This window comes from Anarhichas minor, unplaced genomic scaffold, assembly GCF_050575085.1.
Source record: "Anarhichas minor isolate MPS153535 unplaced genomic scaffold, ASM5057508v1 ptg000033l, whole genome shotgun sequence".
Taxonomy (NCBI): Eukaryota; Metazoa; Chordata; class Actinopteri; order Perciformes; family Anarhichadidae; genus Anarhichas; species Anarhichas minor.
The window spans coordinates 12455001-12681794 of NW_027466479.1; the positions used below are offsets into that span (position 1 = coordinate 12455001).

General features: G+C 43.4%; 8 protein-coding genes across 12 annotated transcripts in view; 3 read left to right on the forward strand and 5 right to left on the reverse strand.

Moving 5' to 3' along the window:
* The window catches only part of atxn1a (ataxin 1a), a 78274-nt gene extending 38170 nt beyond the window's left edge, over positions 1-40104 (reverse strand). For both annotated transcript variants that reach the window (XR_012957611.1, XM_076105511.1), the window contains exons 1-2: positions 39974-40104; positions 19814-20001 (exon numbers count right to left, since the gene is read on the reverse strand). The gene's annotated coding sequence lies outside the window, so the exon portion shown is untranslated. The remainder of the gene's footprint in view (positions 1-19813; positions 20002-39973) is intronic.
* A 15155-nt stretch (positions 40105-55259) lies between these two features.
* Positions 55260-60786, reverse strand: fam8a1a (family with sequence similarity 8 member A1a). Its single transcript, XM_076106071.1, has 5 exons — positions 60095-60786; positions 59673-59793; positions 59344-59467; positions 58423-58562; positions 55260-58305 (listed from the first exon to the last, which is right to left on the reverse strand). Exons 1-5 carry the CDS (start codon positions 60498-60500, stop codon positions 58161-58163), a joined length of 936 nt encoding a protein of 311 aa, XP_075962186.1. The 5' UTR covers positions 60501-60786; the 3' UTR covers positions 55260-58160.
* A 15825-nt stretch (positions 60787-76611) lies between these two features.
* fabp4a (fatty acid binding protein 4a) lies at positions 76612-79473 on the reverse strand. Its single transcript, XM_076106283.1, has 4 exons — positions 78070-79473; positions 77698-77873; positions 77490-77591; positions 76612-76866 (listed from the first exon to the last, which is right to left on the reverse strand). The coding sequence occupies exons 1-4, from the start codon at positions 78140-78142 to the stop codon at positions 76816-76818; spliced, it is 402 nt and encodes a 133-aa protein (XP_075962398.1). The 5' UTR covers positions 78143-79473; the 3' UTR covers positions 76612-76815.
* A 115-nt stretch (positions 79474-79588) lies between these two features.
* mrpl53 (mitochondrial ribosomal protein L53) lies at positions 79589-81512 on the reverse strand. Its single transcript, XM_076106284.1, has 3 exons — positions 81395-81512; positions 80672-80784; positions 79589-79787 (listed from the first exon to the last, which is right to left on the reverse strand). The coding sequence occupies exons 1-3, from the start codon at positions 81487-81489 to the stop codon at positions 79669-79671; spliced, it is 327 nt and encodes a 108-aa protein (XP_075962399.1). The 5' UTR covers positions 81490-81512; the 3' UTR covers positions 79589-79668.
* A 2920-nt stretch (positions 81513-84432) lies between these two features.
* pag1 (phosphoprotein membrane anchor with glycosphingolipid microdomains 1) lies at positions 84433-125822 on the forward strand. The gene is made up of 10 exons (XM_076105472.1): positions 84433-84702; positions 99158-99217; positions 110985-111020; positions 112453-112687; positions 113239-113296; positions 116491-116587; positions 117020-117189; positions 117428-117859; positions 122476-122535; positions 122811-125822. Exons 4-10 carry the CDS (start codon positions 112497-112499, stop codon positions 123171-123173), a joined length of 1371 nt encoding a protein of 456 aa, XP_075961587.1. The 5' UTR covers positions 84433-84702; positions 99158-99217; positions 110985-111020; positions 112453-112496; the 3' UTR covers positions 123174-125822.
* A 995-nt stretch (positions 125823-126817) lies between these two features.
* On the forward strand, positions 126818-178141 carry znf704 (zinc finger protein 704). 2 transcript variants are annotated; one of them, XM_076105470.1, is made up of 10 exons: positions 126818-127390; positions 127569-127834; positions 133010-133197; positions 160455-160558; positions 161903-162180; positions 165247-165347; positions 165617-165905; positions 166600-166734; positions 166842-166933; positions 167542-178141. In XM_076105470.1, the coding sequence occupies exons 2-10, from the start codon at positions 127571-127573 to the stop codon at positions 167654-167656; spliced, it is 1566 nt and encodes a 521-aa protein (XP_075961585.1). In that variant the 5' UTR covers positions 126818-127390; positions 127569-127570; the 3' UTR covers positions 167657-178141. The 2 variants fall into 2 exon arrangements, with proteins under 2 accessions (XP_075961585.1, XP_075961586.1); XM_076105471.1 differs by having other exon boundaries at positions 126820-127834; positions 167545-178141.
* A 2542-nt stretch (positions 178142-180683) lies between these two features.
* tpd52 (tumor protein D52) lies at positions 180684-196122 on the reverse strand. Of its 2 annotated transcripts, XM_076105654.1 has the most exons (7): positions 189484-189622; positions 186893-187020; positions 186202-186350; positions 185676-185777; positions 184009-184050; positions 182790-182838; positions 180684-182618 (listed from the first exon to the last, which is right to left on the reverse strand). In XM_076105654.1, the coding sequence occupies exons 1-7, from the start codon at positions 189605-189607 to the stop codon at positions 182496-182498; spliced, it is 717 nt and encodes a 238-aa protein (XP_075961769.1). In that variant the 5' UTR covers positions 189608-189622; the 3' UTR covers positions 180684-182495. The 2 variants fall into 2 exon arrangements, with proteins under 2 accessions (XP_075961769.1, XP_075961768.1); XM_076105653.1 differs by lacking the exons at positions 184009-184050; positions 189484-189622 and adding an exon at positions 195974-196122.
* Positions 196123-198044: 1922 nt separating this feature from the next.
* Positions 198045-216167, forward strand: zbtb10 (zinc finger and BTB domain containing 10). Of its 2 annotated transcripts, XM_076105719.1 has the most exons (5): positions 198046-198975; positions 204989-206027; positions 210214-210270; positions 212191-212366; positions 213043-216167. In XM_076105719.1, the coding sequence occupies exons 1-5, from the start codon at positions 198301-198303 to the stop codon at positions 213322-213324; spliced, it is 2229 nt and encodes a 742-aa protein (XP_075961834.1). In that variant the 5' UTR covers positions 198046-198300; the 3' UTR covers positions 213325-216167. The 2 variants fall into 2 exon arrangements, with proteins under 2 accessions (XP_075961835.1, XP_075961834.1); XM_076105720.1 differs by lacking the exon at positions 210214-210270 and having other exon boundaries at positions 198045-198975.
* The last annotated feature ends 10627 nt before the right edge of the window (positions 216168-226794 follow it).

Consider the following 226794-nt stretch of genomic DNA (forward strand, 5'->3'; position numbering starts at 1 on the left):
GGAAAACAGTATGCAAATAAAAGTAAAACCAACAGTGGAAAGAGAAACCTGTCTTAAGAAAGAAAGGTGGTAAAGAAAGGTGGTAAAGATGTGAGAACAAGCCAGCACACACTAATAGACTGTTTGTTTTTAAAGGGACTGTGTGTAACGTTTAGGTGTGTGTGGGGGGGGTTATTGGCAGATATTGAATATAATATTCAGAACTATGTTTTAATTAGTGTATAATCACCCAAAACTGAGAATCGTTATGTTACACACACACACACACACACACACACACACACACACACACACACACACACACACACACACACACACACACACACACACACACACACACACACACACACACACACACACACACACACACACACACACACACACACACACACACACACACACACACACACGATTTTGTTTAGTAAACTTCTCTGCCCGCTGAGACAAAGCAGCCAGGAGGACAGAGATGCCACTAAAATGTACACACTGTCCCTTTAATAACGCAACTGAAACTCCACTTGAAATCTACCACACAGAGGCACTTTAATGGGCGTCATATTCCTCTAAGAGTGTGGGTTCTTTTCAGCAGTCGCACGCTGAGCCGCGTCTATTTATAGCCTCTCTGTTTTTGTGAGCTCTGCTACATTTACATGGGAACTGTTGTTACACACAAACACACCCGCGTAGGGTACATTGATGTCCACAAGTATGCATAGTCACACACACACACACATGCGTTTGCGTACGCCCACTGGTTGATAGTGAGCATGCTTTTCCTGCTGTAAGTGGTTTGACATCATTACTGAGAGTAAATGCTTGGTGCTGCCCGACATTACAGAGCAGTTCAGTCACATTGTTCAACGGTGTGTGGACACAAATTACAGCGAAACTTTTTGACGTCTTCTCAAAACGAACAGGAACATAACGACGTATTATACCTGGCTGAAACCATATGCTGCGTTCCATTTGAACTGGGAAGTTTTAATTTACACGTTTTCAAGTCCGAAAGTGGAACCCCACCAACATCGACCTCAAAATCAAAGATGGCTGCTCATCAACAGTATAAAAGCTGTAGTAATATGCTGTTTAATAGCACTTCTATCATATTTATATCTCATTAAATCAGTCATACATACATTACCGTACAAAATATCAGCGTACTGTGTTGTTATCAACTGGTATTGCTAACATTGGCTTACCATCCAGGAGCAAACCCCATTAAGTTTTCCAATTTGTTGTATTGGATCGAGAGCAACTCGGGTGTGATTTCATTCCCAGCTCTGACTTTCCAATCTCCGAGTTAAATTGAATGCAGCATTTAGGCCAAAATGTTCCAAGTAACTTTCATCAACTAAAAACCCACTGTGTGAAGGGGTTAAAGTTATGAGACGAAAACATGTTCAACTCCCAGACTGGACCATCATTTACTGCATGAACATCATCACCCCTCCATACAGATTTACTACCACAACTGATGCTAGCGTATGTATGTTCTTCGTCATTATAGTACCAAAGCTTGATACGTTATCTTAATGGTACCTTCCACACAGACGTGCACAGAACCGTCAACCCGCATCTCTTGAATCTGTATGCGAGCATGTGGAGCCACCAAAAAGGATCTTTTGACATGTCACAGTGGGGAAAAGCAGGTGTAGATCATAAAATCAATGTTGGCTCAGTTCAATTTAGCCGCTTCGAATTGAGGGTCCTGGTTTTGTGATTGTTGGCTCACTCTCACACACTGTGACATTACTAATGTTGTTTCCAAAGACATGTGCTTTTTCTTACTGTGACAAACTGCTGTGAAATGAACATAATTAGGTGTGTGTACATGTACACACACCACAACAATATGAAGCCACATTCACTGTGTGGGACTGATTTTTGGTGAAGATACTCTCACGATGTTAATGCCTTTCGATCTGCACGGTTGTGTTGAAGGTCTGATGAGTGCTGTGAAGGAATGGATATTGGTTTCTGAATGTGTTAGTGTTGGTTTGTGTGTTTGAGAGAAAGAGAGAGAGAGAGGGGATGACATCATTACTATGACTGGGCGTTGGCTGATGGAACGTCGTTATGGCAGCGAGCCAGTCATAGCTCTTAGTTTGTGTGTGTGTGTGTGTGTGTGTGTGTGTGTGTGTGTGTGTGTGTGCGCGCAGTCTGTCCTCTTCATCGGGATACTGGTGATATTTTATTGAGATCATAAACATAATGCACACCCACACAGTCCATCTCGTTCTCTGCATGAAAGTCAACATGACATTAAGGCCCTGTAAAATGATGTCTTTTTATAACCCCCTTTCATTTCCTTTCTGTCATTCTCTTCCTCCAGCCGTCCCCGTTTACTTCCATCCTCTTTCACTTGCAACCTACGTAATTTTATCCCTTCGTCAATTTGTCCTCTTTTGCTCCATCTACTCTACTTTCATACTGCATACTGAAATATAAATCAAAGATGAAATTAACTGCTTTAATCATCACAGGCAGGATTAGTAAATGCCATAATTGATGACTTTTACCAATAATAAAACCTAATTTACCGCCAGAGAACATAACGTCTATTTAACCCCCCCCCCCCCCAATGTGAGGTCTAGTCTCCCCTCTCCTTGCTTCTCTCCCATCACTCTCTTTCCATGCTGTGCTCGTCCTTCTTCCCACTTTCTTTCCTCCTCCCTTCCTCCGTCTGTCTCTCCGCACTCTCACTGTCCTTCACCTCCCTGTATCTGCACAGCACACCTTCCACAACCCCCCAACTTCTTTCCCTGTCTCTTGTTCGGTAGGAAGGTGGGTGAGGTAATCCCGGTATAAAGTCTCCCCACACACACATCGACGCACCCATCAGTGTGATCATAAAGCTGACACTGCTGTCATTCAGACTTAAAGTGCTGGGGAGAAACGCAGCCAGAGATAAAGTTAAGGGTCAATGTGAGAACTACCAATCAGTGTGTCAGTGTGTGTGTGTGTGTGGGGGGGGGGGCTGAAAGCTAGAGCACAGTAGGGAGCCACTACAACAATTTATTGCAGTAAAAGCAATGAAGAGAAAACTTTCCTATATGCTCCAGTCACTCTTAGTGCAACAACCTCAGCATGAGTGTGTTTGACTGTATGTGTGTGTGTGTGTGTGTGTGTGTGCGTGCATGCGTGTGTTTAGGGGATTCCGTACTCACTGTCTCATTACATCATGGTCCTCTGGGCTCACTCACACACAAAGATACACACACTGTATACCCACAAGCTGGACACACGCACATGCACACACAGATACACACACAGATAAGATGTGTTAAGATTGGCTGCGTGTGTTTGTTTCAGTGTGGACAGTCATATGATCGCATATGATGGCATAGTGGATGACTCTCAAAGAGCTTTTATAATATCTTTTCAATATGACTCCGTTTAGCTCATAAAGAGAGAGAAGCCCGAAGGGTGAGAGAGAACACGGGAGGAGAAAGACAGGGAGAAGGTGAAGGGGAAGAGAAAGATAAAAAGTAAGCTTGAGAAAGAGAGGGGGACAGAGAGAGAGACAATGAGATAAAGAGGGGATGAAGGTGGCATAGTTCCTATACATTCATTGTACTCCATCGTAAACAAACTAAAACCCACACCCACCCCCACACACACCCCACACACGCACACGCACACACACACGCACACACACACGCACACACGCACGCACACACACCAGATCAATGTCCACTTGAGGAAGTTGTCTGGAAAGGTTACATTCTTCAGCACCGACTACTGAATAAATACAGACAGTAGAACTCTAAGTTAAGCCAAACAGTGACCAAACATGTAGTGGCAAAGAATGGAGTTATATCAACCGGAGGTGAGGATGGCTAAGGAAAGAAAAAAAGAAAAAAATGCATAGAGACTCAAAGACACAGGAGACGCAGACAGACAGACAGGAAGTAAACAAAGTGAAGCTGAGATAAAACAGGGAAGCAGGTGTTCAAAGTTGAGTCAAAGGCAGACAGAAAAACAGACAAAAGTAACAGCATGCGGGTACCTGGAAACTCCGCTCATCTTCCAGATTTTTGTGCGCGGCTACCAGATGAACTGACCAAAACCAAACACTTATTAATACTGAACGCCTGCTACACTGTAGCTGTGCTTTCATGACTGTGCTCTGACCTGGCGAGTTACTAGTCAAAGGTTTCTCTTTTGCAAGACAGGCAGAATGCTTGCTAATAAAAGGTCAGCAAGTGGTAAACTATGTTTGTGATAATAAACTACTAAACATAAAAAAAGGCATTTAACTGTAACTGCAAACTAGTGTTACACTTAAAGCTTACTTAGTGATTGAATATGTGTCTGGATGACTGCAGCTGTTTGAATGGCTGACGGCCTGGTTAACTGAACAGCTGTCTAACTCACTGCACAGCTGTATGGCAAACAGACAAATTGATTATCCATCTCACTGGCTGGCTGGTTACTGAACAGCTGTCTCGCTGACTGATCAAGCTGTTTGACCGGCCGACTGGAAGTTTGCCGACTGAATACGTGAATGTCGTAACATCGGAGGGGACTACCCGAGCTCCTGGTGACTAACAGGCTGCTTGTCTAATCTAGTGGAATACCGTAAAAAAAAAAAGTCCCTAATACGCAACATTATGTTTCTTCTTCGTGTGTGTACGTGTTAACTGCCTGAATGACTGAATGAGCTTGTGGTGTGTTGCTTCTCCGTACACAGGGAGGGGGCCTGTTGCTCTCTGCTGTTATACAATACATATTGTATAACAACGGGCAGTGTGTGGGCGGCTCCCGCCATCTGGAGAGATGCAACCCCTGCCGCGCCTGGAACTACACACGGCATGTGTGTGTGTGTGTGTGTCTGTGCATGCACTTTTGTGTGTGTGTATGCGTGTGTGTGTGTGTGTGTCTACCCTGCAGCTACAAATAGATACAGCGTCATCTACAGTAGTTAGGTTCCTAGGTTCATGTACATGACGAGTTAAAGGAAGGTAATTGTGTGCAATCCTATTCTGTGCAGACACTGCATGTTTTGTTGTGCGTATTAAGACCGATACTATTGATAAATGCCACAAATGCATTATTGCAAAAATGCATTGCATCTATATTAATGCATACGCATGCAGGGATTCTCAATCATACCTATGTGGCAAGGTCCTCTGGGGGTTTGACAGCTGACAACAAGCTTAGCAGGAGCCAAAATGTCCCTCCTAGAGATGGATTCAACCACACAAGACACTGAGAGAAGGACATACAGTGCTCACACGCTCACACACACACACACACACACACACACACACATATATATATATACTAACACACAGACAGAGTGAATAAGGTGCTGAGAGAATCCACTTTATCAACTCTAAGTCGGTGCTCAACAGCGAACTGTTGCTATGGAGAGGAGAAGCATGGCTTTCCAGTCTATTCTAAGGTAACCAGTGTCACTTATTATTTTCACTGCATATATCAGATTCAAACAAACTGTTACAGCAAACACTGCCATGACACTGTATGTCAACCGCGAAAGCATTTTAATTAACAGACTTCATTATTCGCCGTCCCTGCAGCTACTGATCTGTAACTAATCAGTCTACCAAAAATGATTGAAGACATCTCACTGCAAAATGTCCAAATCAGACCAAATGATGTACGAAATTAGCATCACAATAAGGCGACAATCATCCTATATATACAATTTTCAATAATAACGTATTCAGCACTGTAACACCTTCTCTATTTTAATGCAGGTGAGGGATCACTGTGTCCCATCTGTTCCCGACTCCTTTTAAATATCAGACACACTCCGTTAATTGGACATATCTGTTGTGCACTCTGCCATATTCCCTGTGTATATTATGTTGCCTTGTTTAAAATTCAGTCAAAACATTCTTGAAAAAAGGAAATATCAAAGCTTTTCGTGATAAGTAATAAAACTGTATGCCCGGTATTTCACAGAGAATACAGAGTTCCACTCAGAGCATGACTCCACAGTGTACTATTGGTTTACTTTGTGTTCACTTTCATTCCACACAGGTGGGCAGCTTTGAATGCGTACGTACACACGTGTGTGTGTGCGCATGTTCCTGCAGTTTCATGTTTCAAGGTGAACCGTGAAAGAGCCACGCAGTCGGCGAGGTGCTACATTGCCTCCGTTCTTTGCAGAGGACTTCACACCTCAAGAGGAAGTCACTACAGACACATCTGTAGTTGTGAATCCCAGCTTTTCTATTGCCACCATCAGCTAACTCATTGCTGATAATCATATTCCTGAATGTAATACTGTATTTGACACTCTTAAGGCTGGAGTGTTCCTGTGATTTACATGAATATATGGTTGATATATTTTTGTTCTATGCGGAGTTAACACTGAGATAATGACATTCGTTGTATCTTATCGTTCTGTTTCAAAACATGTTGTGCACGGGTAACAAACAAACTGAAAACAGTACAAGTAGAAATAATTAGAATAGTTTTTCTGCTGTATCAAAAGCCATAACAAAGATCAAAACGCATATGTTGATATATTTTCAAATCCTCGGTTCAAATGTTAGAGATGCTAATTTCGTTCCTCCTGCTTGTCAAGTAAGAACCACCCATGGTGTTGAAAAGCGTGAAATATGTGGACTTAAATAATGAATGAAAATACCTGCATTTCAGTGTGAAGTTTTGTGAATTTAAAAAGGGGAAATGGAACACCTCACTGGCTCTTAATGCCCTCACGTGCACGCACGCGCACACGCACGCATGCGCACACGCACACGCACACGCACACGCACACGCACACACTTTATCCATTTGTACTACAATTGAGGGTCCACATCTGTCTGCTGTGCCACACTTGTGCATTTCCCGATCCGCACTCCGTTGAAGTTGGTAGCAGTAATGCACCATCTAATTGTTTGCCAGGAATTCAATGCGCTTTGGCTGTCTGTAATCCTTCAAAGACTAATAATTTAAATGAAATATCCTATCAAAAATAAAGAAACAAGACGAAGCATCTGATCAGGCACTTTTTCTGTAAACTGTTAATAATTGACCATGGTCACATTTCAATTGGTGCTCGATACTCACTGCATATATCAGTATATTAGATAAATGACTAAGTGCATTACTAGGCCCCTTCATAACAGCCAGGCTAAACTCATAATTTGCAAGTGACTCTATTTGCAAAAGTTGTGTTTGTGTGTTTTTTTCGCAGAGCTAATGGCAGCCGTACACCCGGTCAGTTAATGACCATGGAAAACTAAACTTTGGGTAACACCCAGGCCCTAGCAGAGCACACAGGAAGACCACCACTGTTGTCACGTCATAGTTCATCCTCACTACTTCCCCTTTCTCCCTAGCCCCAAATAGTAAATAGTTCCTACACTGGGTCCCTGGGGCCTGTGCAATGAGGCCTGTACTGTACATGTGTATAAGTGTGTGTTGGTGCGCAGTCAAGTGTGTGTGTGTGTGTGTGTGTGTGTGTGTGTGTGTGTGTGTGTGTATACAAGGCTTGCATGCCTTTTGATCTGTCTGTTATTTAAGACTTCTGTGCAGAAACACACCAACATACACACACGGGTCTGAAGAGGTTATGGGAAAGAGTTTTTTGGCTGCAATTCTAGGAGGGAGGGAGGGAGGGAAAGAGTGAGAGAGGAAAACAAGAGAAAGCAAGACACAGAAAGCAAACGTGCTCTAAAACATCTATGCGTGTACATAGGCGGAAAACGTACCATTCGTTTTATATTTTATATTTGTTCAAAGGAGGAGATATGGAGGAAGGGAGATGGAGTGGTATAAGAGAAACCAGCAATCCAAAGACACACTCCAGAATCCTGTTCATGGTCTTGATGTTGGTGTCTGGATGATTTAATCAGTCCTGACATGTCCTCAAAGGGGGATTTCTAGTGTTCTGACTGCAACTAACGATTATTTCCATTATCAATTAAACTGCTGATTAATCTTTAGATGACTTATTTCATCGTTTGGTCAATTAAGTTTTAGAAATGTAAAAAAATGGCCATCAAAACTTTCACAAAGCGAAGATGATGTTTCCAAATCACTTATTTTGTGCTAAACAGTCAAAGATGGAGAGTTTCCTATCGTACAGGATAAAGAAAAGAAAAGCAGCAGATCTTCAAGTTCATGAAGCTGAAACTAGTGATTTTTGTTTTACGTCTTCTGAGTGCAAACCTTCATTTGTACGGCTGTCGTCTCTGCCTTTTTCTTTAAAGATAAATCAGCAGAAAGACACAGCTGCTCATATATTTGACATGCTCAACATACCACAAATTCCCCCTGCGGTTATTAATGCACCATTCATCAACTCCCGTCACTAAAACAGGATAGAGACCTGTCTTGCTACCAACTGAGCCACAACGTACATCTACCTCACTCCGATATTAGTTTGAAATGACACTACATCCTCCTCTATCTGGGACGTTTATCCGGAGGTGACGTGCGACAGGCAGGGAGAGACAGTACAGGACAGAGCCGCTGTCAGCGATAAGTCCTGGGTGATCAACCACAGGTGAGAGGGGAGAATGTGTGTAAAAGTATTTTCCCCACTGGTTCCTACACGTCTGTGCCTGCTGATCAGCCATTACCAGTTGGTGGTAAATTGTTGAGTCTGTTTAATAATGGGATGGCAGACTGCATGTGTAGTATGTGTGTTTCACCGTCATCATTTAATCATTACCGCATTCCCTCAGTCTTAAGAAGGACCGCCTCGCTCTGTCTCGCTCTCTCTATACTTAGATTCAAGATGAAAAACTTTATTACCATTCACCAGTGTGCACATGACGGAGCAACAAACAGTCAAGACAAATAATTTGAAATCAAACAAGTAATACATAACCTTCTCCCCATGGACAGACTGACATGTAGAACAACACCATGTCACCATAGCACGGCGCCAGTGTGTGTGTGTGTGTGTGTGTGTGTGTGCCAAACAAACATTAGTTGTTAAATCAACACCTTAGTGAGGACATTTAATGGTTTGAACAGAAGTTAAACCTGCTTGGACTAAAACACAGTTATCCAAAAAAGTGTGGGAATCATACTGACATATAGTGAAGTCCTTCTACATCAATATTAAACCCAGAAATTGTCTGTTCTGTGTACAAAGTATAATCTTTTTTTTTCTTCCTTATTTACACTGATTGAGGAAAGCGCCATCATATCTGTGAATTATGAAATGATCTGTTCAACCACTGTTTACAAGGTCTGGAATGAAATTTCACTCTAAACTTTTAAGCCAATGCTGCAAAAAATTTAATTTTCAATTCCAATACCAGTAATTCCATTAAGAATAGGCAACTAAATCTGCTGAAAAGATCATGTTTTCATGTGATTTTAATTTGTGTTTATTCTGATGGAAAAACAAAACAGAAGGATCCTTTTTCGACTGGCAAAGCATGCAATTCATCTTAGTGGGAAACAGAAAACAGAAAGTAAAATAAAGGTTACCAATACCTTTCATAAGATGTGGTATATTGAAGCTGCTATTTTCTCTTTAAATGACAGTATAAACTGCTTTGCATTGGCCAATTTGCCACTAAACTGTATCTAAATATAAAAGTACTTTTTTTTTTACATCTCTGCATTTTGTCTTTGCTCATGGAGAGCAGGGTGAACCCTCGTAAAAAACGCTACTGAGGGAGTTGGGACGACGCGATAGTAAATAATAACTGTCTCAATGCACAGGAGATTTTAGACAGTAATAGCAGGCTGTAATAAGGGCCAAATCGTTCCCCAAGGACAACACTGGATTAACCAACATCACCCAAATCACACAAACGCACACACACACACACACAGTCACTGAACTACTGGTTCACAAATCAATCTGACCGCTTATCTAATAAAAGAGAAAGAAGTCGGAAGGAAGGGGAAGATAAGAGTCTGTGAGAAAGAGAAAAATTAGATCTAAGGAGGGAGAGAAGTGAGAGAGAGAGAGAGAGAGAGAGAGAGAGAGAGAGAGAGAGAGAGCAGAGAAAGAGGACAGGCGTTTCAATAATTCACAGACTTCATTTAGAATAGAATCAGTGCCCTAACTGGACCCGTGTGTCCTCCACACATGGCACGTCATCCTCCCTCGTGAACTCTACTTTCTGTGTGTGTGTGTGTGTGTGTGTGTGTGTGTGTGTGTGTGTGTGTGTGTGTGTGTGTGTGTGTGTGTGTGTGTGTGTGTGCCAGAGCCAGCAGACATGGATGTATATTAAAGGAGTAATGTAGATTCATTAGTACGGCTGGAGCAGTGGGAGGAGAGGGGGGGGAAAGGGCTGAGACACAGACGCCATCACATCTTTATATATAATTGGTCGTCATACAAGTTTACAAGGTCCAGTATGTTCAGCTGAGTCTGAGTGGGACTAACAAAAAAACTGAGGCAGCCACAAACTTACTACAAATAGCTTAAAATACTTGCCTCCACAGAGCTGGCAACTCCATGGCTGCTGCTCTAGTAGGGGTGCTGTGTGTGTGTGTGTGTGTGTGTGTGTGTGTGTGTGACAACAGAAATCAATAGTCCTAAACATAGAAACAGACCGATGGATCCCAGTGTGTGGAGTGCGTATGTCCCTTTATGTATGTGTTATGTCTGCAGGTTTGTTCAAGCATTCTCATGTGATGGGATGAGTTGCATGCACTGCCCCATGCTTAACTCTTTCCTACATATACTATGTATATACTGTATATATAAAATATTTAGCTCATCAGGCTGCAGGTCAAACAGACCAGATGCAAAGACGAGAGAGCGAGGACACAGGAGGCATGCAGGAGGAGGAGTGTGTGAGTGCGTACGTGCAGCTACGGCACGTTTGTGTTTGTAATGATTTACATGTGTCTCCTGTCATTCACGGTGACCCGCAGCAGCAGGCGCCTCTGTTATGTAATCCTTGCTGTCAAACATATTCACACGCACACACCTCTGCACACATACTGTGCATACACACACACACACACACACACGCCCCTACTACAGCCTTCACAGCTCAGAGGTTATTCTCGGGTCGTGGTGAGAAAACCCTGCGTGGTATATCTCTGCACAATCAAGACAGGGGTGGTCCTCCCTCCCAAAGCATGTAAATCCCTAAAATCAATGATTCAAGTCTGAGGTCTGTTATGCTCTCATCATCATCATTACATTCATGGCGGTCTCATTTAAACATCCTTTGGAATCACTGTTCTTTTAATGCTCACAGACTCTTCTTTAACACCCATTAATGAATGTGACATTATAGCAGATCTATCCTCCCTCGCCGTGTATGTTTATGTGACCTCTCACGTTTTCCTATCGGAGGCTATCACGATACAGTATGAAGTCCCACCAGAGTGTAGCACCACAGCACTGAACTATTACTGAGAGGAGCTGTGTTGTACAAATGCATTTATGAAAATGTCTGGGGATTTCAGTCTAACAAAGACATTGTATTTAAAGGAGAGATGATGAAAATATGTGAAGGAGATCTATTTTCTTGAGTGTGATTAGGCTACTGATGCTATGTGCAGAGTGTTTTCTTGGTTAAAGTTAAAGTTACACACTGTGCACTTTTGTTTGGGCAGATAGATAAGCGGTCTGGTTAGAGCTAAAACAATTAGTCTACTAATCGATTAGTTGATCGTCACAAAAAATCATTTGTTTTTGGTAACTGAAGACATATTGTGAGTCACTTTTTCAGAAAAAACACATTTGTTGTTGGGAGTTTTTTCAACAATATCTTTGGCTTTTGGACTGTTTAGTCAGACGAAACAAGCACTGTGAAGATCTCACTTTGACTTCTAGGAATCTGTGATCAGCGTTTGAACTATTTTCTGATATTTTATTTTTTTAAAGAATAATTGATCATATGAAAAAAATTATCTGTAAATTAAACAATAATGAAATTATACTTCGAGAAATCTTCGAGAAAGCAAAGGAGCATAAGCACCAGAATAAAAACAGATTTCTTATGGAGAGAAGCACTTCTACTGAAGGCTATCACCATACTGCAGAGTGGTAGTGGTTGATTTGTACAACAAATACTGTACATTTGATAATCTCTCAGCTGGCTATATCACCCTGGATGATTCCATTGAAATCCTTCAACTGAAGCCCATCTGCTATTGTTACACCATTCAGGAAGCCACGGGGCGATGCATTAGCCCCGAGTTCTATCCGTTGCCCCAAAGTGAAGAAGAACTAGCTTGGCTCAGTGGGCTATTAGCCCAAACCTCTCCACACATAAAAGGACTGAGAACAGGAGCATCAGTGGAGAGTATATAGTGATACTCGTAAGTGGCCATCCATCAGCACTGCCGTACAGAATGCGCCGACAATTTTGTGATGGAGGAAGGCTTGGTATGTACAAGAATAATGGTGGTATATTTTTAGACATCCTACCAGAATCCCACAATATATTTTGGGATTTATTTGTAGTACTTTACAGATAAGGGATAATTCAGCTCCAGACGAATCCTGCTGCTACTGTAGACTGAAATATAGTGTTAAGATTGATATATAGTGTTCAAATTACTTGTAAAAAAATACATTTCTGAGTACCACAGGCACACTACAGATTTCTGATATGCATTACACTGTCAGATATGCTATCTACATCCTCACTACCAGCACTAATGCAGTCCTAATGGTAAGTTTATTTGTCTCTTTGTCTCCTGTCAAGCTAACTTGAACTGGTTTTGTCGAGGTTATTATCACAGAGGGTGGGAGCTAACTGCGAGGGTTTTATATCACCCAATTACAAACACCACTAAGAGTCTGCTCAGCCATGCCAACCACCTAAGAAAAGGAAATTGACATAAACAACAATAATAAGCAGTAGCTGCTAACTATTAAAAGAGAGAGGAGGAGAGGATATTTAAGGGAGGCGAGTGGAGAGTGGGGCAAAGTCAACAAGAAGGAGTTAGAAAGAGCCATGCGGAGAGAAGCAGAAATGAGGACAGGATGAAAGGGTAAAAAAAAAGAAAAGAAGGGAAAGTTGACAAAGAGGTCGAAAAGAGAAGAAGATTAGGAAGGCAACAAGGCACGGAGCCGGAGTAACACACAGAGCGATGTGAAGAGCAGAGAGAGTGGGTGGTCAGAAAGATGGTGCTTTATCATGCCGCCTAGTTGTAAAAGCAATAAGCTATCTATAGGTCTCCGCATAAGGACTTCCCAGGCCCCACAAAGGCCATCCCCATTCACCTCACTAAACGCTGAAGTTGCTGATCTGAGCTCAACTGCTCCTGGAGGAACATGGTTTGTCATCATGAACTCCTGGCTATTTCAGAACATCCAGGCACACGACCCATTCAAATACTAGTGTACTTACCACTTTTATATGTCGCTGTTTTCATTTCATCATTCACAATGAATCTGTAGTTTTACTTTTACTTTTTAAAGTCAAAAGTCAAACAATTCTCCGGGGGATTGCCTTTAACCCTTTCAGCTAATAGTTAAGGTGTGTCATGATGGCTGGTATTCACAGACGTCCCGTGCTTACCAGCCTTGAAAAATAAATCAAACTGCTCGTTAAAACGGAGACAGGAAATAAGTAGTTCAATGGTCGTACGGATGACATTTGTGCCAAGAAACTACACAGGAAGCTCGACTGAGGAGAGAAACCTGTAAATTATACCATCTGCATGACTTCTGGGTGCTGTCTGCGGGTAATTATCATCCTCTGATGCGATCACTTCTGCCAGTCGCCACCCGTCCCGTCCCCTTCAGATCTCCCCTACTTCCCCTACTACCTCTTCCCCGTTTCTCCGTCTCTCTTTGAGCACTTACACCGGAGAGGTGTGATTGCATTAAGCGGCAGAGAGCGAGGGCATCCACCAGTGCCACGTTAATGTACAGAACAGAATGTACAGAGTAGTGACTGTGAAGGAGAGCAAGAGAAGGGTTGGAGTGAGGGGGGGGGCATCCATTACTATAATCATTTTGCCTCAGTTGGAAAGGTGGCTCTTAGAGCGGCTGCTGTGAAAGGAAGAAGACCGAGAGGACAGCGAGAGAGATGAGCGGAGGAAAAAAAGCCTCTCAAGGCTCTTAGTAAATCTAAAGCGCAACTTCATTTTTCAGCCTTTATTGTTTTCTCACACGAGCACCCAGAGCATCCACACAATAACCAAAGACATTTCAGTGGCGTATTAGTGTCCTCGTAGCGCGTTTGTAATATCCTTGAGGTTTCCTGAGACGTGCATTGTAGATAATGGCAATTAACAAGAGAGGCTCGAAGAGCAATCAGAGCTTGTACCATTAGTCGCTTTTCAAGTTAAAAAGCACAAACCATCGATCAAAAGTGCAAATTTCTCCACCTGCTTACAACCAACCGGTGAATTCCTACCGTGAATATAATATAACCAAAACCTAATGCCACACAAAAGCAATAAGTTGCTCCGTGAAAACAATGAGGGATATCTTTTCAAAGCGGGGGCAGAGGACAGGGAATACCCTGAAGGAATAACAGCTAATGCAATAAGATCGCTCCGGCCAATTAGTCGGCGCTAGGCTAGCCAGAGATGATGTCAGTCATCATTACTCATTGCTTAATGCTATAAAGCAGGAGGGAATCAAGAGCAAACAAAGAAAAGAGCAACAAAAGTGGGTCGGAGTTAAGAGGACAGTGGATTAATCACGCCGGAAGCAGACAAGCTCGCTTTTGTGAATAATGGCACCCACACGGAGCAGATTTACACACACACACACACACACACACACACACACACATTTCTTCAGTTCCTAAAACACACACTTTATCTGGCTCTTAAATACAAATTTAAAATGCTTCGATACATTGAGATACAGTGCACGCCACAAAAATGCAGACACAAGCGTCCATCGTCCATCCCCACACACAAACGCATGTTCCGGCACACGCATGGCTCATTAGTAATGACCTACAGGAACACGTTTTTCCACGCCGCTGGCCGAATTCCTGTCGATACCCCACAGCTCCACATGAGATTTCACATTTCCCTTACATCTGCTTTCGGCATGTAGTGGTGCACAAACAGCTCAAGGCATCCATGTCTCTAACATCAAGACATAAATGCATACATACATACGCCCACGCACTGTACAGTACACACACATGCGCAGGAGAAGGTATATGCTGTATTAACGCAACAAACATGCTGACAGGCATGCACAGAATCCCTCGCAGATGGACGCACAGTACACACGGTGATTTATTATATACGCCCTGTATGATTACTAGGCTTGACTTTAACGTGCCTCCTTTGTAAACAGGCGCGGCTGTATGGAACACAAAGGAGCTGCTGCAGAGGTCGACTGTAAAAGACTTACTATACTTAAATAGATTTGTATTGTGCGGTTCTCAGAACAGAAGGAGGATTCATTCCTCTGAAATTCAATGACATCACAGCTTTGTCAGGAGGTGGAGAAAGACAGAAGACACATTGTGCCGCTGCGCTGCAGAGCTTTACAGCCTTACTTAAAGGTTTACGCTACAGTTTCTCAGGTTTTGGGTTCCGGGCCACACACGGGGGGGGGGGGGGGGGGGGGGTCACTTGGATCACGAGTGATTTTAATGTTCATTTGTGAGATGAATCTAACACAAACTAGAAACATGCACTCAGTAGAGTGCATATCTCTGCTAAGTGTGTCTCCTTGTGTTCCCCTCCCGAACAAAGAAGAGTTGAATGTCACTCAATTGTCCCTCCCGGCTCCCTAACATGTAAGATGGCAAAGATAACAAAAAAACGGGGTTTTATTCATCTCGTATCGCGCCTAACTTTGGTGGATCGTGACATCACGGGGGACGGAATTCATCTGGAGATGCTCAACATGCTGCAGAACATTTTGAAAATTTTGAATCACCGCAACCATGAGAGGTAAATGAGCACAGAAACCGGGCTGATGGGTCCGGTGGTTTTCCAGATTAGCTGCGGACAGACAGACAGACGAACACATGATATCCCCACAGGCTTTCCCTGGAAGAAGAAGACAGCTGCTTTTCAGAACGATTGATTTACTGAACAGAATGGCCTTGGTTGAAACATTAAAATAGATTTTGTTCAAGAGCAGTACTTCATTGCACTCTTTTCTTCTCTCTTGTTAAGAGTGTTTTCAGTACATGCACAATAGGCAGTCTCAGGTCCACTCTTTCATTTCCATCATCTTTTTATTCATTCCACCGCTCTCCATTTCTCTGCCTCCTCTCCTCTCTCTTACGATGAACTCGGCGACACTGGGCAAGGTAATTAACTAATTGATTAGTGTGCAGAGACAGCCACAGTGTGTGCGTGTCGGAGAGCGCGTTTGTGGAGAGGGGCGGCATGACAAGTAAAGACGGCGAGAGTGAGGGACTCTGCAGGGGGCCGGTGACAGAGCACAGAAGACAATGAGGCAGACACAAGACGGGGGGGGGGGGGGGGGGGGGGGGAGATACCGAGAAAATGGGATGAATCAATGAAAAACTGTGTCCTGGTTTCATTAGTGGCTTCTCCTTCTCTGTGGCCAGTACCACATTAGAAGAGAATACATTCATTAAAAGATGCAAGTTGCCCCTCTTCTCTCTTCTTTTTATCCTACCACCTTCCCCATCTTCATGTACCTTACTTTGCCGCTGCACCTCTTCTCCCCCCCCCCCCCTCCTTCTATCTCTCTCCCTCCTTTGTTCTGGGGCAGCTGCCGTGGCAAGTTGACAGTCTCAGGTGTGTGTATGTGTGTGTGTGTGTCCCTTGCTCTCCAAACCCAATTCAATCCTACTATGAGAGCAGAGGCCCAGATCAAATAAAGCAGAGAGCAGCTTTTACAAGAAAACGGGGAAATCCATGCACACAGACACACAGAGAGAGCGAGAGAGAGAGAGAGAGAGAGAGTCTGACGTCAAACAACAGGAACAACTCAGTTTACCTTTATATCGAGCATTTGTTCAAGGACTGATACTCCTTGGCATTGTTGGACGTCTGAAGGCTCCTGTGAAGCTTTATTATAGAGAGCATTGCTGGGTTAATTGGTAATTTGACATCTTTGAGATTACTGTGAGCTGTTGCTGCAGGCTGCATCGAGTCTAACGAAGACAGTGGGTGGGAGTAGTTTCAGTCCCAAATGAAAAAATGAAAATCAATCTCTGCAAATTGATTGAATCCATACAAAGCTGTCAGATTTCCCCTGCAAGACATAAACAAGTTTACTTTTTTTGTCCTGGCGTCTAAAATATCACAGCCAAGGGGATTATCTGAATTTAAAGTTGCAGTCGACCAGTACTGTGAGAAACCTAATGAGCAGATCAACGTGACGCTTCCAGTGTAGTAACAGCAGACAGATAAGGCTGATTCAGTTCCTGATTTCTGTTAATCGTGTACAGTAGAGTCGACAGGTCATCTGACTCAATCTGGCAATAAAAACAAAGTAGTAAAACAATAGTAACGTCTTAGTAAGCGTGTAAACCATCCCCCAGTTTTACAAGTAAACGCTGTCTTGAACTTCAACAAGAGGTGCCTGCGAAGATCCTACAGAATATTATAAGACAATTCACACCCCAGCCACAGCCTGTTCATCCTGCTGCCATCTGGCAAGTATCAGCTGCCGGACCACCATACTATGAAGCAGATTCTATCCTCATCAACTCATCACCCACCCTCCGCCAGATAAGTAGTCAAATTGAGCTGAGCTCTGGAGGGTGGGTGCTGCGCTTCTGCGTCCACGCCGTCGGTGGTATCGTCATTGTCACCTGTACAGCTCCTTTGATACTACTGTCAATTCTTAGGCGATTGGATTCCAACTCTACACCCTCGACAGGCAGCTGGACAAAAATGGATCCATCCCCTATATAGATGACGGACAGAATGTATATGGTTCCCCCGTTAATAGCCACTTTCTGACATGTGTTGATCGCCACGACTTGCCGCCCAGCGTCATTGTTTGAGCTTGGAGACTGTCAGCACTCCATCTGCTCACTTCTGAGGCTTTCTGCTCAAAGAAAGGCGACTGTCAACGGTGAATTTACAAAAGAGAGGGGAAGCAGAAAGAACCAGGGAGTCTTGATGTGTAATTTCCCATTCAGCAAGAGTGATGGCTGAAGAAAGGAGGAGAGAGAGAGGAGGGAGGAGACGGGGAGGGAAAGAAGGGCAGGGAGGGAGAGGTTGAATGTTTGTGAGTGAGAAAGAAACAGGACATAAAAAAATGTACTTATGGGACTACTTGATATTCCGGCTTTTCATATAATTATCTACTGTTCTTGCATTTGTTTCATCTAAATCGTACCTTTCCTTTGTACTTTCTCGAAGAAGTTCCTAATTCTACGCCCCTCCTCGCTACTCCTCTCTGAATTGGTACAAAGTTAATTTAATAATCTAATTAGTCCGTACTTCAAAACATATTTGTATAGTTGTAGGATAAGTCCCCAAGCTCACTGAAGTACCTCATAGCAGAATCTAATGATGCTGTCGGGGAGTCAAGTATAACCGCATATAGCTGAAGGGTAATAAACACAAAACTGTTTCGTCAACAGCTACTGGGATGAGACTCAGAAGACACTTCTCTTTGGGTTTGGTGATTTTTTTTTTGAAAACTAATTACTCTTCTGAACATCTGTAGTTTAATTAAAATAGGAACATATATTCAGTCTGTACTTTGGTTTTGCTTATGTGTAATCTCTTTCCCTCACCTGAGATACAACTTCCATCAAAAGTAACACTCCATCTGAGACATGAGGAACAGTGAGCAGCAGGAGGCAGAGGACACAGCAGAGTCTTAGGACAGAGGAGAGGAGGGGACACGAGAGGGGAGGATACAAGAGGACAGGGATTGGCTTCCTCGCTGTTCATTCTACTCTCCCTCATAGGAGAGAATGGAGCCTCAACACACGGCTGGCGAGACGGAGATAAAGGACTGACGGAGGAGCTTCAATAGATAGAGGGGAGGATGCAGAAAAGAGGACAGAGGGAGACAGCTCAGATAGAGAATGGATAGAGACTAAGATAAAGGGAGAGAGGAGAGTTGAGGGTCAAGAAAGCAAAGAATACAATCAAAAGACAAATCACATGAATGGAAGAAGAGAGGAGAAGGGGGGGCAGGAAGCTCAGACAGGCCCAGACAAGTTTATTATCTTTAGACCACAGAACAGAAACTTGCTCCTCTTAATAAAAATAAAAAAATCAGTGGGTCATCCAGTTTCAGTAATGTAATAACGAAACATTATTGTTATTATTGTCAGAAGAAGAAAAACTAGAGTCGGTTAAGTCAGCTGCTGTAGTGTGGCTCATTTGGACATCTTCAAAGACACATCGTTGCCTTTCAGTTCTGGTTATTTGAGTTCACACTGTCTTCATACTAAGGAGCCATGAGGTGAAAGCATGAAGATATATAGACTCGACAAGTAACTATTCTTTGGACAGTTTTGGTGAGTCATCCTGCGTCATTAGCGACACATGGAAAATCGAATCGAGTGAGTGACAGCAGGTCATGCAACACTTTGCTGCGTCTGTAACTGGAGCGCGTATGTAATGAATAATGAGGAACAGTTAGAAACAGACGCTTGTAGTGTAATGTTATGATTGAATTATTACTCTGTGGTCACTGCGTTTCACCGGCTTCTTAACTGCTGAAATACGATCAATCAACAAACAACATTTGGGTAAATTTCCCAGCAATCATGTGGATATGCGGATTAATAGATGGATTTAATAGTAGTTTAGCTTTTGAATTCAAGCTAAAAATACATACCTGCTGACATAGAACTCATTGGTTTTGCTCCTCTTTGGTGCAGTTTGTTTGTGATGTGAAAGCAGAGTTTGATCCACAGCTTTCACACAAGCCGAAACAAAAACCTAACCGAGCGTGCAAGCGCTCCGTAGTTTGTTCCAACGAAACCAAACACATTACAACGGATAAGACTTTATATCCTACCTGAGAGCAGAGCTACTTGGGGCGGAGTAGGCGGAGCCTGCTGCTCAGCTGAGAGCTGACAAGCGACAGGAGCTGCAGTTCCTGGTGCGAAGTCTGGATCTCTCCACCAATGGGAGGGAAGCGTTGCGGGTGCCTGCGCCGTCGGGTCCACTGTCTGTCTGTCTGTCTGCAGGTGTTGTCACCATTCCCTACAGGGAGAGACGGGGAGAGCGTTTTTTTAAAGTGTTCCTTGCTCTATTCTCTTATGTTTCCTGCTGTGATTATTGCTTGTGCTAGCTCAATTATCACTGCATAATAAGCAAATCCCCTGCTATGCAATTATAATCATCAGCTTAACCTTCAGCCACGTGTTATTTTTCACAAAATGATTTGCTTTCAGTTTTAATGGCAGTTGTGCAGAACAGCAGCTTACGGAGAAAAGTTAACTCTCTGTGACTTTGACGTGACGTACTACCTTCGACTCGCCCGCTTAACCACTCGCATCCAGAATTTATTGTTTCTAGTTGTGAAAAGTCAGCAAGACACTTTAATAATCTTTAAGACCCAATTTTCATGAAAAGGAAAAAGAAAAAACATAAAATATCCTATAAAATACATCAGAAACATTAAAGCTACATGAATGTGTGTGGTATTTGCGTAACACACTCCTCTTCAATGTGTATGACAGATGTGTGTAAATAGAGGCAACCTGTTGACCTTTGATGCATATTGATTGCCATCGCAGTCTTACTTGACAAGAGTGTTCCAGAGCAGAAAAATGGACAAGAGATTAGTGTTCAAAAATAATGTCCATGCTAGTAGTAGCTGTTCCTTGATGAGATCACAAAGCAGCATGTGTAAAGGCCTGTGCTTGTGGTTCTGTACACTGGCTATCACTGTCTCTCTCTCTCTCTCTCTCTGGAGTATTCAGAACAAACACCCATGCTATTTATACACTGATGCCCCATCAGCATGGCAACCACGCTTTGTTTATCCACATGAGACACTGGTTCTAGGCATGCATCCTTTTTTTTTTCTTTTAAAGACAATCAAATCATAGTTATTTGGAGGCAATTAGGTCTCTTTCACGGACTTGGCTCGCTGTCTGGTCACGACAATGTTTCACTTTCACCAAATGCCTCCAGTTAACTGAGCGCTATTATGATGAAATGGAAAGCTGGTGATAAAACCAGCATTTCTCTGGAAACAAAATATTGTTTTTCCATTTGTTTTTGGGGTCATAGCCTGATGAGTTGTTGTTAAAATGTGATCTAACTTTTGTTTTAGCTTCAAATGGTTTGTGTTTATCCCTTTAAAGCACAGATAAACAGTCAAAATATGCGACTAAATACACACTGACTCAATGCAATCCTGTAATGTCTGTAATAATGTAATTTACAGTAACCCTGGAGGCTGTTACCATAGCGACACAGACATGTCCCATGTTAAGTTGAACCCTGAAACAAGGCATCGCCTTTGTGACACAAAATCAGGTCGGTCGATCATGTGATGACGAGGCCCCATGGGGGGGGACAGACGCCGATACTCAAAACACACGTTTTTTATTGTTTGTACGAAGTTGAGACAAATTTGATAAACACACGCACACGGGCATGCAAGCATGTGAAACCTGTATTCCACCTTCCATACACATTTAGATAGTCACACACAGGATTAAGAGTCACGTACACACACTTACAAACCCAAAATAGAAACACTTGCACGAGCAACAAGAGCAACAACACCAACACACACACACACACACACACACACACACACACACACACACACACACATGTCCAAAATGCAGCTTTAGCAGAGATATTAATTGTCTGACAGACTGTTGTGGAAGAGTCTACGTGTAGGAAGATGTGTGTCTTTGAGAGAGTGTCGTCTGTCACAGCCGGCTGATAAACACAAGACCGGCACACTCTCTGCTTCGCACTCCCTGACTGTTACCGGAATGGAAATACATACAACCAGCAATAAACTCATTACTTCTCATTTCCTCTCTGAACAATATATTTCAGTGAATGTGTTAAAGGAATATTTCACCCACAGTTTGTATATTAAGTACTCACCGCGGGCTAAATTGAATTCCATCTCATGCTGGAAGTTTTTTTAAATAGTAATATTTAGGCAAAAATGCATGATTTTGGGAAGAAGTGAGCATTAGACTGGATGAACACGGATTATACTGGACGAGTTGTGTGAGAGTTTGCAAAGAGATTTCTGATGCAGTTTTGCTGTTGATAAACCTGGCCTCCATTTATTTCAATTCATCAAGAATTTACTCCGTTTTCGGATTCTTCGTTCGCCGGTCGAGGCACGGTCTAGAATTCAACTCAACACGCAGTGAGTAACTGATGTACTAATTAAAATCCTCTACTAAACTGCCTTGTGCCATTAATGAATATCTATCTTTTGATTTCAGGGTTGAAATGTCTCACAATGCACTCAATAATAGTGGCAGCCTGTGTGTGTGTGTATGAGTGGCTGTGTGTGTGTGTGTGTGTGTGTGTGTATATGTACATCTCCATGTACACTTATCAAACCATGCCCTGCCCCTTTCAGTCTGCTTTTCTATTGGTTCCCTGCCTGCTATCCCATTGTCACAGGCAGGGTTGGACACACATGCGCGCACCCACTCACACACACACACACACATTACACACGCACTCAGACACAGCAAGCACAGCTGTCCACAGAGCCATAGGTGAGGCGTCTGTGCATGTGTGCGTGTGTGTGCATGTGTGTGCGTGTGTGTGTGTGTGTGTAATGGGGAACAGAGCAATATCTCTTGCAGGATTACACCCTGACCTAGCTTGTCTGGCTAATCCACACCGCTACTAGACAGAGAGGAACACAAGAAACTCGACTCTCTCGGTATTTAGAGCTCATTATGCAATGTTTTTCACTACGGTCCTTTGTGTTGCAGCTTTGCATATGCCTCGCTGTCACATTTCATGTCACATCAGCTTCTGTTTTCACAAATTATTAGTTTTTTTTGCTTCCTTGTGGGCTTGTTTGTCTCTATAAACATGTCCTTCCTTTTAGTCACACTGTTTTTTATTTGTATCTTTGTAAGTAGATGAAAACCCATGAGTGAAAGGAATGGACCAAATGCACCAGAAGGCAACTGTCCTCAGGAGGGAATTCCACTGAAACTGACTTTTACTTGGCTAATCTGCAAAAGATACACTACAACAAACAAGCTGTTTGTTTGTTTTTCTGGTTTAAAATGCGTCATAAGTCTTGGCTTCCAAAGACTGAGGAAAGTGCAGCATTGCAAAGTTCTTGGGTTGCACTGCAGGCTCTGGGTTCACTGGCTGCGTACAACGAGACCAGCAACAAACCGGTTAGTTGAACACAACTCTGTCTGCACCAGCCTTCAGCTACATACGACGCACACGAAAGTCATGGACGAGCAATTTTCAGCACCTCTTCCAGATACCTACGCAGTGTGTATCGAACGCTGATTCATTTATGGGACTTTCCATGAATACGTAACCATAATACGTTAGATTACAATGTGCACATATCAGCCAGAAATGGACTCAATAAACTGAAATGGTGAAAAGCAGTGAGTGAGTGAGTGAGATTGATGTTATTGTATGTTTAATTTTTTGATGCTTTGGCAATACTGTTTTTAAACTTTCATGCCAATAAAGCAAATTTGAGAGAGAGAGAGAGAGAGAGAGAGAGAGAGAGAGAGAGAGAGAGAGAGAGAGAGAGAGAGAGAGAGAGAGAGAGAGAGAGAAAAGAAGACCGAAAACACATACGATGAGACACAGAGAGAGAAATTAAGCACCTCAGCTCCATCACTGCAGGTCAAAGTTCAGCCTCCTCTTTAAAAAGCTGCCTGAATGTGCTTATTGTGTACTGGGTGATGCTTACATACACAGCCTAGATAGCGTACATAGCAGCGCAGCTAAAATAGACACTCTAACACAGCTGACGCACCTATTTTGTCGGCATGCACACAATGATGAGAATAAATACTGCAGAGGTTTGTGTGACAAGTACTTGCTTCCTCTCTGACTCCACTCTGTTGGGCCTCCACAGGTGGGGACTTTAATTAAGCATCTCCTGATGTCATTCAACTTTTTATGGAATAACAACAGCTGTCTAATGCCACGATGTGATCATGTTACTGTCACAGAGCAATTTACGAAGTCAACTCGATAACAAATGCTGCAGTATCGAGAGAAAGCCAGTCCTCCTTTCTCTCCTTAGATCTCATATTCTTTCCTCCTTTCCTTTCCTTCTCTCTCCCCTTTTGTTGTATGTACTTCTACTCTCCTTCTTTCCTTTCCTCGCCCTCCTCTCTAATATTCTCCAGGGCAACACATCACAACCTGAAAGCCCCACTGCTGCTGAAGAAAAGTGTGTGAAAGAGATAAAAGTAAGGAAAAAAAAAAAAAACTGAGTGAGTGAAGGAAGTCCTCCATTTCTCCTTTGCGTGGCTGCATGTATGTACAGTATTTACCTCTGAACACACACACACACACACACCCACACACGTGCGTGAGGAGTTAACATGTGTGAGTGAGACTGTTGACAGAGTGCACCAAACGCCGAACATCAGAGCTGTCACCTGAGGGAATTACTCAGCATTCCTCGGTCGAGCAGTGTTCGCGCAGAGGGCCGGGAGACGCAGGAGTAGCGGGGAGCCCGGCTTTGATCCCCCCCCCCTAAAATCGGAGAATCAGGATAAGGGGAATATGCTGTGAGGGGGGCCTGCAGGGAACACACACTCTCTCACACACACACACACACACGCACACACACACACACACAATCACATCTTCAAAGTGGCACACATGCGCAGACCGCGTGCACACAAATTGCGTTCTTCGATTTACATTATTCCAAACATTCAAAAGACATATCCCGCCCACGCATAGTAATTACCGCTTTTGGTCATTTCTCAAGTCTCTTTCTCCCCGTCTCACTCGCATACTGTACACACACAAGCACACGCTGGAAAACATTGAACTATACGTAGTAAACAGTTGTTATGCTCTCCAGCAGGAATCTGACAGTGACGGCGGGTATAATGGCCGCCCGGATGTCGGCTGCTCTACCGCCACATTAGAGCGGCGGGATACAAGCGGCTGCTGTCAGAGCAGGTTTCATGAGACCTCGTTTACCCCCTGCACGCAAAACTTTTAGTCTCACTCGCCGACAAAATGTAGATCCTGTCAGAGTGCTCTGAATGACGAGTCGTGCTTTTAATTGTGGCGAGAGAGCAGTTTCTTCATGGTGGCTCGACTGCTTATATAAGTCGACTCATAGTTCACTGGTGAGGGAAAGAAATACTCTGCAGTGGCCTTGTGAAATGTGAAAGAACCAAAGTGATACCACGTCATCGGAGGTGATGGGCTAATCTCAAAATTGCCATTACCAATTAATTAAGCACAAAAAAAAAAAAGAGGCTTTGTTTTTTGAAGGCAAATTTTGAAGAGGAAAATGCATCTCTTCTCTTTTTGCAATTACTTTGTTTGCGGTCAGAGTTCAAGTTGTTTTTGAATGGTGGAAGAAGAAGAAGAACCTTAAAAGGAAATGAAAAAAAACAACATGAATCATGCTTTTGTCAACATATTTGTATCTATCGCTAATGCACCAAATACTTGACAATCCTTCTCTGGACACTAAGATGAGTGGACTTTAAGAAGATAATGGTTATTATGGGGTTCGCAGCACGACTTTAGGAAGTCACCAGCTATACGTCATCAAGCACCACGGCTGTGGCAGGTTCCCGCTGGCAGCACAGGTGCTCACATGCGTGCACACACACACACACACACACACACACACGCACACACAGAAACACAGACGCTTGGCCAGGACTCTGCAGCTACCTCCTCCCAACCCCACTGATGTACATAACCCCACACACATAAAGATGCACACTCACAAACAAACACACAAAGTGCAGGTGCTCACACTGTCCCACCAGCTGTCCCCCGAGATCCTGTTACAAGGTCTGATGACCAAGACAGAGAGGACAAAGGGACAGAGAGGACAAAGGGACAGAGAGACTACAAGAAAGAGGACTGAGCAGACGCCACACTGACAGGTGTGTGTACTGTGTGTGTGTGCGTGTACACTATGTGTGTGTTAGTGTCAGGTCATGGCTCACATCCAACATGCTGCACTGCCCTTAACCCAAATAAAGTCTGGCTATCTTTGTTTAACCTTGAATGCTAGAGCTGTGTGTGTGTGTGTGTGTGTGTGTGTGTGTTAGTATACTACGCCCTTGGTGGCCTGAGACAAAGCATGAATGCAACACGCTCGTTTAAATATAACATAGAGAGTAATGTGGCAAGTCAGGTCAGTCGGCTCTTGTGACTCCGGGTTACGTCACAGTCGTGTCACGTCGGCCGCGCGTCCCATCACGAACCGCTGTTCTCCGTCACTCCCGACAAAAGACTCACAGCGGGTTATGTAGCCGAGGTCAAAGGGTCAGAGCCGCTGTCACAGCGTGGCCACACCCAGCCCCGGCTGTTAGCATTCCATAGTGAGCGACGCGGTCGATACTTCTCAGGCTGTTGATGTACAGCGCTGCTGTCCGGGCTCCAGGGGCCCCCGGCTCAGACACGTCTAGCGTGACCTCTCCTCCCTCCGCAGTTACACACAAAAGAGATAAGAGAACGCAAAACACCCCCGGGCAGATTGTAGTGGAAAGATAACAGTTTTAGTTGAAATCGGGTGGATGAAAGTTCAGCAGTGTTTTGCTTTCTTTTTTCTTTTTACCCCTAATTAGTGTCAACAAGGAAGCAAATCGACAAATGCCTGGTTTATATGTGACACGAGAGAAGAAATAGTAAGAGCGATGTCGCCCCCTGAGCCAAACCACACATCATGTTTGAACATTTTGTGCTGCTCCACATCCTTCACTCCTCTTTCAGCACTGCTGTAGTGAAGGAACCCAAGAGCTCAAGGGTGTCGGGACTAAATACCTGGTGAGACACGGTGTCACTCTTAAAATATGTAATGTACTTTTCTACCTATCTATATAATCACAAAATACACCACATACTGCACGGCACAAGGAGAAGAGGCATGCTGAAGCTTGCTGGCCAGCTAAATATTATATTGTTTGCTTTTTCCACTACAATAGCCCAGTTTGCTTGTGGCAGCTTGTTAAGACGGGTGTTAGTCACAGGGATGGGCATCACGGGGCTACAAACTGCGAGGGTCCAACAAATCAAACGTGCGCTCGCACAAAACAGACACACACAATGTCACATAGAGATTGTAGTTAGCCAGTTGAATACGTTTCTGAATCTAAATGAGAAGGTTATTTAGAGTAATTCTAGATGAAGAGTAAGAAATCACGAGATTGTTTCCATATCTTTAACATTCACACAATTCATATTAGAAATATCATATTTCAGCTCTTGTATTTCTTTCAGTCTTTGGATTAAAAAGCTCAACAGGCAAACAAAGTTAAATCCAATGAACCACTGCCGACTAAGCCATGTTGCAAAAGTTTAAATGAGGACAGTGGCGCCGTGGTGACCGATTGTGTCGTAGGCAGTAGAAACGCGCACAAACACACAGCTGGTCTCGGCTCGGGGACTTCCAAGTGCAATCTCTTCTGACACATACTGTACGAAAAAGCCTCTCTCACACTCACGGATTAATACGGATACAGTGCGCACACATGAGCGTGCACACACACACAGGAGTGCCCCGAGTGTCTATACATGATTAAAAGACTGAAAGTGGGGCAGGCATCGTTCCATGTGAAATTACTGCAGTTCCTTTCAGCCCACCACACACACACACACACACACGCACACACACACCACATAGCATTGGATCAATAATTGAGTGATTTCCCCCAATGAAGCAGCACGGGAGAGGAAAGGACCAGTTATTGGTGCCGGCCACAAGAGATGACAACATTTCTAAAATATCAGCCCCTCCCTTCCGTTCACCTTCCCACCGAGTTCATGTTTTCCTGGTGTTTTGCACTTAACAGTACGGTCGAGATTATTATTTCATAACAGCAGTCTGTAACACCCCAGAAAACAAGACTTTATATTCCTCATCGGGGACTAAGTGTGGGGGGGGGGGGGGGGGGGGGGGGGGTCCTCAAACGGCTCAAAGAAACCTTCATGTTGCACTTAATATGTGAAAAGGATCCGTCAAATCTTTTTGAATTGCGTGCGATATGTCAGCTTTTTAATTTGAAGTGGTTAGCTGGTTAGAATCTGGTTTAACTGGGTGGTATTGTATATTTCAAAAGTAGCTTACACAAAGCCGAGTGCATATTAAAAGGATCAATTTAGAGGATTAAAAACATACCCCGGGGGAATTGAAAGGCCTCATTAAAGTCAAATGAGCGGTCTTGACGCACAATTGCTAAATGCTGCTCACTGAGATATTATTTGGAAAAAGCATAGTCAGGCATTTTTTAAGCTCTTTTTTTTTTTTTTTATCTCCACTGTTGACGGATCATCTGGACATTTAGTTTGTGACCTATGAACCTTTCCACAGAAAACAACATCTGCAAACTTTGTAGGCTCCAGAAATAGCTCTCACAGAATTCAGATGTACTCTGAACTGCAAACATATTATCCGGTCAAGTAGATCAAATCTCTGAGGCAACAGACATATTGTAGCCAGGTCCTGCTCGCTCTGAGTCACACTCTAATGTTGAGAATCGGCCATGACTCACAGCGGTTTGGTCTGGCTGACATTACTTCTATTATGTTCAGTTACATGGACTTCAATGAAGAGGTGCCTAGAATGTACTGCATTGCACTAAAAATGGCATTTGCCAAAAATCCATCCAATGTACCATATCAGATATCATAAATGTAGTCGTGATTTATGTTTTATTTGTCTCCCTGGCTCACAGTTTAATGTCTTTTACATATGCTGTTGAGTTTAAAGCAACAGAAATGAGTTGTACTGGAGATGGAAAAGTGACACTGATGCAAAAAGGTAATTCTCTAAGATAAACGGCAGCTCCACATCTGGCCAAAACTTTTTTCTTTTCGTCTCTCGGGGCTTACAGACGGGGGAAAGAGTATAAATGAGCACAGGACACAAGCTTACTACTTTTACAAGGCATTATGAAACTGTGCCTCAGTTTTAAAAGATTACAAGTAAACAACAACAATATAAACCCCTCTAAATCTCCTCTCCAAAGCCGGACCAGAGAGGACTGAGCAGTATTACTATTGGTGCACACTAATCATGTGTTGCTCTTGGCAAACACACGGAGGAAAAAAAACCTTTTTTGCAAAAAGTTCAAATAGAAAAACCTGCAAATCCAGAAGCTTCTGAGCAGCCTTGTGCAAGGTTTCTGAGAATCAGACCACAGCTTGTTTGTGGGGGGAGGAGGGGGACTTGAGTTGCTATGTTGTGATTTTTGGGGATTGAAAGAGGCACTTTTGCAACGTGAATCTTTCAACTTGTGGATGTGGGGGAATTGCAATATTGCGGTTATTGCGACAGCTCTAGGTGCAACACACCGCAAAATGGTCACTTCCAGGAGAAGCTCTTATGAAACACAGATAACCTGTGGGTCGTGTTGATAAAGCCTGGACTTGTTGGTGGTCAGCAGATAGGAAGTGAGACATATTCACACTAAAACACACATTTTTAATATATACATCAAAAGCAAAGCATGCATAGCAAACAATGCGCAGCCTGGCACACAGGCTGCGGTGGCAGTATTTTGCAAGCCTTTTTTCTTTGGTATCCCTGACATCTGTAGTGGATGGATAGATCTCTCTATCCATATATGGCCATTACCCAGGCAACAGAATACAAACACACGGAGTCGGCACTAATAATCAAGCTGCAAGACAAGTGGCTCGTACTTTGCAACCTTATTGAGCAAACCTCCTCAAAACTCAAATGTACAGACAACCTCCAAAACAAACACCTGCCTTGTGTTCACGCACGACGGCAACCTCCATCAGCTGGAAGGTTTTACAAACAGTTTATCTTGCACAGCTACTAATGTATGTCCCGCTGTGTAAAGTGCTATATTCACACAGGAAAACATGCGTCACGCACACAAAAGAGGAGTTAACATAGTGGGGAAATAATCAGGCTTTAGCTCTAAGAGTGCCATTGTCATTTACAACATGGCTCTTCTCTGGACACAGAATGATAAGCGGTTCACTGTTAATGGGTATTAGCAGAAGGTGGCCCTCACATGGTTTAGGGTCAATCTAGTTCTTGGAAAAAAAAGTCATGGAGTTCAGGTCAGTCCGCCCAAACCTCAAATCCAGCAGTGTGTGTGTGTGTGTGTGTGTGTGTGTGTGTGTGTGTGTGTGTGTGAAAACCTGGCCTGCCCTCTTCTACAAAGAGTTTGTGCATTTTGTAACGTCCAAGAACAGAGGCAGGCTTTAGCAAAGTTTTATCGCGCGAAGATAAATTGAAGTCGTTGAAAGGTATACTGTATGCATTTTGAGAACCATGCGCATGAAAACACTCGTTTATAATTGTGAATTCGGAACTTGTGTCTGATCTAGTCCACCGACCGTTACTATTGCTGGGTCTCTGGCAGAAAACACCACGTTTACAGTCGGACAGTCACTTTCAAACACGCTCAATTAAGAGAGGAGTCAGCAGATACAGTTACCGTACAATCAGCTGTTAGGGGTCCTCGGTTTGTTCATTAGTTCACTAAAGTAAGATTCCAAAAATATTCTGAAAGCCATGTACAGTAAGTCAGCGTGTGATAAATTAGCTTTGGCAGTTTTGACAGATGTATTTTGTTCAAGTGTGACGTCCCGAAACAACATGAATTGTGCATGCCCTTTACTCATAATGTCCCCACATGCACACACACACACACACATGTTCTCTCTCCCACACCAGTCATCCTGCTTTAAGTGTAGATGCTATCCATGAAGTGCCTCCTAAAAGGGTTACCCCACACCACCCTTTCAGCAGCAGTCTACAGTTAGGTAGCGTGTCCTGTCAGGTTGCAAAAGCACTCAGCTATCCATCTCAGGCAGCCGCGCGAGAGGTAGCGTGGGGGCAAGTCGCTATCTGAGCTAATGGCACGTTGTGTAGCATTAAACCGAGCTGACTGGGCACTCGCTCGCCTCAAAAGACCAAAGCACTGGGGTGAAAAGAAGAAGGCGGAGAAAAGCATCTTTTCTCCCAGAAAGATTGTCTGCTGTTTGGATTTGATGCTAATTGGTGGTGAAAGGTTTGATAGCAGGCGGGGAGGTTTTTTTTTTTTTAAGTTTGTGGTTAACACTACACATCTGACAGGCAGGCCTAATAGGAGCCCATTCTAAATCTGCCTCAGTGCAGGATGTTTTAAAGTGCTGTTGGAAGTATTGTACACTTTCAGAACACGTTACCGATCAAACAATGTAGTAAATGTGGCAAAACTCACTTTTCTTTTCTTTTATCTGAGTTGCACTGCTGTGACTTTTATGGGGCCACGCCATCAGACGCAGATGAAAAATAAAAATGAATGTAAAAGGAAGAGGGCAAAGACCGAAAATTAACAACAGACAATAAACGTTAAATACGGTCAAGTTATCTGTAAGGCCCTTAATCACTATTATAAAAACATTCAACCTTCAATTTAGAGGCTCAAATTTGAATTAAAACCTCAAGATGAAGAAGAAATATTTAGATATTATTAAAGGGATCTACATTCTAGGGAGAAACATTCACATCGACGGTAGCTTTGTTTTTTACTCTAGCAGACGATCAAACCATCAAACAGCAGAAATACTGCACACAGTATACGTATTTATGGCAAAACGTGTTTTTGAAATTACTAGTCATACCTTTCCTTTCTGCATGGGTTAACAAATTAGACCTCCAGCTATACCCCTGAGGTGAGATGTGGGTTTAAAAGATACTTATTTGTTCTATGAAGAGGATGATGATCTCAAATAACCTGATCCTATAACTATGTCTTACTACAATCTGACATCTGGGAAGTTTGAAAGTTCCCGTAAGAGCCATTTAGGTTATGGCATGTATAATAAGAGTTATTTTTGGTCTGATGAGGATGCCTAGTAATTTCCCATTTGGTCAACTTTCTTCTCCTACCACAGGTATTTTCCCTGGGTAAGCCCCAGCAGTGGGTGTGTGTACACAAGCGTACACACAGCTGCACCATGTATGTGTGTGTGTGTGTGTGTTGTGCTGCAAATATCTGCTTTGAATGTCTGTATAATGTGTAAGTAGTGTACGAATAAGTGTGTCTTGTTCTCGTCCGTCTGCTGTGCAGTATCAGCGCGAGGGTTTTTACGTCACGAGTTTGTGAAAATCAGTGTGCGCAAATGTGGCTCCTTCTGCATTACTCGGCACAATGTACACATCCAGGGCCAAGAATGACACGGGAGTCATTTTGCAGCCAAGTTAACTCCCCCACTGTGGCATTTGATAGTAGATGACGGTGTCCTGGCCGGTGTAACCTCAAATTAACCTCATTTATCTGAGTCGTAGCTTATCACCTGACCCCTGCTACACACACTCACTCTCTCTCTCTCTGGCAAAAACACAAGCCTGAGCTGCAGCAGACACACACACACACGAAAATATCTAACCGAATGCACACAGACACGCAGCAACACGCGATCGTGGTTGCATGCAAACACAAATACACCTACAGTATATAGTTAGAGCAGTTTGGTCCATCCTTGAGCAATGAGTCAAATCTAACAAATAGGAGTTGTAACTGGACCCAAAGTAAGAGAGTGAAGATGATTTTATTAACTATTACAGTAATATTAGGTGCATTAATGGGGACATTTCTTCAAAATAAGCCCTGTAATTTACTTTAAAAAGTGTAAGAGCATGATGATATTGAATTATTGTTGTTTTATCTCTGCAGTACCATGCACAACACCAGACAGAAATTAATGCCATTAGTTATGTACTGTCATATTTGTCTTGCACTGTGCTTTGGAACATGTCTGTGTAACTTATTGCTGCAATTAAGTTGCCTCTCCTTAGCCAGCAAAGTACACAATCCTGTTCCATTCAAAGGGACACTTCCGTGCTCACCAAGCAGCCGTAGCGGGCAACTGGAGAAACGATGTGAAAGTATAATATTATAAAACGATTCTAGTCGAGGATGGTGAAAGAGACACTCTCTCTCTAAAGAGGCCTTAATGCTGTAATTGATGATGGGCTCATGGGCAGGCAGGGAACATCCCGGCCCACTAGCTCGTATCTCTGTCAGCAGTGTTTTAGCACACCTCCCCGACTGTCACGGGCAAATGTTCCCGTCCTAATGTCATGAGCTTACTACATAGCGAAAGAAAATAATAGCCAGTCAGTCAGGCAGGCAGCCAGATGAGGCTGATCCACGGCCATCCAGCCAGTAGAAAAGATGAACAGGCCAAGCCACAACTACCAGCCAGACAGACAGAAAAAGCCAGCAATCCAGTCCGCATCCAGCAACTTGCTCTACTGAAACCACACCACAGCTTTGTCGGAGAGGAAATAGCTTTGGCCTTTACAGACACCGTTTTAAATACTGCCTTGTGGTTTAGTTGCACAGGCGCTTGTCTCAACCTGTCCTCCGGTGCCAATCCATGCATGATGATCCTGAACATACGGCGACTCGAGGCCAAATCCTAAACCTGAAGCGTTGTCAGAAAGAGAGGCGACCGTGATAACAACTGGACTGGAATTCGGGACTTCACATGCCACATCAGGAGCCATCGTGCACCGTGCTGACCCTCCCTGTGCAGCCATGTGCTGCGTCTCAAACATCAGCATCCTAAGAAGTCAACGGTAGTAATGGAAAGCAAAGCTTGTGCCAAGAGCAACATCGGCGAAGGGTGGGTTTCGGTATTCAAGGGATTGTTTCTATCACTGGCTATTTTCCTGTTATTGAATTCCTCTCTCTCAATGCATATCCTCCTGGCTCACACTTGAGTCATTGTTGATACCCACCCACACACACACACACACACACACACACACACACACACACCCATCGTACAGGCTGAGGGTCTGGGGGGGGGGGCTTCTGTTCCAACATTTGAAGTAGAAGCACCAGTACACTTTAGCATTACATTCGCAGACAATACCTGTGAATGTAATGCTAATGTTCGGGGCACTAGAAATCCTCACATTTGTGCTCCACTATATGTATACATCCCCAATTCCTAGCATTCTTCTTTCATCTGTCTCATTCATCACTATCTATCTGGCTGTGTCCCAGGTTGTCAGCTTATCCTTGTCCCCGGGCCCCGGAGCTCTATGGGGAAGAAGAAGAGTCTGCAGGAGCTGTCTGACTGCCAGTCAGTGTCAACTTCCCGCTGTAATCCTCCACTGCCTCCGATAAGGACGAGGCGGAGAAGACTAGGCTAGCAGAGGAGAAGAGAGGAAGCGTGAAAGAGTGTGTTTGTCATTGAGTGAGCCACAGTTGAAGGAGCTCATAGCCATCGCTCTATTATGCGCTGTATAATACCATTAAACAGCTGTTATCTGTTAGGTTCTCCCTCATTTGACTTGGCCCTCAAAAGGCCAATGCTTGAAGCCCTTTCCTCTCAGCCACGCATAGCTTGGAATGTAATCAAATATGAAACAAGGGAAGAGAGATTACAGGAGCAGCGTTCTGAATTAACTATTGCGTGATGACTTACAGGTATCACATTTCATCTATCGCTCAGGCACGGAAATGATTTTTCTAGAGACGGTGTGTGAACAAGCTCTGAGGTTTGTTTGTTTTTTAAACCGATTGGATGAGCTGCTTAAGCCTTTTTTTCCACTGGACAGAAAACCCACCGACACCCACCAGCATCTGGCTTTGGTCTTCAGTGGGGAAGGTCACAATCGGCATTCATTCTCAGGATGAATGACTCTGGTGTTTATCGGCTCCAGAGATGGAAACATGACTCCCAAGTGGACAACAACTGATGTTACGCACGTTGAAGTGAATATATAGTGAATAAAATCAACAGGGATTTTGACAATTACTATAATTGGTTATCGTACAAAACTTACGACCAATATGCACTCCTCAAAGACAACAGTTGTTTGTCCAGTTTAGCCTTTTACAGCAACCTTCCTGGCATATAGATAACTGTATATCATGTCAGCCGCACCATTACAGAGCCAAAGCCAACACACGGTCACTAAGACTGCACATTTATACATTCGCTCCAATATTCACACACACACATACACACAGTCTATATCCGCAAGTAATGTAAGCGATCCCCTTTGAATGTTATAATGAATGGTTTTATTGAATTATACATTGAAAAAATGAGCAATGTGCCTTCAACAAAGTGCATTAGTGAAGTTTAATGAATCACGAGACCATAAAAATGTGGTCTCATTGACCCTTACATTTGTCGTGGTTTCACCCTTACCGATGACATGTTTCCCCTCAGATGAATTGCGGATTCAAGTGCCTATACTGTGGCATCTCAACTGAGCTGCTATCGCTGTCCTGTGCAGGCAGCGGTCTAAGAAACAAGATCGTGCACTAAGCACTAAAAAGGGGGACGCACGATCACCCGCGGTGGAATGTTCTTTCACACAAAAACTCTCATTGATCCCCTTTAAAAGCAGTATTCTGTGTGTGTGTGTGTGTGTGTGAGGGTGTCCTTTCTCTTGTGTGCATGCATGTGTACTCGGTGCGCTCATGAATAGGGGAGGATGAAAGGGAAAACTGTAAAGGTCTAAGCGCACGGCATGGTTCAACCAGACCGCTCAATCTCTTCATCTGCCCCCCCACCCCCACACACACCAAACCCTCTTTACTATTTCAAAATCATTTCTCTCACACAGTCTTTTTTTTGCACCACTTATGTCCCATACTACCTACATTCCTGTTGTTTTCCATGCTCATGTAGCAGCTTGAGTAAAAGGAGACAATCAGGGATCCAGTCTTGTGCGAATGCAGCACAAATAAGGGTCGACATCATTTTCACTATCTCGCATCAAACATAAAGTTTTTGTGTGTGAAAATGCATGGACCAGCAATGTGAAGGAGAGAAGGGTGGAAGGAAACAGGAGAACAATATCTAAACAATATGCTGGAACACATTTTCTTTAGACCGATCATTTGTGTGCAATTTGTCTGTGTGCTTGTCTTTGTCTCCTTTCAGTGTTATGTTTTAAGACAGGGTTGTAACAACTGAATATGTTTCTATGCACGATTGCTTTATTATAAAAGAGTGTCTATGTTTGTTTTGGCTCACGGCAGCACATTTGCACATGAGAGTTTAGTCAGGCCTGTAGTGGCACATAAGAGCTGACAGCTTCTTAATGAAGTGGTGTTGTACTCAACAGGATATCATGTGATGGAGCACGATTTACCTACTAATCTGTATGATCGGACTGCCCCGACACCACTTAAAGCCTTTGCACACTTCAGAGCGGAGCAGGGTTTGTTCCTGCACATGTTGAGAGTTCCGGTATTCTACCTAATTTATCTACAGACCAACATAAACGCCTGTCGCAGCCATTGGTTGATCTATTGGCCCGGCCTACCCATCATTCACTCATTAGCAGGATGGCGCACAGAGACATTTATGTCACTTATCAATTCAGCAGTGAAATCTCCACCCAATCGTTACCTGGAGTCTCTCCCAACCACACACACACACACATTAACACACAACTTTCCTCTTTTCCCGAATTCCAGATACATAGAAAAGACTGGAGCATAATCTAGCAGACGTGTGGTTGCATGCGTCTTCGAGTGTGTGGGTCCGTGTGCACCTACGGCTCGGACTAATGAGCCAAGCTCAGTTAAATGGCTTGTGATTAGGACACATTGGCTTCTAATTGCCTCTCATTACCATTTGAAAGTGAGTGGCGGCTGGAATCAAAGGCTATGGTGGCAGTGGTAAAGTGCATTCGTGTGCGTGTGTGTGTGTGTGTGTGTGTGTGTGTGTGTGTGTGTGTGTGTGTGTGTGTGTGTGTGTGTGTGGTGTAGGTGGAACAGCACATCTGATTCACAGTGGCATGACCGCACATAGGGCACCATAGTTTGGTTTCTGAAAAATGTTGCACTTGCTTCTCTTACTGACCTACTACCCTCTGTTTACCTACCTTGTACAATGAAAGCATGTCTATCTATATCTATAGTTGTCAGTTCAAATCCTAAAAGACCTGGTGTTGAAGTTGAACTTTTGTTCCATCCCATCCCTGAATTTCCTTTCTAATATCCTGAAATGCACCGTTTCCACTCAGCTCCGCCCACATCTGCAAGGCAATAACTGTCACAGCACCAAAACTGAACTGCCCTTTTCAAATTCACAGTGCAGCCGACTATGGCCCACACACCATCCCCACTCCTCTCTGCCTAAACACTGCTTTTAACATGGTGTAAGCAAGACACAGGAACTTGGCATGGGTCTGGAGGAGATAAATAGCCTAAATTGTAAACATGCTGCACTGCTCCATTCACAGTTGTAACGTAAATGCTACCTTCATACTCACCATCACACAAACACTTGTTTCCTCTCTATCTCTCAAATGCACTCTTGCTAACGTTACGCACACCACCGGGCCACCAGGCTTGCAACCAATGGCGGAAACTCTTTTCCCGTCACCCCAAAAAACACATGAACTTTCTAGTAAACAAACACAACGTGCGCCGCCATGTGAATCTTTCCCCCGAACCATCACTACTGAAGTTGTATCTCCTTCGTGTTGCTAACTTGGGCTAGGCAGTGGGATAAATTGCACACGGCCTCTCAGAGACAGGTGGTTCTGTTCGTTTATAAACAAATTTATGTTAATCACGTTGTTATTTTGCTTATTACTTGTGCAGTGCAGGTGTGATTTAGCGTTGTGACTCCGTTGGCTCAGGTTGCTGATCTAGTTACTTTTTAATTTGCCAGAAGGTGTCATAATGACAAATGCCAGTTCAGCCAGCTTGCATTAAATCTCACCGGTTTAAGCTCGTACACTGCACCGGAGCTCCAAATTCGGAAATCAAGCCAACACCAATGGTGTCTCATTAGTCATCCTAAAACAATTTTGTCCTATTGGCATGACCAATTCTGTACACATTTAGTTGATTAATAAGCAGTTCTCAATTAAATAAGTATAATCATGTGTAAGTTACTAGACGTGGAAGGTATTGAAAATACATTGCAGGTAAAACAAATGAGGTAGAGTGTGACCATTTTGCAGATACAGATAGTATAAACTTTTTGGAACTTGAAGCAAAAGTATTAAAACCTCATTATGTTTAAATCTCATTAACCAAGATCTCAAAGACCACCTCATCATGGTATTCCACAGGGATTAACGCTGGGTCCCCTTCACTTTATCATCCATCTCCTCACTACCATCAGACATCAAGGCCTCCTGTTACAGCATTGATGCTCAGCTATTCATTTCCATCTAACCGCTTGGTTACTACCTCCGTCCCTTCTAAAAGCTGCTGCCTCTAAAACCCAAAGAAGCGGATGAGCCAAAGTCTCAAAACTAAAAAACGCGGGCTTAATAAACCAATATAATTACTACTGATCAATGCAGATGCTGCACACGGGTCTTTTTTAAAGCAATATTTTGGCAAGAGGACATATGTTTGGGGTGTACAGTGCATACAGGCAAGTGTTAGTATATGGATGTTCAAGCAACCTACAAACTTTTTACAGTAGCAGTCTGATGCAGTGATTCGTAACGTGGGGATCAGGACCCCAAAAGGATCTGTGAAAAGTTTTGAGATCCATTACTTTAAAAAATAATTTGTTTGTTTGTTGTTTTTTACAAACAACATCCTTGTTATTATAAAGATCAAGCAGCTGGCAATGAATTTATAAATTTTGGTTGAAATATTAATTTTAACTGAAATATGTTGGTATTATATACAAACTTTGCATGTGAATTGTTTGTTATACCGAAATCTTAATATATTGAATATAGTTTATAATTTCTATATGTTAAAATATATATAACTGTGAGTATAGCATTTGATGAGATATTTGCATAGTAGAGCACCATAGGGTGACTGGTTAATTTATTGCTACGGGAAAGGCAACTCAATAGGTTTTAGGAATATGTACGTTTTTTTTTATTTTTGCAATTGGCAATTCAATATGCAAATTGGTCATGCAATCTCAATCATTTGCATTGCATAATAGGGAATGCTTCAAACATGAGAATAATAAAATAAAAGACACAATAAAGTCAAACTTGGCGACTTATTTTGTTTAAATAGAAAATAATTACACAGACATCATCAGATAATGGGGAAGGCTTAAAAGTGTGAATGCGGCTTTTCATTAGTATCAGTTCATTCGCCCATGTGCTTGGTCTCATTCGGCTGCCATATTAAATTCATACTGTGAGTGAAAGCATAGGCAACCAGTTGGGAAGCATAGCCTACCCTGAGTGCAACTCCGAGGTGTAAACAGAGTAAAAATAGCCTGCTATCACAGGCTTCCCTACAGTCCCGTTATATAATGCTCCAAGCTAGGATGAATGACATCACGCGCAGTCCAGCAATCACAAACCCTATGTCCTTTACAACCAGCTGACAATGTAAAACACTCCGTAGTAGCCACCATATTACATACGCAACACTATTTAATAAACATGCTAAATAAATGCAACCACATTCTCGCAAACACTGGACTAATGTGGACTGTGGTTAGTTGTTGTTCGCCTCTTTTCGCGAAGAGAAAAACACTTCCGCGATGGTGAAACGTAGATAAAATACGCAATGCTTGCCTTTGACAGTCCGTGTCAGTAGGAAAATAGTTCAAAAGAAGACAGTTGCGGCTTAAAGCAGCGGTGTTTAGCGGTGTATGTCAATGTTAAGCGCTAAGAAATAGTCTGGAAAGAGCAAATGTTTGAGCCGAGGTCGAGTGGCGCAGTTACTGAAAGTACAGCGGCTGCCCGACACCAGCTCGCCCCGGCGGACGCGCTCCGCGCTCGGGCAGAATCGAGCCAAACCCCCGCTCTCTTTCGCCCCACTTAAACACTACTTTGCCTTCACGTTCCGGAATGACAAGTGCATACACCCAAACCCCGCACGCACCCGCGCCGTTTGGTCACTTAAAAAAAATAGGTCAGAGGGCGAAGTAAACATTTTCCCGAGGCTTTGGAGTAAACCGGAGCGTCAGCGCCACCCTGCCCAGTTCTTCCAGCCATTTTCTCTTCACAGCTTCCAAAAAAAAAAGAGAGAAAAGTGGCGTGGTGACAGGTCGCCTGAAACGAGTACTGAATGAACAGTTTTGTGCGACTTACTGTAGGGTGAAACGGGCTGCTGAGTTTGTGTCTCTCCTTGTTGCCAGGGCTCCCCTGCTCTGCTCCGGCGCTGACGGTGGGAAGCGTCTCTCCCCTCCTGATGATGTTTGCAGCGCCCAGCTATGAGCTCTCTGCCCCCACCAAAGAGAGCGAGAGAGGGAGAGAGAGAGAGAGAGAGAGAGAGAGAGAGAAAGAGAGAGAGAGAAGTTCAAAAAAATGGAGCAGTTTGTAACCTACTCATGCAAAAACATGACAAGGCTCGGAGCAGAGACTGAATTACGCATTCACTGTCAGTAGCTACTAGTGCGTGAGAGTGCACAGTAGGCCTGCGTATGCCATTTTTAGTTCAAGTGTGTTTGGATATTTTTGATAGCATATGGCTGCTGCATTCGTTGTAGCAAATTCACGAGGTGTGTGTGAGTGGTTTTTATTTTTTGGGAATTTTATTCTAAATATCCAGCATGATATTATAGAGCTTTCTTAACAAACCCTCATTCACAAAAAAAGTGAGTAGAAATAGTAGCAGAGCGTCTCCTCCTGTGTTAAAGAACATTTCAGCTGCAAACCCCAACACCATAAGTGTAAGGTTAAGTACAACTTTGAGGTACTTTACTTGAGTATGTACATTTTCTGCTACTTTTTCCCATTTGATTTCAAATGTTAATATTGTTTTTTATTGTTTTTTAAGATTTCACATCTAAAACATATGATCAGTTTATAGAATATGAATGCATTGTTTACATTAATCTACCCAACAACATATCAATTAGAAGAATTAGCTCCACCCCTACCTGCTACAACACTAAAATGCTGCATGTCGATGCATTACTAATGATAATCTAATAATGTAATACATAATAATATAACACTGACAGGTTGTCATTCTGCTCCACAATCAATATTTTTGATACCGTAAGTACTTTTTTCCTGAAAATACTTTTGTAGTTTTCATTACCCTGAAGTGAGGTGTAAAATGTAATTGAGTATTTTCTAGTATTATTACTTTTGTCAAAGTAATAGATTGTAATTTCTCTTCCACCACAGCATAAGACAGGATACACTTTATTGATCCTGTGCACAAAAATTAGATGGCAACAACAACGGCGTGTAGATAAGTAACCTTAAAAAACTAGATTATTATTATAAACATCTATTACAATACCAGGTATGGAAAACAAAAATAAAAGTTAAAAGCAAATTTGTTCCATGAAAAACAAAGCTGTCTCAATAAAGTCATTGAATACGGTGAGAATTCAATTTGTATTTGACAATGTCATTTTTAAAACACTGGTGGCTATTGTTTATGCCATGAGCTCCGTCCTATATGTTTGATGCTGGGGATACCAAACCGTCTTTACATGTTATGTCTCAGACAGCTGCTGTCAGGAGGTCACGGCAAGCATTTGACGCAGAGAGCTGGAGATCTCTGGGAGAATCAGCTCAGCTGAGGGCGATGACTGAGAGTCAGCTGACAGTGACAAGGTGGAACATCTCAACTGCTGATAGCACATACACACACACACACACACACACACACACACACACAACCAGAAACATACAGTAATTCTAAAAAAACATGTGATGAAAGACGCTTACTGCATGACCGGATTCAGTTATTGCTAATTCACTTTAAGCTGCTACATTCATTTGGCTCTCCGTGGCTCAGTCACACATTCGACAGTTAAAAAGAACTGGGAGGTTTAACAGACATGACGTGCTATTGCTCTATGAATCAAAATCATCCACAAAATTGACTAAAATACTGCTGCTGAAAAGCATTGAAATCTTTTTTTTATTTTTTTTTTTAATCAATTGGACCTCTGTGACCTCTCCCAGATTTCCAATATGGCAACGAGCTCCTTCGCCTCCCGGCCACAGGAGAGTGCAACCTGACACTGACCCGTGGCGCCGAAGGGTGCACGAGGCTGCAGAGTGACAGACGATCTGGGATGTATCCCACTCCCTGCCAGTCACTCAATAAGTGGCCTATTGTCCGGCGCTCTATTGTGCCCCTGTCACATGGACGGCAAACAAAGAGACGGAGAGGTAGGCCGCCCTGTGTGCCAGGAGGCTAGCATTACATTCATGGCCTGGATGCATAGAAATGAAGAGACACCGTCTGGTGGTGAAAAGACCTTGATATTTGAATGGAGACCGGAACGAGTTTCAGCTCACAAACATTTATTATGCAAGCTGTATACATGCTGTTTGATACTTAAAGTCCCTGTAGTGCTTCCTGTGGTGTCACTTTAACACTGTATATACAGTATGAGTTGCCACACACACAGCATACTGTATGTGTCAGTTCAGAACTCAAGATGAAACAGTGAGCAGACAACATGTTTCTGAATGAATCACCAAGTCATCCTGATTTGTGATTTAATCATAGGGTTGCTGAGGGTCTTGCTAGCTCACAGAAGTGCATGCATATACTCAATTTCAAACACACAAGCATGTACTCGTTCCCGTCTTTACTCTCTCACTCTGTCTCTCTCACTTTCGTCTCTGCATGTACACACAGGAATACACCTCCTCACTCTTTCAGTGGGTTGATGAATAACTTGCAAAGGACCAGCAGACATGCACAGTTTAGGCAAAGTCAGTAGGGCCGTTTCCTGTCTGCCAAATTCTTCATTCACATGACTTGCACCATTCAGAGATGAGAATACATAGTTGTGATTGTGTGTGTAGTGTGGTGTGGTTGTGGTGTAGGGCCATGGTGTGCTCGAGGGATTATAAAGAACTGCTCCCAAAGGAGGAGCAGATTCTTCCAGGGTTGGGTTACTCCCGAGAGATGTTTCTGTGTTCTTTGTTTAAGGTGTGAACACACTCAGGGATGATAAAGTGCACCAGGTGTGGCATGTATGGCAAGAGCCCTGAGAAATTGAAGACTGGCTGTTTCAACCTACATACCTGTATGGCTATCTGGTGTGATTAAATGACTCATATCTTTAAATGTCATCGCAGTTTTTAACCCCCAGCGATTAAAAAGCTACATTTTTGGGGAAAGGGGGGCAAATGGAATATTAGAAACATGATGTTGCAAGATGCATCATCACTGTCCAACCTATTATGGTATATGCTTCTATAATAAAAAAGCTGATGCCCAGTTTTCGTATCACTTCTTAAGCTCTGCTGACCGGGAAACCAAGACACAACTGTATTCAGATATCCAAATAAGAGGCATGTCAGTTAAGTGGATGTCTCTGTGTGTATGCACAAACAAGGGATTTGACACCTCACTTGGGATATGAATAAATAACACTTAAAACACACACTGAGGAAGATAAATAATTAAAAATCACTCGCCTTTGCAGGCAGCTTTTAAGGGATTTTCAAAGATGTTAATGGGCATGGACATCTCTGCAGAGTAACGAAGTGGCACAGCGTCTGAAGTGTTTGCCACTTAGCATGGTGCATTCAGCTATTGAGCACCCCAGCTTTTCAGACACTCAGATAGCATTTTCTTACTTTCTATGTGAAAGTTGACCATTTACCTGTTCAGCCGGTGTGAAAATCCAAGCAGGAGAAAGAGTAGGCCGACGCATTGACATATCAGCACTTCAAATTCTCTGCTAAATCCAATAACGACTCTCTTAGCAGAAGAGGAACGGTCATCCTGTGTGCTTTGAAAGTAGCTGTCACTTCAGATTTCAAGGCTGCGGTGTCTGCTGAAGCCTTCTCTCTCTGTGCACATATAGGGGATGGTGTTTTTTTTGCAGCTACTCACTGCTCCCCCTTTTGCTCAAATGTGGAAGTGTTTACAAGTTACAGGTACTAGAGAGAATCATATCAAACACTGCAAGAAGAATAAATGAAGTGTTTTTTACTTGTATTTTATACCGTATAGTAATATCCCCTTAGGAAAAATACATGAATATCCACTGCTCCACTTTTAAACAGCTCCTACTGTCCGTGTGTCGGAGTGTGCTTGAGCGAGAAACTGAACCCCAAGTTGCTCCCTGGGCGCTTTACAGCAGCCCACTGCTCCTGAGGATGAGTTAAATGCCAAATTCCATGTATGTACATGTATGTACATGTATGTACATGTATGTATATGACACGTGTAATAAAGTTTAACGTTTAAGTGCAGCCCTGTCCGATGAACTCAAGTACCCTTCAGGTCTGTTTTCAGCTGTGTATCCACTATTTCAATGTTTATCCATTCATTTGAGATATTTCAACCAATATCCAACACTTTTAAAGGTGCAGTATATGGGATTCAGAGCAAAAACATTGCAGCAAACAACTATTTGTTGTTTAAAGATATACTGGAGTAATATCTACCTGAGCAGAGAGTGAAGTTGCTCTCTCTGTAATCTGCTTTGCTTTGTTGACATAGCCCGGACGGCCTGCATGTGAGCGCGTCACATTGGCTACATGTTGCTGCCACTCTGCACTGCGCTCATACGGCGGTTTCAGCTAATAACGCCGTCCCGACCCACGCCCACCCTCCGGATTCCCCTCAGATAAACACTGTTAGCTCTGTTAGCGCCGTTAGTTGAGACCCGCTGGGTCAGTCGTTGCCACAATTAGAGCCATTGAGAGGCAATATATATATGCTCCCAATCTGGTACATGGCCCCTTTAATTATTTCAACTGTTTATGCATAATTATAACTATTTGAACCGTTTGTGTGTGGTGTTAGTTGACTCAATATGAAGATTTCTACTACTACTCGACTATCCCCAAAGACAGTATACCCCCAAACAACGGCAGATCCCCTTCTGTAGGTTGTAGTTGGGGATCACTTGATTATGATATCTATATGTTTGACCTCCCAACCAGAGCAAACATACACTGTATACACTGTGTAATCTAGTCTAGAGTCCAAAGTTCTACTTCGTTCGTTTTGGTTTTCATGGCATAATAGAAAAAGAACAACCAATAAACTAGACTTGACTTCTTGCACCCAATCGCTTCCGATTCCTCACCCGTAACTTTTTCATATTGTATGCAAAACCAGCTTCTGCAGCCTTTCAATCAGTATATGTAACAATCACAAGCTCGCTAATATATCACCATTTTCACAGTGTCTCTCTAACAGCCAAATCACACAGGCTTAAAGTTGCCCTTGCAAGTGTAATCCTACAGTGAATGCCTGCTATCGGCTAACCTGTTCTCACACACCTTCCCCACTCTGCGACAAGGGAGAACGAGCAGGAGAGGATTAGGATGCAAAGAGAGTTCCCTAATCTGTGTATTAGCAGCAGCCAATTCAATCAGGCTGTCTCGGGCAGGAGGATTTTGGGAAGTCATCTGGAGTGTCTTAATGTGATCCGTGTAAAACAGTCCAGACCTAATTGTAAAGGAGGAACATATACTTCAAAGTCCGGCCGGAACACACACACCAGCATGCACACAGTGTTTCTGCTCTCCACATGCATGCACACTGAGAAACATCTGGATGTTGCTGTGTTGCAGCAGATCAGCATTTCATTTAGCCTCTGATGAAACAAAGATTTGTGGAAAGAAGAGAGTGGTATGTGTTCCCCTTTGCATGTTCTTAATCCTGGACCAACAACTTATTTTTAGACTGCTGCCTTTGTAGACGAGACTGCAATATTTCAGGGACACAGAATGTTGTACTACTTATTATAGAGACTCTGTACTGTTGGTTTACCCTTTCAACTTCCTGTTTAAACTGCTTTAAATGTGATGTCTGTGTTCAACCCTCCACCCCCCCCCCCCCCCCCCCCCAATAAAAACACCAGCACCTCATGTATCATGAATGAGGATGTCTCCTCAGCCATCTTTTCTGGTTTAATAAGGCTAGAAAATTCTCCTCCTACTAAGCAGGGACTTTAATTATTGACCAGGGAAGGGAGGCTCTCCAACACACTTCCGTAAAACACACAAACACTGAGTGTACACACACACACACACATGCACACAAACAGTGGTGGGTGATATCAGGACAGGCCTTTACATTACAAAGTCACCAACCCTGGGGTCAGCGAGGAGTCAGCTGGATAATAGATGAGCTTGAAAGAGGCAGACGACAAATCTGAAGCACTCGACTTACCACCTGTCTGTCTGCCTGGGTGCCTGATTTTCCTTTTTGTGTACGACAATGTGACTGTTAGAGGAACAGCGAGATAAACTGCCAGTCTGCGGAGCCACTTTCTGCAACACAAGTAAGAAGACAATGACTAAGACATAAAGAAGAGGTTCGAGGATATATCTATTCATTTTACCGGAGCAGGTTAAACTGTGTTTTTCAAACATATAGATCATAATGAGGTGATTGTCGTTGAAGTGTTATTCAAGAAACAATTAGTTAATTAACTGATTAGTCATTTGACAGAAAACCATCAATGAATTGTCGTGATCTTCAAGAGTTGGACAAGAAGATTGATATAAATAATATCTGTACAGTAAATATGAAGCTACATTAGCTTAGCTTTGCATAAAGACTAGAAACAGAGGAAAACAGCCAATCAACTTTTTCCTATACCAGCACCTGTAAAGCTCATGAATTATCTCATTTGTTTCATTTTGTGATTGTACAGGGGTTTATCTGACGGACTATTGCTTGACTTTCTGGACACAGCAGTATATCCGTCTTCTAAACTCTTGGTAAGAAGGCGAACAAGATCTTTGAGTTTTGGGCTGTTGGTCAGACAAAACTCCTAATTCTGTAACGACCTAGAAAACACCCAGAGGCACAATTTCAGAGACAGTAAGGTAAGATACGGTTAATGTCCAGAATCTTTAATCAAACCCAAAACAACATGGCAGGCGGATCACGCAGACAGAAGCTAAGAGCGGTAGCCAAAGAATATTCAAACCAGTACTCGGGCAAGGGGTCAGGTGGGCAACGCCAGACGGGCTGGGAATCACTGACATACTAGACAATCTGCTAGAGGGTAATTGGAACTGGGTCTGTGTATGAGTGACCGATGAGGGGAATGAGATTGTGGAGATAGGTGGGAAAGCTCAGGTGAAGGGAGAAAGATAACAGCAGGGAAGGAGCGAGTGGCAGGATCTGTAACTACAGGAGAGTGGAGATAAGGCTGGTAAAAACAGAAACAATGGTCTAAATCCGGGTGGACTCAAATTCAAAGAGATGGGATGGGAATTTTTCTCTACGATAAATCACATTGAAAAACAAACAATCAACAGATTCAGCAATTATTATGTTGGAGCCTCATTTATTGTGTTGTTAGAGGACAAGTGGAGCGGGAGGACAGCGGACATGGTGCAAATGCCCTGCCTTACCGCATGCATTGATTACAAAGCGTCGTAGTCATCGATCGATGCTACTTCTGTGGCTTCATCTTCTCACCGCCATCATTAGCACCTTCCTCTGTGTGTCCCACCTCTGTGTCCACAACGCCCTCCTGCCTCCTCTCTCTGTCTTTCCCTTTCTTTGCTTTTCCATTTCTCCCCAAAACTTTCTCTCTCTCTCTACATTCCCCTGTACTGCACGTTGAGGTTGAGTCGGCCTCTTCACACCTCACCTTTTTCTCACATTGTACGTGGGCAACAGGTAAGGCTTTAAGTGTGTTTGTGAAGATCAATTTGAGGAGGAAAACTTTTAGATCATTGAGTTCAGGTGACAAGGCAACATCATACGAAATGATGGTCTATAGTCATCTTCAACAATTTGGCAAATACACACACAGAGTTAGTAGAGAAGATTGGTCTGTAAAGTACAGTAAATATGTAGCTGCAGCAGCGGTTAGCTTAGCTTAGCATGAAGTCTGGAAACAGCTAGCCTGGCTCTGTCATAAGGTAACAAAATCCATCACCAGCACATCTAAAGCCCACTTAATAACACATTATTTCTTGTTTGTTTAATCAGTACAAAAAACTTTAATGCGCCATTTTACAGGACTTATTTGCCGTACTACTTCTCAACCAGGAACAGTTACCAGACGGTCTCTTTCTGCATTATTCATATTATATATTTCCTCTTTCCTTCATCAGTGCTTTCCAGTTATGTTCTCTTATGTGAAAGACTACAGTCAGTGCAAGTTTTAAAGTGCTACCCTTTCACCTCCCCAGCTTTGAGAGTATGTTCAGCTTAATGCATTCATGTATACAAGAACCTTGCAGTAGCGGTCTAATTCAATAACAACACTTGACAATGTGCTTGTTATAGTGAAATGCAAATGCCCAACTGTGATGCAAACTTTTAAAGGTAAAGCCACTTAATCTGCTATTTAACGTCGCTCAATCATTCATTCCGCCAACACAGTCATCAGACTGCTGTACTATTCAAGTTCAATTGGATGTGAAGATCCGCAAGGCCAAATCGTCTAGACGCTCGATTTCAAAGGCCTTTTAGAAACTTGAATCAATAATGTTGCTGTCTCCTCAACACACTGCTTCTCTAGATGCCTAGCCACAAGAGGCCTGATAACACAAACTCACCATCAATTAATCTTTATCCGTGTCTCTCTCTCTCTCTCTCTCTCTCTCTCTCTGCAAGTGAAGTGGTTGTCATAAGTGGAGAAGAGCTCTCTCAGTGAAGGAGAGTCCCGGGATGAAGTTGCCGAGTGTGTTCTCACTGTTTGCTTATGCTGGATGACAGTGAACCTTCATGTTTGCACGTGATTATGTGTGCTTATGTGTTATCTGTGCATGGGTGAGTGTGGATTTATGTAATACAGTAAAGGTGGGAAAGTGTTACCACTTACTTTTGGTGTGGTAATCATTCTCCGTGGTAGTAAATGTACACGTTTACTGGTTACTTTGAGTGCAAAATGGTCGTCGAAACTACTGCGACACTCTCTGACTACATTTTTTGGTAATTCTTTGCATACAACACACACCTTTGTGTCCGGAAATGCTGTAAATTGAGATCTTGGGCACCACACTGCACCAGTTTAAGGTAAAATCGGCAGGCATTAGCCGAAGCTACTCGGATGTAACAATTGACCACATTTAATTTCACACAACTTGATTGATTGAAGCGTCAACACCGCAGTGCTCGTGTGTTGGCTCTATCTGAACATTTGCACATCAGTTTCTCATTCAGTTCAAATGAAGTTAGACAAGAATAACGTTCCACTGGGAGCGTCCTCTCCGACCTCCTGATGTGCATCAGCTGATGGTCACCCTTGAATGTGTGTTGTTAACATGCAGAGCATTGTGAGGATTTTAGCCCAGGGTGAATGGGTTGATGAAATATAAAATGATGTCCTCAGTTAATTAACAGACACGACATTTGTGGATTCATATTGATACAAATTAAGAATGACCTGTTTACGGAAATTCAAGAGGATTCAAATTACTGTAAGCTATTTTGGCAGTGTTTTCTGTCGCTCTTCTTCTATTCAAACAACTTTGAGTCTCTATTTATAGATCACTTCCTCTTTCATGTCTTAGTTCTCAGGATTTTCAATTATGCAGACTCTTTTAAGTGTACTAGCTGGCCTGACCATGGATCATTAGCTGCATGCTTTCAGTATCCACTGCAGGCTTTATTTGATATAAAGCTAAAAGTCCAAAATACAGGGCATACTTTGTCCTACAAATGAACCAGCAACTTGGCACAAGCTTAAACTCACTGGCTTTTCAAATAACATATGAATTTGAGTCATTTATTGAAGATGATGGTTTCCTTTTTCTTCTCTCATCTAAGATGGAAAAGGAGAGGTTTTATAAACACTATGAATGTCTTTGGCTAATTTGGCTAAATGATCAAATGTACACAACTGGGGCAAAGGCACATTACACCACCAGTGCAAACTCAACATCCTCCTTACACACAGCTGATTATGAAATGATGTACCAAGTTATGGATTGTGAAGTTTACCCTCCGTGTTGTAAAAGATGTGTCCTGAAATGAACCATGTGTGACAAGAAACAAGAGCAAAAACAGCCAAAGCTCCGGCCGGTGGAGGACAGGACATCAATCTTTATCAAGTCAAACTGAAGGGAATTACTGTAACATGTAAAAGGATACACTGCCGTGCACAACATACAGATCATAGGAAATAGAAAAAAATATAATGGCAATATTAACAACATTTGCTCAGCACTGGCAGCTAAGAGGTGGGAATAAGCTGGAGTCGAAAGCAAAGGAGATCAAACTAGCATTGATAAAGAGCAATGTTAATTTAAATGGAAATGTTCAGACACATGCTGCCTTCTAATAGCTCTACTGAGACAGCTCATCCATCAAGGGCAACCGAAACCCTTGAAAGCCTGCGTGCCATTATTACTATTCACAGGCAGTTGATATCCTTGGTGTTAATTTGCCAATTTGCTGTTTTGACCATTAAAGTATGTACATGTTTATGTCAGAACTGTCTCCTCAGTGCATTCGTATACTGTACTTTATGTTCTGTATACAGGCTTCCTCAAAAAGGGGTCTTGATCTCAATCTCACAACTTCCCTTAACAGCCACCAAAACAATATTCAGCAGACAACTGAATCATACGAGAGTTATTCTGTGGAGGAGAATGTTGTATGTTGATCGGCGCACTGTGTGCAGTCATGCCTGTGCTTGCTTGCTTTCCATTCTATTAATAGCAGACCTCCAGTGGCTGACCCATTAACACATGTTGTCAGTCAGCAGGCCAGATTATGACCCATCAGATTGTTACTCTGCCACCTGTGATGGGATTTCTCAGACCTTCTGCTGCCACCCACCTCCTTTACACATGCACACATGCTTTCTGTCTGCAGACACACTGTATACATCTACACATATGGACACACAGTACGCTTGTGCCAGCAGCCTGTAAAGGATTATTTCTAGATCTGTGAGTCTGCGGGACTCCTTGCATACAGTACATAGCTCCATCAGGAGGGGAACCAGGTGAGATCTGCTGAGGCCCCGCTGAAGAGGCACTAATCCTGGGTCACTGCTGGCGGTGAGGGCCTGGTAGCGTGTAACCTGTTGCCATCTTTCAACAACACAGCCTCACAGAGGACACAAATGTTTTGTAGAGTCAGTCTGCTGAGGGATTAAATATACGACTATGGTCAGTATAGTGATTTAATCACACACATACACACACACACACACACACACCATATATATACATATATATATATATATATATATATATATATATATATATAAATAAATAGATAGATAGATAGATAGATAGATAGATAGATATACAGAGCGAGAGAGAGAGAGAGAGAGAGGGGGTTTTGGGTTCACATAATTGTTCACAAGTCTGTGTGGGTACAAGTTGTGCAAGAGTGTACATGTGAGAAAATAAAGTGTGTGTGAACTCACAGGAGGGAGAGGCACTGAGGGTGGGGCACATGTGTTAGGCAATGTTGGAACAGCTGACAGCACAGCTTTGCACACACACACACACACACACACACAAATGAGCACACGCATTAACACACTGCACAATAAGACTACCGCCTTGTCATCGAGTGCTGACCACTTCCTCCTCCTCCTCCTCCTCTCTACCCGTCTCCTCCCTCTATCCGCATATAGTATAGTACTACATGCTCCAGTTGACAGCTCATGCCGAGCCAGCACATTCCACATTATTACTACTTCAGATGTTTGTGGCCCAGAAGCACGCCGATTGGCTGAGCTGCCTGGGAGAACCAATGAAGGGCCTGCTCCGGGGAGTGAAGAGGCAGACAGTACACTCAAAGGGAACTCCCTCTGCTGGGCGATACGCAGAATGTCTGGGTTATAGTCTAAACACACAACTGTCTGTCAATGGATTGTAATCTAATATTCCCTTCACGAGGGAGGAGTTGTGTCCTAACATTTGCTAATGCTACCAACCGCTCTGTTACATCTTCTTCACCACTCAGACACTTTACTATTCCCGTATACTTTATACGGGAATAGTATCCATCCCATCCTCATTTACTCATCCTCTCTCACTATCCAGTGTGTCTGTCAATCACACAGTGGTCCCGCAGCTCATCCTACTGCTACAATGCAGTAGTGCCTGAGTAGGCACATGCAGACATAAAAAAACCACTGGTCTGAGCACAAAGACCTGTTGTTGGCCGTTTAGCCCTGTGCAGCCATGGAGAGCATCCAAAGGCCTTGAATGAAACTCTGTGAGGTATCTGAGGGTGGAGCGTCTCTTTATAAAAATTCTTCTGAAATATCAGACTACTGAGTCAGATGGTGTTGGGAAACATCTAAATGACTAATTATTATGCATTTAATCATTAGTGAATGTTGTACATTTAAGATAAGCTCATGTCCTCTGTAAGTGTTCAGAGCTGTGTCCTCAAATAGATTCGTGTGAACTTTCTGTGACACTAGGTGTCTCAGCAAATGTTTAGTCTATTCGGAAGACTGTCGAAAGAACACTGCAGCTGCTTGCCCTAAATAAACCTGTAGAAGGCGTCAATACTTACGCCTGGCTGATTTGCGACCATGACTTCCTGATTACGAGAAAGTGACCTTTGTACTAGAACAAACTGTTAAAGTGTTGTTCCAGGTTTTCGTGCTGTGTGAAACGCAATACGTGTGTATGTTATCTTTCGTGACAAGAAGTTATCGTAAATTACCCCGTACCACCACACTGCTGTGTTTAGCAGTATATATATAGCAGAGACTCAGAGCAGCCTTGATGTACATTCTGTATGTGAATCAACTCTGTCTCCTTCTTGCAAGAATAAATGTCCTGTGATTAATGATTTTTTACATCGGCCTCGAGTGAATTTCTCTAACAGATGGAAAGTCCTGTTGTAAAAGTGGAATGTGTCTCTGTGTTTGTGTGTGTGTGTGTGTGTGTGTGTGTGTGTGTGTGTGTGTAGGCCTGCATAAACTTCACTCAGTATACTTTCAGCCAACATGAAATGAGGCATAAGGCAGATGTGATTAAAGTTGATACTGACATGTAAAATATCACATTTTTCCATTTTCACTTACTTTTTATTGACCACACCTGGTTAATCTACTTAACACACCTGGCCAACTCATGACTCAGCACAAAAACGTGCTACTGAAGGACAAAACGCTGTGGTGAACTTTTAAAAGCATGAACAATGGCTGACAAAATGTTTGGCTGGTGTTTTTTCCCTCACTGTCTCAAAGCCATTTACTCTTTCTTTTTTTTACTCGTATCTGCGTTCCACAAGCTCGTCATTTATTGAAGATGTTACACATCTATATTTCAGACACTGCATTTACAAATGTTCTACCACACCTCATTGGCATCACACCACACATTGTGGGTGCAGTTGCAAGCTCCAAGATGATCCACTGATCCCTGAAGGCCTAAAAGGTTTTGGAAGGAATTTGAGACACCAAGGAAATATACGGATGAGGACAATGAGGTAAACCACATGCTGCCATGACAGCAACATGAAAACAGAAAGCCAGAGGTTAAGTAAGGTAGTTAGGAAAGATGACGTAAGTGAATGAGCCATACCATCATCATTTGACACAAGTTTTCAATCTGTTAATACACTCAAACCAACCATTTCTACTTTTACTTAGCAGTGTTGGGGAAGCTATACTTTGAAAGCAAACCAATTACCTTAATTACCTTATTAAATCTACCAATGACTTGGAAGAAGTTGAACTATACAGCAAAGCCACCCTCGGGAGGAATCTAGTTTGGTTTGCTAAAGTAAAGAAAAAGAAGTTCAAACTACGACAATGTACATGTGATGCTAAATTATAACAAGTATAACACAAAAACGTCACAGTGCCACTCGATTGAGTTTATTTCAAAAGGTGCCCACTTGTTCACAGGTTAAACATCAACTAAAAATGGGACCATAGTTTACCAAATGAACATCATGCTATTGAAGAAGACTTGAAGCTATGTTTGTGGCCATGAACTCATGTTCACTATGTTTAATGAGGTAATAAATCAGGAGAGAAGTGGGGTCATTTTCTTAGAGACTTCTATGCCATCAGACTTCTCTTTGCAACCAGAGGACACGCCCCCTGCTGGCAGTTAAAGATAATGCAACTTGAATGCACTTTGGCATTGGCTTCACTTTTCAGACCTTGAGGTTGGGACCTGGTTCAAAAGCATTGTCAGCTGACCTCAGGTGTCTTTGACGGTGAAGACAACGTTGGTTATGTGTGTTGTGTGCATCTGTTTGCCTTGTGCGTGCTGTGAGCATGTGACAGAGAGCAAAACAGAGAAAGCTGAGCTGTGCAGGGCTTCTCTTGTATAATAACTGAGAGCTTTAGTGAGGCTGGATGAATTTTAATAGAGTTCTGCAGGGTATCCCATCCCCTCTGGTCCCACGGCTCAAAGATCAGAGAGAATTTTCAAGCATGGTGTCCCTCAGCCTCTCACACTCGCTCCCTCTCATTCTTCCTCTCTTCCTCCCTTTCCTCCGCCACTTCTCTTCCCATTTTCCCTCTCCCTTTTTTCCTCATTTTGAACTCCCCTTTTCAATCCTTTCCTCCCTCTTGGGCTTTTGTCTCTCTCTTAATCCCTTTCTGCATCTCACACTTTCTGTTGCTTTCTCTCTCTCCACTCGGTCTCCCTGTGAAATTTGTATTAGAGCCACTCGAGGCGTAATTATTGCTAAGCCCCTCTCTCAGTTCTTTGGCACAGAGAACAACTCATGACTCGCAGCACAAAAAAACTTGCTACTAAAGGACAAAATGCTGTGATGAACTTTTAAAACAGGCACAATGGCTGACAAATTGTTTGGATAGTCTTTTTTTCCCCTGCTTGCCTCAAAGCCATTTAGGGAGTTTAATACTTTTTTTTTTACTCATGTCTAAGTTCTGCAAGCTCTACATTTATGGAAGATGTAACACATTTATAATTCAGAAACTGCATTTACATATGTTCTACCACACCTCATTGACTTCACACCACACATGTGGGTGTAGGTGCAAGCAGGATGATCCCTAAACGTCTAATGGTTCGGAGGGAATGTAAAAAAAAAAGGGGGAGACACCAAAGAAATGTACAGATGAAGACAACAAGGCTGCCATGACACGCTGCACAAACTGCTCAAGAGAACAAAACTAGAAAGACTAGCGCTGGTAAAAGAAAAAGTTTGATTTGTGTCTTTTGTTTCATTTGTGTGCACGTTGGAGTGAGAACGTTGGCAGGAGACTGGTGATAATTACTAATTCATGAGGATTAATGGTTGCTATTTAAAAACCTACCATTCTGGGGAGAGCTGAACGAACGCTGTGTCTTCCTACTGGGACCGTGAGACAAAATATGCCCCTGGCTAATCTTACAAGAACACGGCTCATACAAATTCAACTCCACAGCACTTTGGAACTGGAAATTAAAACACATTTAAATAGTGCAACTGAAGTTATGCATCAGTTCATTTGAACTAAATTGCCTCGGAATGACAGCTCGCTTGTCATGTAAGTAAACATATTAATTATCTCAGTCCTTTAATCAAATTTCAAAAGGTTTATTGATATGTGAGGAGGCGATACACTGGTACTACCAGACCAATACCATAGTATATCTAGAGCTGCTAAATCAATAGTAAATCTGATGATGCCTCTACATTTAATACTCCATTGAAATATAGATTTGAGGGTTTAAAAGTTGAAAAAGCACCACAAGCTACAACATAAAATCAATTGTTCCAAATGTAGAAAAGCACATACACACAGTGAATAACAATAAGATTCTTTTATGCACCTACTTTACTACAACCGTGTGACTTGTAGTTAGTAGAGCATCGTCAACAAGTTGCATCATTCTTTGTCCAGGTAAATCCCCTTGCAACACTTTCTCATATACAGGTATAGTTTTGCTCTAGTGAGTCTGTAGATGTCAGCAACCCAAAGATGCTTTGAGATGTCACAGAGGAAAGAAAATGTCGTGTGAGGATCAAAAGGAGAGGCTGTCATGTCGGTCTTGTCAATGTGACCAATAGACAGGTGGCAGGTATACTGCAGAAATAGATCTGTGCAAGCCAGCATGTGTTTTTGCTCTGTTACAATAAAAGTTATTTTTCATCAGTGAAAACACAGGCCCGGCTTTTTACCATTCCACAAAGATTATGTGCAAAAAATATCTCTGGAAACGAATGCCAACATCCAGTATCTGAGGTCTATTTCCGTCCACTGTATTTGGGCCACGTGCAACGATCTTTGTTGCTTAATGTCGCCCCCATGTGGCAACAAGTGTTGCAGCAACTGTGGAGAACAGTCAAACTAAAAGATGCAAGACGTCTGAACTGAACATCTACATTTTTCCTTTAATCATGGAGAAAAAAAAAAGAAAAAAAATTAGGAATTTATCAATGCGAACACACATTATTCCTACGGTAAATTGAATGGCATCTTTGTAGTGGAGGTTGGTTAGTTTGGATGACTTTTGTCATAGTTCTTAACTGGAAGTTAGTCAGTTTAAAAGATGCCGTTAAAGGCAAATGCTGACATTAAGGTGCACACAAGGTGCTGGTTGCACCAGAGCGTGTAATGTCCTTTACAGGTGTTTAAGTAAAGCTAATCCCTTTAATCCTGCATTTATGTTGCACAGTAGCTCTATCCCCCACATTCTCAGGCATGAGACAAAGGAAATTGATTTCTTAATATATTCTGAAAATCCTGTCACTTACTTTTTTTCGCTAAATCAGCCCTTTTTTTTTAACTTGCTGACCTCTGAAACTTTGTCCCAATGGCAACAACGGGACACCTGCTGTTTTAGATTAACAGTAGTCAATACTCACTGGACACTGCACTATGATCACACACTCAAATACTTCACGTGTTCCTCACTTGTGTTCTTGTAATCAAGGACCAAACAAGTACATCAATTACATTTAAGCTAAGTAAGGGGACAAACGTCTTAGAATGAGAATCTTGGAAAAGAGCTTACACGGAATATTTTATTTAATCTTCAAAAGCTTCCTCCTAAGTGCATTTCATTTCTTACACTGCTTTTTAGTGTTTTAATGACTGTTCAATGAATGTTCTTAAATCTCCTTTTCTTTTGCCTTATGTTTTGATGCTTTTATGTGAAGCACTTTGAATTGCCTTGCTGTTGAAATGTGCTATACAAATAAACTCACCTTGCCTAAGTGGTGTTCAGTGTCATTTTGTAAATGCTAGATCAACAGGTTCTTTTGTTGTTTAGGTTTTATCAAAATGTTCCTGGGTTATTTAGATTTCATGTGCAAAAAAAAAAGTGTTCTTTGATCAAATATTTGAATTAGATCGTCTTTCAAGACATGGATCTTTGAGGCCATCTACCAAATATGATTGCAGCGTCAACATCTCACATAACTCATGCGCCACTCTAACAATCAGTAGCCATACTGCGGGTTGAAGTAAACTCTGGACTGCTGAACATTATAACATGAGGATAAATCATTGACAATCGTTACCAGAAGAGTTTCACATAATGCATATTGAGTGGAAATCTGACATGAGCAGTATATGGTTCAATAGTGCAGATCAGACAATCAGTGGTTGCCCTGATCACAAGTCTGAAGACAGAAAATATGAGCAGGGGATTCACGAACACCATTTCTTCTGTTTGAACCGCACAGACCGGGGAGAAAAGTTATCACCCCATTTCAAATAACAAACCAATACTTTAGCATATCTAAAAGGCACAAAGAACGGGTACAAATAAGCCTGGCATTATTTTCTCCTCAGTCTAAGTGAATAATTAAAATGTAAAACAAAGAATTATTAGCAAACAAAACAATTGATTCGCCATTATTACCTTGAAGAAAAGAACAATGCATAAAACATGCTGCTTTTAGAAGCTAATCATTTTTAATCTTAAAATGTAAAGCCCTTATGTGTGGAACTCTTGTTGCGAGTATAAAAATGTGTCAAATTGTTCTGATGGCATATGTTTGTTTGTAAAAGATGAATAATTGAACCCTACAAATAAAAGACTTTAAAGTCACAGAAATAAATAAGCAGTATATTATGACACAGCACATATTTTAAAGATTCACATCATATGAGACAGCACCCTTTACAGCTGAACATATTTTGCAAAAATCACAATACTTAAGAGGGTTTCCTGACAGCTTATTTGTTGATTCTGTGGTTAAAAACAAACAAAAAAAAAACACTCACACCAAAAGATGTAAAGCGGGATTCTTTTGATTCCAGCAAACCAGGCTTAAACCCGTACGCATCGAATTTTAAAGTGCCGTCCTTGTTTGATCCAGTGAAGAAATGGGCCAGTGCATCGCTTTTGTCGGTAGTTCATTTGTGACCGGTTTAACTTTAAAAAGACACTCGGCACAAACGGGCCTGTAGCGCCATTTTCATTACTCTTGTCAAATATGAGAGAGTGTGCGCTGCCCGAGGAGAGGCTATCTGCCCCCTCTGCGCTGGACTACAATGGTCCCTGCCACAATGTCATACACAGTCCTGTTGTGCTGGAAGAAGAGGAGAGTGATGAAGACGGGAAAGAGGAACGCAATGGAGAAGTTCTTATTGAGGGCCCGCACTGTAGAGCTGCGAATGTTTGAGACAAAACAAAACCAGAGTTAGAATTCTCACACAGGTGCTGTACAGGTAACAGAGACTACTGGATACGACTTTAACTTTAATATCCAGCACGCGATCACTCACGCAGAGAGGGAGACTTTAGAAGCCGGGACCACAAGGACTCTGTTTGGTCGGACCAGAGTGGATGTGTCACACGTCACCACCCGCAGGCCCAGCAGGAACTTCCCCGGTGTGGCCCCACCAGCACCCCAAATACAGATGGTCTGATTGGACAAGAAGGACAAATTTTTTCAGGTTTGTACAAACAAATGTCAAAAGCTTGGATGGAAGGAAACCTGCCAGATGGCATTAGTGTGAGCCGAGGTGTCTGAATGTCCCAAGGCTGGTTCCCACCAGGGAAAACCAGCCGCTGATGCTGAAGTCGAACAAGACACACGATACATGACTTCATCTCAGGTAAGTATGAACGCAACGTTGCATCACTGTCCTCTGTGGGAGGTAATGTTGTGTTGGAGAAGAACTCCGACTGTGCCCGACATTAAACAACAGCACGTGTCAAATGAGGCAGCTCATACTGAATGTGAACGGACAATATAAGATAAGGTAAGATAATCCTTTATGAGTCCCGCAGTGGGGAAATTCACAGGATCACAGCAGCAAAGTGGACAGTGCACACAAGATACAGAGTAAAAAACAAGAGCAACAAGTAATAAACGGTAAGAATATCAACTAAGTAAAAAACTACAAAAATGGTGAATGTTCCCTCCCTGTAGACTTGAAAGAGGTTACTGAATGTACGAATGGATCAATGTGAAATTAATTTGGGGCAATATATCAATATTGGTGAATTATCAAGTGTTGCGATACCCAGTTTTGCCATCTTAATTAACACAAAACCATGACTGACAAGCTAAAGAAAAATGACCATGCATTCGCAGCTAATTAACATGAACTACACAGCTTGACGTGTGACTTTTCAATAACTTAAATGCTGCATATTAAATCTATATCACCTTTGTCAAAACAGTGCAAAATGTGACTTACCTCGTAGGCGCAGACTAGCACCCTGTAGACGAGAGCTACAGCCATCATCTTCTGCAGGTCCTCCATGGACGTGTTCTCGTCTATCTCCTCCACAATGAAGTGGGTGATGAATGTGGTAATGTCCCTTTAAAAAGAGAGACAGACAGTGAAGATCAGGGCATTGTTGAAAACGGCTTGGCCTTAAAGCAATGATGCAAACTCTTTGGTCACGCAAGTTCAGTATGTTGCATAACCGACACACAGCAACACCAGGACCTGGTTAGCCTAGATTAGGCTGTTTTTGTGGAATGATCCCTTTCCCCTGAACAGTGTTCAATAGTTTCACTCACTTCATTCCACTCAGATGCATGATCCACAGCACAATGGTGGCTTTCACACAAAACAGGATAAAGAAGTCCACTGTCTCAGCGAGGAACCTCAGGAGAGGAGAGGGGATGGTGTACTCCCGTCCTGTGTGAAGCAGATGAAAAGACAAGCGTACTGAGAATCCTTTTATTTCTAAAAATGGCACACACACTAGTCCAACCTTGACTGTAGGTCTGCTGGACTTCTCAGAGGTTAACAAAGCATTGAGAAAGACCTTGGTATGCTTGTGTCCACAGGGCAATACATTGAAATAAGCCTGCTTCCCATCAGACCCATGACCTAGCTTACGCCTAAAGCCCACACATATATCTGCAGGCTGAACAGCCTTTTGGACGGGTTAAGGCCTTTAACTGCTACAGCAACTCCCTGTCGAACGGATCCATACCTGCCTGAGGTGGATTCCCATTCTGCAGCTGGGCTGGCCGGGCATCGGTAGCGGAGGTCTGCTCCGTGTGGGGGCCACCTGGATGAGGGTAGGATGCAGGGAAACCGAGGGGATACGGGTAACTGTACCGGTTCAGCGCGTCGTAAGCCTGCTGCCCAATGCCGGATGTCGTAGCGTGTGCACCGGGTGTCTGATCGCTGTTCCCCGGCGTAGGGAAACCACACGGAGGAGGGAAGGGATAGGCTGACATAGCAAGCCAGCTCTGCCAGTTGGCGTACCCCCAGTAATACTGCCACATCCACTGCTGCAACTTTGCGCAGTACTCCGTTGTTGCGGTTGTCTGTGAGGACTTTTCGTCCCCCTCAGGGCCATCGCGGCGGTTGTCTGTCGTCGTTGTTGCAAACATGTCTGACCCGCTTCACGGCCTCGCCTAATTTGACAGGAAAATCTGGTTTTAAGTCGTCTTTACGCTGTCAGGTAAGATCTCCTTAACCCCACTCATTAGCTCCCAGCTGGAAACAAGCACAGCGCGAGCCAAGTGCGTTTGTAAATGCAGGGACTTCCGGGGCGCTCAACGTAAGACATTTATTTCCAATTGTGTGTCATTGTTTACTATTTTGGTCACTCAAATGTAATAAAAAGAATGTGTAATTTACAATTAAAATGCCTGCCTTATTTTTGCAGCAGATATCAGCTGAACACCATCACGTTGTGGGAATGGCTAATAATGAAAGCCCCCCCCCCCCTTCTGTCATTAATGGTATGATCCATTTAAAGGAGCCTCCTGTGTTCCGGTTTGGCCAAATTTCACTTTCTCATAGAACAGGGGTGTCCAAACTTTTTTCAAAGAGGGCCAGATTTGATAATGTGAAAATGCCCAAGGGCCAACAGTCCCTGCTGACATTATTTTAAACAATACAAGTAGCCTTGTAGATAAAACGGGGATGAATTTATATCATTGTATAAAGAGAGTGACATGAGAAGATCAATCTCATGTCTGTAAGTTAAATCAGCTATAATCACTATTTTAAAGTGATTAGTGACTCGTCTAAAACATTTAAAAAAGGAATAACTTCAATAGAATCATTCTGATACAATGTAGCTTCTTTACATTCTATTAGAATGTAAAGAAGTTACAGTAAAGAAGTTACATTGTTGCCTTTTCTTTTCTTTTCTTCCCACAAGAACGTAATTTTGTCAGGTTGATAAAAAAAAGTCACTTTACTTCCTGACATTGTTATATTACCACAGGGGTGTCCAAACTTCTTTCAAAGAGGGCCAGATTTGATAATGTGAAAAGTGCTTCACTTTTCTAGCACGGTCGCTCTCTGATAGCTTGTTGTAGCATTAGCATGTTTGGTCTCGTAGTGTCTCTTTACATTATATTCCTTAAACAAGGCAACAGTCTCATGACTAATTAGGCAGACACAGTTGTTTCGGTTTTCGGTGAAAAAAATATTGCGATCTCCACCTCTCCTGGAAGCCGCGGCCCTCATTATCGACTTTCCTTTTTTTACTTGCCGTAACATGACAGGTCAAGGGTCAGAGCCAATTTCAAACAGCCAGACAGTTACAGAGTGGTGCTGCCACCATGAGGTAAAAAGAGGAATTGCATGTTGAATTTGTATGATTTATTCATTCCGTTTTGACTGTGCTGGCGGGCCATAAATAATGCATTTTAAGACAGAAGGTGCGGGTCATATAAAATCTGACCTCGGGCCGTGATTGGCCCGCGGGCCGGACTTTGGACATGCCTGTCATAGAAGCATAGTAACAAAGACTATTTATTACACTGGTCAAAAAAATAACAATAAATATTTAAAAAATATCACAACAAATATCATGTATTGTTTAAAGGAAATGTGAGCAATTGAAGAGCTTTTATTGACCTCTTCATGTTAATCCAAAACGCCGGTAGGTCCACTTATTTCAGCGTAACCAGTTTGTTCTCAGATATAATCTAATACCATGTATGCCTTTGAATGTTTAGTTATGCCATACACGGACATAAACAACACCATGCAGGGACTGAACAGGTTCAGCAACAGTATCACATGAAGAATAAAACTACTGAATAACATTTAGGAAAAGGTGTCCATTATAACTAAGTGTCACTATTAATGTAAGAATTAAGGTAAGTGTTGTGTTTGTTGAAATATGTAGCCTTTCCCTCTTAGTCCTAACTCCAATAACACCAATTTTCAGTAGCACCACAAGAGAGCAGCAGAGGCTGGCTCATACAAAATCACAAAACCATAACACATCAAATACAACCATCAGTACTAGTAGTAATAGGCTTTACTATTCAAATAAATGATACATACGTTAAATATAATTAAATATATTGCATTAAACAATGGTAGAACCATTTGCACAAATATGAAACTGGCTGCATCTTTTTTTTTGTCATACTTTCCACAGGTCAGGCACATAACATGTTTTTTTGCACATGCTTTGCAGCAGCCACATTTATGGATCTCAAATTTCTGAGTTTATTGACAAATTAGTAGTCTGCCCCCAGTGGCGGGCTGTGTGTATTTTATACCTGGGCCTTCAGTGCTGTCCTACTACAGTTGAACCACCTCCTAATAACCTCATTATGACACAGCTACGGGTTGTTATTTTTTTCGTGTAAAAACCTCATATTCACATAACACTGCAACATTTGACAAGTGAAATAAAATGTTACATGAAGCTCAACACCTATGAGGGCTACAAATACACGAACTGCAGAGTGCAGATATATGAATACGCGCAAAGGATACAGGTCTGTCAAGCAGCATGACGGGATGCTGCGTTATTAACGGGCAATGCATATAGTCAAAATCAATGTAATTAACACAATGACAAGAACAAATTCACAAGAACCAGTCACATATATTTATATGACAACAAAGCAGGTAGAATAACATAAAACCCAAATAACACGATTCAACAGGCCTCTGCATATTCCAGCAAAACTACGGCGCTAAAACACGCATTCCGCCACACACTCGAGGGCACCATTCAAATATTATTCACATCAGAGGGAACAATATTAAGCATGTCATAAAAACAACACAATAAAAAAATGAACACAGTAGTAACGCTACTGCAGATGTAAAAAAAACAAAAGCAGTTCACTTTCCAAAGCTGCTGTTCACTATTTAAAGACAAAGTCCATCCTCCTTTCTTTGATTGCAAAGAGTTTAATCCCACGGTTGTTCAGTACATCGGTGCGGTTCAGTTCCAGCGAGAGCTCCTTCTCGGATTCACGGACACCAGTGAAGACAGTCGAGCCTCCCCAGTTGTACTTCTTCAATACGTTTTAATGCGTTTGAGGGCTGAAAATGTCCGCTCGACAGAGGAGGCAGATATTGGGATTGTCACCGCCAAACATGCCAAAACGCTAAAAATGTAATGTCACATAAAAACTTCTTGCATATTAAAATTTAACTCTTACTACTACAAAGTTCTGCTAGCTAGTTTCACAACAGTCACGCTAGCCCACTGACCAATCAAGCCGCACGTTAATGCTGACGTACTTGTAGGCCAGCTAGATGGCTCTGACATGTCAAAGAATACGCCCAACATGTCAAACTAAAAATCTGATTGGTTGAACACTATGATAATCAACAATATCGTCTCCATTTACTTAAACTGATAAAGGGTTTCACTTGTAATTCTGAAGGCCTCCGGGCAGATCTTTTTACTTAGAGTTAGTATAGGGGCGAAATCTGATTGGATAAAAGCTCTCCTTAAAACAAGCTGCGCTGGAAGCAGAGCAACTGAGGAAGACAGTAAGATAATGAGATAATAAGCTAATGGGAAAAATATCTAGAAAACATTAAATTATAAAATAGCTCTAACTTTGGGAATCTGTCAGTGTCTAGGCCAGCAGAGACGGCCTTGCTAGCCCTGACGGCCCACCACTGCCTGCCCCAGAGGCCATCGGGGGCAAAAACTCAAAACACTGCTGCGGAAACGGCTTTGGTTCAAAAGAGCTGCTGGCCAATCAGGTGATGAAAAGCCATGTTTGCTCTACCGCTCTCTCTCTGTCTCTCTCTCTCTCTCACACACACACAGACACACGCACACACACACACAGTCCCTCTTTTTTCTGTATGTCCTTCTATCCCTATGAACCCAAAATGCAGGAGCTGCTCACACACGTCTCCCACTCTTTCCCTCCGCCTCTTTACTACTCCCTATCTCTTTTTTTGTCTCACCCTTCCTCTCATTTTACTCCCCCTGCTATGATTGCTAGGGGTGGGGGGGTGTATTTGCTGACTGGGCTGGCCCGGCTCTGTGGGTTAGGTGTTAGGTCTGCCTGTTGTAAATGATTGTGCCGGGCCCAGTGAATGGACCCAGTGAGGCGGACGCGAATCCAACCCCAATGAACGTTATCCCTGCCGACAGAGGCCATGCGATGACTGTGCCCGAATATAATCAGGCCCAAATAAAAGCTGCGTCCGATAAACGCTGACCCCCATAGAACCCAACAACCTGGTGGGATTACTGCTGTAGAGGTATGTGTGTGTGTGTGTGTGTGTGTGTGTGTGTGTGTGTGTGTGTGTGCTTGTCTGTGGGAAATGAGTGTGTATGCTGGGAGAGGGGTGAGGGGGGTTTGGTTGAGCTGGTTAAGAATTAGAAAGTGAATGTGTATATTCTTTATTTCCACCATACATTTACTTCATCAAATCTGATTGCTGTAGGAACTTTTTTAAGAACACGTTTGTATGCAGAGAGTACGATGCGCTCATGAAATGTTGCACAGTTCAAACCGCTTCCAAGAAAAAAAAACTTTTCTTTCTTTCTAATGGCAGAACACATGATGATGGCAGTAACACAACAATTGCTGAATTTAATTGTTCAACCTACATCTCTGTTGTTACCTCTTTAAAAAATGTCCTGACCATTGTTACGATGTAATATAATACAAGTTTGCAACAAATAACAGCAAGAGTAGTTCATATTAGATGCTAAGTCACCATGAGATAAGGGTATCTTTTGCAAATATGGGGCGCACTGCCAGATAAACGGACCTCACCGTGTGTACCTTTTGGCTGAAATGGTAACTAATCTAATCTATGTTGACTTGAGTCAACACAGGCGAATAGTGCAGTGAGCGTAAGCAGTGACACGTTTACTGTAGAGGCACTCTAATGGCACAAGCCCCCCTTTTTCATCTGTAGAAGCTTAGTGGTGGGATATTTGCATACTTCATTTTTCTTTAATGTCACATGGAAAATGTTTCTTTCTACCATGGCTGCACCCTGATTGCTTTGCTGATGCACACTAGTACAGTATGCGTGAAAGATAGGCCCCTTCATTCAGTTTATTTGATTTTGGCCCATGCCCACTTTTAAAGCGTGTGAGACAGAGACACGGTTCACACAGTTCATTTCTTGCGAAAAAAAGTTGCTGTGTCTGTACAGGATGCGTACCATGCTCCTAGACATACACTAAGGGAACAAGGTCACCAAGTACTTGCTCAGAAAAGCTCTTTAGGAACTAAATTTCCTGTATTCTTTGGTCTTAATGTGTGTGTGTGTGTGTGTGTGTGTGTGTTCCCCCCCCCACCAAGATCTAGTGTTTATATGCTATCTTCTTACATCACAGAGTCCTTGAATGAAAAATTGTTTTGCTTTTCATAAGGGTTGTAGTAGATGAGCACTAGTATCTTTTGGCCTTCTCTCCCTGTGGGATATTTTTTAATGCAAAAGAGAAGCTTTTTTACGGTGAAGACATTCAATAAAGTTTATGCTCATCTTTTGCTTAAGGAATAGTTCGTCGTTTAAAAAAAGCTTTGCTTGCCAAGCATTGAATCGGAGGCTCAATACTATTTTCAAGTCCGTACACTAAATACTGTGTGTGGCTCCGGCCAGCAGGCAATTAGCTTAGCTTAGCATAAACACTGTAAACTTGGAGGTAACAGCTCCTCTGGTTCCCTGGCACAGCAGTAACGACACGATTCCGAGGTTTTGTAGGCTAGCTGTTTCCACCTGTTTCCAGTCTTTATGCTAAGCTAAGCTAACTGGCTCTCCGCAGTCTTATATTTGATGGACACACATGAGAGTGGTATCGATCTTCCCATGTAAATCTCAGCAAGAAAGCGGATAAGCATGTTTACAAAATGTCAAATCATTTCTTTATCAATATAGGTGGGTTTGCAAGTAAATGTTTTAATATTTAAAATCTTTTACAAATCGATGACCTGCCTGTCAGAGGAAAGACAGAACGGCTATCATACAATTAGCACCGTGAAATCATAGATTAAGTTAGCAGGCTTACTATCAGTGCTGACTGTTTACAGTGGTTAAAATGTGGAATTTAGCCAGTTTACATGAAGCCTCCATAGATAACAGCATACAAGGTCTTAGCCAACAGTGATTTGGAACTCTCTACAAAAAGCACAGACTCTTGGATCTTCAAATTCATCATTGAGATAAGTTTGTCAGAAAGCCTAGTGGGAAATATTCCACTCTTGTCCACATGGGAACTCAAGATCTATGTTTCTGCAGAGTTGGCTTTATTCTATGCTCATGCGGGGGTTTTTTTCATACTGGCATGCTGCCTTGCACGACCACACACTGGTTTAAGCTCCGACACACAAAGGTTAAAGCACGCTGATTCAGTCCAGTCAGAATGAGTAGTGGGTCGCAGGTCAAAGGAATGAACAAAGCATACATCAGTCGCCCAGAGAATGTGGGGAAAGGGGTCACTCGTGTCCTGTTTTGAGAGGGTGGGGAGGGCAGCTGTCATGTGATTTATGTATAAATTAGTCAGACTGTTTAGGTGATGAAGTAAAATCCATCGGCTAGAACATACGATAATGAGAGCAGCATGGTCTCAAATAGGATTAATCTCTTTCATTCATTGATGGCGTGCAGAGATCAAAGAGTCTATCATTTTTACACAGTTGCCCCTTTACTGTGATTTACACTTGTACTTGAAAATATGTGACTGGAGCAAAGTATTGAGGGGAAAAAAATACTTAATTTGCTGAGACAGCAGAGGGAAGTCATTGCTACCTTTGGCCCAGATTGTAGAAAAATCTCTCTGTGATTTTGTTACTCTTATATGTGCAACAGTGAGACCCAATTAAGTGAATTATGTCTGCTTCCCCGGTGCTCTGACAGGAACACCCAAGGGGAGACTAAGAGTACAACTGCTCGCCCCCCCCCCCCCCCCCGGCTCCTAGCTTCAAGCAAATACCTCTCATCCTCCTTCTCGTCTCCTTATCCTGCACCTAATTCTTTGTATTCCCTGCTGCTTTAACGTCTTGGTGCATGCTCACCTCTCCCCTGCTGGCACACTGCGCTGAGGAGGTAAGAGGTTTGTTCATGTAACAGCACTAACCCTCCTTTCCGTTCCCTTTTCCCTTTCGTACTTGCATACTGTAATGCCGCTCTAATTGTCTTTATATGGGAAGGACTGTGTGTAAAGTTAAAGTTTTTGCTCACATGACAAACCCACAGGGAAATTATCGCCCGACTCTTCCGTTCCCCTCAGCTCTACAGTGCTGTAGCACCTTTCAGCTCATTGTTTGGGTTTTATGACCTACTGTTATTTCATGCTCAGTGCTCTTATCAACCTTGTTACAAGGAAATAGCAGCAACGTCCTTTAGAAAACCTTTTTTTTACATGCTCTGCGGTCCAAATGAGTTATTTCTGACGTCTAAAATCAGTCCATCTCCACCATTACCATGTCTTATTTAGCTACACTGGTGTCAGCATCTTGACTTTTAGTCACAAGCTCCACTTTCCCTTCTGCTTTTTCCCCATCAAAAGTGCTTTCCAACACAAAGAGCTAACCAAAGAGTCGATCCACAGAGGGGGCTTGTTGTTTTAACGTGCAGCTGTGCGTTGTGGGGAACGCATCGGAGTTCTTTCTCTCTGAGTTTCACACGGACGTCGACTCAAACAGCTGTAAACCCATACACCTCAGATTTATGGTTTTACAGTGAAGCTTAAGAAAGAAAAACAGTCCATGTCCGACAAAAGCATTAGCAAACAGCTTTGGCTGCTTCACTAGGCTCTTATGGGAGTGCTGTTACTGTACACCAACAAAGTCCATGACTCTAATTGATTGTCATCTTGGCAATAGATGCGAAAGTAAAGCTATAAAAAGAACTTTGCTGTTGGGGTTTGTGCTGTTGTAAAGCCTGTTTACAAACCACTTGGAGAAAGGTCAGCGTGTGATTAATGGCTTCCTTTTCCTCCCGCCTATCACAGGCTGTGGTTATCTCTCCAGTGCATTGTGGGGAAGTGCCTGCTGCCTTCAGCATGTCTCAAAGTATCCATCACGCCAACTTTCCTGATGGCCTATTGTCTTTTTTAATAAAGGTTTCCAAAGCCAAGTCCAACCCGTCTGTGCTCGAAATGTATTGTCAAACATTGCATGATATCCTGCTCAGTCTCTGACTATTGTAACATGAATTACTTAATAAAGCCGTATTGACATGCTAAGCACTGAAAACTTGATTACAGCTATATATGATATCATATATTCACTTTACACGGAGACACAATGTCACATTGCCAGTTTTGTGGCCAAATGCAAGATGTCATATTTGGCTTAAAACTAGTGCAGTGCCTGTTCCAACATGTGCCCGTTCAGAACGGGCCTTGCTTGGGCTCTGCTTTCATCTAAAGTACTTCACACTCGACACTATCCGTCTTCGGCTAGATCTCCTGTCTCTCCAGTGTCTTTTTTGCCATCTGTTCTTGGATGTGACGTACCGACCGTCGGAGAATGAGCTGTAGCCGACCCAGCATGCCGTTCAGCGGTGTAAATACACTACACAGCGCGTGCACAGAACGCATTATACTTACAAATATATCCAGTAGATCTCAAGAGCTCGCATCCGACACTGCACTTCCTTAGGTCCTCAGCAATACTTATATATATATACATACAGACAGACAGACAGACAGACAGACAGACAGACAGACAGACAGACAGACAGACAGACATAGAGACAGACAGACAGACAGACAAAGGAATCAATTTGAAGTTCAAAAGCAGTGGTGTATAAAGTACCCAAAAGCCATACTTGAGTAAAAGTAAAGATACCTTACTGGAAAATTACTCCAGTAAAAGTGAAAGTCACCGATTAGAATACTACTTGAGTAAAAGTCTTAAAGTATCTGATATTAAATGTACTTAAGTATTGAAAGTAAAAGTACAAGTAAATGCTGTTAATAAAAAAGCAAAGGGTCAGAATTTTGAGAATTATGAAGTTTATTCTTTTAAGTGCTGTGGCACCATGAACAAGGACATGGAGCTGTGTTGAAAATAATTGGGTTGGCTGTGATCCATCCAGGAGCAACAATGTTCAACATAATATATTGTACATAAGTATACTTTTGCATCTACTATGAACTTATCATCATAATTCTCCGAAAAGCAATATGACACTATGAAGGAGTTGTAACAGTGCGTTTATAAGTATGCTCATTCCGACTAGAGGATGTAGAGGGCAAATGCATAATGTTGTGTTCAGCAAAAAATATCCACTTGATGCATCAGGTCAGTGTTGTGAGAAAGGACACCTGCCTTGTAAACTCCTATGGGCCTGATTTGAACACAATAGGCAAAGGTTTTGCTCAAGCTGAATCTGCAATTGGGCGACTGCTACCATCATAACTCCATCTGATCATCCACAAAATGACTCAAATATCAAAACATGATCAATACTAAAGCAGCACCGAAAGTAACAACCCAGTCATTACTTGAACCTGAAAAATGTCCTGTTCATCTTCAAAAGACAATTCTAATACAATGTAGCTTCTTTACATTCTAATAGAATGTAAAGAAGCTACATTCTGATACAATGTAGCTTCTTTACATTCTATGTAAAGAAGCTACATTCTATTAGAATGTAAAGAAGCTACATTGTATCAGAATGTAGCTTCTTTACATTCTATTAGAATGTAAAGAAGCTACAGTGTATAGAATGATTCTATTGAAGTTATTCCTTTTTTAAAGTTTTCGCTTGTTACATGCATACTGTCTTTTCAAAATAAACTTCCATCTTCACAGGAAACAACTAAGGTTTAGGCGATGAAACTACTTAGTTAGGTTTAGGAAAAGATCGTGGTTCGCGTTAAAATATCTACGGAAGTGGCGTTGCTTAAGTACGGAAGTAACGTCACAAATAAATCAACATTGGCTTCTCGTTTCACACACGGCACAAACTGCGGCCTCCTGGAGGAAACACCAGTGTTTGTTTGACCCATCCACCTCTCCTCATCCCACGCGTCCTGTGTGGAATTCTACTCGTGTTGTCGCCCGCTAGCTATAGCATGTAGCATCCTGGGCATCACTGGGAATCTAAACACCGCGGCTTTGAGAGCACTTGTTTTGCGCATTAACGTGATTAACCAATGATTTAACTTACAAGCTAGGACCACTGATTCACCAAACCTGCTTGCTTGCAGTCACCACAGTCCCCGACGCTGGTCTCATGATTCATTTTGTTTCTAAAGATAGATTTGATTTTGTAGCGAGTAACGAAGGTTTCAGGGGAAATGTATCGGAGTAAAAGTATCAGTTTTCTTTGCAAAATGTAGTGAAGTAAAAGTAAAAGTCAACAGAAATATAAATAGTAAAGTAAAGTACAGACATCCAAAAAAACGACTTAAGTACAGTAACGAAGTATTTCTACTTCGTTACTATACACCACTGTTCAAAAGTATAAAGTCTGAGCTTCAGTCACTCATGTTTCTAAAGCTTCTCTGCCTCTGTCTGCACTGACATGGCTTAATACAACATTGAACCCAGGGCAGAGAGAACATATCAACTCCATTCAGCCATAGCACCTGCAACAGAACATCAGTGTATCTGTGTGTATATTTATGGCATAAAAAGCACAACAAAGCATTACTTTACCATTACTTTATCCACTCGGATTCTTTGAACTCTTGTTTTGCTTGTGCAAAGGCAGGCCGCTGTGTTGTTTGGCAAAAGGGTGCGAATGGTGCTTCCTGTGGGACAGTCGGATTGCAGACTTTAATGTCTTCTCCTGAACTCCCCAGCGTTGCTCGCTAATGGGTCATGGAAAATGGTCACATATGATTTTGACATCAAAGTTTCAAAACCTCCCAAGACGATAATCATGGGTAATGTTGATCTCATTTGCTTTTCCTGTGTTGATTTTAATGATAAGATGTACAAGTCCTGCAGATAACAATTTAAAGTAAGCTCGGATTTCATATTTTAATCCATCAGCAAATTAGTTCTCCGATCTGCAACTTCTTTAGGGCAGAAAAATGCATACATCTTACAGTTTCACTGATTTGACTATGTAGCAATTTAGTGTTTGAAGTTTGTTTTCCCTCACAGAAGTTCCGTTCACGCTCTTCATGCTGCGGCCATAACATAAACCGCTCTGCCTGTTACAGAGTCACTGAGCTCCTCTTGAGGGTTTTTGCACAAAGAATGCTTGATGTGAGCAAACAGAGACCATCCACAGTGTTACTTCCCATATGGTTTATTCAGACCCACATATATCCAAGCTCACAAGAATACACACACACACACACTGTGTTCAAAGAGCACCCCATTCCTCACTCACCCCATCACCATCACCCCCTCCAGATTACAGATCACATGTCCTCTCACACAGTAGTTATAGGAGGAGTGGATGAGCCCAACACTGGGGTAAAGTAAGGCAGATTCAGAGCAGATAAGTAACACTTTATGACTTTTTATTGCCGAGCAAAACATGTATTTATCTGCTGTTGAACAGAGATGCACAAGCATAGACACACTGACTGAAAAGCAAGCTGGTTAAACATGCTTGTATACGCAGAGTGCTGAGTTCTGAATGCCGTGCTCTCTCGGGGAAGCCATTGTGTTGGCTCTGGTTTGTAAAGCCTCACTTTAAAGAATTCCACCATCCTTCCTCTGAGCCATACAATCACTCGCAGCAGGGACGTAGCTTAGCTTTGACAGGAAGTCCTATGGGGTGACTTCAAAAACAATGATTCTTTGTGGTGTCCTCAAAGGCAAAACTGAATTTCCTCACATACGTTGGAAAGGCCTTTAGAAGTTATAATTCATGCTGTTTCTCCACCCGTTCGTTTAGTTCGTTTGAAAATACCCGCTTTATTAGAATATCATTTTTGAGGTTGATGCATTAAGGACTTTTTCAATCCATCAATCAACCGTCTAAATCTGTCTCACATATCAAGCAAAATAAATCCCAAAACACATGAATATTTCTCATGCTAGTTGGCTTTATCTGAGCCTGTGACCTCTGACCTCTCTGTGAGTGAGGCCAGAGAGGAAACAGAAGTGAAAGTTGTTCCTTGTCCGTTCTAGTTTGTTGCGATTGTCTTAAAGAAGAAAGTATGTTTGTATGCAGTGGAAATTATAATTGTGCCCATCGACTACTGATATGTGACAAAGAAAGATCCTTTAAATGTTTTGGTTGAATCCAGGACTCCACATTGCCACCTTTGATCCAAAACAGAGTCGCTTCCTGAGATGCCAGACATGTCTCTCTGAGTGTTTTGGGGAGATAGTAGTACAGCTTGCCTCTGTGCGGCCAGACAGCTTGCATAACATTCGTAGACGTGTTGATGAAATCAGAGTTAGCTCTTAAGTGTAACTGGAATGCAAAGTTCAGTGGCAAGAAAGCTTGTTGCATGGCAACCCGCCTCCCCTACGGGCCCCTGTGGGGCCTCAACTGACATAGTTCTGCCCAGATGTTTGCTTTCTCAGGGAGACTGACCTTGGGTCAGCATAGGTGCCATAGGTCCTGTGGAGCGGATTGAGGTACAACTGATGTGTGTTCAGTATTTTGAGTGAATGTGGAGGTATGTACTTCAGTGAGCTGTCTCTAGGCGGGGGTTGAACCTAAGCGGAAAAACACACAGAGTGGGAGTGGGATTTTTGCTGTAATCATGTTTTGGTTCTTGAATTTCCCCGAAACCAAAGTGGCTCAGACTCAACACCCAATGAGAAAAGCTGACATCAGTTTGTTGTGAAGTCCAGACATGCTGTTCTTTTGTGTCATCGTTGTAATGCTGACATATTCAGTTACAGTCTCAACACTTTAAAGTAGAATTTGTTGCTGGAAAAAGGGGAGTTGTTTGGGACATTTATTGTTTGACAGTTAAAATCATTGAGAACAAGCATTAAAGCCTGTCCAGGCAGTTAAAGTTGAAGTGTCCTTGAGCAAGACACTGAACCCCAAGTTTCTCCCCGGTTGCTTTACATCAGCCCACTGCTCCTTAGTGCATAGGATGAGTTTAATGCAGGGGTTGGATTTCATGTACCTGCATGTATTTGACAAGTATAATACAGTTTAAATGTAAGGCAGGAAAAACAACTGGAAAAGGAAATGATCTCTCACTTTTAAAACTAATCTGTCTGAGGTGGAAAAATGTCCCTGAGTTTGTTCCTAACTTTCCTGGTTGTTTATATTTCCTGGTTAGAAAATCCCAAATACTGTTCTCTGCATCACAGATTAGATTGTTGTGACTGAACATTTACAGCACCAGACGCTGTGGTCTACACATCATTCTCTCTTATAGGGATTCGTGCCAAAGCCCAGCATCCCTGAATTGAAGAATGGGTGAGTGACTTTTAGTGCATTTAGCAAGATCCTGGCCATGCAAGCAGTTCCTCCAGCAGCAAATGAACGAATAAAAAGTGAATCACTCGTGACTGAAATGATAGAAAGTCTACTCAGTTGTAATTACTGGAGCACATTTGTAATGTATTTTGGAAGTGCATCATAAAGAAAAGTAATGTCGTATGTTGCATTAGAATGAAAGCTCGTCCACTTAAACGTGAAATGTTTGTCTATTTTGATACTTTTTATGCACTCTTTATTCATCTTATTTACATGCAAAGAACATGTCTAAATAAATTAGAAAAAAAAAGTAGTTTACTTTCCAGATCAATTATGAAATGTGATGTGAAAATAATACACACACACACACAGACCTGTATTCATTTAGACAGGCTGTTATGTTGGGAGGATTGCCTCACATTCACGTGCATTATGAGCTTCACGTTGGTTTACTTTTAGAATCGTTTTCTGCATGCAAAACGTCACAACCCCCCGTGGTCTATCTGTGCACGTGCCCGACAGAGTTTAAGTTCAGGACAAGCAGAGAGAGGACAAGCGAAGGAAGGGTGTCAGCGCTGCTGTACAAGTGGAGCTTTCCAGATGTTTTGCAAAGGATGTGATTTCATTCTTCTAAAATCCAAGACAATCTTTCTTAACAAAAAAAACAACCCCAGTGTCAACAAGATACCTTTGTCTTTAAAGCATGAGAACACACGCTCTCTCACACACACACACTCACAAACACACACACACACAAACACACAAACGTATAGACAAATGCAATGAGGGGGGAAATCCGCAGCTTACATTGTATGAGGAGTTACTTTTAGCGAGATAACATGTATGCCACATTCCTTATACCTTAGTGTATTCTCGTGTACATGATTTTGAAAGAACTGTCCTAATGGACGCTTATCCTGCGGTCCCTTTGTTTCACGCTGTCTACCTCTGCCAGTTAACTCTCAGCAGGCTTCCAGCTATCATTGTCCTTCCTTAACAGTTTCCTAATTTTCACTTTCCTGATGGGAGGTTTGCCTTCGTCAAGATCGGACCTTTCCTCTCCAGTGGAATACCTCCCTTTATATCCTGTTTGGCTAACAGCGTATTATCTCACTGTTAATGTTTATGGTTGTATGTTTTTTATACTGTCCAACTGCCGTCTATTAAAATGTTGAAGCTGCAGCTCGTGGCACATTGCTAAAAGCTGTATCACTGAGAGCCACTTACAAAAAAGCTCAACTTTCCATTAATTAGGAAACACCAAAGTCCATCAAATCAAGATGTGGGAGATAAAACAGGGAGGTGGAGATCTGCCTCATCCCCGCAGTTATCCAAACAAAGTGATGGCGACGCCTGTGGATCACAAGCGCTGCACCTGTAAGTCAATCCGTAGCAGATGTGATCTCTTCTCTCTGGCTGTGAGACAACGACCATGCTTTTAAGAGTGCTTTTATAATGTACAGAATACCCAGCATCAGACACAGAATGTACACAGACAAGATAAAAGCAACAGCTCTTCAATTGAATTCAAACATAATTTAGTAATGGATAGCAGAGCATTCACAGCATGTATGAAAGAAGCAAGGTTTTCTTTTAATAATATCCTTGTTGACATCACATTCAAATCTATGTGAGATGATTCATAATCCACTCCAGCAAACACGAAGGATCGTCTTTTTTTTTTTTTTTAAATCGCCATGTCCTTTACCACAGATCACATTTCCTTATGGCCAACAAAGGCAAAACAGAATCCCATTTTGGCATGTTTGGAGTTTGTGGCATGCTTAGATTAACCCTTTGGACTCCAGTTCCCAAGCGAAGTGCACACAATGGTAGATAGCAGCTTCATGTGAAGAGCCAGAAACAAACACTCCTCGAACGCTTCCTGGACCCAGATGTTCCGTGTGTCGGTTTGTTTGTTGCAATTTCATAAAACACAGCCTTATATAGGACAATATACTATAATAATGACAATGTTAGAACTCTGTATATTTCATTTAAGGAGGGACCACGCACATGAATTGTCGACATAAGCTGTGATGTTGCACTTCCTTTAACCGTTTTAGACTTGTGCCGTGCGTTATGTCGCAGAGGTTCAGGTTCGTTACCAAAAGGCTCTTCTGCTGTAGAAGGGAAATGTCTTTGAGGCATTAAAAAACACTTTTACTCTGGTGACCTTTGCTAGCCCTCCACTGGGACATCATCCACTTGGCGCTCCCCAAAGTACAAACATGGTGTGCCTTCCTTAACTACTGCCGGTACCATTGTCCCAGCAGAAAGAAACGAGAGTTCCACCTGTTTTGGCCATTAGGTCCAATCAGTGCTATCGTCCCGCTTTTCCTGTCGTGGGAATCCCCCAACCCAACATACTGAAACACTTAGCCAGTGGCCAAATACTGGGGATTACCCATAATGCTTTTTAGTTTCTCCATGTACGCACAGCTGCCAGTATGGGAAATGTTTGACCTCCCAAAAGGGAAGAGGAGATACATTTCCTCACTGACCTCTCCGCATGATGCGCTCAATACTTCTAAAGAAGAGTTCACATTCCGCCAGGAGTCCCTGCCAGCACACATCATCAGGATGGCTGACTTTTACATCGTGACCTTTGAATAGGGAATATGTTTGCATCATTTTGCTTGTCCTCTGACCTAAATAAGGAAGCAAGAAAGGACTGCACAAGCCAAAGTTACTGGAAAAAGTGAGTGGATGTGGAATGATAACAGAACTATTCTCCAAGCATGGGAATAAAGCATTAAAGTCAGGAAATCGACATGTCAGATTAGGTTCCAATTAGAGCACTTTTTGTGCAGCATTCCTCAGCACGCCCCGATGATTGGAATGCTTTGAAGAATGTTATAATTGAATTTGGATTTTAATTTTAAAAAATAAATAAATACCTTTAATTAACATTGAATGAACACAGAGACGCGGTTTTGATACATTTTCATTAATTTTTATTCAAATCACCACAACAATTCCAAATGAAACCAAATGTGTCATGTTGGAGAGCAGAAATTTGATTTTGGCAACACAGTGAAGATAAAGAATAGAAAGAGCAGGACACGCCTTTACTTTAGTTTGGTTTGTGCGCTCATTGAACTGAGCCTGTCATCCGGCAATGCATCCTTTGAGTGGGCCGAAGGGACCCCATCACTCCTTTACGTACATCCTCACTGCGATCACGTCTCCCATAATGCATTTCTGTGGGGAGAGAGAGAGGAGAGAGCGAGATCAGGTGCGGATCAAAAAAGTTGCACAGTTGCAAAGAGGGTGAAGTTGAATTCTTGCATAAGTTTTGAGTTTGTGGAAGAACTCTATAATATTTGTGTTTCCAAAGTCAATGTTACAGTATATATTCTTTTCATTTTTAAATATCTAGTGACATAAACCAACTGCCATCTTCCTAGTCCACATAAGGATATACTTTGATTTATTTTGTCATTATAGTATTTAATTGCATTACTTCCCACTGTTACATTAGGATTTCTTGTAGTAGAATGACATTTCAAGCAAATTATTTTTACCCTAAGATACAAGTTTGCTTTTATTCTCTCGTGGAATGTGGAATGTGGGCAGAGGAGTGGTGGGAATAAGTGGTAGTGAACATATTTAATCTGCATTGAAAGCCTTTTTATTAACAAATCAAACATGCAAAGAGCCTGTGAATTTATTTAAGTGGTAAAAAAAAAAGAAATGCAAGGATGCTTATGAGTGATGAAGCACTTTTACATTACTTATTGGACACATTTAAAAAGTTATAAAAGCGAGTTGCTAAATGACTACCAAGTTGGCTGGTTTAATTTCCCAGAAAAGTTCATCCTTACCGCTATCAACTTCCCATCCGTGATCTCCCTCTCGATGTTCGTCTCTTTGCCGTCCCAGCTCTGTTTCTGCACAAGTTTGCCGTTCTCCAGAGTCACCACGGTCTGCAGGGCACACAACAGAGACAAGCAGTTACCTCGCGCGCGCACACACACACACACACACACACACACACTCTGCGGTGGTTATTCTCTCTCAGACCGCACTAACCCTCGTCTTCCTATCGTCTGCGGTCGTCTCCTCAAATGGCTCGTTGAGCTTGAACTTGATTTCAGTAGTTTTGAAGGTGCTCTGAGACTTCAGGCATACAATCCCGTCATCTTCCACGGTCACTATCAAATTGGGCTTGGTCCGATTCCCCACCTGCCGGGTCGCAAAGCCCACACCTGCACAGCAAGAGCATCGAAATGCATCAAATATAAACACAGTGAAGGTGTTGACAAAAAAACTAATATTATACATATATACAAACACTGCACAAATTGAGCAATATGACATGAAATCAATAGTCAAGTGAGCATAATTAAATTCACAATTAAGAAACAACTGACAGTCTGATAGCAGCTTTACACCCACTCCTACCAATTGCTTTCATGTAGTCATCAAAGTTCTCGCTGGAAATCATCTTCCACGTCCCAACAAATTTCTCAACCATGTTTGCAGTGTCTGACGAGATATCCCTGGTTACAAGCAGCGGAGTGACTCTGGGTTCAACGTTCTTCCAGTGTGGGAACAGACCCGTTTTTAAAGGGCCAGCCCAACGTCCTGGGACGCTGTAAGAACCAATCACAGCCTGCTACGTCACATAATTGAGCGTTGAAGTCCCGCCTCTCGTGCTACCAGCATGTGTCACTAAATGTGTTTCCTTATAAACAACAAAATCCGAAACGTCATGGGTGTTTTGTTTATATTCTGAGATTAAATGGGCATTTTTAATATCTCATATTGTAATTTTTACCAATGGAAACAACGGTTATTCTGTTAGCATGCAGAAACAACACCTCCCATGAGTCTAAAGCAGGTGGCACACTGTCAAAGCCTCATGGGAGATGTAGTGGTGGACTGTTGCCCATTATGTATTTTAAACTCCCCTGGGATTATGAATGGTTACTAATACCTTTAATATTAATAAATGAATAACTTACTAATGCTTTATAGATCAATAATAAGATGATAAACATGTTGGTTGGCCCGGTTGTTCAACCATATATTTGTACATACTGGCTGCCAATAGCAAAATCTATTTATTAACGATTTATTATTTTTAACAGTAGACTTGGAAATTAAATCTTTATTCACTTATTTATTGTAAATGAATATTAAAAACAGACTGGTTTGTCATAAATAAAAATAACCTCATTATCCTTTAATGATAGATTAGTTACATTTATAACTATCTATAACGCATCAATACATTATTTAGCCTGTTAATTAAGCCATTAGTTACATTTTACAGAGGGTGACACATTAGGAGGTGGTACTAATTATATTTGCCAGCATATAAGAACAGTTATTTATCGGTAAACTATTAGGAACTGGTGAAAACACATTTCCTATGTGACTGTAATAATAATCCATCCATGAAGAAAACCCCATAAAGTTACAGATGCTAATGGGACAGAGAGTAGCTAGCAGAGGGGAGAGGATTTCAGTTATCTGTGCCTGGGTGACAGTAGGGGCTGCATCTAAAGCTGTGCCAAATTACATTTAAGCCTGCTGTGTCAAAGGTCGGCGCTTGCATAATGTTCTCTGAAACGCTGGAAGGATCTCTTTTATCAGGAAAATGCCACATTATGCAAGGTCACACCGTGACTGTACTGATCACAGCATGTTTTTTTTAGCAGCTAGAGCATTTCAATTGAAGTCTTTAATATGAAGAAGACAAGCATAGCTGATGGGGCTAATGTCGACGCGTTTTCCCCTGAACGAGAGGGTGCCGTACTTTGTCAATTCGACAGTGAAGTTCATGTTGATAGCGATGAACATCTGGTAGGATTTGATCCTTCGCTGGTGGAGGAGTTTGAGGAAGAGGAGCAAACTCAGTATCCTCTTTATTTCACAGCACAATCAATGCAGGAAAAGCTTCAGTGAAACGTGAATCCACATTTAAATGAAATACTTTAATAATAAAAATCCCAGAATATACACAGCTACATACAGATTCATTCCACACGAGGATCTTTATTTCTTTGCTGCAATTTTTGCCTGCAGGTCCTTGGCCGTGCACAGTGACTGAAACGCGTTCAGCATCTCGCTGCTGGTCAGCTTCGCTCCCTTCAACACCAGCTTGTCTCCGTCTACTGTAGCAGAGAAAGACACGAGGAGACGACTCAGAATGACACACATCTCTGTATGAGGAGCGCAACAAGCAGAAAGGTCAAAGGTTAACTCTGAGCAGAAGTCGAGTAACACACAACGGGCATCATCCGTACGATGTTCCGCTGACCTGTGACAGACATCTCAACTTTTGACAAGCACTTGACTCCTTGTGTGTGAGTAATCATGCAGTAACACCGTCAGCAGGAAACTCCAAGACAAGCAACAACCCACGAGCACGCTTAAAGGACTGTTTTTAAAGACAGAGCCCATCTGGACCTACAGCAATTATAACGTGAAACAGGTCAAATGTTTTCTTCAAGCACTGGCTCAAGTGACTTTCTTAGGATAGATAAAAGTCTCTGTAGTTTCTTTCTAGATAGTCAAATTTAAAGAAATTAAAAGACGAAAAATAGCAATTCTGAGGACGTTAATATGACAAAATGTAATTTAGGTGTTCAGACGCATTATGATGCCTTTAGTTTTTTAGTCTTTAACTGTCTCAGCCAAAAAGTGTGTCAATGTTAAAACATTTCTTTAGTATCGTCTGCTTGAGGTTTTACAGATGCAAAATTCTAAATCTTCTCTTTGATAATTACTCGGCCTTTTGTAATTTCTTTACTGCATAAACACGATCGGGGAAATTCAGAGATAAAAACTCACAAACAACATAAATCGGCTTCATGGGGATATAACATTTATTTTTATTTTTTTTAAACGTCTGTACGACAGTTTGTGACTCGACATATCTTCAGTGGTTTAACCTGAACTGCAAATGCAAAACTCTGGCCACAATCACACTGCTTCATAAAGTCCCACGCTGAGATACCTTCTCCCACATATTTGAATGTGGTCAGGCGATACTTACAGAAAGTGATGTCCACCACGGGCGCAGACTGGTCGTGTCTCACCATCGATATCACCTCACAGTTCATGTTGGTAGACCTGGCCTTCTCTGAGCCCACCATGACCAGAAACTCCCTGTGGGGCAAGAGGAGCGCGTTACACACTGATTACATTACCGCATGAATATTTCCATTTTTTGCTACTGTGCACCGGAAGTATTTTACCATTTGGTATTGCTACATTTACTTGACTACCTTATTCTCCCCCTACTGCAATACAGACAGCAGACACAATCATTTAACATTATTCACCAACCCAGGTGTTTCCACTTATTTTGCTTGATTAGACCTCACGTGAGGACTGTGCGGAAGTGTCCACACTGTGCTTGTCCTTTACATTTTGTTGCACCCTATGGGTGGGAGAGGTTACAGGTTTATTCCTCCTACTGGTTGATGAAGTTTCGTTATCTCTGTTAATTCCTACATAGCACAGCTCAAAGGGTTAACACAAGCATCCTAACGGGCCGGACAGCTGTGCAAACACAGCTGTAATTAATTAACTAATCATGATTACAAGTTATTAGCCAACGTAAGTAAACAACCTAAAAACTGAATTGGCTAACTATTTTGGAAACAATGTCGCAGACGGTCACCTCATTGTTAAAAATACTCCGTTTTTTACACAGTCCATTGACACAAAAACGACTCCCCATACACAGCGAGACTTTCACACACACACTTCTTACCGCGTGGACCGGACGTTAGACTCAAACGGACAAAACTGGACCGCTATTTTCTTCACAGCCTTCAGAACCACGGTCGCTTTGCTGGGAGCCGCCATGTTTTCTGCTGTAAACTCTAACCTCGGCAGAGACCGGCGCTTCTCACGCGGGCCACTAGAGGGCGCCAGATGATAAATAACTGTACAGCGTGACGCAGTAGACTGGGAGGGAAACAGTTGATTGTATTAGAGCCATGGAGGCCTAATAAATGTCGGAATGTGTGATGATATAAATTATATATTTTATGCCTATTCATCATGTTTTTTATTCTCTGCTACTTGGTTTTTCAGTGATTTATATTTCAACCTTCATAGTTCTTCATTATAGTGACAACATTTGATTTGCATCTTGTATTTGCTCTTTGATAGTTGGAGCATTAATATGTATGAGGCATGCAATTTATGGTTGGCAATGCTGCACACCTTATGTGTAAATGTATATATAACATGCTGGGACCCGGTGTGTTGGTCGCTGAGCATCAGACCACTATCAATGATGTACAACCCCATTCCTGCTCTCTCATATAATGACAGGTGTCTATTCAAGGCCACATTAATGGTTAAATAACATCACTAGAAGTGATATTAACAGCCTTTATAAAGATTAACAGTATGTAAACAGCACCATCTTGTTCACAACAACATGACAAAGCTAATTTGCAAACTCACAGGGAAACCGACTGTGGCACCGTCCTGTAATCAACTGACAAAGGATGTCACAGTGCAGAATTATGTAAGGAGAGGACAGGGGGGTCTGTGACTGCACTAAGTCAATAAAGGAGGTGCTGCCCTCCAAATCGACAATCAAACTGACACATCTCCTAATCAAATAGACATGGGAGGATGGGAACTGGTCTTCCCTGCACTCAGCAGATGAAAAAAAGGTAAAAAAAACCTGTCAGGATATAAAAACATGTCAGAAATGGAAATGCATTTAAATTTTGATTGCGTTAGCACTTTAGTTAAATTTAATCATGCCATAAATTGATTCTGTGAAATAAGTGTGTGTCTGTGTGTGTGTGTGTGTGTGTGTGTGTGTGTGTGTGTGTGTGTGTGTGTGTGTGTGTGTGTGTGTGTGTAATGGGGCAGTTTTGCATGACATCAAAACAACAACTCTTGTTTTTTTGCAAGGGAAAGTTGTCAAATAGTGTGTGTTCATCTCTTGGCCACATTTTGTTAGCATCAAAAAAACAAAAAAATCAGTAAATATATATAACAACTGATAATTGTCAGTGCTCAAATATTTTTTGGACTTATTTTTTCAGAAATTTGGAAAAAAACACATTGCATATCACCTCAGCTGCCCGTTTTCTAAAAAAAACATTTGCGTTGCATTTGCACTTCCTTTGCCTCTGTTCAGTATAGCCGCTGTGTATTTATAACCACCCTGTTTTCAGGGCGTATGTCGAACAAATGTGGTATTCTCAGATCAGCCCACCCGAGCTTCTGCAATTCATACTAACTTCAACACGCCTCAAGTCTCTTTCCTGAGCGGCCGACAGTCCGACGCAGCCTGTGACAGTTGGACGGTGGAGGCACTGGGCTCTAAATTTAGACATACGGCTACTGAGAGGCAGAAGCATTTCCTATACACTCCCCACACCCATACACACACACACACACACACACACACACACACACACACACACACACAGACACTTATTAAGTAGTTGTACTGTAAGTCCGGCAATAAGAAAGTGGGGGAGAGAGCGCTCAGAAACAATGAATGCTCAAGAGGATGTTTGACCTAAAAGAAAGGAGGTATTGTGTTGGTGCAGGATTTCATTTATCAAGTCCTCTGTCTGAGCACAATAATAACTCATGAAATGTAATTTTCATTGTGAAATGATAAAAGGAGGCATTGGTGTTTAGGATGTTCTGCTTTTTGTTCTTTTTTTAAACTATGCTGCTAGACTCTGTTATTGTTGCCTCTACTTCTTGGTGTACTATTGTTGTTTTGATGTTGGATAAAATGTTTCAATATGTCACAGCACAGTTAGTTTAAGAGTTCACATACCATCTTCTATTCACACTTTAGGTAACATGAGCTGCTTCTGAGAGAATGAATTGGGAAATATTGTGACAATGTGTGTGAGAACACCCAGGTTTTTTTGGGGGGGGGGAAATACCAGTGCATTTACTGTTGTTAAAAAGGTAGTTCACCCTCGAGACTAATAATGAACAAGGAAGTAGCACTTTGGTAGTATTGTATTCATTACAACAGTCACTATTCAAGTTCTGCGTCCCTAAGGAGCTCCCAGATGTCACAGGGTGACCCCAGCAGTGTGATGAACACAAATTCACAGTATCACCGACTATAATTCTCACTCTTTTTATGATTCTTTCTGCTCTGAAATATAACTAAGCATGTTGATCATAAATCATAAAAAAAACTAAATATTTCTCAAGGCAATATGTTCGGGTTAGCACTTTAGCGTGGGAAAGTTGTGAGCATTAGCAAAGATTTTTCATTGAATTTTGAGGAAGTTATATATGATCTTTTGGTGGTTAGCCGACATGAAAAATTAAGAAGTTTGTTAGAACATAGTCAAGTCCATTTTCTTTATATACTGTAGCCCCAAATCACAAACCCAATCAGCCTCAAGAGGCTTTAGAAGCAGTGTTTTTTTATTTTATGCATTATATATTGGTCTATTCAACCTTCTGTATTTAATATTTCTTCATTAGTATTTTGTATTTTATAGGCTATATAAATTCAACATAAAGTTTATCGTCATTATATTTTGTTTATAATGACATTTAATTCAAAAACAGTTTAGCAGCACATCTACCAGTAGCCAGTACGGGAGCCCTTTGAGCTTCAGCACCCGGGAACTACATTTCCCACAAAGCCTCGCGCCGCGGCAGCGCTCTCTCTCTCTCTCTCTCTCTCTCTCTCTCTCTCTCTCTCTCTCTCTCTCTCTCTCTCTCTCTCTCTCTCTCTCTCTCTCTCTCTCTCGAGCACTCCTCCTCCTCCTCCTCCCACCACCAGCGTCCTGCTGCCTGGCGGAGCTCGCAGAGCGGGGCAGACTGAAATGAACAGCCCCGTGTGTCTCTCACGTCCAGAAACGTGCGCAGGGTGAAGAACGAGTCGCGACGCTGCGTGTCTGTCTGTCTGTGTGCATCTTCTTCAGACACCATCAATCTCTTTAATGTTGCACCGGAAGCTTTAGACGAAGGATACACGCGCACTAAACAAATCCAACCACACTTTCTGCTCAACCAGCCGCTGAACGCAGATTTTTTTTTTTTGGATAGCCCTCTTTTTCTCTGGTAAGCGCTCGTTTCATGTCTCCACACCTCCTGCGTAAAAGTTGTGTTCTTGTGGTTGCTTGTGTTTCACATCACTGCTGCAATGTGTGTATATATATATATATATATATATATATATATATATATATATATATATATATATGTATGTGTGTGTGTGTGTGTGTGTGTGTGTGTGTGGAGGGACACATCGGGAAACTTCACCGACAGAGAGTACACTGTAGTTGTGACTGCGGCACGCTCGGTGCTCGCAGTGAAGCCGAACGCGAGTATAGCGGTGACTGTCGAGCTGGAACAGAGACTTGTTGCCTTCAAAAACCAAAACATTGTTGCGTGTGTGTGTGTGTGTGTGTCCTGTTCATGTTAAACAGCGCGCGGATGCTGATGCTGCGGGTGACACTTGAATATTTTGGGAGCAGCTGTCTCTCCTCTGCGTTCTTCCTTTGGTCTTGTTTAAAACAAGCTGGTAGTGTGTAGCCTCCTGTCTGTTTGTCAATCTCCTGCTGCGTTAGGTTTTTATGTTTTAAGAATTTATTGTTTATAACATATGACTGTATAATGGTGCTATCTAACCACAGACCTTTATATTCCTATTGAAATGAATGGATTTATACTAGGATTAGTGAGGTTCTCCTGTGTGCCTCCTTGTACATTGTGTCTCTATTAATATATGTATTATAAGAACGTGGTCTGTATTCATGCAGGAAGTCTGTTATGGTTTGGCCTTCTTCTTCATGTGTTATTTTTAAGGCTACCCAACATTTTTTTACAACGAGCGAGATACGCCTGTGCTTGTTTTTGAGACGCCTGTCAACTTCCCTAGTGTTGAAAGATTTACTGGCTGAAAGTGCACACACACACACACACACACACACACACACACACACACACACACACACAGCACCATATAGTGTGTGGATGGTCATGTGTGTGGATGCTGCTAAGCCCTCTGGGTAACCTCAAACATGCCTCGTCCTCACTGACACTGACAAGTACATGGCCTCTCCTTCCTTTTTAGATCATGCATGAACAAACACACATAGGCTACTGTACATGTGCATATGTCATGTTTGGTGAGGCAGAGACACACACACACACACACACACACACACACACTCTAGTCTACAAACATCCTTCTCTATAACTGTAAATCAGAATTTCCTCTCTGCCGAATAAATAAACACATTTTTCACACTCTGTCAATTATCCTTCGGGTTCTCTCTTTTACCCCCAACACTCTCCCACCCACACACACACACCCACACATAGAGCCAAATGCTGCCAACAGACCCCCCCCCCCCCCCCCCCCCCCCCCCCCAGCCTGTGCTGATTCGTTCAGTTGTTGCACAGGCCCTGTTTGCAGGCCATCCATCCAGCCTGCAGCAGACCGGCTGTCACAGAAGTTGACATTCGCTTCAGCAAACACAATTTGCACTTTGTTTTTAGCTTCCCTCTGCCTTTCGCTTCACTTCCTTGTGTTTCGCGCTAAACATTAATGAACTCGGTATTTCCCCGACGTCTCCATAGGAGCATGGTGAAAACAATTAACCACCGCTCTGCCGAAAACTGGCAAGCAGTCGAGTTTTGAATCCTAAATCTGTACCCGGGCCTAAAGTGAGTGTTCTTGAAATACCCCTCACATGGGTTTAAGTCCAGCATGGAGGCAAAATGAACCGAATGATGCTACAAAAAAAAGAGACATTTCTTGTATTGCCGGCAGCCTTTTTGCAGATTACAACACACACGCATGTCAAAGACACGCAGCTGGATGTCCGTGTCTGACTAAATCTCTGTTACTCTCTAAGCAGTCGACTGTGTTTGTGACAGTTTTAACTTCAGCGTATTCATAGCGTGCTGTCAATGCCGGTATTTGGATGGAGCCAAGGCTGGGTATGCGCAGCTGTTGCACTTAAAAAAAAAAAAGGGGGGGGGATGAGTGAGGAGCAAAAGGGGACTTTAACAAAAATGCACCAGTTCAAGTCCAAGGAGAGTAAAATCCTTTTTGTTCACACAGCCCTTAATTGAAAGGATCACACTCAAGCTGTCCAAACGTTTCCCCAAACAGCCTCAGAGATGTTACTATAGGGAGGCACCCTATAGTACCTGGTGTATGATTTATTCTTTTAATAACCAAAGCCCAGGTATAGGTATCAGTATCGTTGCCACTGAAAGAGTTGGATCAGCGCGTCCCTACCTGATAGCAGGTCAGGTGACCGCCCGCCATGTCGTGTTGTTCTTCATGCTCAGGATTCAGGGATCATCTATTGTCGTCATGCAACACAGGAATGCTCAACGGAATGCAGTTGTAGCCCAAAACTTTACTGCATTGCTGTAGGACATTTCTGAGTTTGCATCGGGAGGAATTTAAACGGCAGCAACAAAAACAATTCTTCTGGGCGACATCTTAACATGTGAGCGCAGAGCCCACCTCCTCTCGCCCCACTGGAGTCCTGCGCTCCGTCCTGCCGTCAAGTGCAGCTCGATCCGGGACGCCACGATGGAGCCGGGTCTCTGTGAACCTCAGACAGCTGGGAGTACAGGCTGGAGTATAGCCTCAGGTCCTTGCTGGGTTAGCTTAGCTTGTATCTCGGGGCCCTCCTCCCTCCCCTCCCCGGAGCAGCCCTCTCTGCTTTGGGTGGCGTTTGGTTCCAGCAGGTCTGGTTAAACATCTCCTGGCTGTTGGGGGCAGTATCAAACTATCCCTTTTTAAGTGCATTTCAGTTGCTTTTAAGACGCATTTGAGTAAAACTATTCAAATAATTTTCTTTAACCTCAGCAGGCCTGTTCAATCCTTGATGTAGGCTTTGAGTTACAGCACTGTGTCATCAGTCCTGACGTGTCTGGACTGATGGAGAACACGGTGATGCTGCGGCGGACGGTCCTGAGGATAATCCCGCTCCGTCTTGACTGCTGTGGAAGTACGGTTTCATCACAGGGCTGTCAAAGATGTCGTTAGGCAGACTACACACACATTTCACACTCACTTAGGCTTCGACAAGCGAGAACCACATCGCCGCCATCGGTGAGCAAACAGTGGAGCTGCACGCCCTGCTGGACGCCCTGCTGTCCATCTGAGACACACACACCTCGGGGGAGTTAGGTCCAGTCTGGAGGAAGTGTGTGTGTGTGTGCTGATGTGACTACCAAAGAACAATTGTTAAATGTCAAGCAGGATTCTGTTATGAAAATGGAAAGCATTTTGTTTCTTCCATTGATCTAAACCAGAGTAAAAACAGAGGAGCCGAATGTAATTATTTCCCCCTTTCAGATGGAGTTCCTGCTGCGCTCGCCGGGACGAGGCTTTCACAGAATTGAATTTCTATGTTTGGTGGTGTCCGCTTGTAGTCCAAACAACTAAATACCACGTTTGCATATTCCACATTCAATTTGTAAACCCCCGTCATGGACGACGTTAGGCTCTGCTTTGTTTTCACATGACTCGGCATAAAGTTTCGTCTAAGAAAAGAGGAAACGCTTCTAGAGCTCACGGAGGCCATGCAGCAGTCATCAAGGCTGTGGTTGAGGGATGCCTCCGTGGGCTGATACGTGTCAGCTGCTGATATGAACTTTGCAAATATTATTAGATAAATGCAGTTTTTAGGTGTCAATTCCCAGCCCTGCATGAAAGCCAGTATAATCAAAGCGCTTTTGAACTCAAGGCTCAGCCAGTCTGCGGTGAATATTTCGGTAAGACTTTAAGGTTTTGATCATTAGTGTGATTTGGCATCCTTTAGATTCCATTCATCCCGCTATCTTTAATCTGCGTTGTTTTTGCTATATGAAGTCTGTCATTTGAGAAAGTAGAGAACCAGCTTAACTTCTTCTTTCACTGCAGCCAAATTAGGGGCACTTGCTAAACATGTCTTGTCTCCTCTGCTTGTAGAGATTAGAGTGTTCAGTCAAAAGTTATTAGATGAAGGGTTTGACAGATGAAGAGAATAAAACACGGGACAGCAGTGCTAATAATATTAAAAAAAAGGGCAATATTGATCTCCAGTGCATCAGCTGGGATATCGCTGGTGCTCCTCTCGGTCTCTTCGACCGCCGCAGGATTGATTTTGCGTTTGTTCTGTGCAGCGTAAAGGGCACTTGTTATGCTTTTTCTTTTTTTTCTTTTTTAAATCCCATTTGAGGTTATTCACAAGTACACAATCTTCACGAGGTGCACTCGACGAGAGTTTATTAAAATAGATCTGCTGCGTTCGCACTTCAGAAGTGCAAATTCCCGCAGTAAAAGCAGCGCACGTTGAGAAAGATAGCGGACGAATACTCACACAGTAAGATCAGGAAACGCTCTCAGCAGCTTATTCAAAGCAGGGGAACTACCTCATGTTCCGCTAAGTTCAAATGTTTAAAGTACACGAGTTACTTATTGATGGATCAGATCTTTGGACCAGGATCAATCCCTTCTCGAGAGAAGATTCGTCATCTATTTGGGGAAGTTGCAGTAGAGATACAGCTTCTTCCCTCTGAGGTTAATAAATACACGGGATCCAATATTTGGGACAGTTTCTCAGATCCATGACATGTTCTATCAAACATTTGTTTCTACCTTGTGTGTGTTTTAAAAAAAAACGTCCACTTCTAATAAGGAGAGGCAACACCTTTTGAGACAAGAAGCTGTGTTTCAGCTTGTGTTTGACTATTCCGCAGTTTGCGTTGTGTGCAGACTCTCTCTGCTGGAGCACAGAAACAAACCTCACCTCTGTGCTGCTGTGAGAGAGAGAGAGAGAGAGACACAGAGAGAGAGAGAGAGAGAGAGAGAGAGAGAGAGTGTGGCGTGTTCGAGGCAAGTAAACACTGCGGATGCGATTAACTGAGATTGCCTCAGGGAAGCTCTGATGGGAAACCCGAGTCCCTCTTCCCAGGATTGTGGGTAACACGAGTTGTTATGTATTCACCCACTGATGTCAGCAAAGAGAGAGAGAGAGAGAGGACCGGGTCGAGGGATCTGAAACGACTTTTCGTTCCGGTACTCTATTCTCTGTCTTCTGATGTAGGACGAGATTAAAGCTCTCTTCGGACTTTGTTCAGTTGTCACGAGGATGGGTCTCGACATATAAAGCGAGGCAGTAAACTCTCCAGTTGGGATCGTTCCGTCACACTGCTCTTTCACAAGTTCAAGAATGCACTTTCATGCTTTGATGAATAGTTTTCAGGGGGAACATGTGTTCACTATATTTGCATTTGTGCTGAGAGTTAGATGAGAAGATTGAGCCCACTCTCACGTCTGCGCGCTAAATATGAAGCAAAGCTTAGCTTAGCATAAAGACTGGAAAACAGGAGGAAACATGGAGCCTGTAGTCTGTCCAAAGGTAACAAAGTAAAGAACCCTCAACCGGCTCCAGGACGTAGCTTCAGTTTGACCGTACGGACTCAGAAACAGGCGTATTTCACAGGAAAACCATTTCACGTTGACCACACGTCTCTATTCTTGTGCCTAGTCACCTCTTATTATGGGCTGTCACTGTTGCCTCTTGTTCTTCAAGTCAAATGGAGTGATGCCAAAGTGACCACTTGTAACACACTTCCAGTGGCTGAAATGTGCCGAGCGCGTGTGTCATGTATGAGCGAGCTGTAAACTGCGGCGTGTGGAGGGGCGAGGCGAGGCGAGGCGAGGCGAGGGACGGTACACATGGGGGAGTGAACAGAGAGTGTGTACAGACACAGTCCCTTCTCCTTTGGTGTAAAGTGCTGCTGATGCAGCAGACCACACACACACACACACACACACACACACACACACACACACACACACACACACACACACTGCAGGGATGCTATAATGTCACCCAAGGGGAGGATCCTCATCTCACACTCTGCTGGCTAAAGCACTGCAGGGAGGGTGCACACACACACACACACACACACACACACACACACACACGGACATAAAGGCCTGCATGCTTTTTTTTGCATTCTGTGCAGGCTTCTGGTGTTTTGTCTTTTTGAGAAAACTATCTGTCTCTTTGTGTAAGGTCTGTTTTTCCTTCTGTCTACCTCTCTGTTGGGCTCACCTGTGTGGCCCTCTGCATACACAAGCGAGCCTTTGTCCTTGTGTGCGTCTCTGTCTGCAGTTTTTCCTCACCGGGCGCGTCTTTGACCACTGCAACAACACTCTTTTTGTGAAAACGGCGAATCATTCCTGCTCGTACATTTCTTTTGTTTTCGTAATGTGAGTAACACACAAGGCGGTGTTCTGTCAATGGTAATGAGGTCGTCGTGTGGTCGTGTGTCACACATCATGTGTTTTGGAGAGAAATAGAATATCTGTTCAGTTTATAACTGGAGCTGAATGAGGGTCATTGGGGACGCGATGAAAAGACAAAGAGATGATTGTTGGTTGGCTTTCTGACGTCTGTGTGTGTGTGTGTGTGTGTGTGTGTGTGTGTGTGTGTGTGTAGTTAGCATTTGCATTTGTCTAACATGCATGCAGTGAAGAGTGTGTGTGTGTGTTTCATGTTTATGTAAAAGCCGTTCAGTATAAAATGGACGTATAGCGGCCCCGGCCAGCCACTAGGCACATACACGTATCAGGTGATGGTGTGGGGGGGGGGGGGGTGTTGTGCTCTACTGTGTGGTATTTTGCTCTGTCTCCGTGCAGATGAAGGATGTGACGGCCATCCGTTGACTTCCATCCATCACCGTCGACCCCGGGCCGGCTCACACCGTCTTCCACCATCTCTCTCTCTATCTGTCTCTGTCAGGCCATTCCCCCCCTTCACTGTCTCTTTGGCCCTATTTCTTGGTTCATTCCCATATTGTCTCCTTATTTTCCCTCCGCCCTCCTCGTCATCTCTCCTTCCATTCCTATCCTCCTCCTCTCTAACCGCCTGTCACCGTGTCTCACTTCTTCCCCCTTCTATCTGTCTCCTTTCCATTCCTCTTTCTTTATTTATCCCTCGTCTCTCCTCCACCCTTTCCCCCGTGCACTCTCTTGCCAGCTTCTCTCTTTCTTACTTTCATTCTACTTCCTTTGTCCTGATCTTGAGCAGAGAACACACACACACACACACACACACGCACACAATCACAATGACAGTCTGTCCCGCGTGCAATTAAAGCGTACCTCCCTTTTTCCCAAGCAGGCTCGTAATAGGAAATGCCCCCGTTATCTTTACGGGCACTGGCGTATTAATATAAGCTGCCAGACAAACACGGTGCGGGTACGTGCTCTGCTGTGTGTTCGCTCTGATAAAATGCAATAGTATACGAGGCAGAAAGTACACACGGGCAGCCTCTTCACGCCGCTCTCCCCAAGGTCTTTGCACTCCTCAGTGAAGTGATGGTGGTGAAGAACAGACAGGTGAGAAAAGAAAAGCGGTGGAATGAGGTGAAACATCTCTCGGGTCAAACATTGGTTTGTGGTGTGGTCCTCTTGTGAGTATGTGAGTGTGTATTTATGTATAAAATATGGTGTTTTTGAGGTCACTAAGGACGCACAATGACGAAGTCATTTTGTAGAACTTTCCGTAAATATGGAACCAGCAAATCTGCCAACAGTTATGAAACAATGAAAGATAAAATAACTTCCCATGTCTTTGTCTTTCACTTCTTTTTTTTTTTTTTAGGCCCCCACTTTGACATCAGCAGTAGAGGAAGTGATCAGTTGAGATTTCCCCGTGTGGGCTCAGAGCGTGTGCCCGTTTGAAGCCATTATGTGGCTGTGCACACACTGCACAGAGGAAATGAGCTTCTGGTTTCATCCATTTCTCTCCAGAGAGTAGCCTTTAGCCTGATTGCTAATGACTGCTTACTACAGGGACAGTGTTTGTTAATGGACTATAGGGCTTACCAGAGAGCGTGATGTGTGTGTGTGTGTGTGTGTGTGTGTGTGTGATTCTGAATGCAACAATTTGCAACACGAGAACTGCAAGAAAGCTTGAGGAGGAGGCCATTATAGCCATTAAGGGTTGTTTACACACATTGTGTGCTTCACTGATATCTGCAAGTCCATCCAGGGAATTTACTCTCCGTCTCCTTCTTGTTTTTCTCCCGCTCCGTCCTCCTCCTCCTCCTCCTCCTGCCTTTCTCCATCTTCTGCCACTGCTGAGCTCTTTGAATGGGCTGGTTGTTTTGCCTCCGCTGGCTGCTGGTAAATATGCCTCGCTATCCAGGAGCAGACAATGGCAACGTCCAAACGTAAAGGGCGGAAGGAGAAACGATAAGAGAGAGAGAGAGAGAGAGAGAGAGATGTACAGAGAATTAGACAGAGAGAGTTGTGAATGAGTTGATGAATAGAATTTGGGGGGAAAAGATGTTTGAGCCAAGAGGAAGAAGAAAGAGCTGATTGTTTAGTTAAGTTAGGGGCCGTTCAGTTCCTGGACAGTTGGTCCCTGATGGTTTTCTTATGAAAAGTTAGTTTCCCTCCACAAAATGGGACAATGTGCACTTTTATTTGTTGAACAAACTATTTACATATTGTACAGATAGAGCTAGTTCATTGAATGATCTTTTTTATACCCTCATGTTGTGACTAATGTCTTTATTAATGATTAATAGATGTTTTAAAAAACGGTCAAAAATTATTATTATTATTTTTATCACAGTTAATCCTTTACTTGTTGGTAATCATGCAGTTCTAAATGTTGGGAATCATTAATAAATACTTAAAAAGTTGTTAATTGATATTAATAATGAGATTGCAGCCTTTTTCCATAAGATCCAATCACACGCAGGCATCTTTCACATAATAACGAACGAGGAACAAGAAACCCTGACTTCAAACGACTATATTTGACCTGTAAAAGGTTGAGGAGAGTACACGCATGGCCCAGGGATTAGCACTTTTGAAAAAAATGCCGACAAAGCTCACGGAAGCAGCACCTCCCTTCTTCAGAAAGCAAGAGTGGGAGTTTTGACGAGAGGAAGAAAAAGAGAGGGAGAGAGAGAGAGAGAGAGAGAGAGAGAGAGAGAGAGAGAGAGAGAGAGATAGAGATGTGAGCTTTAAAGAAAATGAAGAGACCCGCCACAGCAGGGTGCTCTGCTGAGCAGCGACATAAAAAGGGTTTGAACCGGAGCCAGGGCCCTCAGCTTTCTACGCATACTGAGGGGCCGAAGAGAGGAAATGATGGCGGGAGAGAAGAGTTAAAGAGAAAAAAAAAAGAGGATTAGAAGGGAGGGGTGAAGGGGTGAAAATAGGAGAGGAAAGGACACGGGAGTCGAGAAATAACGTGGAACCCTGTGTAGTGAAGTGAAGTGAAGAAAAAGCGCTTTCCGGTCTATTCTTTCGACAGTTTAGGATGACGCACGGGATAGATGGCTAGTTTGTAACAGAGGGCTTCGAGTCTCCAGGACACTTTCTTTTATAATCAACTGCAAACATTCTTTGTACAAAGGGGAGGCGTGAGGCAGAAATCCAAACGTGAAGCCATCCTGAGAGAATGTCGGGGGGGATAGCAGTTATCAAAGGCTCTACTCTAGGTGGAGGTTTGGAAATGACTCATCCACAAATGAACCCAGAGGAATAAGGATGGAGCGGAGGATGGGGAATTGAGCCAACAATGACAACTCTCAGACAGACTAGGAAGTGACAGCATGGAATCTAAGTTGTAATCAGACCAAGTTGATGTGGATTCGCCAGACAAAACATTCTTAGCGCTCAGATGTAAGATTTTCAAATCTAGCGGCCTCCCTTTTTATCGAAATGTCTCGTGCATCATCGGCTCAAAAACATTTGTTTTAAGATTAAATACCTGCCCAACTAATTCCCATCAGCTGTTCTTTGTTACGTCCAAGTTAGAAAGTGTTAGCATGCTAACACAACAAGCTCTCTGTCAACATGGTAAACATCAGCACGCTGACGTTAGCATGTAGCTCAAAGCACTGCTGTGGTCGCGGACTGTTGTCCACCTCCTGCTACTGCTGCAACCACCTCATTATCTTTGTAATGGATTAACCTGCAGCTTATGTTGTTGATTAATACATTTGCCAATAAAATGTCATGTTGGTGAAATAAATATTTAGTTAACTATTATGTACTACAAAGACAATGTAAGAAGTGGGAACCAGAACCAAAGTAGTTCCAGATTCATGTTTTGTCTGCGACTAATGACCCGCACTAACACACACTGAAGATCACCAGGGTTCATGGTTATTAATATCTGCTGACAATGCATTCTTGCCAACAAGTGTAGCTGCTTGTAGGCGTTTCTCCTCTTGCTGCTGCGCTCCTGCTCTGATTCGAATGAATGTCGAGAGAATTGTTTTCTCTCAAGTTGTCAGGAGCAATAAAAGATGGTCCGGCCACGCCTGTTTTTAAAAAAAAATCTCACAATAAATAGGAAACCTATTCAGTCCTCCTTCGTCGCGCTTGATAAAAAGCGGCTGCAGTGCTGAAGAAGGAGTCGCAGGCTGGGGGAAGGCCACAGCAGCTCCCGCTCTATATTATTCGTCAGCTCTTTCTTATCCCATCCCCACGCAAGCAACTTTGCCTTTCGTTTTAATCGCACCCACACACACACACATATACACACACATATATACACGCCAACTCGTGGCAATAAACACACACCCGGTCGTAAAGCAGTAAATTGAAAGCCCGACTCAGAGCAACAAATGAGGCTGGGGGATGAGCTTCTTTTCAACCATGTTATGAAGGTTATTTTTAGGCTGATCTCAGCCACACAATGCCTCATAAAAAACAACACAAAGGGTGTAGGGTTTGGCTTCTGAATACAGATCTCTGGCTCTGTGTTAGTTCTCAGCTCTCATTGAATTTGACTACCAGGAAATGTTGCTTTTTAGCAATTTACATGATGTAAAGGGGGGGGGGGGGGGGTTCTTATGACACACACAGACTCTAAACTGAGATGATTTAAAATAAATCTGGGTTTAACATACAAATGTACCCCCCCCCCCCCCTTTAGCACGTACACACTTTGTGTTGGCCCTCAGCCTTCACAGTAACTAATCACTCCGGCGGCGTGGCCTCTCATTAAGCACGCTGTACGCTGAAAGCAACACCACTAATGACTCAGCGTTGCCTGTTACACACACACACACACACACACACACACACACACACACACGCACACACACACACACAATACTCACAGAGTTAATGGCCAGCTTAAGCAACACAAACTCTACAGACCCACGGACGACCACAGATGTGTTCAAGTTCTGGAGGATGGGGGATTTCTTTCTTTTGAGAGATTGAACACAATAGCTGCCGCGTGTGCAGATGAGCTCTGTGCTTTTTCTGTGTTCCGTCAGTAAACCCAAGCCACGCAGAGATTGTAACCTAAAGCCCCCCCCCCCCCCCCCCCCCCCACCCCCCGTGGTTCTCTCCCAACAATATACCATCACTGTTCCAGAAACTTCACATCCCGTTGGCTCTGATGTTGAAGCACTCGTCTCTGCGCTGTCCTCCTGCATCCTCTGATGGCTGGAGGTTAGCACGTATAGCTCATCGTATCGAGCAGAGTTAGCCCGCTTGGCGCTTCACGAACTCGACACCGTCAGCCGAGCGTGCGCAGATTCAGTCAACAAGAATTTGTAGGGGGGGGGGGAAGCAGATCACAGTGGCCGTTGAATCCGAGTCAGTATTGTGCGCCGCGTGAAACACACAATCTGCTCCTCCTTTTTGTGGAGCTCTCTGCGAATATTCATCAGATCACACTCCTCAACGCGGTAACAGAACCGCTCTGTCTTTTGGCCCTCGGCGGTCTTTCTGAATTGTTAGCTGATGATGAATTGCTCGGGTAGTGTAACAGCATCGATTTCTCCTCCTTCAATGCGAGCTAGCGTATCGACTGTCTCAGGAACTCAATCGTTTGGATAATGTCGGATATTAAGGATAGTTTGTCGGTGTATGAAAGCAAGTGTGTTCAGGCTTGTGCGACAGCATGCACATGTACCTTAAGTATGTGTTTGTCCGTGTCGTCACATTGTCTTTTTCATGCATGCACAAGTGTTTTCTATACCCGCGTGCACATCTGAACGGCCCGCATTATCAGCCCCTTGGCAACAAGCTAATGGAGAACCAATGAGTTCTGTCTGTGCATCGTCAAGGCCCTGTCGCCCCTGGTTACAGGGTTTTTTGGGGAATGATTGGATAGACTGCCATCACCAAAGTGCCAGCTATCGGCATGTGGGCGCTCCGTATCCTGATTTCCTGCTCTCTCTTTTTTCCCCCCTCATCATCCTCCCCTTTTCATGTTGTATACCCGCAGAAGCCTGTGAGTTCATCGTGTCTTTGTGAACGTACAGATGTTTTCATGGGTTTATACAAACAAGTCTTAATACCACCAACCGTTTGGGGATTAGGAAGCGAAGTGTGTGTGTGCTTGTGAATGTTTGTCTGCATAGACGGGGTGTGTTCAGTCGTCGCAGACGGGAAGCGAGCGTGCTGTTTTTCATCTTCTTCCTCCAGTCCAAAACAAACTCAGTCATTTCTATTCTGTCGCAATTTAGCAGATTGTCCGTTCTGAATGGAGTTTGTTTGTTTCCAATTATCGAGTCGACATGGTGATGAATGCGCGTCGATTGCATCCTTTTAATTAGACTATTTGATTTATTATTATTACTATTGCAAACATAATCATGATGCGCCATTGGGATGGATGTTTTAGGAGATGTTGTGGTTGTAGAGTCTATGTGGGTGAGAGAGAGAGAGAGAGAGAGAGAGAGAGAGAGAGAGAGGAAGGAAAGGAAGGAAAGGAAAGGAGAGGAAAGGAAAGGAGTGGAGGTTTGAGGCGCCAACAAAGAGGATATGTCTGGCAGCTGTGTCATTTCACAGAGTAAAGGATTATGGGAGAATTACAATGAATGAGGACACACACACACGAAACTTTCCCTCTACATTGTTTATGTGTAATGCTGTGTGTGTGTGTGTGTGTGTGTGTGTGTGTGTGTGTGTGTGTGTGTGTGTGTGTGTGTGTGTGTGTGTGTGTGTGTGTGTAAGTGTGAGTGAGACTCTGTACTGTATGTTCATCGCTCAGTTCCTGCCTCTGAATCGCTGCTGTGTCACTCACAGCTGGCACTGCTTTAGTCACAGTCTACCTGTGACACTGACATAAAGTCATATCGCACCAAAATGAGCGCAGAGCAACTTCTTCAATAAACTCCAAATATTTTGTTTTTGTCGATGAATAGGACAAGAGCCAATCCTCATGAGCTCTGCAAAGACGGGTGACAATAGGGCTTCAAGGACTATTTACTTTACTTGAGCCACCAGACATTGTTTCCTTAATCTGCGGCATGTAAGTGACACATGATGGAGTGAACGCATAGGAAGAGTAAACACAGGTTTATAGTCTATACAAGACAACTGTACATATTGACAGTGACTTCTAAACCATCCTTTCTGCTCTTTACCATCTCAGTGAGATTTGAGCATGATTGCAGCACGTGAGTCATTTTATTAACTTGTCATAAAGCCAAACACACACACACACACACACACACACACACACACACCCCAGACACACCACAGTGATGTACAAAGCCAGCCAGTCATCGGGGGATAATCGATGTGTAACGTGTCTGTGTTCTCTCTTTGTGTGAATGTGTCATCTCCCGTGTGCTCCTACGCCAAACTTCAAGGTTGTTTTTAAATCCAGCGAGGCGTTCCCCGACTGCGTCTGAGGGCGGCGTTATGCATCGTCATTTTTTACTGGCCCGCCGAGCGATAACAAGACCCGGGGAGGGCGAACGACCTCCGAACATCGGGAGGGATGTTAACAAGCTTTTCTTGATCCCCCGGGTGTTTGTTATACAACACACACACACACACACACACACACGCTCTGGCACAGATGCCTGTTACACACTGTCCCTCACATGATAGCATTAATCTGTTGCGGATGGACAAAGTAATGTCACAAACCGGGGCTGCTCGGCCACGGCAGAAGATGGAGATGCTGACAACCAAGCAAATCAACAGATTATTCATCCATTCAAAGACAACATAAGAGGGAAACCATAACGTCTCGTGTAGGACGGAGAAGTAAGAGTGTATTTTAAAGAGCAGTGGCACATTCTGCTGAAGAGCCTCTGCCACGCCCTCCTGCAGTATCCTGCAGCCACGCTTACTAGTAACAGGCCGACAGGGCGGAGGGGATCGCCACAGGCTACAACTAATTTCATTATTTATTCATCTACTTTTTTTTAAATTCATAATTTAGTGTATGTAGTGAAACATACTGGCAGATGTTCACCATAAGTCTTCAAAAGCCAAATGTGATGCCTTGAAAATTACATGTGACGGTCAAATGTAAGTCGATACATAATGATGTGAAGCACAGAAAAGCTGTTTGTAACAACAGTAGTAATGACTTCAGAAGTAATCCATCACTGAAAGGTTTAGTGATTGAAGTGTCAAGCATCATGTTATAGCGCTGCCATAAAAATCCGTTTATTATTGGGAAATCTGCCCAGTTATTGTATCGATCAAATGATGAATTGTTGTCGACAAAAAAAAAATAATATTATATTCCCATTGTGTTTTTCCCAGATTTCAAGGTGACGACTTCAAGTTGCTGGTCTTGTCCGATCAACAGTCCAAAACACGAAGGTAATCAATCTACTAACCACACAATGAAAAGCAGCATGCATCTTGAGGAGCTGGAGTCAGTGAATCTTTGGTATTCAAGCTTAAAGATTTGACTAAATTGATTTTATCAGCTGTCAAAACTTCCACATCATTTTCTGTCGACTAATAATTTCAGCTACACATGTAACTATGGATGATAATCACCTCCAAACACCAACTCCCTATTCTAATACTTCTCATCGCTCTCTGCTATCAAAATTATCCAAAATAAAAGGCCTTAAAAAAAACAGTCTTTGGCAGAAAGTGTCATTGATTGTTTTTTCCGTCATCGATGGTTTCAGCACCACTGATAGACACTGAACAACTACCAGCAAATGCCACAGAGACCAAATCGATCCCCCCTGTCATGTCGGTACCATGACGCTGCACTCAACCGCTGAAGGACTGTAATCCTGGCTGCATGGTCAGCAGTTTCCTCTTTATGTGTCAGTGCACTAATGAACACCATGTGTGTTGCTGGTTGGAGTCCAGGTTGGAACATATGTCGCATATCACACCTTTTCACAAGTCCTGTCGTTGTTGTTGCTCCTAATTGTACAAAAACTACACGCTGTCCACCTCACTGTGTTTGAGTGTTTTGAACATCAGCTCAATAACTTTCTATTGCAAGAGTTTTTAGCCTCTCAGAGGTGTTGAGATTTTCCTCAGGGGGCTAAATAGAGTCTCCCAGCAGCTTGTCGTGCTTCAGCAGCTGGTTCATGTCTTCTTCTGCTTCACTTCCACTCTATCTCTTTCATTTCCTGTAGAAATCTTAGAGGATGATGGGGCGGGGCTGCAAACATCCGTTGCTTTCTTTACCTTCTTGGCTCTTCACATGAAAGGGCTCCCAGCTTGACACTTTTTCTGTAACCGTTGCAGTCTGGCTGATTTAATGGGCCCTCATGATCCTACAGTGAAATATAAAAGGCCGTTATAACGACCATAGAGTGTATTTTTTTTATCACATCATCTTTTCCCTCTTCTCTCCATTTATTTAAGGAAGTTTGGGGATAAATGGGAAAAGTAATACTTTATAGGCAGTAGTCAAGAAGGGTTGCTAGGAATGAATTAAAGTGTCCACAGTCAGTCCTGAATTTCTTTCTTTCTTTACATTTACTTTTATTTTAGATTCCTGAGAGTCACTTGCGTTTTTAAATTCACTACATTTAACTTTTCCTGCTTGCTATCAGAAAATAGTGTGATCTTTTGCGTTTTCGTGTCCGATTTCTGCAACAAAAAAACACTTGAAAGCTGAAATAAACACACTTCCTTTCTCCCCGCTAAAGAAAGAATATCCAACTTCAATCACTGGGAATCCCTCCTTTTAAAGGCAGACAACTTCAAACTCCTTGGGGCCTTTATTTGCCGAAGTTGCGGGTAGGTTAGCCACAGCAGCATTAGGGCGTTACCGGCTGTTTATTAGTGGCATGTCAGCAGAACAATAGCTGCGGTAGCCACACGCAGGAGGAAGGCTAACTCTGCAACGCTAAGAGCGAGTGCTAACCACATGACAAGGCTGGGAATAGCCAAAACACAGGAAATTAGCTGCTGTTTACTTTCGCTCGTCTAGACTTGCTCCTACTAATTAAGTGCAAAGAGTCCCGTTGTGGATTTCTAGTCTCTAAAGAACGAGCTCTCAAGGTTACTGCTGGATGCTTCATTGTTTGTGCTGCTTCTCAGATCACGCAGTGTTTGACCCATTTGTGGCCCCCAGGACTGTGTGCTCCCGCGCTAGCCCTACAGTAATCCTTCAGCGACCCAGAAAGTGATTTCTGGAGCAGCTGGTAATGTGGGCCATAGGCATAACACAACAATGGCGTCAGCTGGCCGATAAAGTGTCGGCAACTCAGTGTGCATTATTCAAAGCACCGTGCCACGGTCCGCAACGCTGCCCCAAAGTTTCGCTCTTCTACAAGTGAGTATAGCTGTCTAAAAGCAGCTCCAGTGTTTATTGGGTATATGAACTGCCAGTGTCTGAGCACACACACACACACACATTTGTAGAAATTGCAGTGTGTGTGACCCAGAGGGTTTTATTAACCGGAGAAGGGCTGATGACACTTATCCGAGCCATGCATAGGATTAGAATGAAGTAGTGTGTGTGTGTGTGTGTGTGTGTGTGTGTGTGTGTGTGTGTGTGTGTGTGTGTGTGTAAGTCTGTGCGTGCGAGGAACAGGCAAGCCGTATTACTGAGGTGAGGGATAAGAAGAATAATGCCGTCTGACTTTTTCATTAAATCTTAATAACCCTGGTTTAGCTTTGAACGCTAATGTCTCCAGCGCAGCCGAGTGCAGGCTGCATCATTTTTACCCATAATTCTGTGAGATTTTGCACACAGTACGTTTAGTGCAAAACAAAAGGCTGAAGGTTGTCAGATTTCCCGGCATTCCTGTCGCCTCCCATGGGGCTCTTTGGAGGACGTCGCGAGGACAGAGTGGGTAAACCAAGAGGACAATCCCAACAAACTGCACGGTTCTCTGGGGCATCTTTTTCCAGATGAGGTCGCCGTCTCACGGCCTCTGATGAAGCATTCTGAAAGTGTGTTATTTCGTGTGTGTGGGCGGCCTGTTTACATTCCACTGATTCCTCACGGGAATCCCGCTCTCTATCCTCTGTTCCCTAGCTTATTGATGTGTGTGTGTGTGTGTGTGGTATATTTTTAGACTTCTCACTGGAGTACAATTGCCGACTGTCCTCACACATGAGCTTAACCCCCCCTCACAAACAAACACATCCTGATGGACTCTTTAACCTTGAGTGGACTTCTGTTGCAGTTGAAAGTGGGAATGGAATGCTCATGTGTACGGTGTGTCGTGGAGATTTCTAGGGAATTGTACACGACAAATTTGTCGGGGGAAGTTCGGGGATTGCAGATGTCGTTTTTATGCCCCAAGCAGCTTAGTGGCTAAATCTGCAATCTCCTCTCTGGCTCTGTTCACACTGTCATGCTCCTTGCATGGTCAGCTGACACTGCACTTGTTGCTTATATCCCCTTAATCTTCAGAAGCAACAATCACGCAATGTCGAGCGAGGGTGCTTTTTAGAAATAAATATCCTTGTCGTTATATGAATGTTTTGTTGGTTAGTGAACAGCAGAGAAAGACTGGAAGCACAGGTGATAGAGAGCGTGACATGTTTTGAAGATCAAGAGGTGTTTTACTCCACTCAGCATCTTTTCAAAGACACCGTGTCCACTTTTCTGTGATTGACTTCCTTCCTTTTAAAAAAAAAAATCCTTGCCATCTACACCGAGCAACATCCTGTCTGCTCTGACAGCCACAATAATTGATATGACGCTGATAGACCGTCGGGAAGTTCTTCAGTGATCGAGCTAAAAAAAAGACAAGACATTAGCACATAACATGATGTCACACGTTTCACCCGGGGTGATATCAGCGGGAAAGATTCCCAGCAGCAGCACTCGAGGGGTCAGAGCAGCGTGGAGGCTGTGTGTGTTTTGTGCACGGTGTGTTAAGTGTCGGGGGGGGGGGGCTTTGCTAATGGCCTAATACGAGTTCGAGGTCAGGAGCATTGAGAGAGTAATTTACGAATACTGTAAAAATAATGGCTCTTGATTTTCGAGGGGCACTCTGGAAGTGTGTGTTGGGTTAGAGTTCAGACGTGTGTGTGTGTGTGTGTGTGTGTGTCTGCAGAGTGGTGTTTATACAAGCGGGTAAAGGGAAGACAAATTAAAGGCAAAATGAATGAGCAGGGAAACCATCTATTGCCCTTCAGATTGACACATATGATCATGTTCTGCCCTGACACCGCTGTGGTTAAGGTTTGGTTAGGTTCAGAAACAGAAAGGACCCATTTTGACCCATCGATCCTCTCTTTGCGTCTGTATTCCACTTCCTCCTCTGTGTGGCTCTGTGAATAATATCAGCGAACGTCACCCCGGTCTGCCCAGCTCCCTCCACACATCTCGCCACATTATCCACCCACTGTGTCAGAACGCATTTGCCTCTGGCCACATGAGCTTCCTTGAAAGTGTCAAGAGAGTGTGAAGGTGTCTCAGTTGCGTTTCCCTCTCTGCTGCCACCTGCACACTTAAGTGCTTTGAATGTGTTCTTTCAGTCGGCTCACTCCTTCTTTCTCTCTCTCTCTGTCTGTTTCTCACTGTGTTTGTGTGTTTAAACTCCTGTGTGTGTGTGTGTGTGTGTGTGTGTGTGTGTGTGTGTGTGTGTGTGTGTGTGTGTAAATAATTGTGCCCGTGTGTGTGTGTGTGTGACTGACAGCAGATTTTCCGCCACCAGCAGGCGTTCCGTTTGCTGCTCTGATGCACATTCAGTTGGTTCATTTGGTTTTCAGCGCTCCCTCGGGACACGCTGAGCCGCTCCCATTAGCTGCCGCTGCCTCTTTGTAAATAGATATTATACTGTGTTATACATTTATTATACTGTGTTACACATTTATTATACGCTATTTGAAGTTCATGAAGTTCTTGAGCATGCAGCAGACGTTCGTAGAAAAGGGAGGTTTGGCTGCGGGATTTCTGCAGTTTCTGGGTTCCAGTCGTGGTTGTAAAGAGACGTCTGCAGTGTATAAATATGTTTGATGTCTTCACTGGCAAACAGGTGGAAGTCGTGGTAAATAGTGGGTCAAACAGCCTACTCTGAGTGTTTACTGGAATACACTGTAACACGCTTGCTTCGTTTGCTGAGGAGCAGCGTTACTGCAAAGTCATTGAATTCATTCATCTGAAAAATGAGGCCGTATTATTGAAATGTCTTTCAAAAGTCTTAAAATGCTAATGGCACTACTTATAGTAGTCTTAGAAAGTCTTGTTTCTAACTTGCCTTAAGCTGTAGAAACCCGGTGCAAGTTAGTTGAGATGATTGATGTGTCTGTATGCTAAATATGAAGCTACCACCAGCAGTCGGCTAGCTTAGCTTAGCACAATATCTTGTTTTTTAATCTGTACCATGAAGTCACTGTATCCGGCCAAAAACCTCTTGATGTTTCTACACGTAGTTTTATTTGTACAAATTAAACAAACAAGATATATTATGTTATTTAGATGGGAACACAACCAATAATATATATTATTGCATATTCTATCTAAAAATGCTGCTGTTTTTTTTTTTTTCTCCTCTCTGACGTGGAGTGCCTCTTCTTCAGTGAGCGCCTTTTTCTACTTGCCGCCATGATAAATGAAGAATAAGCTCCGGTTCGTGGAATGAGAAATCAAATGGAATTGTGAAAAGGGTGGAGGGCAGAGCCGTATCTGCCTCGCGCAATCTTCCAGAGTTGCTCAGGCGTGTGCGCCGGACGGATTTAACTAGAAATCTGAAGATTGCTGTGTGAGGGTTGCCATGTCTTGCAGCATCCTCCCCCCTTCCCCCTTTTTTCTTATAGAGGTTGCCATATATTTTTGGCTGCGAAAACCCCCATGGCTACGCCAACCGTCCCCCCCCCCCCCCCCCCCCCCCCCCCAACTGCTGTGTCTGATTGTAGAAATGCCCTTTGAGCCCCTGCAGGCCTCCATATTTTACCATATCTTTATGGGCTAGCAGACGTGTTGAATATGCTACGGTCTGGAGAGGGACGAGGGTCTATAGGGGGGCAGGGGAGAGAGGTGAGAGAAGAGGTTGAGGGCACGGGGGTGAAGAGAGAGAGGTGGAGGAAGAACAGACTGTTGAGATTAGACAAAGGGAGGAAGGACAAGATCAGGGAAATAAATTAGAGGAAAGAAGAGAGGACAGGGAAGACAGTGGAGGAACAGGTAGTTTATGTGAGAGGGAGGACAAGAGACATCGGCAGACTGTGTGTGTGTGTGTGTGTGTGTGTGTGTGTTTGATATTCACCAATCCCAGCCAGTAGAAGTATGTCTGGAAAATGGCTCGCACAAAAAGGTCAGAAGCCCTATCAGCATGCCTCAGCCTCTTTCCACTCGTTCACTTTTTCATTCCTAGCTATACTCTTGCCTCCCTCCATGACCTCTCCTCAAATATGCACACACACACACACACACACGCACACACAGTAGCAAACCAGACTTGTGTTCCCTCTAAAGCACAGCCGCAATGTGTTGTAGTCCGACGCCACAGAGGGTACAAAGGGTCCCACTCTCCCTTTCGGGGTCGTCTTTTAAAACCCACCCCTGCTGTGTTTATGGCCTTGTAAAGAAGGATCGCATTTCCATTTCAGTTGCTCGTCTGCACACACACACACACACACACACACACACCTCTATTAACTCCCCCCTATTGCCCGGCACCTTTTGTCCAAAAGGCTGGTGTCACAGGAGGACATAAATGAAGTGCCGCGCAGAAATTTGCAGTGCAGCCTCAACAGCTCAGGGTGTGTCCTCCAAGAAAGGATTACACCAGTGTGTGTTAATGCATCTTTGATAGCGCAAGTGACTGTGCACGCTGTCCGCGCGTCAACGCATTGTGTCAAGTGTATTCGCAAAGAACGAGATCATGCGTCTCCCGGCATCTGTTGCATCTCATTAGCAGCTTTTGGAATGAATTACCTCACACACACACACAATACTCAGAGTTAACATCCTTCACCCTATTCCATCCACACTGATAATCCCTTTATCTTGGTCGGCTATTCAACACATAAAGGCCAATGCCATTGAATAATGATGTGGCCGTATCTACTCCTCTTTCACTCTAATGCTAATCTTCATCTCAAGGTGACAGTGATAGAGAAATGATATGCATGCAGTCGTTCAGCGCTGAATAAATCTGCTGTTTCCTAATCAGAGGCGCGTGTGTATCAGTTCGTAAAACCGTTTAATATTGTTTTTTTCTTGTTAAAGAGGAGTCAAAATGACGAACAAGACTCACACATGCTCACACACGGAAAGACACTCTCTGTTAGTCTTCTTACTCTGCAGCCCCGCCTATGCCCTCCGTCCGGGAATTCCCAGGGTTCAACAGTTGACCCCCCCCCCCCCCCCCCCCCCCCCCCCAGCAAAAAAAAGGTCACTTACAATGTGAGTGACAATCCCTGAAATCATTACAACGATCCATCTCCTTTTTTTCACGCTCCGCGCTCTAATTTACTTATTTGGATGACACGCTTGGCTGGTTTGCTTAATCACAGAAAATTGCTCCGCCGCACAATTACTGAAGTCTGTATTGTTGCTTCACATTTTTATTATTAGCCGATCGGCAACGCTGTCGGAAAGCTGATTAATTTGAGACAATAACGCACTTTTCTGCTGGAGTGAGGGGGAATAAAAGGGCTTCGTCAGGATGTCGAGAATATTCAAAAAAAAAAAGAGTCTTGTGTGTGAATGTAGCTCGGTTCATTACATTTCAATTTGGTAGGCGTTTGGTTGCTAAGCAGCAGGTTTTTGCTTGTCATATTCAGAGGGCAGTTGTGGTTTTGTGAGTTGCAAACTGTTTTTTTTACTGTTGGGCGAAGCTCTTAACACCAGCGGCAGTACTGTACACTTCCCCTTTCCGAGGAGCGGAGAGGGAAAATAGACTTGAAATTGAAAGATTTATCATGTGGGAGGAAGACGCAACTGAGGGATCCTGAGAAAGCTGTTTTTCGTGAGGACGTAGAAGGAGGGAAGTGGAACTGAAATTGAGAGTGGGGGGGAGAGTGTCGTTTATATCCCAAATACAGACTTTTTACATTTAAAGTGAGGTTACCATGCTATTTTTAAATACTCAGAAATTCGGAGCTTAACATTTACAGCCAGTTAGACAAGCAATCCATCCTCAGTTGAGATGCAGCTTTGTGTGCATCCAGTTTGAAATACAGTTGTTTCTGTGTGGAAAAACATCTGCAGGCAGCTGGAGACTTCACGGTCATCAGAGTCCTCGAAGTCTGGGAGAGGAAGACAGGAAATGTTTCTTTCCCATGGGGCCGTATGACATTAACTAGAGGCAAATTCTACAGGCACACACACACACACACACACACGCACATGTGTTTACACAAACCCTGCACGTACACACAGAGCCTCTGTGGACTGTAATAGGTCTGCGAGGTCAGGAAGGCCAAGGGAGAAGGGAGCTCTGTCATTCATGGTGAAGACTTAAGACACATGTTGCTCTTTCTGTGGCCTTGCAGCTGGAAGGGGTTCAGGAGAAGAGGACGTTGAATTCTTGACGCCAGATTTCTCCGGTTAACCGCGAGACCACCCTGCCGTCTTATCATAAAGCAGTGAAAGATATAGTCAACCTCTCTTCTAAAATGTCTTCATTGTGGTACAGTATGCATACAGAGAAAAGGAAAACAGAGAGAACTGTCATGTGTGCAAATGAAGAATGAAAGATGAGATTATTGGTAGAGCATGGCTGTCGGATCTCTTTGAATCTGTTTCAATAATGAAAAACTTCAGGACGGGAAACCGTTAATCTGCGACGCTTCATATTTCGTTATTCCGAGTCCCCAGTGGGAGATCGATACAAGCGCTAGCAGAGATAGCTGCTGTGTGGATGAGGACGTAACACGCACATCTGTAATACGAGACAGGGAGGTTGGGGATGGGAGGGAGAAATCCAGGAGCCTTGCTGAATTATGCAGTTTCAATTTTCCCCATTTAGGGAGGACGGATCAATTCCTCATGCTAAAAACCATTAACCCTTAGGATGGGACAGCGTTGCCGTGGCAACACAGATCATGTCCCTTGATCGGAGGCACCGACTGTTTCCAAGCTCCAAGCTGATTTAATAATTGAATTCAACAGATATGTATGTGTGTGTGTGTGTGTGTGTGTGTGTGTGTGTGTGTGTGTGTGTGTGTGTACACTTTAATTGCATTGTCTCTGTCAAGGCTGGGTCCCTTTTGCCCTGCAGCCTGTGGGGAGCTGTATTTCATCAAGCCTCCCTTGGGGGGGGGGGATATGTGTGTGTGTGTGTGTGTGTGTGTGTGTGTGTGTGTGTGTGTGTGTGTGTGTCACTATGACTTTGTGGGGCCTATGTGTCTTTTGCCACTTCTTTCAGAGTCGTCCCCTCTCTTCATTACATTCTGTTTTCTTTTGGTTGCATTATGGTTTCTGCACATCTTGAAGAGTCCCCCCCCCCCCCCCCCCCCCCCCCCCCCTCCCCTCTCTCTCTTTATCTTCCGTTCTCGCCTCTCTCTTGCAGAATCCTTCTTCTCCCCTCCCCCATTGCTCCCACCCCCCATCATCCAAATGGCCCTCTGGTCAGGACACAAGATGGTCAGTGGTGTGTTTGTTTATCATCCGGTGCATCCATGGTCATTGTCTTTCTGTTTTCAGAATGGCCTAAAGGCCCTTTGTTCATCCAGTTTTGAATTTATTCATTCATATATGGAGATTTAATGTGAAGAAATTGTTTTTCTATTTCAATGGGTTTTATTCCGAATATCAGAGTGTTTTCTACTGTTGGAGGAAACAACCTGCAGGGTTCTGTGTTGTTCTCAGTGTGCATACGGCCGTTGGCTTGTGCTTAGACACTGCAGATATACAAAGTGTGGTATCATCTATGTACCACTTAATGTGCATTGTGTGCATGCATGTATTAATTATTGTTTTTTTTGGCCCAGAAAGATCACAGAACATTAGACAAAGTCGTGCTTTTGAATACAATGCTTTTTCTAAGAATAGATCCTGGTTCATTTTCCAAAACGGGGTCTCTGCAGACTATTCTCATTCGGTTTGGAATAAACTCCAGTCATCACTTTCTTCTCTCCTAACTCCTATATAGCGCTGCTCAGCGCTGCCTGCAGTGCTCCACACAAGCACGACTGCTTAAAGTCTGGATTATTTATTATTGTGGAAATGCCTCTGGCTCTCCTCTGAGACGCTTCCTGGGGCTCATTTCTCAGCAGCCACCCAGCTGTAAACCGTCTCTCGTCTGTGTGCACCCAGAGGACCCTGCAGAGGGACGTGTCACGCAGCCACACAGGCACCCACAGAACGTGAGGCACTGTGGATGGTAATTCTCTCTTTCTTTGCTACCGTCCAACAGCTTGTACAACAGATGAAACTCACACACACACACACACACGGCTCTGCCTCCCTGGTACGCTTCACTGCAATGTCAGGTAGGGTTTCTGCCCGTAGAGCTGCAGGGCTCAGATTGGATTCCTTGAATCCTTGGCTCTAGTTTCTTGCATGGAAGGTTATGCCTTGATGGGGCTTGTGGTTAGTGTGGTTAGGGCTGTGTGTGTGTGTGTGTGTGTGTGTGTACAGCTGGATGAGGGTAGAATTTGGATTTCTGCCTTTATTTCCCAAAACACATTCCTTTTCAAATGGCTTTTCCAGGCGCTTATTTCTATGGCATGAAACAGAAGACAAGCCACACCAATTGTCTCTCTTCCAAGGTCTCCTGTTTTCTCTCATCACAGTCTGAAAGCGCTGGGAGAGAAAGAGAGAGAGAGACGGCACTAGAGAGTATTACGGTGGTAGTCCTTGGCTCTCTGTGTGTGATATCACATGGCGGTGGCCTGTGTGGAGTTTTCCACAGTGAAACTCATGTGTGTTGTTCGTCAAGTGTTGAGGAATTAAGTGTGTCCTCAGAGGGGGAGAATGGATGGTTTACTTCACGCATATTTTCCACTCTGCAGGGAAATATGTCGGCAATGTTATTCAGAGCTGGATCCGTGCTTGTGCTTTACAGGTTCTTCAGACCGTTTGAGTTAACATGGTGGAGGCAGACGCTTTCATTTTTTTGAATGTGGCATACTAGAAGTGACAGAAATCTTGGTCGTGTCAAACTCCCTTCACATATGCGAAGAGTTGCTCGTTTTTCTAAACTAAACTCAGCTCATACAATCTTGATTGGGTGACACAGAAGGTTCACTGTGACTTTGAAAAGGCATCTTGACCAAAAAAACGTCACAAAAACGTGTTTGAAGAGCTTTCAACCACATCTCGAGGCCTTGAAGTTGCTCAATTGTCATGGAGGTTGTAGATATATTATAGATATAATACACGACCACCTGTTAACAACTAAACCATGTCCGTAAGGCTGAGATAAAAACAGTAACACACACACACACCACCTTAGTTTGAGTTTTCTCTCTACCACCATAAATGGCGCTGATGGGAAGAAGGGGATGTTGCCATGGAGACACAGTGCTGTGGCAGCCGGTAATTATTCCGGTTTAAGTGCCGGCAGAGACACGCGGGCTGGCACACGGTGGCAGATGTAGTGACACCTGGACACGACACCAGATGAGGAAAATCATCAGGTGTCAAGTCATGTGAAGGGTGGAAGACCCGGCGACGTTTTTTTACCACGCGCAGACTCGACATCGGGAGATCCAAGTCAAAATGCATGAATCTGTATCTGAATGTACAAACCCGGTGTAGTGGCAAAGATCCAGAAGTTTGTAGACTCGGCAGCTTGGAGACACAAGTATGTGTGTCCATGATGTTAAACAGTGTGGAGAGTACAGTCAATATCATGAGTTATATGATACAGTTCAGTCATGGTTATTATCCTCTCAGTAGTCAATACAGTGGACATTGTGTGTGCATGTGAGAGCGTATTGAAGACATGGCTGAAGGTGTGTGTGTGTGTGTGTGTGTGTGTGTGAGTGAGACACGGAGGAATTGCCTGCGAGCACTCAGCCTGTTGTCCAATATGTAATTGATATGAGTTTTAAAAAACACAAACATGCTCACAAGTCCCTCGCTGCTCTCCCACACACTCACACGCTTGCCCAGTGTGCGTTCATGCATCTACACACACACGCACGCACACACACACACACACGCACGCACGCCACCCTCCAAGGATAATATTCGGCTTCTACCTAGCAGTAATCCTCCCCTCTCCCTTCTCATTTTTTATCTTCTCTCTTCCAGGCGAGGCCGTCCTGACTAATCATCCAAGGTGCCAAGGTAAGGTTGTGTTTTGCCTCTCACACTGATAGCAACATGAGCCCGCGGTGTATTTTTTTCATTCGGGGTAAAAAAAACAACAACAACCGTCATTTCAACATAAACAGGAATTCCTCCGTGTCCTCTTGAAGAAGAAGTTAAAATTGGCTCCTGCAGCTCCTTCTGATTCACCACAAAAACTTCCTCCCTGCTAGAGCGCTTCCACAACTCCCACACTCCCCAGTTACATTAGCATGAGTAGAGAGACACAATGGAGTTTTTCACCACCTGCACTGAATACACATATTCTGTATACACACACACACACACACACACACACACATATACACACGTTGCTCCAGACTGGAGTTTGGCTCATGCACACGCCCTGAAAAAAATAAATTGTCATAACTTGTCACTGTCTCCCGATCCTGGCTGTGGGCTGATTGAAAGGAGAAGGCCATGCAAAAAGAGGGCAGATAGGTAGATGCTCACTTCCTTTCCCTTTCAATCATCCTGCAAGCATCTCTCTTCGCTCATCGTGCTCCACATTGTCCGCCCTCCGTCTCTATCGTGCACTGCGCTGCCCTCACATGCACACACAGGGGTATACATCCACTCCACGTTTATTTGTTTGTGGAGTTTTTCCTAAGACTCAAGTGAAGCACACAAGCTCATCTCTGCCTCCCCGCGCTGTGAGTCACCCGCTAAAAACCCCGCACAGCCCCGTAAATCAGCCATGATAACATCGGGGGTTCCACCAGCGCAGCGAGACCCGACTTTGGATGTCAGACGGAGACGTGATGAGGTTGCTTATGCTGTGCGCAGAGCCCCAGATGCCTTGTGGAGGCTTCTGGTGTGTGAGGGCCACTGCAGCAGACCTGCACTGCAGTCTGACTCTGCTCTGTGCTGCCACCTGCTGGCCATGTCTGGTCACAGGGTACAGTTGAGCTGCTGGTTATTAGTAGATTGTTATTAAACCTTTTGTTCTGTATCAGTGAATGTTAAGGAGTAAACAAAGCAGCACGGGGTGGTTTTTGCTGGCAGTAGTCAGATAGAGGGTCGTGTTGTTACTTACCGCTGTTTCATAACAGAATCGGCGGATGATTCATGCCATGAAGCAGCTGCGGTAAAATCAAGTCAATCCAGTTTGTTTGCTTGACAAATAAGACACAGTTTGCCGGATTGTATTGTTCAGTAAATTGTTCTTATCCTCAACCAACAATAATCACTTTGAGTTCTTTCCTCGACATATTTAGTCTCACATAAAGTAATATAATGTGGACTTTCCACCAGATTAATTAGCTCCAGTCTGTTACTGTCTCTCCCCTAAAGAAGAAACGATCCAACTAGAGAATCATTGCTGGTACATTTTTAAATTGTGTTGGCAAATAGATGAAATGAAAAAAATTTGAATGTGTCGTTTTTTGTTTTTTTTGCCGCGTTTCCCCAGACGGTACCTGTCCGATGTCCTCTCCCCCCACAGTGTGATGCGTCATGGCTCCGGTGCTGACAGGAGTGTGGTGGGGGCCCGAGGCCGGTGTCGTCGGGTTGGGGGCGGCGGCGGCTGCTACCGGGGTGGCGTCGTGGCCGGGCAGCGGGCAGCTGGGCCTGGTCATCACCCTCAGCACCCTCACCTCCCTGCTGCTGGTCTCTGTGCTGCTGCTGCTCTGTGCTAGCTGCCAGGGGTGAGCACCATCTCACACACACACACACACACACACACACACACACACACACACACACACACACACACACACACAGGACTGACCCATATTATTGTTGTTAGACTACTTCAGGAAAGGTTGTCGGGTTTTACCTGCCGTCAGCTATCAAAACTGAAGCAGTGGAGCTATATTGTCCCTGAGGGCCAATTTTGCTTAAAGCAGCGCGAACAAGCAGAAACTAGGAGACAACCCTATGATACCAACTTTTTAAACAAATTACATTTTGTCCAAAAAGCCAATAGCTGATGGAATAAATGACCTTGTATACCTGGGCAGATTTGGAACCTCAAACCTGAAGACCAGCACTTTTACCTCATAATTATTGTTTAATTTAAGCCAAGAGCTAAAACAACGAGGCCTGCAACAGAAACAGCTTCATTTAGATACAAGCGAGATTTAACAATAACGCAAACACACCAAATGGTTCAATATCAGGGCTGCCTGGTGTTCTCTGTGTTCTGCAATCATCCACCGTTCGAACCTCTCATCTCTCCTTCCCTCTCTCTTTCCAGGCAGAAGAAGGCAGTCAATGGACATCCAGCAGGAGACCACGATAACCTCATGAATGGAGTGAGTTGGACTTTGGGGCTATTCTTGCAATAGCACATGCATGAACTGCAAACGTTGAAGAAATAGCTCTGATAAATACGCTTATCCTCTTTCTCGACGAGCTACATGTGGCTCTCCAGCCAGCAGCGGCTTAGCTTAGCATAAAGACCGGAGACGAGAGGAAACAGCTGGCCTCTGTCTGAAGGTTATAAAATCTGCCGAGCAGCACCTCTAAAGCTCGCTGCTGCAGTTAAGACGTTATTTCTAGTTTGTTTAATCCACACAAAAACCACAGTGGGGTTTTTTTTGTGTGTTTTTATGAGGGGTTATGGATTGGACTATTGAGTCCCGAGCAACCAGCAAAGACTCCCTCAAAATGTTGAATTATTCCTTGAAGGGAAATCAAAGGCAATATTGAAGCATCTCAGAGCTTTTATGAACAAGCCGTCCCTGAGAATTCATTTCTAAAACTGTGATTAGGTTTCAACTTTTGCTTCTTGCAGGTTTTTGATGTATCTGTGTGTTTTTTTAGATGCGGAGGGGAACAGCTGTGGGTTTTGAGTCAGCTTGCCACAGTGTCACAGGCAGATTAGTAATTGCATGCGTGTGAACACACATACATGTGCATTTGCTAAGCGTTCACAGTCTCACACAGATATGCAAACAAACGTGTAGATGTGTTTGTTTTTTTAAGATTAGGTCGGGGTTCAATAACATCTTTGGGATTCTAGGAAGCTCAAGCTCAATAATTAAATCTTATCGCTGGAAAAAATATTTACTCATATCAGTTCCTTCTCTTAAACAAAAGCAATTACGTTGTGTTGCAGATAGAAGCATGCATACACAGCGAAACACACACACACACACACACACGCACACACACACAGTCCTCATTAGTCCCAGCGTGTGTGAGTGACGTGTCTGTAATCAAGCAGTGTAACCACCGCTTAATGAGTGATAGCGCTCCCACATTGGCTGCACGCCTGAATAACACACGCATATCCTGACACACACACACCCACTCACGCACCCACACACTCTGACATTTGCCTTCTAACCCACTTCCATCGCACTGACACAGAGACATACACAAATCAAAGCCTCCCCACACACACACACACACACACAGCTGATTGACAGCCTCCAGCTGTTAGTGAGATTGTTTCTCAATGACGAGGAAATGAGCACTCGTGGGAAAATCTGCTATTTTCACATCATGTCGTTATAATATTGTACTTCTCTTTCTTAAGTCAACGAAAAGAAGATAATATAATTCTCACTATTTATAGGGTTGACCTTTCTATGTATGCGCTCCTCATAATGACACTATGTCCTCTTGAACATCGTGTCATAGTTATTACCAACTCCCGCGATACAGACGCTTCAGTAACTAAGCAACATTTAAGTGTGACAAATGCCCGGCTTTCACAGACTAAGTGACATCCACTTTACTCTCTTATCCTGTCACTCCCTCTGGGGTTTTATGTGTGTGTGTGTGTGTGTGTGTGTGTGTCACCTTACATGCTCCCATGTGTACATACAGATTCCTCAGAGCCTCTTTGCGTTTGATGGATACCTTCCCTCTAACCTGCGAGTGCTGGGTGGTCAGATCGTTTCAGCAGGGGCCCATTTAAATGACGGACCTTGTCACAGCCCGATAGGTTAAATGGGGTTCTTTGTCTTTTGCGAATGAGGAGATTGGCTCTCCTCGCTCACCCGCAATCTGTCCGACTGTCTTCCCTGCGGCCACGGCCCAACGCGGTGAGGGAGCTCTCTCCCTTTCCTCCCACAGTTGTTCAAATTTGTTTAAATATCACGCAGTCTTGATCTAGACTCATTCTAAATGTTGCGAGGACTGTGTGAGGCGCTTTGGATCCCCATTACGTTTACAAAATGCTCCGGAAATCGAAAACTATTTGAGTTTAACATTCGCTCTGTCATGAGGACCCTGATCTGGATTTGAATGTGGGAACAAAATGAGAAAAGAAAGAATGACTCGAGATATTTGGGTCATAAAATAGTTAAAAGATTACATCATGGACCCCGATAGTTATGAGAGCATTCGGCCACTAGGTGGGGGTGCGGAGCTTCTAATACACAACCTGCTGCTCACACAGAAGGACAACAACAAACCTGAACAAAGAGAATCCTGACTTGCAGTAGTTAATGTAGTTTCACAGTTTCCTTTTCTGTCTTAGTAGCGAGTGATGGAGCGGTATCTTTAACTTCAGAAACAAGACGGTTTATCTTTCAAAGTGCACGTTGATGAATCACGCCTCAATGCGGCAGGTGCTCAGCACATGTGGTGTTGACTGATGTAGTTTCTCACTGATTTGGCTGCTGACTTCGCCATGTGACGTAGCAAATAGGAAAACAGCCTTTAACTGGAGGACATGGTTCAAAGGCTCTGTGTTAAAAACATGTCCTTGTCCTTCAGCAAGGCTGAATCCCTGCCAGTTATTCTGTAGTTCTGTAGCTTCGGCTTTTTCTGTAGAGGGAGGGATAGTAAAAATACGGAAATGTCCCTGTGGGTAACCACAAAGTATCATCTTCTGTGGCATTTCATTTTTACTCTTGTGCCTCAGTTTATTCTTAGTTGCGTGCTTAAAGTCCTGACTTGGTTTCAGTGTCTCTTATTAGAACCTAAGTGACACTAGAAACATGAAGTGAAATGTGTCCATGCAATCCTTTTTTGACCGCTTCCTATTAAAAGACGGATGTCAGGTCACAAACCCAATTACAGCAGACTGATATAAGAATAAACAGCACTGTAACGTCATTAGGCGTACATCCGTTTTGTTTTACTCTCGTGAATAGTGTTCGCTGTCTCTAGATGGCTTTTGTTGGTGGGTAAAAATACACTACATTTAATTAAGCATGCGTAACATACTCCTAATGAGCGGAAAGTAATCAGTAATTTGATTGGGAGAGCTAAGAAAAGCAGAGATAAAGAACAGGGAAGCGTGAAAATTGCAATCAGTGCTGCAAATATGACAGTTCACCAAAATCCTGAAGATTATTTTCCAAACACATGACAATCTGCTGACAGTGGCGTTTGTGTCACACAGAGGTGTAAAAGTGCAGATTGGTTTCAGTTCCTTTTAGAAAGTAAAATGTGTTGTGTGATGTATGGTTTGTCAGCTCTGAGTTGATCTGCCAGCCTCTGAACTCAGACCAGCAGTGACAAACAACCCTTTTTTTGTTTTGTTGCGCAGGTATCAGAGAGAGAGACGATCAGCCAATCAGCAGACAGTCCAGCAACGGACGTGGCCATCAGCAGCTCTCATAATGGTCCTCTCACCAGCGGTACAAGTAAGCCAAGATAGTTAGCTTTAACGTAGCATGTCGTGTCTGCGTAGTGCATTTAGTCAACTATTTGAACTCTACGGTACTGATATCAGAGTCACTGCTGTCCTTTACGTTCAGAATTCAGCTGCATGATGATAACAGTAGCAGCTGGTGTTTCAGCTTTGGTTCACTTAAAACCTCATCAGGTGTTTGTTTTTATGCACAAATATATGTGTTGTTCCTAAGCATTTATACGTGGGTGGTTACTAAATATCACTAACAGAAAACTGTAAATAGTAATGGATTTATTCTGCAGTGTTGAATCAGTAAAATTTGTCTAATTTCAAGAAAATGCTAAAAATAAAAGCTCTCATAGAAAACACATTGAAAGTCACCAAATGAGAAGCTTTTTACTCGCCCTTATTCCCTCCGTTTTGTTTCCCTCTGCTCCACCAGTCCTCACGGACACACAGGACACCAGTCCCCAGCCGTCAGAGGAGATGCTCTCCAGCCAATCAGAGCTCAGGTCCTCCAAGTGTCCTCAGGACCGTGAGCTTCCCAGCATTCCTCCCAACAACGCCCTTATTGGGGACAGACCCCCAGCCTCAGGGGACAGCACCTATGAGGTCAATGTTTAAAGTCACCTTACCAAAGCCCAATCGTGTTTTTACTTGCTCTGAGCTCGAATGTGGCTGTTACAGGAGAGTAAAGCTGTGATTGGTTGAGCTCAGGTTCAAAACATTAAGGGAAATCATTTTTCCACAAGATGCTGATTGATTTATTCAGTTTACAGATAAATAAAACGGTAGCATTAACTGTATTTTCTTATGTACAAGCATATTAACGTATGCGTCTGATATCAAGGTGGTGAAGGAGATTGCGGTGGCATCCCGTGACGTCAGCGTTGAAGACTCCCTGTACGAGACGGTCAAGGAGCTCAAAGACCCCCCCGCTCAGCTCGGCCTCCCCAACGGTACCATCGAGCTGAGCCCCGACGAACCTCCCCACCACCCCGCTGCCCTTCTCAACGGCCACCTCAGCCCCTGCACACCTGAGCGGGGGCCCCTGTGCGCAGGGGTGGAGTACGCCTCCGTCAACCTGAACAAGAAGAGTCGTCACAGCGCCGACATGGAGGCCAAAAGGCGCCCTGATAGCGCCGGCGTTCCCTCCCGCAAGCCTCTGGACGAACCAGAGGAGGACCTACCTCCGCCGGTACCAGAGAAGGTTCTGGATGAAAATGACAACCAGCCAGTGGTGATGAATGGGCTGGCCGGGGCTGGGCTGCACAATGGAGAGGTGAGAATGGTGTGCGTGTGCGTGTGTGTGTGTTTAGGCGGTCAACATTTGCGTAGTGCAGGTTGATTCCTAATTTAATAGAACAGATAAAACCTCCGTTAAAAGAGCAATGCAGAAGCTGAAAACTAATTAAAAACGCAATTGGAAAAACCTTTTTAAACAACAAAACATAAGAATTTGAATTATTTATTTTCAGCCATATTATGAGATTCTATCTGCGAACAGACACAAACGCAGTTAGCAGCAGGTCACTAAAATGTTCATCAGATAGCTGGAAGCCTGAACCTCCTTCATATTAAAATGTTTGGCAACAGTAGCATGAGCTGTGTAATTAGCTGTCGAGGTAGCTAATGGTAAAAAATCCAGATAGAAAAAAAAAAGAATTTAGTTGGCATTTATATAAATGTCATTCATAATGTTCATCTATTACAACACTGTAAAAGATCAATATAGCGAGACAAAAACCGAAGAGAACAAAGAAAATGATGAGATGTGTTGCCACCGCAATTATCATCTGCTAAATTGCATGCTCGGTGCTGCTTTCGGGAGGGTGACAGACTGAAATTTGAGGGAGAGGAAATGGTGTAGCAGTGAAGGGAGAAGAAAATAATGAAAGTGGGAGCTGGAGTGGGAAAAGCAGGCTAGAGTAATAGACAAAATAGAGATAGTGACAGTGAGATGATGGGAGAGATAAACTCAAAAAGAGCTGAGAGGACCCCGAGGCATAAAGGGTGAGAGAGAAACCGAGTGAAGAGTGAGAGGCAGTGAGATAGAGAGAAATAAAGCAACAAAAAAAAACTCCCAGCGGCATACAAATGAAGCCATCTGTAGTAGAAGATGATGATGAAGAAGAAGAAACTGTCTTGTAGACAGAAAAAGAGGTGAGAGATGGAGACGTAAAGGAAAAGAGAGCGAAGAAGAGTCAAAAGAGGTGGGGAGGTAAAGAGGTGAGGTGTCATGCGCCGAACAGAGCAGAGCTGCTGCTGCTGCTGCTCTCAGCATGCTGGCGTCCACATGCCGAGATCCATCAGAGAAACACACACTAAGCAACAAACGTACACTAACACACTCTCACAGCCCAGAAAGAATTGCATCAGACTGTTAGAAGCCGACAAGGCAATCTGCCACAAAGCTGCATGTGGCTCATATTCACTGCTCCTCCTCCTCCCGGGGCACAACTTTTCCCTTCTCCTATTTTAAAGGGTGTTTCATGGAATGGCGCGGCTCTAAGGGTGGCAGTGATGGTTGGTGTGCCAGTCGCCCACTTTGGTTTCAGATCACAACAACCATTGGATGGATTGCTGTAAAGTTTGGTGTAGATACTCGTGGTGCCCAGAGGACGGATCTTCATCACTTTATTGATCCCCTGGCTTTTCCTGTAGTTCTTTCCTTTGAATTTTGACTATTGGAGGTATTGCCATGAACTTTGGTACACACATACGTTCATTGTCAAAATTTGAATCTCCAGTATTTTTGATTAATGACCAAATACCTGCAAAACTATTGCTCTTCCTGTTAGTATGCGGTGGTTAGCATTTAGCAGTGCCTGAGTGCAGCTAAGAGCTGCTAGCATCACAGTCAACAGACCGGCCTCCTACTTCAACTTTGACCTACTGTACTGGCCGTAGTTGTGCAGTGAGGATTTAGTACCAACAGTTCAGATGGTGCTCTCATTTCTGGTTCTATCTTCAAATAAAGTGGTTTAGATAATCTGGTTACAACCGGTCTGGTTGTCTGGACTCTTCCTTCTTATTCCGATGGACTCAGACTATCCTTTAAGATGTACTTGGTTCTCTTTTCCTCTCTCCATCTCCTCCCCCTCGCCATATTTCTCCTCTTCTTTGACTCACATCTCTGTTCTCTCTCCTTGGTGTCTGCTGTTGTAGCCAATTAGTTAATCGCTGCTGCTCAATTGGACAGCAGGCGCGTGTAGCCTCATCTGACCCCCCCGAATCTATGATATGATACACTGAGCTGTCGTATATATATATCGAAAATGTACTCATTTATGGATGCACCCACGTGTACCTCGCTGGCATGTCTAGTCAGCATTAATTCTGTTATTCCTCCCCATCCCCCACATTACACACACACAACAGACGACGACGTGTGTGTGTGTGTGCTTACATATATTCTGCTCCACATAGACTCCCCGGGGCTGATTTAAGGTTAACCCCGAATGTTCCTGGCTCCCCGTTGTTTACGCCCGTGTATGACCAGGAGCCGTCGGTGATTTGTCTTGTCAGACCGAGTGTGTGTGTGTGTTGTGCATGAGCCTAGTGAGCGCCAGCTGGCCACTATCACTATGACAGTCTGGCTTTATGATGGATGGTATGGGTTATAGGAACTCTCGCTCTGTCACACACACACACACAGCCTTGCATGTAAATGTCCGAGAGGAATCCCCTCAGGTCACAGCTCGGCAAATGCGGCTCATACACACAGAGGCAGGCGTTCTAATATACACACATTTTTCCATGCATGCACCCAACATTCACTGCAGAAACACGCACAAACGCACACTCGCTCCTCTATTTGTGACCTTTCATTCACAGCCTCTCTGATCCCGCGCATTTATTGAACCGCCATAAATGGCAGCAACACTTGTTTGCAGTCGTTTGCATGCTTGTCGCCTGTGGGCGACGAATGTGCAGGCGCAGGAAATGAGTTTGACCCAGGGCTGCAGGGATTTACACCGGGGACACGGTCCAGGTAAACTGCCATAGTCAGCACCATTGAGTTGCTTATCGCTTAAAGGGAATGACTATTTTGAGTATGTAATATGTGTGTGTTAGTGTGATATCGTGTCATCATGTCAGTTGGTGTTCATGCGGTCTGTACATACTATAGCAACAGTTTGTTTGGAGTTGTTTGTGCTCTTGAATGAGGATTGCAGATAATCTGAGTTGATGTACTCGTACCGATTTGTATGTGCGTGTGTCAACATGCACGTCAGCACGATTGACACATTGACACCTGAGTCGTCCGTCTTCTGAGGCCGCTGTAATCAGCTTACTGTCATTCTCGCACGTCCTGTACGTCATTGTGTCTCTCCTACGTACGCATAAACACATTCCCATAATCCTCTCTCACTTACACAAACGCACGCGCAGAACCCATCGCGTCTTATTGTAACACGTCAAAAATATGAATCTCTCAGATGTGTGTCGGACATGACAACAAACGCCCAGCCACACGCTGTTAATGGGTCTTTATGTTCGTTAAATATGCATGAAATAAAGTTTTAAGACTCAATTGAATGCCCATATGCATCAAACAGAGGTTAAATACCGTGTTTATTGCTGACTGTGTGACTTGACGAAGTGAAAATCTCTCTTCAATTTGCAACGACGCCTCTGCCAAGAACATGGAGGCTGCAAATTAGATGAACAAATATTGTGAGACGCACTCAGAGGTGCAGCGACCGGTTCAAGTCACCTGCGTCCATGTTTCATACGCTGACTCCTCCGGGCCACTCTGCCTAATTTGGTCGGCTAATTAGAGCAAAATGAAAAAGAGGGCCGTGTTACAGAGTGTGTGTATGTGTGTGTGTGTGTGTGTCGAATCTATAAATGTAATCACGTCTCCAATCATGCGTTATCCATAAAGCAATGATATTGATTCAGGCGTTTTGAGAAAATGACAGAGAAACGTGTCTGCGCGACGAGATACTACGGCACATAGCTGGAGCGAGCGCTTTGATTTGTTTATTCAGTACATAAAAGCGTAGCATGTGTGAGGAATGCGCCCTTGACAAGCACCAAGTAGTGTGCCTCAACAAGTGGACAGCTTTCCCTTTTTTTTTCCAAATGCATTAGCATTAACCTCGGTACTGGCTGAGGACAGAATGTTTTCCTTTCATTGAGTCAGAAAATCAACACGAAAGAGAAATGTTTTCCTCTCCGAAAGGTGTGTAAAAAAAAATAAAAAATCCCCCGTGATGTGAACTATTTAGTCATCGCTGGCGGAGAGACCGAGGTTCTTGTTTGACTCCTGGGGTGTTTGGCGCTGTTGTCAGACGTGCTTTGTTGATTCACGGCCCCCTCATTGATCACAAGGCAAAGTGGACCGAGGCTGTGCACAAAAATCCTCACACACTCTTTGTCACTGAATATTGACTTTTACTCAGTCATTTTCTTAATGAATGGGTGGTTATACACACCTTCAGCTTCACATGTATCACGGCAGACGCCGAAAATGCAGAGCTCGTTTCTCTCCCACTGCCGGGAATAGTTTAGATCAGAAGTTCACTTCATCGATCGGCGACCAAGTGAATTTCTTAAGCCAGTCAAAGAGGTTCTCCACTGGTGTTTATGTTTTGGAAGACTTGTCAATAGTTTGCCAGCATGTTTTAGTAATGCAGAGCAATAAGAACTGCAACTATTTCTCAATTGCACTCCCCCCAATGTTGTTTAAACTCTACAAATCACGTCTTTTTTTTTACACCAAATTCTTAAAAAAATAGAAATGTAGGACAAGCCCTCAAATGTTCCCAACAGCCACCGTCAGGAGTAAGAATCCTCTTTATAGTTTTAAACGTCAGATTTTTGCCCTCAGTCTTATTCATACACTATGAACCGTATCTAGATCTATCTTTTTGTTCTTTTCTCCTCCAGTTACACTCCCCTCTGTCTCCTGCACCGGGGTTCGACAACCACGTTCTGTCAGACAATGAGGTAAGTGTGTGTTAAACTCCCCTTATTCCCCAAACTGCCGTCTCGTCTCTCGAGACAGCAGCGCTTTACTCTGTGAATGTTGATGCTCCGAGCACTGAAACGAAACAAAAAGAGGTTGGAACTGGTATAATAGTAATACAACATCAGACAATACGCAATTAGGGGAAAAACCTAACAGGGATCTTTTGGTACACATTCATCAGAGACTGTTTTTGGACAACTTTTTATAAAAACAAATAAGGGCAAATCACATGTGTTTCTTCTCTGTCCTTCAGTCAGCAGTGTACTCGACAGTCAACAAAACAAACTGTGACGATGCTGAGAACGAGGAAGACAAAGAGCACGACTACAGCAGCATCGCGGAGCTCAAAGGCCTCGTCTCGGCCTCTTCCTCCAGTGACCTCTACGCCACCGTCCGAGATATCTACGACCAACCCGACGAGTCCCCGCCGGGGGAGGACCCCATCTTGGACGCCACGGATCCCGGCTACGAAAGCATCCGCATCCCAAAGACTAGTAGCTCGGATGACGACCGCTGGGCCGGGGCGGGAGCGGAGGGTTCAGACGCTGCCAAGGCAGAGCCCGACTACGAGAGCGTCGGAGAGTTGGGTCTGGGCCGGGAAACGTCCCGCCTCTGAGTTTTTCCCTCCTCGTCGTCTTCATGCGTGGTGCTGTGGGAGAAGCCCCCTCTCTGACGTCACTGCAGTGCTTTGTAAGCAGGCTTTGTGGTGCCACAGCATCCATCATCAATGCATGCTTGGGTACGGTTTATCATATCTGAACTTTTAATTTATCAACCACGGTGAATATCATTGGTACTGGTCGGCCTGGTAGGAAATGAACTGGCGTACCTCAGTCATTGGGCATTAAACATGTGGATGACTGCACTTTTGATCATCATTAAAGTCCTCTTTTGTCTTTCTGACAATGCATATCATGGAGACATTTAACAACACTTGATTGTGGAAAAAGATTAAATAAATACAAATAAATAATATAAAATAAATGTATCAAGTCGCAAAACACTTGCAGCATTTTAAGGGTTAGCTGAGGACACGATCAGTGCCTGTGATGTAAAAAACAAGAATTCAGTGCCATATAATCATGTAATTCATGCACTTACTGTACTTATGAAGGTAACATTATTTGTATGCCCCTTCTGCAGCTGCTAGTGTCTTTCTAGCTTCTTCCAGGCGACTCAGTGTCATGTTTTATTGAGGTGTCAGATGGTGTATTTCCAGCTATTCTTTGTCAGGTTCAGCAGCACCGCCACTGTGCATCATGTGAATGGGTCGGAGGCATTGAAAGCAAAAGCCGGTCTTATATGTGACCTAATAGTTAGCTGAAACTAATTTGTTATATTACGCCACCAAATAGAAATGACGACTTTTTTTGACCGCTTCATGCATTTCACTGCAATCGTGAGCCGAGGGGAGGGGAGGCGGTGTCACACGCGAGGTCTCACAATTCATTTTGAAAGCATTTTTATACGTTCGACAGTCCATGTCCACATTTTTTTGTGAAATTTGTATTTATTTTAAGACGCATATTGTTGTGTAATTGTGAAATGTTACAGAATATGTCTGTGAGGGAAAATTAAATAGGGTTTTCTAGACGTTTCTAGCAATTTTATTTCGATATTAAATGAAAGTGAGTTGTGTGGTGATGACAGATATGAAGGTACGCTTTGCACTGACTTTTTAAAGAAGTCATTGTTTAAAAAAAATACTTATTATGTGAACATATATTCTTTTTATTGGTCATTTTGCACAGAAGTCGAAACAATTTCAAATGAGGTGTAATGTGATAAAATGACATAACATTATTAATACAAACCTATTGATCAACTGTATTATTTTTGGGTTGTCGTGTTCTTCAGAGCCTGCTCTTGGTACAGTGTGCAGCCTTCAGTCGGTGTCCCGGATGATTTTGAAGCACAAGGTGTAATGTCATGGTACTGCATTTATATACCGCTTCACAAACGCATCATCACAATCCAGCTATAGCTCTGCACAATTTGAATATTTTATGCTTTTTAACTTACTAGTAGCACTATGAGAAAAAAACAAGATATCTGTATGTTTGTAGCTTGTACTGACGACATGCCAACTAAGGCTTGTGTATACTTGGAGCACTATTTAACCAACTGTTACTCGCTGAAAGTTGTATGTGAGCTTTTACTTATTTGTACAATGTCCAGAGTGGTATAATTTTTAAAATGAGTCTGTTAAGAGCACTGATGTATGTCTGCCTTGTCTTGAGGAAAACATGCTGTCAAATAGCCTTTGAGTCCTGAGAAGTAGTAACCAATCAAATGTCAGAAATATGGTACAATGTTATGGTACATGTATTTTAAGAAACATATAGTTGTGGTACTTTTTTTTTTTTTTTTAACTGAGTAAATGTGTCAATACTGTTGTTTGATGTTTGTTTTCAAATTCAACAGGGCCAATGCTTTTTGCTGTAAATATTATATTTTGATGCTACTGTATCTCCCGTCTTTCCACAAAACTTTGTGTCACCCGTTTCACCCGCATCGAATATTTCAGCCTCTCCCGCCTTCGTTCATGTTTCATTAGACATGCAGGAGCTTGTTGGCGGTTCAGACAAAGGCAGCTTGCCCACGCTGACTGGTATTAGATTCATAAATGATATCAGACATTTGAAATGCTCTAACATCTTCCAGCAATGCTACATTTAAAGAGGATTCCAATTGCAGTCCACTTCCAGTATTTAATGAACAAAATGTAAATGAAGCCTATATTAAAAAAAAGATGTTCATTTCTTTAAAGAGGTCATTATCATCATTATTTACACTCCCGAGATATGAGTACATTGTGGCTACCAACTAATATGGCTGTGTGGTGCCATTATTTAGATATAATGGTTTTCACAGAATGCTATAAATGACCTTTTAGGAAATTATCTGTCAAATGAGGTGTTTTAGTGCCAAATCTAACCAGGTAAACACAAATACCCTAATAGACAATTAGCTATAATCACGTATTCTCTCTAACTGTTTATCTTGGTCATAGAAACACACACACACGCACACATTCTCCTTCAGGGAATCGGTGTGTTGGAGCTCCACTACTCCCATAATGAGACCATTTGTTCCCCATACAACCAGCAGACAACTCTGCGGTGACACCTGCCTTTGATCACAGGACAAAGCCTGTTTTGGAAGCTATGGCCGCTGTCCGTCACTCCACTCTGTCCCGTTTCCATTCTCTGCATGTAAATATTTTATGACATGAATTGTTCTATTAAAATATATATATATAATACATTGTGTCATTGTGTCTTTTTATTCACTGGGGGCACTGCCATGTAGACGGATCGTAATATTCATATGATTCTCAAAAAAAACATTAGGTTTGACATTAATGAGGCTATTCGTAACTGGGATAACATCCGTTGGTGTAGTCTCTCTGCCACTAGGGCAATAACCACGACCAGTGAATTAGTCTCCTGCCGAACTTGATTTATCACAGCACATGTGAACTTTCCAATCAAAAGGGACACATTTATCAGCCATATCTTTCTTTCTCAGAGAGCGACGACTTGAGTCACATTGTGAGATCACACTTCAGGTTTCTTAAGTGTAGCTCACATGAGCGTGTTAGCGGTCTGTGGGTGCTGTTATATGAGCAGTGTTGAAATGAAGAGCACAGTAAAAAGAAAAGAAAAAAAGACTGCTGGCTCGTCAAATAAAGGTATCACAGTACTTCTGGCAAGGCTGACCTCACCATTATACGTATATTTGCATATCTCAGCTATATTCAGAGTTTGCACATGATGCACTTTATATCATCGTTTCATCATCTAAATTATCTGATGGGGCTGACTAAGATTTGGTTGGCTCTTGCCCGGGCAGATAGATACCTGTGCAGGTTTGATGCTAAAGCATGTTCACCCCAGAGCCTTTGGTAGAATAAACTATGTTAGCCATGTTAAGTAGTGACAATATAACAAAAAAAAAAAAAAGTATATATTGTGTTTACATTCACAAAAGCGAGACCAGTGCAGTTAATCACTTTAATTTGAGAACCAGATCATAGTAATTTAGAAGTCCCACGGCACCTGGAAAGTAGGCTACATGCCTTTAATAACTAGGTTACAGCATAAAGCCTGTCTGTCTGGTCAAAGTTTTCTTTTCCATAGCCTCAATTCCCCCTTTTTTCTCTTTCTTCCCTTCTGCTATACCCCCTCCCTTCTCGTTTCCTCCCCATCCTTGCGTCATTGTTTTGAATGTGGCATCCTCCCGGCTTGCATTACCTTCTGTCGGAGGAGAAGGTGGAGCGGTGGAGGCTTGTGGAGGCGCGTGCTGCACCGACCAATCGCAGCCCGCCTCGGCCGCCGGACCGCACATGTTTACAAGAAGCATTCCGCCGGTAGAGGCTCTGCTCGGTCGGAGCAACGCACGGACTGGAGCGCCAAGGAGCCGGAGCCGGAGTCACGTAGCGGCCGTGTTTTCGACCGTTTTCAGCCTCTGCGGATGGATGACAACGTATATGGCCCAGCGAAGTGACATAATTCGACGTATTTGCTTCCGCCCTTCGATGTCTTAGTCGCTAATTCAAGATTAAAGCCGCCACTTTGTCAAATCGTGTACAAATGTTACTTCGGGTCCCGAACGTGGTGGCTCGACCGTGTTTTGCCGCCGCCCCCTCAGCTCGCAGGGAGCAGTTGGGAAAACAAACAGGTCGAACGGATGGAGATTGGTAGCCCCGGTTAGATGTGGAGGTTATTCAGCAGCAAATTAGTCGCGTTCGTGTTTGTTTGGGTGCTAACTCAAAGTTCTCCTTCAGTTTTAGGTGCATTTAGGCCGCTGTTTGGAGTGTTCGCCTCCCGAGTATGTTGCCGCTTTCTAACATTGTATCAGGGCTGTTGCAGCGCGTAGTCTACCCGCTGCGGTTCTGTGTTTTCCTCGACGTTGTTTACCGGTTCTCATTTCGACGCTTAATGATTTAAATTCAGCGTGTTTTTTTTTGCCGGCTCTGAATTCAGCGAGACACTTTTTTTTTTTTTAGACATGCATACGAGGCGTTTGGTGAAGCGGTCGATCCTCGGCAGCCGCGTTTACGCGCAGAGTCCGACGGGGAACGGTGCCCCGGTGACCGGGGTGGTCCAGGCTGTCAAGCAGAAAAACAGAGACGTGTCGTCGGCCGCAGGAGCCCGGTTCAGCGTCTACACCGTGCTCATGCAAGACGGGAGCCTCAAAGAGTTCTCCGAGGAGGAGATAGCCGCGGGGATCAACCACATTGTAGCCAAAGGACCGCTTAAGTCCAGCTTGAAGGTGTGTGGTGTGTGTGTGTGTGTGGAGAGCGTCCCGACCGGCAGGCAGCGCTTCACTGTTGTTGTTGTGCGGCGCTTTGCAGCGTTTAACCACTTCCTGCACGGAGCGCATTTAACGGTGTCGCCGCCGCCGCTGCTGCTGCTGCAGCCACTTTAGTTAAATTTAACCAGAGGGGACAAAACCAGCATAACTCACAATAGAGATAATGCAAATTCGTTTGCATACTGCATGACATTTGGCGACATCATGTATATATATATATATATATGGGACAAAGGCCTTGATAGGGCCTGCGCAATGTTTATGTGGGCTCGTGGGTGGGTAAGCCGAGGCAAACAAACACGCTCTGACTGCAGCGTTTTGGATATACCCGGTCCGAGTTTTTTTTGCACATAGGCTCATGATTTTTATGCATCATATTTAATACAAACACTTCCATGAATCATGCCTTTTAATTGCACAAATGCACTGAAATAATGTATTATATTTTTGGACATTTTCAGTGATGGGTGGTGCTGCAGCTTGTCGCCCTGTTGAATATTATATGGCTTTATGTGAACTAATTATGCACAACAAGGCTGTTATTGTTGAACAATGGCTAAATATAGATGTTTTTTTTGGGGGGGGGGGGGCTTCCTGTGACATTTTGAGGCAGAATGTTTAAGTTTCCAATGATGTCCAAATGTGTAATCCTGATATGGCCTTAATTAGCAGTGACCTAATTGCCTTCCTTTCCAACTTGTATGCTTTGGTGTCAGGTGGCCTCAGATAAAGATTGTGTGCAAATCCAGCTCTTGGATGGAAACATAGTTTTTGACATTGTGTGTGTGTGTGTGTGTGTGTGTGTGTGTGTGTGTGTGTTCTGTCCTTTGTATAGTGAGGGAGTGACGCATGTGACCGAATAACGGCTTGTTTACTTCTTCGCTGGCTCATCTCCTGATTTAGATTTATTTTGAATGGCGTGGTTTTGTGCCTCCTTGCATTCATGTGTGCTATGTTTTTAAATTTTATAGATGAAGTAACTTACAGGCTGTTTTTTTTTGTTTTTTTAAGTCTTATTTCAGGAACCAAAAACGGAAATGTTCAGCCGCTGTTTGTTACCACACATGCTGGACTGCTCACATTTCCTTTCTGTGAATGTGAGATACAGGGCGGGTGTAGCAATAACACTCTGACATGCCTGCAAATCTCAAATGAAGTTGTAAATGAATCTTTAAAACTCTTCTCAGACATGTAAAGCCGTAACAAAGAGAGATGCAACAGCTCTGCACGGAGAGCTGTCAGAGCAGTGATGGGGAGATGCATTTGTAAACTTGGGCTCTCTTGTTTTTGCATTTGCACGTTTGTGTATGCAGTGGTGCGCACTCAACAAAAAGCTGTTGCACAATACAGTCGCTGGTGCAGGCTGGAGGGGTGCAGCTGAGGCTGAGAGCGTAGCCCCGTCAGCACGATGGTCAAGACGCTTTCAGCACTCGATTCCCACTGAGGTCGAAAACAAGCCATGCAATGAGGAGGTGTGTGTGTGTGTGTTTTCACATGTGCATCTGTGTTGCTTTTATGCGTGCATGGATGTGCCTGCTCCCATGTGTGTATTATGTTGAATGCGTTAGAGCTGACTACTTTCAGTGTTGTAGTGGGGGTTGTTTGTGAGGGCATGCCGCCTGTTTGAGCAGCAGCTGTACGGCCAACAAAGCAGGCACCCCCAGGTTGGCAACGGGTGTCACGCTCCAAAGAATCTGGACGCTCGGCACATTGCCCAGTATGGCAAACGAATGCCCCCTGTTCTGGAACCGGGGGGGGGGGGGATGACAGAAAACCACTTGTTGACTCGTTGGTTTGTGCAAGTGTGTGTTGTGTGAGCAATGTTGCACAGATTTCCTTTTGTTGTCCAGGCCGTTGTTGATTGCGTTCGTACGCCGAGACGTGTGAGTCAATGGAGCAAGCTTGTTGACGAGAGCTGAGTGACTCTTTGTTCTGAAGCGGGGGTCCCAGGCAGGCAGGCAGGCGGGCCGGCCGGCGTCGGCTGTCCTTATTAGTTGGCCGAGCAGCATGAAGCACCGTGACCGCGGGGTCAAGTCTGGAAGCTGCCCCTGATGGTGTATGAGTAATCCTTGAAGGTCAAGGAGGTGTTTATGTACGCGTCATGTGTGCTATTAACACACAAACCCAGGTTTAATATCCATGTTTAATCCCATTATCTTGTTATCGTGTGGCCTAATAAAGTATTTATTTCTCTCATTGGAAAAAAATACTTCAACATGTCGCCAGGCATTTCAGTTCTGCAGAATAACTTCCTGTATTACACTAAACGATGTCGGGTTCAATGAAAATATCTAGTTGTGCTGTTGCTGACTAGTACTGCTGTTGCAATTTAAACCACAATTTATTTTGATCAAGTAACCACAATGCCTGTGTTTAGTTTCAGATGGAATAATGCAGTTGCTTGTTTTTCAGGTCAATCAAGGTTCCTTTTTATAGTATATATTCGTGAATTAGTTTTATTTTTAATGCCAATTAAGCTAATATTTAGATAAATATCACAGTAGTAGAATACTTAATATTGTTCATTTATATGAAATAACCATGGTCGGCATGAGTTTCATATACAGTAGTTTGAGTAATCCATGATATCAATGTTAATTAGCTATCAGCTACAGCGAAGTAAATTTGCTGGCAACAGTTCTCAAAATAAATATTGCAGCTCTTGCCACTTCTTCACACTGCGATTTCAGTAAAAACAACGATGGTTCAGCTCTGGTGTGACATCCAGTGTGACATCGTCATCCTGCCATCATTAACATTCCTAATCCCGGTCACATGCATTAGATGTGCTACTGCAAAAATACTTCCGAGCAACAAAGAACAATGGGAGCTAAGAGACGCAGTCGGGCCCGTGGGATTCAATTTATGGTCTGTGTCAGCCTGCCTCATCATGACCTCTGACCCATAAAGGCTCAAGACTCTTTACGCTTGACAAACGGCCCAAAGCAAGTAGGTTATGAGTTTCTGTGTGAGTGGGAGAGAGAGAGGGAGAGAGAGATAAAGAGAAGGGAGATATGCTGGACACTCAGGGTATTTATTATGTGTACACACACACACACACGTATGCACCAGCTTCGACACATGCAACTCACATTTCACAACCGAGTTGGCATGCTTCACAATATCCTGGCTCTGTGAAAGGCCATCATTCATAGGCCCGGTGAAAGGAAGGAATTGCTGTTGGTTTTATCGGAGGAGGACCCTCGTCGTACCCACAACACCTAATCTTTCCCGAGCCGCTGTAATCCATCTTGTTGCTTTACTCAAGTCTGTGTTTTCACAGAGGGCTTTACGCACCACTGAGTGTTTGTGCGACCAGCCTCTATCATGAGCGATACTCGATACTCATTTCTCCTGTTTTTACCTCATTAATCTAAGTAAATTGTTCTCTTGGTGTATGTGTGCGTGTACATGTACGTGTGTGTGTGTGTGTGTGTGTGTGTGTGTGTGGGTGATTGGCTACGGTGCCGTTGCCTTTTCTACAGTCGGCCCTAATCGTGTTGCAGTGCTTTGAGATAAGGATCTAGATCATACACTTACACACAGACACGCACACACATGCACACACACTGACATGCACACACACTGACATGCACACACACACTGGCCTGCATGTCGTACTCCTCAACGCTCCATTGGCATGGGCAGCCGTGTGTTTCTAAGAGCCTGATGGCTTTAGTTACCTACAGAGATGTGTGTGTGTGTTGGTGTGAGCGTAGGTGCATGCAGGTATTCATGTGCAGAAGCATGCCATTTGTTGCTGTCGTATAAGAGAAGAAATGATGTTGGGCTTTTTTTTTTTTACATTGCTACAGGTGGGCGTTTTCAGATGACAGAAGTGCTTTTATTTTGTGATTATTTGTCAGTGAATGGTTTATTTCGGTGGTAACTGTGTTTGGCTCAGTGATTTGTTATTTTGTGTATTGCAGTCTTGCTGTATGGAGCGTGTGATTATGTTTATTATTGAGTTATTAAGTTGTGGTTCCCCCACTATGACAACTTTGCCTTAAACTGTATCACACGAGCACCAATGTTGTGGCAGGAAACAGCTACGCTTTTGGGCAACATCGAGCTCTGAGCGATATAAGGTCAACACAAACATTTGTATTTAAAGTTCTGAAATGTTTATGATCCTCTAAAGAATTTTTCAGGTGAACAATTTCTGAAAATTTTTTATGGAATTCAAATTTCCACTTTAGGGGTGGCATGTGGATTTTTCTTTTAAACTAAGTTTTTGTTTAGATGTTTTCCCAACAAAATGTATTGCGTATGTATTTTCGCATGTGAGAGTGAATTTCTAATATATTCTTAAAATGTTCAATGTTCACAATAATGTTTGCTAGCTTGCCATCTCCTCCTTCCTTGCCTTTCACATACATCTACTGTGGATGCTTCTTTGTGCGCTACTGCCTCAAACTGTAGATCAATGTGTCAAATCAATAACATTGCTTCATCGTGACTGGTGGTCAAAAACTCCACAGGGCTCCTTTAAGTAAAGCACGGCTGATTCCTCCAATGAGGTAGGAACACTTGTGGCACATGATAGTTAACATGATTCATTTTATTTGATCAGTTTCCAAAGATTTGAGCTTTCAAAAAAATGCACCATCAAGAAAGGTCTCGTATCACAGATGCATACAGTACTTTAGTTTAAAGTCTCGTTTATTTTTTTTCATGAGAAGAGAGTTTTTTTTAGTAGAGTTATCAACAGTAACTTGTGGTTTTCGGTTTTGAAAACCTCATATCTCCAAATCTTCTCCAGGAACTAAAAAACGAACAGCTTTGTTTTATAACTGACCACGGTGCATTTTTTAGTTTATCCAATTTGTTTTGGAAAATGCTGTTTTAAGCCCAAGAGGTTGGAAAAATGTCTGAAACCATGTTGGACCATGTACTCCTTCATTTGATGTATAAACATGAAAATCTTTAACAAGTTGGGGTCTGGGCTTGGATAACAAGCCCAGACCCCAACTTAAATACAGCTGGCAATTGTTGGTAAGAAGGCCTGTTTCTGTACTTTGCACATCATCCACGGTTCTCATGGTGTATTCCTATACCAGCATTGTTACTAACACTAACCCACATGGTTCTCCACCTATCCACTGACTTCATCTTCTTTGCACCCCTCTCCAGCATAGCTCCAGTAACGGAGCTCCAGAGAGCCATAAGGTGGAAGGCGGCTCCCTCAGCCCAGAGGCCGTGGAGGAGCAGCGGTTTTCGGAGGGGAGGCGCGTGGGCCGGGACCATGACACCCGATCAGTGTCCCTGCTGGAGCAGAAACGCAAAGTGGTCTCCTCCAGCATCGATGTCCCTCATGCCAGGTAGGACAGTCTGTGTGTGTGTGTGTGTGTGTGTGTGTGTGGCAGCAATGCCAGTTCTTTGACAGCGAGAGTCCTGTCTCAGAGGAGGTTTGGCTTGAGTTCCCACACGCAAAGTTCATAGGTTTATGACATAGATTTGTCATTTCATAAATAGGACATAGTTAATCTGGGCTGACATCCCATTTCTTTTCATGTGGTCCTTAAGGCCTTTTTTATCAGACCACTGAATGCAATTTGACAGGAGTCCACTATTATTCCATTACATACATATTTTATTAAATGCCGTCATATATGTTGCACTTCACATCAGTGATGTCTGTGTGTTGGGATGAATGCGTTTTTAGTCCGGTACCCAAATTGAGTTTAGTCTTAAGAGTTCATTCCTGCCCTGAATAATAAAGGGTTGTGTGCAAAATGTCATTTCTTGGAAGAATCCCATGCTGTTGCTTTAGCTCGCTGAAGCAATTATGGTTATTTGAATGGCATTGCCTCTGGTGTTTTTCCCAAATGGTAAAAGTGGTGCGACGCGAACTCATCAAGGCCATGAAAGTCGACTAACAAACAAACGAAAATTGCAGTGTTGCCCTCGTTCCTGCTCTGTAGCAAAGACAGTTACAGAATAGCCAGAAGTAGAAATACGCCTGAAATTTGAGTGGGAGAAGCTTTCATGTAACACAACAGTTATTATGTTATGATGCATCACACATTCAGTGACTCTCTTTACACCGTACACACACACACACACACACACACACACACACACACACACACACACACACACAAATTGTTTTTAAATGGTCAGCATAATCCACCACTGAAGCTGGTCCACAGCAGGATAGTTAAACATTAATAGGCAGCAGTCCATGGCAGTGAAGAGCCATCCAATAAAGACACTTTCACTATTAAATGTGAAACACGAGTCCAATCGATGGCAACTTGCCGGAAAGTACAGGTAAAGTCGCCATCTGAGCAGCTTTATCACGGCACCCTGAGCCCCGCTGTACATTTAATAGTTATTTGCTTTTGAGTCATTGATTTGCTTCTCTCTTGTTGCCCATTAAGAGGAGGAATCTCCTTTTAAAACTGAATCTATCACATGGACTACACATGGAAGTATTAAAACAGTCCCATCCTTATTAGCTCCTTGCATAGGGATTGCCATAACATTGATATATTTATACGGTTATGTTGAAACGGCTTATTGATCATCTCACTGCCCTCGCACAAGTTGCACGATCACTTTATAATCCAAGTTCCTGTTTATCCTCCTATTAAAAACAACTGGATACAATAATCCTGATGTAATAGTTAAGAGAAACCATAACCTTGAAAAAACCTGTTAGTGTGCGCGCACACACAACATTTCAATAACTCACCCAAGTCGTCTCTCTCGCCAAAATTCCAATTATTTTTGCCTGTCCAGGCGTCTGTGGAGCATCATCGGTACAAGAATTGCCAGCCAAGCGCCCCACATAAGCAGAAACACCCAAAGAGGAAGGTTTGATTAAATATCCGCACGATGAGAAAATATCCAAAGCCTTCGGAAACATTTGGATGGTGCGGCATGCCAGCTGAGAAGCTGTCGGTGAATTCAGAGTTTTATTTTCAACAGTGTGCTCTGCAGACTCAAGTTGAGTTTCCTCTTTAGGTTTGTCTACCTGAAGGATTTAGTCATCTCCTGCCCGGTAAGAGAGACGGACAGCAGGTATGTAAAGGCTGTGTGTAGAGAGGAGGCCCTTGGAACACGCAAAACCTTAAGCAAAGGGTACAACCTGTGTACACCTGTTTCTAGCCAACAGCCGGGACTTGACATTCATTATTTTCTGTACAACACTTCAAAGCCTGCTACTCAAAATCCAGCGATCTATTGTGTTTAATCACCAACTGCAAAACGGGACTTAAAAAAAAAAAAAAGTCCATTTTGTAAAATGTGCCCACACATTCAAGAACATGGAAATTTCATTCTTGCCAACATTTTGAGATCAGGTATGACCCCCGAGCTCCTTTCTCAGATATCCCTGACCACAGCGCCATCATCGCCTTGAGATCAAGATCCACGGCTCTCGTCCTCGGCACACCTGCGACCGATTTTCAGCGCCGCTCTGGCACCGGGGAGGAAAGAGCACCAAATAACGTTTATCCGTAATGGAGACGAGGGGGGAGATAGAGAGAGGGAGGGAGGGAGGGGGCGAAATGGGACGAGGGAGTAACAAGGTAAAAGAGTGAAGGAAATGTACAAGTGTGGAGAGGAGGCTGAAGGAGATGGAGAGAGCATGTGTGTGTGTGTGTGTGTAGCTGTGAGGATAACGGCAGAAGAGGAAAGAGAGAGAGAGGATGCCTGAGGATTTTCTAACTCTCCAGAGAAGTGTGACCTTGAGGTTGTTAATTGCACTCTGAAAAGTTCCCTCTCTGCTGGTGATTTACCAAGAAGATGTCTGGCTGTTTGATGGCTGTGCAGGTCCCTTGAAACCCAGATACAATAGGTCCCCCCCCCCCCCCCCCCCCCTCCCCTCCCCCCCCTCACGGGGAGCCACTGAAGCACCTCGATGCCTCGTCCGCAATCATTGGGAAGGAAGAGGAAAAATGACAATGTGCCGTATAGACGTTAGACCTCGGGGGCGTTTTGTGTTGCGACATATTACGGTTCTGTCAGCTGGTCCCGCTCTCATTACGCTATCGAGTAGCCTCCGTCGTCGTTCATTTGTTTGCAGCACATTTACTTCACAGATATTTCTCCAAAAAAATCAATGGGTGTCACTCCTTAATGGACCTATTTTCTCCCAAATGTCCAAATAAATAGTTTCCTTTATGAAATGTTTTTAAAAGTGCCGTGTGGTGAGATACAGAGGCAGGGATTTGCTTGCTGTGGCAGATTTCTGATTTGTTTACACCACATTTATTGTCTGATTGTCACAGTGTTTTGATTTTAGCCAGCTGCTGGGCCTTCTCCTTCATCCAGGAGCTCATGTCAATTGTAACAAGAGCTAGCGTGGCATACCCGTGGAAACGAATGGCGTGGCTTTTGACAAATAGCATTCTGGGGACTAATTGCTATCAGGGGAAGTGAAGTATAACCTTAGTTAAAGGGGGGAATCAAGAGAGTGCTCTGCGTATTATTGCAAAACTCCAAAACAACAGATCTGAGGGTTCAAATCTCCTCCTCCTCAGACCGCCAGCAATCCCTCTCTAGCATGAAGCAGGGTTACTCACGTTTCTGAAAATAGCTGGACCCCTTGCTGCTCCTCTCTGATGTTGTAATTTCTTCTTTTTCTTTTTAAATACTTAAGTCCGACATGACCACATTTCATCTGATTTATGGTTTCGGATGACCATTCCACGGAGCTGTAAACCAAAGCTGGAGGGACTGATTTCAAAACCCAATTTAATGCCAAAACCAAACCGTTTGTTGTTGTTAATTTTTATTGTTGATCGGTGTATTTGCAGATCACCCAGTTCACTGCAATGAGCCAACCATGTGTTCCACACTCGTAGCCCGGCGCATCAGCCAACTCCGACATGGAGCGAGCCCAAAGACTCCCCATCCTCAGCACAAAAGAGCCCCAAAGGGACTCTCGAGTTACCGTCGGTCTTTTGATAAAGCGCCATGGCTTCACAATCCCCTTGTTTGGCCTTTACTCAATGTTCTGTTTGCCTTTGTGGTTATATCTTACCTTTACGGAAAGCACTTTAGGTGGTATTACTCCTTTGCCGCACAATGTGTTTGTGGCAAAGGAGGGAGTTTTTTTTTTTTTTTTAAATGAGTGTGTGCATGAGAGCAGTGCGAGTTCTCCAGAGAGTGAATGACAGAGTGAGAGAGATGCTCGGCGTTTGCCAAAGAAAACAGTTTTCCTTGTTTGGATGCCAGTGGAGTTCAGAAACCATGCGATTACCATCTGAAAAGACAGCTCTGATGATCTCTCTCTTCTTTTCTCCCTCATTCACCGTCTCACTCTCCAGGACTCAATGTACTATTATCTGATTGAAGTCTGTGCTGCAACAATTTACTTGACCAAACTATGTGTGTTCAGTCGAATATCAGATTCGAACTCCACACGGCTAAGAATATCAAACAGGAATGTGCTTGTATTTATATACACAGCAATAAGCGTAACACAGGGTTCTTGTTGTTGAGCCATAATAATGGCTCCCAAAGTTCCAGACCTTATGGGATTTGTCATAATGACAACTTTAGCAGGCAGGAATGGATGTTGATGCATGATGAGAAAAAACGTTTTTTTTTTAAACAATTGGAAACACGTGTGTGTGTGTGTGTGTGTGCGTGTGTGTGTGTGTGTGTGTGTGTGTGTGTGTGTGTGTTCTTGTGTGTGTGTTAATGGGTGACTAGAAATAGATTTTTTTTAAAAGCTATGAACTGGATCAGTGAAGATGGATCTTAAGTTTCTGAGGAAAGATTTATATTAATGTACAGATTTAGCTCATCACAACAGGTTGTTTCGTTGTAAAGCCTAATGTTGTTTTTAATCTTGGCTTAAGAAAAGCCAGTAGGGACCAACCAGGCGTATTGAGCCGGGCTCACATGAGCTTAAAATGTCTGCGATCATATCTTGGCACCAGGTGCATTTGTGTTTTTAAAAAGGGATCAGCTAAATCTTAAAGTCAATTCTGGGAGCGTTGGGTAACCAGTGCGAACATGCGGGAATTAGAGTGATATGATCTCATTTTAGTCGGGGTTACACCGTTGTGGTATCGGAGCCTTTCTCTTAACTCCCACTTTCCATCTCGTGTTCCAGCATAATGGGACAGAATGAAAGATGCACAGAAGAAAACCCAGATAAGACAAAAGCACCTTGTGTGCCTGTAAATTGTCATTGCGATTTTCCAGCTTGACACATTTTCTCGAGGCTCATTACACGGTGGTCTAAGTGAATCTTTTAGATATCATATCAGTTTTTATTGGATTTTTCTATCTCTACTTGGATTGCTCTATTTAGCCGGATTCACTGGAGTTTGCTTTGTTCCGAGTCTTGTTCCGAGTCTTAACTGAACCTCTAATCTCAGATACAATTGTGGAGTCGTCATGGATCCACCCCACCCAGCTGTTAACTCAGCTTTAGATGTATCGCACACGGACTAATCAAAGACAAAGCGCTCACTCTTTGTCGATACCTGCGGCCCGCCAATACGAGCCGCATCGAGTTGCTCTGCGCCGGCTCGCTCGACAACTTCTAACTCCTGGAGAAAGAAAATAAACGACCACCTGTGATGCCGCATGGGTGGAATTGCGAGTTTACATTTATATGCAAATGGAGTCTTTAATTAAGCGTGCTGAATATCGGTGAGTGTGGGTGGGGGAAAGCTTAACCGTGGATTAGCAGACGGTCGGCCTAAATTCACTGCAAACCTTTGCCAAAGCGCTGGACCGTGCGTGTGCGTGTGTGTGTGTGTGTGTGTGTGTGTGTGTGTGTGTGTGTGTGTTGTGAACCCAACCCAGGATTTACATTCACTTCAACAGCAAAAGACTTCAGAGACACTTTGTCCATTGCTGTACATCTGGCGTGCTAATTACAACATCAGTTATTGAGAATAGAAAGATTTTACCATTTTTGACATCAACTGTTGACTGCATGCAGTTTAAATGAAATCCACAAAGTCTACAGTTTATCTAAATAGTGTATTTGGCAGCAGAGTCATTTAATGCCGATTACTGTGATGCTCGCAGTAGAATTGACTCATCATGTGTCATTTTGCACATATCTATTAGCAGCTATTGATGTTGTAAATAAATATACCGTTGCTTCTAAGGATTTCGATGTCAAGGGTTTTTGACAAAATGTGTCGGCCTGACGGCAGCGATGTTATGACTCAACCGAGGAATCGATCTAAAGCCTCATAGAAAATATCACTAATGCGCTAATTTGTCCCACATGGATGTGGTTGTGTCTGTATGGTAGTCTTGCTTTCTATAATGCGTAGTGCAAGGCCGATGTTTATGTGACAGCGGGCTCTGTGGGCCTTCTGCTGCGTCACACTAATCCATAGTCCCCGGCTGTAATGGACCGATGACACAGAGTGCTACAGGGAAACCAAAAAAAAGCTCTAATTGATTCTAGCGACTGACGTGCATTATGGTCGTCCGCGGTATTTAGGAGGGGATGCCAACTGACCACAGTGTCACACAGTCAGCGCGTTGAACTGAGAAGAACTACGCCTGAAAAACGCCACTTGCCTTCAGATTGACGACACAAACTGTTATTTGTGTAAAATTTGAGCATAACTGAAAATAATCTGAATTCACTTGTTATTATAGGCACAGACAAGAAAGCCCCGTCAATATACAGGAACTGAATGTTGCTATATAGTCATTTTATTTAGGTGCTGACGGACCTGCATGTAGATTGATGTTTGAACCTAGTGATCTTTATTTGTGTTTCATGTTTTGTTTTCCTGTTAAATGGAAGTCAATTAACTTGTTTTTCCATTAAAACTAGCCACTTGTGTTTATTCAAGACACTTATTGCAGCAGTTTTTTGTATTGGTTTTATCTTTTGTGCTTGTTCTTAGTTAAATGCAGGACAACCACCGCTTCACCTGGCTTTACCTTAAGCTCTGCATAGAGTTAAGTTTTTAGTAAAAAAACAAAACACAAGTGCTCATATAAAAGCATAAATCTTGAGTACAAAATAGGTAAAGGGATTGTGAGTTGATTAATTGCGTGCCATAATTTAGTATTAATATAACTGTACTGACCCTGGCAAAGTTTTGGTTTGGGGCAAAGACATTGTGACACAACGGGGGGGGGGGGGGGGGGCATGCTTCTCAAGTGTAAGCTATTAAAAACAAAGCCAGCCCGACAGAAGTACCTCCTCCCCACACTATTTCTAATTATGGCCATCCATTTTGAAGCTCCATTGACCTGTCTGTTTTGAATTATTGATATCCGTCAGGCTGACGGCCGTTATTAATTAAAATGGAGATGTACTAATTAAGAGCACGGCATGAGGGTGTCATAATTTTCGCCCCGTTTTAATTTGAGTGTCACTCATCAATTTTATCGCAGTTTAGCAGAGTGGGCGCGGCGTGACCGAGCGGTGGGCAAAGCAGCGGTGGAGGTGCCCTCCTGTGACACGTGTGCGCTTGTGTACGTCCGGGTTTCAGTAGATTTGACTCCAACTCGCCGCTTTTCAGATTGTCAGCAGCGCCTGCTTTAAAGACGAGTTGTTGAAACGACTTCCTTTCTTTGTCCGTGACAGTTCGCGTGAGAACATCAATCATTCTTTATCATAATCCAAGGAGAGAAGTGCAAATTAAATTCAAAGACAGGACCATCCAAGAACAGAACATATCTCTTCCTCCCATGAGCTGCTCGCCATACGTTTGTAATGGATGTAGTGATTTCACACAAGTTGCATCAGCTCTGCCATATACCATGCTGCCTGCATGAGTCGGGTCAGAGCACAAGTGTGTCAAATGTTTGGCAGCCACTCGGAACATCTTCCCCTCAAGCAATGTTTGGACAACCTTCAATCCAGTCTACAGTGTCTGCACCAGTGCAATGACAGTCGAGTCATTGACAATGAAAGGACTGTAGTTAGCAGTGTAAGTATACAATGGCATCCTGCTGGAGAATTGACCCTGAATCCCTCAAACCGCCCTTGATCAAAAGAGCCCACGTTGAAACGAATACACACGAATGCACACGAATACATCGTCGGGATCCAAGTGATGCTGTAAAAAGGTTTACAGGTAGTCTATTGAAGCATATTTCTGCACATTTTACAGTCATAACCTCGGAACGCTTAAAGTGATGGAACATATTTGCCAACTAAAACGTTGCCTTCATGTGATCCTATAACTGGAGTGATGAATCAAGGGCACGATGGCTGCACTACTGTTGATTCCCAGATGTGGTATGAATCCACCATCTGGACTAACAGACGTATTAAAAGATATTTACACCGCGGGAGAGGCTGTAATGTGTTTAGCACGGTGGCTTGTAATTTCACCTCCAAGAAGGCGGATCATTTTTCACACCATCGGCAATCATACAAACTTAAAGTCACGATAGTGCCACACACATCGAAGGTTTTTTGCTTTTGACCAGAATCATTTTTAATGACGTGAATGACATCTTACCCACAAGAAAGCTATTTGACATTCAGCATCTCAACAGTTGGCATCCCTCCGCACTGTTGAATCCACTGCACGGTTAAATAAGCCAAACATTTAGCGAAAACTATCCCAACAGATGTCTTCCTCGACAGAAAGGCCTAATGTTGTGAGAGGGGGGGGAGCGATAAAGTTAATTGAAAGTTAGCCATTTGTTAGTCTGACATCTAGCAGCCATCTGCTGGGGCCGATCTACATAAATTGGACCCGAATAGGACAAAAGTAGAATATCCTTTTACTTCATAATCCAATAAGGGGGCTCTGTGGTCTTTGGTGTCTCTCGGAAGATCTAAAGCTGCGAGTAGGCAGCAGACCAGGACTATAAATAAGAGACCAGGCACTTTCCAAAAGAACATTTAAAAAGGTAATCCATCATCTGTTGGGTTTCCAGCGCTTGCTCTCGGCCACTTGCACATAAACCGTAAAAAGAAACGGGTGGCAGCTTTTTCCCATCTTATTTTTCCTTAAATGTGTGCTGAATGACTTAACTCAGAATGAAGCATGTGGCTTAATAGTTTGAAAAGAGAAATACAGTCTCGTGATCCCTGATGTGCTTGTCCGGTTGCCTGTTTTGCTATTCTCAACTTTGCACTTCTGTTTAACGATATATTATGCTTTGGCTCTCGTGACTTCCCCAGAAATCTTCACGACATTTAAAAGCCTTGAGATGCATAAACCTCCGTTTGTTGTGCCGGAATTGTCAATGTTTAATTGGTGGACCCCAGGTGCTTCATAAACGTACCCAATCATAATCTCGCCTCACACCAACCCACCTTTCAAATGAGATAAAGCTTCGATTGTTCCGTCTCTTTTCTCTTGGGGTTCTGTGTTGTGTTCGCTCTCTTTCACACACACTCACTTTTTCTTTGTCTCTCTCTCTCTCTCTCTCTCTTTCTCTGCTGTCCTTTGTTCTTTAAAGACATTTGTCATTACCTTCCCTAGCTTCACCTGCAAGCTGGCTAGCAGTGAAAATGGTTACTACACATTCACACACACACACACACGCATGCACACTTACACACACGACCCCCTGATGGAAAAGGTTAGTTTTTCACTGTTCTGCTTATCTTCAGGTTGTCCCTTGTCGCTGTGCAGAACAGCTTGTAAGGGGGGTAAACAGTCAGCAGTGGCCCTTTTAGGTTTGTGGGTTGATATAGTGTGTGCGTGTGTGTGGGGGGGGTGTGTGTGTGTGTGGGTGTGTGGGTGTACACAGGAATTCAGAAGACAGCTGGTACAGTTGCCCCCTCAACCCCCATTTGGAGAGGTCGTTCAGACCATCTCCTGTTTTCTTCAACAGACCACCCCCACCTTCATGGAGCTCTTAATATCAACAAGGCAGCAGAACTACAGATTTGTCAACCCCCCCCCCCCCCCCCCCCCCCCCCTCCCTTCTCTCCCTTTAAACAATGAGAGCCAGTGGCTTCGGTCACATGAGCCAAATAGCATCTGCAGACGAGGTTGTTATTGTTTTGATTTTGAGTTCCACACACTGAACTCTACTCCGATGTGTGGGGGGGGGGGGGGGGGGGGGGGCTGTGTGTGTGTGTGTGCACATTTTATTTTAGGGGCTTGGCTCGGATGGTCTGCCAAACTCGAGGGCCGCCTGCAGAACTGTGTGTGTGGACTGTGGTAGCTTTGGCAGCATTACCTCACTATGAGCTGAAAATGGATGTGTTTACCAGGGGCTTCTCTCTCTCTCGCTCTCTCTCGCTCTCTCTTAAAGACCTCTCTCTCTCTCTTTTTTTCCCTCTTGCAGGCATTTGAGCCTCACAGCCTTGATGAAGGGAAACAACACGCCCATTACACACACACACACTGGAGTTTAGGTCTGCAAACATTAAATGCACAGACACACACGTGCACACCATGTTACACAACCATACCCTCCATATAGCATGCATAATTCATGACCTCCTGTGGACATTTATTGAAACATGGGTGCTTCCCTCAGCTGCTCTGTCGCGGGTCTTTGTCGGAAGGGTTGGTTCATTTGAGTGAAATTCTCCTTCATGCAACTGCATCGACACACGCACTTCCATGCAGTAATGACTTATCTCGTTGTTTTTTTATCCTCTGCTGACTGGTGCCATGTTGCCAGTTGAAGCCACAATTTCCACCAATCTGAGAACAGTTGTACAGCCTGTCTTTAGTTCATGTACAACACATGTCAAAATTATTTTAACATTTTATTTTGGAAAGCTGTGTAACTTTTTGTTGTGCTGGGGAAAGTCCGATTTTTGGAGGCCAATGTTATGTATTGTTAAATGAGTTTTTCTGTGGTTAGAGATCACGTCTCTCCGAGTTTCACTATTCCAAAGAATAAACAGAAACCCTCCTCCTCTTCCTCTCTCTCCCTTTCTTTCCTCTGCCTTTTGTCTCTGTTTATGACACTTATAGTGCACTTCTCCCCCTCACTGTCCACTTCCTTTCCTTTCTCTTTTATTCTTTCCATCTTCCTCTCATCGCCCCCTTTGCCCAGATGGCTGATGCAGCTTTCTAATGTTGCTTTCCACTTTTGTCCTCCCTTTCTGTCTGTTTTCTCTCTTTCTCTCCCTCTTGCTTCCACCTCCCCTGACTCACTGTATTCTATCTTGTTTTCTCCATCTCTGCTTTCCCGCTCATTTCCCCCCTTCGTTCCCCTATAAGCTGCGTCTCTCCCACACTCCAGCCCTCCCTCTCTTCCTTTGTCTACTCTCTCAGCTGCCTGCTGTGTGTGTGTGTGTGTGTGTGTGTGTGTGTGTGTGTGTGTGTGTGTGTGTGTGTGTGTGTGTGTGTGTGTGTGTGTGTGTGTGTGTGTGTGTGTGTGTGTGTGTGTGTGTGTGTGTGTGTGTGTGTGTGTGTGTGTGTGTGTGTGTGTGTGTGTGTGTTTTCCTCTGACTGACAGAGATGCTAGCCCACTGCTGAGCTGTGTGCTGGGGCTGGAGAATAGGCAGAGTGGCTAACTTACTTGCATATGAAGTCAGTAGCGACAACAGTGAGGTGAGTTCCAAGTTGTTTATCTGAGCTTTCTCTGACAAACAACTGGGTGGGATTTTTGGCACTAAAGTATTCTCAAAATGTGTAATCTGCCTGCACACTCCACTGATTCCACTACTGTCTTCATTGCTTTCAGTTGGCTGCTTTCACAAGGGAAATTTAGTTATGCACAAAAACAGTTGTGATTAATAATATACTCTGAAATTAACACAGTTTACTTAACATGCATACAGGTTCTATACCCACAAAAGACGCCCACACATGCACATTTCCAATTATGTATGCAAATATGCCAATCGGTTAACCCCCACAGGAAAGGTTAATGATTAATGTTGGGTGTGCAATCACACATTTACAAATTATTATGATATCGCACACAGATAAACAGAAACTCAAATCATCCTCAACTCAGTTGAGTTTCATATTATTTACAGCCCGTGTTTGTTACTGTTTGAATACATACAAAGTGTGCAGCATTGACCCAAATCTTAGGTGACCGTTGGGACTTTGGTTGGCTGAAACTGAACATTAATCGGTGGCCACGCCCACGGTTGCTCCCAGCGTTGGCACTGAAGACGTGCGCTATGTACTGACGCATACACTGGTGATGGGAGTGCACTCAAATTTACGTTGTTCAGGGGTTTTACTTTGAGCAGCTCTCTGTTGTGTTGTTATTTCGGTTAACGCTTGTAATTGGAGCCTCATTAAAAAAACCTTGTGTAGGTTGAAATTGGTGGGTAGTTGAAAGGAGAGGTTACTACGCAGAGTGATGGGTCCTTGTATTTCAAATGATTCTATCCAATCGAAACTAACACAGAGTACCCTCTAGATGTCTAACTAAGTCCTTGTCCACCAGAACATGACGCAGATTACACCGCAGACACGTTGCCGGTTCTTAATTTGGTCACAAACAACCAAGTCTCTTGACGTTCCTTGAATTTTTTTGTGACAATTCCGGCGTCGGCCCTTACTAACGTAAGTTCCCAAATCTCATCTCATCAAATCTCTCCATTTTCCTTGGCAACTTTAAGTAAATGACCATTCCTCTTCACCCTGGGACGTTTGTATTTCTCCAGGTTTCGCACCAGCCGGATGATGGAGACGTTATCGTACCGGCTCTATTCACACATGAGCTCAATCGGACACTACACAGACTTTGCACTAGGGAGCCGGCAGGGTAAAGTCTGTTTAATGTACGGTCCGACTGATTCAGACATTTGCGTTCTCACATTCAGCTCCTCCGGGGTCCTAGATAATGTCAGGGTTGCTGTGCATGTGTGAAAGCGGCTTCAGTTCCCTTTGACTGTTACCCTGCATTTACAACAACTAACCCTGTGAACGGCAGCGAGCGCTCTGCGCCTCTTTGTCCCCAAGTGTCACATTATGTGGAGTACCTCTTGTCAGGCTGCATACAGACAGCCTTCACTATCAGGCTGGTAGGGACATAGGGACATAGTCTCATCGGATGCAATATGTTGTCAGAGTCCTAAAAAACGATGCCAGAATGTACATGAACAAAAGCTTAGACATGTTGAACACGGTGCTTTTTATACGAGAATTAAAGTGACTGCATAACTTATTGCTTCTACATAGTTCCCATTAGGAAGCCTTTGAGTATTTGTCTTGTATGGATGCATCAGCAGAGCTCTATGTTGGAAAATGGAGCGGAGGAGTCTTTGTGGGGACTTGTTGACATGGTTGAGAGGGGAGAAGGAAGGGGCGGGCTCCCTCTCTCTCTGTCTTTCTACCTCCCTCTATCCTCTCTCATGGTGTTTTTTTATTTTTTTGCTCTTCATGCTCGGTGTCACACCCTCATACTACGCAGCAGTAAATTAATCAGAGATTATACTCGCCTGATGGAGACCTTCCCCCAAAACACATCCTCCCCTCTCTCTCCCTCTTGTCACTCCCCCTTCTGTTTTTTCCTCTCCAAAACAATTTCCATCATCCAAGAAAGACTCAACATAAAGGTCATTTAAACACACGCCTGTGACTTGTATTGATTACCTGACTACTAATGAGTGATTCTCTGTGCTTTACCAAAAACTATTAAGGTCCCAATGGAGCAAGGCGGTAACAGTACAACCTTTAACAACTGTTGTACTGTAGGCGTGAATATGTCCGGCTCTTGCGAAGAAGGGCATTGCTGTAAAAACCACATCTCGGTTGACTTGTCCTGGCCGAGTGGAGGTCAACAATCCCACAAATAGTGGATCAAATGGGGAGGAAACGAGGAATGAGAAGAGTAAAGGGAGAGGGGTGCAAGTAAAAGGCCTCTAGGTAAATGTTGAAGTGGCGGGCATATGCTTTGTCCTGCCTTGAGGCTGTGTGAGGCGATTGGACCAACTGATAGGCCTTTTATAATGCCCTCCATCAACTCAATCTCTGGGGCTTTTTATGAGCACCTTCAGCAAACACACACACACACACACGCACACACACACACACACACTGTCACATGCACGCTGACACAAACAGCTTCCCCAGGCCTCCCCACCCCCTTTTCGAGGTGTAGTTGTGAAAGAGGCCCCTTCCTCCACTGTGTATATTACTCTCCTGGGAGCTGAGGGGCTGGAGGTGTGTGTGTGTGTGTGTGTGTGTGTGTGTGTGTGTGTGTGTGTGTGTGTGTGTGTGTGTGTGTGTGTGTGTGTGTGTGTGTGTGTGTGTGTGTGTGTGTGTGTGTGTGTGTGTGTGTGTGTGTGTGTGTGTGTGTGTGTGTCCGTTCACGTCCGCTATGGTTAAAGCCACGGTGTTTATAGTCAAGCCCAGCGGTGCTTGCGTGTGTGTTTATGGCACTTATTGGCAGGTTGTGTGTGTCCAGAGGGCAGGTGGAGAGAATAGAGCACTCGGGGCTAACTCGTGCAGCTCTTACGACCCCCATTATCACTACGGCACTCGCCAGTAAACACTAATGAACACACACACCCACGGTGATGAGGTGTAAGGTAGCTGGAGGAGCAGCTTCCCCCTATCCTTGAAGGAAGACTGGGGGGAAGAAAAAGTGGAGATGGCCGAAGCTGACCTTTTTGATTAGAGATGGTCGCGCCAGCTCAGGTGGCCCAGGTGACATTTAGAAGATCACTGTCCTCTATCAACCTGTTCTTAGATTATTTGATGACACAAACCAGCAAACAATTGTTTATGTGTATGTCTAGAAAATGCTTGGAAATTGTCCTGAAAAGGTGTTTTATTACTACAAGTATTACACGTGAATGTGGTAATGATATCGCGATGGTCTTCTAAGCGGTGGTTTTCAGTCGCCCGTCTCGCGTGCATCTGACGGAACAGATACACTTTTATTTTTGATTAATACATCTGTCCACACAGGCTGCACAAAGGTTGCATTTCATTTGAGTTTTACATGAGTAACCGCAACCCGAAGCACATTTTTAAGCTTCAGGTATATATTTTCTTTCATGCATGTAACTGTAGTTATTGTGTATCGGACTCTTGAGTGCTGCGAAAAAGTGCGTAACCAGCACTCTACAGGGCCTCAGCGCATCCTGTGTAGACGCTGGTGGAGGACTGAAGCTGCTGCTCTGCTAACACACCATGTTATATATTAGTTCATCAAATGTTTATGGTACAAAATGCATGCGCAGCATGTGTCACTTGTTTGTCTATTTCAGAGGCGACCCTCTGTTATTGTTTATGGTAGCAGTTATGTGTATTTCCATAGATGCCATTTGCTATACGGGGTCTCCTGTTATGACACGATATATATATATATATCTATTATAAATATTCATTGCTAATGTCTCCCGGATATTTCATTTATGTTAAATATTAAACATGCAACGTTTAATACTCCAGATGTTGGTTGATTTTCGGAGCTCCTTTTGAACCATGTTCACCTGACTCGTAATTCAGGAAGTGAGTTCCACACATTCCGAGTCAGAACGATGGCACCCGGCCGGGTACTCCTGCCACAACACGAATAAATCACGCTATAGCGCTCCCTGCAAGTAAAAGAAAAAGGGCATAACGGAGACAGAGAGGCAGAGAGAAAGACATCCTCTGATGTTTGCTCTCCCAGCTACACACTCTCAGGCTCTTCATTTACTCCATTCCTGACACGGAGCTCAGATACTTCATTCCTGCAGCCGCTTCCTTTTGTTTACTCCAGCACCGCATCATGTGGACGAACAGCGTTGATCTGACGTGAGAGAGAGAGAGAGAGATGGAGGTGAAAGAATGGAGGGTTATAGGAGGAAGAGGAAAGTAAAGGAGGAGAAAAGGATGGGGGGGTGTTTACCAGCCAGCCACTATAAAGGTCGTCATGACTCTCATAGCTGCTGCCTTTGTTCGCATCAGCGGGCGAGCCCCTCACTGCTCATACTGACTCGCTCTCTGACACTCACACAGACAGCCACATTTGCTTGCATGCGTTCAGGCATCCATACACGCAGGTACTTGCAAGCAGAAACGGAAAAGAGTGATACACACACACACACACACACACACACACACACACACACACAGACACACAGTCGCACGCACACACACGGGGCTAAACGAGTAGCTTGGAGCAGTGAGATCCTGTGTATTCCCTCTGCTCATTAGGGCATACAGCAACATCAATTCAGGGAAAGCCCATCACTGTGTGTGTGTGTGTGTGTGTGTGTGTGTGTGTGTGTGTGTGTGTGTGTGTGTGTGTGTGTGTGTGTGTGTGTGTGTGTGTGTGTGTGTGTGTGTGTGTGTCGAGATGGCTTATCTCTGCTCCCACCTCCTACCCTATTCCTTCTTCCATCTCCGTCATCATCACGCTTTGCATTCATTTTAAATGTGTCTCCATCATTACACCTATTACTCCCATTGTTATGGTATCTCTATAGATATGAGAGCATCTCTTCCTGGAGCAGTACCTCAGGGTTCTGGTTGTATCATTTCATTTTTTGTTACATTGTTGACGTCCAAGTTTGTGTTGTTTCGATGTTGTTAATGTGGTTGTTTTTCATTTTTGCGGAGTTTTTTATTATGCAGGATTTACAAGAGAAAAAATGAACATCAGCATCTTAAACCCCCGGCCGGCAGGACACCTCATACGGCTGCTTTTGAGTTGCTTCACAGGGACAGAGAGCACAAGTTCAAGTAACGGATCCAAATCACTGCCTTTTGAAGCTGCTGATGTACGTTTGTGGGATGCACCGTAGCCTTAAAAGAGGAGACAACATTGTATTTGTTATTCGGGTTTCTCAGTATCTTTAAACTCGTTTGTCAAGGTGCTTATTTGATGTAAAGGCAGATTGGGCTCTGAGGAAAGCACGCTGAGATGCAACAATAGCACAGTCACAGGGGATTACTTCAGTACATCTAGACACAAGAGGTAAACACAGCAGAATAAGTCAAAACATAACAGTGGAAAAACAACTAGGCATCTTAACTGCGGGCCGTGTTCAAATATAATGCAGCAGTCGCACACAATCAGGATTACATACATACGGTGCAGTTCTGTGGGGACACTGGACTACCCCAAAAATGACACTTAATAGTTTGAGACTGAGGTGAATGAATGTGTAATTGAATTTGTTCACTCACCTCACCTGCTATTGCTATTGAATGAAGGGTAACCCTGTTAGTGGTGTGTGTGTACGTACTGTACACGTGTGTGTGTGTGTTTCTGGCCCAGAGACTAGTGCATAAGTGGGTCCTCCAACCTATAGCATCAATCTAGGGCATAACCTGTGTGTGTGTGTGTGTGTGTGTGTGTGTGTGTGTGTGTGTGTGTGTGTGTGTGTGTGTGTGTGTGTGTGTGTGTGTGTGTGTGTCAATCAAAAGGTAAAGTACAGTGGAGAGGGCGGGACGATCCTATTTCCTCCATCGCTGTCGCTCAAGGGGTTAACTGTCTTCATGGATGGTAAATTGGAAGAAATGAGGACTCGTATACATCAACCTGACATGTACATATTCACTCTCTGAACAAGACCTGGTTCTCTGCCCCGCGCCTCCTCTCCTGTATAAACACATTCACACACCGCCCTGAAGATCTTCCACAGAGAAAATAAATAAAGTGATGGAGAAGTTGCTTGTGTAGCTTCCCTTCAAAAGGTTTGGTGATCCACAGCATACATGAATATTATAGGACGATTAGTCGACTAACCTTTTTGTGCTTTTTTTCATCCTGAATGATTTATTTCCAACAAACTTATGAACACGCCTCTATAAACACAAGACTTAAAGTGGTGCTTTTGTGCGACTCTTTGAAGAGAAACTCAGTTTTACAGATCTGTCGAATTAAATCAACTAGTCGACAACAGTGTGAGTCAATTGAGGATTTCTTTGGTCAAAGTTAGCCCCTAATGAATACACATTGTAATGTGTTTAAATAAATAGCACTTTAGCCCTAATGACTAGGCGATAAGTGACTGTGAGTGTTTCAGTGCAGCTTTATGGTCCAGATGACGATAACAAACATTTTAAGCTGTCCAAAATGAGCCTTGGGTAGCCAACTGTTGAATCTAAGTGGAAGTATTTGCTTCTCCCCTGTCCATGTGTCTCTATTTACATGTATGAGCTAATTTCCAACTCTGTGTGTGTGTGTGTGTGCAGTGTTTCCCCTGTTTCTGTCATGTGTCTGCGCTCCCAGTCTCCCAGCGGCGTGGTGTGTGTGTAGATGGAAACTAGGCTAAAGTGCAACACAGAGGAGGGAGGGTGATACTGGAGAGCTTTACTAGAGTGAGGAAGAGAGTCTGAAAAACGCTCACTGTATAACTGTTATGAATTCTACATTGAGAAAATAGTGTGTGTGTGTGTGTGTGTTTGTGTGTGTGTCAGCAGGTCTCCATTGAGTCTTTTATCCCTTTAAAGTGTAATCTCTCTTAGTGCATTAGAGGCAGAAAAAGGACAAAGGCTAACCAAAACATGGATAGATGTGCAGATAAAACCCCGCTCTGATGACCTGAGGATTATTCAGTGTATCGACTGTATAGCTGTAGCTGTCTGTCTGCAGGCACATGAAGAAGTAAACACAGAGGGTCTTTGGCTCCATGCCCAGGCTAATGTACGCCACGCCCTCTTCTGCTCTCACCATAGGGCGTTCCCTCAGAAGTGTATCTGTCTGTGAGTGTTTAAAAAAAAAAAAAAAAAAGGGAACTAGCGGACACCGTGTGTCTGTTTCCATCTGCACGTACTGTCGCTTACTCATGTGTAAAAGTGTGTGTGTGTGTGTGTGTGTGTGTGTGTGTGTGTGTTTAGAGGACAGCTAGAGAGAGAGGCAAAAAACTTGCTAAAGCGTAATTAGCTTCTAGCTAATGCTGATGATTAGACACTGTGGCTCTCAGCAATACTATTGTTGTTGAGTCTTAATGACTTCATCATCTGCCCTATTCTATTCATGACCTACCTCATACAATTATTTATATATATATATATATTACATATATATATTCCATAAGCCATCCACTGTACAGGTCATTATAGTAGATTGTGCACCAGATTTTCTTGGCTTTTAAAAGAGGGTGGTGGTGTGGGTTGCACAGATCACAGACAAAAAAAATGACAATTTAAACTTTAGACTCTTAACCTGTTTGATATTTCATGTTCCCTTCAAGGATAACAAAAAAAACACACTTGATAGTTCTTTAAAGGAAGATCTACCAATGCCTTGTTTCACTTGTCGTCAGAGAAGTCTGTGTTCTTTGGATTTGATTGATCGCACAAAGCAATTTCTCGAATACGGTCCTGTTTCCGCCTTTGATCTTGAAGTCTTTTAAAGTCAGCAACCACTCCTAATGATGTCTTCATTCCCCCCCCACTTCACAAAAGACAGTGAAGCCTCGCAGGAGTCTCCTGAGTCTCCGCTGTCTTTTTTTTAGTAGACACCAAGAAGTCAGCGCGTCCCATCTCGTTTGTGTAGTTGTGTGACATTTTGCTAACTTCTAAGTGACACAATGTTAGACCTGTGCATTTGCCAACATTTTATATCTTCAATGCAAAACAATAGAAAACCATTTTTCATCTTATTTGTATTTCAAACTCTGCCGTCTGCTCACGTGAATATCTTACTAACACAAGATGACCTGTTTTCTTTAATCAGCTGCTTTATCATGTCTGTAACAACCTATCACGACTATCGGTGTGATAGATGTACGTGTCAAACATCAGACAACCTTTCAGTGAAGATCAATGAGAGATCATCTCGTAATCTAATGCATTCATGACTAAATATAACAGAAAAAACACTAAATTGAAGTCATGGTATTTTTTAATTGAATCAAATATCAGTTTTAGTTTCTGTAGGGACTTAAATTCCCGGTCTGAGTCAGTATGAGGTCTTTGTTATAAGATTAGAGGGAGATTTCATCCTAAATATATAATATAAAACATATCTTGTTCCAGTTATGTCCGACAACTCAGACCAGGCTTTTTATTATGATCATGTTTCTCAACATTTAGAAACAATAAAGTTATTAAATTATTGTCAGATAGATAGACAAGCAGGTTTGGTTTCTGGTTGGATTAAGTGTTGTCATTTAAAACCATCTCTTTGAATGCGGGTATCTCGATGTTTTTCAGCCGTGGAGGAGCAGTTCATTGTAAAGCTCCAGTTACAGTGAATCAGATGGAGGGTTGGCACTTTGGCTCTGAAGAGCTGAAGCGGAATCTGTGTGAAGGGAAAGATGTCCGTGGCTCCTATTTCAAGGAGCAGGCTGCCAGGCCAGTGCATATGTTGTTATGGCTAGGAAGAGGATTTGTTCCCTGTGTGTGTGTGTGTGTGTGTGTGTGTGTGTGTGTGTGGGTGTGTGTGTGTGGGTGCGAGACCGACAGTGAAGGGGGGTTCCGGACCGGGCGTGTCACCCAGGGGACGGAGGGACGGACGAACGTCCTCCTGATAATAACACGTTAACTTGCCCAGCACTAATATATATATATATAGTTTTGTAACTCCCGTTACGTCCATAAAAAGGGATCCTTCTTATTACCCATGTTCTTTACAATTAGGCGAACACCAGCCTGCAGCTGTCAGCAGCACCTGTGCAAACCTCACACACACCCTCATGTGTGTCATAGATGAAGGCCTAGACTTCACACACCCACACACACACACACACACACACACACACACACACACACACACACACCTCTCAGACAACACAATACTATAACATGCCCTCTTGCATATTTCTCAGGTTTCATAGAAACGCTATTTATAGGATGTGTGTTTTCCAACCGAGGTCTGTTATCTGTAACATCTCTAGAGCCCGGATGATTCACACAAGCATGTCAAAGAAAAAATTCCTGTGTGTTCCTTCATACACGTCTGCCAATCAAAAGCTGTGCCCTTCATGCATGTTAGCCCCGTGTCCTATGCAGATTCCTTTTGTGGTTTTGTGAGGGAGGGACAGGAAGAGATCCGATATGCACATGGCATAGGAGACGCTTTCTGATTTATAGGAGCTTATTGAGGAGGAAATAGGAGTCATAGTCCAGTGGCTGTAATAAATGAGTAGACCTTCCTGCACTGCTCACCATCAAAGAGTCAGGCTAGCCCAAACACACACACACACACACACACACACACGCACACACACAACACAACACTCCCTGTTTCTGTCTTTCTTTCTCACTTACTTCTCTCACAGTGTGATTCGGCAGCAACAAAACTCAAAGCCGCTCAAAGTGTGGGAGGGAGGGAGGGTGGGTGGGTGTGAGAGTTTAAAGTCCTGCAGGGGTGAAGGGAGGAAGAGGAGCGAGAGGCCGCGGTACAGACCGAGGAGTGTAGGAGTGAGAGGGGGGTGTGCTGGGCAGCGCTGCATGGCCTCTGTTTTTCGGGAGAATTCCTGTAACGCATAAAGATTGACCGTGGCCCGTTTAGTCTGAATTAGTTTGGAGTAGGAGTTTGTTGTGTGGCTACATGGGAAACATCAACTGTGTTGCATCTGAACTTGTGAAGAATGTGACCTGTGATTATTTAGTTTACTCTGGGTAGAAGCTTTCTCCTCATTACAGACGTCGAGTCAACAATATTTGCACCTTCTTGCACGTTGTCCGTCCTGAACGTCAAAACGGAATTTCAGAATGATGACGAAAAACAAGACACCCCCACGTTTCATTGGATCACATCTAGCTGTCAAACTAACATGAACCCCTGTTATTGTCTCACTCCCTGCCCAGTGTTTAGTGTGAAACTGGACACTGCCTGTGCCCCACAATGGTGGAGACTTTGCCTCACGAACACACACACACACACACACTGCCATCCTGCGTCTTTCTTGTTGCTATGCGGGCCCTTTGTTTAGTTGAATTCTCTTGTGGTACCTAGAAAAAGGAGTTCGCACATCTGTCCAGGGAAGTACAAGTTTCAGCACCCGCCCCTCTCACACACCACGCGCACACCACACACACTAATCCCACACACACACACATGCATACACAGCTTTTTGGCAGTTTGGCAAACAGCCATATCTCCCACTAATCTCATCAGAACCCCTGAAGAGGGAGCTGTTGTTTTACTTGTGTCTCCATTCCCTCGCAGGGATGAATCCCAACTCATCTATGAATCTAATTTGACCTCCTGTAGTTTGTCATTTCTGTGTTCAAGATTTTCTCAATAAAGGATATACCTAGTAGCTCTTGCAGTGTGATCTAGTTTCAAATCTAAATCTAATTCAAGGCCATTCAATAAAATAACAAGTTCAATTGTTTTTTTAATAAAGAAATCTTCTTGAACCCTGTTTACATCTGGCATTAACATTTTAAGATACAAAATGAGAGACGAGAATAGAAGTCTGCTCATCCACATAGTGCCCTGAAACGCACTTATATATCCATATCTACTCTATAATGTGAATGCAGTGAAAATACATACAGGAAGTAGAGTCTATTTTCTACTTGAGTGGATTGTCTTAAAGGCAGATACCATCAGGTAAAGTCAATGGAAAGAAATGTATATGCAACTATTTTGTTTTTCGATGAATCCTTTTATTGTGTTTTTCAAACAAAAATCGCAAACACTATTGTCTTAGCATTTGCAATTAGTAACCTATTAATGCCAATAAGAGCATTTAAATATGGAGCTACGTCATGTTTAAGAAGGGAAGAGAACAGCATTATAATTACTCTGGTACCTTTATGAAATACACACTGTATGTGCCGCCATAGTGAAAGTGTTGTCCGTCAAATGGCATTCCCTGTTAATGGCAGGTGTCATTCAGGTGATGCTACCTGAACAGGATACATATCAAGCGTCACTGGCCTTTTTTTTTTTTTCAGGTCATTTAAACAGCATCTATGTTTGTTTGGTATTTAATTAACTACTAGGCCTGTTTTTAGCCCCCTGCTCGGAAATTGCATACTCCTACTCCTTTGAGTACACTACCCAAACTACAAGGTCTATTTTAATAATTTTGATGCTAGAATACTGGTAACACTTGTGAGATGTGTTGATATACATATAGATTTTGTATATGTTACTGGTTAATATAGAAAAATAAGAGATTACACAGCTGAAATTGAAAACATTCAGCTCCGCCTGGAAAAAATGCACTTTCAGTGATAAAAAGTTATTGAAATAATGCAGTATGATCCCTAAAAACTTTCCCAAGTCATAGCATAACTGATCAGTAGTTATTACAAAATGGTTAGAGTGGAATAAAGTGAATAATAAGAGGTTTTTATTACAAAGGGGTCAGGCGAGGTCATCATTTTCGAACCAGCTGTTGCAGCTCTTACATTGTACTTTTATACACTATATAACTATATATTTCACTTTCTTTATCACTCATATGATTCAATACATCCAAATACAGATAATAGGAATCATATTCATATTCATAACATCATCAGAGCCAGTTTTGGCTGTCATCTGTAGGATTTTCTCATTTCATGTGTGTGTGTGTGGCTGGATCTCAGCCTATCCTCGGTCGATTTCCAAAAACAACCCCTCTTTAGACGCGTCATCGTCTTAGGAAGACTCATGCCAAATTTGGTGGTGATCGTCAAAAGATTTCATAGAATAAAGTTGCCAGAAGTGAGGCGTGTACCCCGGCGGAAATTTCCGGTCGCAGGCAGTCTGACCACTCGCCCAAGCCCCCTTGACCGCTCTTATTCTGGAAACAAGTCGGAAGTCAACAGTATGCAGTTGGCAGCAATGACTACAGCTTTGGAACGGAAATTCCGCGACGTTATTATCCATATTTTGAGAAAACTTGGGCGCATAACCACGATTTTTGTCGGCGAAGTTCAGCATGAAGGTACGTTTGATCAGACACAACGGGGTTAGTGCTTCTACGGATCGTAAAACAGAAGTTAGTTACGTGTTCCGCCACGTGTGCTAATGCTAATAAATGCTTTGTATGACTGGGTAGCTGTTAGCATGAGGGTACAAACATTGATTTACTGTACTCATAGCGCCGATTTCTGGCCCGGATTTGGTGCTTTTATGCCACGATATTGTTTTACTTATATGAGTAGCCTATAGTTGTCTTTGGAGTTTATAATAAGTGACTTATATGATGTTGTTGTCCACACGTTGCTATTTCATCCAAAAAAAAAAGTGGCCGTGTCCACACTACCGGCTAATAATCATGCTATTTTCCGCATTTGATTTTGGGGTACCCTCAACACGAGCGCCCCCTAATTGGGGGGCGCTCGTAGCCAGAAGGTTAAAGATAAACTAATTTCCCGGTTATGAATAGCCAGCAGCAGGAAGAAACGACGTGGATCTATGACGTGCGATGTGCATTAGTAAGCCGGCTCCTCGCTTTCTCTCTAGTTGTCTGTTGATGAATATGATAATGTTCCACTTAGGAGGCCTCGTGGGGTCAGATATCGGAGGATGTTTTATTGCAAGTTAGTGAAGTAAGAATATTTAACATCACACACACACACACGGCAACATACCAAACTCATTTATCAGAATTCACTTACCCGTCCATTAACCGTCCCAATACGTCTTCTGTGTCACATGTATCATGCCCTTTATCATGTGTCTCCCTAACACACACGTGTGTGTGTGTGTGTGTGTTAATTAGAGCCATAATAAGCACTTGGACCAAAACTAAGTTTGACAAGACTACTAATGGCAAATGTGATTTGGGGAAATTCCCTTTCCCAGCCGCTCATACATTACACCTTAATTATTCCTCATGCTAATGTGTTTTTCTGAGATTTCTTATTTCAAGATAGACAAAGCACCCAGTGATCATTGTCTGACACTGTTGCCACAGAGATAATATCTACGGTCACATGACGGCCTCCCAAGGTGACCAGGAAGTGGTTTTACGGTGACGTGGGGGGGGTGTTTGTGTACACAGCTTTGTTTCTTGATTTATATGGAGGCTGTAATGACATCATATTCAACAGTGGAAAGGGTAATAAATTAGACATTAGCTAATGGGGGCTGAGGCTCTTTGTTAGCGAACGCTCTCCTCTCACACGGAAACCCTGTGAAGTTAATATTAATACACTTTTAATAGCTTTCACATTAATGCAAGGGCGTAGAACTCGGTAGGGACGTGTCTCCGTCAATACCCAGCAACTACTGAATTGTCCCGAGCAATACTTTTGATCCAAAACACTTTTATCAACATTGTACACAACATTGTGCTCTGTGCTCTGGTTCAGTTTTATGAAAACAAAGCCCGTTGCTGTTTGAAAAGGAAACGTTGGAAAGTCCCTGTTGCTCAGTTAGCTTCTTTAACTTGTAGTTGCTAACACGTGCCTTCAGCCCTCAGCAGGCACCAGCAGCCAACAATAAGGCCTCACTGAGTGCATCTGGAGAAACACACGGCCAACAGCAACCTCTCAGGTTTGTGGAGCAGCACAGAAACAAAGAGACACAAAGATCAGTGCTTCAAAGGTGCTCTGGGCAGTGAAAACACTGTTGATCAACTTTTACTTGGTTGCTTCACCGCAGATAAACCGATTTTGTAATGAATGTCTCATTATCAGCACACAGACTTCCTCCACTGGTTTATCTTGGCAGTTATCAGCTCTTGGAATGGCATGCAGCCCTGTCAGCTACTCATTACACCTCAAACTATTCACATTTGCTCTAAACATGGTGACTTGGGGGAGAAAAAAAAGTCATAAAATGTAAGAGAAGTGTCAACTTGTGCCAAGGTACAAACCTCCATTTAAACAGTAAAGGCTGCTCTGCTCTCTTGTGCTTTACTCTCTACAGCATTATAGAAAAGACTCACTTAAACCTCCTCGAGTCACTCCGTTACATTGTGTAATAACGTCTGCCAGCTTTGAGTCGTCCAAGTCGTCTTAAACACATCTGTGTTAGTTTGGCACATGTGGATTTTGGTGACTTCCTTTTTCTCCAGATTTGCTTAAGCTCGGTCAACTTGGACGGGGGAGCATCTGTGCCTTTAAAGCCGTTCTAAAAATAAACGCTGGGAGTCGCGGCTGGGCTTGGACGGAGCCACTCAACACGTTTAACACTGATGTTGCTGTTAAGCCTCTCCACTGGTGCCTTTGGTTGTACAGTATTGCTTCGGGGTCGTGTCCTGTTAGGGTGTGAATTGTCGCCCCGGTGAAAGTCATCACATGTCTCCTAGTTCCCTGTCATGCTTTACATGTGGGATGTCACAGCAGAAATGACACTACAGCATGACTGAGGAGCCTCTGTTTATGTCTGCCTTACAAGACCGATGCAGTGAGTGTAGTAATCACAGCCAAAGCCCCCGTGTGACAGATCATGTGGTCCTTGTCTTTGTGGTTGCTTTCCTGTTATTTGTTTTTGATTTAATTATATTTAAGCTCAATACCAGGGAATCCAAGTGCTCCTGTATTCCTTGCTCCCTCTCTGTTTTGCTGCCGTTCATGAACCTGAAGATTGTAGTTGAATCACTTCCGTAACCAGCGAACGAGTCTTTGTATGATTTCAACCAAGCAGAGCGAGAACACATCTGTTTGCATCTTCTCCTTGAGTCATTTGTCAAACAAATTTTTTGACACCGCATCCAGTCACAGCGAACCTTAAGAGGTGGAGTCTTGACTAACACACTTCCTCCGAGTGTTGATGTTCTCGACTTTAAGGATCGAATTGACATTTCGGCCGTGACTTCTTTTTAGTTGCCTCTTAATTAATAGAGCCGTGATCAGATAAGAGAGGGCGTGACCGGTGCTGCAGATGTTTTTTAAGTACAGACACAAGTGCTGACGGAGTCGAATAAATATTGCATCACCTCACAGATTTTTTAATAACTTGTACAATCCTTTATCTCCTCACTTTCAAGTGGGCATTTATTTGTTGTTTGACAGGTATGAGGAGAGTAAAAGATGTGTTGCATTTCACTTTACTTGTTGCTGGATTTATACCAATTAAGATGCGGTGTAACCATTTGATCTCGGCGGCTGTGAGAACTCGTTGATGGCTGATGCCAGGATTCTTTTTTTAAGGCAGCAGGAGATTTCATCATTGCAATAGAATTGACTTTCATCATTGGGCTTCCACACACCATCAAAGTCTGGCATGCTCAGGAACAAAACACACACACACACACACGCACGCACGCTGCTTGTTATGTTAATAGTGAGCACTTACCATAGGTTTACTGTCGGTAATACAGCTATTGATCACAGGGATCGCCTCTGTCTGAGGAATACATGCGAGCGGATTAAGACATCTGCCTTCAATATGTCTCTTCTAATTGGTGCGTTCGCCACGCACCAACTAGAAGAGACAGAGACGTGTGTTGTGTGCGGTTAGCCTGTTATATGGATTATAGTGTAGTGTGTGCACTGTACAGCACTGAGCTTGTGTTGATAATAGTCTTTAGGGATTGAATACAAGACGCTCATCAGTCTCGTTCAGCTTTACATTTATCTATTCTGATTTTGTACAGCAGCGTTTCAGCTGTCGGCTGTTGATTTTTCTAACGGTTGCATCAGTCGCCCACAAAGGACATAAAAATATACAACTTAAATTTAATTAGAAGCTTATATTGCAGAATGCAAAGCTGAGTTAGTTTGAGACCAGAGGGCCTGATTTTATTTTTTTGTCTGAAGTTAAAAGATGAAGACACACACTCACTGTGTTCTTGAGCTGCACACTCGGCTCATGTCCAACTGCAGACATTTGCTATGTGTGTGTACAGTGTGTGTATGTGTGTGTGTGTGTACAGTGGAGTCTTCTTCTGTGATGATGAAATAATGTATTGGGAGCAGTAGGTGCTCAGTAAAATCCTCTGTTTCTGTTTTCACAGGCGGTCAGAGGAGGAAGTGGACATGGACAAGGTGACGGCTGCCATGGTGCTGACAAGTCTCTCCTCCAGCCCGCTGGTCAGGAGTCCACCTGTCAAAGTCAACGGTGAGTAGTACTGCTAATAAACAACTCCGTTAGTGGGGGATGTTCTTTTGACACAGTGAGCAATATGCTTTAGATTGTTCTTTGGCTTTGATGAATCATTCCTTCCCTCCCAGAACAACTCTGTAATTTGTACGTTCTGCTTAGACACCGACTTTTCATTCCCTCACAGCTGTTATCTGGTGAATGCATGTGCACGCTTAGGTTGATAAATTACTGCCACCTGCTGTGCTTCAGGATTCGCTCATCAATGAATCCTGCAAATCCACGGAAAAGCACAATGAGTCTGGATCTCCGCCACCGTGTTTGGTGGCGGAGATCCAGACTCGTTGTGCTTTTCATTGTGCCAAAGTGCCCCGTTACCGCCGTCGCACGCAACCACTCGGGTAGTCTGTGCAAACGACCGTTCAGTCAACCGAGCAGACACGCAGCCAACCCTCCAACCACCATGCACGTGTTATCACAGTTTTCACACACACACACACACACACACATGTGAAACATATATCATGCTCACATGCACAAAGTGGATTTTAAATACCAACTGTACAGTTTTATCTGAATGTAGTCAAACAGATGCACACAAGTCGGCGATCATACAATGTGTATTTACATCAGTACACACAGTAGGTTGTCGTGCATACAGCAGCATGGCTGACATTTCAATTTCAATTCAACTCTCATTGAACTGTCTTGAGTTGTCTTATTAATAAAAAAAAGAAATGTTATCTTGAAATGATTAGCACTTCTTAATGTTTCTGCACCACAAAACCAAACGCGTATCAGAGCGTCTTTGTTGTTGTTGGTGAGCCGCTTCCTCTTTCATGTGAAACTTAAAGTGAAGCAAGAAGCAGCTTCACTAAACCAAACAAACCAGGTCTGCTCTTAACTCTCTCTGACACGCGCACACACATACTTCCTCAGATATGTACACGCTCTAAAGTTTCCCCCAGCCTCGACCTTCACAAAGTGAAATGTCTTTTGTAGCTGATATTCAACAGAAACGTTTCTTTGATCTAAGAAAGCAAGACCTTGGACGTGTCTCAGCGGAACCACAGAACAAAATAGTAACCTTTTTTGTTTTCATTGTGTCACAGACAACAGTGGTGGTGGGAGGCTCTTTTGTGTGAAGTGCAAATAAAGCGGTTTGAACTTAATTGAATGTCTTGATCTCCCATCATTGACGGAGGAACTCCGGCACAGTTTCCTGTGGTTGTATCATCTACAAATATGACTGAAGGAGTTAGATTTATTTTTCACTGTGATCTTACTCACTTCCACTTCCTGTCCCCTCTGGTCTCCTTCTTTCCATCCCTGTGCCTCTCACCTTCCTGTCCATCTTCTTAGACGGCCTGTGGGGTTCGTGGAAGGACAACGGCTCAGCTGGGCCCTTCACCCCGTCCAGCAACAGCTCTTCAGGGGGCTACTGGAGCTGGTCTGCCGCCAGCGACCAGTCGAACCCTTCGACACCTTCTCCACCGCTGTCCGCCGACAGCTTCAAACCCTTCCTTGTGCCCAGCATGGGCGGTGTGGGATCCGGCCCCCCAGGGCCTGAGGACCCCAGCCTGGATGAGCAGGACGGCAGCAGCCTGCTCTTCGACGAGCCCATCCCTCGCAAGCGCAAGGTGAATACTGTCGACGGCGTCTGAGTTAACAGACGGAAAGGAAAGGCCAGTTCTGCTTCTGTACGCTGAGAACACATCTTGGTAAATTAGTAATTGAAGGCTTTTCAAATTAGGCGTTTGAAAATGACGTTACACACCTGAAAAACCAGACAGTTAGCAAACGGCTACATTTCTTCTTCTCCGTGTTCTGACCGTATGTGCCCTTTAAGAGTCGCAACAGCACTGTGAGAATTTTCTTTTTATTTCATTGTGTGGTCGCATATTAAAGGCGCTTGAGGGAGAACGGCAGCAGCTCTCCTGATAACAGCCGGCTCTCTCAATAAGGAGCTGTCAGCAGCACGCGAGCTGCTCTTCAACGCGCCGTGGTGTTATTAACCTCCGAGGTTACGGGTGTAGCCGAGACTCCGACTGACTGATTGGCAGAGATGAAAATGGGACAGGAAAGGACGCGCAGCCTTTTTGCTCCAGTGGTCGTTTTGTCTTTGCTGCACAGATGTTATGAGCACAACAAACACACGCACACACACACACACACACACGTATACACTGTTTCTTTCTCACTCATCATTTTGCCTCGTCTCATTTCTACACTCCACTGGCAGCTCATCACATCCACAGCACAGTGTCACTCATTATTTTTTCAGATCTATATTGCTTTGCTCTCCCTTTTTAACTCTCTCTCTCCTTATCAGCACTCCTACTTGCTGGTTTGTCGTTTGCTGTCGGTATCATCCATCTATTCCTCCTTTCACTCTCTCTCCCCCTTTCTTCCACACTTCCTCTCCAGCTCTCGCCGATGTTTTCGCCCCCCTCTCCCCTCGTTCTGTATATATATATATATATAAATATATGTGTGTGTGTGTGTGTGTGTGTGTCCTCCCTAGACATTTGCCCTTCATAATTACTTATCAGTCTTCACATGCAGCTGCTTCGCAACGGCAGTAATGATTTTAATACCCGCTACAGTAAACATAAAGATCCTGCCGGCCTCGTGTCTCCTCTAAGAATCGATAAAGACTCTTAGGTGAGCTCCACATCGGTCTGAATTGCTTGGGGACTCGTGACAAAGAAGGGCAACGAGAGGGAGAGAGACATTCAGAAGTGTGAAGGAGAGAGAGGAAGAAGAAGAATTAAAGGGGGACTAACGGTACATACAGAAAAGGGGAAGAGAGAATGGGGTGTGGATGGAGACAAAAACAGATTTTCTAATAAGCTTGGATAACAATGAAGTTGACTTCCATAAACACACACGCATGGTATATGTATGATGCCACGGTTTCACATAGATTTATCTACACGCTCCTCTTGTGCTCTCGCGTCTCTCTTGGCAAGACAATGCTGTTTGGAGCTCACCATTTAATTAACTGTGAAACGCGTCTTTAAAAGGGAATAACACACACACACACACACACACAAAACAGGCTTTTGTTAACCAAAAACAATGCACGGGGGGGGGCAGATGATTGTTGTGTGTGGATGCGTTTCTGAAAAAAAAAAGGATGAAAAAGAAAAGAAAGAAACATCTTGTCGAAATTAAATCAGCCCCCTCAACAATAGTTTGACAGACAGGCCTACTGTAGAGGGCCATTTATAATGGCTCAGAGCGGGGAAGCAGGGGGGGGGGCACGCAGGGCTTCTCACTTCATGAAAGACAAAGTGCAGTCTCTCTAGGAGGCCAGCGGTGTAATTACAGTAGACGGATAGAAGATACAGGAGCCTCACCAGCTCTCAACCGGAGAAACATTCACTGTGATTTGGCCTCAGTCAGCTCCTGTTCAGACAAAGATGTTACAGTAATGCTGATGTTCAAGATGAAAGTGCATTCAGTGGGGAGTTATTTCATTCATTTGTCGTCCGTTTACAGTAAATATTCACAGTCTTTACTGAAGTGAAGTTAGACAGCAGAGGCAATGTGACTTCACAAACATAATCCACATGTTTCAATAGCATAACCGCTTTAATAAAGCAATATGCTTTAAATTGTTCTGTGCCTTTGATGAATCATTCCCTCCCTCCAAGAATATTGATTCAAAATACTACAGGCTTCTGATTTAAAAAAAAAAAATAGAAATATAATGAATGGACTATTAAAAATGTGGCTATATTCCAAAGAAAATTGGAAAATTGACACCTAAAAGAAAATAAAAGCATAAATAAAATACAAGAATATATATATACGCCAACACAGAGGTGTAGCAATGATCTAATCTTTACACATGGCAGCAAATCCACATGTTTTTTTCCCAGCAACTCCTCAGGATGCGTCGCTGTCCAGTTTGTCTGTGATGCTGCAAGTCAACTCACTCCGCAGGTCGTCAGGACATCCCGGCAGTCAGTTAGCTCACATCAAGTGAAAGATGCACAATGCAGCTGATGTGTGTTGTAGTTCCCAGCATAGTGAGGAATACTTAAATCTACAATCGTTTTTATTTTATTAACTATACATATGAGTCAAAGGATAACGTTGACTGTAATAACCGTAGTGTTCATGCAGCTACTGGTGTCACTTCATCTAGTTTTTAATTTCTGTCAAATCCTGCAGATTAAGTAATAATATAAATAGTAAAGATAAAAAAACAACTCAATACATAAAGTTCTAAATTGCCCCCTTAGAGAGAGAGAAAAAGTGCCTCAGTTCCATTGAGCAATCAATATACAATCTCCTACCTGCTCGATAATGAGGGAGAAATGATGTAGTTTAGGATAGTTGACCAACTCTGGAGGGAAATACCAGATATACCTCACCTTCTGTATTATAGAGATGGATTTAATGAAATGAGCCAGTGAGTTTAATGCACATATCATCAGAAAACCACTCAGGGAGTTGAACTGCACACATGTGATTGCTTGTTGCTCTGTGGTGAAAGAGGAATGCTATTTTAAACGTGAACCAAACACGGTTGTTATACCGTATAAGGAATCCTGACTTGACAGCAAACGTTGCTTTTTTTTTTTTTTTTTTGCTTTAAAAAAACAAGCAACCGTATATTTCCGTCAACACGAAACCATTCATGAGCTGCTGTGTTTTCTGACTGTGGCTGCCGTACTTTGTGTGTTTTCCTGCAGAACTCCATGAAGGTGATGTTCAAGTGTCTGTGGAAGAACTGTGGCAAGGTGCTGAGTACCGCAGCCGGCATCCAGAGACACATCCGCACCATCCACCTGGGGTAAGACACCAGCGCACACTGCCTACCGAAGCCAAAGTCCACTCAAAGAAAGAAGCTTTTTCACTTCCCCTCTTCCAACCAGCTTCATTGTCAAAATATGAAGGTTGAAGGGGGAGGAGGAGGGGTCGTGTGTGTGTGTGACTGCACTGTGACCTTTTGCTGTGCACTGCAGATGTGGAGTAATCGGCATTCACGGGGACATTTGTCTTTATTTTCCTCTCTCTCTCTCCGTCGCCCCTCACCGCTTGTGTCCTCTTGTGTGTTTGTAGGCGTAGCTGTGACTCGGACTGCAGTGACGGCGAGGAGGACTTCTACTACACGGAGATCAAGCTCAACACGGACTCGGTGGCCGACGGGCTGAGCAGCCTGTCCCCCGTGTCCCCGTCCGTGGTCCCTCCCCCTGCCCCCTCTCCTCACCCGCTTCTCAGCCAGCTGTCGGACTCCCACAGGCCTCCGCAGCCGTCCGACGCCAAGGAGCCTCGCGGTGGCGGCGCCACCCCGCTCAGCCGCTCTGCGCCCAGCGCACTCTACCTCATCCACACGGACCACGCCTACCAGGTGAGCGAGTGTGCACATGTACACACACACACACACACAGGCGAGATTAAGGTCGGTGTGCAACACACACGATCGATGTGCTTTCTGGATCAATATGCACACTTATAAGGCTACACAAAATGCACATATTTTCTCTCACACACACTCTATCAGGGTCTTCATTATGGTGATTATGTGTCACAGTGTTGACAAAAAAACACGAATGATGTCGCGGCGACTTAATGGCACCTTGCTCCCGTTAGCAGCTGTGCTAACAGTTGTTGTATATTAACACACAGCAGCAGGTTTGAACAATGAATGTGGAATAATGACCCAATCCATCTATTCATGGGACGGCAACGTGCGCGTAGCCACATAACAGCAACATTTCTTATTAGTGCTTAATTTAACTAAAGAGTTTTTACAATGTGAGAGTTTATTAAGTTGACTGATGAATTGAAAAATTGTTTTAAAGTCAAATGAAGAATTTTTTAATAATTGTCCTATTTAAAAATAAAAAGCAGATACACAACCCGAGATGCCATTGCACAGAGCCAAACCAAGCAGCAGTTACAAACGATACAAAGATACAACGTCATTTACAACGTTAGGGTTTTGAGAATGAAAAATGAAAAATGATTTTGTAGAGGCCATCGAAGTACTCCTGGTCCTGGTAGAAAATACCACCATTCTCACCTTTGACCTCTGCCCTCAGGCCACGGCTCCGGTGTCCATCCCGTCCAGCAGCAGTAACTCGACCGGCTCAGCCTCCACCAGCTTCACTCCCACCAACAGCTCCAGCTTTAGCGTCTCCTGGCAGTCCCCACCCGTCACTTTCACTGGAGCCATGGTGGGGAAAACGTTTACGTACATGCAAGACCAAGCATTTTGTTCTCAGCCGCATACATGTATGTACACCTGGGTTCCTCTAATCATACATTTGTCTGCCTTCCTCAGGTGTCCCCCAGTAAAAGCCAGGGCTTTGGGGAGCAGCGCTCCCAGACCATCGCCGTCCTCTCGTCCCCTCCCAGAGCCACCACTGCCCTCAGGTGCTGGATCCTCACAGCACGCTTACCTCACATCTCCTCTGCAGCTTTAATTAAAGGCCGAACAAACTTAAAGGGCGTATTTGATATTACCAAGAGACAACTTGTATTTAAGCCAATGCATCTAATATGGTTTTCTTCTTCAATTAAACCTGACTGAGTAAAAAACACCATGTGGTAAAAGGTGAAAAATATTGACTCTCACAAATCAGCTCAATGACTCTGAATTAAAGAAAAGTCATTAATCAGCTCGGTTCATCCTCTGATTTGTCTAATCCACTTCAGTAAGGAGCCACGCTGTTTGACATTGTGTGATTTATGTGGTGATTCCTATTTACCGCATTAAGACACATTTTAGAAAAGGCTTTGTTCCTGTGGAAAACACTAGTCTACCAAACTGAATAGTTTCATCATTTGCTTTCTTGAGTTGGATAAGAAGTTTCCACTCTTATATCTGAACATGAATATAGAGCAGCAGTCGGCTAGCTGAGCTTAGCATAATGATAGGGAACAGATGGAAACGGCTAGCCTGGCCCTTTAAGTCGATCTTCCACATGTTTCTGTCTTCTCCATCATGTCAGTTTCATCAGTGTTTCTTCATTCCTCCTCAGCAGGAAGGTGCGCGGTGAAGGGAAGAAGTGCCGTAAGGTGTACGGGATGGAGAACCGCGACATGTGGTGCACCGCCTGCCGCTGGAAAAAGGCCTGCCAGAGATTTACCGACTGAACGCTCCCCACCGACTTCCCAGCGCGCCACACCAACGGGCACTGCTGCCTTTCGGCCAGATAAGAGGGGAGGGGCTTCATTTTGCATGCATTTGGTTTTCTTCAGCGAAAAGTCACAACTTCTCTGTCAACTCCCGGCTCCGCCCATGCCCCTCCCCCGCCCCCCCTCAGCTCCACTGAACTCCAGCCGTAGAAGGAACCAAAGGACAGCAGAGTCATTTTTACATTGCCGTCCGGGATTCCGAGCACTGCCTCACCATTCCCACCATTCCCAGTTTTGGGAAACCCCAGTGCAGCTAAACAGTGTAATGAAAAAATAGATCTACGGTTCCTCCCGTTTTTTTGTTGTTTTTTTTATGTTGGGTTCAGTGTTGCATCTTTCTATGTTTTGTAAAGCTCTGGTCTTTAAAGGAAAAGTCCAGTCAATGAAGGGGTCCAGAAAAAAGGCCAAAAGCTTTTTTGTGTATTTTGTCAAAAGCAAAAGGAAAAACATCTTCACTTTTTTTAATCCAGAAGAAGAATGGGCCCCTTTGCTGCAGTTTTTGAAGCACGTTATGAAACCGCATGGAGGAAAAGCTCGCCGTTTTTTTGTTCTTCCTTCAACTTGTCTTTGTTTTATTTCTGGACTTTTTGAGGAGATCTTTTATCTCTCCGACATCACAGCCTCTCCCGGTTCCTCACTTGTTCTTCACTCCTGACAGCTTTCTGAGGGGGAATGTACGGCAGGTTGAGACACACATGGTGAATGATCAATGCAAAAAATATACAATTTACAGTCAGGGAAAGCAGATGGACCATGCCCGAGTTTTACCACAGAAGAGCAACAGCATTCACACACACACACACACACACACACACACAAACAAACAAACAAACAAACAAACAAACAAACAAACAAACACAGGTATTCCCACACAATCAAAGCAGAAGACAGTTTTCTATCTCACTTTTTTTATCCCGTTGGTTCATTTTCTTTTATCTTTTATCAGGGATGTGAATCTAAAGAAAGCAAAAACCAGCAGCTAAAACACGGAGTTATACTGAATACAGTCTCAATAGCTTCTCTCGTTCATTACACAACTTTGCAACCAAAAACTCTATATCTTATTCTTTATGGTTCTTTTGTTACGGTGTTTACAATGTTTACTGTTGCTGATGTATTTCTCTTTTTTTTAATTTTTTTTTTTCCTCTCTTGTGGCGAACCGAGACTGTTTACCGACCACCTGCTAAAGAGCGCGTGTTAAAAAGACCTTCCTGACAGCACGGGAAGCATGACGTCAGCAGAGATGAACACCTTTCCTCACATACACAGAGAGACAGATTGCCCTCCTCCTCAACCAACATGTACACCTTCCCAAAGGGAAGAAAATATCTTTGTGTTTTCGTGCGATGATCTGTTCACCAAAGGGGGAGGGGCTGAAAACCAAAAGTGAGCCACTTGCACTGTATGTGTGTGTGTAACGGAGCACTTGCTACATGTTTGGTTACTTCTGTTGAGTTGAAATGTTTCCACTAGCTCTCTTCGGTTCCAACGTAACTGGTTATAAAAGGAAAAAGAAAGCAAATCGGGGTGAGATGAGTTAAAAGCACTTGATTAGGTCATTGCTTTGTTGTTAAATGTGTACGGCAGAAACACCTGATTCACTTGGCAACATGCAAGAAAAGCTCTGACTAAAGCGTTCATAAGAGTCCTTGTGATGTAGTCCAGAGTGGCATTGGTAAAAAGAAAATCATTCATTCATTTGAATTCCAGCCTTGATGGCTCAAAGGCAGGAAACAAAATCACAAGGCCGAATAGTTTACAGTTTACAGATCAATGGATCACCCGGGGCTGCACTCTACTTAACTTACGATGTACTGAAGTTGATAGAAATGTTCTACAAATGTTTCTACAAACAGGCACTTTGTGATTTTGTTTCTGCATTTACTCTCTGCATCATATATTTTCTTGAGTGCAGGCTGAAATCTTTATCGGCATTTCTGTCTCACGCACAGGATCATTTTACCGAATTATTCGAAGCCAACACAAGCTAATAAACCCACGTGCTGGACCATATACGGCACAGTACTTCCACACCTGATCGTAAAAAGCGTAGCTCTGTTATGTTTGCCCAGCTGTTTTGTTTTGTTTTTGTCTGTTCATGTGCACATGTAATTATTGTATTATCTCTAAGCTCCATGTTTCGGACCAGTTATACCGTCGTTATATTTGCAACCTTACGAACAAGACAGGTTCAAGTTCGACATTGCGTGAGGTAATAATGTACCGTTCAACCTGTCGGGCTTCTATTGTTTGGAATATAGGGATAGCCTTAAAGTCACTCTTGAGAAAACAATCATTTTGCTTCTTCTATGTCTTTACATTGATGTTTCAGTGAGAAATATTTAGTTTAGAGTATCTACTAACCGATTTGCCATTGTGTTATGTGAACGTATTATTGTTTAAGAAAGGACAAATCTATATATACTTAGAGAAAAACATGTTGGAATTTAAATTCAAAGAAAAAAAGACATTGATTTGTTTTGGGTTTTTTCATATATATATATATATATATATATATGAATATATATACTGTTTACGAATTTTGTTTTCATGTTCTGCTGAAGGTGTTTGTTTTGTTTTTGTAGCTAACAGGAGGGAGCCTCGGCATAATTCTCACTGCAAGCCGAGCTTGTTATTGTCTTTTCAGCGAGTGTGACCCGCTCGCTCCCGCCTGGAGCTCCTTCACGTCACCCTCCCCGCTGCCTGCCCCGCTAAGCGGTCCAATTCCACTGTTGATTAAAACCGTTATCTTATTTCCAATTCTCCCCTCTCGGTGGCGCGCAGGCCCACTTGCAATTAGTTTGAGTGACATCCCGGTGTCTTTGCGCTCATGTGTGCTGTCGCACGCCTTCTGTATTGGAACGTGAAGGAGCCCCGGGCAAAGTATGCGGGCCGTTGCTGAAGCATGGTGCTCTGCCCCCCCCCCCCCCCCCATAAATGGCCTGTGGCGTTTCCCTGTCAGGCTCCTGACAAACCAACACTTTGAGGTTCGAGGATGTTTTTGTTGGTCCGGACGTCAGTGGCTGGATGTGGCTGATGTTGTTTTTGTTTTTTGTTTTTTGACTCCATGCACTTCCCGCTGCCATTTCTCCATCATTTTGGTGCTTCGTGTTTGTGTTCGGACCATCTCCTCCATTGGTGTGTGGAAAAGAAATCTGGCAGCCAATCAGATTCTGTCCAGGAACAAGTCCCTACTGTAGTTCAGTTCAGAAGGTTCTGGCAAGACTGGATATTGTATGTGGCAGCATCCCCAGGCAGCTAATTTAAAAAGAAGCTCTCTCTTGATGCTGATTCTTGTTCAGTGTTGTGTCAACCAAAAGGCTAGTAAGAAGATTTAGCCAAAATAAGCTAATTTCACACCCTTGTTTAGGGCAAGTCCAAATCCTCAAAAGGATAATTGCTGCCATATTTCTCAAACCTGTCCAGGAACTCTGGGATTTGTTTATGGACTGTGGCCTGGCCTGCGTTGTTATACTGGGAACATCTTGGTCCCACCTACTGCCAATGGGTAGCCTTAGCCGTAAGGGACTTACATAGACACTCGGCCCAGGTCTTGTCTTGGTGCTGTGGAGAAATGGAGGTGCTATATTCCCATCCAGTGCTGTTTCTCCCATGTTGTCATCTGATCCTATTAACTCCATTTTGTACACAATGTTATGCTGTAGAACATGAAAATAAAAACACCCTGCCTCAAGCCTACCACGTCTCTAAACATGAGTTAGTGAGGGCGTCGCCCCGAAACCTCTGTTTCCTCTCCTGCTTCCTCGTCAATTTTGATGTTTTATTCTCATTTGTTACGTTTTTTTTGTTCTACCCCAAACAACACAAATATTCAATACTAAGCAAACAGTTTATTCTTGACCTCAGAAACAGCTGAACATTTACAGGTTGAGGTCCATTTACTCGCTTGTTCTGGAGCTTTCAACCGTATATAACGCAGTCTTCATAACAACTGAGCAAACTCAATCTGCTGATGAAGACCATGGGATTTGGTTGAAAGCTCCAGAAAGGAGTGTATAAATGGGCACCGAGCTGAGATTGTTTCATCAGATGACGTCCCATTAGTTTTACATTTTCCAAGCACATTATTCACGACAAACTAGCTATCAAGAGCTACACAAACTCATCCGTAGTTTCATTCTCGCTCAGACGCGGTTATTTTTTGACATCACAGATTCTTAGCAGTTTAAAAATTGTAGCCAACGTGTTGTGAGATATTTGGGATACTGGATCGTTTACTTCTGTTTGGGCAAAACTGGCAGAAAAAGAGGGATTATGACTCTTGCATTCTGACTCCCCAATTGACACCCTAATGATGCCAAACATGCCGTATGGCATCATGCTCCTGCTCTGATCGTCTAACTTATTCATGTTGGAGCAGAAATGAGCTCTCAGCCCTGCAACCTGGGGAGGGAGTGAGCAGCTAAACACCGGCTCAGAGGCGGCCTGCCATCACAGACACGTGTTCGCACAGCAGAATTAAAACCGTGCCGTCAAAGAGCCACAACAGGCGGCCTTGTTGCTCTAGAGAGAGTGATATGAATACTTATGAGGACTGTTTTTCACCTTCAAATGGAGCGGCGGCTCCGGCTTTTGTTTACCCCCGCCGCATCCGACTATTAAAGGGCTGAGCTTTCAGCAGTGATTCATGAGCGGGATAAAACAAGATAACATTATTCTGTTTACGGACGGTATAAAAATCAACTCTTGTGAGTTACAAGGGACCCTCAATGTATATGTCCTCACACACACACACACATTTTTATGTCATGTTATTGTCCAGTGTAGCTACTGTCTGAGCAGTGATGGCTTTAACAGCAGTTCATATGTTGACAGATTTATAAGTATTCATGGTTTATGCACCTGATCCTTACTGAGATCAATATTTCATACACGACAAGACTTGTTTGTGACAAGAGTCTGACGCTTATTCTACCTTATATCATCCCAGTATAGGTCAATATATGCTACGATATATACAGATTAAGCTGAAGGACAGTATATCTAAGCTACAGTGTATGTTTATGTGACATCCTTGACTTTAAAAAAAACAACCAAAAAAACATGCTTATTTCCCTTTTTATTTGCACCGTCAGCTCCAGACGTTGGAGTTAGAGTGACAGGTTCTCCTTTAGTCGGGAGGCTCAGCTCTGTGGTTGCAGATTAGCTGGCCACCCACTTCTAGCAGCCGATAAACACATGTGAGCAGATGCCCACAGGGTTGTTATCGGCCCCGCTGGCCTGCAGCTCCTGCACACAGACCCCCCCCATGTTCTGTAGAAACACCACTCAACAATAGCCTGGCAGCAGCTCTGTGGAGTCACACGTCATGTGAAAATGACTGGAAATGTAATTGGACATAAAAACAGAAATTGACAATGCGCACAGTGGAGTACACCTGAGTAGTCCTAGCGTTGCCTTGCGTGACCCTGAGAATAGATTAAGTAGCAGTGTGTCTAGATTCCACCGACCGTGTGGCTAGTTTCCATGGCAACCATTGTGACGGGCAGGCTCCTATCCGGAGCCGGGGTCACGGCGGTGGTGGTGTTGTTGTCAATACAAAAAGCTGAGGGACCCTCCATCCTTCATTCTTTCATGCAGGAATGTGAAGGAGGAGAACGGTTGAAATGGCTTCTGCAAACACTCCCAAGGCAGTTTTTTTGGGGGGGGGGGGGTGGTTCCCCGTCGGACATTAATTATTAAAAACGTCCTTTAGTATGTGTTTCCAGAAGCTGTTTCACCCCCCCCCATTAGGGTAATCTTTGGAGGAAAATAGGAGTCCTGAATGTGCCTTGATGAGCGTGGAGTTTCTAGAGTGGACCTCAGTTGCCATGTTGTGTCTAGAATCTCTGAGCGGAGGTGTGTTGCTGTGATATGCAGGGCTTACAGCCACCACGAGGGAATGTCTCTGGTGCTGGCTAGTACGAGGTCTGCTTTACCTACAATTCAAAGATTTGTGATACAAAGAAATGTCCTGTGAGTTGCGTTCAGAGGCCCCTTTGGCCTTGGTTCTAGAAAGATGTTGCGACGTCAAAGAGTGACTTTTCTACTCTTTGCTGTAACTTGTAAACTTTTTTGATCCAGTCTTAGGACAATACTGTGTTTCAATGCGTGTGTGTTTTTTTGTTATTTCTCCTTCTCCTTGTTTCCCCATACATGGCTCCTCTCTCCCTTTTGTACAAGGGCTTGTAGATAAATGTATGTCGATGTGAAGAATCACTGTTGCGGTGCGATCTAGAAATGTTTGGGAAATCAAGGAAGCCTCATTCAGCAAACAGCATGTGAAACATTCAGTGAGATTATCCATTTTAATTGCTAAGTGTGAGGGCAGATAGAGAGATGAAATAAAAACACTCTCATCTGCACCACTTCTATAATTGGAAGTGATTATTCAGAATACTAAAACATGTTTAAGAGCACTTCAGCCACAGCTCCTTCAGTTTAAACTTGAATATGCAACACAGAGACCCGCCCCCTCTGTAAACTGGATCATCTCATTGGCTGTTTGATCTGAATACAATCATGTGGACCTCGAGAACTCAATGACTGAGGATTTTTACACTCTTTTTTCAAACATTATATATACTATATGCTCTGGTCTAACTGGATTTTTAATACTGCATGTGCATGCAAAAAAAGGAAATTATGAGATACATCACTTCCTCTATACTTATTTTATCTCAACTGTACACTATGTTGTGGTTTTCGAAACATAAGATTGGCATACAACAAGAACCACCTGTCTCATGTTTTCAATTATGTACAAAATTGTCAAAAGTACCTGTCATTCCCTGCTGGCACGGAGCAATGTGTCACAGTCTGAGTGAAGCTCTCGCCATCCTTGTTGTGTGCGTATTAACAGTTAGCCGGGCCCGCGGGAGTCTTGCAGTGATGGGAGCGGTGCCAGCTGGAGTTATGACGGTTGTTCTTCCTCCAACCTCGTCCCAAAACCTCCGATGAAAAACACACAGGGAGCTTTAAAAGCTCTTGTCAGACTTTCCGAAATATGTGTAAAGCTCATACTAAGAGCACTACAGGTGTTTAAGACGTGAGTTGGCAGCGGCTGCTCTCCACCCTGACGTGGCCGGCCCAGTATGTTACGTTTTATATCCTTTTGAAGCCTCTAAATGTACATGTTTGATATGTGTTTCCAGACTGTAAACTAAATGGTAGGTGCAACACATGGTCCTTCTCCAGATCTGTTCACAGTTGGTTGTAAAAGTGTTCACACTGCATTGTTTGACATGAACAGGGAAGATGTTTTTTTATTTGATAAAAAATATATATTTCTGTGCTGAGGAAATGTCAAGGAATAGTTAGACATTGAGGGAAACTGATTAGCTCACATTCCTATGATGTTTTGCCTTTTAATGGGGTATTCAAAACTGTTTGCAGACGTGCCAGCTGACACTTTCATACACTACAAAGGCTAAATTCAGGCGTGATATCCCAAAATGTTGTTTTCTCCAATCATTCATCATCATCATTTACCTCAAATATGTGATGGTGAAAAAACAAAAAAAAAACATCGGAGCAAGTTTCATTTTGAAACACCAGAGTGCTCCGATACCTCAAACACTGTCAGCTCTAACAGGAGTACTTGTCTCCCAAAGCCTCTCATCACCACTCTATTTGTTTTATATTCATTTAAAACTACGGCGTGAGCTCCAGTTAGGAGTCCTGCAGATGTGCTTCCTCTGGGTCATCGGCGGTACAGTTTGTTTTCATGAGCCTGGTGTACGAGACAACATTTATCATTCTGCGCTGAAAAGGTTGAAGATGCCTGATGTTTCCAGATTGGCACGTGCTCTTTCCCATTCGAATCCACCTCTCAGGCAACTGCAACATGTATATCAGCCTGCATCATTCATCAAGCGGAATTTATTCAGCATGCATTTCAAATGTGCAACTAAATATCTCAGCTGCAAAGCATTTTCTCGCCTGTGTTTTATTTTTCATAAATACCTTTTGGGCAGGACTCCTTTCGCCAAACTCGTGCATAAAGCTGGTGTCACACAGCCCGGACCTCTCCGCGCGCGCACGCACGCAGACACAACACGAGTGAAAGAGCTCTGCGAAAGCCAACTGTGTTAGATCATGTCATCGGGGCAATATGCGCCCGTGCTGCTCAACATATGTCCCCGTGCGCGGCTTCAGGTCTCACCCTGTGATGATGTGAAGAGCTCGCTGGTGGAAGCTGCTCGCGTCCCTCCAGGCAGCTGGTCCAAACGCACGGCTCCGCCAAGGAGTTGATGGCATCGAATGTATGTGTGTGTGTGTGTGTACGAGCAGCGTGAGATGATGGAGTGTGTGTTTCACTTGACCGCCTGAGGTATGTCCCATCTGTTCGATGTAGCATTAACAGCTCCTGTCGGGGTGTGAGTGTGTGTGTGTGTGTGTGTGTGTGTGTGTGTGTGCACCTTTACTCCCTGATCAAGCCATTCCTGCGGCCATTAATGCACGTTTCAATGTACAAGCTGCCATACCTCATGCATTATCAACTAGTGCGTTGACATAGAATAATAAAAAAACCCCATGCTGCTTTTCACACCAGAGCCTGTTTGCTTCATTATCACAAACACTGGCATCTTGCAGAGCGTCACCCCCTCCATCAGATGACCAAAAGGAGCCGGCAGTTTATGATGCAAAACAAAAATGGACATTACGTCTGATGATGCAGTGATTGTATAGAGATGCTTATCCAGGCTGTAGACGGGTGCTGTGCACTTATCTGTCTGCTCCGTTGAGGCGTTTGAGCAGCAGGTCGAGGTGCAGAGGAATCAAGGCCTCTGTGAGTCAAGCTCGCAGAAGATGCTTGCCGTCTTAGAGGAGCACAGGGAGCTGTTAGTGTGTACGCCTGTGTCCGAGCCATTGAATAATTGATGAGGGCGGTGAAAAACAGCCCGTGTACACAGGCTCCAGCTGTGACCTCGGTTGATGAGAATCGTTGCTGTCCATGAAAATCGGTAGCTTCCCTTCGCTGTGAGGCCGCGGGAGGTTCAAAGCGAGGGGGAGGGTGAGGAGGAAGAAAGGGGCACATATGGATCAGTTTTAAAAAAGCAATATAGATTTTCATCTGAGAACTCAAGATTAAGAGAGATTTCTGTATAGTTGCAACAGGAGGATCTGGTTTTGAGTGAGCTGATAATTAGCTCGCACCACAACTGAAATGTCTCCAAGCCAGAGGTCACCATCATCGTTTCACCAGGAGAAGAAAGAGGGACTGATTAAGGACAAACGCACAACTGCATGACCCGCAGGTTTTGTGTCGATATTGTAGATGAACCCACAGATGATTCCCTGCCCTTTGCAAAGAGTTTGAATTAGTAGTTTGACATTTTGGGAAATACGGTTATGCACATTCTTGCTCTCATGTTTGGACGTTAAATATGAAGCTATGAGACGGTTAGCCTAGCCTAGCCTAGCATGAAGACGCTAGCCTGGCTCTGATTGGAGGTAACTAAAAAAAATGTGGCCTTTTTCCCTCTGAGTTGAGAAGATCGATGCCACGCTCATGTCTGAATGTTGAGTATGAAGCTACAGCCAGCAGTTAGCTTCAGTTAGCATACAGACTGGTAACTGGGGGAAACAGGTAGCCTGGCTCTCTGTCTGAAGGCAACAGAATCTGCCTTTAAACTGAACTATGTTTTGGGTTTATTTTCTTTAGTTAAAGTACAGTTCATATAATTTGTAGACAGGTTCTTCATTTGTGTGCTTTGGAGTTGCTGGTACAAAGCCAGGCTGTACTGTTCCCCCTGTTTCTTTGTGCTAAGCTAAGCTAACCGTTCATATTTGACAAACAGTCGTGTGAGTGGCTTTAATCTTCTCCTATAACTCTCTGCAGGAAGTCTAATAACCCCAATTATCTAAAATTCCTTTACATCAAACTGCGTCTCTACACTCTCACTCTTTGGGGTGATGGGAAGACATTTGGGACATTTTTCTCTGCCTTCTAAACTCACACACAAACTAAGCCATGTTTGAACTGAATGTTCTCTCTCTGCACATTTCAAACAAGGCCTGCTTCATCGTATTACACACGGACAGTTACGTGTCACACATTCAATCCAAACATGAGATTCTTTATTGTTAACACACCACACAACGCACTTGCAATATCACAAATACTACACTCTGTTGCACCAATGATGTTTTCTTATATTCTTTTCTACAATATGATGAAATGAATTCTATATAATGATTTTTGTCAAAGAAGAATTAACACACACTGACTGTTAACCCCTGTACCAGTTTTGTTTCTTATCCGATATCTCTGTGTGTAGAAACTGCCAATTGTTATTGTTGTAAATTGCGTTCTGGTGCTGTTGTTTGACTCTGTGTTTACAGTTTAGCCTTCTCCAGAGTGATCTGTGTGACTGGAAGAATCTGGAGCCATCTGGTTATAACTGAATAAAGGTTTTTTTTTTGGCAGCTGTTTGTTAGCCGCTGTCATTGTCTTTTCTTTTCAAAGAACACTCGATACCATTTTATTCAATAACACTTGAAAGTACAAAAGTAACATATTTTATGACTATGACAAGTTATAGTCTCAGAATCAGAATCAGCTTTATTGGCCATGTATGCGTACGCATGCATGGAATTTGACTCCAGTTTCCACTTTGCTCTCAACGTACAAATAAACAAGAAAATATACTCCAGTAGTGGAATATGCCTGAGTACATTTACTCAAATACTGTATTTAAGTCCACTTTTAAGTTACTTTTACCTGAAGATTTCAATTTTACTGCTACTTTTTGCTTCTGCTTCCCAAGAGAAATATTGTACCTTTTACTCCACTACCTTTACTTGACAGCTATAGTTACTAGTTACTTTTCAGATTTGGATTTACACACAAAATAGGTGAATACTTTCTAAAATATGCTTTCTTATGAACTAAACTACTCAGAAGGTGTTGATACAGTAGCCTTACCTTCTATACTCTTTGCCTCCACAAACTGCTTACCCAGTAATGCATCGTTTATAATTTTCCAATAACACAGAATAATGGGTCGTTCTGCTGCATGTGAGTCATGCTGTTTTGCGATATACGTACGATTTCTACTTTTTAAGTGATATGTAGTTCTTGCCACTTAATAACACTCTCCAAAATGGTGACTGTCTGTGCTTTATCGGAATACTTAATTAGAGTTTATTCATACATCCATTAGTTTACCTCATGAAGGAGAAAAAGCTCAAAGCAAGCTTAAGTGCAACTTCATCTCAGCCCAATAATGATGTAATACATGCCTTAATAAATGTAGTTCTGGTTGAAAAAAAAAAAAATACTCTCGTTACTGCAACAAAATAGTTTTCTATTAAGCCTACTCATTCTATTTTTGAATAAGTACGAATAACCACAAGTATCGTTGCCTACTTCGCTACATTTCAAGTCACATCCTTGTCCGAAAACATCCTGAAACATAAGAAACGAGATAAATCAGCTGCAGGTGTGTCTGCGGCCACAAGAGGGCGGGGCTCCACACAGCTGCACGTGCAGAGAGGTATCACTCCGGAAATGAGGAGACATGTCTGCGTTCACAGGCCGAGGACACAATCAAATCAAGCGTCACACATGCGGTGCGGTTTCTGTTAGCAGTAGTGGAGCCTACTTCTGCAAAGTTAAACAAAAATGTCGCATCTGTCTTAATTGACGACTACATTGATACACCACGTGGCTCGCACTGAGTGACACACCCACGATGTTCGTGACCTCTACCTTACAGTTGGCGCACGCTGGGTCTGGCTAACATGCTAAATGCTAACATTTCAAGAATCCTCCAGAGGCAACCATTGAGGTCCATTAGTTATACTGGGACAGAGGAGCCGCTACACAGTGTGTAAAAACGATGCAGTCTGCAGCCGCTGTGAAGTTGACATTGTTAACTTATCCACGATGTCCGCTTTGGAGATGTTTTATTTAGATTCTAAAGTCTTAGGCGCAGTGGTGCTATTTATATGTTTATATAATTGATGATCTGTTGTATGCACAGACTGCGGAGTGCCAGAGTTTTTTTTTTGCTGTTTATTTTCCACCTGTGTGAAATGGACATTTAATGCAATCTATTTTGTAGCCTAAAGATGTCCTAATTTATTAGTATCATATACTCCCCCCCCCCCCCCCCCCCCTTTAAAAAAAGTAACGGTCGTTTTAACTATCCTACTTTTTAACTTTGTCTTAATTACATGTTTACAGAAGTACTTTACTTCAGTAATGGATCTTTAAAGTAATATTATAGTTTTGATATTGTAGTGAGATGTTTATGATCCCCATCATGAACACTTTGGGCCTCTTTTCAATTTAAACTGACATTACACATTCAGTGCAATTAACATTTTAGTGGAACTGCTATAACAAACCAACACGCTGTCTGTCTTGTGCACAGACAGTGTTTTTGACATGCAGAGGTTTTATTCTGAGCGGAGGGTGAATTGATGTGGAGCAATATTTGAATGTTCAAAGAAATGACTGACGGCGCATAAAAGCGATCACTTTAGTTTATACTGTCCCGAGTATAAAACTAATATCCGACATTCAGTAAACCATCGACATGCGCTTTCGACTGAATCAACGAGGAAATACAACCCAGAGTTTAAGTCACCTCTCTTCCTAGAACTAAAAAACCCAGAAGTCTGCCTTTTCAACTGAACATCTCAGGGTTAGCTAAATTAAGAGTTTAAACCAAACCTGCTTTCTGAAACAGGTCCCATGCGGTCTGGATGAAGACAAATGAAGTCATCAAGTGATGCTTCTACTCTTGGCTGCCCTCCTGTGTTCACATGAGGCACTGCAGTTCAATGAGGCTTTTTAAAGCTGGATTTTTTTTTACCTTCTGTGGGTCAATGTAAATGCATTTCCCCATGTTAGACACACTGGTGTGTTAAAAAGGTCACATCTTTCTAACACAGTAATATGTTGCGCTGGAGGAATTCAAATAAACTCCCCCCCCTCCCCTTGCTGCATAAAGACACCAGTTAACTCAGAACAAGGTTTCTTCAGAGGTATTTTTATTGAGAGCATGTCTTCATTGCACGGTTCCAATTTAAGAACAAACAAATCGTGTATGTGTGTGTGTGACTAAATACAAATGAGACAAAAGGCTGTAATAAAGTCTCTCAGTGAACCAGGTCATGGCTTACATGAGGACATCAGATACTGCACAGCTCATAAATGGTGTCACGGTTGCTGAAAACCAGATCTTTACAGCAGAAATCCCCCTCGGCCCGTATGTGGTGCTGATCCACAGTCTGCGTGGCAAAGTGCAGCACTAATGATTAAGAGGGAGAGCTGATTTCACATTCATGTTCATTCATTCGTCCGCCAGCAGGGGAAGACTCGTACCAGCCCGGTCTGCTAGAAGTATGCGGTAAAGTCCTTGTGTCTTCCATTTGTGGACCAGAGGAAACAATGGCTGTGTTCAGATTGACTCTCATGTCATGTTAAGAGTAACTGTTCTGTAGACTTTGATCTGTATGAAAGCAGCAGTTTCAGAAAATACTGTAAATCCTGCCGTTGACAAAAGAAGCGGACTGTGATCGAGTTGTGCAAATTCCTCTAAAAACGTCTCAAACCAGCACATTCAGGAGGAACCAGGCGGCGGCCCTGCTGTAAGCTGCGTGAGGCCGTGTTGCTTTGAGCTGAATGCTAACGTCAGCATGCTACCATGCTTACAAAAACAGTAACATGCTGATGGTAAGCAGGTACAGTGTTTACCATGTTCATCATCTGACTTTAGCAGGTTAGGTTATTTTGTGCCAATCCATCAGAGAGTTAAGATACTTCAGTCTGAACCAAACCAACGACAGAGCTAAAAAAACAATAATGTCAAACTTGTACCGGATAACATGTGGTAAACTCTTTTACACCGTTATGATGTATCAGTGCACAAAACAGCAGCCAGTGGAGCCTCTTGCCTTGCTTTCAGATAACTGACAGAAAGGGGAGGGACTAGGTGTTACCTCCCAGCAGAAACAATGGACAAGTGTTTAAATATTGACTCTGGCTCTGGAAGAGACATATTTATTCCACTCTCACCTCGGGTCAAGGCTGAACCGTGACAGTGCGTTTGCTCTGCCGCTGTTCTGCTGATCTTGGCGGTTTTTCTGTAACTATCTAAGCGTGGAGATCACTTTCTGACAGACTCTTAACGTATACAAAGTGGTGTAACTATATGACAACAGAAGGCATACATTCATATTCTGAACACAGTGTTAGACTACTTGTATGAGCGCGTGGTGTCCTAAAATGAATGTAACGAAAGAAAACTGAAAATCAGATTGGCCCCAAAATGGTAAACCACAGTAAACCAAGAACGGCCCCAAAATGGAGGCAGACACAACAAAACAAGTTTTACGTATAAATCCTTCTCTAATCAAGTTTGTAATATTTCTATATTTGTGCAATTTTCTACTCAAACAAAACATGAAACGGTGTTAATTTGATAAAGACAAAAAATATTCTAGGAGCATGTTTGGCATCTGAGTTTTGCTGGTTGGGCAGAAGCTGAGAAATAGGGGGTGTGGGGGGAGTCGGACAGCAAGCAGGATTTCTCCCACAGCGAGCGAGAATAGACTCAAATATATATATACGATGGACACGAGACCACACGCCTGCAGCCATCCCATGCTTTCAGTTTCCACACCAGTCAACAAGTGAGCGCACGTGTCGGACAAAAAGACCAGACAATTAGATCACGAGCTGTGGGAAGTCACTTGTTGTTCAAAGAAAGGAAGACTGGCACACAAGAGTTTAGGGGGTTAGAGAGGGTCAAGTGATGGGGGGGGGGGTGTCAGGAGGTCTCAGTTCATCGGCGTGTCCCGGGTGGCCGAGCCGTCGGGCTGACTGATCAAAGTGTCGGTGGCGGGGCCGTCGCTGTCCTGCTGGTCGGGGTCCCCGGTGGACGCTGATGGAGTCATCTTGGTCTGAAGCAGCAGGAGGAGGAGAAAAGGTGAGGAAGAGTCATTCAATGATTGACTCCCATGAATTAACTGTAATTTATAGACACACAAAACAAATTTGAACCTGTGCTCAAAGTTGCTAAACTAAATGCTACAATTTTAAATACATCAATGTAATGAAAATAAATCCGTTACCTTCAAAGTCTCCACTTTCTCCTCAAAGGACTTGAAAGTTGGTGCATTCCTGTGAAAGAACGAGACATAAATAACAACATCACAGACCGACCGACATAGTTTGAGTTTATCCGGCATGCTTCTACATTCTAGTTGCAGACAACAAGTTGCCCCCCTCAGAGGGAAGCAGGATATGACTGTAATCACATCTGTAGAGGTCATGATATCTGATACTTATCAGGCATACCAAAGAGTGCAGGATGAACAGGATGAGAGGAGGTAACAGGAAACATATTCCTCTGAAATATCCGTTTGTAGCATTTAGAAACGCTGTGTGATTCATACAACTTTGAATACATCTCGGCAGACTTTTCATGAGAAAACTTTGATTCAAAGAGCTGCAGAAACAAAGATGGATGCTCATGTTGTGTGATCATTTTGTTGGATATAAGTCAGAATGGTTTGGATGAATGTAATATATTTAATATTTTAATCTCACAGAGTTGAAACAATTAATAAATAAGCTTATTGACAGACAATTAATCAATTCAGTGGTTCTAGCCTCTCAAATATGTCGTCTTCTGACAGTGAACTAAATCTCTTTCAAGTTTTGGATTATTGGAGAAGCAATTTAAAGACATCCCCTTAAATTCTAAATATTTTATTTATTTATATATAATTTCAAAACATTCTGACATTTCAGAGACCAATTAATTATTTCATAAATGAATCCGTTAATAATCCACAAATTCATTGATAAAGGAAAAGAATTGCAGTTCTAATCTCACCCATCCAGACCTGCACCGTAAACTATACTTCGGTTAGGAATCGGCAGAGAGACCCTGTTGTGTGATTCTACTTTAAACCAGTAAAGAACACTGGACAGACCGCATTGGGCGTTTCCAAATCTAACAGACGATGCCTCTGGCTTCAAAGATGTCTTTTATCTCAAGATTTTTGCAGGACCTCTAACAGCTTGACGAAACCGGGCTCTGTCCGGGCAAGATAGTAAGCGCTGCAGCTTCACCGATAGCTCACAGTCGCTCTTAGCGGTGGTCGCTTCTCAAGGTGCACACTTGAGACCTTTTCATGTACAATGCATACCTGGAAATACAGAACTAAAGCCAAACCAGTTTCTCTTTTCTCTGGTGTTGCACAAACACATTGTGCAGCCTTCTCCTCCTCCATATTTTATTCAACACTGTGTGTCAGACTCACGTGAACACAAACTTCCCCTTACCTCATGACAGGCATACTAGCCGAGTGTTGTAATGAGCGTGTGCTATCCGACAGCATTGTGAAGAAAGGGGGTGTTAGTGGTCATCTTAGCATAGTGCAGACAGTTTAACACAGCCGAGAGAGAACAAAGAGAGAAAGACACAACAGAGTACAAACCCTTATTTCATTCTACTATATGTTCAATCTGGGAGTATTCGAAGTGCATAAATCCTATAAATCCTGCTTGATCCCATTAAGATTGATTGTGTATTAACACAGTGGGTGTGCACTAATCCTGTGTATTATGGGGGGGATATCTTAACACACACACACACACACACACACACACACACACACACACACACACACACACACACACACACACACACACACACACACACACACACACACACACACACACACACACACACACACACACACACACACACACACACACACACACACACACACACACACACTCTTTGACCCCTGTCAGGTCCCTCTTCACTACCCCACCCCCCCCAAACCAGCGCTGTGTTGAGGCTCGTCTGTGAGGCTGCACTTCTCAGCACACTGGTGCGCTGAGGGGCCTAATAATCTTGTTTGCAGCTCAGTAATCCAGAGAGAAGAAGGATGACAGGGGAGAAGACGGATTAGGATCTCAACTGGAGGGGTCATCTGGAGCTACATCTCAAAAAGAACAATCTGTTGCGGGTTTTGAGAGCCTTTTTTTTTTTTTTTTGAACCAGGAAATATTGGCAATAATGTATTGGTAGATATTAGAGTAGGCCTATCAATCTATTAGATCAATCTACAATCGATCAGCTACAATAATACATCCCTTTTATGTACAAGGAGATGATGACAGAAAAACCCTGTAGTCGTGAATTATGTCAGACCACAGACTGTATACAAGAAATGTCAATATGATGTTACCCATTGGGTTTGTGAACTATTGTTTTGAAGCCTTGAGTTTGGCATTTTGGCCGTCGCCATCTTGGTTTTTGGCCGTTTGAAGAAATCATTTTTAGGCGACTGAAATTATAATTAACTGTCCTGAACTGAAAGCACACTGTGAAAGGGATAACGTTTTTAGACATTGGCCGGACAAACGCCATGGTAGCTACCTGTCAATCACAAGGTAGCCACGCCCTAAAGCATACCCTGCTCTCATGCTGTATTGAAGAAGACTTGAAACTATCGATTGAAACCATAAACACGTGTTTACAATGTTTACAGAGGTAGTAAATCAAGTGAGAAGTAGGGCCGTCTTCTCATAGACATCTATACAATCCGACAATGTTTTGTCCCCTGAGGTTTAAGGCACTTCTGCATTGGCTTCACCTTTCAGACCCGGAGGTTTCCGCCTGCATCGGACCCACACCTTATTACCACGACGTGTATAGTTATCACGGTTAAATAGGTAGAATTTGGTCAATTACATGCACAGCAAATAAAAAAATTTGTGTTCATGTAAAAATGAAATCGACGGTAGAAAAGAAAGTAAGAAAGAAATTGGAAATATTCAGGGACTGAATCTCTCAGCCCATCTAACTCGCACTTTTGAGATCCCTGTGCAATTTCTAGGGAATAAATCCTCAGGTTGCTCAGCAGAACAAAGGGCACTGTTGTTTCTTAAAGATACGGAGCTTCACATGATAAATCATTCACGTCTCCTGTCTGACTCACCTGACATCCTCCAGCTTCCGGGTGATGGCCAAGCCCACGTTGGAGAACGCTGCTGTGGCCTTCAGACCTGCCTGAGACAATGTTTCAGACGTCCTCCTGTAGCTGAGAGAGAGAGAGAGAGAGAGGAGGGAGACGGAAAGAGAATGAGGGAGAAGACATGGGTAGCGAGATGGAGATATGGAAGTGATGAAACGAGCCCGAGAGATCAAAAGACTTAAGAGAGGCATCAAGGTCAGAACTAAACCTCAACGTCTTTTTCATTTTAGAAAGCCTGAAAGCATCACAATGCTGCTCGTTTCCTGCGATATAAAAGCCCATCACCCCCACATGCTCCAGGCAGCTTGTCAAGAACACTGACGTCTTACTCATTGTTCAGCGGAGAAAGAGCCTTCTCTCAACAGTGCTGACAGCTTACTTTATTTTCAAGGCATTCAGTAGAGAAATAAAGGAAACATTATGGACAAGAAAGCAGTTGATCGTGAGGTTAAAAAAAGGACGAGCATACTGTGGTGGGTGAGGCACTCACGCGGTGGAGGTGGTGACATCCTGCCAGGTTTTGGTGAAGTTCTGTTTCAGCTCGTTGAGCGGTGTGATGCCCAGCTTCCTCTTGATGTCCGCCAGCTGCTTCTCCTTGGCTGCCAGCACCTGTGACAGAGTCAGGATCTCGTCCTCAACCTACACACACACACAGTTGGAAACTTGTATGTAATAGTGGATTTTGGACAGTTTAGACGGATATGACATGGTATTGGAAGATGTCAACTTTGGACACTGGGGAATTGTGACGTTTTTCTTATATTTCATTTAATTAATTAAGCTAGTTAGTTGGTATCCTACTGCCTATTCTACATGTAAAGTAAAGGGAAGCTGCCACAACGAGTGGTTAAAAGACCTGCTGGAAATATTGGCTGTGATGTGAATTACAAATCCAACATCTAAGGCAAAAGCTAAGTGGTTGGATCAGCTACAGGGGCAACAAGGGACCTAGAAATGAGCATCGTGTTGCTATGGAAGGTTGCTGTGTAAGCACAGCCCAGCTCACAGCATACATTACCCACGTACAAGGTATTGCCAGACTCCAAAGCGGCAATCAAAGCGTTGTATATTCTAGCCTGCTTTTTAAAACCCTTACCGATTATTTGCATTAATGGGTCGAACACCTGATCTTGACTCCCTGAACCAAGACCTGTTTAATCCCTAATCCCTCCTGTCCTGACCTTGAACAACTCTTCCTGTAGCTCCTGGTGCTCCTCCTCTGTCATGGCGGGGGGAGGGGGAGGGGGGCCGACAGACGTCACTGCATCTTCTCCCACTTCTGGGACCGAGTCCGGATGCTGCTGGGAACCTGGGAGGTAAAATAAAAAAATAAATAGTTAAATCCAGCCCGTGTTTGCTGTGTGACAGTGAACAGGTGGTGTGGGAGCGGAGGCTGATGTTGGTTGTCAAACTCCGCTCAGCTGTCATGCTGCTCCCCTGGAGGATGGGGGAAAAGAAAGGAAGCTGGTAGTAGGTGAATATGTGAAGGATATCAGATAAGAGTTTAGGTAAATGAAGGATGCTAAAGATGCAGTTTAATGATAGGTGGTAGCCAAGAGGGGAAATATTCATTCCCACTGTACCGCTACACCAAACACCTTCTCCCTCTCACGGATCCATGTTCCCCTCCACACACACACATACAGTATACAGTGAGCACACACTTGTCTTTGATGTTGCCGCCTCTGACAGAGTTGTGGCCAGCAGGAGCAGCAGTGCATCAATAACACAAAGAACTTCCTAGATGGAGACATCCTGGGCTGAGACAGCGTGAGAGAACAGAGCAAAGGAGTTGTTCAGATCTGTCAGTCAAGAGGACAACAGCGGGTGAGGACGTGCCGGGACAGACCTGAGCTGGAATCGGGTGACACAAATGTGCCAGATACAAAATAAAACACAAGGGACTATACTGTGTCATTACAACGGGGGAAGGCAGAACTGAAGTATAGACTGAAAGGGGGCCAACATAGACCTGAAAGTACATTTCATTAAAACATTTAATCATTTAACTTCTGAACCCGTTGTGGTAATAGCAAGCTGATATGTGTTGGTCTTGTACGTACAGAAGGAATCGAAAAAACATTAAATGAACAAGAACATCTTTGCCATTTGTCTGGTTGTTGTTGGTTATTTTATTCAGATAACACAATGGCATGTTAACTTGCCATGGAAAAGATTGAACATTTATGAAAGCATATAATCCCACAAAGAACACAGCTGAATTGAGTCACAACTGTGTGGAGAACTGCTCATGACGTAACACCGTTTTCCAGCCTTCCAATAACAAAGTGTCACCCGGTCAGGACCGGAATTAACAGAGTGGGGAAAAAGAAGCGCTGATTGGATGCGTCTCATGCTAAAAATATTTATACGTGTCAAAACATGCATGGGATCCATCTGAAAATCTGTCAATCATTTTACAGATGAAGTTAGTGGGAATAGTATTCAGACACCACCCCCACTGTTCCTCTGAAGCGTTACACTTCATCTGCCCTCGAGCTCTTTCCCCCCCCCCCCCACATCTTACATTTGCCTTCTCTTCCCACAACCGATGATGCAGCAGTGCCACTTACACACACAATATATACAGTATATACGTATATATATATATATATATACACACATACTCAGTATATGTGTAACGATACGCGCCTGCTGACAGTGACCAAACCGTGTAATGGACACTTCCCCTCAGTCACTAACAGAGCTAAACCCCCCCCCCCCCTCCTTATTGAATGCTTCTATTATTTTGATAACCCACATTATGCTGCTTTTTGTAAGATTACAGTAAACATCCAGCGCTTTTCTCGGGGTGAGAAGAACAGGTTCAGTAGGCCGACGCCTCTCCTGAGTTATCTAGCCGTGTACACCTTTGTAATACATTTCTGCAGGCAGCAGAGCCAGATCTGTACGTGCGAGTGTGGAGGTAGCTGTGCAGCGCATGTGTGCCTTCGGAGGTGTGTTTCCATCAGTATAGGTGCTGTGAGCAAGAGAGAAGAAAATAAGACTTGGAAAGGGAGAGAGAGCAAGAGAGAAGTTTGCATGTGGAAGCAGAAGTATGGCTGGCTTCACCAAACTGCACCCACATTACTGCCCCACCCCTCTGCTGTAGCTCGTTTCCTCTGAGACGAGCAGGCTCTGCCAAACGGCCCCCTAACTCTCTGCAGCAGTTAAATCCAAAACAACTAGACTAGACAATTAAACTATTATATAATTAGAAACGCATGCCTGAAATACAGACTTGCCAAACTGCTTGCACATAATTATCTCTTCGTTGGTGACAATGAGTCACAAGCAAAGCTCTACAATTGTCCAACGAACTATTGTAGCCTAGTCATCGTAACAGTTGGTACTTTGTTATATATAATGAATTCTTACTGCCAAAATAAAATAATATGACAAGACTGAAATAGTTGTTAGTAAAACTTCTAAATATAGATGTGATTTGATCTCCTATAGTCCGCCTCCACACACTATAACGAAAAAATAAAGTACAGGTTCGTTTTTTTCGAAATTTAAAAAGTAGACAAAAAATCTAAAGGTAAACTGAAAAGTGGCAAAAGATGCTGACACACACAGGTTTGTGTTCTCACACACACACACACACACACACACACACACACACACACACACACACACACACACACACACACACACACACACACACACACACACACACACACACACACGCACACACACGCACACACACACACACACACACACACACACACACACACACCTCCGGCCGGCCTCTCTCTGTCCTTGTGATTACCTCTGGTTTTGACAGCTGGCGAGCTGGGCGGCGTGTCGCTGTAGACCGGGGAGAGGTAGAGGTAGCTGGCGTTGACTCCTTGTTCAAAGTCAAACGGAGAGTGGTATTCCTCCAGGGGCTCCATGTTTACAGCCTGTAGTGCGCTGGTCGGTCGGAGGGACTAGCACCTCCCTACCACCACCACCACCACCACCACCACCACTACCTCAGCAAAGCCAGCCGATGGGCTGATTGTCTGCATGTGATCCTGGCGCGTGCTGGCTCTGTGTCTCCTTGTTTACAGCGTCCTGGACTCTCGTGGTGTGTGTGACAGAGGGACACTATGTCCAAGGGTGTGTGTGTGTGTGAGGAGGTTTTGTATTGGCTTTCAGATAGTCAGAGTGAGAGTACAGAGAAGCCGGATTTCCATTTTCTGCAGCCGGCCAAGGCGTTGTGAAACCTCTGCTCCTTTCTTTGCCGTTAATAAGTTACCTGTCCCTTCAAGCAGCTGTCACACACACTCTCTCTCTCCACACACACACACACACACACACACACTCTTCCTCTCCAGCATAATCCCAAAGGTCATTTGTCAATCCATCCATTTGCACAATCAGTGCCGTTTTCAGATGCTAGCCACCGCTAGCAGAGCTGGTTCTGTAGTGATATTGCGTGACACTCCAGTTCCAATACTCTCAGGTCTCTCTGTCAATTCCCTCCCTCCCTCACTTTACATCATCCAGCCTGTCATCCAAGGTGGAAATAAAAGAGGTTTGTGTGGGCTGGTCACATGGTGTGTATGTGTGTGTGTGTGTGTGTGTGTGGTTGTGGGGGGCATTAGATGAAAAGCATAATCTGCAGTGTCCCAGATTACAGCGGAGCGCTAATCCAGGGTGGCCAGTCCAGTTTGAAGCAGCAGTAATGCTAGTGAGCTAGAATGGAGGGGAGAGGCTGCCAGAGGCTACACTTAGTATTGTGTGTGTACTTAAGGAAAAGTGCTCTCTGCGTGGTAGAGAGAGCTAGTACATGTACACTGTTCGTTTTGTGTGTTCATACGAGGGCTACAACTGATGACTGTTTTTGTTATTAGATTATTTTCTCGGTTAAATCGATGATTGGTACATTAAATCCAGATATCTGAAAATATTTTTTTAATTGTTTTGCTCATCCAACAGTTACCATTCATATTTATTTTAATATTACGGAAGCATTTGAAGGAGAGAGATGAGGCAGGAGAGAGGAACTAAGAATAGGTCATGTCTCCTTTATTTACTCAGACATTTAAGGAGCGTCAATCAATAGACAGCAAGCGTTTGGAAGCAACTACTGGAACTCTCAAGGCTGCAGTGAAGAGGAAAAACAGCCTGGTGACATTCCTGCACTAACTTTATTGGATGTAGATGCTACTAAAGATGTAGTGTACCTCTGTAGACAGCACGGTTGGTGGGAGGTAGAGACTCATCCACTCATCCATAAATAGTCAGAAAGTGAGGATACATCCACACTAATACGTTTCCGTTTAAAACCAGAGTATAGTAGAAAAGTGAGGAGAATTTAGTTTTAAACTTAAAGAAGTGTGTACTATGAGATATATGAAAGGTTGACGTTTCTTACATACAGAAGAGAAAGAAATGATGATGTTCTGTACAGTCTCAAACCACTTGGGTCACGCCAGGCTGTGCTGATCTGTAGTCAGGCTTCGGTTCACTGTGCTTCCATGCAGCAATGTCAGCGCAGGTAGTGACACACATGCAGTCACTCATTGCCAACTGTCAAGTATCAACATGCACTAAAATTAGGCCCGCATCAAGGACAGTGAATCCTTCTCAGCATCTTTCTTCTTTCGCTTCTCAGATTTTCATTATAAGAATGGCTTTTATCCGTTTCTGCAAAGGAACACTTCAACTATTAATGGTAGAATACATTTTTAAATCACAATGAATACTTTAACAATACTCTACATTACTTCCACTCTGCCGCCCTCCGGATCAGCGCACATCAACTTATTCATGAGCAGCACTGGATTCATGTGACATTTGTTAAATAGAAAAATCACTGCTATGCTTAAATTGGTTTAAATTGGATAAATGCTTAATGAATAAGAACTCCATCAAAGTACGTAGCATCAAAAACAACCCATGGCCCCCAGACTGTAACCAGAAACAGACATTTTCAAGTGGTTAATGAAGCACCGCACGGGATCCATTACCTTGCGTGGCGTACCCTGTCACATGGTTAGCCTAAAACGAGAATCATGAGACATAGATGGTCACATGACATGTGCATCGTCGAAAAACAGTAAGAGGGGGTGTTAACGCCTCAGAGGGAGCACAGATAAATGGAGGGTGGCTTTACGGTGGGACTGCGGCTAAACTGAGCTAGCAGTGCAGCTTCATATTTACTGTAGAGATACCGGAGCGGTATCAATCTTCTCATTTAAATCTTGGCAAGAGAGCGAATGAGTATATTCCTCAAAAGGTTGAATCGTTCATTTAAACAAGGTTAACATACCAAGTTAGGATCACTCTTCAAACATATGTCAAACACAGGTTTGACATATGACGACTTATCCCAAATATGCAAGGGGTCCACCCTGATGATTGTGTATTAAAATTGGCACTCTGCGCTTTACTTGGATTAAAGATTTCGACCGCCTTGTTTCAAAAAGGTTTCGTTTACAAAAACAGCCGAGTTGAGGGGGAAATAGCAAATATCTCTTCACAACAGAAGCCCTGGAAAACTACAGCGATGTGCAGACGACATACAGAGATGTCAAGAAATTCCACCAGTCTCTCTGGAGTCAGTGCGGCCTTCAGGCCTTTATCAATATTTAGTGCATCTCTGGAAAAAGAAAATAGACTAAATGACTTATTAAATTCTTCGGTTAAGCTATTTAGGCTTGATAATTAACACACCTACTATGCTCCATTTGGCAGTTTCTCTCTACAGTGTCACTTTGGAAAATACTCCATCTGGAGCCAGAGGTACCAGACAGGTGAGACCTCTGCTTGGCCAAATCTCACACGTTATTGAAATATTCTCCATTAAGCAGAAGTTAAATGACGAGGAATGAAATGGCCTCTCATTGATTTAAGTTGTCAGTTTCTTCAGGTTCTTCTTTGTGTTATGTTTTGCCATAGATGTTTTGTTGCAGTAAGCTGAGCATAGTGGGAGTACTTAGCCCATTATATAGACCATAGGGACCATTTTAATCATACACCACACGTGCTACTTTTCATTCATGTGTCAGTCAGCTCAAAGATCAAAGGTGTGAAACAGACGGGGGGGATTCCCCTTTAATCTTGGAGATGAAAGGTGAACCTGCAGGTTTTCTGGTTATAGGCTATGAGCTTTGGGTAGTGTGTTTTCGTGCATAAATGGCTCACATCAAACCTTTCAAGAGCCGATTCTAAAACGACTGGTGACAACCATGACTGCTGTGCAAACAGAGATGTCATTTTGAGCTAATGTTTTGGGAAACAAACATCCGGTACCATGAAACATTTAACACGAGAGAAAGTATTTGACCTACGTTTCTGACATGAACAGTAATCAAGAGCGTATGAAAAGTCATGGCAAAACTTTCCTTTACAGTGCAACAGACATGAATTACATAAGTTTGCTTTCTTTTAACCTTTTGAGTGTGCAGCAAACCTCACAGCTATGATGGCCACCAAATATTCAGTCAAATCAAAAGCACAGTTTAGGATGGTTAAATCAGACTTTAAAACGGGGCTGGATGGTAAATAAATATGTTCATTTACCATTTCTAACACAAACTAGTCCGCCGTACATGGTTGGCTGGATGCTATCCGTGACAAACCTCCTCTGACTGTTCTCACAGCTGAAGGCATCCAGTTGTGCCTCACGGAAATCGAATAAGACAAAAATGTTGGATACTGCTCATGATCAATCTCATTCGACAACCGAGTTTGAAAAACAACATTGATTGGTAAGCCCGACTCTCTCCTTTTTGAACATCCGATTTGAGCCGAGGTCCTAAGCCTCCATCGAGGAAGCAGAAAATACCAGAAACAGGCTACGTCTAAAAACTTTCTTCTCAACCTACAAAATCCCACATGTTTGTGACATGTAGAGTCCTGGAGTGAGATATTCAGCAGCATTTTTAAAAAAGGGAATAAAACCTTAATGGAAATTGCTAAAAAAAAGAAAGGCTTGATCTGAAGTTACTACTGGAAAATCCATTCAAATGCAGGGAAAAGCAAGCGCAAAGAAAGAGATGTTTGTTATCATAGAGGTCATCTACTCAAACCCAATCAGAGGAGAGCACACTCCGCTCCCCCGAGAGCTCCTTTGAGAACACTCAATATGCTCACCGACCTCCCTCCTCCTAAAACCTGCTAACCTAGCTCATCCACATCCAGTTCTTTCTAATTCTTCACCTGAAATACTGACAAACGTGCAACAACACCTGCACACTGAGTGGTATGTACGGATTGAACAAAAGCAGATTTAGAAGGGGAGATAAGTCAGTCGACCGGCAGACAGAAACACAGTCGGTCAGTTAGTTTAATGTTCTCCATTAGAGGAAGTTTCCACAGCTCGTACACACACAGGAACAATTAGGAAACATCAATCAGAACAACATAGCCACAAGGTACACAAGACAGTTACAAGAACAGGAGCCGATTGAGTGTTACTGCTACAGTTTGGTGAGGGCAGTGATTGCAGAGAGCACGAAGCTCTTACTGTAGCGCACCTTTTTAAAGATCAGAGATCTGCGTCCGTGTGATGGTCGTGTCAGTAAGGGCTGAGAGGTTGGGATTGGGGAGACGCATGACCAATGAAACATTGGTGGCTGAGCAGGCTGAGTCCCAACAGCTGGCAGTGACAAGGAAAAACATTGACAAGAAATGCCGGACCAGATGGTGCCGAGATACATTCAGTCCTGCATAAAAAGCGTGGCAATAAAATGAACTTCACTGTTGCCATGACTGTGAGACTATAACAAAAAAAAAAAAAGAGAACTCATGAGTTCCTGTGGTTAATATTTAAAGGAACAATAAAAGATGAAATTGTACTTCTGCTACGTAACTGTTTTTCTATCTGTTTTCAAAGCCACAAAAGGCAACTTTAGATACTTGCTGCCTGAACTGCTCGGTCAGTCGCACACACACACACACATGGTGGAAATAATGTCATGTCAGGGAAAACCTTGAAGGTAAAGCACAGGAAAACTACACTACCAAAGAGGAACCACGGTCACAAGATCGGCAGCCAGACAAGTAGCCCGTAACTAATAGTGGCGAAGATGTTTTGCTTAAAGATACATCGAGATGACATAGAGACTGACAGCGCTGTGTGAATAACAGACCTCCTTCAGTCTGAAATCAATAAGCTCACATGATTATCCGTCAACATATGAAATATGCCGAGCCTTCCATTAGAATATACAATATTTTCCACCTTGAGGCCAATAAACACAATATACAGCATGCAGACATCAGGAAATTACATTTCTGCAGGGGGTCAAAGAATGTTTTCGCCGAAGGGAAATGAGGTCAGGGCTGAGCCTTGTTTACCTGGCCTCCCCTTGAGGTGAACAAATAAACCTCTGTCACTTTCTTCTTTCCAAAATAACTACAAGGTCATGCTATGTGGAAATAAAATACAGGAAAAAGAGTGTTTTTGATCAACCACACACACAAGCTTTTGGTTTTGTTGTTGCTTAATTTGCTTGAGAACTGCAGCCGGAGCACATGCACTACCGCAACAGGCAAGTACAAATCCGGAGGATGGGTGAGCGGTCGACAGGTATGAGAGAGCAGATGGCTGCCTTGCGGGAACGGAAATGCCCAGGCCGGTGTCGGAGAGGAAAGGATAAAGAATGGTATGTATGATGCATTCAACTCACAGGCCTCCATCATAGACGGACAGGAATGTGCTACTTTCAAACTAAACTTGTGCACTCTTTATGTTCAAACAGGACCAGAAATGTAGACAGCGTGGCTTGACTAGAGCAGGTATAGTTGGGACATTTAGAGGACACGTAATAATGAGCTGTCAAACAGGTGTAACCTGCTTGCAAGTTCTCAAATACAGAATTTTTATTATTTTTTTTTACTAAGAAGCGTTTCATTTTGTTAAATTGACGGTGCCTGTCAAACTTTCGGCCCAGGTATTGTTTACTTTAGTGGAAATGACAACTTCCTTGTTTATATTTTACTGAGCTAACGTAAGCTCGTCCTCTGGTTACACGTTGGAACAAATGTGTCATATTCTACTTCCGTGATATTTTAAGTAAACATTATTGACACTCTATTGGTGTATCTAAAATGTGTATTTCTCCTAAAAGTCTCACCGTTGTTGTCCCCGTCACAAAAATTTACTTTTATTTGAGTTTCAAAAGTAGCATATGTTCTAAACGGACTGACTTCAGTCACTGCGCAACTTAGCGAGTTTGCAAACTTCCATGTGAGACAAAAGTAGTTTGAAAACATTTTTGCGGTAACAACACGGTCACTGAGAGACATTTCAGCCAATTAATTACCTTGCTCTGCATCCTCCATTGTAGGAATGAGCGTTGTTTCTGGAGGTTTGTACGTCCAGAGTCTACAAGTTGTTCTCTTGGCTTCTGCAGATCTTCCTGCTCTCTCTCTCTCGCTCTCTTTCTCTCTTTCTCTCTCTCTCTCTCTCTCTCTCGCGCTCGCCGTGCGGGGTGGGGTTCGATGTGACGTCAGCACGCAGCAGTGTAAACAGAGGCGAGCACGTGGATCAAGTTTTACGCCATCAACAAGGCAGAGCTGCATGGCGACGACAAGTCATTATTTGGCTGTTTGAGTTTGGTGTTTTTTTGTTTTTGTTTCGCTGCACAACACGACTGAAACATGCATGTGTGTCATACCTCAGTTATGTATAATTATATTTAGAATAGTAGTAAAATACTTTGCAATTATACCAAGTTCTACACGTGTAAATAGCCTACAACATAAGTTATAATAATGGGGTACACAGAAAATAATGTAGAAATCCTTGTTAAGATACCGTCTCAGTTTACACACATAATACATATAGTCTATCACATATAAACCTGCTGTTTTGATCCCAAGAGACATGGACATTTGTGGTGTGCCACAAATATTATATATATTTAATTTATTATTTTTTTCAATGTCACATGTTGCTATCCAAATCTGACAATCTTTTTTTGGTTTGGCAGTTGCCAGTGATATACCTCTGTAGCCAATCCAACAAGTTTATGTTTTAAAAAATGTCTTTCTTAATGGAAACATAGAACTTCATACTAAAATGGACTATCAGCTTTTATTGCTGCACATATGCATCTCAATCACTGATACCTCAACGGCGTACTAATTTGTTTCATACCTGAGAGAATACTTTGACATACACTGTCCTATTCAGTGCATGGGAATTTCATTTCTAAAATGTATTCCGGTGTTTGTGTCAAGTTGATAGCCAACGCTGTATGAACTGGAGCAAGAAATAGATACATTAATTGTACACGACACGCCTTATTTCCCACATGGGAATTTAACCATTACGGTGGAATACAACCCCCACTTTATTGTAGTCAAAACGTGGGTTAAATCCACAGACTGAAGGGTTAAATCCCACTCTTGTTCACACACTATGTGCAAAGCCCTTAATTGGAGAGAATTGAAACTTTATATCCAACTATGTCAAGCATTGCGCGCACACACACACATACACACAGAGCGAGAGAGAGAGAGACACCGAGAGAGAGAGAGAGAGAGAGAGAGAGAGAGAGAGAGAGAGAGAGAGAGAGAGAGAGAGAGAGAGAGACGTTCTCATGAAAGAGGGCCACCTGCTGGACCTGATCTTTGGGGAACAGAAACTCAAGGTATGTGTTGATATGTTAGAATACTTTACTCTAGGCTAGAACATCTCGCTGGTCTCCAGAGGTTGTTAATTACACATCTTCATGATCACACATCATCACATGACTTCATTAACATCACACAAGTTTAATTATTATATTATACCTGTCAATATTTATTTAATATTTAACACATATATCCCATGATGAGAAATAGAAACAGCACATATACTATAAACTAAGATATGGTGACATACACTCTATATTATGCTTTATGCTCTGGTCTCAGAAAAAAAAGTATTACTTTAATGGAGTGTTAATATTAAGCATTTTTTTTATTTCAATTAAATATCACAATTTATGCACACATATATCATTACACAGATATACAATGCTTTACAGATCTTTATATTCATACATATTTATTTAATTATTTATTATTATTTATTTTATACATATATATTGTAAATTAAATTAAATTAAATTCAACAAAGTACTATAGACAGACTACAAGTTCTTATAGACTTCCTCAATAAATATTATAACACTAGCATGGTAATGTCGTTTAGCAAAGGGCTAAAGTGGGGCACACGAGTCAGCACGTACGGGCTGAGGAGACAAGAAAAGTCTAAAAGATATAAAGCTCGCAGAAAATGGGTGCAGCCTCCAAAAACAAAAGACCCCTCGCTGATCAACAGATCCCCATCTTCCTTTAAATGCCGCCCCCTCCCTCTCCAGCCCCCCTTTCTCTGGTCGAGGTGCATTGTGGGGAAGAAAGTCGTTGCCATTCGACCTCTGCGGGGCCTGCGCGGACGCAGCGAGAACCCTGAAATTCATTATGCGTTTAAAACCTTTATTTATTTCCGCATAACCTACATTCTCTCACCGGGAGGGCCAAAAGCGGAGAAAAGGCAACGACGACAGTCCATCTCTTCCGGACAATACATCGTTTCTAAATATATTTTGTGTCGGAGGTGGACTGCTGTTGAGAAAGTGATTCTAATATATATTAAAGAAAAATGTCCGGTGAGAGAAACCGCAGGTCGCTGGCTTTCCGAGGAGCTGGATTAGCTGGGTTAACGGGTTCCAGCGGTATCGGTGGGGGGAACCATAACAGCTGGGAGGCCCCGGCCTGTCAAGACCGACATTTTAACGGGAACAGGCCGGATCAAGAGGAGGACAGCGATCTGGGGGCTAAAGGATCATCGCAGAAGAGAGTGGAGGGCGCTGGGTCTGTCAGCGATAGCACGGAACCCGAGGCGGAGGAGGAAGAAGAGGACCCGGAAGAGGGCAGCTCGGCAGCCGGGGACGGCGAAGACCGTGTCGGCTCAGTGGAAGCGGAGGACGGGAACAGCTTGACGGAGGGAAACTGTCCCAACGACGCTGACGAGGACGGCCAAGAGTCGGGAAGCGGTGCGACTATTGTGGGCGAGTCGGGATCCAGGAAATCTGGGGTAGAGATGAGACCGAAGACGCTGCTTCAGAAACACTCGTTATTCCACGCTAAGTGGCTGCAAGAATTCCCATGGCTCAAATTCTGCCAGGAGACGGGACTTATGTCCTGTTCGTGGTGTCACAACATTGCCACTAAAAACAGCGACGAGCTTGTCAAAGGCAGTCGCAACTACAAGCGGGCCTTGCTGCTGAGACATCACCTGTCGTCCGAGCACGGGAGGAACGACCCCACCAAACAGGTAACGTTAGCCTCGTTACCTATAACATTATATACCTGTCGCACATGTTTCACTGTGTCGAAGTCTGTTTTTGTTTGTCACTAACGACGACTAGTTTCTACAACTTCTCAAACATAGCGAAAGGCGAGAATAGGCTTTTACTTAATCTTCACAATCCCTTCTCCTGGCTGATTGGCTAGCATCAGCCGGCTAACCTGAGCTAACGGCTAGTTTAGCCGCTCGTAGCTCTGCTGTAGCAGGAGGTAGGTGAGCAGAGACGGTGTTTGAAAGCTCCTAACGAGGCTAAAGCCGACTAACTGGTATTGAACGGTGAAAAGACCCAAAACCACTTATCAGCGTGAGTGACACAAATCTCTCCAAATCAGTTGCCGTCCATAATAAAGTGTCTGCCAACTTATCAGGCAAGTTACAAACCTCCAGTGTGACACCTGCTTGCTACCATCACACAGGAGACTGTTCAGAATGAAGCATTCATTGCATGTCACACAACTTTAAATCGTTTTGAACTACCTAATAAGTAATAAAGAATAAGAAAAAGTGTAAGTGTTGTGGACTATTTTATTTAAAAAGATGCACACAATGTAACGAAGTACAGCAAACTCTTTTGTTGCAACTGTCTTGATTGCTAGCTTGCTAGAGGTCACACAATAGCAAGGGCTCGACCCTAGCAGCCTTTGGGGAACCGCACCCCTTCCCTCCCCCTCCTCTTGGCCTCTCATCATGCCGTCCTCCTGGCTTCAGTCCCGGGTGACCTCTGGTGCATTTCTTCCTCCTCCACCTCCTCCCTTTCGGGGAGCTAAATTAGAGGCATTGTGCTAGAATGACCCCCCCAAAATCCATACATGGTGTCACTTGCAGGGCTGGACAAGAGGAGAGTAAATCAAGTTGCCTGGAGCCTTGACAGCTCGCCTGGCCCACATGAATAGACATGAATTAGTGAAATAGATGTCAGTAAATGGAATGACACGGCATCACCCGACTCTGTCACTTACGTATTTCTGAATTAATGGAGACTGTTTTTACCCCAAGCTTGAGGTATAAAGGTATTGACGGTATCAGTACATCGATTGCTTATAATCCAAAACAACCATATTGGAACTGTGTCTATTGACGTGCATGAGGTCTTTTTATTGGTTCATTATTTTGATTGCAGTGTCGGCAACGTTTCTACAGTACTCCTTCAGAGACCTCGTAAAAACAGGGAGTGCATATTTGCATTAACAATCTGGTGTCAAAGGGCATTTCTGCCATCAATCCTTATTCAGAAGAGAAAAATAAAACCATGTGTTACTTCTGTTCCTTTGCTCCTTTCCACACACAACCTCCTACCTGACAATGGTCTGGGCTGTCAGGGGAATTAAGAGCCGGGTGCTATTGGACTCTAATTTGTGAGCGAAGAGGATTGCACTACTACATTTAGTTCCTTCCTTTGCACACGCAATCACTAATCAGAATGACTTAAAGTGATCTAACTTGTGCACATCTCTAATTGGTAAGGAGGGCTGTAACGGTGGATTAGGGGCTTGATGTGGCTTCTCCTTAGCAACAAGGACCCCAGACACTGAGAGGTTATCCAATCCATGTCCTCGTGTAGAATAGAGCTGGGACAATAAAGGCCCAGTGCTGCGTTATTGGAAATGATTTCATTGACATACTTTTTGATTTCCTCAGATTAGATTTTTCCTCTCGTCTCTGCCTTTTGAATATAACTGTAATCCTCATATATATATATATATACATACATACAGTGCTGTTGAAATAATGAGCAGCAGTTTATGTTAAGCGAGGTAGTATTGTGAAGCAGTACATTAAAGGGGAATTATGTTATGAGTCAACGTCTTGTTCTATTCACCCATTCCTGCTGTTAGTCAGGCCTCTGCTGCATTCGTTAAAGCTAACTTGATTAGCTCTAGCATACCAGGGCAGCTGTGGTAAATGTGGGTCTCCTCGGAGAAAGGGGGCCGTTGTCCTTAATTCTCTAGATGCTGTCTTGTGCTCAAATTGTTCCCTCTGCTCACTTGTAAGAGGTTAGGATGAGGCAAAAGTAGACCATTGTTTCCCTTCGATCAAATTTGATACATATCTGAGATCTATAGAAGTCAATTTAATTAGTTTTTCCCTTTGTTCACAAATGGGTAAAAGGTTATGTGACAAACCCACATCGGTTGTAACAGAGTAATCTTCAGTATATCAACATCACACACAGGGGAGAACTCTTATCTACATATGTTTCATATACATATACAGGTACGTTGCATAATTACCACACAAAGTTAATTTCATTTTCAGTTGTCTCTTTATCCAGCCTCTCCATAAACTATTTCTCTCTCATCCACTGAAGTGCTTTCTTGTCTCTACTTTTTAAATAAAAATCCATCTGTAATACAGACACCTGTTCACCAAACTCCTGCAATATTCAACAAATGTTTTTCAGATACTCTGGATCGTTACAAGTTATTTCACCCCCTCATTTTAGTCAAGACAATCTCACTTATTGTTTAGAGCGAGTCCCCCCGAATGGGAATTGGGACCCACCCATGGCGTTCTGGTGTCTGCCAGAAGATGGGATGTTTATTGGGGGCCACAGGTCAGGGGAATGGGGTGGGGTGGAGCCAGAGGGAGAATTCTTCTTGTTGAATTTGTCAGTGACTCTACCCTCCCCTTCATTTTCTCCCCCCCCCCCCCCATCTCTGCCTCTTCTGTCAGAGCATTGTTAGGAGGCTGGGAGACACTCAGTGCAGCCCTCCCACACCTTGGGCCAAACACACACTGCAGTATTGTTCTGGCATCTGGGTACAGACGATGGGGTGGGGTGGTACAGTAGATGTAGGGAGTTAGCGAAGGACCGGTGGATACGGCCTTAGGGCTGGTCATGGGACTGGATTGATAGAGGGTGGGGGGTAGACAAGTCAGGGGTTGGAGGCAAGTGTGTGTGTGTGTAAAAGAGTAAACAAAAACTGTCTCCAGTGGGTCATTATGTTTCATGGGGACAGTGTTGTATCACATGATCCGTCAGAGGTGTGTCTGACTGACGCCAGCGCTTCAATAAGCTTGACTTTGCGGCCATCTTTAGTTTGTTTAATCCACCTGTAAATCTGTTCTTATTGGCCATTCACCGTAGATTTTGAAGCATCCATTTTTGTTTCCCAGCACCCTCTTGCACTCTCATTCTTCCACCCCTACCATCTCTGGCTCAAATAAAAACCCTAGCCACGTCACAACTGGGGGAGGTTGATATTGTCCCCACATTCTCTCATGGCTCAGGCTGGTTTTGCCTCCAGCATCTGCTGTGCAGGGTTGGTCTGCTGGTTCTCTAAGCTCCCAGCTCACACGTGGCACATCTGGAGAAAGGATGCTGATGAGGCCAGTATGGTGCAACTTATCCAGTACCAGGCTGTCCTAACCTGACTCGAATAAGTACACACACACACACACACACACACACACACACACACACACACACACACACACAGAGCTTGTATCAGAAATGCCAGGCAAAGTCTTACCTCTTTGGCCTATTGCCTTGCTATGTGTAATGGATAAAAGCTGTGGGGAGTCAGGAGGTTTGGGGGTGGGATGGGCAAATTGAAATTATAAAATGAGACTACAAATACCAAGTCTGAAAGCACTTGTTTTTTTGCTAAATTTACAACATATTTGCTCTTTTTTTCACCGTCTACTGACTGTGTTTGAAGTTGTTTTCATCTCACGATTCGGCCAGCGTGTTTGCTCTAAAAACCTCTCAAAAGACGAGAGCGATGGACAAAAGCAAAACAGGAAAATCTGCATGTAATCTCACTTGGTAGCGTATCCAGCACCTATTGTTGTGATTGCACTCCTGCCCTTCACCCCGTCAATATATTCCACCACAGCACTCGACATGATGACCATGCCCCTCCAGAGGCTTTGATGTGTATATCATGGAATAGTTTTTCTTCTCCCTCCCCATCCTTTTCGTCTCACCCACACACGCACTCCGGCTCCTTTTCTATGCTTGCGAGTGGGAGCTGCTGTGTAATAAGAGAGTGAGTGCTGAAACCCTTTCACAAAGGCCTACAGTGAGTGGACAATGAGCCTCAGGGAGAACACGGGCTATTGTGAAGGCTAAAATGGGGTGACCCAACTCCTCTCTGCTCCACATTTTTCCCTCCGCCCTTCTTCTTGAGGCTCAAGGTCTCTCTCTCAATCTCTGCCTCATGCTCTCACTCTCTCTTTTCTTTGTACGTGAGTTATCACTCTTTTCTCTTTTATTCTCCAACCATTTCTCATCTTCTTTTCACACCTATTTCTATCAACTCTGATTCTGAACTCTACAATTCGGCTCTTTTCTTCTATTATTTTCTGTCCTGTTTATTTCGTCCAGCCTGCAAAGTACGTTCACTTTGCCCGCTCCCTATAGCTCATCCATTCTGCCCCTGATTTCATCCCATCTCATCTCTTCCCTCCAGCTGTGGCAGAGGACGATAAGCCCCCCTATACTGTCCTGTGTGCCCAGGACAAGCACTGCAGTGTGGAGGGAGTAGGGGTCGGTGGGGGGGCTGGGTGGGGACCTCCAGAGAAATGGATTTAATCTGAATTACTCGAGCTGAAACCCCAGCTGTGTGTACGTGTAGGCAGCTTGGTTTCTGTGTGGTTGTGAGTGTGCATGCATGTGTGCGCAGCAGAAATGGTGGTGGGCGGGGGCAAAAATGCCGGGCTCGAGCTATGTGAATTATTCTGGATTAGGACATCTGCTGTGCAATTCTAAAAATGAGCCCTAGATGTATGAGGCCACACATGTGTGGGTATGTGTTTTAAATGTAGAAATAAAACGTGGAGTTCTACTCGTACAATTTTAGTTTTTTACTGGGCTGTGTATTTTGTCAGTGCGTATGCAAGCGTATATGCATATTACACATGTAAATGCTCTTCTCTGCTCCGTACCAGGCTGGCCCATTGCCCTGTTATGGGGGAGCAGGGGGGGAGGGGGGGAGTGTTCTGTGCTTCTGCCAGTTCCCCTCCCGTCCTACAGCCACGGTGTGTCCTGCTTCGGACATTAGTCGGCCTTCCTCAAGGTCTAATTATTATTATTACATATAGCTTCCAAATAACAAAGAAAGGGGGAATTTTATTGTGCTGAATGTGTATTAGAATCTTGAATCTTGCCAAAAATATCTTCTAATCTAGTTTTGGGGGTGATAACCTAAGCCAAATTGGATCGTGAAGTCATTAATCATTGTCTCAGAGTCTTAAGATTATGCTCCTGGGAAACGAAACAAATTCCTCTCTGTCGCTAAAAAGGAAATAGAATCCTCAAAAGATATTTCTTGGTAGACAGTGGTCATAGAAGTCTATGAATATAGCCACAGATGATGTCCCTTGCATTCTGTGTATTTAGATTTATTTTGCCTTGGATACCTGAACAAATGCTGTTGCAAAGTGGCATCATGCTGAGATTTTGGTTGGACAGCGTGAATGGAATTTAATAGGTTAAAATATTCTACAGTGGGCTTTAGGTTTTCTCTACAAGACATTTTGTCATTTGAGGAGTCGCCGCTGTTGTTTTGAACATTTGATTGACTGAAAATGTTGCCAGTTTTGACACATGGGGTTGTCTAAATACATTCTGGAAAAGGAGGAAATCATTAATTAAAAATCTACAACAAATCAATTAATTACAATGGCTTGTACTAAAACATATTCCCTTTCTATATGTTAGTTTTTTGTGTTAGGACTGGCAGTTTAAATGTAATGGAGAGAAGGACTTGATTAGGGGGTTAGGTAATACTACCCAGCCTAAAAATAATAGGTAACACGCCTTTCATTGCTTCATTCCCAACTCCTCCGTACCAGAAGCCTGTCAAACCTGTTCCACCCTTAGGACAGTGCACGCCCGGTGCCCCGAGGGTGTTGTGCGTGTTTATTCACAGAGTTACAAGGAGGAAACATATATTTTTTGTGTGCAAGTACGTTTTTCGGGTACTTTTGCAACACACATCTTCAATATTATTTCTTCTTCTCTTTCATGTAAAAGGAGACGGTGAGGCCCTCGGACAACGGCAGCACCTCCACTAACTGCTCAGAGGACGACTACCGCCACAAGACCAATGAGAACTCCTACTGTTACCAGCTTCTCCAGGAGCTGGACAAGCAACGCAAAAGTGGCATCCTCTGCGACGTCAACATCGTCGTCTCGGGCCGGGTGTTCCGCGCACACAAGAACATCCTGGTGGCGGGCAGCCGCTACTTCAAAACCCTCTACTGTCTGACCAAGGCCGAGGCCCAGGACCAGGCCACGGTCACATACCTGGATGTCGCTGCTGTGCAGGGCGTCGCCGTTATCCTCGACTTTCTCTACTCTGGGAATCTGCTGCTCACAAGCCAAAATGCCATAGAGGTGATGTCTGTCGCTAGTTTCCTCCAAATGTCGGAGGTTGTACATTCATGTAGGGCTTTTATAAAGGACGCCCTGAACATCAGCATCAAGCAGGAGGCCCCCGATTCTGTGGTGGTGGACTACAACAAGAGGCAGACGGTGTCCAAAGAGGGCCACAGAGGGCTGGACCGCAAGCCAAGCAAGTTCTGGGCCACAAGCATCCTGTCGAAGCTGTCGATCAAGGCCAGCAACAATCAAGGAAAGGAAGCGATGGACGAAGAAGACGAAGGTGGCAGGGTGAAGGATGAGAGCAGCGATATAGAGGTGACAATGGTTAGGGGCGAGGGCTGTGCCCTGGTGACCCCCGGAGCCTCTGGTAACTGGACCCACCACAACGACGACTCGTCCGATTCAGCAGAGACCAATGACACGCGGTCGGCGAGTGGCCAGGTGTTTGTCTGGAACGAGCCAGACACGGGCGGCGCCGCAGCAGCACCCGCAGCAGCACCCGCAGCAATAAAGCGAGAAGCACCGGACGCCGCGGCAGGAAGCGGACGGAGGAAAAAACAGACCACCACGAAGCGTTTTGTGTACAACTTTCCACCAGAGCACGAGGAGGCATTTGACGAGGGGATGTTCATCCAGCCCTCTGCCTCCTACCCCAGAGAGGACTTCTCCTCCCTCTCCGAAAATGCTGGTACGACACACATGTGAACGTCTGAACACGCTTCACACTCTCGCAACCCCTCCTAAGTCCTTTCCCTTTATAACATATGAATATCTTTTAACTCATGAAATTCTTATTCCTATTAGTCACGCATAGGAAGAGGCTCCCTTTTTAAGGAAGAGGTGCATGCAGAATGTCTGTGACTTCTAATCCCTTGAATGTGAATCACTCTATGTGTGATATGGAAATATAATATTTTCCTACATACAGTACGGAAAGCTCTGCTCAGACACAATAATCGCGGCCTCTGTATTGCATGTTGTGCCCCAGCGTAGAGCATTCAGCTGTGGCGTACGGTAGTTATGAACCATAATGTGACGGGCATGAGTTACTTACTGCTGCGTTTATGTTTGAAAGGCGTGACTGCTTGCTTGGCTTGCAGATGTGCTCAGCTTTCACCTCAACTAACTACTGTATCTAACTCTGTGCATTGCAATAATGTCTGCAAACCTGGCCTTTAGCTACTGCTAGTGGGGGGGGGACATAATAACCAGTTGGCATCATTAGCCGGATGCCTCTCTGCCTTATGCCCCGCCCTCTCCGCCATCAGTTTAACCTCTAAACACTGAGACTACTGTGAGATTCGGTTTCGTCTCGTTCCGACGTTTACTTGAAGCTAAATTAAAACACAAACTGAGACACTGTTTTTATGGCTGCACCAATATTTGATATTTTGGCAAAAACGGTGTATTTACAATTATTTAATAGATTTGAGCAATGCCGGTCCTCACATCATGCATTTGTAATGATCTACCCACCGGGGGGGGGGGGGGGGGGATCACCCTGATCGGTCACGTGGCTTCAGTATTTGATCCTCTGTTTGTCGTCTTCCAGCCTCTAACGTTTTGCCGAATTTTAATCCAGCACTGGACGGTCGCACCTTTTGATACTTGGTGGCAGCATTGCCTCATTTAAATGAGTCATCGGTCACCATATAGTGACGTATCTAATCACGTCACATGCATGTTCACAGATTTGATGCTAATACAAGCTCAGCTGTGGGAATCACTGGCATGATCACGTGGATCAAAGTATTGATCACGCTGCAAAAAGTTATGGATTTTCAGGTTTCGATCAGTGCCAAGCTTTTACACTTAATAGGATATGTGTGTATAATTAGCTTTTAACCTGCTGTGCACAGCCAAGAAGTGAGTCCCTCCTCCATGATCGCCACTAATCACTCCAGCGCGGGGGGGGGGCGCTAACAAGAATCACGCCCACCTGCAGTGCTTTGTGCGTCCACAGCGCTGCTGAGACGTTTTAAATGGTTAAACCCAAATCAATGGTCCTGAAGCTATTTAATGGTTCACATCGGTATCCTAAAAGTACACGCAGTATGCGAAAACGTCAATCAATGAATGTTTAAATCTGGCTTGATAAAACTTTCATCTTCTCCCTTCACTTGTTCGATACCTTGCACTTCCTGCCCTGTAATCTAGCCATCGCTCCGTCCGTCCCATCCACACGCATACAGTGAGGCGCTCTTAGTAATCTCTTCTCTCAGCTCCAGCTATCTCCTTCTGTTGGCCCCATTAAGCGGGGCACTCCATGTAACCGTAATGATATCACATATTAAGTGGAGTGGTATGGACAGGGGGAGGGAGGGGGACGGTTTTGAGGCACAAAGAGAGAGAGAGAGAGAGAGAGAGAACTTCATTTTTGTGTGCGCAAGAGGGAGAGAAGCCGTCTCTAATAAGGAAAATGAAGAAAGCAGAGGGAACATTTCTTCCCCACAGGCCTCCCTAAATGCACTTGAATGCTCTTAGTGCCTCTGGCTCCTCCTATGGCTCTTCATTAATGTGTGCACAAAGTGATCCAGGGTGTTGTAATAGCCTGGAGAGGCCCTCAGTTAGTTTGTCTGCAGGGCGTGCTAACTCTCCAACCTTCCCCTCGTCAAGGAGCTGTGTTGTTTAGCTCCGTGTCTCTACTTAATGTACACCAAGTTTCCAAGTGAAGATATGGTTCAGACTTCAAGTAGGCCGTTAGTCACAGTAAAAGGTTTCAAGGAAACTGTTTACCCTGAAATGATAGTTCTGTGTTCAACAATCCATTCATTCACTCTCACAGTGTAGTGTCAACAGTTTAAATATAGATCTGTGAATACTTGGCCTCTGTAAGGGCATACAATTGTAAAAAAAAGTGTCTCTCTGTTGTTTAAAATGTGTGAGAGGTGGTGAATTTGAGGCAGCAATAGGCAACACATTACCTTTATTTAGCCACTAATAATGAATAATTGGCGCAGCAGAAATATTAACAAATGGTGAAGTTCCATTCATTTCTGTGGGCTGTTTATCAGTGAGCTCGTACTGCGTATATGACTTGTTTAATACGTTTCCCTCTGTCCATCTGTTAAGACAAAGTGAGACAGACGGAGGCCAAACAGAATGTTTCTGTGAGGACATAATCAGCTCTCATGCCTCAATCTGCATCGAGTCCATCAGTTTTTAAATCTGAAGACATTTTTTTAGCCGAGCGTTTTCATTGACATAGTTGTTATCTGTAGGTAACGTCTCCGTGGGTTATGTGAAAGCTGCTTAATATCATATTCAAGTATTCATATTTTTCTCCACACCGCAAAAGCTGTGTAGCCCTGCCATCATGTTTTAGGACTTCTTTACTTTGCAAGAAGTGGGACTCAGTGGTGTGTATGTAATGTTCTGCACTTGTTTACAGGTGTCATGGAGTCTACTGTACTTATAGCATTAGAGCACCCAACTATTAATGCCCATTTTCAGTCTACATCTTCTGGAACGTACATGAAAAGATGGTCAAGTACCATTTATGGGCTGAAAGTCATTTGCCAAAAAGCTTTCAGTTTGTTCCCACAGCCTCTCGTCTCATGCTGCACACGGTGCTCATTTGTTGCGATTCTCTTTGGATACGTGTGTCACATGACGTCTAAAATGTTAGTTACGCCTTCACAAAATATTGCTTCACAAAGCAAAAAAAAAATGAGACTGTGTGCGATTTGCAGGAGACACTAGAAAGGGTTTATCAGGACGAGGCACCAAATCCTCCTCCTCTGGTTGTGAGACGCTCGCTCTGAAACTAGACGGCCCTCTTACCCGATTAGTCGTAGCCGGCTTGCATATTTCTGTCCGAGCCTATGAGCCACCAGTATGAGCTGTCCCAGTTTCCCACAGTGATGTCACTCGTTTGGGTTTCATTTTGCTTCCGTTTGATAGGTGCTGTCATGCTCCGAGGATGGAAACGTAGTAGCCCACATGGTGGTATTCTAAGACGGGGAATAGCAGAAAACCTTCACTTTTTAGAGGTTTTATCCATCATATATCTCTCCTTTTGCCGGAAAAACTGTCTGAAACAATTGGAGGTAGTTTACAGAGTGACAGGAATGCTCCTCTGTGTCGTGTGGAAAATAACATTTGAAAGTGAAGGCTGGCTTCCACGATATAAGTACTTTGCCATCGCCGTCTGCTCTAACCACACTGAGCCCACAGTCAACACTCGTGGCCAATAAATTCTTGGGTCTTCTCCAAGCTACACTGTCGGATTGTTTGAAAGGGTGCGTGCTGCACACCGACACGCGGAGCAGGTGAAACACATTTGCATACACGCTAGTCTGTCGAAGTGTGCACACCCACGCACAATAACCTCCCCGAGCCCTTCGAGGTGCAAAGCCGACCATGGGCAGTCCCTTCACTCCCTAATCCACTCTAATGCACTGGGGCTGTCCTCACTATTCCAAATATTGACCCAGGGAGAATGGACACACACGCACTCGCAGGGGCGTGTCTTTAATGGGCTCCAAGCTCTGATGCTGGAGGAACCGGACACACACGCACACACGCACACACTCACACACAGGTGCTCCCACACAAGTGCTTACAAAAGCTGAGTGTAAGCTGAGCCGGAGTGAGGGCTCTACTCTAATTAACCCCCTCCCTGCTGGAGCCCTGGTTACACCATAGTTTGTTGCCCCGGCCTGGGGAACACACCGCTTTACATATAGTAGGGACCCGTGCGTGTGTGTGTGTGTTTGCCTACGTTGTTAACTGGAACTTCCATTGTTCCATGTGGGGGGTGGTTAGTTGTGTACACAGGGCGTTGTGAGGTGTGCCCCCCCCCCCAGCCACCTCTCATCTCTCTTTCTCCATCTCGCTTCTCTCCTCCCCTCCCCCCCCTCCCCCTTTCCCAGAGCTGGCCAATCAGATCCAGTATAGCATCATCCAGCAAGGGGAGTCCTGGGAGAATGGTAAGAAGCCGCTCTCTCTAGACTAATGCTGCTTCAATGAGACTTTAAATCTTTTAACTAAAATGCATCTTCTCCACTGAGTGTGGGCAGTCCAGTCAGTAGTTCTCCTTGAATACGACAGCAGACGAACACACTGTTTCTGTTTTATAATTGTGGTTATAAATGCATAATGGACCTGCATGACCCTGCTGCACTAAATGATCGTGCTATCCTCATGTCAATATATTTACAAAATATAGAAAATGAGTGGTTGAAGCCGATTGTATTCATATAGGCCAAAAATCATAGATTTGAATCATTTGGGTGGCGGGGAAGCCAGTGTGTCTCAGAAGTAGACGGTCATTGTCTACAGTACACAAGGCTTTGTGTCCTAATTCAATACTACACACTAATTATAAGTATGTATGTTAGTATGCAGAGTGTGAAAATGAAGAATACTCAAAATTGACAGCATGCATACAGAAGAAACACCTGATGTTTAAGTGTGCTGTTGATTGACACTACTTTCCCACAATTCATTGCACAAAGGCAACGGAGTAGCTTCTCATACCTGGAAAAATGTCGACCTAAGATGGTGGTAAAGCAGCTTTGGGGTTCAGAATGGTCCTCAAGGTTGTATCTACAACCATATAATTATAGTATATTAAAAAAATACCTTTTTTTTTTTTTTTTTTTTTTAAATAAATATTTAGTTCAAATTCAGAACTGCTCAAGAATATTTTCGTCTGCATTGTATTTGTAAAGCCAGAGAGTGAAAATCCATAAGGTGTAACGCACGCACGCACGCACGCACGCACGCACGCGCACACACACACACACACACACACACACACACACACACACACACACACACACACACACACACACACACACACACACACACAGAGACAGGTGACCTGCTTCTCTCATCAACCCTTCCTCCTCACTACTCCCCTTAGCAACCTGCCGTAACAACTCCTCTGTTGTGTGCTCAAACAAAAGGCTCGGCCTTGTCCCCCCCCCCCCCCCCCTCCACTCACTCACTCAACACTGAAGACCATCCACTCTGTTTGGAGTCTTTTCAAAATCAATACATTGGTTATTTATTTGGAAGCCCAGCTGTCCTCAGTAGCTTCTTGGCACAGACATCCAGAGAGGGTTAATGGAGACGGTGCTGGTGTGAGGACGTCTTGATTTATTTGAGACTCTGAAATAAAGAAACGTGATCATCCTCGCGTTATGTCGTGTAGTGGTCAGGATTGATGGAGGATGCAGGAAGGTGGTGTTTTATTATTGTCTTTGATGTCCAGAATCGTGAGCACTTTAACAGTTTTGCAGAACGTTGCTGTAGAATTACAGTATTGTGGTTCATGTAAAGTTTAATTTAATGAGTTTAAGTCATCACATTATTAGTTTTACCTCTTTTTTTGAAAAAGCATTCCAGCTGCGGTCACAACCGTTACATTGACGATGCTGATTTCTCAAGTTATCTTCCACCAAACTGCTTTATTATGTCGATGTAGTACGGCGGCAGATCCAAGTTGTCTTCACACTCACTGCTAGTATAAACCCGGAGTCGACTGGAAACAAGCACACAGCTGATCGGGAAGTTTACGTAGCTGCCACAGTGATCAGTTAAACAAACTCTGACTAAAGGTTTTTTTGTGATGCATCAGCTTGCGGTGTGTTATTCTCTCTAATGGCTACTGCGATCTAACTCTGTGATTTGATAAACAGGATATTGGTCCTCTCTCATTAGAGGATCTATAGATGCAAACGAATGATCAATATCTTCTCCGATTTCCAGTTTGTTCTTCCAGTCAAATTGAAACTCAAAGAACAAACCATGGCTGTGTTTTTTTTTTTTTAAGCTGTAATTCTACGATAAACTAAAACATGTTACTAAATCTCTGCATGTCTTTTCTCTCTACCTCTAACCAGGTGAGACCGCACACCTAGCCCTCAATAAGCTCAAGTGCCCGCACTGTAACTACATCGCCAAGCACCGGCGCACGCTCAAGAGGCACCTGATCATCCACTCGGGCGTGCGCTCCTTCAGCTGCGACATCTGTGGCAAGCTGTTCACCCGCCGCGAGCACGTAAAGAGACATTCCCTGGTGAGTCCCCTCTCCTCTCTTTTAGACCAACCATGTGATGTGCATCCACCATCTTGTGCCCGCCTCACCCCAGGAAGAGTAGCTCCCGTTGCAGTACAGTAGCTAATGGGGATCTCAATAAATAAACTAACTGCACTTTGCACTCCACCTCGTGGTTTGTGTCTGGGAGCTTTTTGCCTCGGGAGAGGGAGTGAGGTATTTTTAAAAGCAGGAATTTATGGCTATGATATCAAATTTTTTAATGTATGTAGTATCTCAGGCTACATCCACACTGATAGGTTTCCATTTTATGACTGTCAATAGTCATGTGATATTGGTTTTCAGGCGTGCTAGTATACGATGCTGAAACCCCGGTTTTAAATGGAAACGTAGTAGTGTGGATGTAGCCTCAGTCTTTCACAAAGTGGTACAAAACAAATGGATTATAAATCAAGCGGTGTCAGCAAAGTGTCTCCTCCTTCCCCTCTATGCTAAGCTAACTCTCTGCTAGTGGTAGCTTCACATTTTGTGTACAGTCGTATCAATTTTCTCATCGAACTCGGCAAGAAAGCATTTAAGCGTATTTCCCCAAAAACTGTCGATGTGACTTCAACTTGTGATTTAAAGGAATAGTTAAAGGGAACAGTGGATCCAAACTTCAAAAGGCAACCCACCTGACTCCCCGTCTCTCTTACAGGTGCACAAGAAGGACAAAAAGTACAAGTGCATGGTGTGCAAGAAGATCTTCATGCTTGCAGCCAGCGTCGGGATCCGTCACGGCTCGCGGCGCTACGGTGTGTGTGCGGACTGCGCTGACTCGCACCAGGCCACTCAGGAGGGCCTGGAGGGCATGGAGTTCCCTCGCGACGAAGACTTCGAGGGCGAGGAAGGGGAGGACCTGGATGGGGAGGAGCCTACCGACAACGACCAATCAAATTGGGGCGAGGGCAACGCTGGTGCTGCCCCCGACGAGGACTAAGAATTTTAACACGCTTGAGAAACGAAACAAACAAAAAAAGTTGATGTTTAATATATATGTATACAAAAACTAGCTGGTAAACAATCAACTCCAAAGTGCTATCAAACCTCGAGGTTACTTAATTGTGCAAGTATATGACAAAGAGATGGATTTAAAAAAACAAAAAAAGCTTTCGTAGTGGGAACTCCAAGATGTACAGATTTTATTATTGTTAAATGTGTCCAACTCTGGGCCCAGAGCCCACGAAAGAACGATTCTATCCACGAATAATATGATAAATCAGGTTTTTGGTGATGTATTTTTATTTCCTGTTTTTCGGGGGGGGGAGTTGGGCAGGGGTGATGATGTAGTTTTTGAGTTGGGGTAGGCCAATCAATCTAAAAAAGAAAAGCAAAATGTTAATTATTTAATTTATGAAGAGAGGTTATTATGGTCTTATCGCTAATTTTTTTTGTTGTTTTTGTCTGCGAGCGGAGGCGCAGGTGTTGCTTTCTGCACAATCTGAAAGTCTACTGCTTAGTGCTTGTAGAAGTACACAGAAGAAGAGCATTATTGTCCACAGGAAGATTTTTAACTTGCTCTGTAGAACTAGTTTAGATGCGCTAAATGTTATATTATTCTTTTCAAAAAAAAATTTCCTTTCCCTGTACGAATCTTGGAACCAAAAAAATCTGTTTTGCGACTCTAAAGTATCACGGCCATATTTATGATTAATTTAAGAGGGCTGTGATATTGTGCCAAACAGACCGCACACCAAGATTTAGCAGGAAGCAAAAACTACTGAATACGCTGAGAAAAAATATAAGAGAGAGACAACGTGAGGGTTTTTTGTTAAGCGGGAAAAAAGATGAATAAAAAAAAAAAAAGCGAAAGTACAACGGGAAATGTTATTGCTAGCTTTATACAAATCACGGCGTCACAGTAACACTTTATTATTATTATTAAACAAAAGCATTTGACTTTCACTTAAAGCTTGAATTTTGCCAAATGACGAAACGTTTGGTGCTGTAATGCTTGTCGCAGAATACTGGACCTACAGGCTATAATGATGTTTATAATCATGAAGCTTAAACTGACTCAGTTATACATATGTAATCAGCTTAAACTATAGAACACTGTTGTGCTACGGCGACTATCAGGTATGCTTTGCCATTGTTTTGAAGCTTTTTATTTTATTGAATGCACACACACACACGCGCATACCATTTTGTAGAACTACCGGCAGTACTTGTAATTGACATTTTAAGGACCTAAGAGGACATCAATACCTGTATACGTTTGTTTATATTTGGTACTGAGTTATACAGTAAATACATTATATAAATATATATTTTGAATCACTTGAACGTTGGGAAGAAAGTCATGATGTGTGATTTTAAAGTCTGACAGAACTCTATTTTCCATGTGTAAAAGTTCAACACAATGTCACCAGTTTGATTTGATGTAGGTTTGTTTTTGTTTCTTTTGGTCTGCCAGGTAGAAAAACTCTTTGTTCCACAGGAAGTGAAGCTCTATGGCGCCTCATAGACACGCACTTACTTTTGTGTTCATGAAAATCATTTTTTTATTTTATGTTTCTTCGCTTCCCCAAAAAGCGGGTCTGAATAGAACTATATAAACTGTTGTGTCTTTCTTCCAATGCGCAACTTTTTTTTTTATTAGACATTTTGTTTTTTGTTATTTAATATTATATATTGACTCCAAAATGCAATCAAGACTGTTAATTTCTATTTGTCCAACCAAAATTGTTGTTTTTAATTATTGTTGTATGAGAAAAGCCAGGTGAAAACTTGCTTAGTGTAGAGAATCCTTGCTCGTGTCTGTAATTTGTTGAGATTTTTAAAATGTTTTTATGCTACAGAATCATTCACTTTACCCTGGATACATATTTTTGTTTAATTTTGTCCTTTTTCTTTTTTCCACAGATGTTTCCTTTTTCTCCTTTTGTTATTTCATTAAGCACATATTTTCTAAAGAAACACGGATTGTTTTGCGGGTTGAAACCTTGGAACAGCAGTATCTGTTCATATGCAGTGGAGTATACAGTATACAGTGATGTGCTAATGATGCAGAAGATGTGTAACCTCCCTTTACTCTCAGTGGAAGAAGATATATTTTAAGTCGTAGAGATATTCAGCCTCTTCCTGTCACTTTTACCTTCAAATCACTGTGGGAGGGGTTATGTTACGGATATATATATATATATCTATGTGGAGATTATATGAGATAAATATATATATATAAATATATATATATATATATATATATGAAGAATATATTATTTAACCAGTGGATTTACTTAATGGATCACATTAACGGTCAGCTCCAAACCTACTGGCCTGGTGGTTTATTTCCGTGAGCTTTATCCTTCCTCTCTGTTCACGCTGTGTGCTTGCTCATTACACCATCCTGTTGTCTTGTTTGTTCTTTTGATACTATACCATCCTACTGATTTTACTGTAATGAATGAAACTCAAAACTATGATGTATCATTTTAGATTTTATGCTGTATTTGTTATATGGACAAAAAAAAAAAAAAACAACGCAAAAAACGAAGCAAAAACACTACAGATTTAAAAGCAGAGGTTTTTTTTCCCCAGCTGTATTTTTTTACGCTGTTGCAAAAGGTTGTATTTTTCAATTTCTCTCGAACTTTAACAGCGATGCAAAACTTGGGCCGCGCCTCAGTGCCCTCCGAACACAAAGCAAATTCAGGTTACTCTTTTTACGTTTTTATCAAAGGTTTTCAAAGATGGGACTACATTCTCCCTTTTTCTGTCTGAATTGTACTACTGTTCCTCTCTATACTACATTTTAAGAATAAAACTTTGATATTGCTTTAACCTTTGTGTCCACTTATTTCCTTGCAGTGAGCCCGTTGCTCCTCTGATGATGGTCAGAACGAGCCTTTCTCTCTCCACATCTATTTAACACTCGAAGCAGCAAACCGTTTCTCTCCAAAACCACCCAAAGACATGCAGCTCAGACTATGAACCAGTTGTTTCTATGTATAAAACCAGTTGAACTAATATTGCATTGAGTTAATGGATTACGATGCTTTCAGTTGATCAATTCAATTTTCTTTCATTTTTGTGAGTCTTTATGCAAAATATTTGAGCCAACTGTCAAAACATTTCAGTCGTTTTATATCGTCATAAAAGGTATGTTCGTCCTCAAATTTTTAAAATGACTACACTTGCACAAAAAACTACCAATTTAGTCTACAGTTACAACTCATGCTCTATATTATTATCATTTTTCAAACACTACAGAGAGCAAAATTAACTTCTGCATTAGCTGTTGTGATTATGTGAATATGAATATATAAGAAAAAGAGATCAAACAGCCTCTGATGTTCCATCACTTAATCAGATTAAATCAGATTTTCTCTGATAGTCCTGCACAGAAATGATGTTATAAGAGAAAGGTTTTAGAGCACCATGAACCCACCCCTCTCTCTAAAGGCCAAAGTGCTGCCATCTGCTGCTAACACTCAGAACTAAACCCTCATTTGGCTTTGTGTCTGTGCCGACACCAGGTGGCAGCACTTCTCTTCACATTTCTTCTGCACTGTCCAACAGTCAACACAGTGTGACCACGAGATGGAAGAATGTTCCTCTTTACACATTTGGTATGCCAGTAACAATTGTATGTACATTTATTTTGAATGTATGAATCCTCAAATACAAGCAGTGATTCTAAGCCAATGATCATTGGCTTAGAATTTGGTTAAATTATTTTGGATGGTGAGTGAGTAATATAAGCTAGAGGAGTGGTGTGTTTATGTATAGACAGCCGCATGTAAAACAAAGAACAAGGCCATATAAAGGTCCTGCTTCCATACAAGGCCCTGGTTATTCATTAAGGGCAATGAGGCTGCTTTTCTTTTGATGTCACTTCCTGCCCTTTCCCATTTTAAGAAGCCAAATGAATGTATTTCTTATTACTTGTTTATTATTTCTTGTTCACGTGCGCAAAAGCTAATCTGCACATTATTTATCACACGATATTACACGCAGTATGTCGGGTGCTGCACAAGCACAGATCTACATGACACTAGGATGGGGTGTAAGCGTTTCCATTTTGCGTGGCCTCTGAGATCACCAAGGTGCGAACGCACCTTTACGCACACATGCCAAGTCAGCAAAACACAGCCTCCGATTCACCGACGACTAAACCCAATGCATCTTGGGAGAAATCTTGCCCTCGTCGTCATCTGACGGCTAACGACAACAATAACTCCTTTCAAGACGGATACATGGATAAATAATCCCAGAAAACATTCATTTTGGGAATTAATAGTTTTATAAAGTCTCTATAAAACCATGCTGGATTATAAAGCTCATTTGTTCTCACTGGAGTCCACTCTGCACCAGTGACAGAGCAGAGGCCATTTAAAGTGAGTGTCTGGACTTAAAAATGCTGAACGTAAAACTTTATTTGAAGTGTCAAGTAGTCCATATACATGAAATGTGTCCTCTGCCACTAAAGTGTTTCAGAGATATTCCACAATATGACAGCAGGGCCAAACCTAAACATCTGTCAGATGTATTTCCTTTTTAATTACTTGTTACATCATAATATTCAGACATCAGAGACATACAGCCAAACATCAGTGCTGCTCAGGTAGTCGTGTAAACACATTTACGGTGTGAAATCAGATTAGCTCTTCCTATTCCGAAGCACGCATGAAAAGAATGAAAACTTCCTTTAGGAGCACAGACTGGTGTACACGGACCGATTAGGTATCTGATGGTCCATGTTTCTGTCACAATTTATCTCGTTTTATCTGAACGAATGAATGCAGTGAATTTGAGCTCTTTGACTGAAACAAAAGCAAAGAATGCATAAAAAGGAAAATCTTCAGATCTGTGTTTGTCACACAGATTTTCTGTGGTACATGCAGTACCGTCAATTCAAACGTTGCACAGTCTTCAGTATATTACAGGGTGTTTATGTCTGCATGGGCATGTGTCTTTGAGTGTATGTGTACACACACAGAAGCAGTCATCAAACATTGGCCTTGTGGGCAACCACACACACACACACTGCTCTATTCTTTCCTATGTGTGTCTGTGTGTTCACGTGCATGTGTGTGTGTGTGTGTGTGTGTGCATGAGCCTCCTTCCCATTCACAGGCCCTTTTGTGTGGTTGTCTGTCAGCGGTGTTGTCTGCAGGCAGGCCCCCATTGTGTTGAACCACTGCTCCTTATTGACACAGGGCCCCTGGCGCTTCGTGTTCCCATGGCCCCCCAGCCACGGCGGACGGAAGGCTGAAACCGGAGCCCCGGACCTGGGGTGAGTTTGTTTGCACTCCCCTCTCTCTCCCCTGGTGCTCCTGGAGCTCTCGTCCATGGGGACGGGGCTAAACGGATGGCGGCATAGTGCAAGTGTGTGTGTTGGTTGTTGTAAGGGGACGTTGTGGCGGCGGTGGCGGGGGCGGTGGGGGGGGGTCTGTGTGGTGGGTTGGACATTAAAACATCTAAGGTGGAGAGACAGGTAATAATGTGGTCACAGCTGCACCTGTCAACAGGGTAACCCCTGTGGAAAATAAGTTTCTGTGTGTGTGTGTGTGTGTGTGTGTGTGTGTGTGTGTCTGTGTGTGTATGTCTGTGGGTGGTTTCCACCTTCACATCATAATGGCCCTTTATGGTTCTGTGTAATGGCTCGATGCTTCACAGCGAGGCCCCTCAGAGGTCGAAAGGAGAGCAAACATTAACGGAGAAGATTATTCTCTGATGTCTATTATCACCCCGCACCGGCGTTGAGACAAATGAAGCTTGCATGCGCAAAGTGTTCTCTGCAGGATAACTTTATGCGGCACTGCTCATGGCCTGCATTTACACAGCAGCTTTAACACTCACTTTGATGTGACAGAGCTACAGTTTTATACAGTTGAACTGTTTTGTTCCTGTCTAATCAACTCTCATTGTTCCACCATTAAAGGGGCGCTCCACTGGTTTTTTTACACAGCGGTTAGTTAGTTTGTCATGATGATCCTGTGAAAACTGTTGTATAATGTCTTCTGTGGCTCCTGAGGGAGTTTGAGGAAGTCTTGAGGCTTGAGACTTCAAATATTTTTAGACAGAAAGCCTGCATTGTAAACTGGGTTTGAAATATGAGGGCATTTAACAGGCAGGCAAGTTCTAAAGAAAGATGCTCTCTGCGTTTGTGTTGCATTATTTTAGGATCCAGTGCTTTTCGAGGGACTAAAAGTCAGGATAACTCAGCATCTGCTGCTTGATTTTGTCTATTGTTTTTTTTAATTCATCTCTCGTAAGACCACTAAATCACCTGTTGAACGTCACAAAAAAACATGAAGCATGAGTTTTTCAGCTGTTTCATATTTCATATTTCTTCTGTAAACATGAAGTGGAATAATAATAATAATACTAAAGACTGTTTTTTAAAAGTAAGAAATAAAAGTTAAGAGGATGAAGAGTTTATGCGATCCTGCACAGCTGATGTAGCTTCTCCCATAGGACAATAATCGTTAATAATAGTTATTCTCATATATTTTCACCAGTTAAACAAAATAGTGAAAACCGGAAAAGAAATGTGTTGTTTGCGAAAAGTAAAAGCAGTTCACATCTCAAGTGACCTGACGCAGAAAAAGTGAAAGCCCAACCTCTCCTCTCATTGCTCTCAGTTTGTTGAAATAGAACAATATAGTCTGTTAGAAAGATCCTCTGTAAGAACTGCTATATGAAACGATTAAGAAAAAGCTACCCGGAGAGGTCCTTTACTCACTAAAACGTCAGAAGACTTTAGGAAGGAGTGACTGAGCAGGAGGGGGGTGATGGGAAACATTGGTTGATGAAATAAAAAGGGTGTATGTGGGGGTGGAAATGCTCCATCCATCCTTCCATCCGGCGGTGTGTGTACAATGGAGCTTGGGGCAGCAGAGTGTGTGTTTATGGCATTCTGGCGGGCTTTGCTGTGTGAACCTGGCATGGGCACACAAATATACACGCACACACACACACACATACACATACTTGTAAAAGGCATTACCATGTGAAAACGAAAGGGCAATTAAGATGTGGAGAGTTTACTGGCTTGTGGTGGTGGTGGCCTCTCTTCTGTCTTTTTCCTTTTCAGCCTTGCTTTATTTGGGGCCACCATCTCCAAGTCAAGGCCAACACGATCAAAACACACATATTCTCACACACACACACACACACACACATTGTGCATGGCGGTGTTTGCGCCAGTTATAAACCTGCTGCCTCCGGCTTCCGCCTCTCCGGTGTCAACGGGGGACAGAAATGTGTGTTTGTGTTTACACATCAATATCTGTGTTTATGATTATGTCCGTTAATCCAGCCGCACACAAACACACACAGTCTGTCATCTTACATGCTCTTTATTCGTGGGATCACATCGTTTTTCATTGATGTCATGTTTTTGTGTGTGTGCGTGTGTGTGTTTTTTCGTGAGGGTCCGCCTGCATCTGTTCACGACCGTGTGTTTGTTTATAAGTGGTGTGTGTGTGAGAATGTGTACACATACCGCATCATCTCAGCGTGTGTCCCAGCGCGTCTATGGTGTCAAGGAGGGACAACACGTGTGTGTGTGTGTGTGTGTGTGTCTAAAGGAAGGTGCTGGTTCCCACAGCTCAGATCTAATTCAGCTGTAACTCAATCTCCGTGTGAGTGCCGCTCCTCCAGTGCTCTCCTCTCCCTCTGGAGTGTGTGTGCATGCGTGTATATACGTATGTGTGTATGTGTGTATGTGTGTGTGGCGGGGAGACATTTCCCTTCTCAGACCCCTTAGTATCAGTTTACCGTGTCAACGCCAGGAGCTTGACGGCAGCAGCAGCCACGTTCACACACACACACACACACACACACACACACACACACACACACACACACACACACACACACAGACACACACACACACACACACACACACACACACACACAGATACCTTATACCCACCAGTCAGACTGTTGGGAGGTTATGGGACACTGGTGAAGTGTGTGTGCATGTTTGTTTGTGTGTATGTATATAAACTATATGTATCTATATATGAACTGTATATATGTGTGTGTGGTCCTCCAGTGGGAAATGACATGACGCACAACTTTCAGATTGGCCTACAAGAATATGTCATCCCTGCAGCACTCTATAGAGACAGAGCATCATACTGTGAAACCCACGGCCACCGGAGGGGAGAACAATCAGCGCCACGATATGCAACAAAGGGCTGAAACGCTAACAAAAAGCCTTTAGCTAAAACTATTTCATTTCAGCATGTCAAAGGATTATTTTAGCACTGTATGTCTAACAGGGCTGCACGCTGTTAACCAGCTAATTCTGGGGCAGAACTTCGTAATTCGTAAGTAATTAGAACTAACTGCAGTTTTACTGTCGAAAACAACTCAGCATTTTGACTTGCTTATAAAACTTCTTTTAATCGTTCATTGATGCTCAGCGAACAATAATAATCTTGTTCAAAACATCAGTATTTCTTATTGCTGCATTTTATTCGGGTATGTTGTCTCTGCTTATGATTCATTTCTTCTTCTTCTCAAATCAAAACTAGTGCGGAATTGATTATTAGCTTTGTGTTCATGGTTCTAACCCACTATTCTTCATCTATTATTTGCTGTGGATATCTGCTATTAAATTGTTTACTACAAACACACTTTTGTAACTTGCAACTTGCTATGTGACATGATATAAGTGCAATAATACAATCTACATGTAGAAAATAATCAACTTGGTTTAGGAAACACCTTTTCACTGTGAGTCATGATCATGGTCTAAATAGTGGGCAATATTGCTTATGCTCACTAATTCAAAAACTGCATTTAGTTTTCTTACAGCACAGTTTGTAGGGACAACCAGGCCTGGGTGCTATATATAGTCAACGATTTTAAGATATTATTTAGTATATGTACCATTGTGAGGCGGTACAACAACGACAACAACAGAGAGAGTGAATTGTGTAACGTTTCCTTTGGCCTGCTGTTGCTACTGAGGAAATAAAGCAAGGAGGGAGGGAGGGAGTGAAGGGGGGGGGGGGCTGCTTCAGACAGAAAACAAATCCAAACAGATGTGAGTGACTGTGTGTGTGTGTGTGAGAGAGTGCGTCTGTGTTTGTGTGCGTTAAAAGGAAACATCACAACGGCCAGGAGGGGGTGTGAGCGTCCGACATCATGCAGGAGTGTTTGTGTGAAAATAAACGTGTGTGTTTGTGTGTGCGTGCCACTGCTCATGCAAATGCTGGAGTTTTAACGTTCAAGCGTTTATACAGTCACTGGTGTGCATTCAGCACTTTGTTACTTTTGTATTCATGCAAGTGTGGGTGTGTGTTTGTGTATTGTGTGCTGACTGAATAGCATGCGGTAGACCTGGCAAGAGGAATGCTTGTCAACCCTGTGTTTGTGTGTGTGTGTGTGTGTGTGTGTGTGTGGGTGGGTGCATGTGCGTATACACGGTTTCATTTGTTACATAAGACGATGGCTCTCAATCCCAAACATAACAAAATGCGTGCTGCTGACACATTTACACACACACACGCACACACACACACACACACACACACACACACACACACACACACACACACACACACACACACACACACGCAGACTGTGACAGCTAACATTCAGACATTGCTCCGCTGGCCTTGTTTCTTTTCACTTGCATTCCCGTGTAAAGCTTGTTAGCTGCAAATATTCATTATTTAATAAAACTAAATGTCGAATGTCCTCGAATGAAAAGCTTAATTTCTCCTCATTCAGAAATACTGCTCCCTTTCGTTTGCTTTTTGAAACAATATCACATGTTTGCATGTTCAGCTGACCTGCCCTGCACTCACTAAAATACTCCCTAGTTATGCTTGCAATTAACAGACTTGTTATGAAATGAATTATTGAGATGGGTACCAATTGAACACGTTTTGGAATCGTAGAATAAAGCGTTACAGACTCAACTTAAAGCAAGACTATGTTACCTTTGTGAGAAGAAAAAAAGTCTGCTTATGAATTAGAACACACAGAGTTTGCTACTAAATAGCCTTTTTTTCTGGTCTGATATGATCAGTAGTTCAGTAGTAATGTTTGTGTTTAACTGACATTAATGTGTAAACTTGTTGACTTTATGGCTCTTTTCTCCATGTGCTCCTGTCACACTACATTTATCATGTCACAGATAAACATTGGCCACTGTTATTCAGTAAATATACATGTGTGCAAATACAAGGTGAGATGAGTCTCTGCTCTGCACAATTTCTGAGATGCATATAGGCCACAGCGTAAAACTAGTGTTGAAAGTGTGTGTGTGTGTGTGTGTGTGTGTGTGTGTGACTTTACTTGCAGTTGTATCTGGTCACAGGGGCGACGTTACTGTAGCACCCAACAATGACAAGAGCCGAGATGTCTGCTTGATTGGTTTGTAAAAGACCCACCCAAGAGACTGTTGTCCAGCCCTATTGGCTCCCAATTGTGTGTGTGTGTGTGTGTGTGTGTGTGTGTGTGCACGGCTCAGTATCCCCTGGGTCACCAAGCCCTTTATTCAGGCCAGTGTTATCCTGCATTGCACTGCTTCCTGCTGCAGTTATTCACTAAAGCAACGGCCACTGTGGAGTTGATTATTGAACAGAACAATCAAAAAAATGAAAAGCCGACAACTTGCACACACTGGGCTAAGACACACACACACACACACAGTCACACACACACACACACACACACACACACACACACACACACACACACACACACACACACACACACACAGGTAAACAATTCTGTGAAGCTGTTGCTCCTGCCTTCTTCCTCTGAGTAAGACCAAAAACATCCCAGACTCTCTTTTTGATGTAAGAACACACACACACACACACACACCCACACACACACACACACACACACACACACACACACACACACACACACACACACACACACACACACGCAGACACGCAGGAATATGTGTGAAACTGCGACTTGTAAGCAGCGCTAGCCTGTATGTAGTGTGAACGCTGTGATCCTTCACCATAGTAAAACGGAGACATGTTTGTAGGTGTGGATACTTCAATGTTAAAGACGTATTAGCATCTCAGTGTAACAAAACAACACGAAATTCGGCCATTTTTGTTAGCTTTGGAAAACACTCACCGTGGAACTTCGCGTGTTTCAGTCGGCCCGACAATCGCATTGACAGGAGGAGGATCTGTGTTGTTAAGTGTTGGGTGAAATCAAAAGCCACATGTAATTATGTTTGTTGGTTTTTTTCCCCTGGGAGCAACAGAAGAGACAGAAAACATAACAAGGTTTGAACAGAACACTGAGTCACTCGTTTATAAGTCAACTTGTTTCTCTTCTGAAGGCCCGCTGGCTCCTGTCCCAGTGTCTCCTCCATGCCAGCTGCCCACACACACACACACACACGCACACGCACACACACACGCACAAGTAAACGTTAACACACCTACACATTTGCATATGCAGACATGCACTGAGAGCAGCCAAGAAGACATGCGTGCACACACGTATGACGGCACCTCCACATGCTCAGACACAGGTACACACACAGAAACACACACACACACTAACACACACACGCACGCACATACACACACACACACACACACACACGGATGCATGTTGAAGAGCTCCTGTTTTCCCACCAGCTCGAACTTGTGGGAAAATCCTTGCTGGTCAGTAATTGATTCCGCCCTGCCAGCTCCATTAGTTTGCAGCACTCACACACACACACACACACACACACACACACACACACACACACACACACACACACACACACACACACACACACACACATACACACACAGGGTGGGATAAAGGCTGCCTAGACGAGCTCTCCCTCTATTTGTTGCCCCTTCTGCCTTTTCTTTTAACTTTGACAGAATACATTTTATTCTGAAAAACAAATAGTGACAATACTTTTCATAAAAAAAATACAAAAGACACAAACAACTACCATTGTTGTGTTCCAAACCTCAGGTGCTAGGCTCGCACAACAAAGGGTAATCTGTGTGCTACTGATTGCCAAAAATGTCAATTGAAAAGAGCTGATTAAACATTACTATTTTGAAGATAATTATGGGGCATTGTTTGCCTTTATTAGACACACAACAGCCCTGATTATTCTTTAAAAAGCATAAACAGTATGAGAGTAGAGACAGCCTGAAAAGAGTTGTATTAATCCATCTAATACCCTAGCAATACATTTGTCTCTGCCAATCAAGCCCATTTTGATTAATTGTATCATGTATCTAAAGGCAGTAATGATGAGACGATATTAATCAGTAGTTTCTTCACCATCCATGTAACTTTCTTCCACGTTTGTTTTGATCTATTACCTTGCTCTTATTCCTTTTCCTCTCCCCCCTGATCCACGTCCCCCCTCATAATCAGAGGGACAGTGTGTGTTGGTTTGCTACCATTCAACCACCTGCCACGACCCCCGAATCACACACGGGCTTTGAGCTCCACCCGATCCCCCTACAACACACACACACACACACACACCACACCAACACACACCACGGTGCACAAAGCACTGACAGAAGCACACGTCGTGTACAGGAAGTGCACACTTGCTTTTTCAGCACACAAACAGACGGACGAAGTGACAGACACAAAAACAACCACACACAACAAATGCCACTTTTTTCTTATCACCGGCCGTTTCAACCCCTCCCTTTATTATCACACAGCCGGAGGCTCGGCAGCATCCAGCCGGGCTTCCATTCAGCACTGCCTATCCCCCGATGAACAGCCATTTACCATTCAGCTCACCGTTATCAATTACCGTCATCGCCATTATTACCGCGACTGCTCCACTTCAAAGCCCTCTTCAAAGCCGACTCATCAGGGAGAGCTTTCACATGGGATACAGATTTTATTTTGATGTTTTCACGTTCAGAACAACAAAGATAACCGTTTTAACTTTGCCATTCACTTTCATTCCAAAATGAGTTATCTGCTGTTTGAAAACATGTGGCGCCCTCGTCTTATAAAGAGATTACTTACTTGAGAAGGAAGACACTCCTCTGAGTTTGAATACGAGACATCCATTATATAAAGTTTATAGTATAGTAGTGTTTAGTTCTGGGTATTAAACCAGCTGATTGTGACCATTGAGCACAGAGCATCGGATAAAATATGACGTACAAAAAGCTGGCTTTTAATGTCAAGTAGAATACAAGGTTATTTAATGTAAATCACGATTAAATGCATTTCCTTCTTCATAAAACATTTGATATTACACATTGAAACATGGCACAGTTTAGCTTACTGTAAAAGTTAAACTCGCTTCCTAATTAGCGACACTGTTTCTTAGCTTGTTATTCATGCACAGTGACATTATGAAACTGTGAGTGTGTGTGTGTGTGTGTGTGTGTGTGTGTGTGTCTGTGTCAGTGTGTAATGGGGTCCCTCCTCTGCATGTGACCGAAGTACATTTAACAGTTTAGACATGTGAACGTACACA

Excerpts from the sequence above, each read along its gene's own strand:
- znf704 (XM_076105470.1), top strand. The coding sequence starts at position 127,571 with ATGCATACGAGGCGTTTGGTGAAGCGGTCGATCCTCGGCAGCCGCGTT. Across the intron at positions 133,198-160,454 it reads ATCGATGTCCCTCATGCCAG|GCGGTCAGAGGAGGAAGTGG; the intron begins GTAGGACAGTCT and ends CTGTTTTCACAG. Across the intron at positions 166,735-166,841 it reads TCACTTTCACTGGAGCCATG|GTGTCCCCCAGTAAAAGCCA; the intron begins GTGGGGAAAACG and ends TGCCTTCCTCAG.
- pag1 (XM_076105472.1), top strand. The coding sequence starts at position 112,497 with ATGGCTCCGGTGCTGACAGGAGTGTGGTGGGGGCCCGAGGCCGGTGTC. Across the intron at positions 113,297-116,490 it reads ACGATAACCTCATGAATGGA|GTATCAGAGAGAGAGACGAT; the intron begins GTGAGTTGGACT and ends TTTGTTGCGCAG. Across the intron at positions 116,588-117,019 it reads TCCTCTCACCAGCGGTACAA|TCCTCACGGACACACAGGAC; the intron begins GTAAGCCAAGAT and ends CTGCTCCACCAG.
- fabp4a (XM_076106283.1), bottom strand. The coding sequence starts at position 78,142 with ATGGTTGAGAAATTTGTTGGGACGTGGAAGATGATTTCCAGCGAGAAC. Across the intron at positions 77,874-78,069 it reads TGACTACATGAAAGCAATTG|GTGTGGGCTTTGCGACCCGG; the intron begins GTAGGAGTGGGT and ends CTTGCTGTGCAG. Across the intron at positions 76,867-77,489 it reads CGGATGGGAAGTTGATAGCG|AAATGCATTATGGGAGACGT; the intron begins GTAAGGATGAAC and ends CTCTCCCCACAG.
- fam8a1a (XM_076106071.1), bottom strand. The coding sequence starts at position 60,500 with ATGTTTGCAACAACGACGACAGACAACCGCCGCGATGGCCCTGAGGGG. Across the intron at positions 59,468-59,672 it reads ATGCATCTGAGTGGAATGAA|GGACATTACCACATTCATCA; the intron begins GTGAGTGAAACT and ends CTCTTTTTAAAG. Across the intron at positions 58,563-59,343 it reads TGCTAGTCTGCGCCTACGAG|ACCATCTGTATTTGGGGTGC; the intron begins GTAAGTCACATT and ends TTGTCCAATCAG.
- mrpl53 (XM_076106284.1), bottom strand. The coding sequence starts at position 81,489 with ATGGCGGCTCCCAGCAAAGCGACCGTGGTTCTGAAGGCTGTGAAGAAA. Across the intron at positions 80,785-81,394 it reads TCTAACGTCCGGTCCACGCG|GGAGTTTCTGGTCATGGTGG; the intron begins GTAAGAAGTGTG and ends CTTGCCCCACAG. Across the intron at positions 79,788-80,671 it reads CGTGGTGGACATCACTTTCT|TAGACGGAGACAAGCTGGTG; the intron begins GTAAGTATCGCC and ends TCTCTGCTACAG.
- tpd52 (XM_076105654.1), bottom strand. The coding sequence starts at position 189,607 with ATGGAGCCCCTGGAGGAATACCACTCTCCGTTTGACTTTGAACAAGGA. Across the intron at positions 186,351-186,892 it reads TACAGGAAGAGTTGTTCAAG|GTTGAGGACGAGATCCTGAC; the intron begins GTCAGGACAGGA and ends GTGTGTGTGTAG. Across the intron at positions 182,619-182,789 it reads AGAAAGTGGAGACTTTGAAG|ACCAAGATGACTCCATCAGC; the intron begins GTAACGGATTTA and ends CTGCTGCTTCAG.
- zbtb10 (XM_076105719.1), top strand. The coding sequence starts at position 198,301 with ATGTCCGGTGAGAGAAACCGCAGGTCGCTGGCTTTCCGAGGAGCTGGA. Across the intron at positions 206,028-210,213 it reads CTCCCTCTCCGAAAATGCTG|AGCTGGCCAATCAGATCCAG; the intron begins GTACGACACACA and ends CCCCTTTCCCAG. Across the intron at positions 210,271-212,190 it reads AGGGGAGTCCTGGGAGAATG|GTGAGACCGCACACCTAGCC; the intron begins GTAAGAAGCCGC and ends ACCTCTAACCAG.